The sequence below is a fragment of the Hypanus sabinus genome, chromosome 25 (genome assembly GCF_030144855.1).
Source record: "Hypanus sabinus isolate sHypSab1 chromosome 25, sHypSab1.hap1, whole genome shotgun sequence".
In the NCBI taxonomy this organism is placed as follows: Eukaryota; Metazoa; Chordata; class Chondrichthyes; order Myliobatiformes; family Dasyatidae; genus Hypanus; species Hypanus sabinus.
In genome coordinates, this window is record NC_082730.1 from 11,077,322 (window position 1) to 11,365,679 (window position 288,358).

A 288,358-nucleotide genomic window follows, 5' to 3' on the forward strand; every position below is an offset into this window, starting at 1 on the left:
ACCATCACTTTGAAAACAAAATAAGGAGAGTAAGTAAGCAATAGATACTTCAATGCATTTTGAAATATTTTAATAAATTATAAGCAATAAATGCTTTCTGTTGTAATTGCACTCTTGTAAAAATCGTGTTTATATTTTCTTGTGAGGGTTATCCGATGCTCGGTGCCTGCGATACAGCGGCGAATAAGTTTTTCATTGCAACTGTGCAGACATGTACCCTGCTGGTGAAGTTTGCACTGCGCCAATTGGCTGTCGTGCCTTTCACCCCCGACCTCGGCAATGACCACACGGGGCTGTGAACTGATTTGACGTGGAATATATAAACGCAGCTCCCTCGCGTTTCAGCGTGCAGAACTTTAAATATAAAACAACAGTGGCAAATCTGTAGAAAATTCTGCCAGATCTGACTGGGGTGGTGGAGCTTTTGCTTAGTATGGTCCACTTGAACCATTAACTGTTTCCCCCCCTCTCTACAGATGCTGCCCGACCTGCTGAGCATCCAAAACACAGGAGATCCTGCAGGTGCTGAAAACTCAGGAGCATCTCCCACACACAATCCCAGCAGGTCAGGCAGCATCTATGGAGAGGAATAAAGAGTCGACGTTTCAGGACTGTTGACAACCCTTTTTATTTTGCAAAGGGTTTTCTGCGGGCGTGCGGCCGGATTGTTCGCCTGCATGAGAGCGTGAGAGCGGACGGGAGGGATCGCCACAGCCTTGCAGACGAGGTAGGGACGAACTCCGGCGATCCGGGGCGCCCGGAGGACCGGCTCTCCTCGCCGGCTGCGGCTCGCCCGCCCATCTTGCCGCACGGCGAGGCTCGTTGGCGCCAGGCGCGCCCTTTGACCTCCTACGGGAGATGTCAGTTGAGGCCTGTGCGGGAGCGGGACGAGGCTTCAGCCTGAGGCGGCGGCCGGCTCCCGGCTCCCGGCTCCAGGCCACCGACTCCCGGCTCCGCTCCACTGGGAGGCGGCGGTCTGGGGTGGGGGGAGGAGGGGGAGAGGGCCGATGACAGAGAGACCGGCGGCGGTGAGTAAACGCGGCGGCGGCGGCAAAATACCTTTCCTTACCCCCGATAGCCCCCCTCCTCCCGGGATCGGGATCTCCCGCTCCCTGCTCCCGGCATTGGACCCCCCCCACCTCCCATTCCGACATTGGATCTTCACCCTGGCATCGGAGTCCTCCCTCCTCGGTATTGATCCTTCTCTCCCCCCGCCTTATTTCCCTTCCCCCGTCCGTATACCCCCAATCGATCCTCCCTCTGACCTCCCCTACCCGATCGCCCCTCCTCCCCTCCACCGGATGGCCCCTCTGTATACCCCCACATAATCCGCCCGATTCCCCATCCGCTCTCACCCCGCCCGATCCCCCCCTTTTGCCGTCCCCTCTGATTTCCCCCTCCGCCTTCTTCACCTCTTTATTGTTCTTCCTTCTCCTCTTCCCCTCATCCCTACCGTTCTTCCCCCACTTCTGACATTTTTTTTAATCGCACTTGCCATTTTCGTTCTTTGTCCCCATCCCTTCTGTCTCCCTCCCTTCCCTGTACACCGCTCCACGTCTCGTCACTGTCAGTGTGCGAGATAAAAATCCCCTTTCTCATGGATTCCCACTTCCTGGATCATCCTGTCTCAACCTCCCTGCCTGCCAGCCCACTCCACGGGTCTGCAAAGTTTCTTCTGAGGCTGTCTTCACATTAATCCTTACTTCCTTGGACTCCTTCCCTGTACCCAGCTAACTCCCACTAACTTCCCACTAACCCAGCACCCCATTCCCACTAACTAGAAATGTTGTGTATAGTAACGTGCGTATTTCTACGTTGTTCTACCTACTGGTTGTATCGTGCTCTGTCTGTTAAGAGAAAGTTGCATTCTTTTATTATGTAAAACTTGTGGGCCCATAGAGAGAAGTAGTGGTTTGCTGAGGAGTTTGGCTTCATTGCAACAAACATTCATGCCTTGAGGTCTTCTGTCAGGAGCTGTAGGTTGCTGAAGGGCGTGTCAATCCTCTTGCCACTGTGATTAGTATTATGAAGGAACTGCTGTAGCTTACAACGCCAACTAAGAACTCTGAAGTCCCTTGGATTGACTTGTCATGTACCGTGTTTGTTGATTACAGTTGAACATTGAACATTGTAGCACAGAACAGGCCCTTTGGCCCACAATGTTGTGCCAACTGTTTAAACGACTCCATGATCAATCTAACCCTTCCCTCCCTGGTAGGGAGGTAGTGTACATGGGTTCAAAGTCCATTCAGAAATCTGATGGTAGAGGGAAAGAAGCTATTACTGACTTGTTGAGTGTGTGCCTTTAGGCTTCTGCACCTCCTCCCTGATAGGAGCAATGAGAACAAGGCATGACCTGGGTGGTGGGGATCCTTGATGATGGGCGCTGCCTTTTTGATTTTATTCTGTATCTACATTCTGTGTACCCACCACTCACTATTTAAAAGTAATCTACTTCTGACGTTTCCCCCTATACTTTCCTCCAATCACTTTAAAATGATGCCCTCTCATATTCGTTGTTCCTATCCTGGGGAAAAGTCTTTGGCTGTCCACTCTATCAATGCCTCTTATCATATTAAATATCTCTATCAAGCCACGTCTCATCTGCTTCACTTCAAAGAGGTAACACACCCAAAAGGCAGCATCTATGGAAATAAATAGGTAGTTGACATTTCAGGCTGAGACCCTTTTTTAGGATTCCACCACCTTCTCCTGAAGCTGCGGCAAAGCAAAATGGAGAATTGCACTGCACTGCCAGGCATTCTTTTCCATCATTAAACACAAACAAAAAAAGGTGCTGGATTATAGCAAATTTTTTGTCAATTTCTGTAAAAGTGCAGTTCAGCATCTACAATTGGTTTACACCCTGCCATCAGCAATGATGGTGTTAATACAATGTCTTTTTATGAGATGTGGACATTGTGGTGAGAAAGACATTTGAATGAGCATCTGTAAATTCTGATCACCCCTGGGGTGAACTTGCCTTTTCATAGAGAAGTGAAAGTTCGGCCACCTTACATCTGGAATTGCATATAGACCAAAATGACCGAGGTTTTAGGTTATCCTGAAGCTTGGGTTCCCAACCTGCAGTCCACTTCCCCCTGGGTTAATGGTAGGGGTCTGTGGCATAAAACAGGTTGTTAATCCCTGTTCTAAAGGGTATTAGTGGACCAGTTGGAATTTTGTGATAATTGGCTTTTCCATGCTATCGTCCTGAATGCCCACCTTTTAAAACTGAACTAATTTGTATTTTTCTTTGAAATGTTTTGTATAAAATGTATCTGTGATGCTGTTGCACTTTTTGTGTATATGACAATCGACTTTGATTTTTCAGAATCAGATTTAAAATCACTGGCTTATGTTGTGAAATTTGTTGTCTTTGTAGTAGTAGTAGTACATTGCATAGTTAAATTAAATAAATAAGTAGTGCTAAAACAGAAATAAAAAAATAGTGTGGTAGTGTACATGGGTTCAGCATCCATTCAGAAATCTGAGGCAACAGGGAAGAAGCTGATCCTGAATCATTGAGTATGTGCCTTTAGGCTTCTGTACATCCTTCCTGATGATAGAAATGACAACAAGGCATAACCTGGGTGATGGGGGTCTTTAAAGCTGGAAGCTGTCTTTTTGATTTTACTCTAGAATTTATTAAATTAACTGAACTTAAATACTTCCACTGCTATGCGTGTTTTTTAAATTCATATTTCTGAAATGTATGTAGGCTTCTGGATTTAAAGAGCAGATTACTATGGGGAAAATATCTGGTATTTTGAATTAGTTTTGTCAGGGTGTGTGAGTGCACCCAACCTGGCCAGCGGTGTAGTGGCATCCGCACTGGACTGCGAGGCGAGTAGTCTCGGCCTCGAAACCGGCTGGGCAAAGTGCAAGGTTGCCGCCCGATGAGCCAAAAGGCGCAGAGAGGAATGGCTATCTGTATACTGGCGTTATGTTTTGTGAAAATAAAAGTGGGTAAATGTTGTAAAGATTGAACCATCGCTATCTATCCCTACCAAGCCACAATCTTCATTCTTTTCTCTTTGGTAGCCAGCTATCTAAGACTCAACCACTCTGTTTGTACCATTGATAAAGTGAAATACAGCTGTTGCTGGAAATATGAAATTAAAAATCAAAAATGTGGGGAGATGCTTGGCAGATTGAGCAGTATTTGTGACAAGAGGGACAAAGTTAGTTTCGGATCAACAACCTCTCATTACCTGAATTCCCATTGTCATAGATGCTCCCAGTTTGAATCAGAATCAGGTTTATTATCACTGACATAGGTCATGAAATTTGTTGTTTCATGGCAGTGGCACAATGAGGCCTTCCATTGGTCAGGGTCGACCATGGCTATTGGGTCATAGCTGTTGATGTGATACGCAAGTCAGAGCTGTATGAAATGGAGAGCAAGCTGTTGCCCATGTAGCAGGCTTCTCCTCTCCATGCAGCTGGTGAATCCAAAGGAACGCCAGAGGCCGATACAGATTGGCACTAGTGGCATAGCAGGAGTTGCTAGTCAGCATTGAACTCAACATAGGGCTACCTTAGGGACTCCAGCTCCAGAGTTTTCTCGCTGGGTTTACTCCCAAAGCCTTCCCCATGAGTGGGTATGGCCGCAATGAAGTGGCGTTTTGTTCTGAGTTTTCCTTCTCCGAGATGAGCTGCCAATCACAGTTGATGAGCCCAATCTGCCTGAAATGACAGGTTTTAAGGTGCAGTAACCCGTCTTTGCCCCTTCTCCTGTCTGTAGAAACTGTTCTGCCAGGCTTAGTAGCTAAGTCACACGTGAAGGCCAGGAGCCTATTGGTTGTCAGAGGCTGTTTGAGGTGCATGTCATTGGGAGCATTTAATAGGTAGTGGGAGCTTCTCCCACTACCATCCTTGATTATGACAGTCTTAATGAACCCAGCAGCCAGTACAGTTCAGGCATAACAAATGACTATAAATTATAGTAAAATTAAATATTAAAAAGTTAACGTTCATGGGTTCATTGTCCATTCAGAAATTCAGAGAGGAAGAAGCTGTTCCTAAAACACTGAGTGTGTGTCTTCAGGCTCCTGTACCTCCTCCCAGATGGTAGTAATGAGAAGAGGGCATGTCCTGGACGATGAGGGTCTGTGCCGCATTATTGAGGTGACACTTTTTGAAGATGTCCTCAATGTGGGGAGGATTGTGCTCGTGACGGTGCTGTCTGAGTCTCCTACCCTCTGCAGCTTGCTGAATCTTCTTCACCTACTCGCCCCCAAGACGAATGTCTGTAGAATCAACAGGGTTGAATTTCTCATCTTCATAACATCATGTTACACTAGTTGTGCATTGGCCTGGCTACTGTTGTCACCCTTTTCAATGTGTTTATTGCTTCGAGATGAGTTCTCCAATAGGCACCTTGTGTCATGAGAACTCTGCATGTTCCAACTCAAACTCATCAGCATTCAGCTGACCTAGAATACTCATATTTGAGCAAAATCAGAATTGGTTTTATTAACACTGATATGTTGTGCAATTTGTTGTTTTGGGGCAGTGGTACAGCCATCATCATCATAATTATGTGTCGTGTTGTATGATATGGGCGATCATGGTCTTGTCCGTGACCGTGATTGTTCTTGGCAGATTTTTCTACAAAAGTGGCTTGCCATTGCTGCCTTCTGGGCAGTATCTTTAAAAGATGGGTGATCCCAGCCATTGTCTGCCTGGCGTCAGTGTTCGCATAATCAGGACTTTTGACATGAATCAGCTGCTCACCTGACCATTCCCCCATTTGTTCTCATGGCTCCTCATGATCCTGATTGGGAGGCTAAGCAGATGCTACACCTTTTCCAAGGGTGACCTGCAGGCTAGCGGAGGGAAGGAGAGCTTTACACCTCCACACATTGCAAAACTTAAGAAATAGTCACATAAATAATGCAAAAGAGGAATAGTGAGGTAACCATGTTCAGGGGTTCATGGACCACCCAGAAAACTAATGGTGGAGGAGAAGAAGCTGCTCTTAATATGTTGAGTGTGGGTCTTCAGGCTCCTGTACCTCCTCCCTGATAGTAGTAATAAGATTTGGATATGTCCCGGATGGTGAGGATCATTAATGATAGATGCCGCCTTCTTGAGGCGCCGTCTTTTGAAAATGACGTTGATGTTGGGGAAACTAGTGCCTGTGATAGAGCTCACTACACCCCTCTATACCCCATTCTTTCAATCACGATGCAACCAGTTAGAATGCTGTCCAACATACGTCTGTAGAAATTTGCAAGAGTGTTTTGTCACATGCCAAATTGCCTCAGATTCCTGAAGAAGCATAGCTGCTGTTGTGCCTTGTTTGTGATTGCATCAGTATGTTGAGCGCAAGATAGATCCTCTAAGATGTTGATGCCACGGGAACACAAAGCTGCTCACCCTTTCCATTACTGATGCCTTGATGAGAATGGGTGTGTGTTCTCCTGATTTTCCCTTCCAAAAGCCCACAATCAGTTCCTTGGTCCTGCTGACATTGAGTGCAAGGTTGTTATTGTTATACTACTCAATCAGCCGAGCTGTCTTCCCCCGTATGCCTCCTTGTTGCCAAATGAGATTCTGCCGACAGTGGTGTTATTGGCGAATCCACAGATGTCGTTTGCGCTGTTCCTAGCCACACAGTCATGAGCGTAGAGAGCCTCTATTTATTTATTTATCTATCTAACTATCTATCTATCTATCTATCTATCTATCTATCTATCTATTTATTTATTTATTTATTTTATTGATTTATTGAGGTACAGTGCAGAGTCCGGCCCTTTAAGCCACACCACCCAGCAATCTCCTTATTTCAACCTAGCCTAACCACAGGACAACTTACAATGACCAATTAGCCTCCCAACGAGTACCTGTTTGGACTGTGGGAGGAAACTGGAGCACCCGGAGGAAACCCACACAGACACGGGGAGGAAGTATAAGCTCAGCGGTGGGAATTGAACCTGAATTACCTGTACTGTGAAGTGATGTTCCAGTGTCACCCAAGAGTAGAGCAGTTGGCTAAGTATGCATCCTTGAGATGCGCCTGTGGAGCAGATTTTAAATATATTGATACTTGTTAACAGATCCCTCGACAGCTGCTCCCCACCTATAATGTTCAGCCATAGAACTCTGGAATATTTATGTTCTTCCAATTATGGCCCCTTGATCATTTAGCAATTATTTTGTCCCACCACATTGGCGGTTGTGCTTGTGATGACAGGTTCCTAAACTCTGGAATTCTCTTAATTCTCTCCATCTTGTTACCCAGGCCTCTCCCTTTAAAGCCATCCTTAAAATCTATCTCTGACCAATCTTTTAGAGATTTGCCATAATATCTTTTAATGAGGCTATTTCAAATTTAATTCAATAATATTTCTGAAGTGCTTTGGGATGCTTTACAAACTGTGTTTCAGCTTTTATATTTAAAAAAAATACTTGCTTTCAAATTTGTGTAATAAATTCCCTGGAAAGGGAAAGCAGTATTATATTGATGGTAGAGAATTGCAAATGTGAATATACAAAACCATAACCAATTACAGGTATGTTATCTGAAAGTCATAGGACACAGAAACAGGCCTTTCAGCCCATCTAATCTGTGCCAAACTATTGTCCAGTCCCATTGACTTGCATCTCGATACCCCTCCCATTCATGCCCATATCCAAACTTCTCTGAATGTTGAAATTAGACCCATATCCATCACTTCGCTGGCAACTCATTCCACACTCTCACCACCCTCTGAGTGGAGAAGTTCCCCCTCAGGTTCCACAATATTTCACCTTTCACTCTTAACCCATGACGTCAAGTTCAGCTTAAAAAGCCTGCTTGCATTGCACTATCCATAGCCCTCATAATTTGAGTATCTTTGTCAAATCTCCCCTCAGTCTCCTACACTCCAGGGAATAAAGCCCTAATCTATTCGGCCTTTCCATATACCTCAGGTCCTTGCCACTGATATTTAAGAACAAATTTGAGCGAGCGATTGATTTTTTGATTTGTTCAGCAGGGGTTTAATGATAAATGGTACTTTTTCCGAAGAGAAATTAAAATGCAAACTCCATGACAACTTAACTCATCGGTAATCTCATTGTCACTCTTGGGACTCTGCTAATTTGCAGTAGAAATCAGTGTGGGTGAATATTTTGATATTGCAGCTTATTGGACGGGGGCCCGTTTATGCATTTTATCCATCAGACCTCGGGACAGTCTTTTTCCTGAAATGCTCATGAGCAGTGTGCACGCCAAATTGGATGCACTTTTTTGAGCTTGGAAAATAATTGATGGGGAGGTTGACGGGATAAAAGGTTTGTTATTTGATTCAAGATTGTTTAATGTCATTTCCAGTACACAAGTGCAAAGGAGAATGAAATAATTTGATTGCAGGTATAAGTGATCAAATCTTGAGGAACCTGTAGTGTGGCATGGGTTTTTCACCATAATGTAGTAACGTCTTGGATGAAGAAATATTGTGCACAAAGAACACTAAATTGGGAGGAACAGTAATTTCTAAACAAAAAATTCTGCAGATACCAGAAATCCAGAGCAACACACATAAAACACTGGAGAAACTCAGCGGCTGAGGTAGCATGTGTGGAGGGGAAATAAATGGTCAACATTTTGGACTGAGACTCTTCATCTGGATAGGAAAGGAAGTAAGCGGATGCACAAGTCTATGCTGTCTCTGCTCAGTCCTGTTATCCTTTTAAAGATCATATGTTATTACTCCCTTTACAGATATCAAATTTTACCCACAACTGACTTTAGGTTTACAGGTTGGTATATCTCACTTTAACCCCCTCCCTCCACTCCTTTCTCCTCCCCGCCCCTTAAATAGTGAAGTCACATTTGGTATCCAATAATCCACATGAACAATACCTGAATATATTGTATTTTGCAAGATGATAACCAGACTGTTCACTATCTCTATAGTTACCTCCTTTAAATGTCTAGGATGTAATATTATTGATATATGGAAACTATTTCTTTTGTGCAAGTGTGGAACAAGGCAATGTAATCTTAAAATTAAAGGTGGGTCTTTTCGAAGCAAAATAAGGAAGCATATTTCACATGGAGGGCAGATTAGTTATGGATAACTCTTCCCAAAGGTCAGTTTCAGTCTTCAAGACTGAGAGACTAATTGGATGAGGGATTAAAGGATCTGAGGGGAACAAATTCAGGACCAGATCAACTGATCTTTTAATACCAAGTATGTAGTGACCTTACCTTATCCTTTTCCTATATCTCTAAGTATGAAAAGCATGCTTTGTAAACATTAACTTATCCTATCCAAGTAAGGCCTCAAATTTACCCATTCCCAGCTTGAAAAGGTAGCAATAGAAGTTACTGTACTGGACTCTCCTGTGGGCCAATGGCTAGAATGACTGAAATGTAATTCTTCAACAGAGATCTATTCAACAGAAGTCTGGTGCCAGCAATGTGGTATTTCTAGCCCCAAATGCATTTCGTAAAGCTGCTGCAGTTGTTGTCATTCATCACTCAGCTAAGATCAAGGGAGTGCAAGATAGCCACCAAGTTGACAGATTTCTCTAACTTCTACTAATTTCAACCCCTTCCTCTTCTGTCTTTTTCCATTCCCCATTCTGGTTTGCCTCTCACCCCTTCTCTTCTCCTCATCTGTCCATCAGCTCCCGCTGGTGCCCCTCCTCCTTCCCTTTCTCCCATGGCCCCTTCTTCTCTCCTATCAGATTCATTCTTCTTCAGCCCTTTACCTCTTCCACTTCACAGCTTTTTACTACATCACTCCTCTCCCACCCATCCACCTTCCCGTATCGCATACCAGATTCCCTTTCTTTTCCAGACCTAATGAAGAGTCTTGACCTGAAACGTCAACTGCTTAATCCTCTTCAGAGATGCTTCCTGACCTGCTGAGTTCCTCCAGCATTTTCTAGGTGTTGCTTAGTGTTTACTATAATTTTGGTATTCCTTTTATTGGTGAAGACATGAAGAGTTTAACGTTCGCCTCATTGAATTGTCCCCAGCAAATCAGAGAACTTCACTCAAAATATAATTTGATTTGTGTCACTTTCACGGCTCATTGTTGCTTCAAAGTTTGGGACTTGACTAAGTACTTATGTTCTGTTGTGGAGTTGAACTCAGAAGCTTTTGATTTTGAGGTAAAGTGTTGTCAACTATAACAACACAAAATAGGTCTATAATATGAGAGCAAATAGTACAAGAAAGTGAAGTTTTCAATTAATGAGTTCAAAGTAAATTTGTTTTTTTACCATATACTTCTTGAGATTCATTTTCTTGTAGGCATTTACAGGAAAAAATAAATACAATGGAATTTATGAAAAACTCTACATAAACAAAAAGACTGACAAAAAACTATGCAAATAAAAATAATACTGAGAGCGTGAGTTGTGAAGTCCTTGAAAGGGAGTCAGTAGGTTGTGGAATCAGTTCAGAGTTGTGGTGCATTAAATTCCCACCAATTCCTGTAAGGAGTTTGTACTTCTCCCCGTGACTGCGTGGCTTTCCTCCGACTTCTCTAGTTTCTTACCACAGTCAAATGATGTACCGGTTGGTAGGTTAATTGTTTTTTGTAAATCGTCCTTTGATTAGACCAGGATTAAATCGGGGGATGGCTCAAAGGACTGGAAGGGGCTATTCTGTGCTGCACCTCAATAAATATATCAGAAGTTATCCATACTGGTTCAGGAGCCTGATGGCTGATGGGTAATAACTGTTGCTGAACCTGGTGGTGTGGGACCCAAGGCCTCTGTACCTCCTACCCACTGGCAGCAACAAGAAGAGACCACAGCCTGGATGGTGGAGGTCCTTGATGGATGCAGCTTTTTTTTTGGCAGTGCTCCATGGAAATGTACTCAGTGTAGGGCAGGGCTTTGCCTCTGGTGGACTGGGCTGTAACCAGCAGCGATAGAAAGGAAATCTTGGCTTTAAAAATTGGGTGCACGGGAAGAGATGGAAAGATTGTGTGGAATCTTAGGGCAGCTAATGTTAAGCCATTCAATATATTAAAATTCATGCACTTGCATAAGCTTTGCATATTGCATTTATAGAAACATGTCTGACTCCACGGCATATGGTTGTTATTCAGAGTTTCAGAGTTATATGCTTTGATGATAAATGAAGCTTTGAATCTTTGTATGTTCCTGGCAGTTTCAAAGGTACATTTAATGTCCGAGAGATGTATACAATATACATCCTGACATGCTTTTTCTTTGCAACTATCCACGAAAACAGAGGAGTGCCCCCAAAGATTGAAGGAAGTTAAATGTTAGAACCCCAAGGTGTCCCCCCCCCCCCCCCCCGCCAGCTCCCGTCTCTCCTGTGTGTAATTGGCAGCAAGTAACATCTTAGTTCCTTCACTTCATTGCCTTGCTGGTTACCTCATAATTCTGCTTGTTGTATATTATTTTCTCGTATTCTGTTTCATAAATGTTCTCCGTCTGTTGTACACAAAATGCTGGAGGAACTTGACACATTCTCCCTGTGACTGCATGGCTTTCTATTTGGAGTCGAATAAGCAGTTGGTATTTCAGGCTGAAACCCTTTCATTAGGACTCTTGGCACAAAACAAAGACAGTTTATTCCCCTCTGTAGATGCCGCCTGACCTGATGACTTCCTCCAGCATTTATAAACACAAAGTTCTGCAATGTTGGAAATCCAAAGCAACACACACAAAATGCTGGAGAAACTTAGCAGGTCAGGCAGAGAAATGAATAAAGAGTTGACTTCTCAGGCCGAGACCCTTTTCCAGGACTGGAAAGGTAGGGAGGAGATGCCAGAGTAGAAAAGTGGGGGGTGGGGAAGGAGGATAGCCGAAAGGTGATAGGTGAAGCCAAGTGGGTGAGAAAGATAAAGGGCTGGAGAGGAAGGAATCTGATAGGAGAGGAGAATGGGACCATAGGAGAAAGGGAAGGAGGAGGGAACTGGGGGGGGGGGGGAGGGTGTGATAGGCAGGTAAGGAGAAGAAAGAGCTAGAGTGGGGATTAGAAGGGGGGGATTTTTTTTAACTGGAAGGAGATATCGATATTTATGCCTTTAGGTAGGAGGCTACCCAGACAGAATACACAGAATACAAGATGTTGCTTTAGCATCTTGCCCACAATGGGTAAATTTGGAATGTAAATCTGTACAAGACTTTTCATTGTTTTCAATTTTAGGATCATCACTTCCTTTTTCTTTATCTAAATTGAATAAACAAATAACTAATCCCATAGTTAAACATATATTGCGAATATGGTTTCAATTTCGTAAATTTTTTGGCTTGAATAAGTTTATCTTATCAAGCCCTATTTAACTTTTTTTTTCTACCCTCTTTTATGGATCAAGCCTTTGTATTATGGAAAACAAAAGGTATAACTTGTTTTCGTGATCTATTTTTAGATAATAGTTTTGTCCTTTGAACAGCTACCTAATAAATATAATTTACCTAAAACTCATTTTTTTTAGATATTTGCAAGTTAGAAATTTCTTGAATAATATGTTACAGTCTTTTCCGAAATTATGTCCAATGGACATTACGGAAAATTTTTTAGCTCTGAATCCTTGCCAGAAGGGTTTAGTAGCCACCATTTATAATATGATCATGAAAATACAGCCAGAAGTACAGAAAAAATTAAGAAGGAATGGGAAAAAGAACTTCATTGTCTTATACCACTGAGCAGTGGGAGAAAATTTTACAATTAGTCAATTCCTTTTCTATTTGTGCTAAACATGCCCTAATACAATTTAAGGTTGTACATAGGGCTCACATGTCCAAGGATAAACTTGCTCGATTTTACTCTCATGTTAATCCAACCTGTGACAGATGTCATTTTGAAGTAGCTTCATTGACCCACATGTTTTGGTCTTGCCCTTGAAGGTTTGCAAAATTATTGGAAAGATATTTTTGGTATTATTTCAACAGTTCTGAATATCAAATTGCAACCGCATCCTATTACTGCAATTTTTGGTTTACCAATGGTGGATAATATTTGTTTATCCCCCTCAGCTTGACAGATGATTGCATTTGTTACATTAATGGCTAGATCTATCCTATTGAACTGGAAAGAAATTACTTTTCCAACTATATTTCAGTGGTTTTCTCAAACTATCTCTTGTTTGAGCTTAGAAAAAATTAGAAGTGTTGTCTTTGATTCTTCAGTTAAATTTGAAGACACTTGGAGACCATTTATCCAACGTCATATCAGTTAAACTGACTTTTCTTAAACCCTGCTTCTATTATCCTTAATTATTTGGATGGAGGTGCGGAGTTATTGACGCTACTGTGTATATTTGACATAATGCAATGGCCCATATTGGTTAGGTTTTTCTTTTTTTGGGGGATTTTTTTTCTTCTTATTTACTCCCTTTTTTTGTAATTACTATGAGTTTGGGAAGTTATTATATGGATTATCATCTATATGAATGTATACTTAACCTATTATGTACTTTCAAACTCTCTGTATTCATATTTCATTTATGTTTGTTTAAAATTAATAAAAAGATTAAAAAAAAAGATGATGCTCCTTCACCCTGAGGGTTGCCACATCATGATACTATAGGAGGCCATGGGCCGACATGTCCTCTATCATTTTGTGTGCGTTGCTCTGGATTTCCAGCATCTACAGAATTTCTTGTGTTTATTGTATGATATGTTTTATCAACATACAATGCAACTGTAGTAGTATTACCAGTGCAATGATTTAAGCCAACTATGTTGTTGTCCTGCGTGGTTGTCTTTTGGTGGGTCTTCAGAGGCTGATCTAGGATCCACATCTTCAGACCTCATTGAAGAAGAATGCAACTGTGGATATAATAGAATGCACTGATGCTGTAAAGCAAACTATTTCCCTCCCCCTCATTTGGGGTTAAAACGGTGTCCTTTCATTTAAAACCAATTTATATGTTGAGGTATCACTTCAATTGATTGATATAATGAATTCACTACAGCAGCTTGCTAATTAACTGGTGTAAGCCTGTAGCTAATATTTGGTGACCCTGAACAAAAGGTGACAGATATGATAAGTTACGTTTTGTCAATCGCTCCAATGGATCTTGGGAGCAACAGAGTCCAAGTTAAAGGTAATGAATGAGTTTCCCTTTTGAAAAACTATGTGTAAAGAAATTTGATTTTATAATCATTTAAAATATCATGCTTTGAATAAAATAATTTGCATGCATTTTGTTATTTTAATTAGGAAAAGAGTTATCTAGCAAGCATTTGCAGCTATAATTTACATACAGTATGTAGGGGCATTTCTACATCTACTGATTGATTGGCAATAAATTAGAAGGCAGGGGACATCTTAAAGATAAAGAGTTGGTTCCCAGTTGGGAAAGTGGAATGAAGCATTTTGTTGTTGTGGATTTTTAAATGAATTGGGCTGAATATTAAATGATAATGTCTGTGGCAAATTGGTGGTGTTAATCAAATCTGGAGAAGCAATGATGCAAGGTGGAGATGTTTGGAAATCCCAAAAGAAGGGCCAAGATGCCTGAAGATCTGTTTCCTTGAAAATTTAATTTGTTTTCAAATTTTTTCAAAGGAAGTCATGCATCTGACAACACACACAAAATGTTGGAGGAACTCAGCAGGTCAGGCAGCATCCATGGAGAGGAATAAATGGTTGACATTTTGGGCTAAGGACCCTCATAATCACTTGACTGTTAATTCCTCTCCATAGACATCCTAATTATGGGTCACAGCCCGAAACATTGACTGCTTATTCTCCTCCACTGATACTGCCTGACCTGAGTTCTGTTGGTATCTTGTATGTGTTGATCTGGATTTCCAACATCTGCAGAATCTCCTATGTTTATGCTTTGGTACATCTGACTGGCTTGGTTCTGTACCATAGAATTACCTTAATAAAGATAAAACAAAACTTCTGAATTGTTGGTTTCAGTTTACATACACGTATGTATGCTTTTACTAGCAATGGTGGGATGCAGGAAAGCAGTGGCTCTCCAGCTCCCAATAATGGTGTTAGTTTCAGATTCTTAGATCGTGTTTCATAGTTTCTAGTCAGGGCTCAGTACTCCAAATCTTCGTGACTACAGTCATACAGAACTCTTGGACAAAATTACTTCTAAGCCACTAGCAACAGAGTTAATAGCGGTGATCAACGACTAGGAATTCTATGGACACCAGACCTGGCCAGGGTGGCTTGGTGCCAGATGCAGGCAGTGTTAAAAGGCAAGAGAGCTGGGGAACAAGCTAGGCTGAGAGCTAACCCAACCAGACCTGCACTACCATCACTTCTCCTGATCAGAGTCCGCTCACTGGAAAACAAAATGGACTCACTGGGATGGAGGATGAATGCACAGAAAGATGAGAATCTGCTGCATTCTGGTTTTGAGTGAAACATGGTTAAACGAAAACGTGCCCAACTTGGCATTTCAACTTGACAGGATGAATCTGTTCTGCACAGACAGAAACTCCCTGTTGAGGAAATCCAAAGGAAGTGGAATTGACAAAGCTTGGTGCACAGTTCATCTGTAGTTAGCAGTCACCGTTCAGGGGAAATTGGGTATCTTAATGATTAAATGCCAACCACATTACCTGTACAACGAGTTTGCTGTTGCGTTCACTATCGCCGTCTACGTCCCCTCGAGTTTGAACACCAAGGACACACTGGGAGAGCTTTACAGTATTGTTAACCCTCTACAAAACAAACATCCAGACTATCTCTTTATAGCTGCAGGAGACTTCAATCATGTTACCTGCAGGGCATTTTACACAAATTCCTCCAACATGTCACCATGGCCACTAGGGGAACAAATGGACTGGACCACGTTTATACAAACAGACGCAGTACATACAAAGCCACCCCACACCCACATTTAGGCCTCTCTGACCACATCTCCATAATGTTAATTCCAGCATACTGATGGCTTCTGAAAATGGAGAAAACAGTCAAAAGTTCCAGCACAGTATAGCCTAATTGAGGCAATCTCTATACTTTAGAACTATGCTAAACGGACACTTTCAAATCTTCAAGAAGCCCACCGCTGATGGAGAAGAAGGAAGAAGGAATATCCTCAAGGAATATCCCTTGTCTGTGACTGTTTATATCAGTAAGTGTGCAGGTGATGTTAGTTCTTCATGAACGGTCATCTCACTACCCAACCAGAAGCCCTAGCTGAGCTCTGAGATGCGCTCCTACTAAAAGCCCAGACACTACCTTTAAGTCTCAGAGCAGCAAGGAGAAATCTTCTCAGGCAACGAGAGGGCAAAGAACACCTATGCTCAAAAATGTCAGGAACACCTGTCCAAGAATGATCTACAGCATATGTGACTGGACATCAAGGGCCTTACTGACTATGCGAAGAGAAAGTGTTGACAGTGTTACGTATTCAGGCAGCAATAAATATATGAGTTCGGCAAGGTTTTTTTTTATAACAAACAACACGTTTATTAAACACAGAAAACAAACCCCCCAAAAGTAAACAAACACTAATGCAACCGGAAACTGCTGCTGAGCGGCAGCCCAAACAGTTCTTAAAGTGATATTGCAAAAACAGTTCTTAAAAGTGGCATTGCCAAAAGTTCGATATGCTCACAGTCCATTTAAAAGGAGAGACTTTATAAGACGATTTAGGTTCTCTTTCACGTCGCTTGCTTCGATCCCCGACGTCGAACTTCCCACGAAGAATTCACGAAACAGAACGGCTTAAAGGCACTGACCTTTCCTTCCACGCTATCCTCAATCCTTTCTGGTAAACCCAGGGATTAACACGAAGATAGTCAACGAAATCCTTCCAAATAAGGATCAAACAAAGGTCAAAACCCGTTTCACCGTAGAAAGCAATTCTCCTCGATCTTTAACTTTCGAACTTCCAATCTCCACTCTCCACTGTCTCGAACTAACAGAATCGTAAAGAACCTGCTGGCAATGACCTTTTAAACTTTAGGCATTAAATAAAAACTTCATCCTTCAACTAAACTGCGTCATCACTTAAAACATGCAGTGGCATGAAGTCAACTTGGCAAATCCAGCCACGAACTGCCCCTCCTCACAGGGTGGGGTCTACCTTTTACAACCTGTAAAAAAAAAACCTGTCACATGATCTCTACTGGTGGGAAAATGACGTCATTCCACCATCACAAGACCATCACCTCAAGTCCAGTACAGCTTCAACCCCAGTCACATGACAAGGGCACCACTGTCATGTGTCACGAGTACGTAACAGCAGTACCAGTGGTGTCTCTATCCCTGAGGGTTTAAACAACTTTTAAGCACACTTCAAGGCGTGCAACGTAATAGAAACATAGAAAACCTACAGCACAATACAGGCCCTTTTGCCCACAGTGCCGTGCCGAACATGCACTTATTTAGAAATTACCTAGGGTTACCCATAGCCCTCTATTTTTCTAAGCTCCATGTAAGCTTCTCCTCTCCCAGGTAAGCAGTCACTATCTGCAGTAGTAGTAGACGTGAGGAGGACTCTGCAGAGAGTCAACCTCTGTAATGTGGCCGGGCCAGAGAAAATCCCAAGCTGAGTACTCAGGGAGTGTACATAACACTGATGTCTTCAAAAACTTATTCAACACATCATTCATCCAGGCTGGTGTCCCCCCATGCTTCAAATCAGCCACTGTCATTTCTGTACCAAACAGCTCTACGCTTTCAGAACAAAATGACTTCTGCCTGCTGGCACTGATGCCAATCATCATGAAATGCTTTGAATGGTTGGTAATGGCACATATCAAAAACTCCATTCCTGCCACGTTGGACACATCTTGAAAGGATATGTATCTGCAGAAGAACAAAATGCTTCTTGGGCAGTGATTGAAAATAGGGTTTATTTTGGATAAAATGTAATGACAGTACATTATCTTACTGGCTGGTCCATGGCCACTTGCACTGATAATGTTACACAAGAAAGGACCAGGGATTGTCTCTGGCTTGTATGTATTCCCTTTTCATCTTCATCAATATTGGCCCTATTGCATGCAAAAAAACAATGTACTGCTGCATTACCACAGTGATCTTTCAATCTTGTCTTGGATTGTAACTAAGTTTTGCTACTGCTTATACACTTTGCTTCCCCATTTTGTTTTGAAAATAAGTGCAGTAAATTAAGAATTCAATTCTGGTTGTCAATTCAGTTTCCAAAATTAGTATTTTGGAAATTAAGGAGATTAGTGCATCTAAACATGCAGTGAAATGTGTTGTTTGTGTCAATAAACAGCACAGCCTGCGTATGTGCTGGGGCAGCCCACGTGTGTGGCCATATATCCAGTGCCAACATAGTCTTGAAAAAGCGTCTCAGCCTGAAATGTCGACGGTTTATTAATTACCACAGATGCTGCCTGACCTGCTGAGTTCCTCAGGCATTTTTGTGTGTTTCTCTGGATTTCCAGTGACTGTAAAATTTCTCGTGTTTACGATTTGCTGCCGTAGTATTTTCACAAGACATCTACTCTTGCCTGCACGCCTTTGAGTGTGGGAGGAAGCCCACACGCAGTTGTGGGAAGAACATATCAACTACTTACTGACAGTGGCGGGAATCGAACCCCGATCTTAAAATTGCTAATGTAAAGCGTTACACTAACTGCTGTACTGCTGTGTGTATTGTGCATGCAAGAAGTTAGTTGTGATGACCTTTATTCCTCAATTTAATTGCCATTGCTATGAATGAGAGAATACCAATCTACTAGTGCTTCTTTATTCTTGTTATCACATATTTTATTCAGTTTACACAGAATTCTAAACTTAATTGGGTTGGCAAATTATCATTTGGTAGTTACTTTTTCAGCAGTGACATGCAAAGATCATTAACTAATTCATTTCTTTAAAAATGTATGACCAAGTAAAACCTCTTGATAAACTGATGTTTATCGACCTCCTTTTGAAATGAGCTTACTTTGCTTGGAGTTCCATTAGAGGTGAAATGCTTGATAAAATAAATCTTGTTCTTGTCCTTGTCCTTGCCAATCTCTCTAGATTCCTGTTCTCATTATGTTATTTCAAAAACCATACATAGTCTGTGTGGATGGCACAGTAGCATAGTGGTTAGTATAATGTTATTAGAGCACCAGTGATCTAGGTTCAATCTCACTGCGAACTGTAAGGAGTTTGTACGTCCTCCCCGTGACTGTGTGAGTTTCTTCCAAGCACTCTGGTTTCCTCCCACATTCCAAAGATGTAGGGGTTAGTAAGTTAATTGGTCAGAAGGGTGTAATTGGACAGCGTGGGCTTGGAAGGGCCTGTAACCCTGCTGTTTTAAAAAAAAACTTTCATAGTCTTCTACAACTTTTGTCTTTCTGTTTACAGCTCACTGCATTCTTTTCTGCTGTATATTCCCATCTTGTTTAATTTTTGTGACTTTTAGTGATATTAATGGGTTCTTGAATCGGCAGTAGTGATGACAGTGATGACGTCTGTGGACTCATTTTTGAGAACATCATTTGTTTGCTTCCTTTTGCTGCTTGCACAATTTGTTTTCTTCCCCCTGCACATTGGGTGTTTGACAGTTTTTTTAATGGGTTCTACTAGGTTTCTTTGTTTTGTGGCTGCCTGCAAGGAGATGCATACAAAGATTGTATATATAAATGTATTTGGTCTTTGACTTGTTCAAGCATCTTGCCCCACTTTTTGGATTTCCAGCTGAACTTTACCACCTTGCAATGTCACTTCTCTGAATTTGATAGACAATTTGCTGCTGTAACCAAGCTTCTATCATATTTCTGCATCTGAATTGCTATATTAATGCACTTTGTTGTTGCATGTTTGAGATGATGAGGCTTCTGTACACTTGGGAACTTCCTCTGTCAGTAACAACTTAGAGGTGTTCCATTGACCTGGTTAATTATTTTAAAAAATAAGTACAGTAGCAGAAAATATTCTTGCCCAGTCTTCTTTTGGTTATTACTTCAGTATGAAAGAAAATAAAAGCTCTATTGGTTTCAATGAGGCAACATTTATTATGCCAGGAGAAAATGCAGCACATGTCTAATTCAACTGATCAATGAGACAAGTGAACTGAGACTAGATAGGAGGAAACTGATGTTGTTTATAAGCACCCCACTTATTACCTTAATTATCTAATGTATCTAATTATCGATATATGTAATTAGCCAATCATGTGGCAGCATCTCAATGCATTAAAGCATGCATACATGGTCAAGAGGTTCAGTTCAGACCAAACATCGGGTTGGGGAATAAATGTGATCTAAGCGACTTTGATTGCGGAATGTTTGTTGGTGCCAGATGGGGTGGTTTGAGTATTTTAGCTGCTGATCTCCTGAGATGTTCATGCATAACAGTTTCTAAAGTTTACAGAGAATGGTAGGAAAAGCAAAAGGCATCTAGTGAGTGACAGTTCTGTTGACAAAATTGCCTTGTTAATGAGAGAAGTCATAGGAGAATGGCCAGGCTGGTTCAAGCTGACTGGAAGATGACAGTAACTCAAACACACATTACAGCATTGGTGTGCAGAAGAGCTTCTCTGTATGCACATCATGTTGAATCTTGAAGTGGATGGGCTACAGCAGCAGACTATGAACAGGAGATACTTAACAGAAAGTGGTTGCAGATGGTTGCCTCTCTGACTAGTGGTGTACTGTAGGTATCAGCACTGGGTCTGTTGTTGCTGTCATCTATGTCAAAGTTCAAAATAAATTTATTATCACGATACATATATGTCACCATGTACAACCTTGAGATTTGTTTTCTTGTGGGCCTACTCACTAAATCTATAAAATAGTAAGGATAACAGAATCAGTGAAAGACTGCACTAATTTGGGCGGATGATAAAGCAGTTAACTGGATCAGCAAATTTGTGGTAGACACCAAGATTGGGTGTAGTAGATAGCGAGGAAGACTATCAAAGCCTGTAGCGGGATCCAGACCAGATGGAATTTAATGTAGATGTGTGAGGTCTTGCACCTTGGGAGGACAAACCAGGGTAGGTCTTACACAGTGAGTGGTTAAGGGAAGAGGAATGCAGTAGAACAGAGGGTTCTGGGAATATAGATTAGTAATTCCTTGAAAGTGGCATCACAGGCAGATAGGGTTGTAAAGAAAGCTGTTGGCACAGTGGCCTTTAAATCAATGTATTGTTGGGATGTTATGTTGAAATTGTCTAAGGTATTGTGAGGCCTAATTTGGAGTATTGTGTGCAGTTTTGGTCACCTACCCACAGGAAAGACGAAAAAAAGGATTTGAAAGAGTGCTGAGAAACATTGCAAGGATGTTGCTGGGTCTTGAGGACCTGAGTAATAGGGAAAGGGCAAATAGATTAAGATTTTATTCCGTAGACCAGCGTTTCTCAACCGGGATTCTGCAAGAGGTCATGATTTAAAAACATCTAAATATTGTCTTTTAAACATTGCACGATGCTAGCACTTGCAATGATGTGCAGTGACTGAGCAGCCCTGTTAACAATCTCATTAGAGGTCTCTCAGCCCAGTATGGCAGTGCGCAGTAGGACCATGTTTATCTGGTTGAGTCCATTCTCTGTTTTTTGACTTGAGATGAGAGGCCGTTGATAATTGGTGAGTGCTGTATTGCACAGAAGGGAGGACAGTGGGCTGATGAGTGTAAAGTGTGTTTTCCAAGCATTAACTACTCTCCCAACTTGAGCTGCGACGTTAGCCTGTCCCTCCCAAATTACTTCCCCCAACTTCCCCTTGTGGGAATGAACAAACTCTACTGTGTAGTGGAAAATTGGAGGGAAATTTTCATTCTAAAGAAGGAATTTTTATACGTCGTGACTCAGTTGCTGGCCTGTCATTTTGCTGTTGTAAAAAAATAGAAATTCCTGATGTTATCACAACACACTGCTTTCTTCACAGAGAGGTGGTGATGGCAAAAACTCTTGGAGATTAAATGAAAAAAAATTCTGGATGATGCTACAAAAATGTTTTACTTTATTAAACAAAGACCAGTTCACTCAAGAATGTTTTAAAAACAGCACTGTGTGGAAACCTGGACAAAGAGCACACCGATTTCTTGATACATACAGAGGAAGTTCTCAACAGGATGTTTGAGCTGAAAGGTGAATTGCAGGTGTACTTTCAAGAAAATAGTAGGCCAGATTTTGCTAGGTGCTTTGAAGCTGAAGGATGGCTGCAGAAACTAGCTTACTTGACAGACTTTTTCATTGTATGAACCAGTTCAGTTTCTACAAGGCCCTGAAAAAAGTGTTTTGACTTAAGTGACAAGATTCTTGGATTTAAAAGGAAACTGAATCTTTGAAAAATTATGTTGCAAAAGGAAATCTTAAAAGTTTCCATTGCTGCTTGGGCTTGAGAGTGAAAACTGCTTGGCAGAAATGCAGAACAAAATTCAACAGTATTTTCAACATAAGTGTTTGACTGGGTGAGGGACCCTTTCTCTGAATTTCTGCTCAGCTGGAGAACTTCTCTTTGAGAGAAGAGGAAGAACTCTGTGAGCTGCACTCTGATCGTGTACTCAAGATGAGATTTTCTGACCTGTGCCTGGACAAGTTCTGGATTTCTGTAAAAGAATAGTATCTTGCTATTCATAGGGAAGGAATGAATATTTTGTTGTAGTTTTCAACTTCTTACATGTGTGAGCAAGCTTTTTCTTGTTTAACAAACATCGAGAGCAAGGATAGAAATCATCTCATTTCAGTTGAAGGTGAAATCTGTGTGTGCTTATCTCAAGTTCGACCCAGAATTAAGTATTTGTTTAGTTTTGGCTGATGGTTTTTAGTAACTTTATTATTCAACATTGTCAATAAATTTTCCTGTTGTAAATAACATTAACTAAAATCAATTTACAACCTTTATTTAAATTAAATCTACTGAGCCTACTTTTAGAAAAATTAAATTCCGTTTTGGCTTATGCCAGGTATTTAACAAAAATGTATTATGTTTGCCTTATCAGTTTTTAAAATTTATGAAAGGGAAAGAAAGAGATTAACTTTAAGAAAGGAAGGCTGAGCTTAACTTTCTTTTCCAAGAAAGGTTGGCTAAAAATTCATTCTCTACTCAAAAGAAGCATTGACAATTATTTTTGGGTTATTATATCTACAACTTACTGATCATGCTAACATACTGTGAGCTGTAGATACAATCATTTTACGCAAGGGTTCCCCGAGACCTGAAAATTATTTCAAGGGTTCCTCCAGTGCAAAAAGTTTGAGAAAAACTACCCTAGACCACGGAAGATTGAAGGGAGATTTAGTAGAGTTATACAAAATCATGAGGGGTGTAGATAGGATAAATACAAGCAGGCTCTTTCCAGTGTGGTTGGGTGAGACTACAACTGGAGGTCATGGGTTAAGGGTGAAGGGTGAAATGTTTAAGAGGAAAATGAGAGGGAACAACTTCACTCAAAGGTTGATGACAGTATGGAATGAGCTGCCAGCTCAAGTGGTGGATGCGGGTATGACTTCAACATTTAAGAGAAATTTGGATAGGTACATGGATGGGAGGGGTATGGCTTCAGTGCAAGTCAATGGGGCTAGATAGATTCAGGGTTCAGCGCAGACTAGATCGGCTGAACGGCGTAATTCTGCGCTGTAGTGTTCTGTGACATTGACATTTGCCTTATCTTGCTAATTTGTTGTTAAATGGGCTCTGTGACCCAACTCAAGCCTGGCATCACAGGCTAATTGGTTTTGTTTTTGTTCCTTTGTGACCCCTTGAGATCTGCAATCATAGTTTTGCTGTAACCTTGCATTTGTCTTCCTGTGATTCTTCCCCTTTCACTCAATGTGTTGCATTCCAACCTTTTCAGCTAGAAACCAAATGGTTTTGCTCGGCTTAAGACATACGGCCTCATTTGGAGTGATCAGCAGATGGCTGAAGGTCAGCTTCAGTGTAGCCTTTTGACTTTCAGGAATTTGGAACTTTAGTCTTTTCTCCTGGCATTTTAAGATGCTCCCCAAAAGTGAATGGGATCCAGGTCCTGCTCACCCTCCTTTGCCTGCAGAACATGCTAAGGCATTTGTTATTACCTTATTTGTGTATTGGAGTGTTACAACTTGAGAGCTGGAAATGGAATTTAGATTCCATTAACATTAGTTTATTCTTGAAGTATGAAGGTGGATAATGCCCACTGGTCTTTCTAAGTTACTCATCACAGAGAAACAATTCTTGACTAGTCACAATCAACCACATAGATGGGTTTTGAGAGCAAACTCAATCGGTGGAAGGCGAAACAACAGTGTGAGTAAGTGTTCTCCCAGGTAATTGCAATCTGTTGAGTGATATTCCTTGAACTGAGAGTCTGGAAGGGAGTTAGCTTAAATTTCATGGAACAACAGGAAGAATTATTACTTTGTATTAGAGGTGCATTGTGCGATATTGGACAATATTTTATAGAAAATGTGTCAGTAATCTTGATTTATACGCTTTAAGGTATGTACTTGGTGCTGATGGCTAAACAATTTATACCTAGCAGAAGACATTGCTGTAAACTGCTTTTAGTTTGGTCACATTAGATTTTGCATCTTATTTCACCTGTGGTTCTTTCACAAGATGCAGACTTTGATGTGAAATGGCTTATTTACAGACTGAAATGATGAATTAGGCAGTCAGAATGTAAGTAAGCAGTCATCATAATGGAAATTAGATCTGCTGTATATGCATACTTTTTTTTACATTTGTGCAGCAACATCTTGGAAACAGTTTATAAAGCTAGTATGAGTTATATCCTGAGAGTCAGAATGCTTGTTCTACCATTCAGAACAAGTTGATCATACTGGCTTGATCATCTCGGCCACACTCTCTTCTTGCTGCTGTCATTGGACAGGAGGTACAGGAGCCTTGGGTCCCACACTACCAGGTTCAGGAATAGTTACTACCCTTCAACCATTAGGCTCCTGAACCAATGTGGATAACTTCATTCACCTTAACTTTGAACTGATCTCACAATCTAAAGACTCACTTTCAAGAACTCTGCAACTCATATTCTCAGTATTATTTTTTTTTTTGCTATGCACAATTTGTCGTCTTTTGCTCATTGGTTGTTTGTGAGACTTTATTCAGGTATAGTTTTTCATAAATTCTATTGTATTTCTTTTTACCCGTAAATCCCTGCAAGAAAATGAATCTCAAGATGAATGGTGATATAAGTGTATGTATTTTGATAATAAATGTACTCTGACATTGTTTAGACTAGCCATACCCCTATTATCCATGGCAAATTAGCATATCAGCCTTGTTTTGCTTAATTTTTTTTGTTATCTTGACATTGCCAGCATTTATTGCCCATTCATTATTGCTTTTGAACTCCACCATGGATGGTCCCAAGCCAGGCTGCAAAAGGAAGAATTTTGGGCATAGGGTTAGTAACCCTATCCTGTTAAAAACCCAGTGCTCCAGAGATGACAATGGAAGCTCAAGGGTCCTCATCCCTGGGAGAGGAAGGATTTTTGTCTAGCAGATATATAAGATGGGCTATAGCTGAAGACAGCTTGAAGGATGGAGGACTCTGGCGAGCTGCTGTCGGCAGCCTATATCCCAGAAGGGGTGATGGGCTTAAGAAGAACAAGAAGAAGAATTTCCCTTGAGAAGATCGTGATGAGTTACCTTGAATCACTGAAGTCCTAGTGATGATACACCGTCAATGCTATTGTTGAAGGAGTTCTTGAGTTTAGACTGAGTGACAGTGAAAGATATTTTGAGGTCAGGATGCAGTGTAACTTGGGGATGGGATGTCTCCATGAACCCGCAGTCCTTCTCTTTCTTGATGATGAAGCCTGTGGGTTTGGGAAGTTTGGATAAATTTCTGCAGTGTATTTTGTGGACAGTGTACAGTGTTCCCATGGTGGAGTGAATGCTAGTTTAGGCTTACTAAAGTGGTGCCAATAAGTAGGGTGCTTTATCCTGGACACTCAACATTTTGAAGATGTTGGAAATCCATAGCAATGTAAAAAATGCTGAGGGAGCTCAGTGGGTCAGGCAGCATCTATGGAGGGGTATAAATTGTCGATGTTTCAGACTGAGACTCCTCATCAAGACTCCTGATGATGTTCAGTTTATAAGGAGTTTGTATGTTCTCTCCATGACCACATGGGTTTCTTCCAGGTGCTCTGGTTTCCTCCCACATTCTAAAGATGTATGGGTTAGTAGGTTATTTGGTCACATTGGTGTAATTGGGCAGTGTGGACTCGTTGGATCAGAAGGGTCTGTCGCTGCACTGTGTCTCTGAATAAAAACACTAAGAGGGCATAATTTTAAGGAGATTGGAGGAAACTTGAAGGGGGGATGTCATGGGTAGGTTTATTTTTTACATAGAGTGGTGGATGTGTGGTATGCACAGTCAGGGCTGGTGTAGAGGCAGCTACATTAGGGGCATTTATGAAACTCATAGATAGGTACATGGATGATATAAAAGTGGAGGGCTATGGTAGAGTGATCCTGGAGTAGGTTAAAAGGTCAGCATAATATTGCTCCGAGCAATACCTTATCTCCCACCTAGGTAGCCTCCTACCTGCCGGCATGAACATCCAACTCACAGACCTCCGTTGATACCCCTGCCCCTCCCTTGCCCCCATCCCTATCTATTATTTTAGTCTGGCTCTCTTTCTCTCTCTTTTTCCCTCCCTCACTATAATCTCTCCTCAGTCTTACCTTTCTTTCTCTTTTATTTCCCATAGTTCTCCACCTTTCCCCAGCCCATTTCCCTCCAGCCTATCACTTCCCAGCTCTCTACTTCATCCCTCCCCCCACTTCTTATCCCCTCTCCACCATCCCATGTTACTTCACTCCTGATGAAGGGTTTTAGCCCGAAACGTCGTCACTATCTCCTCCAATAGATGTTGTCTGGCCTGCTGAGTTCTGCCAGCATTTTGTGTTTTTATTTATTTCCAGCATCTGCAGATTCACTGGTATACCACTTTATCACTTTTTTTTGTACTTTTATCAACTCTGTAAATTTTGGCATTTAAGAAAATTCATGTATTTTGCTGGTTGATATTTAGATAGCTTGTATGTGATCACTTGGGAGTGCACCACATTGCAACTGGTTGTCCGTGATTAGAATCCGTTGACTATACAAAAAAAATCCTAACCTTAGCAGAGTTTGAGGTTTCATGAATCCAATTTGCTGTTTTTAAACTGCAGTGGGTTTTGGCATGAGCAGAGAAGTACTTGAGTAAACAGCCAGCATCTGTTAAAGTAATTATAATGGTTATTGGGCAGTGTAAGTGAAGTTCCAGTGGATTTTAAACCCAAGTTCAATCAGTTTATTGCCATATTGCGAACAACTAAGTTGCATGTAATGTGGTAGAATGTAAATTCGATTGTATAATTCAATTCTGTGGGAAGCTCAATGCTGTGTTATTGGACTTCTGAACAGTCTATGAACCCTTACTTGCTATTCCTCCTTCGCTCTCTATCCATCTCTACCTACTTACCAATCTACCAACCGTTACGGCTTATAGTACTTTCTAATGTCTGCTTTGCTGCAGCACTACTGCTTCCGCAAAGCAAGAAAGATCACGACCTTGAGATCACAAGACATGGGAGCAGAATTAGGGCATTCAGCCCATCGAGTCTGCTGCATTATGGTTGATTTACTAACCCTCTCAACCCCATTCTCCTGCCTTCTCCCTATAACCTTTGGCATCCTTACTAATAAAGGACCTGTCACCCTCCACTTTAAATATACCCAATGACTTTAGTAACAATAAACCTGATTGTAATTCTGAAGTATAGGGAAGATGAAATTATTAAATAGATTATGCTTTCCCCCCCAGTGATGGAATAAAGAGGGTGGAGGGGGAGCCTTGGGGCTCACAGTAATTTTGTTCATTAGCTTGGCAGAGCCTAATAAAGAGGAAAATTTTACTTGTGTAAGTTTTTAGCATAGGATTCTGATATAATTTAAGTTAATGCTTGGTGTAGCTTTACTTGCTAAAGGTCAAAATGAGAATTTCAGTGTTTACTGCTGAGTTATTAAAGATGGATGCTTAGCTTTATTTGTCAATGGAACGTACACTGAAGTGCATCATTTGTTTCAAAACAATCAGTGTGGATTGTATTGGGCAGCACGCAAGTGTCAACACAATTCTGGTGAGAATACAGCTGACTCACAACTCACTAATCCTAAACATATGTCTTTGGAATGGGGAGGGGGAAGAGAACCAGAGCAAGCTCATACAGTCATGGGGAGAACATACAAACTCCTTGTTGGGAGTTGAATCTCAATCTTATAATTGGTGCTGTAAAGCTTTGCGCTAACCGCTACACTACGGTTTTCATACGAATGCTGAGTGTAGCATTTGCTTGAACATCAAAGGTCTTTTACTCCCTTTCCGGCATACAACTCTTATGCTTCAAACCCTCTGCATCATATGATGTACATAAACTGCAGTAATTTAACCCAATCCGTTCACTAGATCTTTACAATATACGTGATTAAAATGCTCTGAACTTATTTATAATCCTGGAGGCACACTAGGGTCAGCATGGTACCATACCAGTTAGCAGAGCTTTCACAGCACCAGGGGGTCCAATTCCTGCTGTTCTCTGTAAGGAGTTTGTACTTTCTTCCCGTGATCTTGTGGGTTTTCTCCAGGAGCTCTGGTTTTTTCCCACAGTCCAAAGACTTATGTTCAGGGTTAGTGAGTTGTGGGCATGTTGTGTTGGCGCCAGAAACATGGCGGCACTTGTGGGCTGCTCAGCACAATCTTCGCAGATTTGATATGACCCAAAAATGATGCATTTCACTGTATGTTTTGATGTATATGTGACAAATAAAGCTAACCTTTTTACTATGTAGGAGGCTTAGAAAGTAGGGATGTGTTTGGTCTCCGAGTAGTCCAGTGGATTCTGGTTAATTGGGACACATTGGGACCAGTGTATTTTAGCCCGAATCAGAGCGTGTCCCAATTAGCCAGTTTCATGGAAATAGTTGGAATGGTATAAAAAAGATGAACTACCATATAACTGAGTAACAAATTATGTATTTAAATGAAAGACAGAACAATTTTAGAACACTCCCGATACTACTGGTGGTTGCCTGTCGTATCCGACAATAACAGGACAATAACCTACATGAGAGAGCTTTTAAAGTGGAAAAACTGTTGCACTGGGGCAGTTCCACTCTCTCAACCTTGGAAGTCCAGGTCTAGTGGACAAGTAGACATCACAACTGGTGTCTGACAGTGATCTCTTTTGTGCCTTGTCATGCTTTTTGCTCTCCATAGTGTTGCAGAACTGCCTTCCTGGCTGTTGGATCTCACTGTAGATCTTATCTGCCAAGCTCGTTGGAGCTGACTTCGCATGCTAAGACAGGCATGTTCCTACCTCACCAGGATATGAGATCTGCTGACTACTCTCACCTGGTTTAGCTCACCTGTTGAAGCTGGGCGTAGCTGCTATCACATGCAAACAGCTACTTGGAGCCACAGGTGAGAGCTGAGTGTCCAGTGGGAATCAACATTCAAGATGATTATTGTTGATACTTCCAAATTCTTTGTAAGTTCCTCACTTGAAGTGAAATTTGTTTTAGTTTCATTCCTGACTGTTTCTGGCATTTCCAAACCTGAATGCTTGAAATCGCAGTGAGCAAAACTGTTCTGAGTTGTCTTACTGCTTATTTCTCGCCCATTATTAGTGACAAAAATCACGCTCTTTGAACACAAACACACACAACTGATGCTATTTAAAAACTTCACACTAAACATGGTGTGGTGTTGTGTACGTGACTTACGCTAATTAGAAAATGTTCAGCAAGTCTCCTGCCCAAATTAAAAGGCACATTGTCCCAAATAAGTGAAGGGGATCCTGTCTATTTCCTTGATTTGTTTTTGTTCTTTAAGGATTGTCCCAAAGAAGCAGCTGCCCCAATTAACTGGAATACACTGTATTAATTTCACTTTGGTTTTGTGTATTAACCATTTCAAGAACTTTCTAGTAGTTCCAAGTGCCATTTAACAAGCTGCTTACTGCTTATTTCTCATCAACTATTAGTGAGAGGAATCAGCTTTTTGAGCACCTATTCCTGTGAACCTGTAAGTGTCAAAAGGTGTTGAAAGTACCATTTGCTCATTGTCTTAGAAATACCATACTTACTAAGCTGACATAATGGGTCGTTTGCATTTATTTTATTCAATGTCACTGAATTTTACAACATTAGATTATTATTAAACACTGTTTTAATGATGATGATGTGATGGTGTGGTAGCCAGTTGCCAAATTTTGCAGGTATATATGTCAAAAAATGCTGCCACAAAGCCTCAGGTACTTTCACGGGTTATGGTACACATTATTTTTCATTGTCAGTTTCTTGTTGCATTTGGACTTGAAGATGCCCTTTATTTCTGAACAGTCAGAAGTGAGGAAATGGCAAATGTTTCTGTAGTACAGCTGCTCTCCCTTCAGCTTCAAATAGAACATCTCCAGTTTCAAATAAAAAAATCTTGTGTCTTCTCCAATCTGTTTCCGATGCAACTTTCTATTTTTAGATTGTCAAATAACATACTAAAGCTTGGGGAACAATCAGCTGTTTCAGGTTGTTCTGTGTACAGTCGGCCACTTTATTAGGTACAACTGTACACCTGCATATTAAAGCATATATTCAGTCAGCCAATCATGTGGCTGCAACTCAATGCTTAAAAGCATGCCGACGTGGTCAAAAGGTTCAGTTGTTCAGATCAAGCATCAGAATGGGGAAGAAATGTGATCGAAGTGACCTTGACCATGGAAAGATTGTTGGTGTCAGATGGGATGGGTTAAGTATCTCAAAAACTGCTGCTCTCCTGGGATGTTCACACAATACAGTTTATAGAGTTCACAGAGAATGGTGTGAAAAACAAAACCAGTGAGCAGCAATTCTGTGGGTGAAAACGCCTTGTTAGTGAGAGAGATCAGTGGAGAATGGTCAGATGGTTCAAGCTGACAGGAAGATGACAGTAACTCAAATAACCGTGCTTTACAACAGACGAGCATCTCTGAATGCAGAACACATCAAACCTTAAAGTGGATGGGCTACACCTTCAGACAATCACAAATATATACTCAGTGGCCACTTTATTAAGTACAGAAGGTACCAAATAAAGTGGCCATTGAACATACGTTGAATGTTTTAGATGTCGGATCAATAATTTTAGCTGATGTTACATATGCATTCTTGAACACTTTACATTAAAAATATAATCTGTATGATGTAAGGTGGTTTCAAACCTATATTTCTGCATACTGTGTTGCTGGCCTGGCCATGTGGAAAATAGGATTTCCTAAGTGCCCCTGTGAAGGTTGACAAAGCACTATATAATTGATGGCACCTCTCACTGCGAGCATCCTAATGGATCTTTTGTCCTTTCATAAAAGAGCCAGTTCTCCCTGGAGAAAACTGTGTAAAACCTGCACTAACCTTGATGAGCCAGAGCATTACAGCAGTGGATTATCCAAACGCAAGTGTGAAAATTTAGTTGATTTTGTAGGGAGAAAATAAATGTGTTAATGGAGTTATGGTAGAAACACTCATGGTGAACAGACTGATCAGCAAGCTGTTTTTTGTAGGTGTTAAGAACGTTGAACCATGTGATATAAAATTTTAGCAAAAGCATCATGTAATGTTAACTTCAATTTAGAATGACAGTTTGAATGCAGTTTGTTTAAATGAGAATTCATATTGTCCTAACATCAAAGATGTTTAATTTTATCAGGTGGACGGAGTAAAAGACCTGAGGGTGTGCCCAATGTCTGTTTTAAGAAACATAAATAGTTACTGACTCTTGAAAATCCCTGGCCCAACTAATTTACAGGAACACAAACTGGTGGTTTGGAGACATGATCCACTGTCTCTGATCTTGGTACTTGAAGACCAAAAAGATCACCACTTGCTGGAACACCATGGAGGTTCTGGTGCAGGCAAACATGGAGCAGGCACAAGAAGTTTTAGAAGTATGGTTCTACCTTGATAACTCTGTAAACAAACATATCGAAATAGACAGCATGTATGAACCCCTAAGAGCCAAGGAAATGCGAGCCAATAGAATTCAAAGGTCAACTGAAGGGGTAGCCAATCAGGACTGAGGCTAGCAAATGGGGGGAGCTATATATAAATGTGAGCACTCCCAGAGAGAAACACTAAAAACTGTGCACTGAGGTTGACACCTCGTCAGGTGATGTCTGCAAGCTAATTGTCAAGCTCAGAGAACATCATGACATCAAATTCCTGGCCTATGACTGCTCAATGTGGAGATGGTGCATTTTGTGATTATATTGATAACTTTGAATCCATTTGTAAGGACCCAGATGAGAGCATTTTAGAAGGAGCCCACTACCTGACAAACTACCTACTCACCCCATTGACTGCCTCCTGCCCAAATAACGGAACAGCTTGCAGTTCGCAGGCTGGTGCATCAGGGTTGTATAGTGGATAGGGTAATGCTATTTCAGTGCCAGTGACCCGGGTTCAATTCTGTTGCTGTCTGTAAGGAGTTTGTACGCTGTCCCTGTGGCTGTGCAGCTTTCCAACGGGTGCTCTGGTTTCCTCCCACATTCCAAAGGCATTCGGGTTAGTAAGTTACACACACAAAATGCTGGAGGAACTCAGCAGGCCAGGCAACGTCAATGGAAAAAAAAAGTAGAGGGGACGTTTGGGCCGAGACCCTTTGGCAAAATCGGAGAACAAAAGATGAGTAGATTTAAAAGATGGGGGCAAAACACAAGGTAATAGGTGAAACTGGGAAGGGCGGGGATGAAGTAAATAAATGGGAAGTGGATTGGTGAAAGAACTACAGGGCTGGAGAAGAGAGAGTCTGACGGGTGGGATTAGAAGTCAAGTCAAGTCACTTTTATTGTCATTTCGACCATAACTGCTGGTATAGTACATAGTAAAAATGAGACAATGTTTTATCAGGACCATGGTGTTACATAACACAGTACAAAAACTAGACTGAACTACGTAAAAAAAAACACAGAAAAAAACTACACTAGACTACAGACCTACCCAGGACTGCATAAAGTGCACAAAACAGTGCAGGCATTACAATAAATAATAAACAAGACAATAGGGCAGTAAGGTGTCAGTCCAGGCTCTGGGTATTGAGGAGTCTGATAATTTTGGGGAAGAAACTGTTACATAGACAGGTCGTGAGAGCCTGAACGCTTTGGTGCCTTTTCCCAGACGGCAGGAAGGAGAAGAGTTTGTATGAGGGGTGCATGGGGTCCTTCATAATGCTGTTTGCTTTGCAGATGCAGTGTGTAGTGTAAATGTCCGTAATGACGGGAAGAGAGACCCTGATGATCTTCTCAGCTGACCTCACTATCCGCTGCAGGGTCTTGCGATCCGAGATGGTGCAATTTCCGAACCAGGCAGTGATGCAGCTGCTCAGGATATTCTCAATACAACCCCTGTAGAATGTGATGAGGATGGGTGGGGTGGAAGATGGACTTTCCTCAGCCTTTGCAGAAAGTAGAGACGCTGCTGGGCTTTCTTTGCTATGGAGCTGGTGCTGAGGGACCTTCATTCTAGGCGGCCATGGGAGAAAGAAGAGTGGGGCGGAGTACCAGAGGGAGGCGATGGGCAGGCAAGGGGAGAAAGTAAAGGGGATTGGGACTGGTGAAGAGGGGGCAAGGGGAGAGGAGCATTACCGGAAGTTCGAGAAATCGAAGTTCATGCCATCAGATTGGAGGCTACCCAGAAGGAATATAAGGTGTTGTTCCTCCAAACTAAGTGTGGCTTTGTTTCAACAGCAGAGGAGTCCAAGGATTGACTTATCAGAATGGGAAGAGGAATTAAAATTGGTGGCCACTGGAAGATCCCACTTCTTCTGGCAAAGCTGTCTCCCAATCTATGTCTGGTCTCACCGATATACGGGAAGCCACATCAGGAGCACTGGACACAGTATATGACCCCTAGAGATTCCAGGGGTCACCTCACCTGGAAGGACTGTTTGGGGCCCTGAATGGAAGTGAGATAGGAGGTGTAGGGGCAGGTGTAGCTCTTGTTCTGCTTGCAAGGATAAGTGCCAGGAGGGAGCTCAGTGGGGAGGGACGAATGGACAAGGGAGTCGTGTAGGGAGCGATTCCTGTGGAAAGCAGAAAATGGAGGGAATGAAGAGCTTGGTAGTGGGATCCAGTTGGAGATGGCAGAGGTTCCGGACAATTATGTGCTGGACGCAGAGGCTGGTAGGATGGTAGGTGAGGATAAGAAGAACTCGATCCTTCGTAGGGTGGTGGGAGGATGGGATGAGAGCAGACGCGTGAAATGGAAGAGATGTGGTTGAGGGCAGCATTGATGGTAGAGCAAGGGAAGCCCCTTTCTTTGAAAAAGGACATCTTCATTCTAGAATGAAAAGCCTCATCCTGAGAGCAGCTGTGGTGGGGTTGGAGGAATTGAGAGAATTGACAGGGTGGGTAGAGGTATACCCCAGGTAGCTGTTGAGAGTCCGTGGTTTTATAATAGACATCTGTAGATAAGCTGTCTCCAGAAATAGAGACAGTGAGATCGAAAAAGGGGAAGGAGGTGTTGGAAATGGACCGGGTAAATTTGAGGGCAGCGTGGAAGTTGGAGGCAAAGTGAATGAAGTTGAGGAGCTCAGTATGGGCGCAGGAAGCAGCACCAACACATTCGAGTTAGTAAGTTGTAGGCCTGCTATGCTGACTCTGGAAGCATGGCGACCCATGCGGGCTGCCCCAGCGCATCCTCAGACTGTGCAGTCCTTGATGTGAGCAACACATTTCCCTGCATGTTTTGATATACAAAGTTAATCTTCACCTTATGTTAGCCATAAAACCCAATTGGAAGCAATCAACAAAATACTGAAGAACATAGCCGGTCAAGCATCATCTGTGGAAGGAAATAGACAATCAACGTTTCAGGTCAAGACCCTTCATCTGGAGTGAAAAATAGGGGGAGATGGCTACTATAAAGAAGTTGGGTAAGAGCTGATAGTGCTAGTTGAGTCCAGTTGAGGGATGGTAGGCAGATGAGGCAAGTAATAGTGGAAATAGTGACAGAGGCTATGAAAGATGCAGTCAATGAAAGGCTACAGATGATGGAATTGATTCATCTTTGTTCTCAAGGGACTGCATAAGAGGAAACTTGATTGAACTGTGCAGTTGTTTCAGAAAACGATATATTTTTGATGTGTTTTCACACATTGCAAAGCCTATATATTTTGCCTACAATAAAAGATTGACAACTAGTTGATTACTTGGTTGGAGTTGTGACTAGTAAGTACCTTTTTGAGGGCAGTATTGTATGTAACAGTACCATCCCCACAATTGGATAGGCTACAGGCACTTGCTTTGTAGTTGCGGTAACATAACATTGAAGCTATTGGATTGCTATCCAGAGTCGTGGACTATTGATCTAGAACTGTGAGTTTGAATCCCACTGGAAATTTTGTGTAGTTAAATCTGAACTATAAAACTAGTATATTCCAATAATGTCATGACAGTCTTAGTAACCATGAAACCACAAAATCGTTGAAAACTGTACCTTGCTCACCGATGTCCTCCAGAGAAAAAGAAATCTTAGATAACTCAATGTACGCAGTCTGTGACTCTGCACCATGAGCCATTCTGTTCGGAGCTAGTGAAGGATAGGCAATAAATGGCATGTCCCATAAACAAACAAATACAAAATAAATAATGTCTTACTGGGATGAAATTAAGGAAGAATGATTAGCTTTATTTGTCACATGTACATTGAAATGTGTTGTTAAGGCCATATTGAATCAGTATCAGGTTTGATATCACCAGCATATGCCGTGAAATTTGTTGTCTTTGAGGCAGCAGTACAATGCAATACATAATTATAGAGGGGAAAAAATGGAATTACAGTAATTTTTATATTAAGTAAATAAGTAGTGCAAAAACAAAAATAAAAAAGGTAGTGAGGTGGTGTTTGTGAGTTCAATGTCCATTCAGAAATTGGATGGCAGGGGGGAAGAAGCTGTTCCTAAATGATTGAAAGTGTACTTATACCTCTTACCTGATTCTAACAATGAGAAGGGGGCATGCCGTAGATGATGGGGGTCCCTAATGATGGACACTGCCTTTCTGAGTCATCGCTCCTTGAAGATGTCCTGGATACTACAGAGGCTAGTGCCCATTATAGAGCTGACCGAGTTCACAACTCTCTGCAGCTTATTTTGATTCCATGCAGTAGCCCTCCCTATATCAGATGGTGATGCAGCCAGTTAAAATACTGTCCACGGTCCATCTGTTGAAATTTGTAAGTATCTTTGGGGACACACCAAATCTCCTCAAACTCCGAATGAAATGTAGCCACTGCTGTGCCGCCTTTGATATGTTGGGCCCAGGATAGATCCTCAGAGATGTTGATACCCAGGAACTTGAAACTGCTTGCTCTTTTAACTTTTGATCCATCGATGAGGACTCATCTTACCCTTTCTGAAGAGAGGATTGTGCTGGGGTCAGCTCTCAATTATCAACCATACCACAACTCACTAACCATAACTGCGTGTCTTTGGAATCTAGGAGGAACCTGGAGCACCTAGAGGAATCCCACATGGTCACCGGGAGAGCATACACACTCCTTATAGCAGCAGTGAGAATTGAATTCTGATTGATGATTGCTGGCACTATAGTGTTACTCTAACCATTATGTGGCATTACCACCCCATATTAAAATGGGGGGGGGGGAAGAGAAATTAGGGGCAAGAAAGAAAATTACAGAAGACGTGGTTTTTTTTGCATAATTTTGCCTTGTTCACATCACATACAAAACTCTTGAAGCATATCTTTGAACTCAATATTGAATAATTGTGAAATTAGAGTATTATTAGTCTTTTGGTTTCGTGTTTATTTGTGGCGTTCTCATTGAACAGGATCCCCCTAACTTTGCATTGGATGCTCATCTCTGAAGTTCCTAGCACTTTGGTTCCTTGTACCAATCAGAACATCAAATGATCTTGAATCCTTCCGAGCTCCATTGAATATAGGCCTGGGATCATCGATGCTTCTTCTGCATTTTGTGTTGCTCTGGATTTTTCAGCATCTGCAGAACCGCTTAAGTTTAGGAGTACTCATCGACCTAGATAAGCAAGAAAAAGAGAGTAGAACTCGGGCCTACAGAAATGGAATCAAGATTGCTGTTGTATTCAGTAGTTTGTGTCTGATGTGTGAGAGAGAGAGAGGGTGGGAGAATATTCAGCCTCCTGTGAAACTCTCCTATGAATCATTCCGTTTGGTGTTGCTTAATATTTGCATATGTAATGTAATGTTATGAATTGGAATATGATCTTTTTAACTTTATTGGTTGCTAACTTCGCTGCCCAAAGAATTATTTAACACGTTTTGGAAATCAGAGATGATGATGCAAATATTCTGCAAAATAGCACCTAATGTCTGTCAGCCGCTTGTGCTGTTCCAGAATTAAATTAATGTCTGGCAGGAGTCATGCAAGCTTGCATTAAGTAGGATATCTCGGCAGTACTGGTGAGTTTCAGATAGTCTGGGCAAAATGGTGGATCTTAAGGGGATGATCCTTGTCTTTGTACTTTTTAAATGAGGAAGCTGAATTAAAAACTACCCCACTGTTATTGGGGGGAATCAGTTCTGGAAAGCTCTTTTGTGTTGCTTTTTTTAAAATCACACTTGAGTTTTTGAAATGAGAGAAACCACTTCTCTTTTGTATCTATTACTGCTGGGACAGAGATCGGAAGGGATCTCCAAGTGTATATGTTTGTGATCCTCTGACTTTTTAAAATCAAGCTAAAAAACATCCAGTTAGAGTGATCAGGATGCTTTCAGAGATGACAGGCAGGAATGGGCAGTGGCTGGGGGAGGGAGGGGTTAGGGTGTGATAGGAATACACCCCAACAAAAATCACTGAACTTCTAATGAACGTAGATTTATTGTACAGGACTGAAAGACTTGAATGCTGCAGCTTTGCGTAATAAATGTGTTTCTGTTTCCAGGGAGTGTTTGCAAGGTACTGATACAGCTAACGTACCTTGCTTTGTTAGCATTTTTGGAAATTCACAGATGTGACATTAGAAAGTATCAACCCAATATATGACTAAGAAATCTGTGTTGAAATATTTTTGTACAGATTTCAACTTTACCTGACAATTTGATGCTTGTGTTCTAACCTTGAGTACCATTGTTTTTGTCTGCCATTCAAGGATGCTTTTTTTAAAGTCAGTCTTATAGCTTGACATTTTGCAAAGATTTTTTTGTTTATTTTGTGTCTGCATATTGTTGGCTTGCAGCTTAAGTGTTTGCAGCCTCAGATCAATATTACCAGCTTTTATGCTGGAACATTTAGCATCAGTGTGTATTGTGTAATTTTGACCTTTTTACTATTCAATAGAGAGCACAAAATGTTCATTGAAGACAAGTGGTTGTGCATTGTTGAAAAATATGTGTAACAGTGTGCAGAATTCTTTGGTGGAGAATACTGAACAACAACCATATTTAGAGATAAATTATCAGGAAAAACAGATGTATTTTAATTCTGCCTTCCCAACAGAACGTAAAAATCATAAACACGAAAAAGTCCGTAAATGCTGGAAATCTAGAGCAGCACACATACACAAAATGCTGGAGGAACGCAGCAGGTCGGGCAGCATCTATAGAAGTGAATAAACAGTTGACGCTTTGGGCTAAAGGAACACTGAAATGTTCGGAAGTTCAAAGTAAGTTTATTATTAAAAATATTATTTATTAAAAATATGTATATAGCTAATACGAGGGGTCATAGTTTTAAGATGAATGGAGGGAAGTATAGGGGGGAATGTCAGAGGTAAGGCTCTGACAAACAGCCACTGTGCGAATAAAAATAATACTGAACATGAATTCCTTGAAAGTGAAACTCTAGGTCATAGAATCGGTTCTGAGTAGAATTGAATGATGTTGTCTGCTCTCGTCCTGGAGCCTGATTGTTGAAGGGCAGGAACTGTTCCTGAAACTGGTGGTATGGGACTTAAGACTTCTGTGCCTCCTGCCTGCCTGTAGTAGTAAGAAGAGAGCATGGCATTGATGGTGGGTGTCTTTGATGGATGCTGCTGTCTTGTGTCAGCGCTCTTTGTAAATGTGCTCAGTGGCAGGGAGGATAGCTCAAGTGCCATTGATAAATTTGCTGATGAGAGCGCGCACAGTAGCGAGATATACCAGCTAATTCAGTGGTGTTGCAACAACAACCTTGAACTCTACAGCAGTAATACCGAAGGACTGATTGTGGACTTCAGAAAGGGTACGACAAGAGTACACAAACTAATCCTCATAGAGGGATCAGAGGTGGAAACATCTTCAAGGAGTGGTGCCTCTGAAAAGCAGTGTCCATCATTAAGGATTCCCACCACCTAGAACATGCCCTCTTCTCATTATTACCATCAGGAAGGAGGTACAGAATACTGAAGGCACACACTCGGCGTTCAGGAACAGCTTCTTCCCCTCTGTTATTTGATTTCTAAATGGACATTGAACCCATGAACACTACCTCACTACTTTTTTAAAATTTCTGTTTTTGTTCTACCTATCTGATTTAACTATTTAATATACATGTATATATTTAGAGTAATTCAGTTTTTTCCTCTATATTTATCATGTAATGTACTGCTGTTGCAAGTTAACGTATTTCATGACATATGCCGGTGATTCTAATTCTGATTCTGTGATAAGAGTAGGCTGTATTCACTGCTTTCTGTGGCCTTTTCCATTCCTGAGCATAGGTACTTCCATACTAGGCCTTTGAACTGACTTCAATAAATGGAGCAGCCTTGAAAGTCCTATAACCTCATTAATCTGACTCTTCAAAATGTGGATTAATGAGGTGTGACGATATAGGGCAAACTGCTTGAAAGTGTCAATGTACCACCTGTCCTGCACTGATACAGTACAGTGACAGTGCTAACTGGTACAGTCTGCAGTGCAACACAGAGGAGGCCTCTGTGAACTAACAAGTCTATTTTTTGTCAGAACCTTTGTGACTTTGAGTTAAAGACTACAACCCTGCTCTTGCAAATAAAGAACCATTTTTCTATGAACATAATTAGTGTATTTCAGGCAATAAATTTGCTATAGTAGGAGTCAGACTGTTTGTAAGCTCATAAATCTTTGTGGGAATTGCATTTAACTGTTGACCCCAGTAAGAGTATCACACAGAGTTCATGGTCACCAGTGCGGGCTGCATCAAAGTGAAGCCATACGTAATGGGAGTGCTGGGTTACCAAGGTAATCCTGGCACTGTCAGTGAAGCTTTAAGCGCGACTGCAGTTTGTTATGTGTGATAGCGGGTGTCTGGAGCTTGATGCGGTTGTATGTCATAATGAAACTTGTGTTGAGAATGGAATAGTGGGTGTATTTGTCAGTTAATCTGGATTGAGTTACTGCATTTACTGGAATTTTGTTACAGTACAGGACCCCTTAACCTACATTGCAAAATGTTAGTTCAATAGAAACATTGGTAAATTCTTGGTAAAGAGTGCCTCTGTCTATTATTGTGTAAATTGCAAATGTTAGTGAGTTGTCCCGGTTATGAAATTCACAGTTAGTCTTGTGTTGGGATCATAACCTCGAATTGCTTCAAAAGAAAGGGTTTATTGAGCTGTCGAATCTTTAAGAAGGAACTTTGGACCTGACAACCACCATAGCTAATCAGAGTTGAAGAGATGCAGGATTTCCGAGCAAACGCAGCAGGTAGGGGACCCAATCTTCAATAATTGTAGTAGATGGCAACAAAAAAATTAGCATTTGTATCATACCAGTAATTCAGATGTACTAAGACTTTCAAAGGGTAACCATACATAATGGGAATGCTAGGTTACTCACTCAAGGTAGTAAGATGGCTGTTCTATTTTTTTAAGCTGATAATTAAGGCAGCATTATAGATATATTACTGGAAAGGTGTCCAGATGCCTGAGTGTTTGGTCAGGAGACGTTGCCATAAGATCATAAGACGCAGGAGCAGAATCAGCCATTAGGTCTCATTGAGTATGTGCTGCTATTGAGTCACGGTTGATTTATTTCTGCCCTCAACCCCATTCTTCAGCCTTCTCCCCGTAATCTGACATCTTTACTAATTAAGACCTTCATACCCCAACTTTGGTAGACAGGGAATTAAAATTCAAGCGTTCAAAAACCTGATATAATATAGGGATTTAAACTGTTAAACTTTTTGGTTTCTTGTCAAAGTTGATGTGATTTGTTATCAGAATGATTTTCTGCCATCCCTGTCTTATCTACTTTGTATGTGCCTCAGGATCCCCAACTGCAGTTGACTGTGGTTGACAAGACTGAAGTGGCCTGGTGGATGTTAGCACATTACCTTTGTGAATGGATCAGTAACGGAATATCAGAAACTGGTTTAATATCACTGGCATATGACCTGAACTTTGACTTTACAGCGGCAGCACAGTGCAGTACATAATAATAGAGGAAAAAACTGTGAATTGCGGTAATTAAGTATGTATATATTAAATAGTTAAAATAAGTAGTGCAAAAATAGAAATAAAAAAAGTAGTGAGGTAGTGTTCTTGGATTGAATGTCCATTCAGAAATTGGATGGTAGAGGGGAAGAAGCTATTCGTGAATTGTTGAGAGTGTGTCTTCATGCTTCTGTACCTCCTTCCTGATGGTGGCAATGAGCACGATCTGGATGGTGATGTCCTTAATAATGGACTCCACCTTTTTGAGGCTTCTTTCATTGGAAGATGTCATGGATACCATGGAGGCTATTATCCATGATGGAGCTAAACTCACAGTTGCTGCTGCTTGCTTAGATTCTGTGTAGTAGCCCCGCCCATACTAGACAATGATGCAGCCAGTTAAGATACTCGCCGTTGTACACCCACAGTATATCCGTAGAAACTTTCAACTATTTTTGGAGACATACAAGATCTCAGACTCCTAATGAAATATAGCAGCTGTCATGCCTTCTTTGTAGCTGCATCAATATGTTAGGTCCAGGTTAGACAGGACCTTGAGGACCTTGCTCACTCTTTCCACTTCTGATCCCTCTGTGGATTGGTGTGTGTTCCCATATTTTGCCCTTTCCAAAGTCCACAATCAGTTCTTTGGTCCTACTGACATTGAATGCAAGGTTATAGTTACGGCACTACTCTGCTAGCTGACATATCTTACTCCTGTATGCCATTTCGTCACCATCTGAAACTCTGCCAACAATGGTTGTATTGTTAGCAAACTAGCCACCCAGTTGTGTGTAGAGAGAGTAAGTAGAGTGTTGGGCTAAGCACATATCCTTGAGGTATGCCATTGTTTATTGTCTGCAAGGTGGAGATGCTGTTTCTGATCCACACAGAGAATGGCCTACTGATTTAGGAAGTCGAGGGTCCCAGGTCTGAAGTGAACTGATGAGAAGTGAACATTTGTGGCCTAGTCTTTCAAATCTCTTACTATCTTTCCTTTCGGTTAGTCCTGACGAAGGGTCTCGGCCCAAAATGTCGACAGTGCTTCTCTCTATAGATGCTGCCTGGCCTACCGTGTTCCACCAGCATTTTGTGTATGTTCTTATTTGTGACCTAAGTTGGGTTTTGAAACTTTAAATGTAGGAAAGGTGGATAAGATAGGGGGGGGGGGGGGTTACTAAACAGAAGGAATATTGTGGGGAAACTACATTTAGAGGAATGGTGGAGCCCAAGGCTTGTAAAGTGCTGGATAAGAACTGGCCATCAGGGCAAGGCCTTCCACCAGTATACACTACAATTAAGTAAACTATAGTGAATAGTGTACAACATTTTAGGACCAGCTTCCCTTCCGCCATCAGATTTCTGAATGAACAATGAACCCGTGGGCACTACCACACTATTTTTGCTCTCTTTTTGCATTACTGATTTGATTTTTATTGTTTATTTATTTATTGAGATACCAGGCAGAATAAGCCCATCCGGCCCTTTGAGCCATGCTGCCCAGCAATCCCCCAAATTAGTCCTAGCCTAATCACAGAACAATTTACAGTGACCAATTAACTTACCAACCAGTATCTCTTTGGACAACACAGACAAAATGCTGGTGGAACACAGCAGGCCAGGCAGCATCTATAAGGAGAAGCACTGTTGATGTTTCGGGCCGAGGCGTCGACAGTGCTTCTCCTTATAGATGCTGCCTGGCCTGCTGTGTTCCACCTGCATTTTGTGTGTGTTTTTTGAATTTCCAGCATCTGCAGATTTCCTCGAGTATGTCTTTGGACTGTGGGAGGAAACCAGAGCACCCAGAGGAAACCCACACTGTCACGGGGAGAAGATACAAGCTCCTTACAGGCAGCGGTGGGAATTGAATCTGGGTCACCTGTACCGTAAAGCATTGTGCTTACCACTACTCTACTGTGCTGCTTATTTTTAATATATTTCTTACTGTAAATTATAGTATATTAAATATTTAATGCTGTCAGTGATAGTAAACCTTATTCTGACATAAAAACTTAATTCTTTGGGAAACTGCAGGCCAACATAGATCAGCTAGAAGGTGTTTGATGTTTGGATGTTATTGCTAAAATTGCAGAGTCTGGAGGTAGGTGAAGACGCAGTTTAAAATCGGGATCTTGGTAGAAGAAACAGCAAGGAGAAAGAAACTATCATGGAATTGGAAATATGTGGTTTTGGTGATGGGGGTATAAGGCCTAATTGGGAGCATGATTGTGTGGTTTAGTCTGAGTATCTGGAAAGAAAGATGGAATTTTATGAATCTCGCAACTTCATTTGAATCAGGAATTTCTGCAGCTGAGATTTGTATTTTTTTTGTCTTAAATTTTGTTGAGTGTGCATGTTAATTTAACACTGTAATTTGTTTTTTCTTGAGAGTTGGCAGGATAAATTTTAAAGCAGATATTTACCGATTTGGATGATTTTTAAAAAAAAGTTGAAATAGCTTGTAATGGCAGGAATTAACATTAAGAGACAAGGTAATAGTTTGAAGTGTTTTTATGGACAAAATTTATAATGCTGTTTTTGAAAGTCATCTTCATAGTTATGCAGTGATTAAATAATATTTTTAAAATCATCCCTGGCCTTGAGCTGCAATTTTCTGCCCTTGCTCAAGGGGATTTAGTACATTTTTGGAAGATTTCTGATGATTTTAGAGCTTTTAACAGAACGTGGGAGAATTGTGTGGCACTTGAATAAATTCCAAGAAAAATGTTTATACTGTTTTAAAATACTTATTTTGCCAGTGATTTTTATTTAGTAGTTGGTTAATTGTGCAGGCATTCTTTAACTTTTCATCCAGTTGCTTTACTCTGGGTGGACGCAAAGCATCTATTTGGTACTCCACCCATGTGGGGAGAGACCACAGGAGCTCAGTTAACTGCTGACTGTTCTGATGATAATGTGACTTACTCTCCATGCTGTGCAAATTGACTTTGAAGAGTACCACATATTGTTGCCACAACAATAAAAATCTTGCACTCACCTGCAATTCGATGTCAGTGGCATTACTCAGCTAGACACAAATTAAAAAGGAACTTGCCACAAATCCAGGAAATTGATCTGCTGGATCAGCAGTAAATATTGCTTGCATTCGCTGTCAGTTAGGCACTTCTGTCAGTTGGGCACTTCCAAGAGGATATTTTAAATGGCAAACTGGAGACCTCTAGTGGAGTCAAAGACTGCTAACTAAATTATCTAGTAACAAAAGCTCCAATTTTATTGTCTAATAATTTTGTGACTACTGAGTGCTGAAGTTTGCCACCAAAACTTTGTTATGGCAAATATTACTAAAAATAGTGGAAGCAATTCTAAAAAAATAATGTATTTTTCTGAGCAATGCATAAACTTACACATTACAGCACAGTATAGACCCTTCGCACCACGAAGGTTTCAGTTCTGCATATATCTTCACTTTCTTTCATAGTTGGAGCTATCCAAAGGAGAGGCATTTGGTCCATTGCTGGATTTGAGTTCAAGCAGGGATTATCCAGACCTTTCCTTTATAAGGTGTATAAAACAGTGTTTAAAATGCAGTTTTAACATGGACATTCTTCACAGTTGAGTAAGAGGACTGAGGACTCTCACAGTAACACTAGACTTATTTAACAGAGACACAAATGTAAGGGTGATCCTCCTCATTTTGGTAAGTTTTGTTGGAAGCTTTCGTAAGTATTTTTTTCTCTATCTATTAGACTACTTGAAATAAAAGCAGAATTAGGCCATCCATCCCATCGAGTCTGATCTGCCATTCCATCATGACTGATTTATTAACCCTCTCATTCCTATTCTCCTGCTTTCTCTCCTACCTTTGATGCCCTGACTAATCAAGAACCTATGAACCTTTAGTTTAAATATACCCAATAACTTGGCTTCCACAGATACACCATCATCTGGCTAAAGAAATCCTCCCCCCACCCCCAACCCCCCAATCCCTGTTCTAAAAGGATGCCCTTCTCCTCTGGTCCTAGAGTTACCCCACTAAATGCAATAGCCTCTCCACATATAAGCTTTTCAATATTCAATCGGTTTCAATGAAATCTTTCCTAATTGTTTCTTTCAGTTTCCCTATTTCAGTTTGAATGTTTTGGCAAATTAAAAGTACCCAAGCTTCTCTGTGCACTATGCACTCTTATTTAAGTGATTCAAAATTCTAAATATTTTACTTTGGGGGGGGGGGGGGGGAATTCTCTTAAGAAATAAAGTAAGGATTGCCAAGGAATAGATGCAGCCAAGTAAACTTGTAATCTATGTTCTAAGAGTTAAAATGTGTTCAGAATACCAATTGTGAAAGGATTCTTAGTGCATTGAAAATTGATTGTATTTCACTTTTATCTCCCTGCTCCCTTTTATGGATTTCCCTCAGGAATGCTTTTCCTTTCTCAGGTGTCCATTAAATGTCCACACTGAAAGGGTGGTTTTATTGTGCTTTTCTACACAGTGAAATAAGATTAATTAGCTTTATGTGTTCCATGTACATCGAAACGTACAGTGAACTGTGTAGTTTGGATCAAATCAAATCAACGAGGAGTGTGCCGTTGGCAGTTCACAAGTGTCGACAGGCTTCTGGTGCTGATGTGGCATGACTAACCTGAACCCATATGTCTTTTGGAATGTGGGAGGAAACCAGAGCACCCAGTGGAAACCCACACAGTGATGGGGAAAACATTCAAACTCATTAGACAGTGGCAGGGATCGAACCCCAACTGGTGATTCAGCAGTGTAAAGTGATTACACTAACTGCTATGCTACCGTGCCAGCACAATTCTACCCTAATTACTGTCATCAAAATCCAATAGTTCTGCGATAGTCTTTTAAACAAGGACCTTGACTTTTGGAATTTGAAGGACGATGGAAAAATGCTGCCTTGGCGATAAGGTAGAGAAATGCACATATGTGCATGGTGTTCTTCTCACAATCATGAAGAATAATTTCAAATAAAATGCAGCTTATTTTAATGCAGAATATTACAAATGTTCTTCAATCACTACAGGGTTATTGCTACAAGGTTTCTTTTTCTTTACTAACCTAACATCTAGTTGAAATAATACTTAAATAATTTGTTACTGCCTGTTGTGCCGCTGTCCTTTAGGGCAGCATTGAAAGTCCTCCATTTCTGTCTGTCCTTAGCCATATACTATCGCACACAGATATAGAAAGATTCTCATTGCTGTTTCCGTAACAATTTTGTTTTGACCAGTCAGGGTTGGTAGCCCTGAGCTGAACCCCTGCACCTGGAAGACCATTGGACTGCTCTTAGTTAGGGTTCTACCCTTTGACCCATCTGGCATGAGTGGCCCTACCAAGAGTCAAAGCATAAAGCTCTAATACCAGCCAACATAGTTCTCTGGGTCATTGAGCAACATGAGCTTCCAAACCCTACGACAAGGTTGTGGTCCTCTTAGAGGTTAATAATTTGAACTAAGTGTAAATAGTTTTTCCATGATTAAGAATTTTGTTATTTTGGTGGTATTGGCCTTTACTAATTTGAACTAAATATAAATAGTTTTTCCATGATTAAGAGTTTTGTTATTTCGGTGGTACTGACCTTCATTGGCTCCATTATGTGTTTTGTTTGTTAATGTCTGATTATTGGCACATACAGTATCTGTTTAAGCTGGGTGATTTTCAGTTCTAATAATGATCAGCTTTAGGGACAGTTTATTTTTAACAAGTAGCAATCTTGCGTACTGAGTCTCCTTTCTCTTGTCCACATAGCTGTTTTGTTGAACTAGTTAAGCTAGCTCAGTGCTGGATTTTAACTTTTGCCTTCACCTTTCTTGCAATGAGACACTTCACTTGTATTAATCATAGACACAATCAAGAATCAACTCAAATGGGGTTTGGAAAGGAGAAGGAAACTGGGAATAGAGATCCATAATTCCCTGAAAGTGGTGTCACAGGTAGATGGATCCACTCATATTAGCAATCTTCATTAGTTGTATTATTAATGAACGTGTACTGAACTATGTACTTACTCTTTATATGGTATATCCACTGTAGCTCACTGGCTCCTCCTTTTTCCATCCTCCTGAGATCTTCAATTTCCTTCAGTTTTATTATACCAACCACCTATTTGGGGAAATAATGAATTTTCAATGTCTAGCTTATCACCTTTATGTGAAATCATAGCAAAGGCTAAAATGCTGGGTGAGGATCAACACGTAGTTACGGCAAAACTCGTGACATCCAAGTTCTCCTCGTGGACAAAAGCAGGTATGTTCTTGCATAGGAAACCAACAAGTTAATACAGACAAATTCTCCTTTACAGTACTGGAAGCTCTGGTATATTGTTTAATTCTAATGGAACTTTACATCTGATTGCATATAAATGATGGAATAATTACAGATGATGTTGAAGATTTTGCATGTTTGATTTATCTTGTCTCAGTAGCTCTCTTGCATCAGTGTAAGAAACCTGTAGTTAATAACTATGGAGATAAGACTGTCTTGTTCCAGTAAAGGTCAAAGCAAACAAATTCCTCCTCAAATTTTATTTATTTTTTGTTCTCTATAAAGGAATACAAAATACAACATTTAATATGCATGCCCATGAGTCACTGGCCACTTGACCAAGTTAGATGCTCTCCAGTTGTATACTTGGGTAGTGACATTGTGAAATCAGTATTTGAGCATATAAGATATTGCAGATGCTTTAAGTCTGACGAAACACACCAAATACTGGAGGAACTCCATATGTGAGGCAGCATCTATAGAGGGAAGTGGATAGTTGACATTTTGGGTAAATGCCCTTTACCAGACCTCATCAGGACTGTTGATCTGCTGATGATAGATTAGCTTTATTTGCGACATATACATTGAAACATATAGTGAAATGTTGTTTGCGTCAAGTCAAATCAGATCAGCGATGATTGTGCTGGGCAGCTCACACCTGTCGCCACACTTCTGGCGCCAATGAAGCATGCTCACAACTTACTAACCCTAACCTGTATATCTTTGGAATGTGGGAAGAAACCCGCACGGTCACAGAAGGGACCTTACAGACAGTGGTGGGAATTGAACCCCAACCTTACACTTGGTGTTGTAAAGCATTGTGTTAACCTGAAACATCCACTTGTCTGTTTCTCTCCATAGGTGCTTCCTCGCCTGCTGAGTTCCTCCAGCATTGTCTGTGTTGCTTCAGTGTTTGAGCAGATTTCCATAGTTATGTAGAAGGGCCAGAGGCGTGGATGTGGCTGTTCCATGGTAGTTCAGGAGTAGAAGTGGCTACTGTTTGATCGTTATTGCAGAGCAGAGTAAAGCAATTTGTTTTTTTTTTCATTTGTTTATCCAGTAAATACCTCCAAAGTAGTTTGGCCAAAAAGTTCAAATTGACCAATTCCATGTGGATGTAAACGCAGTTTTACCCATTACCACTCCAGTGAACAGCTAAACACTTGTCTGCCTAAAGTTTGAAGGAAATGTTAATATTGCAGCTAAATAAAACCGAGCATGCCAGAAATCTAAAATAAAAACCAAAAATGGAAACACTTTGGTCAGATACGATCTGTAGAAAGCAAAACAGTGCCAATATTTCAGGTCAAAGACTCTCACTCAGATGGTATTTCTCATTTAATTTCTTTATGTAGGATTCTGTTTGGAAATGTAAGTTGATGCTGGCTCTCAGAGCAATCTATCAATCCTAGTCTATCCATGTTTCCCTATTATCTCTCGCATGCTTATTAATACCCCCTGGTTTTCCCTCCATCCACCTACATTAGAGGTAATGTATACAGTAATTGCTATCAGCTTACCAACCCATTCTGAGAAGTCAGAACACCTGAGGGGAGGTCCAGGCAGTCACAGAGAGAACTTGCAAACTCCACACAGACAGCACTGAAAATCAGGATCAATCCTGGTCAACGGAGAAAGCACCATTGTCCCATTCTCAATCGCAGGTTGATGTACCAATTTAAGCCTGCATGAATGAGTTAATGCTCATTAATAAACAGTCCATAAAAGCATAAAATACAGGAACAGAGTTAGGCCATTTGGCCCATCGAGTCTGCTCTGCCATTTCATCATGGCTGATCCATTTCCCTCTCAGCCCCAATTGCCTGCCACCTCACCATATCCAGTCGTGCCTTTACCAATCTAGAGTCTATCAGCCTCTTATCTTAAATATACTTAAAGACTTGGCCTCCACAGCCAGTTGTGTAAAAAAATTCCATGGATCCCTCAGTCTCTGACTAAAGAAATTCCTACTTGTCTCTGTTCTAAAAGGACGGCCCTCCATACTGAGGCTGCATCCTCTGGTCCTAGACTCTCCCACAATCGGAAACATCCTCTCCATATCCACGCTATAGAGGCCTTTCCACATTCGATAGGTTTCAATTAGGTTGTCCCTCATTCTTTTCTTTTTCAATCTTTTTATTATTATTATTAATATCAACATAATAAGATTGATACATAGATAATGGGATTACAAACATACACATTTCAACTGAACATGAAAGAATACATAAGCAATAGTTACAGTATAAATGAATCTTCCCAAATCATGGACGATACCAGTAACCAATAAACAAGGCAAACCTAGGTATATTAAAAAAAACAGAAAAAAGAAAAAGAAAAAAAAGTTTATGCAAAAAACCTAATCTAACAATCTAATAACTAATAAGAAAAAAAATGAAAAAAGAAAAAAGGGAAAAAGAAAAAGTGAAAAAAAAGGGCTGTTTATAATATCTAACAAAGATACAAAATCATCAGTGTTGTCAACTCCGATCTTCTCAACATATGTAAAATCAAAACTGGAAAAACAAATAGACTTGGAACAGGGTCATATTACATCATATGAAAATATTGAATAAATGGTCTCCATATCTTTTCAAATTTAATAGAAGTATCAAATACAACACTTCTAATTTTTTCTAAATTTAGACATACCATAGTTTGAGAAAACCAATGAAGTACGGTAGGAGGATTAATTTCTTTCCAGTTCAACAAAATAGATCTTCTAGCCATTAATGTAAGAAATGCAATCATTCGACAAGCAGAAGAGGATAATTGAAGTGAGTCCATCATTGGTAAACCAAAAATTGCAGTAATAGGATGAGGTTGTAAATCAATGTTCAATACCGTGGAAATAATATCAAAAATGTCTTTGCAATATTTTTTCAAAAGTGGACAAGACCAGAACATATGAGTTAAAGACGCTATCTCTGAATGATATCTATCACAAATAGGATTTATATAGGAATAAAAATGAGCCAATTTATCCTTGGACATATGAGCCCTATGCACAACCTTAAACTGTATTAATGAATGTTTAGCACATATAGATGATGTATTAATTAATTGAAGAATTTTATCCCAATTCTCAATAGGGATAGTAAGGTTAAGTTCTCTTTCCCAATTATTTTTAATCTTATAGAAGGGCTCTGAACGAATCTTCATAATTATATTGTAAAGTTTTGATATTTGCCCTTTCTGAGAAGGATTTAGTTCAAACGAATTCTCCAAAATACCTAAAGACACAAGATTTGGAAAGGTAGGAAGTACAGTATTTAAGAAATTCCTAATCTATAAATATCTAAAAAAATGAAATCTAGGCAAATTATATTTATTAAATAATTGTTCAAAAGACATAAAACAATTACCCAAAATAAATTGGAAAATCATAATAATCCTTTAGACTTCCAAGCTGAATAAGCTTGGTCTATAATAGAAGGATAAAAAAAGCAATTGGATACAATAGGAATATTTAAAACAAACTGAGTCAACCCAAAAAATTTCCGAAATTGAAACCATATATGTAAAGTATGTTTAACTATCGGATTGTCAATTCGTTTCTGCAATTTAGAAAGAGCAAAGGGAAGAGAAGACCCTAAAATAAAACCCAATGAAAATCCTTGTACAGATTTAATTTCCAGGTTCACCCAATGAGGGCTAAAAGATAAATCCCAATCCTTTAACCAACATATCAAATATCGGATATTGACTGCCCAATAATAAAATCTAAAATTAGGCAATGCCAATCTACCTTCCTTCCTTGCCTTCTGTAAATATTTTTTACCTAATCTAGGATTTTTATTCTGCCATATATGTGAGGAAACTTTTGAATCAACGTTAGCAAAATAAGATTTCGGAATAAAAATTGGTACCACTTGAAATATATATAAAAACTTGGGTAAAATAACCACCTTAATAGCATTAATCCGACCTATCAGAGATAAAGATACTGGTGACCATTTAGTAAACAAACATTTAATCTGATCAATTAGGGGTAAAAAATTAACATTAAATAAGTCCTTATAGTTTTTGGTGATTTTAATCCCTAAATAAATAAAAGAGTCATTAACTAAATTAAAAGGTAAATTTCCATAAATTGAAACCTGTCTATTTAAAGGAAACAATTCACTCTTATTAAGATTTAATTTATACCCGGAAAAATTACTAAATTGAGCCAACAATGATATAACTGCAGGAATGGATTTCTCAGGATCAGAAATAAATAATAATAAATCATCTGCATATAATGATAGCTTATGTATAACTGTCCCATGATTAATGCCAAAAATGTTCTGTGATTCTCTGATAGCAATTGCCAAGGGTTCTAAAGCAATATCAAATAATAATGGACTAAGAGGACAGCCTTGTCTAGTACCCCGAAATAAATGAAAAAAGGGAGATCTTTGACTGTTAGTAAGCACCGAGGCTACTGGAGTATGATATATCAGTTTAATCCAGGAAATGAATGTCGGACTAAAATTAAACTTCTCAAGCACAGTAAATAAGTATGGCCATTCAACTCTATCAAATGCTTTCTCTGCATCTAATGAAATGACACATTCTGAAATGCTATGTGAAGGAGTATAAACAATATTCAATAATCTCCTAACATTGAAAAAAGAATAGCGATTTTTAATAAAACCAGTTTGATCTTCCGAGATAATTTGAGGTAATACCTTCTCCAGCCTGGATGCCAGTAACTTGGAAAAGATCTTGGAATCTACATTCAATAAAGATATTGGTCTATAGGATGCACAGTCAGTAGGGTCTTTATCTTTCTTCAATATTAAAGAAATGGAAGCTCTATAAAAAGATTGTGGCAGATTACCTAATCTAATTGCTTCTTCAAAAACCCTGCATAACCAAGGAGAAAGAGTAGTGGAAAAAATTTTTAAAAATTCTACTGTATACCCATCTGGACCTGGTGCTTTCCCAGAATTCATAGAGGAAATAACCCCTTTAATTTCTGCATCTGTAATAGGAGTTTCTAATATTGAAAGATCATCTGATGATAATTTTGGAAAATTCAATACCCCAAGAAAATCATACATGGTATTATAATCATGAGGGAATTCAGAATGATACAGGGAGGTATAAAAATCTTGAAAAGATTTGTTTATCTCACCATGGTTAATGGTCAGATCCCCATTCTGCTGATGAATCTTAGTAATTTGACGTTTAACCGAAGCATTCTTCAATTGACTCACTAACAGTTTACCCGATTTATCACTATGTATATAAAAATCAGATCTGGTTTTCATTAATTGATTTTCAATCGAAGATGTAAGTAATAAACTATGTTCCATTTGAAGTTCAACCCTTTGTTTGTAAAGCTCCTCACTAGGAGTAGTCGAATATTTCTTGTCAATCTCTTTAATTTTTTCAACTGTTACGAACCCTGTAACTGGGTCACTTACCAGCAAAGATAGAGAGGCCCGTTGAAGTCTGATGGTACTATTTTTAAAAATCTTTATTTATAAAGGGGCACAAAAATAAGATTAATACAGACATTCAGATAAAATACGTCGTCAATACTCAATCTAAAAACGTGGGTATAATAAAAATCATCAATTAAGCAATAGCTCTGTTGTTTGTCTAGGGGATATTGTATTGTCCGATGGAAAGATAAAAGTCACTGTCCTTTCAAGCTATAGCTCTTTGGGTTTAAGAGAGAGATGGTTTGAAACTTGCCTGGGTCTTTATGAGGCCAATCTGTTGCGTCAGGGGAGTTGGTTCCCCGTTGTTAGTTCCAAGTCATTTTCCGTGATACCAGCCACCAGTCCCCAGGCAAGGGAACTGAACGCACGTAAAGGCTTCCTTCAAATGGCTTCCCGCTATTACGGGATCGGTAGCGTTTCTTCTGGTGCGTCTGAGGGGCTGTCCCTACAGCCCCCCCTTTTATCTTAACTCGCCGGGTAGTAGATGTCAATCAGGTTGGGATGATGCAATCTCTCTCTTAACCAGCCCACTTTGCCCGAGGGCTTGCACGTAGCATAGTCCCCAATCCACAAAAGTTGTCTCCAGGAGACAATGGCCAGGTTTCTTTCTCTCATTTCCTGGGTCCTCTGACCCAACCCAATAATACTCTTGCGATTCTCACAAAGGAGGGGTCTCCCCCGCACCCTTCGGCCCCTCAGAGCTGTGGTGCATTCATAACACAACCAATAAAAGAGTTTCCTTCTTAATGCATTTGCTCAGACCAACGGAGTAGGAGATAATCTGTCCATGTATATATACTTTAAAAGTGTCCCAAAGTGTTCCGCAAGGAATATCATCCGTGGAATTAGTTGAAAAGAAGAAATCGATCTGTTCCTTCATAAATTTAATAAAATCCGGATCTTGCAATAAGGTAGAATCAAATCGCCTTTGTCTAGCACTAGAAGCTGTGTCCATAAATTTAATAGAAAGTTTTAATGGAGCATGGTCAGAGATGGCTATAATATCATAATTACAACCAATTACCGATGGAATAAAACAAGAGCAAATAAAAAAATAATCAATTCTCAAGTAGGAATGATAAGCATGTGAGAAAAATGAAAACTCTTTGTCCTTAGAATGCCGAAATCTCCAAATATCAAAAATTCCACTATCAGTCAAAAAAGAGTTAATATAAGTGGTCGACTTATTAGGTAAGGTCTGAGTAGATATAGATCTATCCAACAAAGGATTTAAACAACAATTAAAGTCACCACCCATTATTAACTTATATTCATTTAGATTAGGTAGAGAAGTAAATAAGGACAAAAAAATCGGGATAAATCACATTTGGAGCATAAACATTAACCATAGCAACCTTTTTGTTAAAAAGTAAGCCAGACAAAAATCGACCATTCGGATCCGAAAAAATATCGTGTTGGACAAATGTAATAGAGGAGTCAATAAAAATTGAAACTTCCTTTACTTTAGCATTCGAATTCGAATGGTACTGTTGACCCCGCCAAAACCTAAAAAAGCGATACTTGTCCTCTTTCCTCACATGAGTTTCTTGTGCAAAAATAATATGTGCATTCAGTCTTTGGAATACTTTGAAAATCTTTTTTCGTTTAATCGGATGGTTTAAGCCAGGGGTCAGCAACCTTTACCACTGAAAGAGCCACTTGGACCCGTTTCCCACAGAAAAGAAAACACTGGGAGCCGCAAAACCCGTTTGACATTTAAAATGAAATAACACTGCATACAACGTTTTTTTTGCCTTTATGCTATGTATAAACAAACTATAATGTGTTGCATTTATGGAATTGATGAACTCCTGCAGAGAAAACGAAATTACATTTCTGCATGCAACAAAAACATTTTGAACTCCGAAAAAAAGACGTTGGGTTGAAAGTTACTTTAAAGTAAAATACTCAATGTCTATTTGAGTCCTTCTTGTATTTATGAAAAACGCCGAACTTAAATTTTCCGCCAGCAGCAAACCAAAAATAACATCAGCCAGCTGTCAGCCTGAAAAATAAAAGGACTATTTCACTGAACAATGAAAAAATATGAATACACATAAAATAATAGGCAATTAAAATATTTATCATACTTGGTTAATGGGATTTCTGCTCCTGGACCTCAGCGCACAGCGTCTGCACATCAGGGCTGTATGACGTCACCTTCATCTTTACACAGGATCGCAAGCTGTCATCTGTGAGGCATGCGCGATGTTTGTTTTTAATAAAGTTCATGTTGGAGAACACCTGCTCACTTACATATGTGGATCCAAAGATCGACAGGACTCAAAGGGCATACTTTTTAATGTTTACATAAATGTCGGGCATAGCATTCCATGTTTCGAACACAAGTTTGTCCGGTTTTGGAAGGTTTTCAATATCACTCCATTTGTGTTTCTGAGCAAGAACGGGCAACATCTTCAAGGTCTGCTGTCAAGCGTCTAAACTTGGACACCCATATGTCTTTGTCGGCTATGTCGGCCAGTTCCATCTCAAGATCAGGTTGACTCACACCTGCCAATGCAGTCGTATTCAGTAGGGAAGGATCGATGCTTAAGGGAGTGACCGGGAAGGATAATGTGTTTTTTTCCTCTCTGAACTCACAGAAGCGTTTCCCAAACGATGTTTGCATTGCGATGATTGCAGAATGTAAATACTCCGAAATTATCATGTCGTGACCTTGTTTGAACTCTCTCAAATTGGGGAAGTGAGACAAAGTGCCTTTCTGTAAATCTCTGGCAAGCACTGTCAACTTGCGCTCGAATGCCAAAACATCCTCCAACATGTGCAGGGCTGTACGTCCTTACCCCTGAAGAGCTGTGTTCAGCGTGTTCAGGTGCGCTGTCATGTCTACCATGAAGTGTAGCTTTTCCAGCCACTCTGGCTGTTCCAGCTCAGGAAAGGTGAGCCCTTTGCTGCCCAGGAAAGTTTTCACTTCTTCCAGACACGCGACAAAGCGTTTCAGCACCTTCCGTCTGGACAGCCAGCGATAAAAACACGTTGTAGCGGTGTCAGTAAACTGCAGTCAAAGATAGCTTTATTCGAACTAAACAGCCTTGCTTTTAAGCCTCTCTCAACCCAGCCCCCATGGACGCAGATGCTGCAAAAGACGCGTACTCACAAACCCCCGTAGGCTATCTCCCTTAGCCGGAATGCTGGCTAATTGTGAGCCGTTTCGGATGTCGCCACACTTAGATTGTACAAGATCACCATAATCTTCAAATTTAGAATTACATTTCAAAAGCTAACAAACTAACATAAAATACATTTTAATTAAATACTGACCAATTATTTCCCAAAGCCACAGGGAGCCGCAGCACAGAGGTGAAAGAGCCACAAATGGCTCGGGAGCCGCAGGTTGCCGACCCCCGGTTTAAGCCATTAGTATTCCAAGAGACAAAATTAATGGTCTGAGCCATATTTCTGAAATCAACCCTTTGGTATATAATGGGTTAACTAAATTATGAACTCATGCACCCAGAAGAGGAACAAAAATAAGGGGCAGACCCTGAAATGACGACAACGCGGACATTTTAGTAGTTTAAAATCAGCCCAAATGAAAAAACTAAAAAAAACTGGTATAAAGAGCATAAGATTTAGAAAAAGACCCCCACCTCCGCACCCAAGAGGAGAAAAACACACTCCAGCCAGGAAAAGGCTGGGAAAAAGAGGAATGAAACTAAATCTACCCCCATATCCGCAGAAGGCAACTCCGTATATAAAGGATAAAAAAGATCCACCTAAACTCTAAAGAAATAATAATCACTATATTAAAACCAAACTTCTTAATATAATTGCTAGTAAAAAAACCCAAAAAGAATATAATCACTAGTAACTTATAAATCGGGTTAAAACCCAAACAAACCAAAAAAAAATTTATACTGTGATAAGAAATGCATTATAGGAAGAAGAGAAGAGAAAAAAAAGGCGAAATCAAAAAAAAACAAAAATATTTTAGAGAAGAAACAGCCATCTTAGTAAAAAAAATTCACCTTCGAAGGATTAATAATGACCAAAAATAAAGTACAGTGATTAAAGTAAGTAAAATAAAAAGATTAGTACATCAAAAAAAACTTTAGCTAGAGTATAAAATATAGAGTAAACCTACACCAATAGCCAGAAACAAAATCTGGTTTTGGAAACAAAAAACAACTTACAACGATCAAAATCACTCATTTATTGAAGATGAGAATCCACAGCAGTAGGGAAGTTCTCATTCAGAAAGCTTCTCGCTTCAGATGTAGAAAAGAAAACACGCCGAGATGCATTGGGAGGCGAGATTCTGAGCTTCGCAGGTATAAGAGCGCAGGTTTTAGATTTTTCTCATAACATTCGGACATCAGAGGTTTAAAAAGAAGCCTTGCTTTCATTACTTCTGGACTAAAATTCTTCCAGTAATCGAAAATTGAATTCTTGGAGTTTGACCATCCCTACACGCCAAGCCACACAGATAAGTTGCTCTTTAACATGCACATAATGAAATCGGACAATTACAACCGGTGGTTTAGCTGAAGCACTTGGTGATCGACACATAATTCTATGAGCGCGATTGAGTAATGGAGGACTGTCTGGGAATACAGAAGGGAACGCATCCTTTAAAAGTTGAGCAAAGTACTTCGAGGGGTCCCCTTGTTCAATACCTTCTGGGAGATCAAGTATGCGTAAGTTCTGTCTTCTGGACTGATACTCAAAGTCGACACTCTTGGCTTTAAGTGTTTCCACCTGCTTAATCGTCAAAGATAATTTCTGCTCCAGTTTTTCGATTATCAAGTCTCGCTTCCGAGTGTCCTCTTGCAAAGTTGCGATTAGAGCTTGCTGCTGGTTAACTACCGAATCCGTCTTATCCATATAATCCTGAAAGGCCTTTATATCTTGTTTGAAAATTTGTCGTCGTTCTTCAAATTTTTCATTTAAAACCTCCACTAACATTTCATAAGTTAATTCAGTGCGCTTAGGATCGGTCTTTTTCTTCTTCCCGTTAGAGTCTTTCCCAGGTTCTCGCCCTTTAGATCTCAGAGCCATTTCTGTATTCATTTCTTCAAAGTTCACAATAAACTCTTAAAGGTAAGTACAAAAAAGTAGCAAAAATCTTTTGGTGTAGGTAAAAGTTAGTTAAATATGGGTGATCATAGGTTAAAAAAAGTAAAGGTTATGGAGCAAATCTGAAACAGTGCTCACTCCATGAGCGTCTCCTGCTGACCTCCAGGTTGTCCCTCATTCTTCTGAATTCCAGTGTATACTGGCCCAGAACCATCAAACGCTCTTCATATGACAGAAAGCCAAACACAGAAGGAATGTTTCTGATTTTAAAAATTGCTTATCTTTTACTGCTGTGATGCATAGCTAACTCTTTAATATTAGTTTTTCATGCTAGATTACCCATAGGACCGTAAGACAATGGAGTAGTATAAGGTTAATTGATAAATGGATCCATTTGTCATGCTCTGCAGTGTTATGCTGTATGGTGGTATGGAGTTATGACTTTTTAGGGCAATGATTTGTGATCTAAAATAGCCATATTCTCACCTCGTGTTGGAATATGTAGTTTAGAACCATTAGACACTTCTGCAACCCAATCATATTTATTGGGAACATTCCTTTTCTTTCCATTATATTGATAAACAAAGAGCAAGATAAACAAATTGTACTAAATTCTCCGTTCTGTAGGACCATAAGACATGGAAACAGAATTAAGTCATTTGATCCATTGAGTGTACTGCGCCATTCCTTCATGACTGATTTATTATCCTAATCTTCTGTCTTCTCCTTGTAACCTTTGATGCCCTTGCTAATCAAGAACCTCTCAACCTCAGCTTTAAATATCCTAATGCCTTGGTTTCAGCAACCGTTCATGGTAATGAATTCCACAAATTAACCATCTGCTTGTTAAAGATATTTTTACTCATCTCTGTTTTAGAGGGATGTCCTTCTATTCTGAGGATGTTCCCTCCACACCTAGACTCCTCTACTATTGGAAACATCTTCTCCATATTCACTCTATCTAGGCCTATCAATATTCCATAGTTTTCAAAGAGAACCCCCCCCCCCCCCCGTTCTTCTAACCAACCCTCTCCCACTCTGCCCACACAGTCCAGATTATCACAGGTTTATCACCTCTTTCCATCCAGTCCATCTTCATGGTGCATTGCTTCATGAAGGCTAGTGACATTGTCAAGGATGCCTGCCTCCATAGCTGTTCCCTTTTCTATCTTTTACCTTCATGGAGAAGATGAGGGAGCTTAAAATAGCTATTTTCCCCACTGCTAGCAGACATCTGAATTAACTGCCTCTTTCACATCTCCTTTCTGGTGGTGCTGCTATGATTTCATTATGTTAACAGTACTCGTCTTGGTTATTTTTTGTTTTACTTCTTTGCTCTTGTATTTTTTTGTTGTATTTGGTCTATAAGACCACAGATATAGGAGCAGAATTGCCATATGACAAATAAATTAATTCTGAATCTGAAGTTGCGGGAGTGGGTACAATTACAACGTTTAAAAGCTATTTGAACAGGTTCATTGGTAGGACAGATTTAGAGAGATACGAGCTGGCTGCAGGCAGATGGGACTAGCTTAGTTAGGCACCTTGATCGGCATGAATGAGTTGGGTTGAAGAGCCTATTTCCCTTCTGTATAATTATGATAGAGATATTAATTGTATTTATCAGTCCCATCAGAGCATAAGGCATAGCAGTAGAATTAGGCAATTTGGCCTATCGATCCTGCACTGCCATTCAATCATGGTCGATTTTCTTTTATCCCTCTCAACCCCCTTCTCCTGCCTTCTCCCTGATGAAAACTAATATTAAAATGTTAGCTATGCATCACAGCAGTGGAAGATGAACACTTTTTTAGAATCAAAAACATTCCATTTCTTCTCTGTCCTACCTTCTGACTCCTTCATTGGACTAACTTCTTTGACACCCTGACTAATTAAGAACCTATCAACTTCCATTTTAAATATATCTAATAACTTAGCCTCCACAGCTGTCTGTAACAATGATTCACCACACTTTGACTAAAGAAATTCCTCCGCATCTCTGTTCTAAAGGATGTCTTTCTATTCTGAGGCTGTGCCCTCTGGTCCAAGACTCCCCCACTTTAGAAAACATCCTCTTAATGTCCACTTTATCTTTTATTATTATCGCAAACATGGATACACAGAATTTCATTGCATCCTGGTGTACATGACAATAAACTAACCTAGTTTGACCTGCTCTTCAGGATAACACTCAGGTGACCAATTTTCACCTGCTTGCTTGGCTTTGAGTCAGCAGACAACACTGTTGCATCAAGAATGGAAAAGATCAAAGCTCATTCTCACTTAATGTTTGAAAATGAGGATCTAACTAGATAGCAAATAGGAATGAGAGTTGGCTGCAATGACCAATCTGCTGGCAGAACTCAGAGGGTTGAGTTCTGTTGAGGACAATTGCAGCAGCAGGTGTGTAAATTAGGCCTGGAAGGGAATCGGGGACCCCAGTCGTCCCAACCATAAACTGTTTCAGCTGCTTCCGTCTGATAAGTGATACCACAGCATTAAAGCTTCTTTCTACAAGCTGTTATGCCTATAAATTTACATGTTTGTTCATTGTGATGGAGTCATAATGCAAAAGTTTTTACTCCCTCATGTTGTGGGACAGATGTAAGATTTAAAGTTCATCTGTTGGGAGGAAGGGATAGTTGACATAATGGGATCCAACCACCAAATGTACCTTTACCTCCCAAGCCCCCCCTTTCTCTCCATGATTCCCTTGTCCGATCGCCCCACCCCACTAATCTCCCTCCCAGCACTTATTCCTGGAAGCAGCCAACATGCTACACATGCCCATTCACCTTCTCCCGTACCTCCATTCAGGGCCCCAAACAGTCCTTCCAAGTGAGGCAACACTTCATGTGTGAATCTTCTGAGTTTGATGCTCTTGATGCGGCCTCTTCTATATTGGTGAGACCTGTTGTAAATAGGGTACTGCTTCGTTGAGCACCACTGCTTCATCCACCAAAAGTGGAACTTCTGAGTAGCCAAACATTTTAATTCTGATTCCTATTCCAGTTCCAACGTGTCCTTCCATGGCCTTCTCTTGTGCCAAGAGGAGCCCACTCTCAGGGGTGGAGGAGCAACACCCTTTATTTCATCTTGGTAGCCTCTAACATAATGGCATGAATATCAATTTCTCCTTCTGGTAAAAATATTCCCCTCCCCTTCCCTTCTTCTTTTCCCCACTCTGGCCTCTTTCCTCTTCACACCAGCCTATCATCTGGAAGGGGAGGGACCCTTCCTCCTATGCTTGAGTGGGAAAACAAACACTTTGTCCACAATATTTTTGGGAATCAATTAACTATTTTATTTCTTTATTAATTATTTATTTTGCTTTCAATAGAATGATTGTCCAACAAATTAACAGTGAACACAGAAGTACATATTGACACCATGTAAAGGTTCAGTGGTTGATGATGATGGATTCAGTACACGAAAGAGCTCGTTTCTGTGTTGTATCTTTCTATAGCTATAATTTCTTACCATTGTCCTGGGTTTACTTCGCCAAATCTTCTTACAACTTTCAACTTGGTCTTCTCATTACTGCTATGGGGGAAGAGATACAAAAACCTAAAAACCCTGAATGTTTTAGGAGTGGCTTCTTCCCCTCTGTCATCAGATTTCTGATGACAGTCGAACACTTCTCCTTTTTTTGCACTATTTATTTCTTTTTATTGTAACTCAAAGTAATTTTTTATGTATTGCACTGTAGTAGGGCCTCAAAACACCAAATTTCATGGCTTATGTCAGTGATAACAAGCCCAATTCTGAAAACTTTAAAGTTGTACCATGAAGCCTACTTCGGAGCTCGTAAATTAGGGAAATTTACAAGGGGAACGGTCATAAAAATGGGATGGATCATAGAAAGCATTGTGACATCCCAGTTCACTGTATCCCCAACAATTAATCCATCAATAATGCCTTTACTCTTTTACAAATGAATTCTACCTTCATCCTTCTCTTAAGAGAATAATTCTTTGTCAATTGGTCCTTCACTATTTTGATTAATAGTTTGCATTTCAGTCTGTTTTGGCATCTTGCATTTGGTTGTCTCTCTACAAAGCTAAAAACCATAATTTTAGGTAGTTCGCCTCCCTAAATCCTTTGATGATTAAAAATACCTTTATGGTATTTTCTGCACATCCTGGGATTCCGTGTCTTCCTTGTGCCAGAGGTAGACTATACTTGGTGGTTGCATATCTTTACAGTTTATTTTAAACTTTCAATAGATGCTACATGCTTTTGGGTAAAAATGAACAGGTACAAACAATCCTGAACAAACAGGAGGGGGTGTGAAAACTCTTTGTGGAACATTGAGTACTTTTGCTACCTTTCTTATCACACATGAGTCATAGTCAAGGCTAGTCTCTGTTGCCCAGTGTATTTCCACTCAGCAGTGACTGTCTCTTACCTATCATAAGTCATGGTTAGCTATCACCCATTAATTCAATTTGTAATAATTATAATTTATCCCAAGATCTGTCAATGTTACGGTAGAGCAGGGGTTCCCAACCTGGGATCCACGGATCCCTTGCTTCATGAACCATAGCATAAAAAATGTTGGGAACCTCTGCAGTAGAAATATATAGTTCATTGAAACCATACTAGCCTCTCTAATGAACTCTGGTGCTTTTTACAATTGTTTAATTATTATCGTGTGTTTTTTTTTCTTTTCAATAGAGTGGCAGCCAAGTCAATTTAAGCATTTCTGTCTCTCATTAAATAAAAACAGTGCAGATGTTGGATATCTGAAACGAAAATCAGAAAATGCTGGAGAAATTCAGGTGGTTGGTGGAAGGAAAAACAGCATTTTGGCTCTGTGATTCTTGGTCAGAATTTATTCAGCATCCTCCACGTTAGTCCACTCTTGTTAGTTGGTCATTAGGCAGCATGGGTGGGAAGTGTTTTCACACAAGTTTCAAAACTTTTATTATTAACCATTTGGGACAAGAGCCTTGTACATGGCAGGTGTAGTGTTGCAGTGTAAATGTGTGTATTAGCTGATTCCAGCTGTAAATCATTGCATACAGCTGTTTGCCTCCTGCTAATGACGCAGGATGAGTTTGGCTTTAATTTGTGTTGTATTACTGGAAGCAGAGACAGCCCAGTAACCACGCTGGTTTCATATGACTGAAAATCATCCTTTAAGGCGCAGCTCATCCGGAAGGATAGCAGATGTGCATTGTTGGTCATTCCACAATTCAAGGCTACCCATTTTCAGAATTATTCACATCCATTATTGCGCATATCTGAAATCCTTGTCATTGTAAAAGCTCTACTTTGTGCAGACCCAGAATATCAGTTGTAGGCCTTGTATGATAGGCACGTGGATGAAAAAAAAGTAGAGTGTTGTTGGGGAGGGAAGGGTTGGATTGATCTTAGAGAAGGTTAAGAGGTCAGGACAATATCATGGGCTGAAGGGCTTAGATTGTGCTTTACTGTTTAAGGATTCAAAGTTCAAAGTGCATTTATTATCAAAGTATGCAGTATACAATCCTGAGATACGTCTCCCCACAGACGGCCATGAAACGAAGAAAACCACAGAATCTGTTCAAAGAAAAACATCAAACCCTCAACGCTTGCAAAAAAGAACAAATCACACAAATGGCAAAAAAAAAAGTGGAAAATACACTATAAAGTGTCAAACCACAAAGTCAATGAATGTTCAGTTTAGTGTAATGCTGTGTTGTTCATTGACTGCAGGCCACAGAACCAGTCCACCCTGATCAAAATAGCAACAAAAAAGATCAATCTTTTATTCTCCAAGTTCTATGGTGCTTTGCAATATTAAAGCAGACAAAAAAAACCACATGGGGACTCAGAAGAGAGCTTGTTTGGGAAGTGTCAACTGGTCTGCCTTGTGCGAGTGAAACTAGTGAAACATAGAAAAGCATGCTGTCAGATTTTAACCCAAACTGACCAGACTTACAGAAAATAACATGGCAAGCAGATGGTGGACTTGGTTAGCAGATTGAGAAGCATCTGCAGAGCGATTAGGGTGTTTGGATAGTTCAAGTGTGGCTCATTAAAAACCGTTTGGTCTCTGATCCACTACTCTCACTAATGTCAGATTCTGTTTTAAAAATGAAAATCAGGCTAATGGTCTCGGCATTTAGGATGTACTGTAAATATTAATTAGTTCCCTTCAAACATTCGTTTCTCGAGCCAGCTGGCAAAACCCTAATCACTACAGTTTAGCAACACTATGACCACTTTGAACACTTTGCACTAAAATGTTTTTTTGTTCAGATTGTGTTCTTTCTTGGAAAAATTATATATAATTTATGTTTAGATTACTTTATTTGTCACATGTACATCAAAACATGCAATGAAATGCAACATTTGCGTCAACGACCAACACAATGTGCTGGGTGTAGCCAACAAAGTTCAAAGTAAATTTATTATGAGAGTCCATTATAATAAAACCCTGAGATTCATTTTCCTGTGGGTATACTCAGCAAATCTGTAGAATAGTAACAGTAACAAGATCAGTGAAAGATCAACCAGTGTGCAGAAGCCAACAAACTGTGCAAATGCAAATGTAAATAAATGGCAGTAACTAAAGAGAATATGAAATAACAAGGTAAAGAGTCCTTAAAGCGATGTAATTGGTTGTGAGAACATCTCAGTGGATAGGCAAGTGATTGGAGTTATCCCCCTCTGTTAAAGACCTGATGGTTGAGGGGAAGTAACTGTTTTTGAACCGGGTGGTGTGAGTCCTGAGGTACTTGCAGCAGCGAGAAAAGAACATGGCCTGGGTGGTGAGGTTCTTTGTTAATGGGTGCTGCTTTTCTATGGCAACTTTTTAATGTCGATATGCTCAGTGGTTGGGAGAGCTTTACCTGTGATGTACTAGGCTGAATCCACTACCGCTTGTAGGATTTTCTGTTCAAGAGCATTGGTGTTTCCATACCAAGCAGTGATGCAGCGTTGCGAGTGTTGCACGTCAACAGCTTACTAACTCTAACCTGTAATGTGGGAGGAAATTGGAGCACCCAGAGGAAACCCGCACGGTCTTGAGGAGAATATCCAAACTCCTTACAGACAGTGGCGGTAATTGAACTCCCATCACTGGCGCTGTAAAGCATTACACTGGCAGCTACACCACTATGCTGCCCGGATTTCTGTTTGGTTCATCTTTTTCTTGTGAATGCTACTTATCTGATGCTCTGTGCCTGTGATGTGCCTGCAAGTCACTTTTCCATTGCCACTGTGCATTTCAAAATAAACTTGTAAAGCTGTGAAATTTACATACTTTTTGCAGCAAGTATACAGTCAAGAATTTATATTTGTTGACAAATGTGCTCTGGGGTGACTTTGTGCATATGTTTATGACCTTTTTTCTTCAGAAGAATTTTGAGGAGGCCACATTTCCCTACCACTCTGATCATAGCTAATCAATTACCACACCATGGATTATGTTCAGAAGTAAATACATGAGTTAATAACACCGATCTGTGTCACTTGTTTACTTACTTGGGCCCTTCGCTCCTTAGCATAGGCTGTCGATGACCTCCCATCTTCAGTTGATAGCTGAAGATGGTTTTGTATTGCCTAGAGAGCATAGTACGAGAGAACAACGAAGTATTTATTGTGTTAGATGGAGAAGAATGACCAACATAAGCAAGGATGAACTATCACAGTGTTGTTTGTTACAGATGCTGTTTCTGCAATCCATTGCATCCACTGTACAACAGAGGATTGGCCTAAACAGCTTCACCAGAACCTTGTTGCCTGGCCTTACCTGTCTCCACCTCTCATGACAGGGATGTAAGGTTGGACTTTGAGAAGCATCACTTGATTAGTATTTAACAAACTTCCTTTTGTTATGTACTTGGGCTCATAGAAATTGTACTTTTCATTTTGGGAATGTGTATTAACCAGAAGTCTACTTCAGTCTCTTAATGTTCCTGTTGGAAAATAGTGTAGAAGTCAGAACAAAAACAGCATCTGTTACAAATAGCACTGCGATAGTTGTTCCTTGCTTATGTTGGTCACTCTACTCCATCTAACACAATAAATACTTTTTTGTTCTCTCATGCTTTGCTCTCTAGACAATATAAAACCTTCTTCAGCTATTATATTTAAAGCAGAGTTTGATAGGTTCTTGATAAGTCAGGGAGTCAAAGTTGCATGGAGAAGAAAGGAGAATGAGATTGAGAGGGATAACAAATCAGCCATGATGGAATAGCAGAGGAGATTCATTAGGCTCAATGGCCTAGTTTTGCTCCTATGTCTAGTGGTCTCATAGCATACAATGTTTGTTTTTTGCTGCAGAATGAAGTATTCTTTAGTTTGGTCACAAATCTGAACCATGTAAGTCTTTGAAGTTCAATTTTAATTATCATTCAACCAAATATGAATTCTCAGGAATATAGGCAAACAGCATTATTCCTCCGGAGCCAAGGTGCAAAACATAGTACCAACAGTCACACACAGCAGAAGGCACATGTAGCACACATAAGTTAGTAATAAACATACATTCTCACAAAAATCATTATATATCTATATGTATACCCACAAAATCCAGTTTGCCATCCACAGTGCGAATGTTTGCAGATGTGGCTGTTAGTGCAATTGTTTTACTCTGCCAGTGATTGGGATTCAATTCCTGCTACTGTCTGCAGTTTGTACATTCTCCCTATGACTGCATGGATTTCCTTCCACATTCAAAAGATATACAGGTTCAGGTTACTGAGTTGTGGGTGTGTTAGATTGGTGCTGGATGTTTGGCGACATTTACACTAACCTCGCTGATTAGATTTGACACAAATGGCATATTTTATTGTATGTTTCAATATATATATATGTGACACATAAAGTTAATCTTACCTCTCTCTGGTGTTTCTGACAATTCAAGTTTTTGGTTAATGCATTGTTTGCAAGACATTCTTTACTATGGAGAACTAATTCTGCTGAACTGACTACATCATCTCAATCTGCTAATACTTTTCCCAGAAATGTTTCTGTCTGTTTGCTTTGTTTTTTTGGGACACATACTGATTGTGGTTGTTAGGATGGGTTGCTGAAGCTTTGCTTGGAGGCTTGCCATTGTGTGGATAGTCTCAAGGACATTCTGGAGAGTGGTTTAATAAATATGGTCACCAGTTTATCTTCTGGTCTCTTCCTCCTGAGTGATGCAAACCCCGAATCCCACAACTGCACCACAGCGCTGGTTGTCTTAACATTTTTCCACTCTTTTGGTGTGTTTTATTTGAGCACTGTGCCACACCCATAATCGACCAGAGTCAAGTAAGTTCGTTTTTTGGTGTGCAGCGTCATTCTCTGCTGCTTAACTCGTAATGTGTTTGCACAGTGCTCTAACAGTTCACGCCCTGAGAGGTGGATTTTTGCTATTACCATCACTCTTTGCTCTGGTGAAGACTGCTGCCATATCTCCAAGAGTGCTGTCTGTGATTTGGGCAGGGGTCTTAGCACTAATTGGTATGAATCTGCTTTCAATCTTCCTGATATGACTAACTTGCTAGTTTAACATTCATTTGTCAAGCATTATACTAAATTAAAGTTTTCATGGTGAACGATATACTTCAATTTAAAAAAAACAGGTAAGTGTGAAATGTTTGACTGAAAAGTTAAAAAACATATGTATATTTTGTAGAGGAATAAATAGTCAACATTTCCCTTCTTCAGGACAATGAAGAGTTTCGACTCAAAATACCGACTGTTTATTCCATTCCATAGATGTGGCCTGACCAACTGAGTTCCTCTAGCTTGCAGTGGGTGTTGTTCTGGATTTCTAGTATCTGAATAATCTCATGTTTATCTAATGTATATGTTTTGGTTGTTAGATCAGGCCTCTTTTTCTGTCGTGAGGATATATTCTCAATTCAGACCATTATGTCTGCATCAGCAAAGTAATATGGTGGAGAATGAATTAATGAAATATGTACAGTATAAGATAATATTCTGGAATAATATGTTGAAAAGGGAAAGGGATGTTTTGCATCTGATGTTATGCATTGAGGGGGGAATAATCAGTTATCTTGCTGAAGAAGGACATTTAGGAAGAGTGACCATCATACAGCAAAAGTTTGTTGAGTCCTGATGAAGGGTTTCAGCCAGAAATGTTGACTGTTTATTCCGCTTTAGAACTGACTGACCTAGTGAGTTCCTCCAGCATTTGTGTGTGTTCCTCAAGATTTCCAGTATTCGCAGGAATGTTCATAACAAAAGTTTTTATATTGATATTAAAAGAGCAATCTGAAATGAAGGCCTTAATTCAAAAAAAGGAACCTGTGAAGGTTAAGAGAGGTGAGACACGAGAACCTGGAGATGCTGGAATCTGGAGCAACAAATTATCTGTTAGTCTTAGGAGGAACTAGGCGGATCAAGCAGCATTGGTGGGTGAGAAAGCAATTTTCAATGTTTTGAGTCGAAATCCTGAACTTAGACTTGAGAGTGGAGGAGGATGTTGGTGAGGCAGGATATTCATGCCATCAGATTGGAGACGATCCAGATGGAAATAGACATTGCTCCTCTGCCCTGAGGGTGGCCTCACTGTGGCACGTGGACTGATACGTTGGAATGGGAATCAAAATGTTGGGTCAAGTTCCAGTTTTTGGCGGATAGAGTGGAGGTGCTAAAAATTATACACAATTTACAAAGCAGAAAGACATTAAGACACAAAATCTAATAGGAAAAATATGGTCTCTGCAGCTGACTGGAGAAATCAATGAAAATATTACATCAAGAGAAGGGTTTTATAAAATTATCAGGAATGCCAGAGAACAAGGATTTGGAGAATTTTAGAATTTACAAAGGAGGATTAGGAAGAAAGTGTAAGGTAGAAGGTAAGAACTTAGTATGGACTTCCTGAGGTTCAAAAGTTCATTTATCATCAAACTGTGCATGCAATATACAACTTTGAGAGTCTTCTTCTCCAGATAGTCATGAAACAAAGAAAAACCATGGAAGTCAGTTCAGAGAGAAACAGTAAACCCACCCCCCCGCACAAAAAAGAATGGCAACACTCTCATCAACCCCCAAACCACCCCGCTACCCTCACATGAAATGCAACAAGGACATCAGCTCCAAATCCTCCTGTCCCCACGCAAAATCTAACAAAAATGCAGCAAGAACATTGACCCCCAGATCCCCCACTTGCCCTGCATCAAACGCTACAAGAACATCACCCCCTCAAATCCCCCTCCACCTGCACAAATAAACGAGTAAGATTGGGCAATCTTGTATAAATAGACAGACACGTTCGTACTAGGGAAGAAGAAAATGGCAGAGAAGCTTCTTTGTGTCAGTCTTTTATGGGAGAAGGAACAAAAGCCTGCTAGAAATCTTAGAGAACCATGAGTCTTGTGAGGAATTGAAGGAAGTTAATATTCATGGAATAATAGCAGGAGAGAAATTGGTGAGACTGAAAGCTGATAAATCCCAAGGACTTACTGATCTATGTCCCTGAGTATTGCAAAAGGAAGTTAGAGGGAACAGTTGTACAGGTTATCATTGTCCAAGATTCTGGACGAGGTCCTGCAGGTTGGAGAGTAGCAAATAAGACTGCCATTGAAGAAAGTAGGAAATGGTGGGGCAGGGGGTGGTGAACTGCTGAGTTGTTTGCCTATCATTGAAAAATGCTAGACTCTTAAATGAAGATTGTGATGCAAAGAAAATCTAGAAAGATAGAATTGGAGAAGGTTCAGCATGGATTTATGAAACTATTTTTGACTAGAGTGGTGAATCTGTGGAATTTATTGCCACAGGCAGCTGTGGAGGCCAAGTCATTGAGTATATTTAAAGTGGAGATTGACAGGTTTTGATTAGTCAGGGTGTCAAAGGTTACGGGGAGAAGGCAGGAAAATGGGATTGAGAGAGATGATGGTATGGCAGAGCATTTGATGGGCCAAATGGCCAAATTCTGCTCCTATGTCTTCTGGTCTTACGGTCTATTTAATGGGAATTCTTTGGGATTGTGATAGGTAAAAGGGATTAAATGTGAATGTGATGTATTTATGTTTTTGGAAGGCTTTTGACAAAATCCACAAGGCAGCTGGTCTGACTTAGATTTATTTATCTATCATATGTATATTGAAACATACATTGAAATTTGTAATTTGAATTAACAGTTGGCACACCCAAGGATGTGCTGGGAGCAGTCCATGTAGGTGTCGCCATGCATTCTGGTGCCAGCCAATGTAACTTGCCCACTGACATATGCCAGTGATATTAATGCTGATTCTGTATCTGCTTTACACTAGTGTACCAAACAGATAGATAGAGTATATATAGTAACAATACAGGAACAGGCCCTTCAGCCCACAAGGTTATACTGAACTAATTAGGCTAACCCCTTCTGTCTGCACATAGTCCATATCTCCCTATTTTCTGTATATTTGTATGCCTGTTGAAGAGCCTCTTGAACGTATCAACTGTATTGGGTGGCGGGGTGAGATACTTTACCAAAGGAGGTGTACGGTGCTCCCTCCCTCCACTAACCTGCAGGTCACCCTTGGACAAGGTGTAGCACCCCTGATCAGGGTCACATGAAGCCATGGGAGCTGGTGGTGGATGGTCGTATGAGCAGCTGATGCATATCACAAGTCTTGGTTATGTGACCACTGACACCAGGCAGACAATCTCAAAAGAGTATTGATAATGGCTGGTTTACGACAGTTCCCAGAAGAAGGCAATGGCAAATCATGTCTGTAGAAAAATTTGCCAAGAGCATGGAAAGACCATGATCACCCATGTCATGTGACAAGGCACATATCAAATGAATGTTTGTATCTGCCTCCACTAGCACTCCTTTGCAGCATATTCCAGGCACCCACCAATCTGTATGTTTTTTAAAAAAAGATTGGTCCATGCATCTCCTTTGAAATTACCCCTTTCACTCTAAATGCTTCTTCTCCAGTATTAGATTTTCCAACCCTGGGGGAAGAGGATAATGTCTGTATATGCAATCTCATAATTATATGAATTCTAATTAGGTCTTCCTTCAGCTTCCATCATTCCAGTGAAAGCTTATTCTAGTTTGTTCAACCTCTCATGGTACTTGCTCTCTAATCCAAGCCACATCCAGGTAAGTCTCTTCTGTTCCCACATCCTTCTTATAATGGAGAGTCCAGAATTGAAAGCAATACTCAAGCAATAATTTTTAAATGGTTATAAATTGAGAAATATTGATGTTTACTGGCACCAGGATGCCCTTGTATATAAGTAACTGAAAATTGATTAACACACGCAAAATGCTGGAGGAACTCAGCAAGCCAAGCAGCATCTATGGAGGGGAAATAAATAATTCATTCCCCTCCATAGATGTTGCCTGACCTGCTGAGTTCCTCCTGCATTGCTCAAGATTTCCAACATCTGCAGAATCTGTTACTTAACTGAAAACTGATGTTTCGGTACAATGGAGGCTAGGGTAGAGGGTGGTACACTTTCTTATTTTGATTAGAATACAGTAAAGTTGCCTTACTGCAATTTTATATACAGTTTTGACCCTTTTACCTGATAATGCCAAATACTTGCCACAGGGAACATGCAATAAAGATTCACAAGACTGGTTCCAGGGATGGCGCCTGGCAGGTGGACCATCTTTTGAAGGTGTACTTGACAGTGGGTGGTTTGTGCCCATGGTGGACCCTGCTAAGTCTGCAGCCTTTCGTGATCCTATGTATTGGAGCCTCCATACCATGATGCAACTAGTCAGACTGCTGTCCATTGTACTTCTATAGAAGTTTTCATGAGTTGTTGGTGACATACCAAATCTCCTCAAACTCCGAATTAAGTAAACAAAAGAAAATTGAGTAGGCTTGATCTATATTCTGTGATTTAAGATGAAATGTGATATTAGTGACACAAATTTGTTACAATGCTTAATAGGTGAAATTTAAGATGTTTCCTTTAGCCGTGTATCTAGAATTGGGAGTTGTTGATAGGATTGGAAGAAGGCGTTTCCTCATCTAGAGCAGGGTTTCCTGACTTTTTATATGCCATGGATCAATATCATGAAGCAAGGAGTCCATGGACCCCAGGATGAGAACCCCTGATCTAGCGGGGTGGTAAATATATAGATTTCTTACCCTGGAGGGCAGTGGAGTTCCAGTTGTTGATGTTCATTGAAACACAGACTGAGAGACTTCAGGATATTAAGAAACTGAAATGTAGTGGCAGAATGAGAATGGAGCAACACGACAGTGTAGAGGTTAGTGCAACGATTTACAGCGCCAGCAACCAGAGATCAATTGCTGCTGCTGCTGGTAAGGAGTTTGTACATGCTCCCCATGACCATGTTCGTTTTCTCCCCCATTCCAAAGATGTATGGATTATTCGTAAGTTGTTGGTATGCTGTGTAGTCACAGGAAGTGTGGTAACACTTACAGGCTGCACCCAACGCATCCTCGGACTGTATTGGTTGTTGACAAAATAATGCAGTTCATCATATGTTTTGATGTACATGTGACAAATAAAGCTGATCTTTGAAAAGTTATGTCAGTGTATGTGTGTGGGTGAGAGGGAGGAATGGGGCTTGTCAGATCAGGTTGAATATCACTGACTTCTCACTCTAAGGCCCTCGCTTGGTTGGGGTTGACCATGGATATTACATGCCAGCTGTCTTATGTAATATGCAAGCAAGCCAGGACAATGCAATATGGAAAGTAAGCTGTTGCCCATGCAACAGGCTCCCTCTCAATGCAGCTGATGAATTCAAAGGAACAGCAGAGGCTGATACAGTTTGGAACCAGCAGTGTCACAGGAGTTGAAACTCATTGTTAAGCTCATCATAGGACTGCTTGACGAACTCCAGCTCTGGATTTTTCCTTTGGATTTCAACTGAAACCTTCCCCATGAGTAGGTCTTGCTGAAAGCAGCAGAGGTTTGGGGTCAGAGTTTTCCTTCTCCTAGATGAGTTGCCAATGAGCCCCAACTGCCTGAAATTACTGGTTTTAAGGCACCAGTAATCCACCTTTGCCCCTTCTGTCAGTAGAAACAGTTCTTCCGGGCTTGGTAGCCACACGAGTAGTTTAAGAACTGGACTTGGTTGTCAGAGGCTATTTGAGGTGCACACCATTGAGAACATTTAATAGGTAGTGGGAGTTTATCCCCATTATCACCCCTGGCTAGAACAACCTTAAGGAACCTATTACTGTCATATGTCATGAAATTTGTTGCTTCGCAGCAGCAGTAATTAGAAATAGAAAAGTATATACTTACAGTATATACAAATTAAATAAGTAATGCCAAAGGAGAGCAAAAATAGAGAGATGTTCGTGGATTGTTTTGCTGTTGTTTTGTTCTGTGTACAGGGTAATAAATCTGAATCTATAGGATAGTGCATGGAAATTGGAACTGAACGAGAAGATAATCGCCATCTGTATGGATTGTGGAGTTGGCCTTCTCATTCTCACTGGGTGTTTGTAGTAACTATTTGTAGCAGTCTGTCGCTTAATGGATTTTTTCTGATATGTATTTGGTGGTAGATTTCCAAATTGTATTTCACATACATTAAGTACCCAGCATGACAGCAGTGTTTCCACTTACTGAGGAAATTGAGGCAAGCGAGGCTTCCCTCAACCCCCCCAACTCCCATTCTAACCAATTTTTACAGGAGCACCATTGAGAGTGTTCTCATCATCCAGTATGGGAGTTGCAAGGGGTCTGACTGCAAGACCCTACAGAGGATTGCAAGGACTGCTGCGAGGATGATTGGAGTCTCCCTTCTACCCATCTGAGGTATTTATCAGGAGCACTGCATATGCAGGGCCCTTAGCATTGTCAGTGGTCCCTCCCATCCAGCCAACAAACTGTCTGACTCCCTACCATCAGGCAGGAGGTATGGTAACAGTAGGACAAGGACTGTTAGGATGGGAAACAGCTTCTTCCCCTAGGTTGAGATACTCCTGAACACCCTGCCGCCAGCCGTGTCTCATCACACATGAAGTGCCACTAGTGTTTTGGTGTTTACTTTTTAATTTGTGTCATAAATGTATGTTATTATTTATTGTTATTTGTGGTAATATGTATGTATGAATTACATGCATAGTGTTGTGCACCTTGGTCCAGAGGAGCATTGTTTCATTTGACGGTATAATTGTATATGGTTGAATGACAATAAGCTTGAACTTGATGGCTTTACTGAAAGTGAAACAGGCACAAAGAGTGAATGGCTACCCCTGCTGCTTGTGTTCTTATTCCTCTCACCAGGTACAAGAACAGATTTTCTTGATTTCTGAGTCTCAGCTTTTAACTCACTCCAGAAGAGTATAAGTTGCATTTTAGTTCTTTAAAGAAGGTTATTCTGTTACAGCTGCAAGTTTTCAGCAGTGTTTGTGATCTTCTGAAGGGTAGGAATCCTCTCCAACTATCTTCAACTCTCTAACTGCAAGTTGTTCATAGAATTGTTCGATGTATTTTTTTATATAAACTTTGTTTTCTAGAGCTTGTAGAGAGATCTTATGGCTTTACTTTGAGTTATTTTTTGTGTTTCCTTTTGTAAAATATCAGTAGTATTGTAACAATTGAATTATCCAGCTGAGGGTAAACACTTGCTGGTAAAACCATTGAACAAAGGCTAAATGCATTCCCTTAGAATAGATCTATGGGCATGTAATCACATTTGGAGAGCCGTGCATAATTTTTGTATGAATTCCCTTCAGCTCTGTTCAGCTATTTTTCCAGAATAACTTCTTGTTAAAACTCAGAAGGCTGTATATTTAGCTTGTGTTAAGAGTTTGGCGTACAGGGAAACTGCTCTAATTAGCAGATGGATTATGAAATAGAATTCACAGGCCTGACTACTGTTTTGTAATCCCACCTTGAAATGGATTTGAGTGGAATGGAATGTAGGAATCGCTGTAGCCATGATATGTTCCATCCACCCTCATTAATATTGCTCCGCCAACCACCCACTCCCCAAAAACAAAGCCTTGTGCCTCATTAACTGAAAGGTTTAGGTGTAAACAATAACTGTGTGTGATTTAACATGAAAGTTCTTGTATGTGTAAAATCTCACACCAGCAAGAAATCTGATATTTTAGTCCAGAAGATGAAGATTTTCTATAGTCAAATAGAATCACTTTTCCTGTTGAATTGTTATTCCCTTGTTATTTCTTTGCAGCAAATCTAATTTTGAAAAACTTTTCTTAAAATGGGCTGCTTCAAAAGAATAACGTTTTGTAATTTTAAAGTTCATCATAGCCATGTATTGTAATCTGTAAATTTTTGGATAAGCGGAAGCATTTTCACCAGCACTACTTTGTCACTTCCTGCTGGAGACACCTTAAGTACAGATACTGCTGTGCCTAGTGTCAGTTTGTGCACATGCAATCAGTCTATGAGTATCAGCTAATACCATGTATCTATATTTAAAGTGTTCTTTATTGTGTTGTTTGGGCTCAACGTGTTTTTTATGCTGCCTTGGACGTGGAGTAACCATCATTTGAGTCCCCTTTACACTTGTGTACTGAAGAAAACAATCTTGATTCTTCAAAATAAAATGCAGAGAAAATATAATCCAGGTTTTCCTCAATTCCCATTTATTTTCCCCAACCTTAAGCCCCAAGTCAACGGTTGATCACTCTGGTAGATCCCCTGGATGGTAATAAATTGTACAGATTGGAACAGTTTTATAAAGATCAGCGGAAGTAACATGACTATGTGCCTGCATGCCTGTGAAGTGAAAATCCAGAGCTCTTCCTTATTGCTGTTACAAAACTTCTATTGTTGTATGATGCAAATATTCCATCAAATCTGCTGTCAATGTCCCATTGGTTTTGTTGACCTTTATTGTCAGATATTTACTGTCAATTTCTGAATTCTATATTTAACATTTTAAAAGTTGTACCTGCTAACAGGTTTTACAAAGGGAAATTTTTATTTGAAATAATGCCTCTGTTAAATATTGTTAATGAAAATGACATATCAATACAGTTGTCTGAGGGGAAAAATAAGTAAATCTATTTTCACCATTGCTTCACTCTAGGTTAAAGGCATACATGCTCTATGATGGCTTGAGTTTGTTTACCATGACTCCAAGTGGAGGCATTTAGAACTGAGACTGGGCAGCTTTCCCACTAATGGCCAAGACTAGGTAAGGACAAACAATGTTATCCTCGAAGCTAGTAACCATATTCTTCTACTGCGGTAAATAGATGAGTGGCAAATAGCTACATTTAAAGCACCTGTAATTTATAAAGAGAAGGAGGCATGGTAGTGTAATGGTTAGCATAATGTTATTAATAAGATCTGGGTTCAATTCCACTACTGTATGCAAGTGTTGTAAATTCTCCCTGTGATTGTGTGGGTGTTCCAGTTTCCTCTCTCATTTCAAAGATGTTTTGTTAGGGTTAGTGGGTTGTAGGCATGCTACGATGCTGCTGGAAGCATGGCAACACTCGTGGGGTGCCCAGCACGATCCTTGGTGTTTTAACATAAATGACACATTTCATTGCATGTTTCGATGTACATGTTGACAAATAAAGCTAATCTTTAAATCTTGATTTAAAGCCTGCACACAACTCACTAACGCTAACCCATATGTTTTTGGAATATGGGAGGAAACTGGAGGAAACCCGCATGGTCACGGGCAGAAAGTACAGGCTCCTTACAGACGAAGGCAGGAATTGAACCTTGATCTTGCAGCAGGCTCTGTAAAGCATTATGCTAACCATTATATACCACTATATCGCCCAATATGACATGTTTTTATAATGTGTCTTCTAACAAAATCTCAAAATTGAATCCTACAGTACAGTACTTCAGTCATGCAAATTTTCATGCCCATCTTGACTAATCCCATTTCCCTGAATTAAGTCCATATCCCCTATGCCTTTCCTGTCTGAGACCTTTCCAAATGATGTGCTTGTATCTGCCTCTGGCAGGTCCTTCTATATAACTACGAAACTCTCTGTGAAAAATTTATTTGGATCACCTTAAAATTCCATTCCTCTCACCCTAAATATTCATTAATTCATTCATTCATAACTCCCAATTTAACCCTAGCCATTCATGAGGCAATTTATAAGGACCAATTAACCTGCCAACCAGAAAGTCTTTGGACTATGCGAGAAAACCCTCTCTCTGGGTGGAGCACCCCGAGGAAACCCATGTGGTCACTGTAGTTCTAGAATCTCTTGTCCTGGGCAAAAGGACTCTGATTATTTATCTACCTATACCCTTCATAACTTTATAAATTCATGATTACTCAAATATATTAATAAATAAATTAACACACATTATGTGTATGCAATGTTTTCGCAGTTCTTAATGTGTTGTAGACCATCCTTACTGTATTTTCTCTTTTTTTTATACTAGACTAGACCAGGATGGTAAAGGTCCAGTTCCATGCTTTTTAAATATGGTCTTGGTATTCAGATGGTGTAAGTTAAGAATTCAGTGCTAGTCAATACACAAGCTTGATTTTGAAACAAGGACCATTTTGCTGGAGGAACTCCAGAGTATTGCGCAGCATCTGTGTGAGGAAAGGAATCGAACCTGTGCGAGATTTTGACCTGGAACATTGACAGTTCCTTTCCTCTCACAGGTGATGCTCAACCCACTAAGTTCCTCCACTGGTTGTTGCTCCAGATTCTTGCATCTGACTCCGTGTCTCCAGTCTGCTGGAGAAACTTAGTGGCCCTAGTAAGGCTCTGTAATGTAAAGGGAGGAATGAGGGTTTGAGACTTCAGGAGCAGTCAGGTTAGTATGAACAAAGGTAAAAAGAAATGTGACATCAAAAGTCAAAACACCAAAGAATTCTTCACTATTAGAAATTGCGGTTTTAATTACATTTAAATTAGTTATGTTTTAATCTTCATATATTAATGTTCTGATGTTTTTTTGTGTTTGGGGCCCTTAGCTCCTATCGAGCATAGGCCATCAATGACCTCCATCGTCCTTTGAAGTCGACAGTATGTTTGAAGTCCATCAACACTTTAGCAATCCATTGTATCCAGTTGGTTTGGCCTATACAATTTCACCCTGTTGGCCAGCCTTACCCATTTTCATCTCTTGTGACAGGGGTGTAGGGCTGGACTTTGAGAGGTGTTCTGATGTACATATATTAAAATAATTTAAATATTAAATGAGTTGATGTATATGTAATAAAAATGGGCTATGCAGGAGGGAAGAGTTAGATTGATTTTAGGATAGGTTTAAATGTTAGCACAGTAACATGGGCCAAAGGGCCTTTACATGGAAAACCTACAACACATTACAGGCCTTTCGGCCCACAAAGCTGTGCCATGTCCTCACCTTAGAAATTACCTAGGCTTACCCAGTCCTCTATTTCTCTAAGCTCCATGTACCTATCTTAAAAGACACTATTGTATTGGCCTCCACCACCATCACCAGCAGCCCATTCCACGAACTCATCACTCTCTGCGTTTTTTTTAAAAAAAACTTAACCCTGACGTCTCCTCTGTACCTACTTCCAAGCACCTTAAAACTGTGCCCTCTCATGCTAGCCATTTCAGCCCTGGGAAAAAAACCTCTGACTATCCACACGATCATTGCCTCTTATCAGGTCAAAGAGGTGTAATATTACTGTGTTGTAATAGTCAGTATTTGGAACCTAATACAAATCATCATGTTTTTCTGCAGTCCTTTAACCAACTTCAGTTAGGTGAGGTATTTAACAGAAAAGGAGTAAGTGGAAGTGGGGTGAATCTTACAGGAGACTTTTGTGGCTTTTTTAAGGACACTGTTTAGGTTGGGGTGCCTACTGTTTGGCCTGATATTTCTTCATAGACCAGCTTTGGATGGTGGCAGGGCGTGAACCATTGTTCAGATTGGCAAAACTGAGCAAACAAAAATCTGTACTTAGGGGATATTGAATTTTAAAACAAATATTTTTGAATATTGCAGAATTTTAACAACTGCACAAACTGTGCAATACTTGTCTGAATAGCTTCTAAACTTTTATCATGTTAGAGGTCTCACACAAATAATCCAGTATTTAATACTTCAACCGTTAACTTTATTTTCTATTGACTACAATGGGTTGGAGTTCCAGAAATGAACTGCATCTGTGTTAATTTGTTTTATTTAGATATCAGCTGGTCTGCTGAAGCCATGGGGAGCTGTTGGAGCTGTCTGGATAAAGACACAATCTCAGAAAACCATCCAACCAAATTCAAGGTAACATCTTAAATTTCACAATCTAAAACAATTGGAACACGTGGCCATGCAAAATAATTATTTTTTAAAGGGAGATCAGTTGTTACAATTTTCCTTATTTAGCACCGACTTGCAGTTTTCTAAAATCCCAATTTTTTTCCTTCTCTGTTGGTGGTCTGCGTGAAGGCTTGTTCTCTTTTGGCGTGTAGATCCAGTGCAGATAGCAGCTCGATGTTCTGGTTTGGCAGGTGCCTATTAATGGAGACTTGCAGATCTATGAACTTAAAGCAGGACTGTCAGAGAGTAAGAACTAAAACTGTTATCAGGAATCATGAAAAGTTGTTCTGGTTTCAGTGGCTGCTTTTGTCTTTTGTGTTTTGGACTCTGAACTGCCTTGTTGTGCACATTGAGTCCAAAGAAGGTGTTTTAGGGAAATTGTTGTGAAAGTGATGTTTTCAGAGGTCTTTCAAGAAGACTGCATGACGCTAGAGTGACACAGATGTTATTGTCAATGGAGCGGGGCCTGGTAGAGATAAGACACTTGCCTACAGTATTGGACAGAATGACATATGATTAGGTTGAGTTGTTCACAGATCTTGGCAATTTACTTGCAATTGTTTCGTCACTATGTGAGGAGACATTGTCAGTGCACTGTTGATTGTGGTGTGTCCTCTGAATGCTATATACTTATCAATCAGCTGGTCGTCATTTCGGAAACTCATTGCTGATTGGCTGTGTGGTGAACTTCGTGCACTGTGGTCAGGACTACCATCAACCATCTGAGCTACACATCTTCCGAATTGTTTCCAGAATGCCATTTGTTGATGGCATTTGGACAAGGAAGGAGGAGCATGTCCCTGAACTACATGTAAACATCAAAAATATTTTGAAACCCCTCTGCTGTGGAACAGGAAGATGTTGCAGGACATGGATAAGATGCATCAATGGAGGTCCGGATGACTTGGATATTAAAGAATCAGATCAGGTTTATTATCACTGATGTATGTCCTGAAATTTGTTCCTTTGTGGCAGTAGTTACAAAAATAGTGTAAAAGATGTATGTAAAAGCAAAAATTATGGAAAGTTTAGTCTGTTGATGACTTTTTACTTGGAGGTACTGCACCCTTGCTGCAGAAAGAGCCCACACTGCCCATTTATACCCATGTGATACTCATAATGTGACGGTGTTGGATGAACACTGGTTGGCTTATCATAGCTTTGGACTCAATACAGTATCAGATTGATTGCAAGAATGTGGAAAGTTGGTGTGCATGTAGCTGATTGATCGTGCAGTGAATCAATTGGGCCCCTGACTAACGGAGGGCTTTCTTCTCGCGCGGGCTTTCGAGTAGGTACGTTTTTCATCTTGGTGGGCCTGATTTGTCACTCCCACAGTGTAAGTTGAACAGCATATACCATTACAACTGTGACTCAGTAAAAATGTTTAATTATACTACTCTGTTGTTGTTCTTCCTCTGCGCATTTATAACACTCAGTACCAAGAACAGTGATGTAGAAGAACCAAGGCTTGTTTTGGGCAAGCATGGGGATGTTGTATATTTTTATATGTATTCATCTGCATCTTTGAATAAGTAATCTGTCTATGTAACACATATCATGCTGTTCTCAAAAGAGTATTCTGTCCTACAGGTGACAAATGTGGATGATGATGGTAATGAACTGGGCTCTGGGATCATGGAACTGACCAACTCTGAGTTAATTTTGCACACCAGGAAACGAGATGCTGTGAGATGGCCTTACCTCTGTCTGCGCCGTTATGGCTATGATTCCAACCTCTTCTCATTTGAAAGTGGAAGAAGATGCCAAACTGGGCAAGGTTAGTTTGTACAGTTAATCACAGTCATTTTGGTGAAAGTCTTAGATAGACTTTTTTTCCAACTACCTTATATTTTTGCCTGTAGTCACCTGGACATGTATGCTAACTGACCCTATTTACTTAAGGTAGTGGTTGCCAACCCATTGATCGCAATCGACTGGTCGATCTTTGAGACTTTCCCAGTAGATCCTGAAAAAAAAAGAACGAAAAATAAATACACAAATACGGTTGAGAGATTGTTTCCAGGTTGCGGGGTTTTAGTTCCTTTCTTTCTGCCCAGTGCGCATGTGTGTACCTTCCCCCCCCCCCCCGCGCTACACAGTGTACTTGAGTGGTTCCCAACCACCAAGCCGCGAGGAAAAAATATGAGTCAGTTGCACCTTTCCTCATTCCCTGTCACGGCCGCTGTTGAACTTGAGCCCACGCGAGGTCATCAGTCGCCTAAATGCAGTGATACCCTTGCGCGGCCGGCAAGAACCGCCGACTGGCCCAGAGCGCGGCCGGCGGGAAGTGCCGATGCTACTGGCCCGGAGCGTGGACAGATGGGCACTGCCTCTAAACCTGTTTAGCACACCGAATGTTTGTGGGGAACCTGGTGCTAAAATATTCGCAGGCGACCTAATTCGGGTTCAAGGTTTCGTAAGTAGCAGAGCAGCTACCTCGCTGTGATATACTGAAAGTCATCCCTCCAGCCAAGCTTTTGTCGGCCGATAGATCCTACAAGGGTGGCAGGCACGGGCCTGTCGCACTCCTCGCTTGGTCTGTCACTCTCTCCGGGCTGCGACCACTGTGGCCCCGGCACAGAGACCTCCAGCCCTGACCTTGTCCTCTCACCCCACCCACGACCAGCTGCACTTGGCCAGGGCATCTGGCGGCGGGTGGGCAGAGGCTGGAGTTCAGGCCAGGAGGCTGTCTAATGAGGCAATGAAGCCCTCAAAACTGCTTCGGTACCGTAAGTCCAAGCACCCTGCACTTAAAGATGAACCCGCTGAGTTTTTTCAGAGGAAAAAACGTGAGCAGTGTGGGACAGCAGCTAAGTGCAGAGAGCCGCAAAAACGAAATTGTGGAATAGACTGGACATAAGGAGCCTGCTTCGAGTATCACTGTATTCCGGTTTTGTTTAACCCCTCCCCCCCGGCAGCCGGTCCACAAGAATATTGTTAATATTAAACCTGTCCGCTGTGCCAAAAAACGTTGGGTACTCCTGGTGTTTATGCATTATTTCTACTTCTGGGTTGCGGGTTTTACTTCTGGTCTTTTCTGCCCCAGTGCGCATGCATGTAACTAATAGATCTGGGCTCAATCTTGCTTTTCACTAAGGACGAGGTAGGGGATCTTGGGCTTAAAAAGGTTGGTGACCACTACCTTAAGGTCTTCCTGTATTCTGAGATTAGCTTTATTTGTCATACGTACATCGAAATATACAGTAAAATGTGTTGTTTGTATTAAATCAAATCAAATCAGGGAGGGTTTTACTGGGCAGCCTGTAAGTGTTGCCATGCTTCTGGTGCCAACGTAGCATACTCACAACTCACTAACTTAAACCTGAACGTCTTTGGAATGTGGGAGGTAACTGCAGCACCTGGAGGAAACCCATGAGGTCATGGGGGAGAATGTACAATTCCTTACAGACAGTGTTAGGAATTGAACCTCGATCTTACAGCTGGTGAAGCTATTTAAGAAGGGTGGGAGGCAGCAGAAAGGAAACCATAGATCTGTTAGCTGGACATCAGTGGTTGGGAAGTTGTTGGAATCTATTGTTAGGGATAAGATTTCGGAGTACCTGGAGGCACATGACAAGATAAGCCAAAGCCAGCATGGTTTTCTGAAAGGAAAATCCTGCCTGACAAATCTACTGCAATTCTTTGAGGCAATTACAAGCAGGGTAGACAAAGGAGATGTAGTGGACGTGCTGTACTTGGATTTCCAGAATGCCTTTGACAAGGTGCTGCACATGAGGCTGCTTAGCAAGATAAGAGCTCATGGAATTACAGGGAAGTTACCAGTGTCGGTGGAGCATTGGCTGATTGACAGAAAACAGAGTGGGAATAAAGGGATCATATTCTGGCTGGCTGCCGGTTACCAGTGGAGTTCCACATGGGTTGGTGTTGGGACCGCTGCTTTTTACGAGGTATGTCAATGATTTCAACTATGGTGTTAATGGATTTGTGGCTAAATTTGCCTATGATACAAAGATTGGAGGAGGAGTGGGTAGTGTTGAGGAAACAGAGAGCCTGCAGAGCGACTTAGATAGTTTAGGGGAATGGGCAAAGAAGTGGTAAATAAAATACAATGTTGAAAAATGTATGGTCATGCACTTTGGTGGAAGAAATAAATAGGCAGACTATTATTTAGATGGGGAGAGAATTCAAAATGCAGAGATGCAAAGGGACTTGAGAATCCTTGTGCAAGGTACCCTAAAGGTTAACCTCCAGGCAAGTGAAGAAGGCAAGTGCAATGTTGGCATTCATTTCTACAGGTATAGAATATAAGAGCAGGGATGTGATGTTGAGGCCCGATAAGGCACTCGTGAGACCACACTTGGAGTACTGTGTGCAGTTTTGGGCTCCTTATTTTGGAAAGGGTATACTGACATTGGAGAGGGTTCAGAGAAGATTCACGAGAATGATTCCAGGAATGAAAGGGTTACCGTCTGGCAGTTCTTGTGCTTATTCCCTGGAGTCCAAGAGAATGAGGGAGGATCTCATAGAAACATTCTGAATGTTAAAAGGCCTGAACAGATTAGATATGGCAAAGTTATTTCCCACGGTAGGTATTCTAGGACAAGAGGGCACGACTTGAGGATTGAAGGACGTTCTTTTAAAACAGAGATGTGGAGAAATTACTTTAGTCAGAGGGTGGTAAATCTGTAGGATTTGTTGCCACAAGTAGCTGCAGAGGCCAAGTCATTGGGTGCATTTAAGGCAGAGATAGAGCGCTTCTTGATTAGCCAGGGCATGAAAGGGTATGGGGTGAAAGCAGGGGAGTGGGGATGACTGGAAAAATTGGATCAGCCTGTGATTGAATGGCGGAGCAGTCTCGATGGGCCAAATGGCCTACTTCTGTTCCTGTATCTTTTGGCCTTATAGCATTATGCTAATGCTACACCACTGTATTCTTCAGACGATATCTGTAAATCTTGGTTGCAGTGTACACCATCTGTACCATCCATAAGTGGTATAGTAGAGTAATGGTTAGCATAATGCTACTACAGCGCCAGCAACTCAGGTTCATTTCTGCTGCTGTGCATTCTCCCCATGACCATGTGGATGTCCTCCAGGTGTTCTAGTTTCCTCCCACATTCCAAAGACATGCAGGTTAGCAGGTTGGTGACGGGTGTAATTGGGTGGTGTGGGCTCATTGGGGCACAAATGGCCTGACACTGCTCTATCTATAAATAAATACATTCCCTGCAGCTACTTGTTATTAGAAGTCCAAATTTGGAGCTACTTCATGAAAATGCTCACCCAATTTCCAAAAGTATTGAATAGGAAATATGTTGTTCACATCCAAAGGTGCATTTTCAATTTGAAACCATTTCCATTTACTAGAATGTGATCTGCATGACTTGATAAGAAAAGTTACGAGCATAGTTTTCACAAAATGATTGCAATTATTTGTGACTTTAATTCTCTGATCCCTGCAGCACATTGCAATTAGAAGTGCATTATGACTGAGGTGAATTTTGTTGAACACCTTATCATTTATACTGTATCTTCTCTACAGTGTGATTCTTCTCATTTCTAATCCTATATTATTGATGATTTTTGCTTTGCACAAGTGAATGAGTTTTTTCTTTTTCTTTAGTTAATTTAGAACCAATCTCTTTGTAGCAAGTGGAAATTTGTTCGTGAAGCTTCTTTCATTTTTACGTGTAATAATTTCTGAGCACCACCTGCTGTTTGCTGAAAGAACTGCAGAGAAATTTGTAATGTAGAGCTGATTGTCACAGCAGGAAATTGCAAAGTAATTGCACTGTACCTGAAATTAATAACGCGTTTTATGTTTAAGTACTTAAACTCCGTGTGTGGTATATAAAGCTATTCTTTGTGGTATATTGCATTTATGAATGGAATTTTATGCTGTTTTAAGGAATTTTATGTAATAAATGTACAATAACTGCTGAACAATTATTCAAAAAGCTTCATCTTCTTCCTTCAGTTCTGATCAACAGACACAGAATACAGGAGACAGTCAGCAGGTCAGGTAGCATCTATGGAAAGGAATAAAGAGTGAATGTTTTTGATTTAAGACCTAGTGTTGATCAAGAGTCTCAGCCCGAAACATCGACTCTTTAGTTCCCTCCATTGATACTGCCTGACTTGCTGAGTTCATCCAGGATTTTATTTGCAGTGTTCAAGATTTCTAGAATCCACAGAATTTCTTGTGTTATTTAAAATAAAAACTGATAGCTGATATTCATTGAAGAGCTGATCAAATTCTGAATTTCACTGAGCATGTTCTCTAATCCCTTGAGGTCGTTTTCACAGTATGCAATTTCTTCTGTCTACTTATTTTGCAGGCATTTTTGCCTTCAAGTGTGCACGTGCCGAGGAGATTTTTAACCTTCTCCAAGAGATCATGCAGTGTAACAGTATTAACGTTGTTGAGGAGCCAATGATGATATCGAGAAACCCTCATCCGACGGAACTTGATTTACCAAGAACGCCACAGACTCCGACCAGTGAGTACCCGTGGAGAAAGCTTTTGGCTTGACTGAGGTGGACAGAAAGTGGGCTTTAATATTAGTATATATTGAGTAGATATCTTATTGCATTCCTTTTGATGCCCTGTTGCCATCTGCAACTGGCAACAATATGTACAGCACTGTAAAATCTTATATATAGTAGCAAGCGTGCCCAAGAATTTTGCACAGTGCCATATTTGTCAACATGGAGTGGAGAGGGAGATTGTAAATCTGGTGGTAACAAAGGATGTTGGGAATAGTGAGGGTGGAGTGCTGCGGGAGGAGTGTGGGTCAGGTGGCAGAGGAGGAGTGCTAGGGGCAGAGGGTGGCACAGGTGCAGACACACCCAGCAATGAAATGCCAGGTAAGATCATTTGATTCCAAACAATTGGTTTACTGATCATTACAGAATGTCTCTTTGGTTCTTCCTGCTCCCGCCCCTCTCCCTTTCCCTTTTCCCCACCATGATTCCTCTCTCCCTGCCTCCTTCCCACTCTCAGTCCACAATAGAGACCCCTATCAGAATCAGGTTTATCATCACTCACATGTGTCAAGAAATTTGTTTTCTCTTTTTGCAGCAGCAGTACAGTACAATGCATGAAATTACAGTACTGAACAAAAGTCTTAGGCACCCTAGCTATATATATATATGTGCCCAAGACTTTTGTACAGTACTTTAGGAATTATTTTCAAAGGCCTAGAGATTGTATTGACAGGATGGACACCTAAATGACAATGTTTAAGGGAGTGCTGATCAAAAGCTTGGCTGAAGAAGTTGATATTAAATTTGAAAGAAGAAGGGATTGAAAGGCCATAAGACAGAGGGGCTGAAATGGATTATTTGGCCTGTTGAATCTGCTCTACTATTCGATTATGGCGGATTTATTATCAGTTTTGACCCTATCCACCTGCCTTCTCCCCATAACCTTTGATGCCCTTACTGATCAAGAAACTATCATCCTCCACTTTAAGTATACCCAATGAATTGGCCTCCACAGTTTTCTGTGGCAATGAATTCTACAGAGTCCCCACCCTCTGGCTGAAGAAATTCCTCCTCCTCATCTCCTTTCTAAAGGGACGTCCTTGTATTCTGAGGCTGTGGTTTACAGAGTCTGGATCATTTTGCTGCTCTGATAGTGATGGACACCTTTTAGGCAGTGACTTAATTGGAAAATTGGGCAGGATGTGGAAAGCAATACACCACGTAAGAATTTTTTAAAGTATTGTGGAGACCAGTCGGGTAAAAACTTAGCAGGTGCCCGTTTTTTATTGGTAAAAAAAATGTATAAAGTAGTTGAGTTGCCGGTGAAGTACTTTCTTGTCTTGACAATGCAAAGTTTAATTCTACTCTCCATCATTCATTGTAGTGCTGTGAAAGAGGCTTCTGGATTAATAATTCGTGCTGTTGTGTTGTTTCTTCGATGCCCTCAAGACAAAGTTCAATTTTATTGTCATGGGCACACATACCATGAGGATTAACTCTTTGCATCAGTAGTACAGGACATTACAGACATGACAAACATAGATTGCATAAGCTTCAATTAAAATAAATTCTATATAACTCAAAAAGGCAAAATGAACAAAACCAAACATAATGACATTAGTGGAAGTTGATGGAAATGTCATTTGAGTAGAATTTTTTCAGGTTGGTTCAAGAAACCTGAAGGCTGTGGGGGAAGAAACTGTTGTTGAATCTTGAGGTGTGGATCTTTAGACCCCTGCGTGATGGCGCAGTGAGAAGAGGGCATGGCTTGGATGGTGAGATACTTAATAATGAATGTCACCTTCCTGAGACATTACCTCTGGTAGTCAGGTCTTAAATCTAAAGCACAAAATTGATTTGACGCAACCAGCACAACTCTTACCAACTGTTGTGGTTTATTTTCCACATGTGCATCATCTTCCACACGTGCGTCAACTTCGTGTTAGTGGGACCATTGCTTTCAAAGTTACATTAGACAATAGGCGGTGCACGTGGGCCATTCAGCCCTTCTAGCCAGCACTGCCATTCACTGTGATCATGCCTGATCATACACAGTCAGTACCCCCTTCCTGCCCTCTCCCCATATCCCTTGACCCCTATCTATAAGAGCTCTATCTAACTCTCTCTTAAATGCATCCAGAGACTTGGCCTCCACTGCCTTCTGGGGCAGAGCATTCCACATATCCACCACTCTCTGGGTGAAAAAGTTTTTCCGCATCTCTGTTCTAAATGGCCTACCCCTTATTCTTAAACCGTGGCCTCTAGTTCTGGACTCACCCATCAGCGGGAACATGCTTCCTGCCTCCAGTGTGTCCAATCCCTTAATAATCTTATATGTTTCAATCAGATCCCCTCTCATCCTTCTAAATACAAGCCTAGTCGCTCCAATCTTTCAACATATGACAGTCCTGCCATTCCGGGAATTAACCTTGTGAACCTACGCTGCACTCCCTCAATAGCAAGAATGTCCTTCCTCAAATTTGGAGACCAAAACTGCACACAATACTCCAGGTGGGGTCTCACCAGAGCCCTGTACAGCTGCAGAAGGACCTCTTTACTCCTATACTCAATTCCTCTTGTTATAAAAGCCAGCATGCCATTAGCTTTTTTCACTGCCTGCTGTACCTGCATGCTTTCATTGACTGATGTACAAGAACACCTAGATCTCATTGTTACAATAATCTTTGTACTTTCTTGGCATCTGGCCGGGTTAGAACAGAGAAATAAAGGTGAATTATGTTTGATTGTGTTAGCATGCAAATTCTTCTACTAAATAAAGCTGTAACTTTGCTTTCAGCCCCTGGTTTCACTGTGCCCGGATTTGCAAATGGATTCCCTTGTTACCCACCAATGGGTGATGGCTCCTCTCACCCTTCGACTCGACATCCTTCCATTGGAAGCGCTCGCCTCTCATCAGTGGGGGAAGAGTCCACCCACCCTCTCATTGTAGGAGGTGATGATCAGGTGTGTAGACAGAAAATTATGAACAGAAGCCGCTATGTGAAAGTAATCTTTTCTTGTACATAAATAAAATCAGTATTGAAACAGGAAGTAATGAGCCAGAAGGTATACATTTTTATAATATGGGAATGGCATGTCTGAAACCTTAAGACTATAGGTATTATACTTGGAAGATAATAGGGAAGATCAAATTCTCTCCACTCCACCCCTACTCCACACATCTACCTCTAATGAGTGATATTGTGGCTGAGTGGACTGAAAATTGATTTGTATTAAATGTAATGAAGCCAGGCAAGTAGGTGGCTTTGAGATACAGATTAGCTATGACCCATTTAAATGGTGGAAGAGACTAGAAAGGGTTGATTCATCTCCTTCAAATCCTGTAAGCTGGAAGGTGAGTAAAATGGGTTGGGTTGTATGACAAGAAGCTGGACTCTGAGCAGAGTTCAGATAGTGTCGACTGCATACATGTATATAGTCCTGCAGTTGTCATTACAGGGGAGCATAGTCACCTGGGGTATGATCTGGGAGAAATACGCCAAGTCTATGAGAGAGTGGCAATAATGGCATTCCCTGAATGCAGCTGGCTGATCACTAGGCCAATGAGATTTCCAAAATCTTATGGAAATTATTTCAGCTATGGATATACTAGAAAAGACTCGCAGGTGGGATGTAAAGTGCACATCATCAGTGTGTGTTGATGCTTCCAACCTAATAATTAAAGTCCTGTTAAACTTTTACACAGACCATTGTATCTGTTACCAAAGTTAACAACCAACTTACCACAGTAGATTTCTGTTCCAAAAGGGATGCCATTTAACATTGTTAAAATATGCATATTCACAAATAAATACTCTATGTGCTTAAAGGAATTTTTTTGATTGGAAGATTTTTTAAGTCTTGATTCACATTCATCATGTCAATCTCAAATTATGCAGCCAAAGCAATGGGACTGCGTGAGTTTCATAAGAGCTTTGCACAATAGGCAGCTGATTCTCAGTAAAGCATTGTTTGTAATTGGTTAAAATTGCATTTTACACATTGACTAACTCTTAGCTTGAATTAAAACCGATTCCATGATAAACAATATGGACGACTTGAATCGTTGTTCATTTCTGCCATCTTAATTAAAGTTGATAATGTTAATAAATTGTAAGTCAAAGTAAAAGTCAAGGTAAATTTACTATCAAAGTACATGTATGTCGCTGTATACTAACCTAAGGTTCATTTTCTTGCGGGTAATAACAGGAAAATAAAATACAATAGAGTTTATGAAACAAGGAAAGAGTGACAAAGAACCTATCCACAAAAGAAGACAAACTGTGCAAATAGAGCAATAAATAATACTGAGAACATGAGTGTAGAGTCCTTGAAAGTGAGCCTGTAGGATGTGGATTCAGTTCGGTGTTGAGGTGAATGAAGTTATCCACACTGTCCCAGAAGTCTGATGGATGAGGGTAATAACCGTTTCTGAGCCTGGTGCAGTGGCTTCTGTCCTTTCTGCCCATGGTAATAGCAAAAAGAGAGCATAACCTGGATGGTGGGGGTCCTCGATGATCGGTGCTGCTTTTTTGTGGCAGTGCCCCTTGCGTATGTGTTTAAAGATGTGATGGACTGCACTGTTTCCACTACTTTTTGTAGGCTTTTCTGTACTTGGGCATTGGTATTTCCATATCAGGCCATGATGCAACCGTAGTCAGTGGCCATATTTATCACCAATGTTTTGTTGCCTTGTTTTCTACAGATTCACACATATGTGAACACTTCCAATGTTGATGAGGAGCGGAAGAGGAGATCCTGTGTTCATGGACTGCCAGAATCGCGGCCCTCTGTCTCTGACATGATGCAGAGCCACGCAAACCACTGTTCTGCAATGGAGGACAGATCTCCTCAAGTCCTGCTGCAGCCAGGTGAGGTCAAGTTTGTCCTGGGACCAACGCCGGTTCAGAAAAGAATGATGGAAATCGAAAGAATGGACAGACAAAAAGAACATGCTGAGTACAACTGTGGGAGCTTGAGTTTCCAAGACCGAGATATTGTCCTGGATGGTGATGACCAGAATATGGTGTGTGCCCCTATCAAGATGACTTATGAGAATGTTAATGGTTTACCTATGTCCTCTGGTACAGGGCTTCGACGAGGTCGGCTCAAGATGGGCGGGGATATCCAGAACCTTAATAACTGTGCTCATAGGAAGACAGCCATGCTGAACTATGAAAATCTGCCCTCTTTGCCTCCTGTGTGGGAGAGCCAGACACAAAGGCGGGAGGAAGAGGATTGGAGTGACTCTGGGACTCCCCCGCAAAATGGATACCACAGTAACCTTGACCCACTGCGGAACTATGTCAACACGGAGAATGTAACAATTCAGCCTGGTTTACACAAAGTAGACTTCACAAGGCGGCGAGATTGCACTCCAAACGTCTTCAGCTTTGACTTTAAACGCCCGTGCCCCGAACAGAGGCAACTAAACTACATCCAAGTGGAGCTGGAGGGTGCCAGTGACTCGGATAACCCCCAAACCCCCAAAATGCCCAGCACTCCAGTTCCGCCGACTCCCACACGTAGGACTGAGTTTTACGCTGTTATAGACATTAAAAAGACAGCTGCTATGTCCAGTTTGCAAAAAGCACTACCAAGAGATGATGGCACGTCACGCAAGACAAGGCACAACAGTACAGACCTGCCATTGTAAGCACTGTTACTTTCCTGATTTAATATGTTAGTCCAACATATTTTTTTATATATATTGGGGTTTGGCTGCATTACTTGTCTAAAATTCTCCACTGCATTGATAGATTTGAGTGGCCACACTTTATCCATGAGTCTGGAACAAAAAAGCGGCTTGAATTTCTCTAGTACATAGCCTGTCCCTCTCAAAATTCCCTACAGGTCTAGAACCAATGAAGGTCCTTTGTTGGAATGTAGAAAATGTCACCATGCAAGAGCATCCACAACAATTTCCCACAAACTTAAGTAAAGTCATAGAGCTACAGAGGACGGAAACAGCGCCTTCAGACCAAGACGTCCTTGTTGACCAAGTTGTCTAACTCAGATAGTCCCATTTACGTCTGTTTGGTTCATATCCCTTTAACTCTTTCCTATCCACGTAACTATCCCTATGTCTTTTAAATGTATTTGTACCTGCCTCTACCACTTCCTGTGGCAGCTGATTTCAAGTCAAGTCAAGTCAACTTTTATTGTCATTTCGACCATTACTGCTGGTACAGTGCGTAGTAAAAATGAGACAATGTTTTTCAGGACCATGGTTTACATGGCACAGTACAAAAACTAGACTGAACTACGTAATAAAAAAAAACACAGAGAAAGCTACACTAGACTACAGACCTACACTGGACTGCATAAAGTGCACAAAAACAGTACCAGCATTACAAATAAATAATAAACAGTCGACTTTCTGTATGGAAAAAGTTGTCCCTCAGGGCCCTTTTAAACCTTTCCCTTTTAGTTAAAAGCTTTCCTTCTAAAATCTTTTCCTCTTAAGACCATAAGATATAGGAGCAGAATTACGCCATTTGGCTGATTGAGTCTGCTCCACCATTTTATCACGGCTGATCCATTTCCCTCTCAGCCCAGTCTCCTGCCTTCACCCTGTATCCCTTTAATCCCTTTATGCCCTGACTAATCAAGAATCTTTCAACCTCTGTCTTAAATATAGACAATGACTTGGCCACCACAGATGCCTGTGGCAACAAATCCCACAGATTTACCACTTTATGGCTAAAGAATTCCCTTCTGATCTCTGTTCTAAATGGACATCCCTGTATTCTGAGGCTGTGTCCTCTGGTCTTAGACTCCCCCACCATAGGAAACATCCTCTCCACATCCACTCTGTTGAAGCCTTCCAACATTTGATAGGTTTCAATGAGACCCCCCCCCCCCCCCGCCCCTATTCTTCTGAATTCCAGTGGGTACAGGCCCAGAGCCATCAAATGCTTCTTGTATCATAAACCTTTCAATCTGGAATCATTTTTGTGAACTTCTTTTGAACCCTCTCCAACGTCAGCACATTCTTTCTTAGATAAGGGGCCCAAAACTGCTCACAATATTCCATGTGAGGCCTCACCAATGCCTTATAAAGCCTCATAATTTAATCCTTGCTTTTATATTCTAGTCCTTTCGAAATGGATGCTAACATTGCAGTTGCCTTCCTCACCACTGACTCAACCTGCAAGTTAACCTTTAGGGAATCCTGCATGAGGACTCCCAAGTCCATTTGCACTTTGGGTTTTTGAATTTTCTCTTCATTTAGTCTAACCTTTTATTTTTTCTACCAAAGTGCGTGGCCATACACTTTCCAACACTAGAACCATAGAACACTACAGCACAGTACAGGCCCTTCAGACCTCCATGTTGTGCTGACCCATATAATCCTTAAAAAAAAATTACTAAACCCACACTACCCCATAACCCTCCATTTTTCTTTCATCCATGTGCCTGTCTAAGAGGCTCTTTAAATACCCCTAATGTTTTAGCCTCCACCACCATCTCTGGCAAGTTATTCCAGGCACTCACAACCCTCTGTGTTTTTTTAAAAAAGAACAACAAACAAGCAAACAAAAAAAAAACAACTTACCCCTGATGTCTCCCCTAAACTTCCCTCCCTTAATTTTGTACATATGCCCTCTGGTGTTTGCTATTGGTGCCCTGGGAAACAGGTACTGACTATCCACCCTATCTATGCCTCTCATAATTTTGTAGACTTCTATCAAGTCCCCGTCATTCTTCTACGCTCCACAGAGAAAAGTCCCAGCTCTGCTAACCTTGCTTCATTCTCCAAACCAGGCAATATTCTGGTAAATCCCCTCTGCACCCTCTCCATAGCTTCCACATCCTTCCTATAATGAGGTGACCAGAACTGAACACAATACTCTAAGTGCGGTCTCACCAGAGATTTGTAGAGTTGCAGCATGACCTCTCTCTACTCTTGAACTCAATCCCCCTGTTAATGAAGCCTAGCATCCCTTAGGCCTTCTTAACTACCCTATCAACCTGTGTAACGATCCTGAGGGATGTATGGATTTGAACTCCAAGGCCCCTTTGTTCATCCACACTCTTAAATAACTGACTATTGACCACACTCTTAAGTAACTGTACTCCAAGTCTTCTGGTTTGTCCTTCCAAAACGCATCACCTCACTCTTGTCCGGATTGAACTCTATCTGCCATTTTTCTGCCCAACTCTGCAGCCTGTCAGTATCCTCATGTAACCTTCGACAACCTGCAGCTCCATCCACAACTCCTCCAATCTTCGTGTCATCCGCAAACTTACTCATCCATCCTTCCACCAGGTCATTTATAAAAATCACAAATAGCAGGGGTCCCAGGGCAGATCCCTGTGGCACTCCACTAGTCATCGACCTCCAGGCAGAATACTTTCCTTCCACAACTTCCTCTGTTTTCTTCCTTTAAGCCAATTTTTTATCTAATCAGCCAAGATTCCACTTATCCCATGCCTCATGACTTTCTGGATGAGTCTCTCATGAGGGACCTTGTCAAATGCTTTGCTAAAGTCCATGTAGATCACATCCACTGCCCTACCCTCATCAATTTCTTTTGTTACCTCTTCAAAAAACTCAATCAGGCTCGTGAGGCATGATCTTTCCTTCACAAAGCCATGTTGACTATCCATGAGTAGACTGTACTTCTCCAAATGCTCATAGATCCTATCCTTAAGAATCCTTTCCAGTAGTTTGCATACCACTGATGTAAGACTCACCTGTCTATAGTTCCCAGGTTTCTCCCTATTACCTTTTTTAAACAAGGGAACTACATTTGCCATTCTCCAGTCCTCTGGCACTTCCCCTCAAAGCCAAAGAGGATTCAAAGATCATGGCTAATGCTCCTGTGATCTCTTCTCTCAATTCCCACAACAACCTGGGGTATATCATATCCGGCCCTGGGGATTTATCAATCTTAATGTTCTTAAGAAGATCCAGCACTTCTTCCCTAATCTCCACATTGTCTAGCACACAGGCCTGCTCAATTTCAACCTCATCCTGATCAAGATCCTTTTCACTTGTGAATACTGAAGCAAAGTATTCATTTAGGACCTCCCCAATCTCCTCCACCTCCAGGCATATGTTGCCCTCTTTATCCTTTAATGGTCCCACCTTTGTTCTCGTCATCCTCCTATTCTTCACATACGCATAGAATGCCTTGGGGTTCTCCTTAATCCTACGTGCCAAGGCCTTCTCATGCCCCCTTCGAGCTCTCCTAAGTCCTTTCTTTAGCTCCTTCCTGGCTACCCTATATTTCTCATAAGCCCCTCCTACTTGCTGCTTCTTTTATCTAACATATGCTTCCTTTTTCCTCTTGATGAGTTGCCTTACATGTTTCGTCAGCCACGGTTCCCTTTTCCTACCATTTTTTACTTGCCTCAGTGGGACAAACCTATCCTGAACCCAGCTCAAGTGATCCCTAAACTTCTCCCACATTACTTCTATGCTTTCCCCTTTGAACATCTGTTTCCAATTTACCCTCACTAGTTCCTGCCTCATCTCTTCAAAGTTAGCCCTTCCCCAGTTAAGTACTTCACCATTTCGTCTGATTTTATCCCTTTCCATAGCTATGCTGAAGCTAAGGGAGTTGTGGTCACTCTCACCAAAATGCTCCCCCATCAAGAGGTCTGTCACCTGACCAGGTTCATTACCCAGAACTAGATCCAGTATAGCCTCTCCTCTCGTCGGCCAGTCCACATACTGTGTCAGGAATCCTTCTTGAACACACCTGACAAATTCAGCCCCATCTATCCCCCTTGCACTCAGGAGGTGCCAGTCAGTATGAGGGAAGTTGAAATCAGCCATAACTACTACCCTGTATTTCCTGCTCCATTGTAAAATCTGCCTGCTTATCTGCTCCTCGGTGTCCCGAGGGTTATTTGGGGGCTATAGACTACTCCCAGCACAGTGATTGATCCCTTCCTATTTCTGACTTACACCCAGACTGACTCCATAGACACTCCTTCTGCAGCGTCCTCCCTTTCTATAGGCGTGATACCATCTCTGACCAGCAATGCCACTCCTCCCCCCCCTTTTCTACCTCCCATCCTACACCTTTTAAAACACCTGAACCCTGGGACCTTCATCATCCAATCGTGCTCTTCCTCCAACCAAGTTTCAGTAACGGTCACAACATTGTAGTTCTACGTACTAATCCATGCTCTAAGTTCATCCTCCTTGTCCCTAAAACTCCCTAGTATTGAAATAGACACATTTCAACCCCCTTAACTGGCTACAATTATGTTCTGTCCCCTGCCTGTCCTTCCTCATCAACTTAGAACTCTTAGCATCATGCCCTTGTCCTTCTACCTTAATCCCTGCACTCACATTCTGATTCTCACCCCTCTGCCAAACTAGTTTAAACCCTCCCCAACAGCTCTATCAAACCTGCCCGCCAGAATATTGGTCCCCCAGGGATTCAAGTGCGACCCATCCTTTTTGTACAGGTCACACCTGCTCTAAAAGAGGTCCCAATGATCCAGAAGTCTGAATCCCTGACCCCTGCTCCAATTCTTCAGCCATGCATTTATCCTCCTCCTCATTCTCTTCCTATTCTCACTGTCGCGTGGCACAGGCAGTAATCCCGAGATTACTACCTTTGAAGTCCTGCTTTTCAACTTCCTTCCTAACTCCCTGTAGTCTTCTTTCAGGACCTCTTCTCTTTTCCTACCTATGCCATTGGTACCAATATGTACCACGATCTCTGGCTGTTCTCCCTCCCACCGCAGGATATCTTGGACACGATCAGAAACATCCCGGATCCTGGCACCTGGGAGGCAAACTACTACCCGAGTTTCTTTCCTGCGTCCACAGAATTGCCTGTCTGAACCCCTGACTATAGTCCCCTATCACTACTGCCTTCCTCTTCCTTTCCCTACCCTTCTGAGTCACAGGGCCAGACTCTGTGGCAGAGGCACGGCCACTGTCACTTCCACCAGGTAGGCTGACCCCCCAATAGTACTCATACAGGAGTACTTATTGTCAAGGGGTACAGCCACAGGGGTACTCTCTAGTACCTGACTCTTCCCCTTCCCTCTCCTGACTGTGGCCCATTTCTCTGTCCCTCGTGGCCCCAGAGTGACCACCTGTCGGTAACTCCTCTCTGTCACCTCCTCACTCTCCCTGCCCAGACGAAGGTCATTGAGCTGCAGCTCCAGTTCCCTAACACGGTCCCTTAGGAGATGCATCTCGATGCACCGGGTGCAGATGTGGCTGTCCGGGATGCCGGGAGACTCCAGGACCTTCCACATCTGACACCAACTACAGAAAACTGGCCTTTCACACATACTACCTCCTTTTGCAATCAACAACTGCCTCGCCTCGTCCCATTACCGCTGAAGCCCGTTGAGCCAAAGCCCTTTCACTCTGCTGCCTGTCACTCCACTGCCCGCTCCCAACACTGCCTGCTGGATATGGCTGTCTTCTTTTTAAACTGTTCGCACTCAACTGGCTGACGTCACGCACCTGCGCAGTCTGGCCTCTCCCTTCCCCCGAGAACTCAAAATGTCTTCCCGCTAGAAATCCTTAGGTGCTCTCCTGCTGCTTTCTTGTTCTGAATCTGTATTCCATCAGCCACTTCTTCTAGTTAAACCTATGCCCTCTAGTCTTGAACTCCTCTCCCTGGAGAAAAAAGTCTTCAGTCATTCATTCTGTGTGCATCATGATTTTATAACTCTCTGTATGCTTATAACCTCCTAGGCTTCCTATGCTCCAGTCCTGGCCTATCCAGCTCTCCTTATAATCCAAAGCAAAATACTGGAGTGAGTGAGTGAGAGAGTGGGGGAGGGAGAGAGCGCGAGAGAGAGAGATTTTCAGCACCTACAGAATCTCTTGTGTCCTTTAATCCAAGCCTTCCAGTCCTGTTACTATCCATGTTAATTTTTTCTTTTGTCCATCCTCCAGTTAACTGAAATCCTTCCTATAGCATGGTCACTTGAACTGCATGCGGTATTCCAAATGTGGTCTTGCCAATGTATGGCTGTAGCAAGCTGTCACAACTCTTGAACTCCATATTCTGATTGATGAATGCATGCCTACCAGTCTACCTGTATCATCGCTTTCAAGGAACTCTGTACCTGCACTGCTAGGTCTCTGTTCTACAACACTTCCCAGGGCCCTAGCATTTAAAGATCAGCTTTACTTGTCACATTTATTGAAAGATAGAGTGAAATGTATTGTTTGTGTCAAATCTCATCAGCGAGGATTGTGCTGGGCAGCCAAGTGTCACTATGCTTCCAGTGCCACCATAGCATGCCTTTTTGCCCATATTACTGTGCTGAACCAATTAAGTTAGTAATTAGTGCCTATCTAAACTAATGTATCTGTCTCTACCACTACCCCTGGCAGCGCATTCCAGTTACCCACAACTTGCTGTTTAAAAGAAACTTGCCCCTTCTCTCGCAAAATGCATGCTTTCTGGTATTAGACACTTCAACCCTGGGAAAAAGATACGTTTTCTCTACTCTGTTTAAGCCTCTCATAATCTTATAAACCTCTATAGATCTCCACTCAGCGTGTTTCACTCCAGAGAAAACAATCCAAGTTTGTCCAACCTCTTGCTGTAGCACATGTAACATCCTGGTAAATCTCTTCTGCACCCTCCCCTAAAGCCTCAACATCCTTCCTATAATGGAGTGACCAGAACTGTATGCAATGCTCCAGATGCAGCCTAACTAGAATCTTATAAACATGAGAAATTCTGCAGATTCTGAAAATCTAAAGCAACGCACACGAAGTGCTGGAGGAACTCAGCAGTTGAGGCCACAGTCAGGGAAAGGAATGTATAGTCAATGTTTAGGGTCAAGACTGAAAAGGAAGGGGGAAGGACTATAAAGCTGCAATATTACTTCCTGACTTTTGAACTCAGTGCAGTGCCTCGAATAATCAGGCAACAATGCCATAATGTCTTCTTAACCACCTTATCAATTTGTGTAGCCACTTCCAGCAAGCTATGAACTTGGACCCCAAGATCCCTTTGCTCAGTATCAGTATATTGTCAGCGTTATGCCACACTTGGGACTTCCAAGTGGGCATCTTGATGCTGAGTTGGAACTCCGGGTTACAGACCTGTGAACTTGTGCATGAATCCTTTTTCAAGTTTGAAGCCCTGGTCATGTCACTGATTCCTGGCTGACTCTGCTGCTGTTGTTAACAACACACTGTGGGATAATCCAAATCAGGGATCTCATGAGGCACATAGAACACTACAGCCCTTTAGCCCTTCATGTTGTGCCGACCCATATAATCCTTAAAAAAAAGTACTAAACCCACACTACCCCATAACCCTCTATTTTTCTTTCATCCATGTGCCTGTCCAAGAGGCTCTTAAATACCCCTAATGTTTTAGCCTCCACCACCATCCCTGGCAAGTTATTCCAGGCACTCACAACCCTCTGTGTTTTTTTAAAAAAGAACAACAAACAAGCAAACAAAAAAAAACAACTTACCCCTGATGTCTCCCCTAAACTTCCCTCCCTTAATTTTGTACATATGCCCTCTGGTGTTTGCTATTGGTGCCCTGGAAAACAGGTACTGACTATCCACCCTGTTTATGCCTCTCATAATCTTGTAGACCTCTATCAAGTCCCCGTCATTCTTCTACTCTCCACAGAGAAAAGTCCCAGCTCTGCTAACCTTGCTTCATATGACTTGTTCTCCAAACCAGGCAATATCCTGGTAAATCTCCTCTGCACCCTCTCCATAGCTTCCACATCCTATGAGTTACATCTCATCACGTATGAGTTATGAGTAGGAGGTTTTAAAACTATATAGTTCTTGTTTGGTCTGTTTTGGGAATCTAAGTGAAACATGAACCTTAATACTTAGCTTTTACAACAATTATTATCACATGATACATAAGGACATACTGCGGGGATACAACGATGCAGTTAGCAGAGAGAACACTAGAGACCAAGGTTCAATCCTGATAATGAGATATAGGAGCACAGTTAGGCCATTCATCTCATAGGCCCTGTCTGATTGCAGTTTGCATGTTTTCCCTGTAATTGCGGTCTCGGCTTGAAACATCGACTGTACATTTTTGTCTAGATGCTGCCTGGCCTGCTGAGTTCCCACAGCATTTTGTAGGTTACTTGGATTTCCAGCATCTGCAGATTTTCTCTTATTTGGGTTTCTTCAAGGTGCTCTGGATTCCTCCCACAAACCCAAGACTTGTTAGTTGGTAGGTTCTCTGGCCATTGTATATTTCCTCTGGTGTGTTGGTGAGTGGTAGAATCTATGAATTGTTGTTCAGAGTGTGAGGGGAGAAATCGATGATTGTAGGTGTGGTGTGAATGGGTGGTTGATGGTTGGTATGAATTCAGTGGGCTGAATGGTCTACTTCCATGTGCATCACTCTTTGACTCTAATCAGAATGCTGGCTAGTTAACTCTTTCAGAACTCGATTAGAAGAGTCAGCTCTAGCCATTCATGTTCTACACCTCATTCTGTCCTATGCTTTTCTTTTGAAAATGTTTAAATCTTCAGAGTTTTTTAAGTGATATTCTTTCACCTTTGGAATTGATTTTATTTTATTTATTTTATTGAGATGCAGTGCAGAGTAGACCCTTCCAGCCCTTCAAGTCATGCCACTCAGCAATCCCTGATTTATCCCTAGCATAATCACCGGGCAATTTATAATGACCGTTTAACCTACCAACCAGTATTTCTTTGGATTGTAGGAGGAAACCAGAGCACCTGGAGGAAACCCATGCAGTCACGGGGAGAATGTACAAACTCCTTACAGCTGGCGGCGGGTATTAAACCTGGGGCGCCTGTACTGTAAAACGTTGTGCTAACCACTACGCTTCTGTGCCGCCCAATTTGATTTTGCGTACTGCAGTGGTGTAAGCTTACAGAAAAAGGATAATGATGAAAGAAATTTTACTTTGGGTTATGTATTTAATGCTTCAATGGAGTGGGTCATATGCCTATTTTCATGCACACTTTTAATCCTTCTTCTGTGTTTTGTTACAGCTCTTCATTTGTTGGGACCCACTGCTAGCCATAGTTGCCATTAAAAATGAATTCATTGAAAATGTTCTACTTCTGAAGTGTCAAATATGGTACATTATCATCTGCATTTTCTTTAAAGAAAACTTTGCCTTTTTTTTAAAAAGGGACAGTCTCTGTCCAAAGGTCAGAAACACACAAATATTTTAGAATGGCTTTAAATTATTACTACATTCCTGCAGTGATCCCCTGAGTTTAAGACTCTTGGTAAAGAAAAAGACATTTTGATGGGCTGCTACTTTAAGAATAGGGCCATGTGCTTTTAGTAAATTTCAACGCTTTATGAAGTCATTTCATTCGTTGATGTGCATCCTATTTAAAACTATTTGAAATCGACCATGTACAGGCTCTTGGAGACGTACCATCTTTGATCCGGGTTTCAGGAAGTCTGTTGATGGTGTTTTGAAGATGGTCATTACTATGCATTCATCAGCATAATCTTGCCATGCATTCTGTGGCAATTATACGAGAATCCCAGTCACCACTGTCAATGAGGTTAAGGATGTTTGGTACAAATTTCAAAGGTAATCTGCTCAATGAAATGCTTTCAATTATCATTGCCAACAGGAAAGTTAGTGTTTGACTTTGATCCTTTATAGCCGTATTAATAAAATTAGCACAGGTACAAATTAAATGAGGTATATGTGAAGTAGCTATTTCCATTCCTGGTGGGGAAAGTCAACAGTAGAATGCAATGGAATAATAAGCAATCCGCTGGAGGAGCTCAATTTGTCGGTCAGCATCTGTTGAGGTGGGAGGAAGGGAAGGAACAGCTATCTCAAGTCAAAACCCTGCATAAGGACAAGAGACTCTGCAGAAGCTAGAAATCCAGAGTAACACACAAAATGCTAGAGGAACTCAGAAGGTCAGGCAACATCTATGGAAAGGAAAAAAGAGTTGAAGTTTTGGCCTGATGAAAATCTCAACCCAAAATGGTGACTCTTTATTCCTTTTCATAGATGCTGCCTGACCTTCTGAGTTCCTCTAGCATTTTGTGTGTATTACTCTGGTTAAGTAATGGTAGTGATTTATTTGGGAGAGTTGCGTTTGTTCAAGATGCGGACTGGAATTTCTTATCCAAGTACAACAACGCGGTTCACATTGAAGGGTGTGGGTTTATATTCTGTGTGAGGAACAGCCTTCGCCATGGACATTTACATGTGAGAACAGTGGCCATTCTCCACAATATTAGAGTTTCCCGAGGTGGAGGGGATGAAGCTGTTTCCCTGGACTCATCCATTTCAAGAACGGTTCAGTGCCTTTGCAGAGATGGGAACAAAATGGCTGAAAAGAATGGCGAGGTAAATTAGGTTCAAATGGGAACATTAAAGAAGGTGGTACAGGCCAGTGGATATAGTGATGTGGGCAATAATAACTTCATAGTAATTTCCTTTTTGAAAATTGTGTAGATGCATCCAAGAAAATTTCAGTTCTTTAAGTTAACAATACATCTGTTTAGAAAAAGGGAAAAGGTCCAATAATATCTATTCTTTTGGTAACTCATAGGGAACTGTGGAGTGATTGTATATTGTACATTGCATCGAAAGAATATGCTTTCATCAAGGTGGCCTTCTGCAATTTATATTGAACATCCTTAATTTGCCTCTTTTTCTGTTTTTGGCTTCTTGACATTTTCAGGGTTACAAAATGTGCCAAACAAAGTGCCAACCCTCTCCATGCATGAAATAGTGTTTAACAAAATCCAGTCTATCTGGTGCCTTGTTTACACTGAGACTTCTTTGCTCCTTCAGATTGTAGGTACTTTAATTGCTAATTTGATGCGTTGTATTTTAGCTGTAGTTAAGCAAAAAGGACCAGAGTTCAGTTTTATTACCTTATATTTTTACCGTTAAATGTGACCATTGAACAAGCATTTGGCCATAAGTCTTTTTCCTGAGTCTGTGGGAATATCTACCGGCAGTTGAACACATTGCCTGACATTCTGAGCTTGTTCAGCTTTCCCAATATGCCTTTTAAAGCTGCAGTATATTTATGTATTTTGTAGAGATTGAGTTGATGGCTGTGAACTGCTCAGACCAAATCAAAACTGAGCATAGGAAAGGCACCACTATACTATCATCTCATAAAGATCATAGAAATATACAACACAAAAATTAGCTGTTCTGGCTCACGTCACCATGCCAGCCATGATGCCTGTCTGCGCTAATCTCATTTGACCATTTTAAACTCGTATCTCTCCTTTTCTTTCTGATTACCTGTCCAAGATGATATAAAAAAATGTAATTAAGGTTTAAAACTGTTTGCAGTTTCAGTTTCGTGCTTTAATGTCTGAATTTGTTAAACTCTTGCATCCTTTTATCCAATTAATATATTTGAAGCTTGTTTTAAAATTCATAATCTTGTTTTGAAATCCCTGTGATGTTAACTACTGTGTAATGCAAAGTGTCATTAATTCACGTGACATTCCTAGATCTAATTCCACTTATTACTTGGGTACACGGGCTTTGCTTACATTCCTTTAGAAGCCTAATAATAACTAAATTATGATTATTACAGTGAGAGATGTTCTGCACTTTAGTTTGCATTAGGTTTGGTGCTGTTATAGCCAGAAATGGGTCCATTTAATAGGCAGAATGTATAAAATATTAATTGCTATGTGTACAATTGACATCTTTGCTTGTCGATTGTGGCTTGGTATTTAGAACATACTATAGAACAGTACAGCACAATACAGACCCTTTGACCCATGATGTAGTGACCTTTAAGATCAATCTAACCCTTCCCTTTCACATAACCCTCTGTTGTTCTTGCGCTTATGTAAGAGTTTTTTCTTAAACGTTCCTAATGTATCTGCCTCTGCCACTACCCTGGTAGGGCATTCCACCACCCCCATGCTCTCTGTTTAAAAATAAACCTTGCATCTGACATCCCCCCCCCATACTTCTTTCCTATCTCCCTAAAAAGATTCCATGTCATATTAGCTATAAGATCAGCTCTTTTAGAGGACGTAATATGCCACCTTGCTGTAACACAAGGAGGTTACAGAGATTAATATAGAACCTTTCTGCATTCCTCTGTTTTCCTTTTAACTTTGCTTGGTAGTGTGAATGTTTACTAAGACAACAATCATTTGACTTTGCAGGATTTACAAAGTTAGATGAGAATCAGTGTATTATGCTCACAGCTTCCCAGTTTTTGCGATTAAACTGAATTGTACAGCAAGGAAATGAATGGAATTAAAGTAAAGAAAATCAGATTTGGCCTCTACAGAGGTGGTTAGATCTCCCATAGATTGCCGAGGTCATGCAGTGAGCATCTGATATATACAGAACAGACATCGCTTTGATTCAGACCTTCGAACTCTGTAGCTGCCTGTTGCAGGAATCGTTGATATAGACAGGGAAAGATAACAGCTATTTGTATCCTTGGATTTTACTGTTTCCCAGAGATTCTGGCTGGGCTGGAATTATTCTCCTGTGGAAGTTGTGACGAAAGGCTGGCAGATATCTGTGATAATCGGAATCCAAATCCAGGTTTATTATCTCTGACATATGCTGTAAAATTCATTTTGCTGCAGCAGTACATTGCAATGCCTAAAATATTACTATAAATTACAAAAAAATATAAAAATAGGTAGTATAAAAAGAGCAAAAATGGCTGAATGCAGTAAGAGTCTATATTATACTCCATTACCTTATGTTACAGCAATGTGGCCCATTATTTCCGTTAAAGGAGGTAGTGTTCATGGGTTCATTATCCTTTCAGAAATCTGATGACAGAGGGGAAGAAGCTGTTCCTAAAATATTGAGTGTCTTCAAGCTCCTGTACCTCCTTTTTAATTGTAGTAGTGAGAAGAGGGCATGTCCTGAGCAGTGGGGCTCCTTAATGATGCCATTTCCCTCTTCCCTAATATGAGGTAGAAAGTAAGAAGTATTTGGATTAGTCTGCCTGGTGATGAGTGGAGTTGGAGGAACAAAATATTTTTCATGTCATTCCTGAGAAACAACTTGATAAATGATGGAAGCAAGCAAAGTAGGAGTAGACAGTGTTGAGAATACTATTCCACCAGGTGGAGCCAATGTATAACACTTTAACAGTTCAGTTCCTTAAAATTTGAAATCTTTGCTTACTAATTGATGATAGTTCATTAATGTTCTTTGTTTTTGTATTTTTAACTCAATTACGTTATCAGTGTTGAAACTAATAAACCCAGAAATTGGAACCAAATGATGAATATATTGCAGCTTTGAAAATATATTCAGTGTATTTTGAAAGTTGCGAGCTTCCAACTTACTGTTTCTGACGGTAAGTGTAGTTGGTAGCTTTCAGCTTCTCTTCCACTGAGCCAGTACACGTGGCCTTTGTTCATTGAGTCCTCATGCTAGGATCATCTACACCATTCACCTCTGCTGCGAGGGATTTTGTCTGCTTTTTCAATTGCAGCAGTCTTGTGCACAACTTTTAACATTCAGTTTGCCAATTTGCCAGCTGAGTGGCTACACAGTATTAACTACTAAATATACAGTATATAATGTCTGTAGTCATCAGAGTGTGGTTCAGCAGAGCTAAACAATGTAACTTCTTTTCCACTTTGCCCTGTTTTGCACTTATGGGTCAGATATTATTCGATCTAATGTGAAGACTTGATATTTGCTGTCAAGTCCTCAATGTGGCTGAGCTGTATTGATTAGATTCAGTAGCAGCCTTGTTTGGTCAGTCTTAAATGAGGTTAATTAGTGCCAAATTAGATTGATTTAGACTTTGGGCTGAGCTCCCTCTGGATTAAGATTGGTCAGAATTTCATGAATTTCTGTGCTTTAAGTGAATGAGACCTTATCCTCTTCAATGAGACCATATGACACAGGGGCACAATTGGGCCAGTTGGCCCATTGAGTCTGCTTCACCATTCCATTATGGCTGATTTATTATCCCCATAACCTTTATCACCCTTACTAATCAAGAACCTATCAACCCCTACTTTAAGCATACCCAATAACTTGACCTCCACAGCCATCTTTGGCAATGAATTCCACAGATTCACCACCCTCTGGTAAAGAAATTCCTCCTTATCTTTGTTCTAAAGGGTTATCCTTGTATTTTGGAACTTTGCCCCCTGGTCCTAGACTCCCCCACTATAGGAAACATCCTCTCTATGTCCACTCTATCTAGGCCTTTCAATATTCGAAAGGTTTCAATAAGATTGCCCTTTCAGTCTTTTAAACTCTAGCAGTTACAGGCCCAGAGCCATCAAACACCCCTCAGACATTTTACCGTTTCATTCCTGGAACCCTCTCCAATGCCAGCACATCCTTCCTTTTTGATAAGGGGCTCACAATAATTCGAAGAGCAGTCTGACCAATGCCTTAAAGCCTCAGATTCAAATCCAGTTAGGACAAGAAGCCATGCTTTGAGCTCCATTACAGCCAGAACTTCTGACCCACTGATAGAAATATAAATTAAAATAGTTTGAAACTGTGACTTGAACCCTGTCTCTTGTCCAGCTACAGTTCCTTCACTGCAACCCCAAAGGCAAGGGCAGCTGTCTCTGAAGCTGCTGAACAACTTTCAAGGTCACCTTAAATCTGTTGATCAAAGCCAAGTGTCCTTGAGTATCTTGTTGACTTTGGCCAGACCCTTAAGTGTAATGTCAGCCTTAAAGCAAAGGCCACTATGTTTTCCCAAAAAAAAACGGGGATCTGGTTAACACATTATGCACAAGACAAAATTTTAAATTGAAAAGTTCTTTATAGGAATTCCTTTACAAAGACATTTTAACCCCTTTTTTTTTAGTAAGAAATATGGAAAACCTCTGAGACAGCTGAAGTTATGTTTACAGATTAATGCTAAAATTCCACTAGAGCACAAGTGCCTCAGTTGCCATATGAATAGACTGGTAGCAGTACCTTTCCTTGGAGAGTGGTTTTGGTGTGATGGGGAAGATTAAAAGACACTACCATTGCCAATATTTGGTTTATTGCAATTACTTTTGAAATACAAGGCTTTGTCTGACTCTGTCTATGATCTGTAAAGATGACAAGCAAGTGCCTTATCACTATGCTAACCAGATGTTTAGACAGAAGCAAGAGTCTTAAATGCTGTCACAAATGGCTACACTTGCTGTACTGGCCATAACATTCACAAATTTGTATTCTTGGCCTCAAAATATGTAGTGTGTAAAAGTGGAAATTGGTTTCATTCTTCAGCACTGATGACCAATATGCAGTGAACAGCCATGTTCTTCAAAAATACTGGGAATTCAATGAAGAGTGTTTAAACCAGGTGTAGGTTGTAGGGACTGTGAATGATTTGAAATGCCTCTGTTGACCCGCTAGTGACATTTTATGCCTCTAGTCAAAAGCGCTTTTGCGCAGGCTTTGTTGTGTGGTTACTTTAAAATTTCAGCAGGAGCGATCTCTTCAGTATTGTGTAAAGTTTCATGAACGAATTCTCTGAGCAGGTTCCAGACCATGTGCATCACTGTCTTAAGGTACTTCATTCCTCTGCACGCGCTGATCTGCTGCCAGTTTAGTAGAAGTTTCTTGTGTACTGCACGTAGTTCTGTAGATGCCCTTGGATGCAGCTGTATATATCAGCTTCTGTGAGCTTTAGCAAGGCACGGATGAAGGTAATCACAGAATTTCTTGAATGTCGACGGGACTCAGTGAATCTGAAGAAATGCAGAAACATTTTTTAGCTCAATTAATTTCTGTTTAAAAATGAGTATTTTAAAAATAATGGATTGTTTTTGTACTTCACTGCTTCATAAGCAGAAAACTGATGTTCTGCAATGCTGAAGTATGATCATGGTTTCTTTTCTGGGTTTAAGGGAATAAAATTTCCAACTTTCCATTAAAGCTGCTATTTTAAATTTACATTGTCACTGGTAGTGCAGGTACATGTATCACAATAAAGTTATGGATAAAATAATGTTAAATTCTACAACCAATTTTTTTTTGCCAAATCAACCATGAATATAATTAGATTTAAAATCTGAACACTATTTTCAAGTGAGTAGGTTTTAGTCCTCCTTTGTTTAAAATCATTGTCATGATTATAGATTTCATAGGGCTAAATAGCATGAAAACCATAAGACAAAGGAGCCATTCGGTCCATTGAGTCTGCTCCGCCAATCCATCATGGCTGATTTATTATCCCTCTCAACCTCTTTTTCATAGCTTCTTGTAACTTTTGATGGCCTTACTAATTTAGTACCTATCAACCTTTGCTTTGAGTATACCCAGTGACTTGGCCTCCACAGCCACATGTGGCAATGAATTCCACAGATTAATCATCTTATGGCTAATGAAATTCTTCCTCATCTCTGTTCTAAAGGGACATCCTTGTATTCTGAGACTGTGCCCTCTGGTCCTTGACTCCCCCATTATGGGAAACATCCTCTCCATGTTCACTATGACTATGCCTTTTAATATTTGATGGGTTTCAATGAGTCCCACCCCCCCCACTTCCATTCTTCTAAGCTTCAGTGATGCAGGCTCAGAGCTCCTCATATGTTAACTGGTTTAAAATGCTAGGATTTCAAAATACTGTAGGTCTGGGTGATTAGTTCAGGCATTTGGAATTCGACCAAATGTCTCTTAGCATCAGCTTAGGACCACAGAGTCATAGTCGTACAGCCTGGAAGCTGGCCCTTCAACCCAGCTAGTCTTTGTTGACTAAGATGCCCATCTAAGGTAGTTCCATTTGCCTTTATTTTGTCTTTAGCTGTCTAAACCTTCCCAATCTACATACCTGTTAAACAGTCTTTTAAAAGTTGTCTGGTACCTGTCTCATCCACTACCTCTGGCAGCTTATTACACATTTTTTGTGTGTTTTCAAAAAAAAGTTGCCCCCCCCCCCCCCCCCAGGGAAATTTTCCTATCCCATCTTAAGCCTGCTTCCTTTATTTCTTCATTCTCCAACCCAGGGGAAAGAGGTTTGAAACATTTGCATTTCCATATGTCATATTGGACCCATGGTTCTCACATTGGGCATATTTGCAAGCAATAATCAAAAAAATATTACCTTGTCATCCCACTGAATAGGGTAGTCCCCTGTGGCTAATGACTGACTTGTTGTGCAGTTTGGTGTCATTTAAAACTGACTTGCATTAAATCCACAGACTTAATTTCCAATTCATCGACAAAATGCTTTTTATATGGTTGGGAACTGTGAATTCTGTGATTATCCTATCATCTGAACCCTGATGTCCATGAGTTGATGAACTGTGCTGTTTTTAACCCTTTCCAATCCATGACAAGTTCAAACCCACTTTGTTCATTCAAATGGTAGATGATAAAACTCAGCAGTTTAGCGTACAGCCACAATTCAGTTTTGTTGTTTTGATGTTCCTTGGTAGATTTTGCACATCTTTCATCCAAAGCCCTGATATGTTCTGCACCACAACCATTGTTAAAACTACTCATACCTAAGTCATTATCTTTAAACTATTACTTTCTCTGTCTAACAAAAGTCTCTAGTTTAAATTCAGCTCAAAAACCTTATTAACTGCAAAAAGTGCTGTTTGTACCCTTGTGGATGAGGAAGGGTTAAATGTAGTTTAGTTTTCTTTGGGCAAACTGTAGGTACGCTTAAGCAGAATAATTATATTGTAATTTCAGTAAAAGTAATTGTAGTCTGATCCTGAGTATTTATGACTTTAATGAAGTGACTACACTAAAAAAAATCCTCCTGAGGGATGAGCAATTAAGTTGGATGTTTCTGTTTTATGGAAATCAGGTTATGTTTATAATTGCATTGTATTATACTGTTAGCACCATTTCATACTTTGTTTATATGCTGTATGGAAATGTATGAAATATAACAAGTAAATGTGTAAGAGCAATGCTGTATCATACTTTATTGGCCTTCAAACATGGCATATAGAATAAAGAAATGGACTCAATCAAATTGTTTCAGTATTTTCTTTTAAAAGAAGTCAAATTCAAATTTATTATCAGAATTCATGCAGTACATTTATTTATTGATTGAGTAGCATTGGAGATAGGCCCGTCCAGCCCTTTGAGCCTCACTGTCCAGAAATCCCCCAATTTAGTCCTGGCCTCGTCACAGGACCAGTTAACCTACCAACTGTTGTGTCTTTGGACTGTGGAAGGAAACCAGATCACCCACAGGAAACTAAAGGGAGAACATGCAAACTCTTCACAGGCAGCAGCATGATTTGAACTTGGGTGGTCTGCAATGTAAAGTGCTGTACTAACCACTATGCTACCGTGCCGCTCCAATGTTACTATACACCACCTTGAAATTAATTTTCTTGTGGGCATTTATTGGAAAATAAATACATCAGATTTATGAAAAAAACTATACATAAAGACAGACAAACAATGTGCAAAAGAATTCAATTAAAACACTTGCCATTTAACTGGTCATGGGATTTAAATAAACATGGGTACTTGCTGTGAATTGCACTCACATCAGTGTATTCGGGCAGATGGTTTTGTGAAATTATATTTGAGCAATTGTATTTTGGAATTCTTTAAATAATTACCTTGTAGGATGGATGTACTTGGATTTCAGGAAAGCATTTGATAAAGATGCCTCGTCAAGGGTTATTAGGCCAGCTAAAGATTTATAATAAAGGAGACAATATTTTGGGTAGAAGAATGGCTGATTAGCAGGTAATGAAATGGGTGTAAATGGGTCTTTCTCTGATTGGCAAGTAGTGTTCCACAGGGATTGTTGTTAGGACTTCAACCGTATTTAGAATTAATATCAATGACTGGCACTGAAAAATGACTGAAGGTTATTTTAATTATTTATATAACAATGCACATTGCACCATACAGAGAAATGCCTCATTTGTAATACAAACCAACACAACCTAAGGATGTGCTGGGAGCGGCTGGCAAGTGTTGCCACACACCCTTGTGCCAACTTAGCATGCCCACCATGCTTGGCGTAACAAAACAAACAGTAACAGCAAAGCAAGCCCTCTTTCTTCCACCCACTTACTCACACCGACAGACCCTCAATCCCCCCAGGAGATGCCACCTCTGGTCCTTGGTGCAACAGTATTTTAGAAGTTCTCCTTGTGGTTCTGGCAACAATTTACTCCTCAACAAAGATCAAATACATTGCCAGGTCACTTATTGTATTATGTGGGAATTTGCTTTTGCCCCGTTGTGACTTCAGAGAATGTCCTAATATAAATGCTGTTATCACTAATGTGCTCTGGAATGTCTCGTGATTGTGAAGGGTGCTACTGAGGTACATTGATGTGATTATATTAACATAATTATTTGCTCTATGGAATAATTTCAACTTTGATATAGAATGTGTGTAATTGGGTGGCACGGGCTTCTTGGGTCAGGAGGGCCTGTTACTGTGCTGTATCTTTAAATAAAGCACATTTTTAGTGTGGCGATACAGTTATCAGAAATTAGTTTGTTTTCAAATGACCATGAAGTTTTAATTAAGGTTAAAGAAATATATTAAGATTATTTTGTTTGTATTGAAAAGAACAATAGAATTAAATTAATATTTAGTGATGAATTGACCTTCACCGCCTGTTTAATCACAAATATAAAAATGCTCAAATTGCTCCAATCTCCGGCACATTCCGAAGAACTGTGCGGACCTTGCTGACTGAAGCATTGTGGAGGGCCACAACAAGACGCAGAAATGAAGTGGTTAATCTTTGCTTTTATTTGCATCCAGCTCTCTGAGGGTTTTTACAGGTAAATCCCTAAAAAGTTAAATAACTTTCCACCACTTTCCGTTTTTACCAGAGTGTGTATTAGTTTTTAGAGACACTTGTTTTCAACGGAGGAAGAGGTACTGTGTACCTCTGCTTGATAGCTGGTTTCATGGGCATTCATGTATTAGCCATAGACAAAATGGCTAGTTTAATTTATGCTTAGTTACTTAGAGACACAGCATGGTAACAGGCACTTCTGCCTCAACGATCTCCTGCCACCCATGTGATCAGCTAACCTATTACCCCTTTTGTCTTTGTGGGAGAAAACCACGCATAGGACACAGAAGAGTACAGCCCAGGAACAGACCGTTTGGCCCACAAAGTTGTGCCGAACCAGTCAAAAGCACTCAAACACTAATCCCTCCTACCTACACCATGTCCATATCCCTGAATCTTCCTTACGTCCATGTGCCTATCCAAACCTCTCTTAAAAACCTTTAATGTATTTGCCACTATACCAGGCAGTGCATTCCAGGCACTCATGACTCACTGAGTAAAAAAAACTTGCCCCTCACATTCCCCTTTGAACCCATCCCCTCTCACCCTCAATGTATGCCCCCGGTATTAGAGATTTCAACCCTGGGAAACATACCCTCAATCTATGTCTCTCATAATCTTGTAAACCTCTAAAAGATCTCCCCTCAGCCTCTGATGCTCCAGAGAAAGCAAACCAAGTCTAGCCAGCCCCTCGTGATAGCACGTACAGTTAGGGATAACATACAAACTCCTTTCAGACAGTCATAGAATTGAACCTGGGTCACTGGCACTGTAATAGCATTAGGCTAAGTACCACGTTACGATGCTGCCCCCTAATACCCTAATTGCTATTCATACTGTAGAATTAAGAATGGGGAATCAAAATGTGCAAGTGTGTGTTCAGGAAAATAGATCTCACAAAATCATGTTTCAGTTTGGGTGAAGGAAGTTGTATCCTATTTGATAACATCTATATTGAACACCAGTCTTGCCTTCTGCTCATAATAAAAGCAGAAAACACTGGAGATACTTCCTTTTCAGTCCTGTTGAAAGATCTCAGCCTGAAGTGTTGACTATTCCTTTCCATAGCTGCTACCAGACTTGCTGAGTTCCTCTAGCATTTTGCATGTGTTCCTCTGGAAATGCTCAGCAAGTCAGGCAGCGTCTGTGGAGAGAGAAATTGAGAGATGATGTTTCATATAGATGACCTTGCCTCCTGCGCATTAGAGTTGTAACATCTAACTACTCAGAAACAGGTTATTGTCACTGACACAGAAACCCGTTGCTTTTTGGCAGCAGTACAATGCAAGACATAAAAATTACCATAGGTTCCAATAAGGAAAAGTCAGATATATTGGTATTACATTTGAGTAAAGATAACTACAGAGGAATGAGAGAGGAGCTGGCCAAAGTTGATTGGAAGGGGCCAATAGCAGGGTGACAGAATTGATGGATCTGTTGCCACATTTGCAATAGATGCAAAGATAAATTGGGAATAGCTGATGCTGAGGGGGCAAGGAGTCTCAGAAGGACTTGGACAGATAAGGAGAATGGGCAAAGAAGTGACAGATGGAATACAGTGCAGGGAAGTGTATTGTCATGCATTTTGGTTGAAGGAGTAAAGGTATAGACTATTTTGTAAACGGAGCGAATTCAGAAATCAGAGGTCTCGGGAGTCCTCATGCAGGATTCTCTAAAGGTTAACTTACAGGTCGAGTCAATGATAAATGCAATGCTAGTATTCATTTCAAGAGAACCAGAATATAAAAACAAGGAAGTAATGCTGAGGATTTGAAAAGTGTTGGTCAAACCACATTTGGAGTATTATGAGCAGTTCTGGGTCTCGTATCTAAGAAAGGTTATGCTGGCGTTCGATAGGATCCAGAGGAAGTTTCTAAGAATGATGTTGGCAATGAAAGGGTTAACGTTTGAGGAGCATTTGATAGCGCTAGTCCTGTACTCACTGGAGGAGAATGAAAGGGGGAACGCATTGATAGTTAAAAACTGCTGAAAAGATCATCGGGGCTTCCCCCGTCGCCATTTGTGACATTTTACTGGGAGTTTTGCAGGTGAAAGGATCAAAGCACAATCTCTGTCACCCACTACCATCAGGAAGGAGGTACAGAGGCATCAGGACTGCCAGACCGGGTAACAGCTTCTTCCCTTAGGCTGTGAGACTAATAAATACCCTGCCACCACTGACATTTCATCACTAGGACAGCAAGCTGTTTACTGTTTACCTGTTCTGCTTATTACATGCACTTTGAATTATATTTTATTAACTTATTTATGGTAATATTTTGTTTTATGTGCTGTGTGAGATATATGTTTTATGTATGCACTGTGGTCTGGAAGAACATTGTTTCGTTTGGTTGTATATATGTACAGTCGGATGACAATAAACTTGAACTTGAGCATTGCAACCGACTGAATATTGAAAGGCCTAGATAGAGTGGCATGTGGAGAGGATGTTTCCAATAGTGGGAGAGTCTGGGACCAAAGGGCACAGCAGCACAATAGAAGGATGCCCCTTCAGCCAGAAGGTGGTGAATTTGTGGAATTCATTGCCACAGACAATACACTTGGTACACCTAAAGTGGAGGTTGATAGCTTGATTAGTAAGGCTCAAAGGTTGTGAGGAGAATGGGTTTGAGAGGGAAAATAAATCAGCCATGATCAAATGGTGGAGCAAATGATGGGCTGAACTAGCCTAATTCTGCTGCTATGGTCTAGAGCAGGGGTCAGCAACTTTTACCACTGAAAGAGCCACTTGGACCCGTTTCCCACAGAAAAGAAAACACTGGGAGCCGCAAAACCCGTTTGACATTTAAAATGAAATAACACTGCATACAACGTTTTGTTTTGCCTTTATGCTATGTATAAACAAACTATAATGTGTTGCATTTATGAAATTGATGAACTCCTGCAGAGAAAACGAAATTACATTTCTGCATGCAACAAAAACATTTTGACCTCCGAAAAAAAGACGTTGGGTTGAAGGTTACTTTTAAGTAAAATACTCGACGTCTATTTGAGTCCTTCTTGTATTTATGAAAAACGCCAAACTTAAATTTGCCGCCAGCAGCAAACCAAAAATAACGTCAGCCAGCTGTCAACCTGAAAAATAAAAGGACTATTTCACTGAACAATGAAAACATATGAATATACGTTAAATAATAGGCAATTAAAATATTTATCATCCTTGTTCAGGTTGACTCACACCTGACAATGCAGTCGTATTCAGTAGGGATGGATCGATGCTTAGGGAAGGATAATGAACTCTCTGAACTCACAGAAGCGTTTCCCAAACGATGCTTGCATTGCGATGATTGCAGAATGTAAATACTCCGAATTTATCATGTCGTGACCTTGTTTGAACTGTCTCAAATTGGGGAAGTGAGACAATGTGCCTTTCTGTAAATCTCTGGCAAGCACTGTCAACTTGCGCTCGAATGCCAAAACATCCTCCAACATGTGCAGGGCTGTACGTCCTTACCCCGTTGAAGAGCTGTGTTCAGCGTGTTCAGGTGCGCTGTCATGTCTACCATGAAGTGTAGCTTTTCCAGCCACTCTGGCTGTTCCAGCTCAGGAAAGGTGAGCCCTTTGCTGCCCAGGAATGTTTTCACTTCTTCCAGACACGCGACAAAGCGTTTCAGCACCTCCGCTCTGGACAGCCAGCGATAAAAACACGTTGTAGCGGTGTGCTACAAGCAGTCAGTAAACTGCAGTCAAAGATAGCTTTATTTGAACTAAACAGCCTTGCTTTTAAGCCTCCCTCAACCCGCCCCCCATGGGCGCGGATGCTGCAAAAGACACGTACTCACAAACCCCCGTAGGCTATCTCCCTTAGCCTGAACGCTGGCTAATTGTGAGCCGGTTCGGATGTGTCAGGAAATGGGTCGCCCGCCACAACGTCTTATTTAGATTGTACAAGATCACAATAATCTTCAAATTTAGATTTACATTTCAAAAACTAACAAACTAACATAAAATACATTTTAATTAAATACTGACCATGTAGCGGTGTGCTACACGCAGCGCTAAAATTACGACACGGAGTCGGTAACTGCAGTCGAAGGAAAAAACTTTATTCGAAATCTTCAGCCTCACTTTTAAGCCTCCCTCAACCTGCCTCCCATGGCGCAGAGGCTCCAAAGCTCTGTGCTCGCAAACCCCCGTAGGCTATCTAATTGTGAGTCGGTTCGGATGTGCCAGGAAAAGGGTCGCCACAACCAATTATTTCCCAAAGCAACAGGGAGCCACAGCACAGACGTAAAAGAGCCACATGTGGCTCCGGAGCCGCGGGTTGCCGACCCCCGGTCTAGAGTGTTGGATCTCGTTCCTACAGGCTGCCAGAGATATCACTAACTGGTTTGGGCTATGCTGCTTAGGTAAATCAGATGAGCATCCAACGACGGGAGAGACACTGAGGAGTATAGGGATAACCTTGGGTAGACATCTGCAATAGTCCATGTTTCACCAACCCTTCTTGCACCTTGTACAGGGGATTTGCATTCTTTGCAATATAATCATATCAAGCCATATATCAATTACAGCACAGAAACAGGCCATCTCGGTCCTTCTAGTCTGTGTCGAACGCTTACTCTCACCTAGTCTCTCCGACCTGCACTCAGCCCATAATCTTCCATTCCTTTCCTGTCCATATACCTATCCAATTTTTTTTTAAATGACAATATCAAAACTGCCTCTACCACTTCTACTGGAAGCTCGTTCCACACAGCTACCACTCTCTGAATAAAGAAGTTCCCCCTCATGTTACCCCTAAACTTCTGCCCCTTACCTCTTGTCCTCTTGTTTGAATCTCCCCTACTCTCAATGGAAAAAGCCTATCCACGTCAACTCTATCTATCCGCCTCATAATTTTAAATACCTCTGTGAAGTCCCCCCTCAATCTTCTACGCTGCAAAGAATAAAGACCCAACTTGTTCAACCTTTCCCTGTAACTTAGGTGCTGAAACCCAGGTAACATTCTAGTAAATCTCCTCTGTATCTCTGTTTTGTTGACATCCTTCCTATAATTCGGTGACCAGAACTGTACACAATGGATCTCTCCAAGATGATCTTTGGACTGTACCAATTGCTTTGGAGATTTGCTTTGCAAACATGATATATGGGGATAGACTGGAGCTCTGAGAGAGAGTTCGGGAACTTCTTTGTCAGAAGTGAACAGCCATATTAAGTGTTGCATCTTGGTAGATCAAACGTAAAGAGACATAATGCTGTTAGGGGCAAGAGGGATCTCCAGGTCCAGGTTCATATGTCTCTTAAAGTGGCTACACAAGGTCATGTGGTTAAGGAGGCATCTAGCATGCTTACCTTTGTTAGTTGAGGCACTGGGCGCAAAAGTCAGAAAATATGCTGCAGCTTTATAAAACTTTAGTTAAACCACATCTGGAGGCTTGCCTACAGTTCTATTGCCTCAATATAAGAAGGATGTTGAGGCTTTGAAGTGGTTTACCAGGATGCTGCCTGGATTAGAGAGTGTGTGCTAAAACAAGAAGTTGTCAGATTTGGGTTGTTTTCTCTGGAGTGGCGGGGGCTGAAGGGAGATCTGATAGAGGTTTATAATATTATGAGATGCATAGACCTCGTAGACCTTTTTCCAAGGGTTTGAAATATCTAATACCAGAGGGCATGCATTTAAGGTGAGAGGGGGTAATTTCAAAAGAGATGTGAGGGGCATGTTATTTTCACACAGCGGTTGGTGAGTACCTGGAAAGTGCTGCTTGGGGTGCTGGTAGAGGCAGATACATTAGGGACTTTTAAGAGATGTTTAGATCGGCAATAGATTATTACAATTGTCATTAAATGAGCTCTTGAAGCCCTCCAGTCTTTCAGTGGCGATTCTTTTGAAGATAATTATGGAAATGTAGATTAGAAATTTAGTTTTGGGATATCATGTAGATTTAGTTCAGAATGAGTCACCATGAGAGATTTCCCAGGGCAGAAATTGCTAATGTGAGGGGGCATAACTTTAAGTTGATTGGAGGAAGGTATAGGGGGGATGTCAGGTATAGTATAGGACGCAGGTATATTAAGGAAATTTAAAAGACTCTTAGATTGGCACACGGATTATATACAACTGGAGGGCAGGGTTAGAGTAGGTTAAAGGGTCAGCACAACATTTGTGGGCTGAAGGGTCTGAACTGTTCTAGATTCAATGTTCTAGTAATCAACTGCATGAATGAATCAAGATTAATATTTTTTTTGAGGTGACACTTGCACCATTTGATTTCATTGGAGCCAGAACATCTTTTAGTTTAAACCCCTCATCGACCCAGAGGACGCCTGATGAAAGATGCCAGTCTGAAACATTGACTCTTTATTCCTCTTCCTGGGCGCTGCCTGACCTGCTGAGTTCCTCCAGCATTTTGTGTGTGTTGCAATGCCGCAGTTCATGATTACAGATTATAAAACAGACACTGCCCAAATTTTTGCAAATCTGTTTTTCTCCATCATTACAGATTGCCTTTGTACAGATGCCAGTCCGTCCGTGATATCCTGAGGGAGCGTGGTGAGCTGAAACATTTCCTAGAAACCCATAAGTGGGACCCAGCCATGAAATACAAACATCTCTTCCCTGAACAGAATTTGGCGGTTGTAGATGAACCACTGCTGAATTTCATGGATGTAAGTGGAAAAGAAGCTTACTTTAATAAGAGCATAAAATATAGGCGCTATCTCTGGACTTTTTTGTACACAGCCTCTGTGTTGGTGCTCCACCCAAGTTTGTCTTCCAAGTGGACCTCAGTTAATTGTATGTCCTCACCACATCTGTGTCCTCATCATCAATTGTAACAGGGAGCAGTGCAGGCTTAGTCTTCCAAAAGTCCATCACCATCTCCTTTGTCTTACTGATGTGGAGCTGCAGATGATTCAGCTTGCACCGTTCAACAAAGTGCTCCACCTGGCTGGAGGTATTCATCATCCTGTCCTCCCTTTATACACTCAACTATTGTTGGGTAATCAGTGAATTTCTGCAGATGACATGACTCAGTGTTGTTTCTAAGTCCGAGATATACAGGGTAAGCAGGAAGGGAGCCTTTACAGTCCCCTGTGGGGCCCCAGTGCTGTTATTGCCATGAGTGACACACAGCTGTGAAGATGCACAAACTGTGGTCACCTATTCTCCAGGGTACAATGGAAGTGCCAATCAGCATTGAACGGAGCTTTTCCCCCAGCAATGAGGGCTGTATGGTTTTGGAGGCACTTGAGAAATCATAAAACATGATACCTACAGTGCTACCCTGCTTATCCAAATGGGAGTAGGCTCTATTCAGCAGGTAGATGACAACATTGTTGATGCCAGTGTGCTGGAGTACACACTACAGGAGATCGAGGGCCGATCAGACCAGGGGTCAAACGTGAGCCAGGACCAGCCTCTGTAGGGTCTTCATGATGTGTGTGGTCAGGGCCACTGAAGCGTTTGATGGCTTTGGGCCTGTACTCGCTGGAGTTTAGAAGAAGGCGGTGGGGCGGGGGGGGGGGGGGGTGGGATCTGATTGAAACCTATTGAATATTGGAAGGCCAATGTTGTGGGGCCCCAGTGCTGCTATTGCCATGAGTGACACACATGGGATGCTTCCCATGTGCTTCCTGTAGTGGGGGAGTCTAGGACAAGAACAAACAGCCTCAGAACAGAAGGATGTCAATTAGGTTCAGAGATGAGGAGGAATTTCTTCAACCAGAGGATGGTGAATCTGTGGAATTTGATGCCATGGATGGCAGTGGAGGCCAAGTCGATGAGTATATTTAAAACAGAGGTTGATAGGTTCTTGATTAGTAAAGGTAGGGCAATGGGGTTGAGAGAGATAATAAATCAGCTATGATGGGATGGTATGGCAGACTTGATGGGCTGAATGGCCTAATTCAGCTCTGATAGCATGTCTTATGGTCTTAAGCTCTAATGGTACTGATAAATATCATTAGTTATACACCACAGAAACAGGCCCTTCAGCCCAACTCCTCCATGCTGACCAAGATGCCTAACTGAGCTAGTCCCAGGACTGGCCCATATCCCTCTAAAGCTTTTTTATCCATGTACCTCTTCAAATGTTCTTTAAATATTGTAGTTGTACCCACCTCTATCACTTCAGGTTCAGATTCGTGTTCAGTTGTTTACGACATGTATATTGGAACATATATCTCTTCTCATTTCAGACCTTATACTTGCCAATTGTTCTTAATGACTTGACCATAAACTTAAGATGTTTTGGCAAAAAAAATAGAGCATGATAATAACAATAAATTTTTAATTTCCATCCTCTCTCCTGCACTAGAACTCCTACTATGGACCTATTACTATTGGGACCCCACCTCAAAGCTTTGAAGTTCTGTTTGATACAGGCTCATCGAATCTCTGGGTTCCATCAATCTACTGTCGCAGTGCATCATGCTGTGAGTATAACTTGCTGAAGCTGGCTAGTTCTCACATTATTGCTCCTGCTGTGTCTTTAGCAACATCATTACTGGATATTTCCATTGATGGGCGGAGTCTCGGACTTTTATTTATTATAAATTACTATGATTGCACATTACACATTTAGACAGAGATGTAACGTAAAGATTTTTACTCCTTATGTATGTGAAGGATATAAAAAATAAAGTCAATTCATTTCAATTCAATTCAATACCAGAGGGCACAGCCTCAGAGTAAAGGGTCGTCCCTTTGGACAAAGGTGATGAGGAAGTTCTTTAGCCAGATGGTGAAGCATCTGTGGAGTTCAAGTCCATAGACTGTTGTGGAGGCCAAGTCCTTTGGTAATTTTACAGCGGAGTCAATAGATTCTTGATTATTAAGGGTGTCAAAGGTTCTGGGGAGAAGGTAGGAGTCAGGGTTGATGGGAAAATAAATCCCCCATGACCGAATAGTGGAGAAGATTCAATGGGCTGAATGGCCTAATTCTGCTCCTATGTCTTGTGGTCTTATGGATCCCAGTTGTGACGACATCAGTTCTTGCTGATGTACTTGCTGGAGTTTAGAAGAATGGGGTGGGGGCTGGGATCTCATCGAAACCTATGAACATTGAAAGGCCCAGATTGAATGGATATGGAGAGGATGTTTTCTATAGTGGGAGAGTCTGGGACTAGAGGGCGCAGCCTCAGAATAGAAGGATGTCTCTTTATAAGAGAAATTAGCAGGAATTTCTTTAGCCAGAGGGTGGTAAATATGTGGAATTCATTGCTACAGGTGGCAGTGGAAGCCAAGTAAAATTTAAAGCAGAGGTTGACAGGTTTAACGATAATGATCTTTCTGAAGAATAGTTTTATTTTTGTCACGTACAGTTAAACATCAAAATATACAGTGAAATGTGTTGTTTATGTCTAATGAAACCAGTGAGGATTTTGCTGAGCAACCTCGAAGTCTTGTCACACTTCCGGCAGCAACAGAGCACGCCCACAATTCACTAACCCTAACCCGTAAGTCTTTGGACTGTGGGAGGAAATCAGAGCACCCAGAGGAAACCCACGCGGTCACAGTGAGAACGTACAAACTCCTTACAGACAGCAGCAGGTATTGAACCTGGATTGCTGATGGCCGGAGTGGTGAAGTGTTGCGCTAAATGTTATGCTATCCTCCTGCCCCTGTTCAGGGTGTGAAAGGTTACGAGAAGAATGGGGGGGGGTGGAGGGGGAGAATGCATCAGCCAGGATCAAATGGTAGAGTGAACTTGATGGGCTGAATGGCCTAATTCTGCTTCTTTGTTCATGATCTTACTGAGTTTAATGTAACCTGATTCATTCATTCTCCAGCGAATCACGCAAGGTTCAATCCACAGGATTCCTCCACATTCACGACCAACCAACAAAGCTTTTCCATGCAATATGGCTCTGGAAGCTTGAGTGGATATTTTGGCTATGACACAGTTAATGTAAGTGTTGTACGGTGTCATTAAATAGATACCTGTCTTTTAATGGAACTTGGGCATCCAGAAGAAACCTGCAGTTATTAAAGTGCGCTGTTCTACCCATATTGTGCGGGCAGGAAGGCTCTACAACAGGTAGTCAAAACTGCCCAACACATCAGCAGCACCAGCCTATCTGCCTTTAGGGATATTTAACAGAAAGGCACCTGAAAAAGGCCAGCAATATCATGGAGGATCCCACCCCCCCCCCACCTGCCCCCACCCCCGGATCATGGACTGTTTGTCCCTCTCCCATCAGGCAGGAGTGACCACGCCAGGATCACCACACTCCAAAACAGTTACTTTCCCCAAGGCTGACCCAAGCAAGGCTGATCAACACCTCCACCCACTAACCCACCCCACCACACCCCCGACCACTTCTACTTTATCATTTCCTGTCAGTCACCTTGTGTACAGACACTCCTGTGCCTAGTGTCACTTCATGGACATGTGATCAACTTACATACAGTATATAAGCTGTCTTAAATATTTGTAGTTATTGTGTTTTTTATGATTATTGTGTTAGTGTTTTTTTGTGCTGCATCAGATCCGGAGTAACAATTATTTCATTCTCTTTTACACTTGTGTACCAGAAATGACTTTAACCAATCCTGAATTCTTGAATCCCACAAATAGGGATGAGATAATTGGACAATCGGTGTTGAGTTACTTTGGTTGTGGCAGAGAGATTGCTTATGGGATTATACAGAATATTATCACTGTACCACTGAAATAACAACTGAGACAATAGCCAGCACATTGTGTTGGTGTCTTAATGGAATTGATATTGGTCTATTATTGTCACATGTACTGAGATACAGTGAAGAGCTTGTCTTGCATACCATTCATACAGATACACAGAGCACCAAGGTAGAACAAGATAAAACAAAAAGATTAAAGATAGTGTAATGTAATTTCAAGTTCAGAGTAAATTTATTATCAAAGTACATGTATGTCACCATATACGACCTTGAGATTCATTTTCTTGCAGGCATACTCAATAAATCCATGGAATAATAACCCTAACAGAATCAGCGAAAGACCGCCAAGCTCGGATGTTCAGCCAGTGTGCAAAAGACAACAAACTGTGCAAATACAAAAAGAAATAAATAATAATAAATAAATAAGCAATAAATATGAAGAACGTGAGGTGAAAAGTCCTTAAAAGTGAGTCCATTAGTTGTAGGAACATTTCAATGATGGAGCAAGTGCAGTTGAAAGTATCTCGTCTGGTTCAGGAGCCTGATGGTTGAAGGGCAATAACTGTCCCTGAACCTGTTGGTGTGGGCACTGAGGCTCCTGCACCATCCTCCTGATGGCAGCAGCGAGAAGAGCACATGGCCTGGGTGGTGGGGGCTCCCTGACGATGGCAGTGTAAAGGAGAATGAAATAACTGTTTCTCCTGTTAGTGGGTGGTGGTGTGGATCAGCCTTACTGCTTGAGGAAAGAAACAGTTTTTGAGTCTAGTGGTACTGGCAGAATGCAGAATAAAGTGGAACAGGGAAAGTGATGCCAATGCAGAAGCCAAATGATAGGGCCCGGCATTTTGAGATAATGTTTCCTTTCTAATTTCACAATCAATAATTGGTTGTCCCATTATAGGCAGGACATGGAGGCTTTGGAAAGAGTGTTGAAGAAGTTTACTAGGAGACTATCTGGATTAGAGGCTATGAGCTATAACGAGAGTTTGGACAAACTTTGAATGTTTTCTCTGGGCCGTCAGAGGCTGAGGCGAGGCATGATAGAAGTTTTTTACGATTATGAGAGGATAGGTAGGGTAGACCATCAGAATCCTTTCCCCAGAGTAAAAACATCAGGTGCATTTAAGGTGAAAGGAGGAAAGTTTAAAGAAGCTGTGTGGGACAGGTTTTTGAAACAGAGTGGCAGGTGTCTGGGTCAAGTGGCTGGAGTAGTGGTGAAGGCAGACACAATTTTAAGAGTTTAACAGGTGTTTAAACAAGGCATGCGAATATACAGGGACAGCATGAACACCAATTTCTTCAACTTCCAGCAATTTCTTTCCCCTCCTTTTTTTTCCATTCCTCATTCTGGCTCCTCCTCTTACCCCTTCTCTTCTCCTTACCTGCCCATCACCTCCCTCTGGAGTCCCTCCTCCTTCCTTTCTCCCATTGATTCTCCTATCAGATTCTTTCTTCTTCAGACCCTTACCTCTTGCACCTATCATCTCCCAGCTTCTTACTTCACCCACACCTCCCCTACTACCCACCTAATCACCTGCCATCTTGAACTCCTCCCCGCCCCCTGCCTAATTATTCTGGGTTTCTGCCCCAATTTCCTTTCCAGTCCTGATGAAGGGTCTCAGACTGAAACATCGGCTGTTTATTCCCACTCCATAGATGCTGCCTGACTTGCCGAGTTCCTCCAGCAGTTTGTGTGTGTTGATATGGATCATGTACAAGGTTGATGAGATTTAGTTTCAATTTGTCATGGTGTTGACACAGTTGCCACCACTTGATTGATAGGTTTTTACACTGCCTCTCTTCTTTTGAATCTGTTTTCCCCAGGGTGGCCCGGAATTATAGTGGTTAGCACAATGCTTTACAGAGTAGGCGGCCTGGGTTTGATTCCCACCACTGCCTGTAAAGTGACTGTGTGGGTTTCCTCCGGTTTCTTCTCACAAAGATGGTAGGTTAATTGGTTATTGTAAATTAGGTTATGATAGGCTTGGCTCAAAGGGCAAGGTGGGCCTGCTCCTGTGTCCTACTGCTCTGTGCTTGATAAAATGATACATGACTATTTCTAACCATGGGAGATCCCACAGCAAATGGTCCAGGTGGTCCAATAGCAGAGTAATAGTTTGGCACAGATTAGGTAGGCTAAAGGGCCTGTAAGAATGGAAAATCAAGTGTATTATCACTAACATAAAATTATAAAATTTCTGAAGCAAGTGCAATAAAAGAGATGAAAATATCAATAAAAATAAAAAATAGTGGGATAGTGTTCATGGACTGTTCAGAAATCTGATGAAGCTGTTTCTAAAATGTAGGGTGTTCACCTTTAAGCTCCTGAGCTTCCTCCCTGATGCTAACTCAGTCTCACCCTCCTTCCAAGCTGATAGTGATAATGCCTTGTTCTCTCTCTTCCCCAAGGTTGCTGGAATTACCATCCCAAACCAGGAGCTCGGCCTCAGTCTGAACGAACCTGGATCTGCTTTCTATTACGCCCGGTTTGATGGAATCCTTGGTCTCTCCTACCCAGCACTTTCAGCAGGAGGTGCCACACCTGTGTTCGATGGCATGATGCGTGACCGTCTGGTGTCTGAGCCTCTGTTCTCCGTGTACCTGGGCAGGTGAGCATGCAGTGCATCCCGCCGAAATGTCAGCAGCGTATCAAGAGCTGTCACCGCTCGACTGATGGGGTTTCGCACTGGCTGCTCTTCTTTCAAATCTTTTCTTCCCCAGAACGGCATGGTAGCGTAGTGGTTAGTACAATGCTTCAGGCAACCCAGGTTCAAATCCTGCCATGTACCTTCCCCCCGTGACTGTGTGGGTTTCCTCCTACAAAGATGTACTGTTTGTTAGGTCAATTGGTTATTGTAAATTGTCCTGTGATTAGGCTTTTTGAGTACATTGGGGGATTGATGGGCTTGGCTGAAAGGGCCTATTCTGTGCTGTATCCCAATAAATAAATAATCATCAATCGTCAATATTTAAGGTGAGAGGGGTTAAGTTTAAAGGGAATGCCTGGGGCAAGTTCTTATTGTACAGGACTGGCGGGTCCCTGGATTGGGGTATTAGTGGAAACAGATGTGATAGTGGTGTTTGAATGGCACATGGTTTAGGGTTTGCATACTGCCAGAACTTACTACCCATTACACCGTTGGTGTTTAGGGCAGCAATGAAGTTCCTCCATCTCCAGCGGTGTTCAGGGCTTCCTTCATCATTTCAGTAGTTTCCTCTCTGCTTCCACCACTGTCAGTCACACAAGTCCCAGGTGGAGACTCTGGAATACTGCTGCTTTCAGACATAGAAGGATTCTTCATTGCTGTTTCCATAACAATTTTGTTTGACCAGTCGGGGTTGTTGGCCCTGAGCTGAACCCCCCTGAACCTGGAGGATTGGTGGACCACTCTTAGTCTGGCCTCTACCCTTTGACCTGTTTGGCATGGGTGACCCTACCAAGAGCCAAAGCATAAAGCCCAGACTCCAGCCAATGTAGCCCTCTGAGTTATTGAGGCACACGCCGCCAAACCCTACGATAGATTTGTGGTCCTCTTGGTGGATGCATTCAGAAGAGAGTTGGTTTAATACGGCACTGTGTTCAGCAAAGATATTGTGGGCTTAATGGCTTGGTTCTCGTGCTGTACCGTTCTGGCTTCTAATAAAATGACGGAGGGGCAACCTAATAGAGAATTTTATAATTATGAAGATTTTTTTTCTTCGTTCATGTTTTGAGAGTTGGGTATCACTAGAAAATGCAGACATTCATTACTCACCCTAATCACTCCTGAGAATATGGCAGTGAGGCTCCTTCAACCACCAGCAACATTCCAGTGAACCTTCGAAGGTTCACCGAGATGTCACCTGGATTTGGAGATGCTGGTTTTAGGGAGAGATTGGGTCGGCTGAGCCATGTCTTCCTGGAGCAAAGGAGGATGAGGGGTGATTGGATAGATGTATAAAGAACCTTGTCTGGGTATCATGAGTTTGTGATGTCATTAAAAATAAGGATGAGACTTTTATAGTTAAACCACTGACATTTGTTTTATTTTTATTTTGAGGTAGAACACAGTAAAAATCCCTTCTGGTCCATTGAGCCCCTCATTGCCCAATTACCCCCCCTGTACCTAATTAACTCACTTATAGGTATGCCTTTGGAACATGCCATGAGAGCAAACAGAGCACCTGAAGGAAACCCAAGTGGTCACGGGGAGAACAGAGAAACTCCTCAAAGACAGCGGTGGGAATTGAACCTGTGTCGTGGGGGCTGTAAGAGTGTTGTGCTAACCGCGACGCTCCGTGCTACCCTGATACAGAATTGAAGGCAGGGTGTTTTCCCTCACCCCAGATGTGGGACAGCACGCGGCGGGACGGCGGGACTGGGATTTCAGTCAGTAGTTTGAGACAAAAGAAGAGGTGGCCAGCGTAACACTATTACAGCACCAGCGACCTGAGTTCAATTCCCATTGCTGTCTGCGCGGAGTTTGTACGTTCTCACCGTGCCTGTTGTGGGCGTTTCGGTTTCCTCCCACACTCCAAAGACACACAGGTTAGTAGGTTAGTTGGTCACGTGGGTGTAGTTGAGCAGTGCTGGCTCGTTGGGCCGGTAGGGCCTGTTGCTATGCTTGTTAGAAGATGTTGTGGAGACTTTGGAGATCCTGAGAGTGGTGGCGTCTGCAGTTTAGCTGCCTGGCACTTAGCGCTCCCAGTAGGGTCACCCATGGCAGTAAGGTCAAGGTGGAGGTTCCAGACAAAGAGATCAACCAAGACCTCAGCGGAGAAGCTGGTGGAAGTTGATGACACAGCAGGATGGCAGTGAAATCGGAGGAAGGCTGCATCAGTGAAGGTCCCCAGTCATCTTGCATTCCATACCACAGGGCCCTGACCCTGACTGTCAGGGACCGGGTTGTGGCTGCCCGTGCATCTGCCTCCCCACGTTAAACAAAGTCCCGCACAGGCGTTCTCCATTAAGGGAATCCACCTGGATAAGTAGATCCTGGTTTGGCCTCTACCCGAGGACCTACCCGTAGACAAACCATCGGGAGAACGTCATACTCGACTCCAGTGATTGCACTCCTATCTCAAATAAAGCTGGCTGACGGTAAGTTGCGGAGACATAGATTGTTAGTGTTAATGCAGCTGTTTCTTTTCCCCCCTCGTTCCAGTGTTCCCAACAGTCAGAATGGTGGGGAGGTGACGTTCGGGGGAATCGACAACACCAAGTACACTGGCCAGATCGTCTGGGTGCCAGTTCTTCAGGAACTCTACTGGCTCATCCCCATACAAGGGTACGTGGAGCATTTCCAAGGGACTTTTGAATACCCAACAGCCATAAGACTTTGGGGCAGAATTAGACCATTCAGCCCATTGTCTGCTCTACCTTTTGATTATGGCTGATTTAAAGATTTTAAAGATTATTTTATTTGTCACATGTACATTGAAACATCAAACATCACCGTATTTTGCATTTACTGTGTTTTGATGTTTTGCAACATTTTGATGTACTTGTGAAAAATAAAGGTAGTCTCTCTTTCAGCATCAAAACAGACCGAAATGTGTCATTTGTGTCAATGACCAGTACAGTTCAAGGTAATACTTTGATAATAAATTTTAGTTTCACTTTGACATTCATTCAGAATGAGGTTTAATATCACCAGCATGTGTCGTCCAATTTGTTGTCTTTGCGGAGCATTACAATTCATTACAATAGAGGAGAAAAGTGAATTACAGTAAGTGTAGGTATACGCGAGTATATTTCAGTCTTAAGCACCCTAGCTGTAAACTATATATGGGCCTAAGATTTTTGCACAGTACTGTAAATCACAGAAGTATTAATTTTTCTTCTGTAAAACCCTGGTAATAAACCAATATTTAAATGGCAGTGAAATAAACTTGATTTAATTCTGTCTCTCAGCGTGCTTCTCAATGGCAAGTCTGCTCTCTGTTCCGGAGGATGCCAAGCTATGGTCGACACTGGGACGTCGCTCCTCACCGCGCCAAGTCAGGACTTAGCGAGACTGATGTACTACATCGGTGCACAACAGAACGAAAATGGGGAGGTAAGCAGCTTGCCACAATTATTAGTCGATGTTAATTCTGAAACTCGCCCCAGCGCTGATACTTTTTACTTATCGCTATGAAATTGTTGAACAACATCCTTAGACTTAGCCTGATGGCATCTGATTGTAGAGTATAACGATCTCTGTCATTGTTATAAGGGTCCTAAATAAAATTGATGAATACACTGACACAATTATCTCCTATCAGTTCAATGAAGATGCCTGCTTCTTCACTGTAAACACTTTAAACCACTTTTTATAGTGGTGTTTATATTGAAAATACACGCTGGTATTTGTTTTTATGCACATTTTATTGCATATCCATTTTACTTTTTAGATATAATTATTTTATTCTTTAGAATTGTTGAATATTATTTTTAGAAACCTAGAAAACCTACAGCACAATACAGGCCCTTCGGCCCATAATGCTGTGCTGAACATGTATTTACTTTCGGAATTAGTTTTTGTTGCATATCATGGCAAATTCCTAGTATACGGTGAATAAAGTTGATCCTTCATTATTGAATTTCTTTTAATCTTCCGCAGTCTAGAGCCAGTTGCCTTAAATTATGGCCGAATTTCAAATCACTGAATCATAATTAACACTGAATCATTAGGCTGATTGGAAGAGTGAAGTTTGTTTTCTTTCAAGCTGTGGAGGTTGAGATGAATAAAATTTCAAAGAAGCTGCATGGACAAACTAGGATGGACCTCTTTCCCTCAGCAGGGGGGTCAACAGGCATGTGTGTCTCTACCACTTAAGTGCCTGGGTGAAGGGAGGTAATCCTTTCCATTCATCAGATTCTCTGCCACCAGATTTCTGCATGGGCAGTGACTCAACCCATGAACAGAAACTCACTTGTTTTTGCTCCCATGTTGAACTACTTAATTTAATTTTGTTTTGATACAGTGGATTCTGGTTAAATGCAACAAATTGGGACCAGTACGTTTTGGCCCAAATCAACGGTTGCCCTGATTATCCACAGTTCCATGGAAATGGTTAAAAAGATATTAATAAAAAAGACAAGCTACTGTTTAACAAATTATGTATTTAAATGATATACAGCAAAATGAGTGAAGTTATCCCCTTTGGTTCATTTTTACTCTAGGCTGTTTCTGGCATCTCCAAGCCTGAATGCTTGAAGCTACAGTCAGCCCGTTTTTACAGCTTCTTACAACTGTCAGTGACTAAGATCACTGCTTTTTGAACACACGCACACGCACACACACACACACACACACACACACACACACACACACACACACACACACACACACACACACACACACACACACACACACACACACACACACACACACACACACACACACACATCTGACTCTATTTAAAAACTGTTCACCCTAAGCAAGGTGCAGTGTTTAACAGCCACATCTCCTGTCACGTTTAAGTGGCATAGTATCCCAAATAAATGAAAGGAGTCCCAGCTATTTTCTCAATTAATTTTTGTTCTTTAGGAGTTGTCCCAAAAAAGCTGCTGCTCCAGTTACCGATGTCCAAATAACCAGAATTCACTGAAAATATTTCTTATTGTAACTTACAGTTTATTTTATGTGTTCACCTATACCATGGCCCCAAAACAGCAAATTTCATGATGTATGTCAGTGATATTAAAGCTGACTCTAATTCTTAGTAAGGATCATGGATTGAGTCTTCAATCATAGGAAATAGTTTTTCCAACTGACTCCATCAGAGTTAATCAGTTTTAGAGATGCTTCTTTCTGCTCCAGTGCAAGTGGAGCTGTGTGAAGCGGGTTATCTGTGAATTTGTATTGTATGAGGGTTTTTCGATATTGCCTTTTTAAGCTGTATGTGGCATACCTCTTGTTTCCTTCTTTAATAGTACATGGTCAACTGTAACTACGTCTCAAGCATGCCTTCGTTGACATTTGTGATCAATGGAGCGGAATTCACCATCCCTGCCTCAGCCTACATCAGGAGGGTATGTATAGTGAGTACTTTGTATGCCGCACACGTGTAATGAGGCCTCAGTTTCCAGCCTTTTGTCTTTGGGTAGGAAGAAATCTTGAAAAGGTACAAGATAGAATGCAAGGTACAATATAATCAATATCTCCATGCAAATTCCAGGCATTTTGTCCTTCTTAGAAAGTCACCTTTGATCTAATTTTTGTAAATCTTTACAATTTTTACTGCCAGCTCAACTGGTAGCAGTGCGATCACTCAAGTGGAGTATGATGTTCCCAATATATTTTATGCCATGGACTTGTACCGCTAACTAAGGGGTCCCACATTGGGAACCCCTAACCTAAGGGGTTGTCTATTGGTTGGCCTTCAGGCTGATCCAGAATCTACATCTTCTGAGGGGACTGCAGACCTCACAAACATGCCCCCTTCCCCACTTACTGATCACCACGGCACTTAATCCCGGGTTGTTAGTGTGGATTCCCTTTCACGTGACTTTGTTTAATGCGGGAGGCTAATGCACGGGCAGCCACCACACGCAGTCCTTGACAGATTGGAGTCAGGCTCCAGTGGCATGTGATGTAAGTCTACTGCAGACATCCGAATGCCTCAGACTTCCTTCATCTTCACTGCCATTGTGACGTGTCAGCATCTTCCGCCAGCTCCACTGCTGAGGTCTTGTTTGGATCACTTTTTGTCTGGAACTTCCCCCTGGATCTTACCACCGTGGGTGACTCCAATTGTAAAGATAGAAGATACCAACCAAAAGCATTTCTGCAACACTTTAGTCAAATATGCCTTTAGAAAATTCAATCCCATCAATTTTACCCTAGTCCAGGGGTTCCCAACCTTTTTAATGCCATGGACCCCTACCATTAACCGAGGGGTCTGTGGACCCCAGGTTGGGAACCCCTGCTCTAGTTGATAAATTTAACCTATTAAATACCAGCTTCCAGTGTTGGGTGTGTATCTCTGGAAGTCCACAGCTATTCTATCATATGCTCAAGCACCTATCTTAGATGGTTAATAAATCTTTGAGGTCAGCCCTGAGTCCAATAGGCATCGAGCACCTTGGCTCTGTTTGCCACAAAGGAGAGATTTCCCATTCGCCACCCATTTCAATTCAACTTCCTATTCCCATTCTGACACGTCAGTCCTCTACTCCCACGGTGAAACCACTCTCAGGTTGAAGGAGCCACACCTCGTATTCCAAGTTGCTAATCTTCAACCTGATAGCATGAACATCAATTTCTCTAACTTACAGTAATTTCAACCCCTTCCATCCCCTTTGTCTCTTTTTCCATTCCCCATTCTGGCTCCCCTCTCATCCGTTCTCTTCTCATCACTTGCCCATCACTTCCCTCTGGTGCCCCCCTTCTTCCCTCACTCTCATGGTTTATTCTCCTCTCCATCAGAATCCTCCTTCTTCAGCCCTTTACCTCTCCCACCTATCTTCTCCCAAATTCTCACCTCATCTGCTCTCCCACCTTCCCCTTGCCTATCACCCACCAGATTGTATTCCCCCCCTGCCCACCACCTTATCTTCTGTCTCCTTAGTTTCCAGTCTGGGCCAGAAACATAAACTGTTTATTTCCCTCTGTGGATACTGCCTGACCTGCTGGGTTTCTCCACCATTTTGTGTGTGTTGTTAATGAGTGTCTGTCTTCTCATTTTGTAGAACTATAACTACTGTTATGCTGCATTTGAGGCAACCTATCTGCCTGCTCCCACCAACGATGGACCGTTCTGGATCTTGGGTGATGTCTTCCTGAGAGAGTTCTATTCCATTTACGACAGAGGGAATAACAGAATGGGATTTGCTAAAGCTGTCTGAAATGCTTACATCCAACTTGCCTTCAAAGTTTCTGTCGAAGGATGTTCAGATAATTCATTAATGGCACCAATGATTTCCCTTGATTGAATGATTGGAACTCTTTCACTCAGCCACTTTTCTGTTGTTCTTCAGACGTGGTCTTCCTTGCTAGCTAGAATTTATTTAATCACTGGCACATCTTCTAGATATAATAATCTGTTAAATTACTTTTCTTGTAAAGATATCATTGAACAATAAAAACTATTAAATCATTGTTAAAAATCCTGATATTTGTGTCCTGGCTAATGTACACGCCATGATTTTTCAATGATACATTATATTGGAAGAAGAAGAGAAAGGGTGGGTTAATAGGTTGGCAGATGATACGAAGGTTAGTGGTGCTGTGGATTGTGTAGAAGGCTGTCCTAGGTTACAATGGGAGATTGACAGGGCTGGGCTGGCAAGCGGCAGATGGTGTTTAATCTTGAAAAGTTTGAAGGGATACTTCACTGCATGTTTTGATGTTCTGATGTACATTTGACAAATAAAGTTAATCTTGAAGGCAGAATACAGGGTGAATGTCAGGATTCTTAGCAGTGTGGAAGAACAGAGGGATCTCGGAGTTCTTGTTACGCAGAGATTAGAGGGTGCATGGAATGTCCTGCCAGTGGTGATGGAAGAGGCAGCCACATTAGGGGCATTTAAGAAAGATACGGACACGGATCCTAGAAATCTTTGAAAGGCATGTACTGTGCTGTAACGGTTACTGTTTTATTGTGTACAACCTGCTCTAGGAAAGATGTCATTAGCTTGAGAGCATGCAAAGAAGTATAATTAGCCTTGCACCGCGTTGTGTACCATAGGTTCCTGTGTTATACTATTCCCTGTTGTATGTATGAGGGGAGTTCAAGAGTCTGATATCATCAGGACAGAAGCTGTCATTGACTGGTGATACGTTTGCTCAGGCTTCTGTATCTTCTGAAGAAGTGGAGAAGAGAGCAGAGAGAGAATGGCTGGGCTGTGTGGAGTCTCTGATTATGTTGATTGTTTTAGCGAGGTAGCCGGAAGTGTTGGCAGGTTCAGTGGGAGGGGGGCTGGTTTTAGGGATAGTCTCTGCTGCATTCACAACTCTACAGTTTCTTGTGGTCTTGGGCAGGGCAGTTTTCAGACCGAGCTGTACTGTGTGTACTGTGTCTGGATGGGATGCTTTCTGTGTTGCACCTATAAAAATCGGTGAGGGTTATTGTGGTCATGCAAAATTTCCTTTGTCTTCTGAGAAAGTAGAGGAACTGGTGTGTTTCCTTGGCCATGGCTGGGCCAGGACAAATTACTGGTCAAATCTGCTCCTATCCCTGTCAACTATCCCATCTCAGCACCATTGATACATGAATGGTGTGTACGCCACCCACTTACTGAAGTTATTTTTTTAAAAAAAATCTTCTTTTTACTGCCGTGCAGACCAACCACTACTCCGAGCAGGAAATTTATACATGGCCTGAAAACTGCGCGGCACTTTAAATTGGTTTTTAGTTTGTAATATGTATACTATGAATCTTTAGAATGAAAATGTGTCAGCATTCAGTAGGCCTGTGGTTTATTAACAACAAACTACCAGCTTCCATTCTGTGTTTATTGTTACAATTTGTAACAAGGTTGTAACTTGAAGCACTGACAGTGTAAATGCGTCGAAGCTCTAAAACACTTCAAAGTAAAGGTTGTGGTACATATTATTTAGAAAATTTACGGATTATATTCATTAACACAATTACAGGGTGTTACAGATGTGTGGCAACAAAGACTAGGGAGTATTTCAGTTACCGCATGGCTGCGTACTCACAGAGTCTAGAGGGATCAGTGATCATGATACCATGCCACTAGCCTCTCTACCTCCCTTCTATACTCCAACTCGCTGTGTCATCAGCAAGAATACAAATCAAGCTGGAGCAGAATCTTGCCGCAGAGTCATGAGTGTACAGGAATAAAGTCAGGGGCTGCAGACCCTGACTGACAAGGGAAGTCAATCATAACATAAAAGCAAAGAGTTGGCATATAATTGAGCAAAATTTCATGGGAAGTTCGAGGATTGGGAAGCTTTTAAAAACCATCGGAAGGCAACTAAGAACACAGTAAGGAGAGATAAGGTGAAATATGAAGGTAAGCTAGCCAATAATATAAAAGAGGATACAAAAAGCTTTTTCAGGTGTGTAAAGAGTAACAGAGAGATTAGAGTGGATATGGGGCTGCCGGAAAATGATGCTGGAGAGGTAGATTTAAGACCATGAGGTAAAGGAGCAGAATTCGACCCATCAAATCTGCTCTGCCGAGATTCTCCCCCGTCATTCTTCTGACTTCCTGTGGGTACAGGCCCAGAGCCATCAAATGCTCCTCATATGATAAATACTTCAATCCTGGAATCATTTTGGTGAACCTCCTTTGAACCCTCTCCAATGTCAGCACATCCACCATTAGATAAGGGGCCCAAAACTGCTCACAGTACTCCAAGTGAAACCTCACCAGTGCCGTATGAAGCATTAACATCACATCCTTGCTCTTATATTCTAGTCCTCTGGAAATGAATGCTAACATTGCATTTGCCTTCCTCGCCACTGATTCAAGCTGAAAATGAACTTTTAAGGAATCCTGCACAAGGACTGCCAAGCCACTTTGCACCTCAGATTTTGAATTTTATCTCCATTTAGAAAAGAGTCTACGCTTTTATTTCTTCTTCCAAAGTGCATAACCGTACACTTCCTGACACTATTCCATCTGACACTTCATTGCCCATCCTCCTAACAGGGGAGACAAAGAAATGTACTTAGTAAGTATCTTGTGTCTGTCTTCACTGTGGAAGACACTAGCAGAATGCCAGAAATTCAAGTGTGTCAGGGGACAGAAGTGTGTGTTGCTGCTTTTACTAAGGAGAAGGTGTTTGGGAAGCTGAAAAATCTGAGGATAGATAAGTCACCTGGATCAGATAGACTACAGCCTAGTGTTCTGAAAGAGGTGGCTGAAGAGATTGTGGAGGCATTAGGGTAATGATATTTCACGAATCATTAGATTCTGGAATGGTTCAGGATGACTGGAAAATTGCAAATGTCACTCCACCCTAAGAATGAAAGGAAGCAGAAGAAAGGAAATTATTGGCCAATTGGCTTGAATTCAGTGGCTGTGAGGCATTATTAATGAAGAGGTCTCAGGGTACTTGGAGGCACATGTTCAAATAGACCAACGTCATCATGATTTCCTTAAGGGAAATCTGTTGGAGTTCTTTGAAGAAATAACAGGTAGAGCAGGAGAGTCAACAGATGTTGTTTACTTGGATTTTCAGGTCTTCGACAAGGTGTCGCACACAAGGCTGCTAAACAAGATAAGAGCCCATGGTGTTACAGGAAAGATACTGGCATAGATAGAGGATTGGCTGACTGGCAAGAGGCAAAGAATGGTGATAAAGAGGGCCGTTTCTGTTGGCTGCCAGTGACTTGAGGTGTGCTGCAGGGGTCAGTTTTGGGACTGCTTTGGTTCATGTTGTATGTACGTCAATGATTTGTATGACAGAGTTGATGATCTTAAGGCCAAGTTTGTGGATGATATCAAAATGGGTGAAGTGGCAGGTAGTGTTGAGGAAGCAGGGAGTCTGTAGAAGGACTTAGATTAGAATGGACAAAGAAGTGGCAGATGGAATATAATGTTAGGTAGTGTATAGTTGTGCATTTCAGTAGAAGGAATAAAGGCATAAACTATTTTTTAAACGTGGAGGAAATTCAGAAATCAGAGGAGCAAAGGGATTTGGGAGTTCTTGTGCAGGATTCCCTAAAAATTAATTTGCAAGTTAAGTCAGTGAGAAGGAAAGTATATGCAATGTTCGCGTTCATTTTGCGACAACTAGAATATAAAAGCAAGTATGTAATTTTGAGGCTTTAAAAAGTGCTAGTGAGGCCTCATTTGGAGTATTGTGAGCAGTTTTGGGCTGCTTATCTAAGAAAGGATATGCTGACATTGGAGAGGAGTCAAAAGGGGTCCACCAAAATGATTCTGGAATGGAGATGAGGAGGAATTTCTTTAGCAAGAGAGTGGTAAATCTGTGGAATTCGTTGCCACAGGTGGCTTTGGAGGCCAAGTCACTGGGTTGATAGATTCTTGATCAGTCGAGGCATGAAGGGATGCAAGGAGAAGGCAGGAGATTGAGGCCGAGAGGGAAATGGATCAGCCATGATGAAATGGTAGAGCAGACTCGATGGGCCGAATGGATTAATCCTGCTCCTATATCTTATGGTCTTATCTAAGTCAGTGATAAGGTACAGGAGTCTTGGATTTTAGGCAAGGTTTGATTGGTGCGGTTTGTGGACTGGACTAATTTTTGGAGGATACTGCAGGTAATGTTATATGTGTTTTTGGTTGGTGACTCCTTTTTTATTGCTATTTTGTGTTATTTTGACCAAGGCAGACTGGCTCTGCAGTCAATGAATGACAGCACTAAATTCAACTGAACTGAACTGAGCATTCGTTTGATATTTAATATTCTGTGTGTTATTTGCTCATTTTTGCCATTTCCTGTGATTTGGTGTTATGGTCTGGTCCGAAGCGCGCTTTCCGGGTCTTGATACGGTCCGCGGATTCCGGACTCTGGGTCTTGTAGCCGTCCCTCCTTTCACCCTTAAGCCCAAATAGGATCATCTTGGCTTAAGGAGGTGCACCTGAGACCTATCGGCTGGCAGGTGTATATATAGGGGCTCTGGGACTGAGTCTAGTTGGAGGGTTGTCCTGTTCTTCTGTGTGTCTTGTACCTGCTGTTCTGTCTGGTTTGCCTTGTTCGCGCCGTTGCACTGTTCGCCTGGCTATCCTGTCTTGACCCCGGCTTGGAGTACTCACCATTAATCATCTAGTTCTGTAAATCTGTTCTTGTAGTCATCCTGGACTGAGCTCCCTTCTGATCCCTTGCCTCCATTGGGTAAGCAAGCTGGACTGCCGTTGCCTGGTGGGGGCTCTGACCCTTTGCTACCCATCTCTCTTCTGATGGGTGGTGCCCTGCAACCTGCCCAGGCCCCTGTGTTCCTGCCTGGGAGGCCGGGCCCTGCCCAGGGGGCTATCCTCCCAGCATTCCTTGTCCCACAGACCCATCCTTTAGCCTAGCCAGGGTCCTGCCTTTGCCATGAACTCTCTGAACCCCAGGATCACCGTTGCATGCCACGGTCTCCCCATTGTGTTCTATCCTTTAGTTGTTCCTGTCCTGCCCCTAGTACTTCAGTGCCTGCGTCCTGCATTTAGGTCCAGTCTCCACGTCCCCTTGTGGCATTTGGTCTTTTTATTGATGTATTGGGAGTTTGATGTTTCCTTTGAACCTGTTCCATGGTGTTTCTTTGTTTTGTGGCTTCCTGCAGGAGGATAAATTTTAGGCTTCTATACTGCGTACTTTGATAATAAATGTACTTTGAATCTTTGATAATAAATCTGATTCTAATATTGTGAATATGCTATTATATTCATATCATTTCTCAGCCTGAAGGCAAATCTGAGGTGTAAATGTCAAAAAAATTTTCTATTTTCTCTGCCAGCCCTTGCACAAACAGCATTCCATGCTAAATAAAGTATAGTTTATTAAACTGAGATCATATCTCTCCAAATAGGTACAGACGATTGTGAAGTTCTAAATGTGTAAATGGTACAAACTGATAAGAGAACTACTTCTTAATCTTAAATCAAGTCACTTTTATTGTCATTTCAACCATAACCGCTGTTACAGTACATAGTAAATACGAGACAACGTTTTTCAGGACCATGGTGTTACATGACACAGAACAAAAACTAGACTGAACTATGTAACAAAAAAACAGAGAAAGCTACAGTCAACTACAGACCTACGCTGGACTTCATAAAGTGCACAAAACAGTACTGGCATTACAATAAATAATAAACAGGACAATAGGGCAAGGTATCAGCTCAGGTTTCGGGTATTGAGGAGTCTGATAGCTTGGGGGAAGAAACTGTTACATAGTCTGGCCGTGAGAGCCCGAATGCTTGGGAGCCTTTTCCCAGACGGCAGGAGGGGGAAGAGTTTGTATGAGGGGTGCGTGGGGTCCTTCATAATGCTGTTTCCTTTGTGGATGCAATGTGCAGTGTAAGTGTCCGTGATGGCGAGAAGAGAGACCCTGATGATCTTCTCAGCTGACCTCACTATCCGCTGCAGGGTCTTGCGATCTGAGATGGTGCAATTTCCGAACCAGGCAGTGATGCAGCTACTCAGGATGCTCTCAATACAACCCCTGTAGAATGTGATGAGGATGGGGGGTGGGAGATGGACTTTCCTCAGCCTTCGCAGAAAGTAGTGATGCTGCTGGGCATTCTTTGCTATGGAGCATTTGCAGTCAGCAAATGCTGCAGGATACGCCCAAGTGTTTATGCAGGTTTCCAGAAATATTACTCTTGATAACAGTGGTAAGCCTGGGTTAAACTCAGGTAAATGATCCTGTCATGTACAGGTTGCATTGTCTGAGACAGTATCTCCAAGAAGAAGTTAGAAATCAAGGATAAGTTCAAATTCAAGTTTATTGTTGTCATAGGCAACATTCATTGGGACAGTGAGCTGATAGAGTAATATTTTTGCAGTGCCAACTGTAATAAAAATAAAGCAAGAAATTATAGGCCAGTGAGCCTGACATCAGAAGAGGGAAAGTTATTGGAAGGTATTCTAAGAGACCAGATATACGACTATTTGGATAGACAGGGATTAATTAAGGATAGGCAGCGTGGCTTTGTGCATGGTAGGCCATGTCTTATCAAACTTATAGAGTTTCTAGAGGAAGTTACCAGGGAAGTTGAAGAACGTAAGGTAATGGATGTTGTCAACATGGACCTTAGAAAGGCATTTGACAAGGTTCCGCTTGGGAGGTTGGTCAAGAAACTTCAGTCGCTCAGCGTTCAAGATGAGGTGGTAATTTGGATTTGTGGGAGAAGCCAGAGAGAGGGAGTAAATGTTGGCTGTCTGATTGGTGGAGTGCCTCAAGGATCAGTGCTGGGTCCGTTGTTATTTGTCATCTGAATGAACGATCTGGATGATAATGTGGTTAAACTTGCAGATGACACCAAGATTGGTGGGGGGAAGTGGGGTTTGTAGTGGACATTGTCAAAGACTATCGGAGCTTGCAGTGGGGATCTACGTCAGCTGGAAAAATGGGCTGAGAAGTGCCGGGTAGAAGTTAATGCAGACAAGTGTGTGGAGTTACACTTTGGTAGGACCAAGCAGGGTAGGTCTTACACAGTGAACGGTCGGGCACTGAGGAGTGTAGTGGAACAAAGTGATCGAGGAAAAAGGTCCTTAATTCATTCAAAGTAGCATCACAAGTAGATAGGATCATAAAGAAAGCTTTTGACACATTGGTTTTCATAAATCAAAGTATTAAGTACAGATAATGGGATGTTATGTTGAAGTTATATTATGTTGGTGCGCCTAATTAGGAGTATTTTGTGCAGTTTTGGTCAACTACCCACAGGAGAGGTGTAAATAAGGTTGAAAGAGTACAGAGAAACTTTACAAAAATGTTTCTGCGTCTGGAGGTCCTGAGTTATAAAGAAAGATTGATTAGATTAAGACTTTATTCCTTAGAACATAGAAGATTGAGAGGATATTTGATAGAGGTCTACAAAATTATGAGGGGTATAGATAGGGTAAATGCAAGCAGGCCTTTTCTACTGACGGTGGGTGGAACTACAACCAAAGGTCATAGGTTAAGGGTGAAAGGTGAAAACTATAAGAGGAACATGAGGGGAAACTTATTCACTCAGAGGGCCGTGAGAGTGTGAAATGAGCTGCCAATGCAAGTGGTACATGTGAGCCCAATTTCAACATGTAAGAGAAGTTTGGATGGGTACGTGGATCATAGTGGTACGGAGGGCAATGGTTCCGGTGCAAGTTGATGGGGATAGGCTGTTTAAATGGTCAGCATGGACTAGATGGGTGGATGGATCTGTTTCTGTGTTGTACGTTACTATGATTCTGTGAGAGCATTGAGCTGGAACAATGTAAAACAACAATGCAGAATAAAGCAAAAAAGCTCCAGAGGAAGTGCAGAGGAGGCAAACAATGAATTACAGGACCATAACAGGTAGATTGTGAGGCTAAGAGCCCATCTTATTGTAGAAGAGGTTAATTCTCGAGTCTAAAGGTGTGAGGGGAGAGGGAGAGGAGATAATATCTGGAATGGGTGGGGGTCTTCGATCGTGCTGGCTCCTTTACCGAGGCATGAAGAACTATAGGCAGAGTCCAGAGGGGAGGCTGGGCCCTGTGATGTGTCAACAGCTCACTGCTACTGTGGATAGTCAGTTGTGATTGTCACTCTGATCTGGACATTAAGGCAATTTGGGGAATTGTGAATGTTGGGTAGCTGATGAGCAGTGGAGAACTTTGAAGGGCATCTCCCAATCTATATATTCTCTGGTCTCTGGATACAAAAGAACGTGGATGTCCAATTCATTCCTCCAGAATTTGAACATTTTCCCTCTGTTGTCTGCTGGGCCACTTTATTAGGCACACCTGTACACCTGCTCATTAACGCAAATATCTATTCAGCCATTCACATGGCAGCAACTCAATGCGTAAAAGCATGCAGATGTGGTGAAGAGGTTCAATGGTTGTTCAATCCAAATATCAGAATGGGGAAGTAATGTGATCTAAGTGATTTTGACCATGAAACAATAGCTGGTGCCAGATGGGGCGGTTTGAGTATCCCCCTTAACTTTCATGCACAGCAGTCTCTAGAGTTTTCAGAGAATGATGTGAAATATACAAACATGTTGAACCTTGAAGTGAATGGGCTAAAGAGTAGAACACCATGAACATACACTCAGTGACCACTTTATCAGGTATGGGATATCTATGAAGGTGGCCTCTGAGTGTATTTCTTACTAACTCTGACATTAAGGTGGATAGACACAGAAGTCAAGAAAATTCCAGAAAGGTTTAATAATAAAAAAAATTACCTAACTAGACCCCAAACCAAAGCTCTATGCTGTATTATTGGAATTATCAAGAGACCCATTGGATGGAAAGATCTCAACACCTCTCTCCAGAAAGTGTCCACAGCAGGGGCAATTGATAAGTTCGTGGCCTAAGGTAGAAGGAGATGAGTTATACAGCTCTCATTACATGCACGTGCAGTTCAACTCTTTGAGTGATTATGCAGAAAGTTTGAAGTTAATAACTCATCAGGGGTGATTAATAAGAATGGCCTAAGGTAGAAGGAGATGAGTTATTAACTTCAAACTTTCGTTGAGTTTGTGCCTTCAAACTCCTGTACCTCCTTCCTGATGGTAACAATGAGAATAAGGCAAGACCTGGACGATGGAGGTCCTTAATGATGAATGCCATTTTTTTTTGAGGAATCGCTTCTTGAAGACGTCCTGGATACTACAGAGTATTGGCCCAATACATCACGGGCATATCCCTTCCTACTATCGGTAGTACCTACAGGAGGCGCTGCCTCAAGGAAACAACATCCATCATCAAAGATCCCCACCAGCCAGGGTCTTTCCATCTTCTCACAGCTACTATCACTGTTCTCTCTAAGCTGCGCGGATGTGTAGCAGCACAATAACTGAAATGCTCCCGCGCACATAGCCTTCGTTGCCAAGCAGCTAGAATTTACTGTTATATAATGTGCCATGCAGTTTTCAGGCTGTGTTTCGCTAATGATTGTTTCATGCAGCTGATAAAAAAGATTGTGGGAGCACTGGTTACTATTGGGCAGGAGATACAGAAGCCTGATGTTCTACAAAACAGGTTCAAGAACAGCAACACGTACGAGCTGGAGGAACTCAGCAGGCTGGGCAGCATCCATGGAAATGAACAGTCAACGTTTCAGGCCGAGTCCTAACGAAGGGTCTCGGCCCGAAACGTTGACCGTTCATTTCCATGGATGCTGCCTGACCTGCTGAGTTCCTCCAGCTTGTTGTATGAGTTGCTTTGACCACAGCATCTGCAGTGTACTTTGTGTCCAAGAACAGCAACTTCTCTTCAGCCATTCGGTTCTTGAACCAGCCATCACAATCATAATCACTACAATTTAGCAAATCTATGACTACTTTGGACTCCAATGTACTTTTCTTTGTTTTAATTGTTTTCTTTCAAGTATAATTTTGTACAATTTATGTCTAATTTTTGCTTTTCTTATGTAATTATGTATTTACCGTAGAGATTAGAGTAATGCTATGGCAGCATCTATGATCCGGGTTCATTTCCCACCACTGCCTGTAAGGAGTTTGTTTGTTCTCCCCGTGACCGTGTGGGTTTCCTCCAGGTGCTCCGGTTTCCTCCCACAGTCCCAGGACGTACAGGCTAAGTAGGTTAATTGGTCGCACAGCTGTAATAGGGCAGCACAGGTTTGTTGGGACAGATGGGCCGGTTAACATGCTGAATTTCTAAATAAAAAAAAGTTGCTATATACTCATGATGTCAACAAGTTAGAGAGAGTACAGAGGAGATTTGCTGGAATGTTACCTGGGTTTCAGCACCTAAGTTACAGGGAAAGATTGAACAAGTTCTGTCTTTATTCTTTGGAGCATAGAAGGTTGAGGGGGGACTTGATAGAGGTAGTTAAAATGATGAGGGGGATAGATAGAGTTAACGTGGATAGGCTTTTTCCATTGAGAGCAGGGGAGATTCAAACAAGAGGACATGAGTTGAGAGTTAGGGGACAAAAGTTTAGGGGTAACACGAGGGGGAACTTCTTTACTCAGAGAGTGGTAGCTGTGTGGAATGAGCTTCCAGTAGAAGTGGTAGAGGCAGGTTTGATTTCGTCATTTAAAAAAATATTGGATAGGTATGTGGACAGGAAAGGAATGGAAGGTTATGGGCTGAGTGCAGGTAGGTGGGATTAGGTGAGAGTAAGTGTTTGGCATGGACTAGAAGGGCCAAGATGGCCTGTTTCCTTGCTGTAATTGTTATATGGTTATAAGACTGTAAGGCTAAGCACAGCTCCAATGCCATATTCAGGTTTGCTGATGATGCCACCTGTTGTTTACTGAATCAAAGGTGATGATGAATCAGCATGTAAGACCATAAGACCATATGACATAGGAACAGAATTAGGGCCCATTGAGTCTACTCCGCCATTTCAACATGGCTGATCCAGTTTTCCCCTCACCCCCGATCTCCTCCTTCTCCCCGTTTCCCTACATGCCCTGACCAATCAAGAATATATCAACGTCTGCCTTAAATATACATACAGACTTGGTCTCCACAGCTGCCTGTGGCAAAGAATTCCACAGATTCACCACCCTCTGACAAAAAGAAATTCCTCCTCATTTCCATTCCAAAAGGACACCCCTCTATCCTGAGGCTGTGTCCTCTAGTCTTGGACTCTCCCACCATAGGAAACGTCCTCTCCTCATCCACTCTATCCAAGGCCTTTCTCCATTCCCTTGAACCCAGTTCCATTCCTTTGAACCCTTTCCAGTTTCAGCACAACCTTTCTATGAAAGGGGCCCAAGACTGCTTACAATACTCCAAGTAAGGCCTCAACAGTGCTTTATAAAGCCTCAAAATTATATCCTTGTATTACTATTCTAGTCCTCTTGAAATGAATGCTAACATTGCATTTGCCTTCCTCACCAGAGACTCAAACACCAAATTGACAAAAGTTACAATTCTAATTTCGTAACACACACAAAATGCTTGTGGAACTCAGCAGGTCAGGCAGCATCTATGGAAATGAGTAAGCAGTTGACGTTTCGGGCTGAGTCCCTTCATCTAAACTGGAAAGGAAGGGGGAAGAAGCCAGATTAAGAAAATGGTGGGGGGGGGGGTGGTAGGTATACAAGCAGAAAGGTGATAGTTGAAGTCAGGTGAGCAGTGGTGTAAATGCAACGCTGTTTGATGGACAGTCACTCCAGTGAAACATTGATTAGATTCTGGTGCGTAGAGAAATAGCAATGTTTTAATATCCAAATTCAATACCTAAAATGCAATGACACAGACGAAAGTCTTTATGATACTTCAATATTTATTTGCAAATATTCTACATTAATCCTTTGGGATAATGTTCAACAAAGCTCATTCACTGTCAAGAAGCCAGATGGATAACTTAGTTAAGAACAGATACATTAACTCTGTGCAAATTATTGATAATCACTTCAATCATTGGCCACTTTATTGGGGAAGGATGCGGAATGCTGCAGAGGGGTAAAGGAAGCAACACTGGCAAAAGGGAAGCCTTAAGCAGCCTTGGCTAAGCCCACTCTGTTGGTTCCTCGGTCAAAGATGGAATAGTATTCTCCAATGAAGACGTCTCCCAAAATCCAGAGTTCCATTTCATTTGAAAGAGACATACTGTTAAACCCACTTGTACAAGATTCCTGTCCATTGTAGTTGTTCTGCAAGAAAAGAAATAAAGAATTAATCATAAACACAAGAAAATCGGCAGATGCCTGAAATCCAGAGCAACACACACAAAATGCTGGAGGAACTCAAAAGGCCAGGCAGCCTAAACAGTCGACGTTTTGAGTCGAGACCCTTCATCAGGACTAACTGTTGATGTTTCCAGCTGAGACCCTTCATCAGGACTAACATTTAGTGTCTGGGTCGAGACCTATCATCTTGATGAAGGGTCTTGGCATGAAATGTCAACTGTTCACTCTTCTCCTGGGATGTTGCCTGACCTGCTGAGTTCCTCCAGCACTTTGTGTCTGTTTCAAAGGATGAATCAAGCTCCTCCCAGCTTTTGATTTCATCTTCCCTCCCCTACCTACCAAAGATGCTCACAAATTTCTACAAATTTCTACAGAGGGCATTCTAACTGGCTGCATCACTGTCTGGTATGGGGGCAGGGTGTTTGGGGAACACTGTACAAGATCAAAGTAAGCTGCAGAAGTTTGTGGACTGGGTCAGTTCCACCATGGGCACTGGCCTCTCCAGCATCAGGAGAAATGCCTCAGAAAGGCACATCCATCTCAAACACAATGTTAGCACTTCAAGAAGACGAGGATATAAAAGCAAAGATGTGACGTTGAGACTTTTATAAAGCACTGGTGAAGCATCACTTGGAGTATTGTGAGCAGTTTTGCACCCCTTATCTTAGAAAGGATATACTGATGCTGGAGAGGGTTCAAAGAGGGTCCATAAGAATGATTCAAGGATTGAATGGTTTGTCATATGACGAGTGTTTGATGGCTCTGGACTTCAGAAGAATGAGGGGTGACCCAATTTAAACCTATCTAATGGTGAAAGACCTTGATAGAGTGGCTGTGGAGAGGATGTTTCCTATGGTGGGAGAGTCTAAGACCAGAGGGCACAGCCTCAGAATAGAGGGGCATCCTTTTAGAGTGGAGATAAGGAGGATTTTTTTTTAGCCAAAGAGTGTCGAATCTGTGGAATTCTCTGCCACAGCCAACTGTGGAGGCCAAGTCTATATATATATATATTTAAGGCAGAGGTTGACAGATTCTTGATGGGTCAGGGCATGAAGGGATACAGGGAGAAGGTAGGAGATTGGGACTGAGAGGAAAATTTAATCAGCTATGATGAAATGGGCTAATTCTGCTCCTATATTTTATGGTCTTATGGTCTACCAATCTATGCCTCTTATTATCTTGCACTCCTCAATCAGTGGCCACATAAGAGAGAATAGGCCAAGGGGGAATGGGACTGGAGAGATCGACTCAATGCACTGAATGGTTCCCCAAGTCTTGACAAAATTATAATTATTCATTGAGTCAGGGGCTCAAAAAATTGTGCATCATGGACACTGACCTTTTGACCTAATTGGTCAACCAAGATGTCCCATCCAAGCTAGTCCCATTTGGCCTCCTTTGGCCCTTAACCTTCTAAGTCAGGGTTCTCAACCTGGGGTCCATGAACCCCTTCGAATGGTAGGGGTCCATGGCATAAAAAAGGTTGGTAATCCCTGATTCTAAACCTTTCATATTGATATTCTCACCTAACTGTCTTTTAAAAGCTGTGATTGCACCTGCTTCAGTCACTTCCTCCAGTAGATCATTCCACAGACTGTACATACCACCCTCATGTGAAAACTTGGTCCCTTATGTTCCTATCTTTCCCCCTCACCTTAAACCTATGGCCTCTAGTTCTTGATTTCCCAAACCTGTGTAAAAGAATGAATTCATTCACTCTGTCTAAGCCTGTCACGATTTGTACACCACTATAAAATCATCTCTCAGTCTCCTGGTTTCAAAGAAACAAACTCCTAGACTGACCAATCTCTCTCTGAAGCTCAGTCCTAAACCATCTCAACAATTGCAAATGCCAGTTAGGCTTTTCAGAGAGGCTTTCATTTTGGTTATGGATGTATTAAGCGTCTTGTGCTTACAGCAATACTTGTAACTTCCAAATGAGAGAGGTTTATAGGGTGAAAACATCCTGCATCAAGGATATCAGCCACAACTACGCTGGCACATGCAGGTTCAGGAATCTAGAGCCACAACAATTCCTCCCCTCCTGCAAATGCTGCTGGACCCACTGAGTTCCTCCCGCAGATTGATCGTGACAGCCGTAACCAAGCAAGACTCTTCCTAAAAGCCAACAAGTCATTACTCTTGCTTGGAGCATACCTGGAGCACATAGGCAGTAGGAGGAAGTGGGTAGTCAATTCCATTGATGGTGAAGGTCACGTAGGGCATATTGGGCAGATTACGGCAATCCACCATAGCCTGAAAAACAAAACCAGCATCAGTTAACAATTGGCAGAGAATGCTTACAACTACATTTTCACTTCACACATTGTGTTTAGTTTCAATCTAAACTTTTTTTTTATTAATATAAGGACCTTAATATAATAGGATTCTGTTTGATTGGAAAGGTAAAGTGTACAGTGAGTATATTTTGTTGTGAGTCTGAGGAGACATGGCATGTCACCAATGGCTCAAGCACGGAGAGCACTCTGACTGGTTGTACCAGCGTCTAGTATCGACGGGTCACAGCATAGGATCGGGAAAAAGCTGCAGAGGACTGCAACCTCAGTCAGCTCCATCATGGGCACGAGTCTCCCCACTGGTGAGGACTTCTTTAAAAGGCAAAGCCTCAAGAAGGCAGCATCAATCATGATGGACTCTCACATGCTGGGATGTGTCCTCTTCTCCTTGCTATCATTGGGTAGGAGCTACTGGAGCCTCTTTTGCTCTCTTTTTTATTCCTTCTGTTTCTTTTATATTTCTTTTGTAACATACAGTAATTTTTATGTATTGCTCTGCACTACTGCCACAGAACAATACATTTTACAAACCGTGTCAATGATAAGAAAATTGATTCTGATTCTGAAGATACACAATCAACGTTTTAGGAACAGTTCCCCTGCGTCATCAGATTTGTGAACGGTTCATGAATCCATGAGTGCTCCCCCACAAGTTCGATCTCGTTTTTGCACTATCCGTCTATCTATTTAAAAAATATACTTTGTACTTTTTTGTAATGTTTATGTATTTAACAAATTCAACAGATTTCACGGCATCTGTTCAGTGATAATAAACCTGATTTTGACTCTGATGGTGGCAGGACCCTTACTAGCATTGATGTGCAGAGGGACCTTCCACATAAGTCGATAGGGCTTTGAAAGAGGCACATGGTATGCTTGCCTTCATCAACAGAGGGTTGAAGCCATGTTCAGTTGTATAGAACTTTGGTTAGGTTGTACTTGGAGTATTGTGGGCAGTTCAGATCACCCTATTGTAGGAAGGACGTGGAGGCTCTGGAGGGGGTTCGTATGCAGTTTGCCAGGATGCTGCCTGGATGACAGGGCAGGTGCTATAAGGAGAGGTTGGACAAACTTAAGTTGTCTCTCTCTGGAGCTGAGCGAGACCTGATAGAAATTTATAAAGTTATGGGGTATAGATAGAGTAGACAGTCAGAATCATTTTCACAGGATAGAAATGTTAAATATGAGAGGGCATAGCTTTAAGCCTGGAAAAATAAAGGAGAGGTGCAGTGACAAAAGGGAAAGGGGAAAGGGGAGGTGTGGTGGCAGAGGGGAAAGGGGAAAGGAATGGTGCAAGTTTATTTTACATAGAGGTTGTAGGTGTCTGGAATGCAGTGTCAGGGATGGTAGTGGAGCAGCAAGAGGCTTATAGCTAGACACATAAATATGTAGGGAATGGAAGGAAATAGATCAAGTGCAGTCGGAAGAGTCTATTGAATTTTTCACAGAATTTGTGGACTGAATGTTCTGTTCTTATGCTGTACTGCTCCATGTGTGATGAGATGGAGTCTTGACCTCACAATCTACCTTGTCCTGGTGTCTGTCTGCACTACACTTTCTCTGTAATTGTAGCACTTCCTTTCTGCATTCTGTTATTCCCCTTGTGCTATCTATATTCACTCTGGAATGAATTGATCTGTATGAAGAGTATGCAGGAGAAGTTTTTCACTCAACCGCAGTACACGTGACAAAAATAAACCAATTTACTGATTTACTGTGTTCTGCATTCAGTGTTCCATATTACTGCCACAATGCCCGTGTCATTTAAGAATTACAATGAAAACATTTCCATCCAATAAAATGATTGGAAGCAGATTTACCATGGAACCATATTGTTGACTTGCTCCAATAAGACGTTGAATAGTGTTGATGCCGTTGGTAGGGCCGACGATCAAAGAGGTACCGGTGTCTACGATAGCTTGGCAGCCGCTGCTGCAAGCCACAACCTGTCCATTGATCTTCACACTGATGAGGAGATAAACATGTAGATGTTCAAGTAATGTGCTCTCCGAACCAGAAACGCTTCATAAAAGTGGAGAACTGTTTCTCGAGATGAATGCCTGATTCATATATCCATACAGATTCCAAATTTTGTTCTATCACAATACTTTCACTAAATTTACCAATGAACTCTTTTGGATCATGTCTCTTTAAATGACTGGTCAACCATCAGTAGACGGGGTAAGCTCTGAGCTTGCTATGAGAAAGACAATTTGGGCATTCAGCCTATGATGTTGCTCTGCCGATTCGGTCATGGCTGATTTATTATACCAATTTTCTGCCTTCTTCCCAAACCTCTGGCGCCCTTACTAATCAAGAGACTATCAACCCTTGTTTTAAATACACCCAATGACTTGGCCGCCACAACCAGCTGTGGTAACGCATTCCACAGATTCAAAAACTTCTGGTTAAAAAAATTCCTCCTCATTGGCGTTTGAAAGGGATGTTCTTCTAATCTGAATCTGTGCCCCTGGTCCTACCCTTTCCCATCATTGGAAGCATCCTCTCCTCATCCACTCTATCTAGGCCTGTCAGTATTTGAAGGTTTCAATGAGGTTCCCCTTGTATGTTAGCCCTTTCGTTCCTGGAATCATTCTCATAAACTTCCTCTGAACGCTCACCAATGCCAGCATACCCTCTCTTACATGAGGGGCCCAAAACTTCTCACAATACTCCAAGCACAGCCTGACCACTGCCTTATAAAATCTCAGTATCACATCCTTGCATTTACGGTCTTTTCCTCTGGAAATGAATGCTGATGTCGTATTTGACTTTCCTACCACCACACCAACCTCCAAGTTAGCCTTTAGGGAATCCTGCACAAGGATTCCCCAGTCGCTTTGACCTCTGATTTCTGTTTAGAAAATTGTCTACACCTTTATTCCTTCTATTAAACACTTCCCTACACTGTATTCCATCTGCCACTTCTTCGGTTATTCCTAATCCATCCAGGAACTCTGCTTGCTCAGCAGCAACTATCTTTGTATTGTCTGCAGACTTGGCTACAAAGCCATCATCCGAATTCCTGCGTAATCCTCTGTCCGTCCGCCACCCCCTTATGGCCGAATGTGTATTGAGCTTGTCCTCAGCAACAGAGTTTCTTGGCCCGCGGTATCGTAGAGTTCAGCTGAGTATCCTTGCTCCTGTAATGTCAAATGTGATCAGTCGGATAATGACCCTCAGCTTTCTGACTCATTGCCAAAGGTGACGCTCAAGAGGGTGGAATTCAACATGAAGGGTTCGCACCATCCAGGAAGTGCTCTCTTCTCATTGCTACCATCAGAGAGGAGGTACAGGAGCCTGAAGGCATTCAATATTTTAGGAGCAGCTTCTTCCCCTCAGCCATCGGATTTATGAATGGACAATAAGCCCATGTACACTACCTCATAACTTTGTTCTCTTTTCGCACTAAATTATTCATTTCTTGTTGTCCCTCACAGTGAATTTTTATGTTTTGCACTGCTGCAAAACAACAATTTTCATGATATATGTCAATGATAATAAACCTGATTCTGATCTCCCATTTATTTATCTTTCATTTTTGCCCCCTCCCTTCCAACCATTAGGAAGCTACAGTTGCTCCATTGAAGCAAAGCCCAAAACTTAAATAAAAGTGGGGATGGCTTCTTTCAAAGGGAGCTGCCTCTCTTGATTGGTACTTTGAATGATTTTTACCTATGCTGATTGATTTCTGTTTCAACTGAGGTGTGGAAAATGTAGATGGCTTCAAAGAGGTGTGGGGTAGAAGTCCATCAGAGTAAACTCAAACCTGGATGGAGTAGACTATCCTATTCTCCTGTAATTCCTGGTACATTATACTGTCCATTGATTTACTCCAACCTATAAACTTTCCAGCCTAAACCTATTCTGTTTATAACTACTGCCATGTTAAATAACTCTGAAGGAAACAGGGTTAATCTACGACGTTTGTATTTTTTGGTATGGATTATTCACAAATATACTTTTGTTACTGGTTTTTCCCCCCGGAAGATGATTTAGTGGGCACTTCCATACCTTTCCACCTGGATTTGCCAGTATCCTTCTCTCGTGACGGGAACCCATTGAATTTCTCCAGTGTAGTGGTTGGGGTCAACTCCGCCAAAGACAACTTCACTCCCTTCAGCACCATTTTGTCTGTAAATCAAAGGCTGGAAATGAGTATAAATGGTTCCTGTGAAAGTTGAGACATACAGTCACATCGTGGGTCGGGGTGGTGAACCTGTGGCACACGCACCCATGATGGCACATGAAAAACTTCTGTTGGCATGCAACCTGCAATGCCGCCCCTCAATTCTTTAAACTCCACTCAAAGTAAAATGACACATGACAATTATCTTTACTGTCAAAGGAAGAGGCAAATGATTTTTTACAGCTCTTGAGCAATGAGCTGTTTTTACAAGAAACGTCTCATGAAGGCTTGGTATCAGTTAGATAGTTGTAAGACAAAGTAACATTGAATAATATGTTTTGAAATTCTCACAGACTTGGTGTACGCATCAGTATTTGGATCATAAATAGTTACCATAACAACACTGTTGAGAAATGAGTTTTTTTCAATTGTTGTTTCTAAAAGATTAATATTAATAATTTTTGAGCAAGTGTTCTAAAATGCATTTATTTCAATCTATCTCTGTAATACTTTTATTAATAGTAAAACAGTGGACACACAAAAATAAGCAGCAGAAACATAAAAAACCTACAGCACAATACAGGCCCTTCGGCCCACAAAGCTGTGCCAAACATGTCCTTACCTTAGAACTACCTAGGCTTACCCATAGCCCTCTATTTTTCTAAGCTGCTCGGTAAAAGAACTCATTATTTTTCTTTAAAAGTCCATAATTATTGCTACTAATGAATTAAATACAGATAATCACTACTCAAAATTGCCATGGCATTTAAGAGAATGGTTTAGCTTAACACCAATTTGGGTACACACTCTCAAAAAGGAACATCGCCCCGTCCTAGTCTGTGTAAAATAATATCCTGTGGACTTCTTTGCCAAACGTGGGTCCTTAACAAATTGTCAGCTCTTTTTTGTTGCACACAGTTAACATGGACTGGTAAACAACGGGAAAAAGTAAGTCCACACCTTTTAAAAGTGGGGCGGCACAGTATTGGTTAGCACAACACTTTACGGTACCAGCGACCCAGGTTCAATTCCCACCGCGGCCTGTAAGGAGCTTATACATTCTCCCTGTGACCTCAGAGTGCTCTGGTTTCCTCCCATAGTCCAAAGATGTACTGGTTGGTAGGTTAATTGATCATTGTAAATAGTTCTGTGACTAGGCTAGGGTTAAATTGGGGGATTGCTGGGCAGCATGGCTTGGAGGGCTGGAAGGGTGTATCTCAATAAATAAATAGCCCACTGCCATCTAATCATGGCTAGTTTTTTTCATATTATGATGTATAAAGCACTAAACAAAGTAGAATCAATGTTAGTTTCACAAAGAGGAATCGCATACATCATATACCAAAAAAAAACAATTACAGAATGATAGAAAGCAGGACAGTGGGACGGTTGAGAGTGGTGTCAGACAGTTGGCACTCAGACAAAACGGGGTGAACAGCTTTCTTTTGTGCTGTGTTTTTCTGTGGCTCGAGTTTCGTTTTGGCCCATTGGAGGAGCGTTGCTAAAGACTCAGGCAGTGATAGCTACAGGAGGCACGAGAGAATTTGCGGAAGGCTTCAAAAGGCATTGGTCAGACCGCACGGAGTATCGTGAGCAGTTTTGGGCCCCTTATCTAAGAAAGGATGTACTGGCATTGGAGAGGGTCCAGAGGAGATTCACAAGTATGAAACCAGGAATGAAAGGGTTAAGATATGAGGATCATTTGAAGGCTCTGGGCCTGTATTCACTGGAGTTTAAAAGACTTGGGGGGAGGGGGAAGGGGAAATCTCATTGAAAGCTGTACAATATTGAAAGAGCTAGAGAGATAGAATTTTTCCCATAGTGGAGGAATCTAGGACCAGAGGTCACAGTATGAGAATAGAAAGATGTCTCTTTAGAATAAAGATGAGGAGGAATTTATTCAGTGGTGAATCTGTAGAATTCATTACCACAGACTGTTGTGGAAGCCAAGGCATTGGGTATATCTAACTTGGAGTTTGATAGGTTCTTGACTAGTAAGAGCACCAGAGGTTACAGAGAGGAGCCAAGAGACTGAGGTTGACAGGGATAAAAAATCAGCCATGATGGAATGGCAGAGCAGACTCAATGGGCCAAATAGCCTATCCCTACTCCTCTGCCTTGCATCTTTTGGTCTTAACTGCGGATGCTGGAACCGGGAGAAATGAACAACTTGCCGGAGGAATTCAGCAGGTCGAGCAGTATTTGTGGGAGTGAAGGAACTGTTTGGGGTCGAGACCCTACATCGGGACTGAATTCTCCACCAGGTGGGTCTCACTGCTTGATGTAACCCATTTTCCTGGGATATCAAAATAATGTTGTGCACTCCCAGGACCGTTCTTGCTTCAAGCAGATAGATTTGGTGCCAAAGGGATATTGATCATGTAATAACAGTAGAGAAGAGGGATGTGGTTATGCATTGAAAGAAGCAAGAACCATAATACCGTGACAGCTTTCATGATGTCCCTAAGCTCTGAAAGACAATGGTTATTGCTTTACATTGCACAATCCCATGAGTAACAATGAGTTGATACTAAATTATTGGTATTGTCAATAATGCTTATATTGTTATTTATGCATTCCTAGAGTATATTTTTAAAAGAGATTAGTTTAATTTTGTTTCAGGTGCTATGAAACATCAAAGCATGCAGTTAAATATGTTTTTTGTGTCAACCACCAGCACAGTTCTTTCTCTTGACATGCAAAGATGGTCGATGTAGAGCTTCCAGCACTTTTAAAATCAACTTGGTTTGGGCGGGGGGGGTTGATAGTGGGGTTACACCGGATTTCTTTTCTCCCCCGGAGCACATCTGCAGTGCGCTGTACGGCTTCTTACTTCACCATAAATATGGGCGCTACGGCAGTGCAGCAGCAATTAGCGTAACACGTTACATCACCAGCTGTAAGATTGGGGTTCAATTCCTGCTGCTGTCTGTAAGGAGTTTGTACATTCTCCCTGTGACTGTTTGGGTTTCCTCCGGGTGCTCTGGTTTCCTCCCACATTCCAAGGACATACAGGTTAGTGTTAGAGAGTTGTGGGCACACTACGTTGCTGCTGGAAACTTGACGATACTTGCCGGCTGCCCCCCCAGCACATCCTCGGATTGTGTAGGTCATTGACTCATTTCACTGAATGTTTCAATGTTTTTATGTACGTGTGACAAATAAAACTAACTTTTACTCTTTTAGTCTTTAAAGTGTGGAACTTGCATCACCTGGTCAAATAAAAGGCAAACATGGGTTTCTCCACCAGATGTTCGGCCATCATGTTGTCAAAGACTGTTGTGGCTCCAGATGAGGCGATGTTTGGATAGGCTAAGCCCAAAATCCCATCAAATTTGGCATAGTAGAGGAAGCTGCCAGGTTCACTCATACTTAGACCAAACTCCTGGTGAGTGATGTCAATGGAGGAGACCTAATGGAGAAAGGGAAATAGTTTAAGTATCGCTTGCTGGTTAGATTGATAAGGACATAGCACAATATTGGCCCTTCAGCCCACCAAGTTATGCCAGCCTTTTAACCTGCTCAATCTAATCCTTCCCTTCCACATGGCCCTCCAATTTTCTTTCATCCACGTGCCTCTTAAATGCCCTTCCTCGATCTGCCTCTACCACCATTCCTGGCAGGACATTCCACAGACCCACCACTCTCCGTGTGAAATAAATTTACCTCTGACATTTCCCCCCCCCCACCCACCTCACACTTTCCTCCAATCATCTTAAAATTATGACCCCCTCATATTAGCCACTTCCACCCTGGGAAAAAGTCTCTGTCTGTCCACTCTATCTGTGCCTCTTATCATCTTGTACACCTCTAGCAGATCACCTCATCCTGATTCACCCCAAAGTGAAAAGCCCCAGCTTGCTCAACCTATCCTCATAAGACATACTATCTAGTCCAGGCAGCGTCCTGGAAAATGTCCTCTTCACCCTTCTCTGAAGTTTCTACATCCTTCCTCTAATGAGATGACCAGAACTGAACACAATATTCCAAGAGGGAGGTTTCAGAACACCACAAAACAACAAATTTCACATCATAGAGGCTAGTGATAATAAATCTGAGGCAAGAAGATTTGCTCCAAGGTGATCCACCTTCTTCATTTGCCCTTGCTTGGTACTAATCTCTGGCAATTGCCCACTGGCCATACTGTTAGGTATCAGGACCCTCTCCAGAAAATTGTCATATCTCATAACAGCACATCTCATAAGCTAATGAAATCCAATCTGTTATTTGAGGATCTCATTGGTTAAAGCCACTGACAGGACTAATTCTGCTCCTATGTCTTATGAAGAAATGAACTGGAATCCCAAGCAAAGGGTCAACTCTTCAGGGTGATACAGTAGACCTTGCAGACTTCTTGCCTCATAATCCTAGTGAATGGGTTCAATCCTCAGGTCCAGTGTTGTCTCTGTGGAGTTTGCAAGTTTTTCTTTAATGTCCCCAGGTGCCCTGGCTTTCTCCTACATCCCAAAGGTGTGTTGGATGGTGGGTTGGTTGTGAGCTCTACATTGACCCTAATGTGTAGGTGAGTGGTCAAATCGTGGGGTGGGAGGGTGTTTCTTGTTAATGAAAAACAAAGTGATAACGGGATTAACGCAGGGCTGGTGTAAATGGTTAAGGTGTAATCTGGTATGAAGAGGCCGATGCATAGATCAGAAATATCTGCAGAGGTTTGTAAACTCAGCCAGCCTTCCCACCATCGTGGACATCTTCAAAAGGCCGTGCCTTAAGAAGGACTCTCACCATCCGGGACACGGCCTCTTCTCATTACTACAGTCAGGGAGCCAGAAAACCCACACTCAGCACTTTAGGAACTGGATTTCTGAACAATCCATCGACCCATCAATATTACCTTGATATTCATCTTTAGCACTATTTAGCAAAACAACAAGATTTACATGCCAGTGACAATAAACCTGACTCTAACTCTATTGGCCCTTTATCTGCAGGCTGGTGAATAATGGCTGGGTTATACTGTGCAGAGTCTAGCTCGCGCCTTGGCTGGGACATGGAACCACTCTAAGCTGCACATTTTGGGAGATGGGTTGGTTTGGGGTTGGACTTACCCGGACGGTATCATATCCGAGGACTCCAGTCATACTACCGGTCCCATACTGGATGGAAACGTACTTGTTTGACATTTGGAAGGTTGAGGATGCAGATGGATTAAACCTAGCATGATTACCTGAAAAGAGCAAGTCAAAATCATAGCCGAGGTTATTGTCCAATCTGTCAAACTCTGACAAACTTCTGTAGATATGTGGTGGAGAGTGGATTGACAGGCTGCATCACCACCTGGAATGGAAGCACCAACGCCCTCGGACAGAAAATCCTAGTGGATTCGGCCGAGCCCATCACAAGTAAATCCTTTCCAACCTTTGAACACATCTGCTTGAAACACCGAAGTAGCAAAGAAGCATCCATCACCAACACCCAGGCCATGCTTTGTTCTCACTGCTGCCATCAGGAAGAAGGTACAAGAGCCTCAGGACTCTCATCACCAGATTCAAGAACAATTACTACCCCTCAACCATCAGGCTCTTGAACAAAAGGGGATAACTACACTCACTTGCCCATTCATTGAGATGTTCCCACAGCCAATTATCTCACTTTAAGGACTCTTTACCTTGTTATTTCATGTTCTCATTACTTATATTTGCATATGCACAATTTATTGTCTTCCGGTTGATCTTTAATTGATCCTGTTATAGTTACTATTCTGTAGATTTGCTGAGTATGCCCGCAAGAAAAACAAATCTCAGGTTTGTATATGGTGAATAATGGTATGTTAATAATGGTAATGATTAATGAAGTAGATCTCATTCCTTCTCCATTCTGATGTTTGGTCTGAACAACAACTGAACCTTTTGACCATGTCTGCATGCTTTTATGCAATGAGTTGCTGCCACATGATTGGCTGAGTAAGACTTTGTTTTAATGAGCAGGCGTACAGGTGAACCTGATAAAGTGGCCACTGAGAGTGTATTTAATATGCCACGCTGTGGACGGGAGGGTGACGTAATTCGATCACAAGGCAGAATGGGATGTATTCCCAAATCACAGACAAGCTCCCTGTTTAACATGTTGGCTGACTCAGTCGTGTTGCGGTGAGCGGGAGTGAAGCCAGTGGCCCAGGTTCAGTCTGCCACAGGCTGTAGGGAGTTTGCATGTTCTCCACACAACCCCTTTGGTTTTGTCGGGCTTGCTCCTACATTCCACAGGCTCAGAGGTTAGTCAGTTAATTGGTCAGATGTTCAGTTTTCTCCCCAGTGCTGTTCTGTGCCTCAAAGTATATAATGTATAAACGCCCATATCAGAATCTACTTACTGCAGGCTTGACTGGAGCAGTAATCTGAGGGGACCCAGAGGTTGGATGAGCCAGTGTCGAAGATGACGGTGAAACTCTGTGGTGGATTGCCAATGCTGATTGTTCCATAGTAGCACAGCTGTCAGAGGGTTCAACAAAAGGCATACGGTTAGAAATATGTCTGCTTCCTCAGACAACTGCGGACTGGTGTCACCTTCATACAATCAGAGAGAACTTACCATTAGACCATAGGAGGAGAATTAGGCCACTCAGTCCATTGAAACTGCTTCGCCATTCCATCATGGCTGATATATTTTCCCTCTCAGGCCCATTGTCCCTTTATCCTTTGACACCCTTATTAATCAAGAACCTATCAACCTCCGCTTTACCGACACCCAATGTCTTGGCCTCGACAGCTGCCTCTGGCACCAAATTCCACAAATTCACCACCCTCTGGCTAAAGTTTTGGCCCTCCTTGGCTGTGCCGAACCAGTTTTTCTGCCTTAACCCATAACATGCACCTGGACCATATCCCTCCATACCCCTCTCATCCATGTACCTGTCCAAGTTTTTCTTAAATGTTAAAAGTGGGTCTGCATTTACCACTTCATCTGGCAGCTCATTCCACACTCCCACCACTCTCTGTGTGAAGAAGCCCCCCCAATGTTCCCTTTAAACTTTTCCCTCTTCACCCTTAACCCATGTCCTCTGGTTTTTCTTCTCCCCCAGCCTCAGTGGAAAAAGCCTGCTTGCATTCACTCTATCTATACGCATCATAATTTTATACACCTCTATCAAATCTCCCCTCATTCTTCTACACTCCAGGGAATAGAGTCCTAACCTATTCAACCTTTCTCTGTAACTCAGTTTCTCAAGTCCCTGAGTTCAGGTGACCTGTGTTCAATTCCCACCACTGCCTGTAAAGAGTTCGTACGTTCTCCCTATGGCCACATGGGTTTCCTTCTGATGCTCCAATTTCCTCCCACAGTCCAAGGATGTAGGTTAATTGGTCACATGGGCATAATTGGGTGCATGGGCTCATTGGACTGGAAGGGCCTATTACTGTTTTATATCCCTAAAAGAAAATTTCTAACATCTTTCTTTTTCGATTTAGATTTGGGTATCTTTAATATCAGAAAATGTATACAGTATACAACCTGAAATTTGTACTCTTCACAGACATCCACAAAACAAGAGACCCCATAGAATGAATCATAAACATTAAAGCCCCAAAATGCTCCCCCCCCTCCACCCTTCATGAAAGAAGCTGCAAAAGCATCACTCCCCCTACTTGCCATGTTCTGGCAAGTAGATTCTGGAGCTAAAACTTGGAACTACCACATAAGTGGAAGGTGAAAGTTCTTTCATCTGAAGGACTGTCTTGTTTCACAAAGGACGGTAGCAAAATGGCTTTTGCGCAACGCCTTACAGTACCAGTGACCTAGGTTCAATTCAACACCGCGGTTTCTACGGAGTTTGCACATTCTCCCTGTGACCGCGTTGGTGTCCTCCCACAGTCCAAAGACATGCCAGTTGGTCATTGTAAGTTGTCCTGTGATTAGGCTTGGGTTATGTAGGGGGTTGTTGGGCGGTGAGGCTTGATAGGCTGGAAGAGCCTCTTCCACACTGTATCTCAATAAATAAATTTTAAGAAGCAATCTCAATATTACCTATTGAAGATTCAAGATTCATTCCCAGTGTAAAGGAGAATGAAATAATGTTACTACAGATCTGATGCTGCAAAAAAAAAATGACAGTAAGATAAAAAAAACAAATAAATTTAAGTATGTAAGGTAGCTTATAAAATGGATTGATTGTGCATGCATAAAGTGACACTGGGGACAAGAACGTCTGTACATAGGGTGACTTTGACAAGAAGTAGTGGTAGATCAGGGAGTGAAGAGGTGGGTTAGTGGGTGGAGGTGTTGATCAGCCTTTCTGCTTGGGGAGTTTAACTGCTTTTGAGTCTGGTGGTCCTGCCATGGACATTACGCAGCCTCCTCCCTGATGGAAGTGGGACAAACAGTTCGTGAGCAGGGAGGGTTGCTGGCTCTTTCCCGGCGTCTTTCTGTATCTATGTATGTCCCTGCTGGCGGGTAGGCTGAAGCAATGGGCAGTTTTGGTTACCCATGTCTGCAGCAGTGCGCTGACCATTGCATGCACTGATGCAGCTTGTTAGGATGCTCTCTACTCAAGGGCATTTTGGAAGGGGCAATAAACGCTGCCTTGTTAACACTGCCACCCGCCTGAATAACTCATGCTTTTAAAGAACCAAACAGCACAAAACAATATGACATCTATTCAAATGTTCTTCCAAAGAATTAGACGATACCTACATCGAGATAGTTGATTAGGGGCTCATCTGCAACAAATGAACCTTGCTGGGCTGATCTCCCATACTTCGTCGAGAGATCGTATGGATGCTTTTTCAGAAAGTCTTCAAGTAATCCACGCTCAGTCAGAATGTCACGAACGGATTTACCCTTGTGAATTTTTATTCTGCAACAATAAGCAAGGAGACAGATCACAAATTTTGCTAGGAGGTCAGAAAACATTTCCTTCTAGAGGGTGCAGAGGATGATGCCTCGATTAGGGAGCATATCTTGGGAGGATATCTTGCAGGAGATAGAGCTTTTCTCTCTGGTGTGACAAGAGGAGACTTGATAGAAGTGAATAAGATGATAAGAGGCATAGATTGAGTGGACTGCCAGAGAATTTGTTTCCCATGCTTTTAGATGATTGGAGGAAAGGATAGATGGATGTCAGAGGTAGGTATATTACACAGGGAGTGGTGGACGCATGGTAGAGGCAGATACATTAGGGGCATTTAAGAAGTTTTTAGACTGGAGTATGGATGATAGAAAAATGGAGTGCCATGTAGGAGGGAAGGGTTAGATTGATCTTAGAGTAGGTTAAGAGGTTGGGAGAACATTGTTGGCCAAAGGGTCTGTATTGTTCTGTACTGTTCTTTGTTCTATGTTGTAAATATATTCAGATAATTGTCTTAAACAACTTGGTATCTTGCACACAAGCTACATAAATGGGGGGGACTCAGAAGCCTGAAGTCCCACACCACCAGGTTGAAGAACAGTTACTTACCTTCAACTATTCAATTCTTAAGACCACTAACACAGCCCTAATCATTACAGTTCAGAAACACCATGACTACTTTGACCGCCTAACATTAAAACTGGATTTCTTCTTTTCTGACCGTGCTTCCTTATAAATATTGTATATAATTTATGTAGCATAGTGGTTAGTGCATCTCTTCAGTGTTAGTTGTTAGATTGGGGTTTGATTCCTACAGCTGCCTGTAAGGAGATTGTAGATTCTTCCCAATAACTGTGTGGGTTTCCTCCTGATTTATCTTGTTATTTCTTTACCTTGCTATTTCATGCTCGCTATTTATTGTTTTTTATTTATATTTGCATTTGCACTGTTTGTTGTTCATTGATTCTGTTTACAGTTACTGTTCTATAGATTTGCTAAGGATATCCACAGGGAGAGGAATCTCTGGGTTGTATGTAGTGACATGTATGTACTTTGAATTTTCAAAGTATGTACATCCTGTGTATGTAATTTTGCTTTGAACTTTCCGCCCACAGTCCAAAGACACAATTGCATGCGTGCACAAGTTAGGGTTAGTGAGTTGTGGGTGTGCTAGACTGGCATCAGAAGTGCAGTGATGCTCGAGAATTGCACAGCGCAACCCTCGCTGTACATATCCGTGTTTTAGATGTACACGTGACAAATAAAACTAATCTTTAATCCTGTCTAATCGTTTAATTTATGTTTATCCCATGACTGCTGCTTACCTGATGCTCGGTGCTTGTGATGCTGCTGCAAGGAAGTTTTTTATTGCACCTGTACGCACAAATATTTGTGCAGATGTCAATGAAATTTTCTTTTATACTAATTACTGCAGTATGTACTGAGGCACGGATTGCTGTGTGTCGATATGAGCGAGGCTATCTCAGAATTGAATGAGAGATTATCGAGGTTCTGACAATTTGAATATCACTTCTGTTGGATTAAAGTGACTGCAGGCTGCGTGCGAGAGAGATGTTTTCTACCTTCCATGAATTCAACTTTAATCTGTTCTGCATTGCAACAAGTTCAATTATATTCCTTTGAAAACTTCATTATCGCCTGATTTTCAGGGTCACAATGTTCATCATGGGACTGCTCTCTGGGATTTGGTAAAGCAATAATAAATCAGCAGTTTTCCCTGCCCCATATCGAAATCTATTCACATTACAAATGTCATAAATATACTATTAATGTAGAGGGGTACAATAGACACAGAATTAGAACTGCATCACATGGAATTTATTTCGCTTCTGTACTTCACGGTGCCTCAGTAAAGCACAGCCAGCATAATCAAAGACTCCTCCACTCTGGACATTCCCCCTCCAGCCCCCTCCTGTTGGGCAAAAGATTTTAAAAAATCTGAAAGCACCAGGCTCAAGGACAGCTTCTATCCCACTGTTGTAAGACTATTAAATGGTTTCCTGGTATGATAAGACAGACCTGTGGCCTCACAATCGACCTTGTTATGATCTTTCACCTTATTGTCTACCTGCACTGCACTTTCTTGTAACTGCTACACTTTGCTCTGCACCATTATTGCTTTACCTTGTTCTACCTCAATCCACTGTGCAACGCTTTGATCTGCATTAGCTATGTGCAGGACAAGCAATTCGCTGTATCTCAGTACATGTGATAACAAAAAAGACAATACCAAAACCATTTCCTTCTTCTGCCTCTAAACCAGGGGTTCCCAACCATTGTTGTGCCATGGACTCCTAACATTAACTGAGGGATCTTTGGACCCCAGGTTGGGAACCCCTGATCTTAAGGACCTCTAAATCAAGACACACAAACTGCTGAAGAAACTCAAGAAGTCCCTTCAAGGGATGCCTATCCTGAAGAAGTTTAAATCTTCCCTTTGATGGGAGTCAGTGATACTCTCTCTCACTGCTCCCTCCCTCTGTGAGCTCTGCTACTCTCTGACTCTTCGACCTTGTGCTCACCCAGACCCACTACTACAGCCATGTACCCTTCCTGGAAATGTCTTCACCACCATCTTGTCCCGTACGGCTTCCAGATCCGCTTTCGAGCTTCTCGATTCAGAACCCCTGAGGACCCACAGGTACTCACATTCAACTGACTGCTTCTTCCTCTGTGTTCTGAAGCTCCTCCTGCATCCTGTGTGTGTTGCTTCAGATTTTCAGTATCTGAAGACTTTCTTGTGTTTTGTGACTATAAAGGAGCTCAGGCGGTTTAAAAGTTCGGACATTGTAGGAGCTAATTTGCCACACAATTTATTGGTGGGAATTCTAAAACCCGAACAAAGCCACAATAAGCATGCTTATATTTCAAGTCTATGCACAGGACAAACTGCACAGGAGGAAAGATGTCCGATTTTTCCTCTCCTTTATCTATTGGCAATCTACCTCACAGTGGTATTTTATTGTCTGCCTGCGCTGGATTTTCTCTGCAACACTTGATTCTGCATACTCTTTTCCCTTCGTACTCCCCCTGTGATCTATCTGGATAGCACAAAAACAAAAGCTTTTCGCTCTACCTTGGTACACGTGACAGCAACAAACCAATTATCACTGCAAGACCAACCACGAAATTAGAGACCAAAGGTGTAAGAAAGATCAGCTTTATTGATCACATGTGTGCAGTACCTCGAAACATACAGTGAAATGCCTTGTTTCTATCCAATCAAGTCAGTAAGGATACAAAATTATGAGGGGCAAACAGAGGGTAAATGCGAGCAGGCCTTTTCCACTGAGGTTGGGTGGGACTACAACTAGAGGTCATGGGTTAGAGGTGAAAGGTGAGAAGTTTAAGGAGAACACGAAGAGAAACTTCTGCACTCAGAGGGTGATGAGAGTGTGGAATGAGCTGCCAGCGCAGGCTTGATTTCAACATTTAGGAGAAGCTTGAATAGGTATGTGGAGGGGAGGGGTAGGGAGGGCTATGGTCCTGGTGCAGGTTAATGGGAGTAGGCAGTTTAAATGGCTCAGCATGGCCTGTTTCTGTGCTGTATTTTTCTATGACTCTAGGATTGTGCTGGGGAGCCTGCAAGAGTTGTCATGCTTCTGGCACTAACATAGCATGCCTACGACCATGTGACTTTGGAATGTGGGGGAAAATGGAACCCCTGGAGAACGTTCAGGGGGAGAACGTCCAGGCTCCTTAAATCAGTGGTGGGAATTGAACTCCCATTGTTGATCGCTTGCTGATGCGCTAACCCCTATGCTATCGTGCTGGAAGAGGCATAGAGCAGCCAATGCCTTTTTTTAAGGGCAGCAAAGACTAATACAAGAGGACAACCTTTCAAGATGATTTTTGGAGGTAAGTTCAAGGGTTTTGTCGGAGATAGGTTCTCTTTACACAGAGTGGTAAGTGCATGAGGGCAGTACAACAGGGATGTGTAGGAGGCTGTTAGGTACACAAATGGGTAAAAGCGAAATGGAAGGCTATACGTTAGATTGATCATGGGGTAGGTTAAAAAGTTGATATAACATTATGGGCCAAAGGTGTGCTGTTCTATGTTCTATGCGCTTTCTTTTAAAATTATGTATAATTGTCAATTATGTATGATTTATTAATCACTTCCCACTGAGTCTCCTTCTCCTTCCCCTTCCCCTATGGTGTACCCTCCTCTCCTATCAGATTCCTTCTTCTCCAATCCTTGACCTTCCCCACTCACCTGGCTTCACCTGTCACCTTTCAACTGGCCTCCTTCCCCTCCCCTCACTTCTTTATTCAGGCATGGGCTTCCTCCCCTTCCCTCTCAGTCCTGAAGAAAGGTCTCAGCCTAAAACGTTGCCTGTTTGCTCTTATCTGTTGATGCTGAATAACCTGCCGAGTTCCTCCAGCATTTTGTGTGTGTAGTTTTGGATCTCCAGCATCTGCAGGTTTGCTTGTGTCTGTAATTTAAGTTTTTCTTGTGATTGCAGACTGAGAAGGTGCTGCTACAGGTTAAGTTTTTCAGTTCACCTAGTGTATACAGCAATAAATTCAACTGAGGACTAAACATAGCTTGCTTATTCCTCTCCATAGATGCTGACTGACCTGCTGAGTTCCTCCTGAGTGTGTGCAACATTGAAGTTTGATCTTCCATCCAGCACAAAGTGCATCCAGTAATAGGTATATTTCAGAAGAAAGGATGAATGTATTCTAAACATAGCTCTTACCTGATAAGACATTCAGAGAGTTGAATGCAGACAAACGCAAGGAGCAGCCACTTCATCATCTTCCCTAATTCAGTAGAAGCACTCGTGTCGGATACTTCTGTGACCAGATGTGAAGAACGTGGCCCATGCTCCTGCTTTTATAAATGGTCAGGAACAATCCTTATCCATTGTCTGTAGATTCTGACAGCAGATAAGAAGAAAGTAAACTGTTTCATAATCAGGAAATACTCAGTGTAATGACCGAGTTAAAAATATTACCTCCAATTGAACAATGACAAATATTGGAACAATGGTTAATCAACAATTCATACATTTGTGAGTGATAATTAACTGATAAGCCTATTTACTGTCCAATTTAAAATTAATTTGTCTAGTACTGATAATAAATATTAAGTAATTAATTAATTGAGGTCATGGAGTGTTTCTAATTTTATTTGAGATTTTCCTTTTGGCAGTTGTGGAGGTTACGCCACTGGCATTTAGAGCAGCAATGAAGGTCCTCCATCTCTGGCAGTGTTCAGAGCTTCCTTCATCATGTCGGTAGCTTCCTCTCAGTTTTCACTTCTGGAGGTCATGCAAGTCCCGGGTGGAGACTCAGGAATACCGTCACACTCAGATATAGAAGGATCCTTCATTGCTGTTTCTGTAACAGTTTTGTTTCACCAGTCAGGGTTGTTGGCCCTGAGCTAAACCCCCGAACCTGGAGGACCTGTGGACTCACTCTTAGTCTGACCTCTACCCTTTGACCTGTTTGGCATGGGTGACCCTACCAACACCCAAAGTATAAAGCCAACATAGCTCTCCAGGTCATTGAGGCACGCAGGCCTCAAAACCACAACAAGGTTGTAGCTCTCTTGGGGGATCTGTGGAATGAGAAGATGAGGTAATGGTTCAGATGCAAGGTCCTTCATTAGAATTCATACAGAAGACAAAAACAAATTATTTGGTTTTGTTGCTTATTTCAACCTTGGCCTCAGTTTCATATTATCCATCTCTGACTCCTACTTGTAGATCTGTCTCCATCTGGTGGTTGGGCTAATGACAAATATCCATTATATTCATATCTGTCCATGCCACTTTCTTTATTCGGTTCCATGCTCCATGCTTTCCTATCAGATCCCATCATCTGCAACCCTTTGCAGACATCCCACCTCTCCCGGAAGTTCCAGGAGTCTCCCGTACATTGATAGTGGCTTCCTGATACCCACAAATTAAATACAATATCCTGGAAATAGATTTTTTTATGAGGGAGAGGGAGAGGAAGAGTGGAAGAGAGAATCCTGATTGGTCTCTCTTCGTGCTAAGTAGACCTATCAGTTTTCTCTGTGGGCGGGCTTTACAGTCGACCCCAAAAATAATGACAGTGTTGCTCACTGCACTGTTTATAACAGTGACTTTTCTGTTGCCCATGGTGGGTTCAAATGGAAAAGACATGTTGAGGTGGGTTTAACAGGTGTCATTCGTTCATTAGCATAGCTGACGTTATTTAAACTGGCTGGCTAGCTGCTAAGGAGCTACTCTGTTGATGTCCTACGTGATGAGGCCAAACTCCCTGAAGACCTGCTTAAAGTTGTAATAGAATAAAATCATGACTCCTTGATAACATAATATAATATAAATACATATTTTAATGTCACATTTTCTGCATATACCCAACTTGGTTCACAGATTAGACAAAATCACTAAACAAAGTATTACATACACCCTTGGAGGTCGACCGGGGGGGGGGGGGGGGTTGATATGGAGTTGTGGGGGGCGGGGGTGCTACCTCTCTGAAATGAGTTTTTGCAGGGTGGGATGTCTACCTTTGTCATCTCCACCCATTACCTCCCAGTATTCCCACTCACCCATCCTTCATCTGCCTCTTACCCTGCTCAGCCAGATCCACCAATCAGCTACCAGGTCTTGCTCTGTCCCTTGAGCCCTTTACTGTACCTCTTTATACTGGTTATCTGATCTCTGTCTTTCAGTCCAGGTGAAGGGTGTCAACCAGCAAAATTGGCCATCCATTTCCCCCACAGATGCTGCCTGACCCGGAGATTGTCCAGCAACTCACCTTTTGCTCCAGATTCAAGCTTCCATGGTCTCTTGTGCTTCCAGTACGAGGCCCCAGACTCTCATCTTCACTCTGCTTCCTCCTGCACTGCATCTTGTAAGGACTCCTCTCCATTCTCCCAATCCCTCTCTTTTCGTTATGTTGGTGTTGATGCTGAGGCTTTCCAAACAAGATGATCCTGGGACTGGCTTCCCGAACTGTATCTTGCCCCCACTTCAAAAGGATACAGAAAATGCTCAAAGCAGATAGCATCTGTGTGAAGGTGGGGAAGAGTCAAGGCTTCAGGATGAAGATCCTTTATCTTCATTAAGAGTGGCAAGATAGGATAGTGGCCAGTGTAACATTTCACAGTGCCTGCAGTTGGGGTTCAAATCTGACCGTAGTCTGTAAGGCGTTTATGAATTCTTCCTGTGACTGCGTGGGTTTCCTCTGGGTGCTCCAGCTTCACCCCGCATTCCAAAGTAGTAAGTTGGGGGCACGCTACGTTGGTTCCAGAAGCACTTGTGGGCTGCCCCCAGCACATCCTCAGACTGTGTTGGTCTTTGATGCAAATGATCCATTTTGCTGCATGTTTTGGTGTTCTAGGCTCACCTTCTGAGGATATATAGGTGGAACTTGGGAATAAGAACCTGCAAGAGGACCACAATCTTGTCGTCGGGTTTGGAGGGTTGGAGCTTCAGTGACCTGGAGAGCGATGTTCGCTGGAGTCAGAGCCTTGTGCTCTTGGTAGGGACACACATGCCAAAGAGATCAGACTAAGAGTGGTCCACTGGTCCTCCAGGTTTGGGGATTCAACCCTGACTGATCAAACGTTACAGAAACAGCAATGAAGAATCCTATAAGAATCTGATAGCCAAGGACAGACAGAGATGGAGGGCCTTCATTGGCCCTAAATGCCAACGATGTCACAGTTAGTAATTACTAACTACTTAGGAATAAGGAAAGGATAACAACGTTGATGGGATTATATTACAGACCACCTAATAATTAGCGGAGTGACTTTCTAGAGAGATAGCAGACAGATGCAGGAAAAATAAGACTGTAATCGTAGGTGAGATTAACTTTCCACATATTGGCTGAGACTCCGATCTAAGAGGATTGGACAGGATAGATTTTATCAATGTGTTCGTGAAAAAGAATGTAGCCCTTTTCCAGTGTATATGACGAATAAACTTTACTTGGGCTTCCGTCTGAATACAGTGAATACACAATAAAAAGAATTAAAAGTACAATCAGCTTGGAGCGAGCAGTTACTCGCTCCAAGCTCTTTTTATTGTGTGTCGCTGATTAGCTGAAAAAGTGAATCCGGGACACAGTTGGAGCAGCCAATGCCCAACACCACCACAAACCCAGGTTCAACACCAACCTTTGGTGCTAACTGTGTGGAGTCTGCAAGTTCTCCCTTTGACTGCACATGCTCCAGATTTGTAGGCTAATTAGATGCTGTAAATTGGCCCTAGTGAGTGGGCGAGGGATAAAGTCTATGGGGGTGGGGTGGCTGGTGAGAATATGGGAGAATTAAATAATTGGGATTAATATTGGATTAGTGTAAATGAGCAATTGCTTGTTGGCATGGGCTCGATGGGACAAAGCACCAGATACTGTGCTGTTATGGAGGACTGGATAAATGGCTAGTTGAGACCCCTGAGGACCCACCATTAGATCTCTCCTTAGGGGAATATCGTACTTGACAGAGTATCACAGCTACTCTGTTGTATTTCTCTATAACCCAATGATTCTAATAATACTCCCAACCTCAGGAGAGCTGTTACAGTGACAGAATGTCCTGCAACACCAGTTTGACAATTGGTCCTAGCATTCACCGGGATCTTGGAACCTGTATTGGAAAGTGAAATGTGACCTCGCTCTGAGACTAAATAGATTGTTTTCAATTGACCCTGAGTCTTCTCATCTCAAAGTCACAGACTATAAAGATAAAACAAAACTTTAATCAGCAAACTGACGTGTGCTTATTTAAGTAAGATTAGATGCGTCTGGAGAAACTGCAGCTAAGCATTGACAATGGGCCTCTCTCACACGCTGCATCCTAAATTTGGCATCTTCGTTGTTACCTCACACTTGACGGGCATTCTACTAAGAATCTTTTTCTCCCTGAAAATATTGCTGTCAGAGTCAAATATGTCCTTCAACCCATCAAGTCCATGCTAAGCTATTATTCTGCCTAGTTCCATTGACTCACACATAGACCAAAGCCCCTGACATACCCCCTGATCCATGTATGTATCTAAATGTCTCCTAAAAATTGAAATGAACCTTGCATTCATTGGCAGCTCATTCCATCTCCCATCACCCTCTGAGTGAAGAAGAACCCTCTTGAATTTCCTTTCAATATTTCACCTTTCACCCTTAACCTATGACATTAAGTTCAGGACTCACCCACCCTCAGTGCAAAAGGTCTGTCTGCATTTACCCTATTTATAGCCCTCATAATTTTTTACACCTCTGTCGTCTCCCCTCAATTTCCTCTGCTCCAGGGAATGAAGTCCTACCTATTCAACTATTCCCTATAATGCAGGTCCTCAAGTCCCAGCCACATTTTCTCTGCGCTCTTTTAATCTTACAGAATCTTTTCCTGCAAGAACTGCACACAATATGATGAAAGTGACCTCACCAACACCTTTCACAACGTCAACATTATATCCTAACTGCTGCAATCAGTACTTTGATTTACGAAGGCCAACCTTCCAAAAGCTCTCTCTACAATCCTACTTGTGAACCACTTTCAAATAATTATGGGTCCATATTCCCAGGTCCCTCTGCTCTACCACACTCCTCAGTGCCATGTTGTTCACTGTGTAACTCCTATCCTGGTTTGTCCTCCCAAAGTGCAACACTTGCCTGCAATAAATTCCATCTGCCATTTTTCAGCCCATTTTTCCAGATGGAGCTAATTCCTGATAGCGTTGCTCACTGTCCATTGTGCCCCCAGACTTGGTGTCATCTCCCAATTTGCTGATTCACTTTACCAGGTTTTCATCCAGATCGTTGATATAGATGATAAACAACAATGGACCCAGCACTGACCTCTGTGGCACACCACTAATCGTAGGCCTCCAGTCAGACAGCCAATCATCTACTATCACTCTCTGATTTCTCCTGCGAAGTCAATAGATAATTCAGTTTACTACCTCATCTTGATTGCCAAGTGACTGAATTTTTTGACCAACTTCTCAAGCAGGTCCTTGTCAAAGGCCTTGCTAAGGTCCATATAGCCAACATCCACAGCCTTGCTTTCATTAACATTCCTGGTAACTTCCTCAAAAAACTCTATAAGATTGGTTAGACAAGACTTACCATTCACAAAACCATGTTGAATATCCCTTATCAGTACCTGTCTATTCAGATACTTGTATATCTGGTCCCTCTGAGTACTTTCCAATAACCTTCCCACTACTGACGTCAGGCTCAATAACCTATAATTATCTGGCTTATTCTTCGAGCCTCTCTTAAACAATGGAACAATATGAGCTACCCTCTGGTACCTCACCTGTGGCTAAAGGATGTTTGAAGTACTTCTGCCAGGCCCCTGCAATTTCTGTGCTAGGGAACACCAAGTCGGTCCCTGAGGATTGATCCAGCCTAATTTGCCTCAAGATGGCAAGCACCTCCTTCTCTGTAATCCAGGTATAGTCCATGAGCTCACTGTTGCTTTGCCTCTGTTGTTTAGATCCAGTGTCCGTCTCCGGGGTAAATACAGATGCAAAATAATCTAGAGTCAGTGTCAGGTTTAATATCAGTGGCACATGTCATGTAATTTGTTGTTTTGCAGCAGCAGTACATAATAATAAAAAATATAAATTACAATTTTACGTATATATAAATTCAAATAAAAAGAAAAAGAAAAAGAATGCTGAGGTAGTGTATTGTACATTGGTTCATTGTCCATTCAGAAATCTGATGGCAGAGGGGAAGAAGTTGTTCCTAGAGCATTGGTGGTGTGTCATAAGGCTCTTGTACCTCCTCCTTGATGTTAGTAATGAGGCGGAGCATGTTCTGGGTGATGCAGGTCCTAAGCGATAGATGCCAACTTTTTGAGGCATTTCTATTTGAAGGTGTCCTCAATGCTGGGGAGGTTAATGCCCATGGTGGAGCTGGCTGATCCATTTAAGATCTCCTTCATTTCTTCAGCCCACCGTCTCTATACTGAGCCATCTACACTAATCCCATTTTCCCCCATTAGGATCCAACCATCAGGTTCAAGGTCACTCCTCATGGCCCCACCTTGACTGCAACTATCCCTAGTCCTCTGATTTCAATTTGCGCAATTAACACTTTAAATTGATGGTCACTGCAACTTTCTGCAGCTTTCTTTGAAGAGATCTGAAGATTAATTTACACAGTGTACAAGTGTTGCAATATAAAGTGAAAGACCAAAGATTATGGCAAAATGTCCTACCCTGAACTGACCTCCCAAAATACACCTCACACTGTGCTGAATTGAAACTTTCCTCGCTCCGCTTACACAGCTGTTTAAGATGTCCCTGTAAGTTTTGAAAACCTTCACTGTTGACAATATCACCTATCTTAGTATCATGTGCAAGCTTGTACGTAACTTGCACGTAACTATCCAAATTGCTTATATAAAGGATGAACAGTGATGGGTACAGCACTGACCCCTGTGGCATACCACCGGTAACGGGCCTCCAGTCCAAAAGACAACCATTCACTATCTCCCTCTGCTGCCTACAATCGGTTTGTGATCCGCAAATTTAGCAAGACTACTGATGGATTCTTCATCCAAATCGTTTACCTAAGTCATTTAATATGTAAGATGCTGGAGAAATGCACAGGTCAGGCAGCAACTACGGAAAAGAATAAGACGTTTTGGACAAGACGCAAAAATTGTAAGATGTTAAGTCTCTGTTAGTGCTTTAGAACATTATGTAATACATCTTTCTAAACAGGGAAAACCCTGTTTCTACTTTCTCTGTGTTTCCTGTTAGCCATCCAATCTAATATTCACTCCATTTTCACAAGTTGTCATCTCAAGAAGGTGACATCCACCATTAAGAACCCTGACCACCCAAGACTTGCACTCTTCTCATTACTACCCTCACAGGAGAGCCTAAAGAATCACAGCTTCTTCCTCTAGCACCACCGACGGTAGGTCTATCCTGGGCCCAACATATTGACGCAATTGTGAAGGAGGCACACCAGCGACTATATTTCATTAGGATTTTGGGGAGATTTGGTATGTCGTGAAAGTCTCCAGCAAATTTCTATCAATGTGTCATGGAGAATATTTTGACTGGTCGCGTCACCATCTGATACAGAGGCTCCAATGCACAGGACTGGCACGAGCTGCAGAGGGTTGTTAATTTAGCCAGCCCTTCCTTTCAGAACATCTACAATAGGCGATGGCTCCAGAAGGTGGCACCATCCAGCACTTCTCCTCTCCTCATTGTCACCATCAGGAAGGAGGTACAGGAAGCTGAAGACACACCCTTAGCATCTTGGGAACAGCTGCTTCCCCTCCACCATCAGTCTTCTGAATGGCCCATGAATATTACCTCATTTCTTTGCTCCCCTTTTGCACTATTTATTCTTTATTAAATTTCTCATTGTAACTTATATTAATATTTTATGTATTGCAATGTTCTGCTGCCACAAAACAACACATTTCATGACATATGTCAGAGATATTGAACCTGATTCGGATTCTAAGTTACACCCCCCCCCCCCCACACACACACACACAAAGAGGTTTTATTCAAGATTCAAGATTGTTTAATGTCATTTCCAGTACACAAGTGTGAGGGAGAGGGGCAGCACGTTGTCGTAGTGGTTAGCACAATACAGTACCAGTGACCGGGGTGCAATTCCTGTTGTTGCACGTAAGGATTTGTACGTTTTCTCCATGACTGTGTGGATTTCCTCTGGGTGCTCCAGTTTCCTCTCACAGTACAAAGACATACTGGTTGGTAGGTTAATTGGTCACTGTAAATTAGTCTGGGATTACTGGGTATCATGGACCAAAGAGCCCGTGGGGCTTTTTCTGCACGCAATCTCAATCAATAATTTTTAAAAAATTGTTACTCTGGATCTGCTGATCCAGAAAGCAGTAGTGGTAGTAGTCTCTCGAAGTCCGATGAAGACGAATGATTTGCGCAGTCAACGTCTGTGGACATGCATATGACTTCTGAGGCTGAAGTCTGAAGTGAAGATACAGTTGCAGATGCACAATAAAAGAAAGAACACAATAATAAAAAAACACAATAAATAAATACATAAGATAGCTTATATACATAGATTAACTGTATGTCCATAAAGTGACGCTCGGCACCGGAGTGACTGTACATAAGGCGACTGACAGGAAATGAACAAGCAGTGGTAGCTGGGGGTGTGAAGGGGTGGGTTAGTGGGTGGGGATGTTGATCGGCCTTACTGCTTGGGGAAAGGAACTGTTTTTCAGTCTGATGGTCCTGGCGTGGATGCTACATAGCCTCCTCCCTGATGGGAGAGGGACAAACAGTCCATGAGCAGGATGGGTGGGATCTGTCGTGATGTCCTTGGCCCTTTTCCAGCAGTAATCATTGGCTCCCCACCTCACACTGCAAAACCTGTACGCTGTGAGTTAATTAACTTTCAGATCTCCTCAAAGAAAACGACAGAAAGTTGCACTGACCATTAATTTACAGTGTTAATTGTACAAATTGAAATCGGAAGACCAGGCATGGTTACTGTCCTTCAAAAAAAAAACTGCTGCATTTTCCTCCGTAACAGTGAAAGGAGATGGGCAGGTGTTCAGGAGCTATTAAATTATCTAATGGAACTTGCAGACAAGAAATAATTCATGTGTGTAATCTAAAATAAAATAATCAAGAGTGGATAAGATTAGATTAGTTTATTGTAAAGTAAAGCAAGTCAATTGGTCTTGTAAATTGTCCTGTGATTAGGCTAGGGTTAAATCAGGGGATTGCTGGGAGGCATGCATTGAAGGGCCAGAAAGGCCTATTCCATGAAGGATCTCGACAAATAAATAAATAAATGTTTAAAATTTTATATATATATATATTTATTGCAATTTACATGTTTTATTATAATATATTGCATTACACTGCTGCTGTATAACGACCTTCATTCCAATTCTGATTTACTTCACCTTGTCTGGCATGTCTCACAACTGAGAGATATTAATAGCTTGACTGTGTTTATCACGGTCAACGCAAGGTCACATCATGAAGGTCATTGTGCTATGACAGTCCTTGTGCAAGAACAAGGGCAAAAGAGGTTACTCAATCATGATCTTATCACGGTCAAAATTTAAGGTATCAGGTTTAAAGATAATGCACCCAGTTCTGATAAGAAAACCACAATTACACTTGTAAACCAAGGAACCATTTAATTGTGGTTTGAACTTGAACCAGTTGGTCAAACGTAAGTGAAGCATGTGGCTGATAGCTCTCTGATAGAATCTTGCATGATTTGCTTTCACTTGAGTTACCTCCAGCTTTCAGTCGAGAGCCACACGATGAGTCTAGAAGTTTAGGGAAGGTTGTGGCCGTATCCTAGATAACCTGTCCCGGAATGGTCCAAACAAGCCCCATCGCCAGAGGTGATACCCATGCCTGGACACCCCATACACCACACATGCCAGCAGTTGTGACAATAATAACTCTTTAAAGACATTGTCATCTTCTCAAGTTCATTATATAACTGGTAAATCGGTTTATTGTTGTTGTACTCCAGTGTAGGTGACAGTAGTAAACCAAATTACCAATTATAATATACTTCAGAAGATGTTCTAAGATCCCAGTATACTTATTATCACAGTATGTATACATATATGATCTAGAGGTATGTTTCCTTACAGGTAGCTATAGAACAAAGAAACCCAAAAGAATCCATTAAAAAAGCAGACTGTTGAACACCCAATGCGCAGGGAGAAGAAAAACAGATCATGCAAACAATCAAAGCCAGCGAACAGTGATCTGAACCGATGTCCACAAAAGAACGTCTGTCCACCGACAGGAAGCCCTAGACTCTCAGTTCGGTGCAGAGCTGAGTTAGTATCAGGGAGAAGCGAGCTGAACCAGACCATCTGTCGCCTTGGGCCCTGACACCCTGACCTTCAAAATCTGTCAATGGCTCTGAACAGTTATTGGAAAAATGAAGCAGCTAGAAGTGATGCAAAATGGAAATTCTTTCTTGTGTTGATGCAAAATTTACAGAAAACATTATCAGGTTTATTATCGTAAAACTGGTCAACTTTGCAACAGCAGTACAATGCAATCTATGAGAAATATAGAAAAAACTGAATTACAGTGAGTGTATATTTGTACGTTAAAGAGAGCTGACTAAGTCTGCTACTCTGCAATTTACATTGGAAATGAAATTGAACTGAGGAAATTTTTTGCAGGCAGTTGTTTTGTTTTGATGGAGGGTCTCGGCCCAAAACATCAAATGTACTTATTTCCATAGGCGCTGTCTGGCTTGCTGAGTTCCTCCAGCACTTTGTGTGTTTTGCTTGGATTTCCAGCATTGCAGATTTTCTCTTGATTTTATCATAGATCAGCGGTGAGAGCACAGTGAAACACAAGAGATTACTTTTATTAATAGAAGTCATGTTTAATTGCTCACCTTATCAATTAATAGTCAATAATATGCACTTATTACTGATTCTCTATCGTTGACTGAGCATCCATGAATACATTTACAAATCTGATTATTGTCCATTTGATTAAATAATTCCCCAGATTTGAATACCCTTGAAACTATTATAAAGATAGTTTGAGATGATTTGTCCTGTTCCGTGCTTCAGCCTGCGTTTCCAAAGTTTAATTTCACTGAATTTTTGAAGAGTCGGATTAGCTTTATACGTCACAAGGACAGTACATGGAAACATTGAAACGTACTGTGAAATACATCATTTGTGTCAATGACCAACACAGTCTGCATACGTGCTGGGGTGGTCTGCAGGTTTCAGCATGCTTCTTGTGTCAATATAGCAGGCTGACAGTTTATTAATTCTAACTTGTACATCCTTGGAAAGTGAGAGGAATACAGAGCACCCGGAGGAAATCCACGCGGTCAGGAGAAATGAATCCCAATCTTACAGCTGGCAATTAAAAGGTTATGCTCACCACTTTGTGAATGTACATATCTCTTAACTTCCCTGCTATTCTAAAGTCTAATTGTCCTAAAAATATGTTTACTGAGGTCATCTTTACTGCTTCCCTGGACAACGAATTCCCCAGGTTTTTAATTCTCTGAGAAAAGCAGATCTTCTCATCTACATCATCCATCGATCTCTGCTGAATCAAGATTCACTTAATATTGGAATGAATTTTCCTGTCTTTATCTTGTCCATCTCTATCGCAGTTTTATATGTCTTTGATGAAGGGGGTAAGGGAAAGGAATTCACGAAGCCAGAATCAGAAAGTGCAAAGAAAAGAAGGCGAAGGAAATGATGAATTAAGTTTATAGATAAGGAAGGAAAGGGAGCTATTGAATCCAGGGTGGAAAATGCAGTGAAGCTGACTAGAGTTTCCAGGTCTGTAAAAGGCATAGGAAGAGATTGGTTCGGATGGGTCTGTTTTCCCTGGAGTGAAGGGTGACCTTCTTAAGGTTTATAAAAGCATGTACATATATATATATATACACATAAAGATGTGATGGGAAAGATTTGATAGGGACCTGAGGGGCAATTCATTCCCCACATGGAGTGTGGTGGGTATATTGAATGAGCTGCCAGAAGTTGTGGTGGAGGTAGGGACGTTTAAAAGATATTTAGCAAAGTCCAATAGGATGGGTTTGGAGTCAGAGAGTCATAGAACACTACAGCATAGAAACAGGCACTTCTGCCCATCTGGACAAAGCTGCACTGCTTGAGTCATTGACCTCAACTGGGCCCTGGTCCTCCACACCCCTCCCCTCATCCATGTACTTATCCAAGCTTTTCTTAAATGTTGCAATCAAAATCTGGTCCTCCACTTCCATTGACAGCTCATTCCACACTCTCACCATCTTCTGAGTTGTGACAATTCAGCTGTAATTTCTCTTAAATATTCCACCTTTCACCCTTAACCTATTTCCTGTACTTCCTGTCTTATCCAACCTCAACAAAAAATGCCTGCTTCCATTGACAATATCCATTCCCATTAACATTTTGTACACAACTATCAAATTTCCTCACGTTCTCCTTCGCTGCAGGGATGAAGTCCAGATCGATGCAACCTTTCCTTGTTCCTCAGTTCCTCAAGTCCTAGCAATGCCCTTGTAAATTTTCTCCGTCCTCTTTCAAGCTGCCTGATATCTTTCCAGTAGATAGGCGACCAGAACTGCACACAATACTCCAAATTTGGCCTGACCCACGTCTTAGACAACTTCAAGACAACAGCCCAGTTATCTGATTTATGAAGGTCAATGTGGCAAAAGCACATGTCAGGCAGCACAGTAACGTAGTGGTTGGTGCAACGCTTTACAAAACTAACTGTAAATTAGGGATCGATTTCCCATGTTGTCTGTAAGGAGTTTGTATATTCTCCCCGTGACCATGAGGATTTCTTCCAAGTGCTCTGGTTTCCTCCCTCATTCCAAAGACTTTTGCTTAGGGTCAGTAAGCTGTGGGCATGCTATATTGGCTCCAGAAGTGTAGTGATACTTTCAGGCTGCCTTGCACAATCCTTGCTGATTTGACTTGACACAAATGACAGATTTCCCTGCATATGAGAAAGTCTGCAGATGCTGGAAATCCAAAGCAATGCACATAAAGTGCTGGAGGAACTCAGCAGGTCAGGCAGCATCTGTGGAAGTGAATAAACTGTCAATATTTAAATTTACTCTGGTCTTTGAACTTAGTTGGTGTCACAAAATTATGAGAGACATAGACATCATAGCCAGTCAATGATGCCAACCTGCATTCTTTGTCAGGTCTCACTGATGAAGATGAGGCCTCAATGGGAAGACCAGATACAATAAATGACTGTGATGGATTCACAAGTAAAGGGCTACGTCACCTGGAACTACCTAACCTGGAAGGACTGTTTAGGTCTCAGTCGTTTGATAAAACAGTTCTTAATCTAATTTCTGATTGTGTTATCTGTGATAAGACTTAAATTCCACAGCACTTAACATACTTTATTACAAATCAACTTCTATATTGAAGGGTGTCCTGAATAGAATGTGTTTTATCAAAGATAAACTGATCACGAGGACCATAATATTTACTTCTCATGTGGAATGATTGTATCTGTGTCCATGTGACAATGATTCCTTGAGTATAAATATTAGGGCTCAGAAGCCCGATGTCAGATTCTGAAAGGAATCCAATCGATTCAACATGAAGTGGTTACTCCTTGCCTTTGTATGCATCCAGCTCTCTGATGCCGTCATCAGGTAGGATCATTTTAACCGAATCTTAACGGTTTTGGCAATTAATTTTTCTCCCCAAGGAACAATAACAGATGCTGACTTTCTTAACTTATTTCTCACTTTACAGAGTTCCTTTACGTAAAGGAAAATCTGCCCGAGATGTTCTTCGGGAGAAGGGATTGTTGGAAGATTTCCTCAGGAAACATCCGTATGATCCCTGCACAAAGTTCAAAGGTGCTTGTTCCATTGAAACTTTGGCATCAGATGAGCCTATGACCAACTACATGGATGTAAGTAATCCTTGACTGCTATGATCTGAAATGTGGGGTGAAGGAACTCTTGACCTTCTCAATGAAAATGGTGTAACATTTCTATTGTTTTTCGAGCGAGTTCCTATTTGAAGAGAAGAACAGGAGGTGCAGAAGGAATAGTCCCTTCAGAATGCTGATCGGGGGAGCAGTGGTGGGGAGATGAGTCCAGTGGTGGAATCCTGTAGAGTCTGATAGAAATGATGGGATATGATCCATTGAATGTGGAAGCTAGTCAGGTGGAGGGTGGGGACAAGAGGATCCCTATTCCAGTTCCTGCTGGGAAAAGAGTTGGTGTGATAAGAAGTGGAAAATTGGTAACATGGTGAATTGCTTTCCGATTAGTAAAATTCCACCTATCACCTCCCAGCTTCTTATTTCATCCCACTCGTACACCCACCCACAGTTCTTCCCTCTTACCTGGACGTACGTATCAGCTGCAAGTTTGTACTCCAGCCTCTCTTACTTCTGTCTTCTTCCCCTTTCCTCTCCAGTCTTTATGAAGGCAATCACACTTAATCCGAGTAACCGAGGACATTTTGTTTTTGCCGACAGCTGTCATACTACGGAGCCATCAGCATCGGTAACCCCCCACAGAGCTTCACTGTCGTCTTTGATACTGGCTCATCCAACCTCTGGGTCCCATCAGTCTACTGCAGCCAGACACCATGTGGTAAGAAAATATAACAATGATATTAACATATTTACCAGTTCTGACACTGAAAGGTAGGGCCCTCTGGAGTGTTAGAGAATAGAGGGACCTAGAGATACAAGTACATGTTTCCCTGAATGTGGTGCCACAGGTAGACATTGTGGTGAAGAAGGGTTTTGACATTCTGGCCTTCATCAGTCAGGGTATTGGGTATAGAAGATCAGATGTTGCTGAAGCCACAGCTGGAATATTGTGTACAGGTTTGATCATCTCTCTACAGGAAAGATGTTGTTAAGCTGGAAAGCATGTGAAAGGGAATTATGAGGACATTGCTGGGACTCGGCGTACATTATATGTTAAATGAATGTCGCAGCATTGAAACAGACGTTGAATTGTTTTGCTTCCATTAATGAGACAGTCCATGGACGTGCAGCAAGTGTTGTCTTGCTTCTGCCCCCAGCGTGGCGTGACCACAACTTAGTCTCCCTCATGTCTTTGGAATGTGGGTGGAAACTGGGGCTCTGGTCGGGTGAGGGGTAGAATGTTTGCAACTTGGCTCAAGGGGAAATCTCAGAGTCTGCCAGCCCTGCGATGCTTGCTGTGCTTTTGACGAGTCTTAGGGAACGATTGACCGGGGTTTGCTAGGCACAGGGTGATATATTGAAACTTTTTGTTTCATTGATGAAATGGATGTTTCTTTGCAGTGAAGCACCACAGATTCAACCCATCCCAGTCCTCAACCTTCCGCACGAATTATAAGTATCTGTCCATCACGTATGGGACAGGAAGTATGACCGGTTTTCTGGGATATGATACTCTGAGAGTAAGTGAACTCTTCACCCTCATAACTCAAACCACCGTGATACCGCTACTACAAAACTCAGAGATGCAAACTGATACAACATTCTCAATATTATTGATGACTATTTATTTATTGTTATTTTATGGTGTTGCTTTTCTTGTATTTATCTGCACATTTCTTGTTTGCCCATCTTCGTGTGCAATTTGTCTTCATTAATTCTTTGTTCTACTGTGAATGCCCACAAGAAAATGAATCTCAGGGTGGTATATGGTGGCATATAATAAATTGAATAAATGAAACTGATGAGTGGATGTGGAATGGCTTTGCTAGGCAAGGCTTGGACCTTTGGGTTTACTTGACAGAATTCCAATTTCAAGACAAGTTTTCACCAATTTATAGCCAAAAGCATATTTGCTAATACTCAGATTTGGATTCATGTATATCAAATTATGCTGTGAAATGGTTTGTTTCATTTCACAAACCAACGTACCTAAGGATGAACTGGGGGCATGTATTCCTGTGCCAACGTAGCATACCCACTGTAACACAGAGCTTGACAATCTGAACAAACCATGTAACAACAGTGAAAGAAGCCCTGTTCCTCCCTCCTTCCAACCACCTTCCTACCCACACACCCACAGACACACAGCCCTCTCTCCCCAGGACAGGCCATCCTTGACCTCTGTGGATTTGGAGATCCGGGGCCCCTGCCATCGGTTATCACACAATCGTTGAAACTGTGCTTACAAAATTAGGTCCAATCATGAATTTAATCACAAACCTATACAGCATGGATATAGGCTCCTTGGCCCATCAACAACCATTATATATATGTTTATTAATTTTAATCAGAAATAAGTAATACAAAATAAGAGAATAAAAAATTTACACACTTAAAAACCTGGGGAAACTCAGCAGGCCAGGCAGCATCTAGGGAAAAGGGTACAGTTGATATTTTGGGCCACAAACCATGAATCGTCCTTTAGTCTTTCTCAACACCCTCTAGATTCTAGCTCTTGAATAATTTACAGTGACCAATTAACCAATCAATCAGCATGTCTTTGGGAATGAGAGAAAATCAGATCAGACAGAAAGAACCCACCTGATCACAGGGGATGATCTACAAACCCCATGCGGGAAATACCAGAGGCCGGGTTTGAACCTGGGTCACTGACGTTGTGAGGCAGCAGCTCCATGAGCTGTGCCCATGTGCAGCCTGAAAGGATAACTATCTGGTTAATTTCTCTGTAAATCTGTTTCACCAGCTTTCTAACCTTGTGATCAATGGACAAGAGTTTGGATTAAGTGAGACCGAACCTGGCGGTTTCTTCTCCTACTGTAATTTCGACGGTATTTTGGGCTTGGGCTATCCATCACTTGCGGCAGAAGGAGCCACTACAGTGTTTGACAACATGATGTCTCAGCATCTGGTTTCACAGCCACTCTTTTCTGTCTACTTGACAAGGTTAGCACTTTGTAACTCCTTCCTTCACTACCGGAGAATCTGTAATGTGACATGTTAATTTGGTTGGTACCAACATCGCTTCTTCTTCTGACGATTCTGGTTATTTATTTTAGTTCAATGGGATTCTCGGAATTAAATCGAGAATATAAAATAGGGATGATGTTGAAAACTTAAAAAGCAGATTACTGGGTCCGGTCCAACATGTCAAGTCAGGTCAGGGCTGATGACGTTAATTGAACTGGAAGTTGAAGACATTTTGGTCTCCAGTCAGATAAAGATGTCCATCATTCTCAGAGTTTTGTTGTTACTTCAGCTTGGAGAACTCATTTAAGGTCTAGAGTGACTTGAATACGTGGATAGGAAAGGCTTAGGAAGACACGGAACAGATGGGGCAAGTGGGATTGGTGTAAATGCCCCTTTTCCATGCTGTGTGACTCTGACTCTATAAATGCATGTTTTTGTTGCAATATTAATGAAATTATTCCTTTAAAGATTTAAAGATTAGCTTTATTTTTTGCATGTATATTGAAACTTGCTGATGTGTTTCAGGGATGTGCTGGGGAGAGCCTGAGAGTGTCACCTCACTTCTGGTGACTACACATCATGCCTACAACTTACTAACCAAAATCTGTACATTTTTTGAGCGTTTAAATCTGAGATATTCTTATTTAACGTTGTTTTCCAGGACAAATGGTGAATCTGGAAGTGAAGTCCTTTTTGGTGGAATTGACTCAAGCCGCTACACTGGCCCAATCTACTGGGTCCCTGTTACCCAGGAGGCCTATTGGCAAATTGAGATCCAGAGGTAAGTGGTATCTCCATCTGAGGTATTCTCTCACTGATCGGCCATTGATGATTAAGTTTCAGTGAGTTGAACCAGTTATATAGTTAGAATTTATAGAGAAAACAATTGTTAGATACATGATGAGGCTACAGTGTGGATGGAGGAGCAACTCCTGATATTCCATCTGAGCAGCCTCCTCTCTGCTGGCATGAAGATTGATTTTTCTAACTTCCGATAATTTTTCCTCATTCCTGTTCTCTCTTTATCCATGACCTGTTCTGGGTCCCCTCTCACCCCTTCTCCTTCTTTTACATCTCGCAAGTCATCTCTCATCCTCCGTTGGTCCAAAGAGAAAATCTCTAGCTCACTCAACCTACCTCATGAGATATGCTCTCTAATCCAGGCAACATCCTGGTAAATCTCCTCTGCACACTTTCTAAAACTTCCTCATCCTTCCTATAACGAGGCAATCAGAACTAAACACAATAGTCCAAGTACGATCGAACTAGATAGAACGAATACTTCAGCTTGATGACAAGATTTTCCAAATTACTTTCTTGAATTTCGGACTCAATTCTGAACTGCTTCTGCAACCGAAACACACAACTTCAAGAACTCCTAAACTCATATTCTCAGTTTTAGTTATTTTAATTGGCACAATTTGTCATTTTTGCACATTGGTTGTATGTCAGTCTTTGCTTATTGATAGTTTTCATAATATCTATTGTGTTTCTTTATTTGTCTGTCATTGAACGTCAGGGTAGTACAGTGCAGGGTGACATATATGTACTTTGATAATAAATTTAATTTGACTCTGATTTTGGCTATAAACCCAAATCAGCATTTTTGGCTAACACTATGATGTTTCTCCCTCAGAGTGACAGTCAACGGCCAGATTGTGGCTTGCCCTCAAGGTTGCCCTGGCATCGTTGATACTGGAACTTCTCTTGTCGCTGTTGGCGGAAATTACATCGGCAATATTCAGCAAAGCATTGGAGCAACTCCGAGTTATTATGGCCAGGTAGGGGCTGATTGGCCAGTGGTCTGTACTCAGATGGCAGCTGTAAATTCATTATACAGTCAGCACATTGAGTTAATAATATTATATGTTATGCCAGCAGCAGTAATTCTAGAAAGAAACGGCTAGGATTAACATCTCCATTGACAATGTGACAACCACGAATCGCTGGATGAACTCAGCAGGCCAGGCAGTTTCTATAGAAAAGAATAAACAGTCAATGTTTCATCAGGCCTGGAAAGAAAGAGAAGTTAGAGTAAGAAGGTGGGGGAGAGGGATGGAAGAGGTACAAGGTGACATGTGAAATTGGTGGGAGAGGGGTGAAATAAAGTGATGGGAAGTTGATTGGAGAAAGAGATAAAGGGCCGGAGAAGGGGGAATCTGATAGAAGAGGACAGATAACCATGGAAGAAGGTGAAGGGGAAGAACAGGAAAGGGAGATGATGGGCAGGTAAGGAGATCGGTGAAAGAGGGAAACAGGAATGAGGAATGGTGAAGGAGTGGTGTGTGGGTGGGGCAATTTCCAGAAGTGTGAGAAATCATTGTTCGTGCCATGAGGTTGGAGGCTATCCAGATGGAATAGAAGCTGTTGCTCCTCCGACTGATTGTGGCCTCATCGCGACAGAAGAGGAAGGAGGCCATGGATTGTGTTTTATCATCATTGTACATTCAACCTTTCTCTATTAGTTGTAAAAGCATTAAAGCATGGAAATACACATTGGGTGAGGCAGTGCCTGTGGAGAGAGAAATAAAGAAAAGAGATGCTTCAGATGCTTTAGATGCTGAAAATCCTGATGAAGGGTCTTTGCCTGAAACATCAACTGTCCATTCCTCTCCATAGACTGTGGAGGCCATGTCAGTGAATATATTTAAAGCAGTGTAGACAGTTTCTTGATTAAGGGGAAGGCAGGTGAATGGGATTGAGAGGTAATGTAAGTCAGCTATGATCAAAAGGCAGAGAAGACTGGATGGGCTGAATGGCTCAGTTCTGCTCCTATGTCTGATGGTCTAAATATTGTTGCTCTTCTTTCACAGTACACCATAAATTGCAACAATATTGGCAATATGCCTGATGTGGTCTTCACCATCAATGGATATGACTTCACTCTGCCTGCCTCAGCTTACACACTGAAGGTACGTGATTCATCAAATGCACAGGGGATGAGAATTTCAAGGGATGCATTCATTAACCTTGCACGGTTTAATGATCATTTAATGAGTGGACACTTGACCTGGTGTTAATTGCTCTCCATTTCCTTCCAGACCACTTACTCTAACACGGTCAGCTGCTCCAGTGGATTTAGCGGCACTGGTGGAAACCTCTGGATTTTGGGAGATGTCTTCATTAGAGAATATTACTCCATCTTCGACAGAGGAAACAACCGAGTGGGATTGGCTAAGGCCATCTAACTTGCCCCTCAGTATTCCCATTGAAGGTCCATCCCAGTTCAAATTTGCAGGTTGACTTAAGCCATCTCATTTGTCATCTGACCATACTGTATCAAAGATCAGGGTGTCACTTTCAGAATCCTGAAGGTAAAGGCACCGTATAGAATGCTGGGCTTTCACTTAAATGAAAATGCAAAAAGAGGGGTAACTGAAATAAGCACCTGGCCAGGATGGGATTTTAAAGGACCAATCTATGAATTTTGGGTCTGGACTGGACTGGATATGCAAATATTGAGATCATGTAATTATGCCTCTTCTCAGATTGTGTACCACCTTTCCTCTCTTCTTTCCTGATTTCCCTCTTCAGCTGTGATTTCCAGTGCTTCACTCCTGAACCATTCTCAGGGAGTGAAATCTGGTTTGATGTAAACGTGAGCTGAACATCACACAGCTTATTGTTCTATCCTGTGGGATATATCTATAAATAGTTCTTAAAAATGTTGAATAAATTTAATCATGAGATGCACATTACAAGAATTCCAGTTCCTTTTTCTTTGAATGAGTGTGTGTGTGTGTGTGTGTGTGCATTTAAAGTCAAGTCAATTCTATTGTCATTTAACTATGGACTTGTATACTGTCAATTGAGACAATGTTTCTCTGAACCAGGGTGTAAAGCACTGTAGTACATATTACACACAGTAAGTTATGAAAGTATGAATGAAACCTACAGATGGATTACACACAAATAAACAATGCAAAGTGCATAAACTAAATGTTGTAAGTTACAGAACAGATTAACCAGTGACATTTTGAATGCAATGCATGTGGGAGTTCAGAAAGCTAATGTCCTGAGGGAAGATATTGTTCCCATCCTGACCGTTTTTGTTTTAATGCATCGGTGATTCTTGCCTGATGGTAGAAAGTCAAACAGGGTGCTGGATGATGGGTGGGATCCTTGATAGTACGAAGGGCCCTTTGTACGTAGCGCTCCTGCTAAATGTATCCGATGGATGTTAGGGAGACCTCTGAATGGTGCTCCAATAAAATTCCTTTAAGATGGGGAAGTGGCGGACCATCATTGCCCTCAATCTCCTTAGGAAATCGAGATTCTGCTGTGTATTCTTCTTCAGGGACATGTTATTAAGGGACTAAGTGATGTTATCCTTGATATGAATGGCGTGATTATCTCCTCCCAAGGGGAGCCATGTATTCACAGTGGGAGATGTTCCATCTGCACTTTCCTGATAGAAACGTAGAAAGTAGGTGCAGGAGTAGGCCATTTGGCCCTTTGAGCCTGCACCGCCATTCAGTATGATCATGGCTGATCATCCAACTCAGAACCCTGTACCTGCTTTCTCTCCATACCCCCTGATCCCTTTAGCCACAAGGGCCATATCTAACTTCCTCTTAAATATAGCCAATGAACCGGTCTCAACTGTTTCCTGTGGCAGAGAATTCCACATATTCCCCACTCTCTGTGTGAAGAAGTATTTCCTAATCTCGGTAATAAAAGGCTTCAACTTTATCCTCAAACTGTGACCCCTCGTTCTGGACTTCCTCAACATCGGAAACAATCTTCCTGCATCTAGCCTGTCCAATCCCTTTAGAATTTTATACGTTTCAATAAGATCGCCCCTGAGTCTTCTAAATTCCTGTGAGTTTAAGCCTAGTCGATCCAGTCTTTCTTCATATAAAAGTCCTGCCATCCCAGGAATCAATCTGGTGAACCCTCTATGGCAAGAATATCTTTCCTCAGATTAGGGGACCAAAAGTGCACACAATATTCTAGGTGCGGTCTCACCAAGGCCTTGTACAACTGCAGTAGGACCTCCCTGCTCCTGTACTCAAATCCTTTTGCTATGAATGCCAACATACCATTTGCCTTTTTCACCGCCTGCTGTACCTGCATGCCCACCTTCAATGACTGGTGTACAATGACACCCAGGTCTCGTTGCACCTCCCCTTTTCCTAATCGGCCACCGTTCAGATATTAATCTGTTTTCCTGTTCTTGTAACCAAAGTGGATAACTTCACATTTATCCACATTAAATTGCATCTGCCATGAATTTGCCCACTCACCTATACATATCTGACCCTGAAAGATCTATTCCTGCTATTTTGTCTTTGCTTGCTCAATTTAGTAACTTTTCTGGTTATAAATTGAATCTTAACAAGAGTGAATTATTTCCATTAAATATGCAAGTTCCAATTTATAAACGTTTACCATTTAAGGTTATTACAGATTATTTTACTTATTTAGGTATTAAAATTACTAAAAAGCACAGATTTATTTAAAGCTAACTTTTTACCTTGAATTGACCAGATTAAGCAACTTGCTACCAGGTGGTCTCCACTATCTTTGTCGTTGGTTGGTAGAATTAATGCTATTAAGATGATGGTATTACCCAAGTTCTTATATTTATTTCAAACATGACCAATTTTTATTCCTAAATCTTTTTTTGATATTATTGACTCCAAAATATCTTCTTATCTTTGGCAGAATAAAAATCCTAGACTAGGCAAAAAATATTTACAGAAGCCTAAGAAGGAAGGTGGTTTGGCTTTGCCAAATTTGAGATTTTATTACTGGGCAGTTAATATACGATATTTAATATTTTGGACACAAGAATTGACTACAGCTGCCTGCCCACAATGGGTAAATTTGGAATGTAAATCTGTACAAGACTTTTCATTGTTTTCAATCTTAGGATCTTCACTTCGTTTTTCTTTATCTAAATTGAATAAACAATTAACTAATCCTATTGTCAAATACACATTGCGAATCTGGTTTCAATTTCGTAAATTTTTTGGTTTGAGTAAGTTTATTCTATCATGCCCTATAGTATCTAATTATTTTTTTCGGCCTTCCTTTATGGATCAAACTTTTTTTAATGGAAAACAAAAGGTATAACATGTTTTTGTGATTTGTTTTTAGATGATAACATTGAACAGTTATCTAATAAATATAATTTACCTAAAACTCATATTTTTAGATATTTGCAAGTGAGAAATTTTTTGTATAATGAGTTACAGTCTTTTCCGAAACTAGGTCCATTGGACATTACAGAAAGAATTTTGGCTCTGAATCCTTCTCAAAAGGGTTTAGTAGCTGTCATTTATAATATGATTATGAATATACAGCCAGATGTATCAGAAAAAATTAAGAAGGAATGGGAAGAAGAACTTCATTGTCTTATATGCACTGAGCAATGGGAGAAAATGTTACTATTAGTTAATTCGTCCTCTATTTGTGCTAAACACGCTCTAATACAATTTTAGGTTGTACATAGAGCTCATATGTCTGAGGATAAACTTGCTCGATTTTATTCTTATGTAAATTCAACCTGTGACAGATGTCATTTTGATGTTGCCTCATTAACCCATATGTTTTGGTCTTACCCTTGTTTACAAGATTACTGGAAAGATATTTTTGGTATTATTTCAAGAGTTTTAAATATTAATATCCAACTGCATCCTTTTACTGCAATATTTGGCTTACCAATGGTGGATAATAGTTGTCTATCCTCTTCATCCCGATGAATGATTGCATTTGTTACACTAATGGCTAGAAGATCTATTCTATTGAATTGGAAAGAAATTAATCCTCCAACTATATTTCAGTGGTTTTCTCAAACCATTTCTTGTTTGAGCTTAGAAAAAATTAGAAGTGTTGTTTTTGACCCTTCAGTTAAATTTGAAGAAACTTGGAGACCATTTATTTAACATTTTCATATGAGTTGAATTGTCTTTTCCTAAACCTTACTTATATTAACCATAATTGTTTGGATGGAGGTTCGGAGTTATTGGCACTACTGTATATGTACTTAATATTATTCAATGGCCCATGTTGGTTAGTGTTTTTTTTTGTTTTTTTTTCTGTGGGGTCTTTTTTTTTCTTTTTATTTCTTTTTTCATCAATGTTATTGAATGAAGAAGTTACGAGGAATGTTGACGAGGGTAAGGCAGTGGATGTAGTCTATATGGACTTCAGCAAAGCCTTTGACAAAGTTCCACATGGAAGGTTAGTTAAGAAGGTTCAGTCATTAGGTATCAATGCTGGAGTAATAAAATGGATTCAACAGTGGCTAGATGGGAGATGCCAGAGAGTAGTGGTGGATAATTGTTTATCGGGATGGAGGCCGGTGACTAGCGGGGTGCCTCAGGGATCTGCTTTGGGCCCAATGTTGTTTGTAATATACATAAATGATCTGGATGATGGGGTGGTAAATTGGATTAGTAAGTATGCCGATGACACAAGGGTAGGAGGTGTTGTGGATAATGAGGTGGTTTTTCAAAGTTTGCAGGGAGATTTATGCCGGTTAGAAGAATGGGCTGAACATTGGCAGATGGAGTTTAATGCTGAGAAGTGTGAGGTTCTACATTTTGGCAGGAATAATCCAAAGAGAACATACAGGGTAAATGGTAGGGCATTGAGGAATGCAGAGGAACAGAGAGACCTAGGAATAACAGTGCATAGTTCCCTGAAGGTGGCGTCTCATGTAGATAGGGTGGTGAAGAAGGCTTTTGGAACGCTGGCCTTTATAAATCAGAGCATTGAGTACAGAAGTTGGGATATAATGTGAAAATTGTACAAGGCACTGGTAAGGCCAAATTTAGAATATTGTGTGCAGTTCTGGTCACCGAATTATAGGAAAGATATCAATAAATTAGAGAGAGTGCAGAGACGATTTACTAGGATGTTACCTGGGTTTCAGCACTTAAGTTACAGAGAAAGGTTGAACAAGTTGGGTCTCTATTCATTGGAGTGTAGAAGGTTGAGGGGGTATTTGATCGAGGTATTTAAAATTTTGAGAGGAAGAGATGGAGTTGACATGAATAGGCTGTTTCCATTGAGAGTAGGACATGATTTGAGAGTTAGGGGGCAGAAAGTTAAGGGAAACACGAGGGGGTATTTCTTTACTCAGAGAGTGATAGCTGTGTGGAATGAGCTTCCTGTAGAAGTAGTAGAGGCCATTTCAGTTGTGTCATTTAAGGTAAAATTGGATAGGTATATGGACAGGAAAGGAGTGGAGGGTTATGGGCTGAGTGCGGGTAGGTGGGACTAGGTGAGATTAAGAGTTCAGCACGGACTAGGAGGGCCGAGATGGCCTGTTTCCGTGCTCTGATTGTTATATGGTTTATATGGTTGTGAGTTTGGGAGGTTATATATTTTATTATTATATAAATGTCTATTTAAACTATTAATTATGTACTCTCAAACACTTTGTATTCATGTTTCATTTATGTTTGTTTAAAATTTATAAAAAGATTTAAAAAGGAAAGTAATGGGGGGAAGGGGAAATGCAAAATGATAGGAGAAGACTGGAGGGGGTGGGATGAAGCTAAGAACTGGAAAGGTGATTGGTGAAAGTGATACAGAGCTGGAGAAGGGAAAGGGTCATGGGACGGGAGGCCTTGGGAGAAAGAGATGGGGGGGGGGGAAGCAGCAGAGGGAGATGGAGAACAGGCAAACAACTAGATATGTCAGGGATGGGGTAAGAAGGGGCGGAGCACCCCTGTGGCTGTTCCCATCAACAATAAGTGTATCGTTTTAGATACTGTTGGTGGGGATGACGTACCAGGGAGAAGTTGCAGTGTTTGCGTCTCTGGCACCGAGACTGGACCCTCAGCTCAGAAGAAAAGGAGGGAAAGCCCCCCACCCTGCTCTCGTGACTACACCCCTCCCACACCTGAAACCACCACGGTGGGCTTCACAGCTGAACAGGTGAGAAGACAGCTGAAACGTCTCCACCCAAGCAAGGCTGCAGGCCCGGATGGTGTCAGCCCCAGGGTGCTGAAAGCCAGTGAACCCAGCTTTGTGGAGTTCTTCACCATGTCTTCAACCTGACCTTGAGTCTCCAGAGGGTTCCTGTGCTGTGGAAGACGTCCTGCCTCGTTCCTCTACCGAAGATGCTGCGCCCCAGTGGCTCCAATGACTACAGACCAGTGGCATTGACCTCCCACATCATGTAGACCCTGGAGAGTCTTGTTCTAGAGCAGCACTGGCCTATGGTTAGGCCACACTTAGACCCCCTCCAGTTCACCTTTCAGCCCCGACTAGGAGTTGAGGATGCCATCGTCTACCTGCTAAACCGCGTCTATGCCCACCTGGACAAGCTGGTGAGCACTGTGAGGGTCATGTTTTTTGACTTCTCCAGTGCATTCAACACCATCCGCCCTGCTCTGCTGGGTGAGAAGCTGACAGTGATGCAGGTGGATGCTTCCCTGGTGTCATGGATTATTGATTACCTGACTGGCAGACCACAGTACGTGTGCTTGCAACACTGTGCGTCAGACAGAGTGGTCAGCAGCACTGGGGCTCCACAGGGGACTGTCCTGTCTCCCTTTCTCTTCACCATCTACACCTCGGACATCAACTACTGCACAGAGTCTTGACATCTTCAGAAGTTTTCTGATGACTCTGCCATAGTTGGATACATCAGCAAGGGAGATGAGGCTGAGTACAGGGCTACTGTGGGAAACTTTGTCACATGGTGCGAGCAGAATCATCTGCAGCTTAATGTGAAAAAGACTAAGGAGCTGGTGGTGGACCTGAGGAGGGCTAAGGCACCGGTGACCCTTGTTTCCATCCAAGGTGTTAGTGTGGACACGGTGGAGTATTACAAATACCTAGGGATATGAATTGACAATAAACTGGACTGGTCAAAGAACACTGAGGCTGTCTACAAGAAGGGTCATAGCCGTCTCTATTTCCTGAAGAGAATGAGGTCCTTTAACATCTGCCGGACGATGCTAAGGATGTTCTACGAGCCTGTAGTGACCAGTACTATCATGTTTGCGGTTGTGTGCTGGGGCAGAAGGCTTAGCGTAGCAGACACCAACAGAATCAACAAACTCATTCGTAAGGCCAGTGATGTTTTTGGAGTGGAACTGGACTCGCTGACGGTGGTGTCTGAAAAGAGGATGCTGTCCAAGTTGTATGCCATTTTGGACAATGACTCCCATCCACTCCATAATGTATTGCATTAGGCACAGGAGTACATTCAGCCAGAGACTCATTCCACCGAGATGTAACGCTGAGTGACATAGGAAGTCATTCCTGCCTGTGGCCATCAAACCTTACAGCTCCTCCCGCGGAGTGTCACACGCTGAGCCAATAGGCTGGTCCTGGACTTATTTCCACTGGCATGATTACCTTATTATTATTTAATTATTTATGGTGTTATATTGCTATATTTCTACACAATTCTTGGTTGGTGCGGCTGTAAAGAAATACAATTTCCCTCAGGATCAATAAAGTATGTCTGTCTGAACAGAAGAGAGCAGTAGTGATGGGGAATTTGATAGTTATGGGGGCAGATAGGAGGTTTTGTGGAAGAGGTTGAGAATCCCGGATGGTCTGTTGCCTCCCTGGTGCCAGGGTCCGCGATATCTTGGATCGAATTCTCACTATTCTCAAGAGGGAGAGTGAGCAGCCGGATGTCATGGTCCATGTAGGGACCAATGACGTGGGTAGGAAGAGTGAGGAGGTCCTGAAAGGTGAGGTAAGGGAGTGAGGTGCCAAGTGAAAGGGCAGGACCTCCAGGATAGCAATCTCAGGATTGCTCCCAGTGCTACGTGCAGGTGGGTTTAGAAATAGTAAGATAGCGCAGATCAACACGTGGCTAAGGACATGGTGCAGGAGGGAGTTTGTGATTGTGGGAGATTTTAATTTTCCACACATAGACTGGGAAGCCCATACTGTAAAAGGGATGGATGGTTTGGAGTTTGTAAAATGTGTGCAGGATAGTTTTTTGCAGCAATGCATAGAGGTACCAACTAGAGGAGGGACAGAGTTGGATTCCTGTTAGGGAATGAGTTAGGTCAGGTGACGGAGGTGTGTGTTGGGGAGCACTTTGGGTCCAGTGATCACAATGCCATGAGTTTCAATATAATTATGGAGAAGGATAGGACTGGACCCATGGCTGAGATTTTTGATTGGAGAAAGGTTAACTTTGCGGTGATGCGAAAAGACTTAGAAGGGGTGGATTGGGGCAAAGAGAGATATCTACAATAAATATAGGCAGCATGGAGTAAATGAGGTGCTCAAGGAATATAAAGAATGTAAGAAGAATCTTCAGAAAGAAATTAGAAAAACTAAAAGAAGATACGAGGTTGCTTTGGCAAGTAAGATGAAAATAAACCCAAAGGGTTTCTGCAGTTATATTAATAACAAAAGGATAGTGAGGGATATAATTGGTCCCTCAATTAGAATTAGAACAGAGTGATCTAGGAATAATGGTGCATAGTTTCCTGAAGGTGGAATCTCATGTGTATAGGGTGGTGAAGAAAGCTTTTGGTATGCTGGCCTTCATAAATCAGAGCATTGAGTGTAGGAGTTGGGGTGTAATGTTAAAATTGTACGAGGCATTGGTAAGGCCGAATTTGGAGTATTATGTACTGTTCTGGTCACCAAATTATAGGAAAGATGTCAATAAGATAGAGAGAGTACAGAGAAGATTTACTAGAAAGTTACCTGGGTTTCAGCACCTAAGTTACAGAGAAAGGTTGAACAAGTTAGGTCTTTATTCTTTGGAGCACAGAAGGTTGAGGGGGGACTTGATAGAGGTATTTAAAATTATGAGTGGGATAGATAGAGTTGACGTGAATAGGCTTTTTCCATTGAGAGTAGGGGAGATTCAAACAAGAGGACATGAGTTGAGAGTTAGGGGACAAAAGTTTAGGGGTAACACGAGGGGAAACTTCTTTACTCAGGGAGTGGTAGCTGTGTGGAACGAGCTTCCAGTAGAAGTGGTAGGGGCAGGTTTGGTATTGTCATATAAAGTAAAATTGGATAGGTATATGGACAAGAAAAGAATGGAGGGTTATGGGCTGAGTGCAGGTTGGTGGGACTAGGTGAGAGTAAGCGTTCGGCACGGACTAGAAGAGCCAAGGTGGTCTGTTTCCGTGCTGTAATTGTTATATGGTTATAAAAACAATATCTTCAGTCCTGTACCCTTCGCCCTTATGAATTTTGACTCTGTGGTCCGATGGAATTCTTTGCTCTGTCTGCATTTGTACCCAGACATTGCCTTGCCCTTCCTTACATTCCTGTTACATTCGTCATCCACTTGTAAACCTGCTGGTTCATCCTCAGCTCGATCATCCTGGTTCCCATCACATGTACTGACATTGTCATCTTCTGAAGTTCATTATAACTAGTAAATCGGTTTATTGTTGTTGTACTGCAGTGTATGTGACAGCAGTAAACCAAATTACCAATTATAATATACTTCAGAAGATGTTTTAAGATCCCAGTATACTTATTATCACAGTATGTATACATATACGATCTAGAGGTATGTCTCCTTACAGGTAGCCATAAAACAAAGAAACCCGAAAGAATCCATTAAAAAAGCAGACTGTCGAACACCCAATGCGCAGAGAGAAGAAAAACAGATCATGCAAACAATCAAAGCAAGCGAACAGTGATCAGAACTAATATCCACAGAAGAACGTCTGTCCACCGACAGGAAGCCCTAGACTCTCAGTTCGGTGCAGAGCTGAGTTAGTATCAGGGAGAAGCGAGCTGAACCAGACCATCTGTCGCCTTGGGTCCCGACACCCTGACCTTCAAAATCTGTCGATTGAGGAGTGTGAAAAGTTATCAAAAAGATAAATCTCCTGGAGGGCTGCATAAATGCAAATTCTTTCTTACGTTGATGCAAAAGGTACAGAAAGCATGATCAGGTTTAATATCACCGGCATATGTTGTGACATTTGTTAAATTTGTGTTAGCTGTACAGTGCAATTCATGATAAATATCGAAAAGACTGAATTACAGTAAGTGTATATTTATATATTAAATGGTTGCTTAAGTAACTCCTGCAAAAATGGAAATAAATCAAACAAAAGTAGTGAGGTGGTGTTCATGAGTTGAATGTCCATTTAGAAATTGGATGGCAAGCTGTTTCTGAATCGCTGAGTGTGTGCCTTCAGGCTTCTGTACCTCCTCCTGAGGGTAACAATGAGAAGAGGGCATGTCCTGTGTTGGGGGTCCTCAATGACGGGTGCTGCCTTCTGAGGCTCTGCTCCTTCAAGACGTCTCAGATACTACGGAGACCAGTACTCATGATGGAGCTGACTCTCGACAAGTGGCTTCAGAACTGAAATTGAACTGAGGGCATTTTTGAGGGCAATTATTTTGTTTTGATGAAGGGTCTTGGCCCTAAACGGTGACTGTACTTTTTTCCAGAAATGCTGCCTGGCCTGTGAGATCGCCCAGAATCTTGTGTGCGTTGCTTGGATTTCCAGAATTTGAAGATTTTCTCTTGATTTTGTTTTCATTGTTGCCTGAGATCAGCAGTGAGAACAGAGAGAAACACAAGAGATTATTAATAGAAGTCATGTTTAATTGCTCACTTTATCAATTAATAGTCAATAATATGCACTTATTACTGATTCTCTTTTGTTGACAGAGCGTTTTTGAATATGTTTACTAATCTGATTATTATCCATTTGATTAAATAATTCCCCAGATCTGAATACCCTTGAAACTATTATAAAAATAGTTTGAGATGATTTGTCCTGTTCCATGCTTCAGCCTGCATTTCCGAAGTTTAATTTCACTGAGTTTTTGAAGAGTCGGATTAGCTTTATACGTCACAAGGAGAGTACATGGAAACATTGAAACGTACTGTGAAATATATCATTTGTGTCAATGACCAACACAGTCCGCATACGTGCTGGGGTGGTCTGCAGGTTTCAGCATGCTTCTTGAGTCTTTAAGAAGTTAGGATAGGTATATGGATGTGTGGGTGCAGGAGGGCATTGATGTGGGTGTGGGAGCTGGAATCAGACAGAAGACTAGACTGGCATGGGCTGGGTTGGATGCGGGACCTGTCTCTGTGCTGTAGTGTCTATGACAATCGGAATCACGACTCTTCTTACTGCAGTGTCCATGATGATCGGAGTTATAACTCTATGTACTGTAGAATCGATGGCAGTCGGATTTGATTCTATGTAGTGTGATGTCGATGAGAATCGGTCTCATGACTCTGGATAGATTATGAAACCATATATTTTGCTTCTTTTCTGTTTGTTTTTTTTTTGTCTTGAATATGATTCTGAGATGTTTGGGCCTGGTATTTCCATTTTGGAAATCGTCAGGGTGTTCTGATGCTCTTTGGTCTCTGGCAGGATCATGACGATACGACTCCAGGATGGCCCTCAAGTCGATGCTCGACCCCATTTTGTGGATTAAAGTTTCCATTGTTCGCCGATTAAAACAAGTAGAGAGGTTGAAACATCAAGATCAAATCAATATCAATATCAAATGCGGGAGGTGAACACCTGCTGCCAGACTTTTGATCGCTGGTGGGATTGTTCTGCTGTCAGAGAAGGGATACTACCTTTTGAACACTGGTGTCAGAGAGGGAAAACCCAGGTTTTCTGCGTTTTGGATTTGGACTTGGACTATAGATGTTTTTTCAGTCTTATAGTGTTTTAAATTCTGTGTTTTTTGCCTGATTTTTCACATTCGTTGTGTGTGGAGAGGGGGATTTGGAGATTGACGTGCCTGCTCCATTTGGTCCATTTCTTTGTGCGGGAGGTAGATATTTAGGGGTTGAAGATTGAGCTACCATTCTTTTCTTTTCTTTCTTGGTTTCAAGAGACTGGATAGGCTATGTCTGTTTTCCCTGGAGTGAAGGAGGCTGAGGGGGACCTTCTGGAGGTTTATAAAATCATGAGCTGTGTACATAACGTGTATAGTCACAGTCCTTTTAATGGTCTAAAAATAAAAGGTAGAGGTTTAAGGTGAGATGGGAAAGATTTAAAGGGGAGCTGAGGGGCAATGTTCTCCCCCATGTAATGTGGTGGGTATATGGAATGAGCTGCTAGAAGTAGAGGTGGAGGTAGGGAGAATTAAAAATATTTAGCAATGTACAACAATAGGAAGGGTTTGGAGTCAGAGAATTTCAGAAGAATAACATAAGATTCAATGTGCTTTTACTGTCAGAGAAAGGCATACAATATACATCCTGAAATTCATTTTCTTCCCAGACATCCACAAAAACAAAGGAGTTCCCCAAGGAATGAATGACAGTTAAAACATTAGAGCCCCAAAGCCCCCCCAACTCCCCCTCCCATGCACAACCAGCTGCAAGGCAACTTCCACCCCCCACCCACCAGCAAAGATGCATCAACACCCTTCACTGATCAATCAGTCGTGCAACAAAGCATCAATAAGGACACAGACTTGCAGCACCCCAAAGACTACTCATTCATCCGGTAATTTGACATACCACAGGCTCTCTCTCTCCCTAATAAAGGAAAAAGGGGTGTCCCGTTTCACATCGAGACAGGAGGCATAACAAACAACTGACTGATTTACGATGTTACAAGTCGGTTGCTTCGCTTTTTCCGAGCTCTGCACCCGGAGATTTGGCACCAAGAAGGGGCAGCTCCCCGAGCACCGACCCCTGGCAGCCAACCCGCTGCTCCCGATGTTCCGTGTTCTCCCGCGATGCTTCAGTTTGCGGCACCGGCCTGGAATCAGCATGTCCCCAGAGACATGAAATCCCGGAACAGTGTAAGCAGGCTTGTCTTCCAGGCCGTATCCTTGGGCTATCAATAAACGGCCATTCCTGAGGCCCTGAGAGTGGGTCCCTATCCCGCAAGTACAGACACAGGCACTTCTGCCCATCTAGGCCATGCTGAACTGCTCGTGTCATCGACCCTCATCTGGACCATGATCCTCCCCATTCATGTACTTACCCAAACTTCTCTTAAATGTTGCAATCAAACTCGAGTCCTCCACTTCCACTGACAGCTCATTCCACACTCTCACCATCTTCTGAGTCATGATGGTCCCTTCTCAAATTTCCTTAAATATTTTACCTTTCACCCTTAACCTATTTCCTGTACTTCCTGTCTTATCCAACCTCAACAGAAAATGCCTGCTTCCATTGACAATATCCATTCCCATTAACATTCTGTACACAACTATCGAATTTCCTCACGTTCTCCTTCGCTGCAGGGATGAAGTCCAGGTTGATGCAACCTTTCCTTGTTCCTCAGTTCCTCAAGTCCTAGCAACACCCTTGTAAATTTTCTCCATCCTCTTTCAATCTGCCTGATATCTTTCCAGTAGATAGGTGACCAGAACTGCACACAATACTCCAAATTTGGCCTGACCCACGTCTTAGGCAACTTCAAGACAACAGCCCAGCTATCTGATTTATGAAGGTCAATGTGGCAAAAGCACATGTCAGGCAGCACAGTAACGTAGTGGTTGGTGCAACACTTTACAAAACTAACTGTAAATTAGGGATCGATTTCCCATGTTGTCTGTAAGGAGTTTGTACATTCTCCCCGTGACCATGTAGATTTCTTCCAAGTGCTCTGGTTTCCTCCCACATTCCAAAGACTTTTGCTTAGGGTCAGTAAGCTGTGGGCATGCTATATTGGCACCAGAAGTGTCGTGATACTTTCAGGCTGCCTTGCACAATCCTCGCTGATTTGACTTGACACAAATGACAGATTTCCCTGCATATGAGAAGGTCTGCAGATGCTGGAAATCCAAAGCAACGCACATAAAGTGCTGGAGGAACTCAGCCGGTCAGGCAGCATCTGTGGAAGTGAATAAACTGTCAATATTTAAATTTACTCTGGTCTTTGAACTTAGTTGGTGTTACAAAATTATGAGAGACATAGACATCATAGCCAGTCAATGATGCCAACCTCCATTCTTTGTCAGGTCTCACTGATGAAGATGAGGCCTCAATGGGAAGACCAGATACAATAAATGACTGTGGTGGATTCACAAGTAAAGGGCTACGTCACCTGGAACTACCTCACATGGAAGGACTGTTTAGGTTTCAGTCGCTTGATAAAACAGTTCTTAATCTAATTTCTGATTGTGTTATCTGTGATAAGACTTTAATTCCACAGCACTTAACATACTTTATTACAAATCAACTTCTATACTGAAGGGTGTCCTGAATAGAATGTGTTTTATCAAAGATAAACTGATCATGAGGACAATTATATTTACTTCTCGTATGGAATGATTGTATCTGTGTCCATGTGACAATGATTCCTTGAGTATAAATATTAGGGCTCAGAAGCCCGATGTCAGATTCTGAAAGGAATCCAATCGATTCAACATGAAGTGGTTACTCCTTGCCTTTGTATGCATCCAGCTCTCTGATGCCGTCATCAGGTAGGATCACTTTAACCAAATCTTAACGGTTTTGGCAATTAATTTTTCTCCCCAAGGAACAATAACAGATGCTGACTTTCTTAACTTATTTCTCACTTTACAGAGTTCCTTTACGTAAAGGAAAATCTGCCCGAGATGTTCTTCGGGAGAAGGGATTGTTGGAAGATTTCCTCAGGAAACATCCATATGATCCCTGCACAAAGTTCAAAGGTGCTTGTTCCATTGAAACTTTGGCATCAGATGAGCCTATGACCAACTACATGGATGTAAGTAATCCTTGACTGCTATGATCTGAAATGTGGGGTGAAGGAACTCTTGACCTTCTCAATGAAAATGGTGTAACATTTCTATTGTTTTTCGAGCGAGTTCCTATTTGAAGAGAAGAACAGGAGGTGCAGAAGGAATAGTCCCTTCAGAATGCTGATCGGGGGAGCAGTGGTGGGGAGATGAGTCCAGTGGTGGAATCCTGTAGAGTCTGATAGAAATGATGGGTTATGATCCATTGAATGTGGAAGCTAGTCAGGTGAAGGGTGGGGACAAGAGGAACCCTATTCCAGTTCCTGCTGGGAAAAGAGATGGTGTGATAAGAAGTGGAAAATTGGTAACATGGTGAATTGCATTCCGATCAGTAAAATTCCACCTATCACCTCCCAGCTTCTTATTTCATCCCACTCGTACACCCACCCACAGTTCTTCCCTCTTACCTGGACGTACGTATCAGCTGCAAGTTTGTACTCCAGCCTCTCTTACTTCTGTCTTCTTCCCCTTTCCTCTCCAGTCTTTATGAAGGCAATCACACTTAATCCGAGTAACCGAGGACATTTTGTTTTTGCCGACAGCTGTCATACTACGGAGCCATCAGCATCGGTAACCCCCCACAGAGCTTCACTGTCGTCTTTGATACTGGCTCATCCAACCTCTGGGTCCCATCAGTCTACTGCAGCCAGACACCATGTGGTAAGAAAATATAACAATGATATTAACATATTTACCAGTTCTGACACTGAAAGGTAGGGCCCTCTGGATTGTTAGAGAATAGAGGGACCTAGAGATACAAGTACATGTTTTCCTGAATGTGGTGCCACAGGTAGACATTGTGGTGAAGAAGGGTTTTGACATTCTGGCCTTCATCAGTCAGGGTATTGGGTATAGAAGATCAGATGTTGCTGAAGCCACAGCTGGAATATTGTGTACAGGTTTGATCATCTCTCTACAGGAAAGATGTTGTTAAGCTGGAAAGCGTGTGAAAGGGAATTATGAGGACATTGCTGGGACTCGGTGTACACTATATGTTAAATGAATGTCGCAGCATTGAAACAGACGTTGAATTGTTTTGCTTCCATTAATGAGACAGTCCATGGACGTGCAGCAGACAGCCTGCAAGTGTTGTCTTGCTTCTGCCCCCAGCGTGGCGTGACCACAACTTAGTCTCCCTCATGTCTTTGGAATGTGGGTGGAAACTGGGGCTCTGGTCGGGTGAGGGGTAGAATGTTTGCAACTTGGCTCAAGGGGAAATCTCGGAGTCTGCCAGCCCTGCGATGCTTGCTGTGCTTTTGACGAGTCTTAGGGAACGATTGACCGGGGTTTGCTAGGCACAGGGTGATATATTGAAACTTTTTGTTTCATTGATGAAATGGATGTTTCTTTGCAGTGAAGCACCACAGATTCAACCCATCCCAATCATCAACCTTCCGCACGAATAATAAGTATCTGTCCATCACGTATGGGACAGGAAGTATGACCGGTTTTCTGGGATATGATACTCTGAGAGTAAGTGAACTCTTCACCCTCATAACTCAAACCACAGTGATACCTCTACTACAAAACTCAGAGATGCAAACTGATACAACATTCTCAATATTATTGATGACTATTTATTTATTGTTATTTTATGGTGTTGCTTTTCTTGTATTTATTTGCACATTTCTTGTTTGCCCATCTTCGTGTGCAATTTGTCTTCATTAATTCTTTGTTCTACTGTGAATGCCCACAAGAAAATGAATCTCAGGGTGGTATATGGTGGCATATAATAAATTGAATAAATGAAACTGATGAGTGGATGTGGAATGGCTTTGCTAGGCAAGGCTTGGACCTTTGGGTTTACTTGACAGAATTCCAATTTCAAGACAAGTTTTCACCAATTTATAGCCAAAAGCATATTTGCTAATACTCAGATTTGGATTCATGTATATCAAATTATACTGTGAAATGGTTTGTTTCATTTCACAAACCAACGTACCTAAGGATGAACTGGGGGCATGTATTCCTGTGCCAACGTAGCATACCCACTGTAACACAGAGCTTGACAATCTGAACAAACCATGTAACAACAGTGAAAGAAGCCCTGTTCCTCCCTCCTTCCAACCACCTTCCTACCCACACACCCACAGACACACAGCCCTCTCTCCCCAGGACAGGCCATCCTTGACCTCTGTGGATTTGGAGATCCGGTGCCCCTGCCACCGGTTATCACACAATTGTTGAAACTGTGCTTACAAAATTAGGTCCAATCATGAATTTAATCACAAACCTATACAGCATGGATATAGGCTCCTTGGCCCATCAACAACCGTTAACTCTGTGCCTGCATTGATCTACTCTTTATAATTCCCTGCACATTCTTCTCAACTCCTCCTTCCGAGCGTCATTATCTGAGATGACTATGTTAATATCATACTTTAAAACAGCTTCTTCCCCTCCCCTGCCATCCGACTTCTGAATAGACATTGAACCCATGAAGACAACCTCACTACTTTGCTTTACTTCTTCTTTTTGTCTTCTTAGTTAATTTCAATCATATATATATATATACATACACACACTTTATATGTATGTATTTACTGTAATCTGTAGTTTGTCTCTCGATGATTGTACAGCAAACTCAAAGTTAACAAATTTAACGACATATCAGAATCAGAATCAGAGTTAATATCACCGTTATGAAAATTGTTCAGTTTGCAGAGGTAGTGCAATGAAATACATGATGAATAAATATGGAGAGACAGAACTGTGTTACTCTAAGTATATGTATTTATTAATTTTAATCAGAAATAAGTAATACAAAATAAGAGAATAAAAAATTTACACACTTAAAAACCTGGGGGAACTCAGCAGGCCAGGCAGCATCTAGGGAAAAGGGTACAGTTGATATTTTGGGCCACAAACCATGCTGAACATGTATTAGTTCAGCATGAATCGTCCTTTAGTCTTTCTCAACACCCTCTAGATTCTAGCTCTTGAATAATTTACAGTGACCAATTAACCAATCAATCAGCATGTCTTTGGGAATGAGAGAAAATCAGATCAGACAGAAAGAACCCACCTGATCACAGGGGATGATCTACAAACCCCATGCGGGAAATACCAGAGGCCGGGTTTGAACCTGGGTCACTGGCCTTGTGAGGCAGCAGCTCCATGAGCTGTGCCTATGTGCGGCCTGAAAAGATAAATATCTGATTAATTTCTCTGTAAATCTGTTTCACCAGCTTTCTAACCTTGTGATCAATGGACAAGAGTTTGGATTAAGTGAGACCGAACCTGGCGGTTTCTTCTCCTACTGTAATTTCGACGGTATTTTGGGCTTGGGCTATCCATCACTTGCGGCAGAAGGAGCCACTACAGTGTTTGACAACATGATGTCTCAGCATCTGGTTTCACAGCCACTCTTTTCTGTCTACTTGACAAGGTTAGCACTTTGTAACTCCTTCCTTCACTACCGGAGAATCTGTAATGTGACATGTTAATTTGGTTGGTACCAACATCGCTTCTTCTTCTGACGATTCTGGTTATTTATTTTAGTTCAATGGGATTCTAGGAATTAAATCGAGAATATAAAATAGGGATGATGTTGAAAACTTAAAAAGCAGATTACTGGGTCCGGTCCAACATGTCAGGTCAGGTCAGGGCTGATGACGTTAATTGAACTGGAAGTTGAAGACATTTTGGTCTCCAGTCAGATAAAGATGTCCATCATTCTCAGAGTTTTGTTGTTACTTCAGCTTGGAGAACTCATTTAAGGTCTAGAGTGATTTGAATACGTGGATAGGAAAAGCTTAGGAAGACACGGAACAGATGGGGGCAAGTGGGATTGGTGTAAATGGTGAGTATGGATGAGTTGGAGTAAATGCCCCTTTTCCATGCTGTGTGACTCTGACTCTATAAATGCATGTTTTTCTTGCAATATTAATGAAATTATTCCTTTAAAGATTTAAAGATTAGCTTTATTTTTTGCATGTATCTTGAAACTTGCTGATGTGTTTCAGGGATGTGCTGGGGACAGCCTGAGAGTGTCACCTCACTTCTGGTGACTACACATCATGCCTACAACTTACTAACCAAAATCTGTACATCTTTTGAGAGTTTAAATCTGAGATATTCTTATTTAACGTTGTTTTCCAGGACAAATGGTGAATCTGGAAGTGAAGTCCTTTTTGGTGGAATTGACTCAAGCCGCTACACTGGCCCAATCTACTGGGTCCCTGTTACCCAGGAGGCCTATTGGCAAATTGAGATCCAGAGGTAAGTGGTATCTCCATCTGAGGTATTCTCTCACTGATCGGCCATTGATGATTAAGTTTCAGTGAGTTGAACCAGTTATATAGTTAGAATTTATAGAGAAAACAATTGTTAGATACATGATGAGGCTACAGTGTGGATGGAGGAGCAACTCCTGATATTCCATCTGAGCAGCCTCCTCTCTGCTGGCATGAAGATTGATTTTTCTAACTTCCGATAATTTTTCCTCATTCCTGTTCTCTCTTTATCCATGACCTGTTCTGGGTCCCCTCTCACATCTCGCAAGTCATCTCTCATCCTCCGTTGGTCCAAAGAGAAAATCCCTAGCTCACTCAACCTACCTCATGAGATATGCTCTCTAATCCAGGCAGCATCCTGGTAAATCTCCTCTGCACACTTTCTAAAACTTCCTCATCCTTCCTGTAACGAGGCAATCAGAACTAAACACAATAGTCCAAGTACGATCGAACTAGATAGAATGAATACTTCAGCTTGATGACAAGATTTTCCAAATTATTTTCTTGAATTTCGGACTCAATTCTGAACTGCTTCTGCAACCTATACACACAACTTCAAGAACTCCTAAACTCATGTTCTCAGTTTTAGTTATTTTAATTGGCACAATTTGTCATTTTTGCACATTGGTTGTATGTCAGTCTTTGCTTATTGATAGTTTTCATAATATCTATTGTGTTTCTTTATTTGTCTGTCATTGAATGTCAGGGTAGTACAGTGCAGGGTGATATATATGTACTTTGATAATAAATTTAATTTGACTCTGATTTTGGCTATAAACCCAAATCAGCATTTTTGGCTAACACTATGATGTTTCTCCCTCAGAGTGACAGTCAACGGCCAGATTGTGGCTTGCCCTCAAGGTTGCCCTGGCATCGTTGATACTGGAACTTCCCTTGTCGCTGTTGGCGGAAATTACATCGGCAATATTCAGCAAAGCATTGGAGCAACTCCGAATTATTATGGCCAGGTAGGGGCTGATTGGCCAGTGGTCTGTACTCAGATGGCAGCTGTAAATTCAGTATACAGTCAGCACATTGAGTTAATAATATTATATGTGATGCCAGCAGCAGTAATTCTAGAAAGAAACGGCTAGGATTAACATCTCCATTGACAATGTGACAACCACGAACCGCTGGATGAACTCAGCAGGCCAGGCAGTTTCTATAGAAAAGAATAAACAGTCAATGTTTCATCAGGCCTGGAAAGAAAGAGAAGTTAGAGTAAGAAGGTGGGGGAGAGGGATGGAAGAGGTACAAGGTGACATGTGAAATTGGTGGGAGAGGGGTGAAATAAAGAGATGGGAAATTGATTGGAGAAAGAGATAAAGGGCCGGAGAAGGGGGAATCTGATAGAAGAGGACAGATAACCATGGAAGAAGGTGAAGGGGAAGAACAGGAAAGGGAGATGATGGGCAGGTAAGGAGATCAGGTGGAAGAGGGAAACAGGAATGAGGAATGGTGAAGGAGTGGTGTGTGGGTGGGGCAATTTCCAGAAGTGTGAGAAATCATTGTTCGTGCCATGAGGTTGGAGGCTATCCAGATGGAATAGAAGCTGTTGTTCCTCCGACTGATTGTGGCCTCATCGCGACAGAAGAGGAAGGAGGCCATGGATTGTGTTTTATCATCATTGTAGATTCAACCTTTCTCTATTAGTTGTAAAAACATTAAAGCATGGAAATACACATTGGGTGAGGCAGCATCTGTGGAGAGAGAAATAAAGAAAAGAGATGCTTCAGATGCTTTAGATGCTGAAAATCCTGATGAAGGGTCTTTGCCTGAAACATCAACTGTCCATTCCTCTCCATAGACTGTGGAGGCCATGTCAGTGAATATATTTAAAGCAGTGTAGACAGTTTCTTGATTAAGGGGAAGGCAGGTGAATGGGATTGAGAGGTAATGTAAGTCAGCTATGATCAAAAGGCAGAGAAGACTGGATGGGCTGAATGGCTCAGTTCTGCTCCTATGTCTGATGGTCTAAATATTGTTGCTCTTCTTTCACAGTACACCATAAATTGCAACAATATTGGCAATATGCCTGATGTGGTCTTCACCATCAATGGATATGACTTCACTCTGCCTGCCTCAGCTTACACACTGAAGGTACGTGATTCATCAAATGCACAGGGGATGAGAATTTCAAGGGATGCATTCATTAACCTTGCACGGTTTAATGATCATTTAATGAGTGGACACTTGACCTGGTGTTAATTGCTCTCCATTTCCTTCCAGACCACTTACTCTAACACGGTCAGCTGCGACAGTGGATTTAGCGGCACTGGTGGAAACCTCTGGATTTTGGGAGATGTCTTCATTAGAGAATATTACTCCATCTTCGACAGAGGAAACAACCGAGTGGGATTGGCTAAGGCCATCTAACTTGCCCCTCAATATTCCCATTGAAGGTCCATCCCAGTTCAAATTTGCAGGTTGACTTAAGCCATCTCATTTGTCATCTGACCATTCTGTATCAAAGATCAGGGTGTCACTTTCAGAATCCTAAAGGTAAAGGCACCGTATAGAATGCTGGGCTTTCACTTAAATGAAAATGCAAAAAGAGGGGTAACTGAAATAAGCGCCTGGCCAGGATGGGATTTTAAAGGACCAATCTATGAATTTTGGGTCTGGACTGGACTGGATATGCAAATATTGAGATCATGTAATTATGCCTCTTCTCAGATTGCCTAGCACCTTTCCTCTCTTCTTTCCTGATTTCCCTCTTCAGTTGTGATTTCCAGTGCTTCACTCCTGAACCATTCTCAGGGAGTGAAATCTGGTTTGATGTAAACGTGAGCTGAACATCACACAGCCTATTGTTCTATCCTGTGGGATATATCTATAAATAGTTCTTAAAAATGTTGAATAAAATTTAATCATGAGATGCACATTACAAGAATTCCAGTTCCGTTTTCTTTGAATGAGTGTGTGTGTGTGTGTGTGTGTGTGTGTCTGCATTTAAAGTCAAGTCAATTCTATTGTCATTTAACTATGGACTTGTATACTGTCAAGTGAGACAATGTTTCTCTGAACCAGGGTGTAAAGCACTGTAGTACATATTACACACAGTAAGTTATGAAAGTATGAATGAAACCTACAGATGGTTTACACACAAATAAACAATGCAAAGTGCATAAACTAAATGTTGTAAGTTACAGAACAGATTAACCAGTGACATTTTGAATGCAATGCATGAGGGAGTTCAGAAAGCTAATGTCCTGAGGGAAGATATTGTTCCCATCCTGACCGTTTTTGTTTTAATGCATCGGTGTCTCTTGCCTGATGGTAGAAAGTCAAACAGGGTGCTGGATGATGGGTGGGATCCTTGATAGTACGAAGGGCCCTTTGTACGTAGCGCTCCTGATAAATGTATCCGATGGATGTTAGGGAGAACTCTGAATGGTGCTCCAATAAAATTCCTTTAAGATGGGGAAGTGGCGGACCATCATTGCCCTCAATCTCCTTAGGAAATCGAGATTCTGCTGTGTATTCTTCTTCAGGGACATGTTATTAAGGGACTAAGTGATGTTATCCTTGATATGAATGGCGTGATTATCTCCTCCCAAGGGGAGCCATGTATTCACAGTGGGAGGTGTTCCATCTGCACTTTCCTAATAGAAACGTAGAAAGTAGGTGCAGGAGTAGGCCATTTGGCCCTTCGAGCCTGCACCGCCATTCAGTATGATTATGGCTGATCATCCAACTCAGAACCCTGTACCTGCTTTCTCTCCATACCCCCCGATCCCTTTAGCCACAAGGGCCATATCTAACTTCCTCTTAAATATAGCCAATGAACCACTCTCAACTGTTTCCTGTGGCAGAGAATTCACTATATTCCCCACTCTCTGTGTGAAGAAGTATTTCCTAATCTCGGTAATAAAAGGCTTCAACTTTATCCTTAAACTGTGACCCCTCGTTCTGGACTTCCTCAACATCGGAAACAATCTTCCTGCATCTAGCCTGCCTAATCCCTTTAGAATTTTATACGTTTCAATAAGATCCCCCCTGAGTCTTCTAAATTCCAGTGAGTTTAAGCCTAGTCGATCCAGTCTTTCTTCATATAAAAGTCCTGCCATCCCAGGAATCAATCTGGTGAACCTTCTCTGTGCTCCCTCTATGGCAAGAATATCTTTCCTCAGATTAGGGGACCAAAAGTGCACACAATATTCTAGGTGCGGTCTCACCAAGGCCTTGTACAACTGCAGTAGGACCTCCCTGCTCCTGTACTCAAATCCTTTTGCTATGAATGCCAACATACCATTTGCCTTTTTCACCGCCTGCTGTACCTGCATGCCCACCTTCAATGACTGGTGTACAATGACACCCAGGTCTCGTTGCACCTCCCCTTTTCCTAATCGGCCACCGTTCAGATATTAATCTGTTTTCCTGTTCTTGTAACCAAAGTGGATAACTTCACATTTATCCACATTAAATTGCAACTGCCATGAATTTGCCCACTCACCTATACATATCTGACCCTGAAAGATCTATTCCTGCTATTTTGTCTTTGCTTGCTCAATTTAGTAACTTTTCTGGTTATAAATTGAATCTTAACAAGAGTGAATTATTTCCATTAAATATGCAAGTTCCAATTTATAAACGTTTACCATTTAAGGTTATTACAGATTATTTTACTTATTTAGGTATTAAAATTACTAAAAAGCACAGATTTATTTAAAGCTAACTTTTTACCTTGAATTGACCAGATTAAGCAACTTGCTACCAGGTGGTCTCCACTATCTTTGTCGTTGGTTGGTAGAATTAATGCTATTAAGATGATGGTATTACCCAAGTTCTTATATTTATTTCAAACATGACCAATTTTTATTCCTAAATCTTTTTTTGATATTATTGACTCCAAAATATCTTCTTATCTTTGGCAGAATAAAAATCCTAGACTAGGCAAAAAATATTTACAGAAGCCTAAGAAGGAAGGTGGTTTGGCTTTGCCAAATTTGAGATTTTATTACTGGGCAGTTAATATACGATATTTAATATTTTGGACACAAGAATTGACTACAGCTGCCTGCCCACAATGGGTAAATTTGGAATGTAAATCTGTACAAGACTTTTCATTGTTTTCAATCTTAGGATCTTCACTTCGTTTTTCTTTATCTAAATTGAATAAACAATTAACTAACCCTATTGTCAAATACACATTGCGAATCTGGTTTCAATTTCGTAAATTTTTTGGTTTGAGTAAGTTTATTCTATCATGCCCTATAGTATCTAATTATTTTTTTCGGCCTTCCTTTATGGATCAAACTTTTTTTAATGGAAAACAAAAGGTATAACATGTTTTTGTGATTTGTTTTTAGATGATAACATTGAACAGTTATCTAATAAATATAATTTACCTAAAACTCATATTTTTAGATATTTGCAAGTGAGAAATTTTTTGTATAATGAGTTACAGTCTTTTCCGAAACTAGGTCCATTGGACATTACAGAAAGAATTTTGGCTCTGAATCCTTCTCAAAAGGGTTTAGTAGCTGTCATTTATAATATGATTATGAATATACAGCCAGATGTATCAGAAAAAATTAAGAAGGAATGGGAAGAAGAACTTCATTGTCTTATATGCACTGAGCAATGGGAGAAAATGTTACTATTAGTTAATTCGTCCTCTATTTGTGCTAAACACGCTCTAATACAATTTTAGGTTGTACATAGAGCTCATATGTCTGAGGATAAACTTGCTCGATTTTATTCTTATGTAAATTCAACCTGTGACAGATGTCATTTTGATGTTGCCTCATTAACCCATATGTTTTGGTCTTACCCTTGTTTACAAAATTACTGGAAAGATATTTTTGGTATTATTTCAAGAGTTTTAAATATTAATATCCAACTGCATCCTTTTACTGCAATATTTGGCTTACCAATGGTGGATAATAGTTGTCTATCCTCTTCATCCCGATGAATGATTGCATTTGTTACACTAATGGCTAGAAGATCTATTCTATTGAATTGGAAAGAAATTAATCCTCCAACTATATTTCAGTGGTTTTCTCAAACCATTTCTTGTTTGAGCTTAGAAAAAATTAGAAGTGTTGTTTTTGACCCTTCAGTTAAATTTGAAGAAACTTGGAGACCATTTATTTAACATTTTCATATGAGTTGAATTGTCTTTTCCTAAACCTTACTTATATTAACCATAATTGTTTGGATGGAGGTTCGGAGTTATTGGCACTACTGTATATGTACTTAATATTATTCAATGGCCCATGTTGGTTAGTGTTTTTTTTTGTTTTTTTTTCTGTGGGGTCTTTTTTTTTCTTTTTATTTCTTTTTTCATCAATGTTATTGAATGAAGAAGTTACGAGGAATGTTGACGAGGGTAAGGCAGTGGATGTAGTCTATATGGACTTCAGCAAAGCCTTTGACAAAGTTCCACATGGAAGGTTAGTTAAGAAGGTTCAGTCATTAGGTATCAATGCTGGAGTAATAAAATGGATTCAACAGTGGCTAGATGGGAGATGCCAGAGAGTAGTGGTGGATAATTGTTTATCGGGATGGAGGCCGGTGACTAGCGGGGTGCCTCAGGGATCTGCTTTGGGCCCAATGTTGTTTGTAATATACATAAATGATCTGGATGATGGGGTGGTAAATTGGATTAGTAAGTATGCCGATGACACAAGGGTAGGAGGTGTTGTGGATAATGAGGTGGTTTTTCAAAGTTTGCAGGGAGATTTATGCCGGTTAGAAGAATGGGCTGAACATTGGCAGATGGAGTTTAATGCTGAGAAGTGTGAGGTTCTACATTTTGGCAGGAATAATCCAAAGAGAACATACAGGGTAAATGGTAGGGCATTGAGGAATGCAGAGGAACAGAGAGACCTAGGAATAACAGTGCATAGTTCCCTGAAGGTGGCGTCTCATGTAGATAGGGTGGTGAAGAAGGCTTTTGGAACGCTGGCCTTTATAAATCAGAGCATTGAGTACAGAAGTTGGGATGTAATGTGAAAATTGTACAAGGCACTGGTAAGGCCAAATTTAGAATATTGTGTGCAGTTCTGGTCACCGAATTATAGGAAAGATATCAATAAATTAGAGAGAGTGCAGAGACGATTTACTAGGATGTTACCTGGGTTTCAGCACTTAAGTTACAGAGAAAGGTTGAACAAGTTGGGTCTCTATTCATTGGAGTGTAGAAGGTTGAGGGGGTATTTGATCGAGGTATTTAAAATTTTGAGAGGAAGAGATGGAGTTGACATGAATAGGCTGTTTCCATTGAGAGTAGGACATGATTTGAGAGTTAGGGGGCAGAAAGTTAAGGGAAACACGAGGGGGTATTTCTTTACTCAGAGAGTGATAGCTGTGTGGAATGAGCTTCCTGTAGAAGTAGTAGAGGCCATTTCAGTTGTGTCATTTAAGGTAAAATTGGATAGGTATATGGACAGGAAAGGAGTGGAGGGTTATGGGCTGAGTGCGGGTAGGTGGGACTAGGTGAGATTAAGAGTTCAGCACGGACTAGGAGGGCCGAGATGGCCTGTTTCCGTGCTCTGATTGTTATATGGTTTATATGGTTGTGAGTTTGGGAGGTTATATATTTTATTATTATATAAATGTCTATTTAAACTATTAATTATGTACTCTCAAACACTTTGTATTCATGTTTCATTTATGTTTGTTTAAAATTTATAAAAAGATTTAAAAAGGAAAGTAATGGGGGGAAGGGGAAATGCAAAATGATAGGAGAAGACTGGAGGGGGTTGGATGAAGCTAAGAACTGGAAAGGTGATTGGTGAAAGTGATACAGAGCTGGAGAAGGGAAAGGGTCATGGGACGGGAGGCCTTGGGAGAAAGAGATGGGGGGGGGGAAGCAGCAGAGGGAGATGGAGAACAGGCAAACAACTAGATATGTCAGGGATGGGGTAAGAAGGGGCGGAGCACCCCTGTGGCTGTTCCCATCAACAATAAGTGTATCGTTTTAGATACTGTTGGTGGGGATGACGTACCAGGGAGAAGTTGCAGTGTTTGCGTCTCTGGCACCGAGACTGGACCCTCAGCTCAGAAGAAAAGGAGGGAAAGCCCCCCACCCTGCTCTCGTGACTACACCCCTCCCACACCTGAAACCACCACGGTGGGCTTCACAGCTGAACAGGTGAGAAGACAGCTGAAACGTCTCCACCCAAGCAAGGCTGCAGGCCCGGATGGTGTCAGCCCCAGGGTGCTGAAAGCCAGTGAACCCAGCTTTGTGGAGTTCTTCACCATGTCTTCAACCTGACCTTGAGTCTCCAGAGGGTTCCTGTGCTGTGGAAGACGTCCTGCCTCGTTCCTCTACCGAAGATGCTGCGCCCCAGTGGCTCCAATGACTACAGACCAGTGGCATTGACCTCCCACATCATGTAGACCCTGGAGAGTCTTGTTCTAGAGCAGCACTGGCCTATGGTTAGGCCACACTTAGACCCCCTCCAGTTCACCTTTCAGCCCCGACTAGGAGTTGAGGATGCCATCGTCTACCTGCTAAACCGCGTCTATGCCCACCTGGACAAGCTGGTGAGCACTGTGAGGGTCATGTTTTTTGACTTCTCCAGTGCATTCAACACCATCCGCCCTGCTCTGCTGGGTGAGAAGCTGACAGTGATGCAGGTGGATGCTTCCCTGGTGTCATGGATTATTGATTACCTGACTGGCAGACCACAGTACGTGTGCTTGCAACACTGTGCGTCAGACAGAGTGGTCAGCAGCACTGGGGCTCCACAGGGGACTGTCCTGTCTCCCTTTCTCTTCACCATCTACACCTCGGACATCAACTACTGCACAGAGTCTTGACATCTTCAGAAGTTTTCTGATGACTCTGCCATAGTTGGATACATCAGCAAGGGAGATGAGGCTGAGTACAGGGCTACTGTGGGAAACTTTGTCACATGGTGCGAGCAGAATCATCTGCAGCTTAATGTGAAAAAGACTAAGGAGCTGGTGGTGGACCTGAGGAGGGCTAAGGCACCGGTGACCCTTGTTTCCATCCAAGGTGTTAGTGTGGACACGGTGGAGGATTACAAATACCTAGGGATATGAATTGACAATAAACTGGACTGGTCAAAGAACACTGAGGTTGTCTACAAGAAGGGTCATAGCCGTCTCTATTTCCTGAAGAGAATGAGGTCCTTTAACATCTGCCGGACGATGCTAAGGATGTTCTACGAGCCTGTAGTGACCAGTACTATCATGTTTGCGGTTGTGTGCTGGGGCAGAAGGCTTAGCGTAGCAGACACCAACAGAATCAACAAACTCATTCGTAAGGCCAGTGATGTTTTTGGAGTGGAACTGGACTCGCTGACGGTGGTGTCTGAAAAGAGGATGCTGTCCAAGTTGTATGCCATTTTGGACAATGACTCCCATCCACTCCATAATGTATTGCATTAGGCACAGGAGTACATTCAGCCAGAGACTCATTCCACCGAGATGTAACGCTGAGTGACATAGGAAGTCATTCCTGCCTGTGGCCATCAAACCTTACAGCTCCTCCTGCGGAGTGTCAGACACGCTGAGCCAATAGGCTGGTCCTGGACTTATTTCCACTGGCATGATTACCTTATTATTATTTAATTATTTATGGTGTTATATTGCTATATTTCTACACAATTCTTGGTTGGTGCGGCTGTAAAGAAATACAATTTCCCTCAGGATCAATAAGGTATGTCTGTCTGTCTGAACAGAAGAGAGCAGTAGTGATGGGGAATTTGATAGTTATGGGGGCAGATAGGAGGTTTTGTGGAAGAGGTTGAGAATCCCGGATGGTCTGTTGCCTCCCTGGTGCCAGGGTCCGCGATATCTTGGATCGAATTCTCACTATTCTCAAGAGGGAGAGTGAGCAGCCGGATGTCATGGTCCATGTAGGGACCAATGATGTGGGTAGGAAGAGTGAGGAGGTCCTGAAAGGTGAGGTAAGGGAGTGAGGTGCCAAGTGAAAGGGCAGGACCTCCAGGATAGCAATCTCAGGATTGCTCCCAGTGCTACGTGCAGGTGGGTTTAGAAATAGTAAGATAGCGCAGATCAACACGTGGCTAAGGACATGGTGCAGGAGGGAGTTTGTGATTGTGGGAGATTTTAATTTTCCACACATAGACTGGGAAGCCCATACTGTAAAAGGGATGGATGGTTTGGAGTTTGTAAAATGTGTGCAGGATAGTTTTTTGCAGCAATGCATAGAGGTACCAACTAGAGGAGGGACAGAGTTGGATTCCTGTTAGGGAATGAGTTAGGTCAGGTGACGGAGGTGTGTGTTGGGGAGCACTTTGGGTCCAGTGATCACAATGCCATGAGTTTCAATATAATTATGGAGAAGGATAGGACTGGACCCATGGCTGAGATTTTTGATTGGAGAAAGGTTAACTTTGCGGTGATGCGAAAAGACTTAGAAGGGGTGGATTGGGGCAAAGAGAGATATCTACAATAAATATAGGCAGCATGGAGTAAATGAGGTGCTCAAGGAATATAAAGAATGTAAGAAGAATCTTCAGAAAGAAATTAGAAAAACTAAAAGAAGATACGAGGTTGCTTTGGCAAGTAAGATGAAAATAAACCCAAAGGGTTTCTGCAGTTATATTAATAACAAAAGGATAGTGAGGGATATAATTGGTCCCTCAATTAGAATTAGAACAGAGTGATCTAGGAATAATGGTGCATAGTTTCCTGAAGGTGGAATCTCATGTGTATAGGGTGGTGAAGAAAGCTTTTGGTATGCTGGCCTTCATAAATCAGAGCATTGAGTGTAGGAGTTGGGGTGTAATGTTAAAATTGTACGAGGCATTGGTAAGGCCGAATTTGGAGTATTATGTACTGTTCTGGTCACCAAATTATAGGAAAGATGTCAATAAGATAGAGAGAGTACAGAGAAGATTTACTAGAAAGTTACCTGGGTTTCAGCACCTAAGTTACAGAGAAAGGTTGAACAAGTTAGGTCTTTATTCTTTGGAGCACAGAAGGTTGAGGGGGGACTTGATAGAGGTATTTAAAATTATGAGTGGGATAGATAGAGTTGACGTGAATAGGCTTTTTCCATTGAGAGTAGGGGAGATTCAAACAAGAGGACATGAGTTGAGAGTTAGGGGACAAAAGTTTAGGGGTAACACGAGGGGAAACTTCTTTACTCAGGGAGTGGTAGCTGTGTGGAACGAGCTTCCAGTAGAAGTGGTAGGGGCAGGTTTGGTATTGTCATATAAAGTAAAATTGGATAGGTATATGGACAGGAAAAGAATGGAGGGTTATGGGCTGAGTGCAGGTTGGTGGGACTAGGTGAGAGTAAGCGTTCGGCACGGACTAGAAGAGCCAAGGTGGTCTGTTTCCGTGCTGTAATTGTTATATGGTTATAAAAACAATATCTTCAGTCCTGTACCCTTCGCCCTTATGAATTTTGACTCTGTGGTCCGATGGAATTCTTTGCTCTGTCTGCATTTGTACCCAGACATTGCCTTGCCCTTCCTTACATTCCTGTTACATTCGTCATCCACTTGTAAACCTGCTGGTTCATCCTCAGCTCGATCATCCTGGTTCCCATCACATGTACTGACATTGTCATCTTCTGAAGTTCATTATAACTAGTAAATCGGTTTATTGTTGTTGTACTGCAGTGTATGTGACAGCAGTAAACCAAATTACCAATTATAATATACTTCAGAAGATGTTTTAAGATCCCAGTATACTTATTATCACAGTATGTATACATATACGATCTAGAGGTATGTCTCCTTACAGGTAGCCATAAAACAAAGAAACCCGAAAGAATCCATTAAAAAAGCAGACTGTCGAACACCCAATGCGCAGAGAGAAGAAAAACAGATCATGCAAACAATCAAAGCAAGCGAACAGTGATCAGAACTAATATCCACAGAAGAACGTCTGTCCACCGACAGGAAGCCCTAGACTCTCAGTTCGGTGCAGAGCTGAGTTAGTATCAGGGAGAAGCGAGCTGAACCAGACCATCTGTCGCCTTGGGTCCCGACACCCTGACCTTCAAAATCTGTCGATTGAGGAGTGTGAAAAGTTATCAAAAAGATAAATCTCCTGGAGGGCTGCATAAATGCAAATTCTTTCTTACGTTGATGCAAAAGGTACAGAAAGCATGATCAGGTTTAATATCACCGGCATATGTTGTGACATTTGTTAAATTTGTGTTAGCTGTACAGTGCAATTCATGATAAATATCGAAAAGACTGAATTACAGTAAGTGTATATTTATATATTAAATGGTTGCTTAAGTAACTCCTGCAAAAATGGAAATAAATCAAACAAAAGTAGTGAGGTGGTGTTCATGAGTTGAATGTCCATTTAGAAATTGGATGGCAAGCTGTTTCTGAATCGCTGAGTGTGTGCCTTCAGGCTTCTGTACCTCCTCCTGAGGGTAACAATGAGAAGAGGGCATGTCCTGTGTTGGGGGTCCTCAATGACGGGTGCTGCCTTCTGAGGCTCTGCTCCTTCAAGACGTCTCAGATACTACGGAGACCAGTACTCATGATGGAGCTGACTCTCGACAAGTGGCTTCAGAACTGAAATTGAACTGAGGGCATTTTTGAGGGCAATTATTTTGTTTTGATGAAGGGTCTTGGCCCTAAACGGTGACTGTACTTTTTTCCAGAAATGCTGCCTGGCCTGTGAGATCGCCCAGAATCTTGTGTGCGTTGCTTGGATTTCCAGAATTTGAAGATTTTCTCTTGATTTTGTTTTCATTGTTGCCTGAGATCAGCAGTGAGAACAGAGAGAAACACAAGAGATTATTAATAGAAGTCATGTTTAATTGCTCACCTTATCAATTAATAGTCAATAATATGCACTTATTACTGATTCTTTTTTGTTGACAGAGTGTTTTTGAATATGTTTACTAATCTGATTATTATCCATTTGATTAAATAATTCCCCAGATCTGAATACCCTTGAAACTATTATAAAAATAGTTTGAGATGATTTGTCCTGTTCCGTGCTTCAGCCTGCATTTCCGAAGTTTAATTTCACTGAGTTTTTGAAGAGTCGGATTAGCTTTATACGTCACAAGGAGAGTACATGGAAACATTGAAACGTACTGTGAAATATATCATTTGTGTCAATGACCAACACAGTCCGCATACGTGCTGGGGTGGTCTGCAGGTTTCAGCATGCTTCTTGAGTCTTTAAGAAGTTAGGATAGGTATATGGATGTGTGGGTGCAGGAGGGCATTGATGTGGGTGTGGGAGCTGGAATCAGACAGAAGACTAGACTGGCATGGGCTGGGTTGGATGCGGGACCTGTCTCTGTGCTGTAGTGTCTATGACGATCGGAATCACGACTCTTCTTACTGCAGTGTCCATGATGATCGGAGTTATAACTCTATGTACTGTAGAATCGATGGCAGTCGGATTTGATTCTATGTAGTGTGATGTCGATGAGAATCGGTCTCATGACTCTGGATAGATTATGAAACCATATATTTTGCTTCTTTTCTGTTTGTTTTTTTTTGTCTTGAATATGATTCTGAGATGCTTGGGCCTGGTATTTCCATTTTGGAAATCGTCAGGGTGTTCTGGTGCTCTTTGGTCTCTGGCAGGATCATGACAATACGACTCCAGGATGGCCCTCAAGTCGATGCTCGACCCCATTTTGAGGATTAAAGTTTCCATTGTTCACCGATTAAAACAAGTAGAGAGGTTGAAACATCAAGATCAAATCAATATCAATATCAAATGCGGGAGGTGAACACCTGCTGCCAGACTTTTGATCGCTGGTGGGATTGCTCTGCTGTCAGAGAAGGGATACTACCTTTTGAACACTGGTGTCAGAGAGGGAAAACCCAGGTTTTCTGCGTTTTGGATTTGGACTTGGACTATAGATGTTTTTTCAGTCTTATAGTGTTTTAAATTCTGTGTTTTTTGCCTGATTTTTCACATTCGTTGTGTGTGGAGAGGGGGATTTGGAGATTGACGTGCCATTTGGTCCATTTCTTTGTGCGGGAGGTAGATATTTAGGGGTTGAAGATTGAGCTACCATTCTTTTCTTTTCTTTCTTGGTTTCAAGAGACTGGATAGGCTGTGTCTGTTTTCCCTGGAGTGAAGGAGGCTGAGGGGTGACCTTCTGGAGGTTTATAAAATCACGAGCTGTGTACATAACGTGTATAGTCACAGTCCTTTTCATGGTCTAAAAATAAAAGGTAGAGGTTTAAGGTGAGATGGGAAAGATTTAAAGGGGAGCTGAGGGGCAATGTTCTCCCCCATGTAATGTGGTGGGTATATGGAATGAGCTGCTAGAAGTAGAGGTGGAGGTAGGGAGAATTAAAAATATTTAGCAATGTACAACAATAGGAAGGGTTTGGAGTCAGAGAATTTCAGAAGAATAACATAAGTTTCAATAAGTGCTTTTACTGTCAGAGAAAGGTATACAATATACATCCTGAAATTCATTTTCTTCCCAGACATCCACAAAAACAAAGGAGTTCCCCAAGGAATGAATGACAGTTAAAACATTAGAGCCCCAAAGCCCCCCCAACTCCCCCTCCCATGCACAACCAGCTGCAAGGAAACTTCCACCCCCCACCCACCAGCAAAGATGCATCAACATCCTTCACTGATCAATCAGTCGTGCAACAAAGCATCAATAAGGACACAGACTTGCAGCACCCCAAAGACAACTCGTTCATCCGGTAACTTGACATACCACAGACATGAAATCCCGGAACAGTGTAAGCAGGCTCGTCTTCCAGGCCGTATCCTTGGGCTATCCTGATCTGCACCATGATCCTCCCCATTCATGTACTTACCCAAACTTCTCTTAAATGTTGCAATCAAACTCGAGTCCTCCACTTCCACTGACAGCTCATTCCACACTCTCACCATCTTCTGAGTCATGATGGTCCCCTCTCAAATTTTCCTTAAATATTTTACCTTTCACCCTTAACCTATTTCCTGTACTTCCTGTCTTATCCAACCTCAATAAAAAATGCCTGCTTCCATTGACAATATCCATTCCCATTAACATTCTGTACACAACTATCGAATTTCCTCACGTTCTCCTTCGCTGCAGGGATGAAGTCCAGGTTGATGCAACCTTTCCTTGTTCCTCAGGTCCTCAAGTCCTAGCAACACCCTTGTAAATTTTCTCCGTCCTCTTTCAATCTGCCTGATATCTTTCCAGTAGATAGGTGACCAGAACTGCACACAATACTCCAAATTTGGCCTGACCCACGTCTTAGGCAACTTCAAGACAACAGCCCAGTTATCTGATTTATGAAGGTCAATGTGGCAAAAGCACATGTCAGGCAGCACGGTAACGTAGTGGTTGGTGCAACGCTTTACAAAACTAACTGTAAAATAGGGATCAATTTCCCATGTTGTCTGTAAGGAGTTTGTACATTCTCCCCGTGACCATGTAGATTTCTTCCAAGTGCTCTGATTTCCTCCCACATTCCAAAGACTTTTGCTTAGGGTCAGTAAGCTGTGGGCATGCTATATTGGCACCAGAAGTGTCGTGATACTTTCAGGCTGCCTTGCACAATCCTCGCTGATTTGACTTGACACAAATGACAGATTTCCCTGCATATGAGAAGGTCTGCAGATGCTGGAAATCCAAAGCAACGCACATAAAGTGCTGGAGGAACTCAGCAGGTCAGGCAGCATCTGTGGAAGTGAATAAACTGTCAATATTTAAATTTACTCTGGTCTTTGAACTTAGTTGGTGTCACAAAATTATGAGAGACATAGACATCATAGCCAGTCAATGATGCCAACCTCCATTCTTTGTCAGGTCTCACTGATGAAGATGAGGCCTCAATGGGAAGACCAGATACAATAAATGACTGTGGTGGATTCACAAGTAAAGGGCTACGTCACCTGGAACTACCTCACCTGGAAGGACTGTTTAGGTTTCAGTCGCTTGATAAAACAGTTCTTAATCTAATTTCTGATTGTGTTATCTGTGATAAGACTTTAATTCCACAGCACTTAACATACTTTATTATAAATCAACTTCTATATTGAAGGGTGTCCTGAATAGAATGTGTTTTATCAAAGATAAACTGATCACGAGGACCATTATATTTACTTCTCATGTGGAATGATTGTATCTGTGTCCATGTGACAATGATTCCTTGAGTATAAATATTAGGGCTCAGAGGCCCGATGTCAGATTCTGAAAGGAATCCAATCGATTCAACATGAAGTGGTTACTCCTTGCCTTTGTATGCATCCAGCTCTCTGATGCCGTCATCAGGTAGGATCATTTTAACCAAATCTTAATGGTTTTGGCAATTAATTTTTCTCCCCAAGGAACAATAACAGATGCTGACTTTCTTAACTTATTTCTCACTTTACAGAGTTCCTTTACGTAAAGGAAAATCTGCCCGAGATGTTCTTCGGGAGAAGGGATTGTTGGAAGATTTCCTCAGGAAACATCCATATGATCCCTGCACAAAGTTCAAAGGTGCTTGTTCCATTGAAACTTTGGCATCAGATGAGCCTATGACCAACTATATGGATGTAAGTAATCCTTGACTGCTATGATCTGAAATGTGGGGTGAAGGAACTCTTGACCTTCTCAATGAAAATGGTGTAACATTTCTATTGTTTTTCGAGCGAGTTCCTATTTGAAGAGAAGAACAGGAGGTGCAGAAGGAATAGTCCCTTCAGAATGCTGATCGGGGGAGCAGTGGTGGGGAGATGAGTCCAGTGGTGGAATCCTGTAGAGTCTGATAGAAATGATGGGATATGATCCATTGAATGTGGAAGCTAGTCAGGTGGAGGGTGGGGACAAGAGGAACCCTATTCCAGTTCCTGCTGGGAAAAGAGATGGTGTGATAAGAAGTGGAAAATTGGTAACATGGTGAATTGCTTTCCGATTAGTAAAATTCCACCTATCACCTCCCAGCTTCTTATTTCATCCCACTCGTACACCCACCCACAGTTCTTCCCTCTTACCTGGGTGTACGTATCAGCTGCGAGTTTGTACTCCAGCCTCTCTTACTTCTGTCTTCTTCCCCTTTCCTCTCCAGTCTTTATGAAGGCAATCACACTTAATCCGAGTAACCAAGGACATCTTGTTTTTGCTGACAGATGTCATACTACGGAGCCATCAGCATCGGTAACCCCCCACAGAGCTTCACTGTCATCTTTGATACTGGCTCATCCAACCTCTGGGTCCCATCGGTCTACTGCAGCCAGACACCATGCGGTAAGAAAATATAACAATGATATTAACATATTTACCAGTTCTGACACTGAAAGGTAGGGCCCTCTGGAGTGTTAGAGAATAGAGGGACCTAGAGATACAAGTACATGTTTCCCTGAATGTGGTAGACGTTGTGGTGAAGAAGGGTTTTGACATTCTGGCCTTCATCAGTCAGGGTATTGGGTATAGAAGATCAGATGTTGCTGAAGCCACAGCTGGAATATTGTGTACAGGTTTGATCATGACTCTACAGGAAAGATGTTGTTAAGCTGGAAAGCGTGTGAAAGGGAACTATGAGGACATTGCTGGGACTCGGCGTACATTATATGTTAAATGAATGTCGCAGCATTGAAACAGACGTTGAATTGTTTTGCTTCCATTAATGAGACAGTCCATGGACGTGCAGCAGACAGCCTGCAAGTGTTGTCTTGCTTCTGCCCCCAGCGTGGCGTGACCACAACTTAGTCTCCCTCATGTCTTTGGAATGTGGGTGGAAACTGGGGCTCTGGTCGGGTGAGGGGTAGAATGTTTGCAACTTGGCTCAAGGGGAAATCTCGGAGTCTGCCAGCCCTGCGATGCTTGGTGTGCTTTTGACGAGTCTTAGGGAACGATTGACCGGGGTTTGCTAGGCACAGGGTGATATATTGAAACTTTTTGTTTCATTGATGAAATGGATGTTTCTTTGCAGTGAAGCACCACAGATTCAACCCATCCCAGTCCTCAACCTTCCGCACGAATAATAAGTATCTGTCCATCACGTATGGGACAGGAAGTATGACCGGTTTTCTGGGATATGATACTCTGAGAGTAAGTGAACTCTTCACCCTCATAACTCAAACCACAGTGATACCGCTACTACAAAACTCGGAGATCCAAACTGATACAACATTCTCAATATTATTGATGACTATTTATTTATTGTTATTTTATGGTGTTGCTTTTCCTGTCTTTATTTGCACATTTCTTGTTTGCCCATCTTCGGGTGCAATTTGTTTTCATTAATTCTTTGTTCTACTGTGAATGCCCACAAGAAAATGAATCTCGGGGTGGTATATGGTGGCATATAATAAGTTGAATAAATGAAACTGATAAGTGGATGTGGAATGGCTTTGCTAGGCAAGGCTTGGACCTTTGGGTTTATTTGACAGAATTCCAATTTCAAGACAAATTTTCACCAATTTATAGCCAAAAGTATATTTGCTAATACTCAGATTTGGATTCAGGTATATCATATTATGCTGTGAAATGGTTTGTTTCATTTCACAAACCAACGTACCTAAGGATGAACTGGAGGCATGTATTCCTGTGCCAACGTAGCATACCCACTGTAACACAGAGCTTGACAATCTGAACAAACCATGTAACAACAGTGAAAGAAGCCCTGTTCCTCCCTCCTTCCAACCACCTTCCTACCCACACACCCACAGACACACAGCCCTCTCTCCCCAGGACAGGCCATCCGTGACCTCTGTGGATTTGGAGATCCGGGGCCCCTGCCATCGTTTATCGCACAATCGTTGAAACTGTGCTTACAAAATTAGGTCCAATCATGAATTTAATCACAAACCTATACAGCATGGATATAGTCTCCTTGGCCCATCAACAACCATTAACTTTGTGCCTGCATTGATCTACTCTTTATAATTCCCTGCACATTCTTCTCAACTCCTCCTTCTGAGCGTCATTATCTGAGATGACTATGTTGATATCATACTTTAAAACAGCTTCTTCCCCTCCCCTGCCATCCGACTTCTGAATAGACATTGAACCCATGAAGACAACCTCACCTCTTTGCTTTACTTCTTTTTGTCCTTCTTATTTAATTTCACTCATAAATATATACATACACACACTTTATATGTATGTATTTACTATAATCTGTAGTTCACCTCTCTATTATTGTACAGCAAACTCAAAGATAACAAATTTAATGACATATCAGAATCAGAATCAGAGTTAATATCACCGTTATGAAAATTGTTCAGTTTACAGGGGTAGTGCAATGAAATACATGATGAATAAATATGGAGAGACAGAACCGTGTTACTCTAAATATATATATATATATATGTTTATTAATTTTAATCAGAAATAAGGAATACAAAATAAGAGAATAAAAAATTTACACACTTAAAAATCTGGGGGAACTCAGCAGGCCAGGCAGCATCTAGGGAACAGGGTACAGTTGATATTTTGGGCCAAAAACCATGCTGAACATGTATTAGTTCAGCATGAATCGTCCTTTAGTCTTTCTCAACAACCTCTAGTTTTCTAGCTCTTGAATAATTTACAGTGACCAATTAACCAATCAATCAGCATGTCTTTGGGAATGAGAGAAAATCAGATCAGACAGAAAGAACCCACCTGATCACAGGGGATGATCTACAAACCCCATGCGGGAAATACCAGAGGCCGGGTTTGAACCTTGGTCACTGGCCTTGTGAGGCAGCAGCTCCATGAGCTGTGCCCATGTGCGGCCTGAAAGGATAAATATCTGATTAATTTCTCTGTAAATCTGTTTCACCAGCTTTCTAACCTTGTGATCAATGGACAAGAGTTTGGATTAAGTAAGACTGAACCCGGCAGTTTCTTCTCCTACTGTAATTTCGACGGTATTTTGGGCTTGGGCTATCCATCGCTTGCGGCAGAAGGAGCCACTACAGTGTTTGACAACATGATGTCTCAGCATCTGGTTTCACAGCCACTCTTTTCTGTCTACTTGACAAGGTTAGCACTTTGTAACTCCTTCCTTCACTACCGGAGAATCTGTAATGTGACATGTTAATTTGGTTGGTACCAACATCACTTCTTCTTCAGACAATTCTGGTTATTTATTTTAGTTCAATGGGATTCTAGGAATTAAATCGAGAATATAAAATAGGGATGATGTTGAAAACTTAAAAAGCAGATTACTGGGTCCGGTCCAACATGTCAGGTCAGGGCTGATGACGTTAATTGAACTGGAAGTTGAAGACATTTTGGTCTCCAGCCAGGTAAAGATGTCCATCATTCTCAGAGTTTTGTTGTTACTTCAGCTTGGAGAACTCATTTAAGGTCTAGAGTGACTTGAATACGTGGATAGGAAAGGCTTAGGAAGACACGGAACAGACGGGGGCAAGTGGGATTGGTGTAAATGGTGAGTATGGATGAGTTGGAGTAAATGCCCCTTTTCCATGCTGTGTGACTCTGACTCTATAAATGCATGTTTTTCTTGCAATATTAATGAAATTATTCCTTTAAAGATTTAAAGATTAGCTTTATTTTTTGCATGTATCTTGAAACTTGCTGATGTGTTTCAGGGATGTGCTGGGGACAGCCTGAGAGTGTCACCTCACTTCTGGTGACTACACATCATGCCTACAACTTACTAACCAAAATCTGTACATCTTTTGAGCGTTTAAATCTGAGATATTCTTATTTAACGTTGTTTTCCAGGACAGATGGCGAATCTGGAAGTGAAGTCCTTTTTGGTGGAATTGACTCAAGCCGCTACACTGGCCCAATCTACTGGGTCCCTGTTACCCAGGAGGCCTATTGGCAAATTGAGATCCAGAGGTAAGTGGTATCTCCATCTGAGGTATTCTCTCACTGATCGGCCATTGATGATTAAGTTTCAGTGAGTTAAACCAGTTATATAGTTAGAATTTATAGAGAAAACAATTGTTAGAGTCATGATGAGGCTACAGTGTGGATGGAGGAGCAACTCCTAATATTCCATCTGAGCAGCCTCCTCTCTGCTGGCATGAAGATTGATTTTTCTAACTTCCGATAATTTTTCCTCATTCCTGTTCTCTCTTTATCCATGACCTGTTCTGGGTCCCCTCTCACCCCTTCTCCTTCTTTTACATCTCGCAAGTCATCTCTCATCCTCCGTTGGTCCAAAGAGAAAATCCCTAGCTCACTCAACCTACCTCATGAGATATGCTCTCTAATCCAGGCAACATCCTGGTAAATCTCCTCTGCACACTTTCTAAAACTTCCTCATCCTTCCTATAATGAGGCAATCAGAACTAAACACAATAGTCCAAGTACGATCGAACTAGATATAACGAATACTTCAGCTTGATGATGAGATTTTCCAAATTATGTTCTTGAATTTCGGACTCAATTCTGAACTGCTTCTGCAACCTATACACACAACTTCAAGAACTCCTAAACTCATATTCTCAGTTTTAGTTATTTTAATTGGCACAATTTGTCATTTTTGCACATTGGTTGTATGTCAGTCTTTGCTTATTGATAGTTTTCATAATATCTATTGTGTTTCTTTATTTGTCTGTCATTGAATGTCAGGGTAGTACAGTACAGGGTGACATATACGTACTTTGATAATAAGTTGAATTTGACTCTGATTTTGGCAATAAATCCAAATCAGCATTTTTGGCTAACACTATGATGTTTCTCCCTCAGAGTGACAGTCAACGGCCAGATTGTGGCTTGCCCTCAAGGTTGCCCTGGCATCGTTGATACTGGAACTTCTCTTGTCGCTGTTGGCGGAAATTACATTGGCAAAATTCAGCAAAGCATTGGAGCAACTCCAAAGTATTATGGGGCTGATTGGCCAGTGGTCTGTACTCAGATGGCTGTAAATTCAGTATACAGTCAGCACATTGAGTTAATGAAATTATATGTCATGTCAGCAGCAATAATTCTAGAAAGAAACGGCTAGGATTAACAAATCCATTGACAATGTGACAACCACGAACCGCTGGATGAACTCAGCAGGCCAGGCAGTTTCTATAGAAAAGAATAAACAGTCAATGTTTCATACCGAGTTGCTTCATCAGGCCTGGAAAGAAAGAGAAGTTAGAGGTAGAAGGTGGGGGAGAGGGACGGAAGAGGTACAAGGTGACATGTGAAATCAGTGGGAGAGGGGTGAAATAAAGAGATGGGAAGTTGATTGGAGAAAGAGATAAAGGGCCGGAGAAGGGGGAATCTGATAGAAGAGGACAGATAACCATGGAAGAAGGTGAAGGGGAAGAACAGGAAAGGGAGATGATGGGCAGGTAAGGAGATCAGGTGGAAGAGGGAAACAGGAATGAGGAATGGTGAAGGAGTGGTGTGTGGGTGGGGCAATTTCCAGAAGTGTGAGAAATCATTGTTTGTGCCATGAGGTTGGAGGCTATCCAGATGGAATAGAAGCTGTTGCTCCTCCGACTGATTGTGGCCTCATCGCGACAGAAGAGGAAGGAGGCCATGGATTGTGTTTTATCATCATTGTACATTCAACCTTTCTCTATTAGTTGTAAAAGCATTAAAGCATGGAAATACACATTGGGTCAGGCAGTGCCTGTGGAGAGAGAAATAAAGGAAAGAGAGACTTTAGATGCTGAAAATCCTGATGAAGGGTCTTTGTCTGAAACATCAACTGTTCATTCCTCTCCATAGACTCTGCCTGACCAGTTGAGTTCCTCCAGCATTTATAGTGAGGGAGAAATAAAGTAGTGATACACGTTGATGACTTTACATCAGAAGTGGCCGGTTTTGGAAAGTCTGTCGATCAGAAATGACGGATTTCACCGATGATTTCTGAGGTCTGTAACAAACCTAATTATTAGATGATGTGGTCTTACTAATGTAAGATCAGAGAAAACAAAGTCAGAGTAGGAATGGGATGGAAATTTAAAATAACAACTTTCTCGGAAGTTAGGGTCATCCCTGTGGTTGGAATTAAGGTGCTATGCAAAGTGGCTACCCTATCTGCCTCTGGTTTCTCTGGTGGAGGTGAGGCCACAGAATGAACACCCAATGCACAAATTTAAAAAGAAGTGTGGTGAGGATGTTTTCAATAGTCTAGGACCAGAGAACACAGCCTCAGAAGAGAAGGGTATCCTGTTAGAACTGTTATGAAGAGGCATTTCTTTAGCCAGAGGGTGGTGTATCAGTGGAAGTTGTTGGCAATGTTGGCTGTGGAGGCCATGTCAGTGAATATATTTAAAGCAGTGTAGACAGTTTCTTGATTAAGGGGAAGGCAGATGAATGGGATTGAGAGGTAATGTAAGTCAGGTATGATCAAAAGGCAGAGAAGACTGGATGGGCTGAATGGCTCAGTTCTGCTCCTATGTCTGATGGTCTAAATATTGTTGCTCTTCTTTCACAGTACACCATAAATTGCAACAATATTGGCAATATGCCTGATGTGGTCTTCACCATCAATGGATATGACTTCACTCTGCCTGCCTCAGCCTACACACTGAAGGTACGTGATTCATCAAATGTACAGGGGATGAGAATTTCAAGGGATGCATTCATTAACCTTGCACAGTTTAATGATCATTTATTGAGTGGACACTTGACCTGGTGTTAATTGCTCTCCATTTCCTTCCAGACCAGTTACTATAACACGGTCAGCTGCTCCAGTGGATTTAGCGGCACTGGTGGAAACCTCTGGATTTTGGGAGATGTCTTCATTAGAGAATATTACTCCATCTTCGACAGAGGAAACAACCGAGTGGGATTGGCTAAGGCCATCTAACTTGCCCCTCAGTATTCCCATTGAAGGTCCATCCCAGTTCAAATTTGCAGGTTGACTTAAGCCATCTCATTTGTCATCTGACCATACTGTATCAAAGATCAGGGTGTCACTTTCAGAATCCTGAAGGTAAAGGCACCGTATAGAATGCTGGGCTTTCACTTAAATGAACATGCAAAAAGAGGGGTAACTGAAATAAGCGCCTGGCCAGGATGGGATTTTAAAGGACCAATCTATGAATTTTCGGTCTGGACTGGACTGGATATGCAAATATTGAGATCATGTAATTATGCCTCTTCTCAGATTGCCTAGCACCTTTCCTCTCTTCTTTCCTGATTTCCCTCTTCAGTTGTGATTTCCAGTGCTTCACTCCTGAACCATTCTCAGGGAGTGAAATCTGGTTTGATGTAAATGTGAGCTGAACATCACACAGCCTATTGTTCTATCCTGTGGGATATATCTATAATTAGTTCTTAAAAATATTGAATAAAATTTAATCATGAGATGCACATTACAAGAATTCTAGTTCCTTTTTCTTTGAATGAGTGCATGCATGTGTGTGTGTGTGTGTGTGTGTGTGTGTGTGTCTGCATTTAAAGTCAAGTCAATTCTATTGTCATTTAACTATGGACTTGTATACTGTCAGGTGAGACAATGTTTCTCTGAACCAGGGTGTAAAGCACTGTAGTACATATTACACACAGTAAGTTATGAAAGTATGAATGAAACCTACAGATGGATTACACACAAATAAACAATGCAAAGCGCATAAACTAAATGTTGTAAGTTACAGAACAGATTAACCAGTGACATTTTGAATGCAATGCATGAGGGAGTTCAGAAAGCTAATGTCCTGAGGGAAGATATTGTTCCCATCCTGACCGTTTTTGTTTTAATGCACCGGTGTCTCTTGCCTGATGGTAGAAAGTCAAACAGGGTGCTGGATGATGGGTGGGATCCTTGATAGTACGAAGGGCCCTTTGTACGTAGCGCTCCTGATAAATGTATCCGATGGATGTTAGGGAGACCTCTGAATGGTGCTCCAATAAAATTCCTTTAAGATGGGGAAGTGGCGGACCATCATTGCCCTCAATCTCCTTAGGAAATCGAGATTCTGCTGTGTATTCTTCTTCAAGGACATGTTATTAAGGGACCAGGTGATGTTATCCTTGATATGAATGGCGTGATTATCTCCTCCCAAGGGGAGCCATGTATTCACAGTGGGAGTTGGTCCATCTGCACTTTCCTGATAGAAACGTAGAAAGTAGGTGCAGGAGTAGGCCATTCGGCCCTTTGAGCCTGCACCGCCATTCAGTATGATCATGGCTAATCATCCAACTCAGAACCCTGTACCTGCTTTCTCTCCATACCCCCTGATCCCTTTAGCCACAAGGGCCATATCTAACTTCCTCTTAAATATAGCCAATGAACCTCAGAATAGAGAGATGTCTACCTAGAACAGAGATGAGGAAGAATTTCTTTAGCCCGAGGGAAGTGAATCAGGGACATTCATTGCCAGAGGTGACAATGGAGAGCAAGTCATTGAATATATCTGAAGCTCTGATTGATAGATTCTTGATTAGTCAGGGCGTCAAAATTTACAGGGAGAGGACAGGGGCTGAGAGGGATAATAAATCAGCCATGATGAAATGGTGGGGCAGGTTCAATGGGCCAAATGGCCTAATTCTGTTCTAGTGTCTTACGGTCTTATGGACTGAGCCACACGTTGAAGGTCTGACTGGCCAGCTGTTGTGCACTCTCTATCCCTGGTGCAATTCTGAACTATCTTCATTAACTCTGAAATCACGTAGACAGGTCATTATCTGCATTGACTGGCCCCGCCTTGCTCCTTTCTAACAAACGAGCTCGGTGCTGCACAGGTCTTCATTAGAAGTGCTGGTAAAGGCTGCAGAGTCTCTGTTTTCCATACTCCCCTTCTCAGTCATTTCCCCTGCTACCAAACTCCTCACTTGTGAGTTACTCAGGAATTTCCTCCTGGTGGCCAGTGTTGTCGGCACGAGTTTACAATAAGTTTTCCAGATATCCTGAATTACAAACAGACAACCCAGCCTTCGACATTTCACTTCCAGCTTTGAAGCACTGACTGCTTATCTGGCTTAAATTCCATCAGAAATCTATCTTAATTCTATAATTGATGTGCCATCCGAACATGGAACAGAGAACATATAACATAGAATATAGAACATAGAACAGTACAGCTCAGTACAGACCCTTTGACCCACAATGTTTTTAACCCCTTTTAACCTACTCCAGATCAGACCAAGCCATCCCTCCCAATTAACCCTCCATTTCTCTATCACCCATCCGCCTAAAAGTCCTTTAACCGTCCAAAACGTATCAGCTTCTACTACCACGTCCAGCAGTGTGTTCCACACACCTACCACTCTCTGTGTAAAAGAACTTACCTCTGAAATGCCCCCTATACTTTTGCCTTGAAGTTATGCTCCCTTGTATTAGCCATTTCTACCCTGGGAAAAAGGAGCTGACTGTTCATTTTATCACCTTGTACTCCTCTGTCAAGTCACCTCACTCCAAAGGGAAAAGCCCTAGCTTGCTCAACCTATCCTCATAATCCTGATAAATGTCCTCTGCGCCCTCTCTAAAGTTTCCACATCCTTCCTGTAAGAACTGAACATAATAAACATCCAACTAAAACTGATATACTGAAAAAAATAAGATTTAATTGTCATATGAATGCTGAACTTTTTCAAAAACTACGAGAGTATTTCCTGTGCCTGAGTTCCAGTAAAATTACTAATCCGTTTCGAAAGGCATGCTTGCCATTGTTTCTGCTCCCTGTATTCTAACAGAACCATCTCCCCTGTGGGTAGATATCAAGTCTGTGCCATCAGAAGGAATGTTGAGATGGAAATGGTGAGATTGAGATTAAGCTGAAGGAGACAGAGGTGAAACAGATAAACATCAAACCCAAGGCCATGCCGCTGAAAAATGTAGAGAACTAGGAAGTTTGTCCACTGGTTTTCATTGCCACAGATGCTGTAGAGGCCAAGTTATTGGAGATATTTAAAACAGAGATGATAGGGTCTTCATTCCTCAGGGTGTCAAAGGTTACGGGTAGAAGACAAGAATGGGGTTGAAACATAGAAACGTACAAAATAGGTGCAGGAGTAGGCCATTCGGCCATGTGAGCCTGCACCGCCATTCAGTATGTTCATGGCTGATCATCCAACTCAGAACCCTGTACCTGCTTTCTCTCCGTACCCCCTGATCCCTTTAGCCACAAGGGCCATATCTAACTTCCTCTTAAATATATCCAATGAACCGGCCTCAACTGTTTCCTGTGGCACAGAATTCCACATATTCACCACTCTCTGTGTGAAGAAGTTTTTCCTCATCTCGGTCCTAAAAGGCTTCCCCTTTATCCTTAAACTGTGACCCCTCGTTCTGGACTTCCCCAACATCGGAAACAATCTTCCTGCACCTAGCCTGTCCAATCCCTTTAGAATTTTATACATTTCAATAAGATCCCCACTGAGTCTTCTAAATTCCTGTGAGTTTAAGCCTAGTCGATCCAGTCTTCCTTCATATAAAAGTCCTGCCATCCCAGAAATCAATCTGGTGAACCTTCTCTGTGCTCCCTCTATGGCAAGAATATCTTTCCTCAGATTAGGGGACCAAAAGTGCACACAATATTCTAGGTGCGGTCTCACCAAGGCCTTGTACAACTGCAGTAGAACCTCCCTGCTCCTGTACTCAAATCCTTTTGCTATGAATGCCAACATACCATTTGCCTTTTTCACCGCCTGCTGTACCTGCATGCCCACCTTCAATGACTGGTGTACAATGACACCCAGGTCTCGTTGCACCTCCCCTTTTCCTAATCGGCCACTGTTCAGATATTAATCTGTTTTCCTGTTCTTGTAACCAAAGTGGATAACCTCACATTTATCCACATTAAATTGCATCTGCCATGAATTTGCCCACTCACCTAACCTATCCAAGTCACCCTGCATCCTCTTAGCATCCTGCTCACAGCTAACATTGCCGTCCAGCTTCGTGTCATCCACAAACTTGGAGATGCTGTATTTAATTCCCTTGTCTAAATCATTAATATATATTGTAAACAACTGGGGTCCCAGCACTGAGCCTTACGGTACCCCACTAGTCACTGCCTGCCATTCTGAAAAGGTCCCGTTTACTCCCACTCTTTGCTTCCTGTCTGCCAACTAATTCTCTATCTGCATCAATACCATACCGCCAATACCGTGTGCTTTAAGTTTGCACACTAATCTCCAGTGTGGGACCTTGTCAAAAGCCTTTTGAAAATCTAAATATACCACATCCACTGGTTCCCCCTATCCACTCTACTAGTTACATCTTCAAAAAATTCTGTAAGATTCGTCAGACATGATTTTCCTTTCACAAATCCATGCTGACTTTGTCCGATGATTTCACCTCTTTCCAAATGTGCTGTTATCACATCTTTGATAACTGACTCTAGCATTTTCCCTACCACCGATGTCAGAGTAACCGGCATATAATTCCCCGGTTTCTCTCTCCCTCTTTTTTAAAAAGTGGGGTTACATTAGCCACCCTCCAATCCTCAGGAACGAATCCAGAATCTAAGGAGTTTTGAAAAATTATCACTAATGCGTCCATTATTTCTTGGGCTACTTCCTTAAGCACTCTGGGATGCAGACCATCTGGCCCTGGGGATTTATCTGCCTTTAATCCCTTCAATTTACCTAACACCAATTCCCTACTAACATGTATTTCCCTCAGTTCCTCCATCTCACTAGACCCTCAGTCCTTTACTATTTCCGGAAGATTATTTATGTCCTCCTTAGTGAAGACAGAACCAAAGTAGTTATTCAATTGGTCTGCCATGTCTTTGTTCCCTATGATCAATTCACCTGTTTCTGACTGTAAAGGACCTACATTTGTCTTGACCAATCTTTTTCTTTTCACATATCTATAAAAGCTTTTACAGTCAGTTTTTATGTTTCCTGCCAGCTTTCTCTCATAATCTTCTTTCCGTTTCCTAATTAAGCCCTTTGTCCTCCTCTGCTGGTCTCTGAATTTCTCCCAGTCCTCAGGAGTGCCGCTTTTTTTTGCTAATTTATATGTTTCTTCTTTGGATTTGATACTATCACTAATTTCCCTTGTCAGCCACGGGTACACTACCTTCCCTGGTTTATTCTTTTGCCAAACTGGGATGAACAATTCTTGTAGTTCATCCATGTGATCTTTAAATGCTTGCCATTGCATATAGACCGTCAACCCTTTAAGTATCATTTGCCAGTCTATCTTAGCTAATTCACGTCTCATACCTTCAAAGTTACCCTTCTTTAAGTTCAGAATCTTTGTTTCTGAATTAACTATGTCACTCTCCATCTTAATGAAGAATTCCACCATATTATGGTCACTCTTACCCAAGGGGCCTCGCACGACAAGATTGCACACTAACCCTTCCTCATTGCTCAATACCCAATCTAGAATGGCCTGCTCTCTAGTTGGTTCCTCGACATGTTGGTTCAGAAAACCATCCCGCATACATTCCAAGAAATCCTCTTCCTCAGCACCCTTACCAATTTGGTTCACTCAATCTTTATGTAGATTGAAGTCACCCATTATAACTACTATTCCTTTATTGCACACATTTCCAATTTTCTGTTTAATGCCATCCCCAACCTCACTACTACTGTTAGGTGGCCTGTACAATACTCCCACCAGCGTTTTCTGCCCCTTAATGTTATGCAGCTCTACCCATATCAATTACCCATCCTCCAGGCTAATGTCTTTCCTTTCTATTGCGTTAATCACTTCCCTAACCAGCAATGCTACCCCACCTCCTTTTCTTTCCTGTCCATCCCTCCTGAATATTGAATATCCCTGGATATTGAGCTCCCATCCTTGGTCACCCTGGAGCCATGTCTCTGTGATCCCAACTATATCATATTCATTAATAACTATCTGCACATTCAATTCATCCACCTTGTTACGAATGCTCCTCGCATTGACAGACAAAGTCTTCAGGCTTGTTTTTACAACACTCTTAGCCCTTATACAATTGTGTTAAAAAGTGGCTCTTTTTGCTTTTTGCCCTGGATTGGCCTGCCTGCCACTTTTACTTTTCACCTGACTACTTTTTGCTTCTACCCTCATTTTACACCCCTCTGTCTCTCTGCACTTGTTCCCATCCCCCTGCCACATCAGTTTAAATCCTCCTGAACAGCAGTTGTCCTGATGTCCACAATGATTTCCTTGTTCTTCTCCGTGTTTTGACTTAGCTTGTTCTTCTCACATCAATCCACCTGCCACTCCATTTCCTCTCCGTCCTCTGACTCACAATTGTTTGTGTGTGTGTGTGTGTGTGTGTGTGTGTGCGTGTGCATGCACGTGTGTGAATAAAAGCCTCTGGAACTACAAACTCCGTTTAGCGGAGCGAACTGTGCAGGTATAAAAACACTTACCTGTGCATTCACAGGCCCCTCCCACTGCAACACACCTCCGACTCAGTTCTGTCTGTGAGGCCTCAAAGTACCACATCCAAGTCCCACCGAATGTTCTCTGGTTATACGGTCCCCGGAGATTGAAACTCTGCACTAATTAGACCAATACACAGTGAAGCTGAAGCCACCGAATCAGAACTAATCATCTCCTGTCACCACTCTTCATGAAGCCCACCTTTGCGTTTACAAAACTTCCATGTTCCCACTGTAGTTTTCCATTTTCCATTTTTATTCTCATTGTGGAAATCATAAACTCAGTAAAGAAGTCACCATCGCCTCCAGGTGGCTGATGTCCAAACCGCTCTTTAACATCTGAGGGGTCCATTGATTATGGGGTCCTGATATCATGGTGAGTGCTGGAAAAGACTCCACTCAGGTGGGGAGAAATGGCAGTTGCCCATGTAGAAACAAAAGCAAGAGGTTATAGGTAGAGCAAACACGAGGAAATGTGCAGATGCTGGAAATTCAAACAACACACAGAAAATGCTGGTGGAACACAGCAGGCCAGGCAGCATCTATAGGCAGAAGCACTGTCGATGTTTCGGGCCGAGACCCTTCGTCAGGACTAACTGAAAGGAGAGATAGTAAGAGATTTGAAAGTAGTGGGGGGAAGGGGAAATGCAAAATGATAGGAGAAGACCAGAGGGGGTGGGATGAAGCTAAGAACTGGAAAGGTGATTGGCGAAAGTGATACAGAGCTGGAGAAGGGAAAGGGTCATGGGACGGGAGGCCTCGGGAGAAAGAAAGGGGGTAGAAGCACCAGAGGGAGATGGAGAACAGCCAAACAACTAGATATGTCAGGGATGGGGTAAGAATGGAAGGAGGGACATTAACGGAAGTTAGAGAAGTCAATGTTCATGCCATCAGGTTCGATGCTACCCAGCTGGTTTATAAGGTGTTGTTCCTCCAACCTGAGTGTGGATTCATTTTGACAGTAGAGGAGGCCATGGATAGACATATCAGAATGTGAATGGGACGTGATCTCCCTCCTGGCACTTATCCTTGTAAGTGGAACAAGTGCTACCCCTGCCCTTACACTTCCTCCCTCAGCAGCATTCAGGGCCCCAGACAGTCCTTCCCAGTGAGGCAGCCAGAATAATCAAAGATCTATCCACCTCAGACAATGTCTCTTCCCTCCGCTCTCATAGGGCAGAATCTACAAAACCCTGAAATCCTGTTCCACCAGGCTCAAGGACAGCTTTTCCCTGCTATTTGAAGACTATTGAATGGTTCCCTAGCAAAATAAGATGGATTCTTGGGCTCACAATCTACCTCGTTATGATCTTTCCCCTTATTGTCCACCTGCATTGCTCTTTCTCTCTAACTGTCACACTTCATTCTGTATTCTTTTGTTGTCCTAACTTCATTTTTTATTTTATTGAGATACAATGAGGAACAGCCTCCTTTGGCGCTTCCTGCTGTCCAGCAATGCTCTAATTGTATTCTGAGTCTACCCACAATACAACCCCACATATTGGCTACTTTTAGGAGACCGAAATGAATCCCATAATTTTTTTTTACCTTTGCGTTTTCTTAACTCCACCCACAAAGATTCAACATTCTCAGACCCTATGTCACCTCCTGCTAAAGATGTAATTCCATCTCTTAACAATATAGCCAGACCACCACCAATACCCTCCTGCCTGTCCTTATGATACAAAGTGTATCCTTTGATGTTAAGCTCCCAACTATGTCCTTCCTTCAGCCACGACTCAGTGATGCCCACAGTGTCACACCAACCAATCCCTAATTGTGCCACGAGTTCACCAACCTTATTCCAAACGCTAAGTGAATTGCCACATAAAGCAGCCATCATCGTAGCGGCCATCGTCGGAGTGGACTGAGGAAGAGTGCGACGGCTTTGGCTCAACAGGCTTCGGCGAGAACAGGCAGAAGCGAGGTTTGAACGGGCACGACTGCGCAAGCGCGTGAAAGTCGGCCTCTCAGATCAGCCGGGGAATTTTAAAAAATGAGCAGAGGCTGAGGACGAGCTTCACTCCAGGTGAGGTAAGACGGGGTAAGCTCCTTCAATTAATCTAATTAGCTTAGGATTAGGTAATGGAGGCAGCAGTTAGGGCAGTTGTGTGTTCCGTTTGCAGTGTGTGGGAGCACAATTGTCCCTGATGACTACGCCTGCAAAAGGTGCATCCAGCTGCAGCTACAGACCATCCGAGTTTGGGAACTGGAGCTGGAGCTGGATGAACTTCGGATCATTCGGGAGGCAGAGGCAGAAATAAGCAGGAGTTACAGGGAGATAGTCACTCCTAAGAGTCAGGAGACAGGTAGTTGGGTGACTGTCAGGAGAGGGAAGGGGAATAAACAGGAAGAGCGGAGCACCCCTGTGGCTGTTCCCATCAACAATAAGTATATCGTTTTAGATACTGTTGGTGGGGATTGCGTACCAGGGACAAGTTGCAGTGGTTGCGTCTCTGGCACCGAGACTGGACCCTCAGAAGAAAAGGAGGGAAAGCCCCCCACCCTCCTCACAGCCCCCACCCTGCTCTCTAGACTACACCCCTCCCACACTTGAAACCACCACGGTGGGCTTCGCAGTTGAACAGGTGAGAAGACAGCTGAAACGTCTCCACCCAAGCAAGGCTGCAGGCCCGGATGGTGTCAGCCCCAGGGTGCTGAAAGCCAGTGAACCCAGCTTTGTGGAGTTCTTCACCATGTCTTCAACCTGACCTTGAGTCTCCAGAGGGTTCCTGTGCTGTGGAAGACGTCCTGCCTCGTTCCTCTACCGAAGATGCTGCGCCCCAGTGGCTCCAATGACTACAGACCAGTGGCATTGACCTCCCACATCATGAAAACTCTGGAGAGACTTGTTCTAGAGCAGCTCTGGCCTATGGTTAGGCCACACTTAGACCCCCTCCAGTTCACCTTTCAGCCCCGACTAGGAGTTGAGGATGCCATCGTCTACCTGCTGAACCGTGTCTATGCCCACCTGCACAAGTTGGTGAGCACTGTGAGGGTCATGTTTTTTTATTTCTCCAGTGCATTCAACACCATCCGCCCTGCTCTGCTGGGTGAGAAGCTGACAGTGATGCACGTGGATGCTTCCTTGGTGTCATGGATTATTGATTATCTGACTGGCAGACCACAGTACGTGCGCTTGCAACACTGTGTGTCTGACAGAGTGGACAGCAGCACTGGGGCTCCACAGGGGACTGTCCTGTCTCTCTTTCTCTTCACCATCTACACCTCGGACATCAACTACTGCACAGAGTCTTGACATCTTCAGAAGTTTTCTGATGACTCTGCCATAGTTGGATACATCAGCAAGGGAGATGAGGCTGAGTACAGGGCTACTGTGGGAAACTTTGTCACATGGTGCGAGCAGAATCATCTGCAGCTTAATGTGAAAAAGACTAAGGAGCTGGTGGTGGACCTAAGGAGGGCTAAGGCACCGGTGACCCCTGTTTCCATCCAAGGGGTCAGTGTGGACATGGTGGAGGATTACAAATACCTGGGGATATGAATTGACAATAAACTGGACTGGTCAAAGAACACTGAGGCTGTCTACAAGAAGGGTCAGAGCCGTCTCTATTTCCTGAGGAGACTGAGGTCCTTTAGCATCTGCCAGATGATGCTGAGGATGTTCTACGAGTCTGTGGTGGCCAGTGCTATCATGTTTGCTGTTGTGTGCTGGGCCAGCAGGCTGAGGGTAGCAGACACCAACAGAATCAACAAAATCATTCGTAAGGCCAGTGATGTTTTTGGAGTGGAACTGGACTCGCTGACGGTGGTGTCTGAAAAGAGGATGCTGTCCAAGTTGCATGCCATCTTGGACAATGACTCCCATCCACTCCATAATGTATTGCATTAGGCACAGGAGTACATTCAGCCAGAGACTCATTCCACCAAGATGTAATGCTGAGTGACATAGGAAGTCATTCCTGCCTGTGGCCATCAAACCTTACAGCTCCTCCCGCGGAGTGTCAGACACGCTGAGCCAATAGGCTGGTCCTGGACTTATTTCCACTGGCATGATTAACATTATTATTTAATTATTTATGGTGTTATATTGCTTTATTTCTTCACTATTCTTGGTTGGTGCGGCTGTAAAGAAATACAATTTCCCTCAGGATCAATAAAGTATGTCTGTCTGAAAAGAAGAGAGCAGTAGTGATAGGGGATTTGATAGCTAAGGGGGCAGATAGGAGGTTTTGTGGAATAGATCGAGAATCCCTGATGGTCTGTTGCCTTCCTGGTGCCAGAGTCCGCGATATCTCGGATCGAATTCTCACTATTCTCAAGAGGGAGAGTGAGCAGCCGGATGTCATGGTCCATGTAGGGACCAATGACGTGGGTAGGAAGAGTGAGGAGGTCCTGAAAGGTGAGGTAAGGGAGTGAGGTGCCAAGTTAAAGGGCAGGACCTCCAGGATAGCAATCTCAGGATTGCTCCCAGTGCTACGTGCAGGTGGGTTTAGAAATAGTAAGATAGCGCAGATCAACACGTGGCTGAGGACATGGTGCAGAAGGGAGTTTGTGATTGTGGGAGATTTTAATTTTCCACACATAGACTGGGAAGCCCATACTGTACAAGGGATGGATGGTTTGGAGTTTGTAAAATGTGTGCAGGATAGTTTTTTGCAGCAATACATAGAGGTACCAACTAGAGGAGGGGCAGTGTTGGATCTCCTGTTAGGGAATGAGATAGGTCTGGTGACGGAGGTGAGTGTTGGAGAGCACTTCGGGTCCAGTGATCACAATGCCATTAGTTTCAATATAATTATGGAGAAGGATAGGACTGGACCCATGGCTGAGATTTTTTGATTGGAGAAAGGCTAACTTTGCGGAGATGCGAAAAGACTTAAAAGGAGTAGATTGGGACAAAGAGAGATATCTACAATAATTATAGGCAGCATGGAGTAAATGAGGTGCTCAAGGAATATAAAGAATGTAAGAAGAATCTTAAGAAAGAAATTAGAAAAGCTAAAAGACCCTACTAACTGTGCATCCTATAGACCAATATATTTATTGAATGTAGACTCTAAGTTTTTTTCCATGTTACTGGCATCCAGATTGGAGAAGATATTACCCAAAATTATTTCAGAAGATCAAACCGGTTTTATTAAAAATCGCTATTCTTTTTTCAACATTAGGAGATTATTGAATATTGTTTATACTCCCTCACATGATATTTCAGAATGCGTGATTTCATTAGATGCAGAGAAAACATTTGATAGAGTTGAATGGCCTTATTTATTTAATGTGTTGGAGATGTTTAATTTTAGTCCGATATTCATATCGTGGATTAAATTGATTTATCACACTCCAGTAGACTCAGTGTTTACCAATAATCAAAGACCTCCCTTTTTTCACCTATTTCGGGGCACTAGACAAGGATGTCCTCTTAGTCCATTACTATTTAACATTGCCTTAGAACCTTTGGCAATTGCCATCAGACAATCACAGGATATTTTGGGTATTAATCATGGGACAGACATTCATAAGTTATCTTTGTATGCAGATGATTTATTACTATTCATTTCTAACCCTGAGAAATCTATCCCAGCAGTTTTATCATTATTGGCTCAATTTAGTGAGTTTTCTGGATATAAGTTAAATCTTAATAAAAGTGAATTGTTTCCTTTGAATAGATAGGTCCCAATTTATGGAAATTTACCTTTTAAATTAGTTAATGATTCTTTTATTTATTTAGGGATCAAAATCACAAAAAAACATAAAGATTTATTTAGATTTAATTTTTTACCCTTAATTGATCAGATTAAAGGTTTGTTTACTAAGTGGTCACCATTATCTTTACTTCTAATAGGTCGGATTAATGCTATTAAGATGGTTATTTTACCTAAGTTTTTATATATTTTTCAAGCGATACCAATCTTTATTCTGAAATCTTTTTTTACTAATGTTGATTCAAAAATTTCCTCATATATATGGCAGAATAAAAATCCCAGGTTAGGTAAAATATATTTACAGAAGACAAAGAAGGAAGGTGGGTTAGCATTACCTAATTTCAGATTTTATTATTGGGCAGTTAATATTAGATACTTGTTATGTTGGTTGAAAGATTGGGGTGGATCTTTCGGCCCTCATTGGGTGAGTTTAGAAATTAAATCTGTATCAGCTTATGCTCTGGGTTCTATTTTAGGGACTTCTCTCCCTTTTGCTCTTTCTAAATTGCCGAAACAAATTGACAACCCAATAGTTAATCATACTTTACGTATATGGTTTCAATTTCGGAAATTTTTCGGGTTGACTCAATTCGTTTTAAATAGTCCTATTGTATCTAATTGTTTTTTCCACCCTTCCATTATAAATCAAGCTTACTCGGCTTGGAAAACTAAGAGATTACTAAGATTTTCTGATTTATTTTTGGACAATTGTTTTATGTCTTTTGACATAAAATTATCCAACAAATATAACTTGCCTAGATTTCATTTTTTTAGATATTTACAGACTAGACATTTTTTAAGTTCTGTACTCTCTACGTTTCCAAATTTTGTGCCTTCAGATATTTTGGAGAGTTTGTTTGAATTAGACCCTTTTCTAAAAGGGCTTATTTCAAAACTTTATAATATAATTATGAAGATACGTTCAGAGCCCCTTTATAAGACCAAAAAGGATTGGGAAAGAGAGCTTAACCTTTTTATTTCTAGTGAGAATTGGGATAGAATTCTTCAATTAGTTAATACATCATCGATATGTGCCAAACATTCATTAATACAATTTAAGGTCGTACATAGGGCCCATATGTCCAAGGATAAATTAGCTCATTTTTATTCTTATATAAATCCTATCTGTGATAGATGTCAATCTGAAACAGTGTCTTTAACTCATATATTTTCGTCTTGTTCATTTTTGAAAAAATATTGGAAAGATATTTTTGATATTATTTCAGCGGTTTTGAATATTGATTTACAACCTCATCCCATTACCGCAATTTTTGGTTTACCAATGTTAGACTCACAGCATTTATCTTCTTCTGCCCGTCGAATGATTGCATTTCTAACTCTGATGGCTAGAAGATCTATATTGTTGAATTGGAAGGAAATTAACCCTCCCACTGTATTTAATTGGTTCTCTCAAACTATGTTATGTTTAAATTTAGAAAAAATTAGAAGTGGTGATTTTGATACTTCTATTAAATTTGAAAAGTTATGGAGACCATTTATTCAACATTTTCATATGATGTAATATGACCCTGTTCCAAGTTCATTTGATTTCCCAGCTTTTAGCTGATGTATGTTGAGAGGACCGGAAGTGACGGCATTGATGAATATTTATTCTTGTGAGATATTATAAACAGCCACTTTGCTTTTTTTTCTTTCTTTTTCCAATGTTTCTTTTTTTCTTTTTCTTTATTTTTTCTTCTTTTTTTGCTTCTTTTTTCTTCTTTATTAGTTATTAGTTATTAGATTAGTAGATTAGCTAATTTTGCATTATATTTTTTTCTTTCTTTTTTCTGTTTTTTTATATCATATATTATGAAATATTTAGACTTACCATGTTCATTCATATACTGTATGGTTTATGTCTTGGTAAACTCATTTATACTGTAACTATTGCTTATGTCTTTTTTCATCCGTAATGGAATTTGTATGTTTGTAATTTCTTTATTAATATATCATTTGTATTCTGTCCATATTATTAATAATAATAAAATGATTTAGAAAGAAAGAAAGAAAAGAAAAGTATAGTGAGGGATATAATTGGTCCCTCAATTAGAATTAGAACAGAGTGATCTAGGAATAATGGTGCATAGTTTCCTGAAGGTGGAATCTCATGTGTATAGGGTGGTGAAGAAAGCTTTTGGTATGTTGGCCTTCATAAATCAGAGCATTGAGTGTAGGAGTTGGGATGTAATGTTAAAATTGTACAAGGCATTGGTAAGGCTGAATTTGGAGTATTATGTACTGTTCTGGTCACCAAATTATAGGAAAGATGTCAATAAGATAGAGAGAGTACAGAGAAGATTTACTAGAAAGTTACCTGGGTTTCAGCACCTAAGTTACAGAGAAAGGTTGAACAAGTTAGGTCTTTATTCTTTGGAGCATAGAATGTTGAAGGGGGACTTGATAGAGGTATTTAAAATTATGAGGGGGATAGATAGAGTTGACGTGGATAGGCTTTTTCCATTGAGAGTAGGGGAGATTCAAACAAGAGGACATGAGTTGAGAGTTAGGGAACAAAAGTTTAGGGGTAACACGAGGGGAAACTTCTTTACTCAGGGAGTGGTAGCTGTGTGGAACGAGCTTCCAGTAGAAGTGGTAGGGGCAGGTTTGGTATTGTCATTTAAAGTAAAATTGGATAGGTATATGGACAGGAAAAGAATGGAGGGTTATGGGCTGAGTGCAGGTTGGTGGGACTAGGTGAGAGTAAGCGTTCGGCACAGACTAGAAGAGCCAAGGTGGTCTGTTTCCGTGCTGTAATTGTTATATGGTTATAAAAACAATATCTTCAGTCCTGTACCCTTCGCCCTTATGAATTTTGACTCTGTGGTCCGATGGAATTCTTTGCTCTGTCTGCATTTGTACCCAGACATTGCCTTGTCCTTCCTTACATTCCTGTTACATTCGTCATCCACTTGTAAACCTGCTGGTTCATCCTCAGCTCGATCATCCTGGTTCCCATCACATGTACTGACATTGTCATCTTCTGAAGTTCATTATAACTAGTAAATAGGTTTATTGTTGTTGTACTGCAGTGTATGTGACAGCAGTAAACCAAATTACCAATTATAATATACTTCAGAAGATGTTTTAAGATCCCAGTATACTTATTATCACAGTATGTATACATATACGATCTAGAGGTATGTCTCCTTACAGGTAGCCATAAAACAAAGAAACCCGAAAGAATCCATTAAAAAAGCAGACTGTCGAACACCCAATGCGCAGAGAGAAGAAAAACAGATCATGCAAACAATCAAAGCAAGCGAACAGTGATCTGAACCGATGTCCACAAAAGAACGTCTGTCCTCCGACAGGAAGCCGTAGACTCTCAGTTCGGTGCAGAGCTGAGTAAGTATCAGGGAGAAGCGAGCTGAACCAGACCATCTGTCGCCTTGGGCCCCGACACCCTGACCTTCAAAATCTGTCGATTGAGGAGTGTGAGAAGTTATCAAAAAGATAAATCTCCTGGAGGGCTGCATAAATGCAAATTCTTTCTTACGTTGATGCAAAAGGTACAGAAAGCATGATCAGGTTTAATATCACCGGCATATGTTGTGACATTTGTTAAATTTGTGTTAGCTGTACAGTGCAATTCATGATAAATATCGAAAAGACTGAATTACAGTAAGTGTATATTTATATATTAAATGGTTGCTTAAGTAACTCCTGCAAAAATGGAAATAAATCAAACAAAAGTAGTGAGGTGGTGTTCATGAGTTGAATGTCCATTTAGAAATTGGATGGCAAGCTGTTTCTGAATCGCTGAGTGTGTGCCTTCAGGCTTCTGTACCTCCTCCTGAGGGTAACAATGAGAAGAGGGCATGTCCTGTGTTGGGGGTCCTCAATGACGGGTGCTGCCTTCTGAGGCTCTGCTCCTTCAAGACGTCTCAGATACTACGGAGGCCAGTACTCATGATGGAGCTGACTCTCGACAAGTGGCTTCAGAACTGAAATTGAACTGAGGGCATTTTTGAGGGCAATTATTTTGTTTTGATGAAGGGTCTTGGCCCTAAACAGTGACTGTACTTTTTTCCAGAAATGCTGCCTGGCCTGTGAGATCGCCCAGAATCTTGTGTGCGTTGCTTGGATTTCCAGAATTTGAAGATTTTCTCTTGATTTTGTTTTCATTGTTGCCTGAGATCAGCAGTGAGAACAGAGAGAAACACAAGAGATTATTAATAGAAGTCATGTTTAATTGCTCACCTTATCAATTAATAGTCAATAATATGCACTTATTACTGATTCTCTTTTGTTGACAGAGTGTTTTTGAATATGTTTACTAATCTGATTATTATCCATTTGATTAAATAATTCCCCAGATCTGAATACCCTTGAAACTATTATAAAAATAGTTTGAGATGATTTGTCCTGTTCCGTGCTTCAGCCTGCATTTCCGAAGTTTAATTTCACTGAGTTTTTGAAGAGTCGGATTAGCTTTATACGTCACAAGGAGAGTACATGGAAACATTGAAACGTACTGTGAAATATATCATTTGTGTCAATGACCAACACAGTCCGCATACGTGCTGGGGTGGTCTGCAGGTTTCAGCATGCTTCTTGAGTCTTTAAGAAGTTAGGATAGGTATATGGATGTGTGGGTGCAGGAGGGCATTGATGTGGGTGTGGGAGCTGGAATCAGACAGAAGACTAGACTGGCATGGGCTGGGTTGGATGCGGGACCTGTCTGTGTGCTGTAGTGTCTATGACGATCGGAATCACGACTCTTCTTACTGCAGTGTCCATGATGATCGGAGTTATAACTCTATGTACTGTAGAATCGATGGCAGTCGGATTTGATTCTATGTAGTGTGATGTCGATGAGAATCGGTCTCATGACTCTGGATAGATTATGAAACCATATATTTTGCTTCTTTTCTGTTTGTTTTTTTTTGTCTTGAATATGATTCTGAGATGCTTGGGCCTGGTATTTCCATTTTGGAAATCGTCAGGGTGTTCTGGTGCTCTTTGGTCTCTGGCAGGATCATGACAATACGACTCCAGGATGGCCCTCAAGTCGATGCTCGACCCCATTTTGTGGATTAAAGTTTCCATTGTTCGCCGATTAAAACAAGTAGAGAGGTTGAAACATCAAGATCAAATCAATATCAATATCAAATGCGGGAGGTGAACACCTGCTGCCAGACTTTTGATCGCTGGTGGGATTGCTCTGCTGTCAAGGAAGGGATACTACCTTTTGATCACTGGTGTCAGAGAGGGAAAACCCAGGTTTTCTGCGTTTTGGATTTGGACTTGGACTATAGATGTTTTTTCAGTCTTATAGTGTTTTAAATTCTGTGTTTTTTGCCTGATTTTTCACATTCGTTGTGTGTGGAGAGGGGGTTTTGGAGATTGATGTGCCTGCTCCATTTGGTCCATTTCTTTGTGCGGGAGGTAGATATTTAGGGGTTGAAGATTGAGCTACCGTTCTTTTCTTTTCTTTCTTGGTTTCAAGAGACTGGATAGGCTATGTCTGTTTTCCCTGGAGTGAAGGAGGCTGAGGGCTGACCTTCTGGAGGTTTATAAAATCACGAGCTGTGTACATAACGTGTATAGTCACAGTCCTTTTCATGGTCTAAAAATAAAAGGTAGAGGTTTAAGGTGAGATGGGAAAGATTTAAAGGGGAGCTGAGGGGCAATGTTTTCCCCCATGTAATGTGGTGGGTATATGGAATGAGCTGCTAGAAGTAGAGGTGGAGGTAGGGAGAATTAAAAATATTTAGCAATGTACAACAATAGGAAGGGTTTGGAGTCAGAGAATTTCAGAAGAATAACATAAGTTTCAATAAGTGCTTTTACTGTCAGAGAAAGGCATACAATATACATCCTGAAATTCATTTTCTTCCCAGACATCCACAAAAACAAAGGAGTTCCCCAAGGAATGAATGACAGTTAAGACATTAGAGCCCCAAAGCCCCCCCAACTCCCCCTCCCATGCACAACCAGCTGCAAGGCAACTTCTACCCCCCACCCACCAGCAAAGATGCATCAACACCCTTCACTGATCAATCAGTCGTGCAACAAAGCATCAATAAGGACACAGACTTGCAGCACCCCAAAGACAACTCGTTCATCCGGTAATTTGACATACCACAGGCTCTCTCTCTCCCTAATAAAGGAAAAAGGGGTGTCCCGTTTCACATCGAGACAGGAGGCATAACAAACAACTGACTGATTTACGATGTTACAATTCTGTTGCTTCGCTTTTTCCGAGCTCTGCACCCGGAGATTTGGCACCAAGAAGGGGCAGCTCCCTGAGCACCGACCCCTGGCAGCCAACCCGCTGCTCCCGATGTTCCGTGTTCTCCCGCGATGCTTCAGTTTGCGGCACCGGCCTGGAATCAGCATGTCCCCAGAGACATGAAATCCCGGAACAGTGTAAGCAGGCTCGTCTTCCAGGCCGTATCCTTGGGCTATCGATAAACGGCCATTCCTGAGGCCCTGAGAGTGGGTCCCTATCCCGCAAGTACAGACACAGGCACTTCTGCCCATCTAGGCCATGCTGAACTGCTCGTGTCATCGACCCTCATCTGGACCATGATCCTCCCCATTCATGTACTTACCCAAACTTCTCTTAAATGTTGCAATCAAACTCGAGTCCTCCACTTCCACTGACAGCTCATTCCACACTCTCACCATCTTCTGAGTCATGATGGTCCCTTCTCAAATTTCCTTAAATATTCCACCTTTCACCCTTAACCTATTTCCTGTACTTCCTGTCTTATCCAACCTCAACAGAAAATGCCTGCTTCCATTGACAATATCCATTCCCATTAACATTCTGTACACAACTATCGAATTTCCTCACGTTCTCCTTCGCTGCAGGGATGAAGTCCAGGTTGATGCAACCTTTCCTTGTTCCTCAGTTCCTCAAGTCCTAGCAACACCCTTGTAAATTTTCTCCGTCCTCTTTCAATCTGCCTGATATCTTTCCAGTAGATAGGTGACCAGAACTGCACACAATACTCCAAATTTGGCCTGACCCACGTCTTAGGCAACTTCAAGACAACAGCCCAGCTATCTGATTTATGAAGGTCAATGTGGCAAAAGCACATGTCAGGCAGCACAGTAACGTAGTGGTTGGTGCAATGCTTTACAAAACTAACTGTAAATTAGGGATCGATTTCCCATGTTGTCTGTAAGGAGTTTGTACATTCTCCCCGTGACCATGTAGATTTCTTCCAAGTGCTCTGGTTTCCTCCCACATTCCAAAGACTTTTGCTTAGGGTCAGTAAGCTGTGGGCATGCTATATTGGCACCAGAAGTGTCGTGATACTTTCAGGCTGCCTTGCACAATCCTCGCTGATTTGACTTGACACAAATGACAGATTTCCCTGCATATGAGAAGGTCTGCAGATGCTGGAAATCCAAAGCAACGCACATAAAGTGCTGGAGGAACTCAGCCGGTCAGGCAGCATCTGTGGAAGTGAATAAACTGTCAATATTTAAATTTACTCTGGTCTTTGAACTTAGTTGGTGTTACAAAATTATGAGAGACATAGACATCATAGCCAGTCAATGATGCCAACCTCCATTCTTTGTCAGGTCTCACTGATGAAGATGAGGCCTCAATGGGAAGACCAGATACAATAAATGACTGTGGTGGATTCACAACTAAAGGGCTACGTCACCTGGAACTACCTCACCTGGAAGGACTGTTTAGGTTTCAGTCGCTTGATAAAACAGTTCTTAATCTAATTTCTGATTGTGTTATCTGTGATAAGACTTTAATTCCACAGCACTTAACATACTTTATTACAAATCAACTTCTATACTGAAGGGTGTCCTGAATAGAATGTGTTTTATCAAAGATAAACTGATCATGAGGACAATTATATTTACTTCTCGTATGGAATGATTGTATCTGTGTCCATGTGACAATGATTCCTTGAGTATAAATATTAGGGCTCAGAAGCCCGATGTCAGATTCTGAAAGGAATCCAATCGATTCAACATGAAGTGGTTACTCCTTGCCTTTGTATGCATCCAGCTCTCTGATGCCGTCATCAGGTAGGATCATTTTAACCAAATCTTAACGGTTTTGGCAATTAATTTTTCTCCCCAAGGAACAATAACAGATGCTGACTTTCTTAACTTATTTCTCACTTTACAGAGTTCCTTTACGTAAAGGAAAATCTGCCCGAGATGTTCTTCGGGAGAAGGGATTGTTGGAAGATTTCCTCAGGAAACATCCATATGATCCCTGCACAAAGTTCAAAGGTGCTTGTTCCATTGAAACTTTGGCATCAGATGAGCCTATGACCAACTACATGGATGTAAGTAATCCTTGACTGCTATGATCTGAAATGTGGGGTGAAGGAACTCTTGACCTTCTCAATGAAAATGGTGTAACATTTCTATTGTTTTTCGAGCGAGTTCCTATTTGAAGAGAAGAACAGGAGGTGCAGAAGGAATAGTCCCTTCAGAATGCTGATTGGGGGAGCAGTGGTGGGGAGATGAGTCCAGTGGTGGAATCCTGTAGAGTCTGATAGAAATGATGGGTTATGATCCATTGAATGTGGAAGCTAGTCAGGTGAAGGGTGGGGACAAGAGGAACCCTATTCCAGTTCCTGCTGGGAAAAGAGATGGTGTGATAAGAAGTGGAAAATTGGTAACATGGTGAATTGCTTTCCGATTAGTAAAATTCCACCTATCACCTCCCAGCTTCTTATTTCATCCCACTCGTACACCCACCCACAGTTCTTCCCTCTTACCTGGACGTACGTATCAGCTGCAAGTTTGTACTCCAGCCTCTCTTACTTCTGTCTTCTTCCCCTTTCCTCTCCAGTCTTTATGAAGGCAATCACACTTAATCCGAGTAACTGAGGACATTTTGTTTTTGCCGACAGCTGTCATACTACGGAGCCATCAGCATCGGTAACCCCCCACAGAGCTTCACTGTCGTCTTTGATACTGGCTCATCCAACCTCTGGGTCCCATCAGTCTACTGCAGCCAGACACCATGTGGTAAGAAAATATAACAATGATATTAACATATTTACCAGTTCTGACACTGAAAGGTAGGGCCCTCTGGAGTGTTAGAGAATAGAGGGACCTAGAGATACAAGTACATGTTTCCCTGAATGTGGTGTCACAGGTAGACATTGTGGTGAAGAAGGGTTTTGACATTCTGGCCTTCATCAGTCAGGGTATTGGGTATAGAAGATCAGATGTTGCTGAAGCCACAGCTGGAATATTGTGTACAGGTTTGATCATCTCTCTACAGGAAAGATGTTGTTAAGCTGGAAAGCGTGTGAAAGGGAATTATGAGGACATTGCTGGGACTCGGTGTACATTATATGTTAAATGAATGTCGCAGCATTGAAACAGACGTTGAATTGTTTTGCTTCCATTAATGAGACAGTCCATGGACGTGCAGCAGACAGCCTGCAAGTGTTGTCTTGCTTCTGCCCACAGCGTGGCGTGACCACAACTTAGTCTCCCTCATGTCTTTGGAATGTGGGTGGAAACTGGGGCTCTGGTCGGGTGAGGGGTAGAATGTTTGCAACTTGGCTCAAGGGGAAATCTCAGAGTCTGCCAGCCCTGCGATGCTTGCTGTGCTTTTGACGAGTCTTAGGGAACGATTGACCGGGGTTTGCTAGGCACAGGGTGATATATTGAAACTTTTTGTTTCATTGATGAAATGGATGTTTCTTTGCAGTGAAGCACCACAGGTTCAACCCATCCCAATCATCAACCTTCCGCACGAATAATAAGTATCTGTCCATCACGTATGGGACAGGAAGTATGACCGGTTTTCTGGGATATGATACTCTGAGAGTAAGTGAACTCTTCACCCTCATAACTCAAACCACAGTGATACCTCTACTACAAAACTCAGAGATGCAAACTGATACAACATTCTCAATATTATTGATGACTATTTATTTATTGTTATTTTATGGTGTTGCTTTTCTTGTATTTATTTGCACATTTCTTGTTTGCCCATCTTCATGTGCAATTTGTTTTCATTAATTCTTTGTTCTACTGTGAATGCCCACAAGAAAATGAATCTCGGGGTCGTATATGGTGGCATATAATAAATTGAATAAATAAAACTGATGAGTGGATGTGGAATGGCTTTGCTAGGCAAGGCTTTGACCTTTGGGTTTACTTGACAGAATTCCAATTTCAAGACAAGTTTTCACCAATTTATAGCCAAAAGCCTATTTGCTAATACTCAGATTTGGATTCATGTATATCAAATTATACTGTGAAATGGTTTGTTTCATTTCACAAACCAACGTATCTAAGGATGAACTGGGGGCATGTATTCCTGTGCCAACGTAGCATACCCACTGTAACACAGAGCTTGACAATCTGAACAAACCATGTAACAACAGTGAAAGAAGCCCTGTTCCTCCCTCCTTCCAACCACCTTCCTACCCACACACCCACAGACACACAGCCCTCTCTCCCCAGGACAGGCCATCCTTGACCTCTGTGGATTTGGAGATCCGGGGCCCCTGCCACCGGTTATCACACAATCGTTGAAACTGTGCTTACAAAATTAGGTCCAATCATGAATTTAATCACAAACCTATACAGCATGGATATAGGCTCCTTGGCCCATCAACAAACGTTAACTCTCTGCCTGCATTGATCTACTCTTTATAATTCCCTGCACATTCTTCTCAACTCCTCCTTCCGAGCGTCATTATCTGAGATGACTATGTTGATATCATACTTTAAAACAGTTTCTTCCCCTCCCCTGCCATCCGACTTCTGAATAGACATTGAACCCATGAAGACAACCTCACTACTTTGCTTTACTTCTTCTTTTTGTCTTCTTAGTTAATTTCAATCATATATATACATACACACACTTTATATGTATGTATTTACTGTAATCTGTAGTTTGTCTCTCGATGATTGTACAGCAAACTCAAAGTTAACAAATTTAACGACATATCAGAATCAGAATCAGAGTTAATATCACCGTTATGAAAATTTTTCAGTTTGCAGAGGTAGTGCAATGAAATACATGATGAATAAATATGGAGAAACAGAACTGTGTTACTCTAAGTATATGTATTTATTAATTTTAATCAGAAATAAGTAATACAAAATAAGAGAATAAAAAATTTACACACTTAAAAACCTGGGGGAACTCAGCAGGCCAGGCAGCATCTAGGGAAAAGGGTACAGTTGATATTTTGGGCCACAAACCATGCTGAACATGTATTAGTTCAGCATGAATCGTCCTTTAGTCTTTCTCAACACCCTCTAGATTCTAGCTCTTGAATAATTTACAGTGACCAATTAACCAATCAATCAGCATGTCTTTGGGAATGAGAGAAAATCAGATCAGACAGAAAGAACCCACCTGATCACAGGGGATGATCTACAAACCCCATGCGGGAAATACCAGAGGCCGGGTTTGAACCTGGGTCACTGGCCTTGTGAGGCAGCAGCTCCATGAGCTGTGCCCATGTGCAGCCTGAAAGGATAAATATCTGATTAATTTCTCTGTAAATCTGTTTCACCAGCTTTCTAACCTTGTGATCAATGGACAAGAGTTTGGATTAAGTGAGACCGAACCTGGCGGTTTCTTCTCCTACTGTAATTTCGACGGTATTTTGGGCTTGGGCTATCCATCACTTGCGGCAGAAGGAGCCACTACAGTGTTTGACAACATGATGTCTCAGCATCTGGTTTCACAGCCACTCTTTTCTGTCTACTTGACAAGGTTAGCACTTTGTAACTCCTTCCTTCACTACCGGAGAATCTGTAATGTGACATGTTAATTTGGTTGGTACCAACATCGCTTCTTCTTCTGACGATTCTGGTTATTTATTTTAGTTCAATGGGATTCTAGGAATTAAATCGAGAATATAAAATAGGGATGATGTTGAAAACTTAAAAAGCAGATTACTGGGTCCGGTCCAACATGTCAGGTCAGGTCAGGGCTGATGACGTTAATTGCACTGGAAGTTGAAGACATTTTGGTCTCCAGTCAGATAAAGATGTCCATCATTCTCAGAGTTTTGTTGTTACTTCAGCTTGGAGAACTCATTTAAGGTCTAGAGTGATTTGAATACATGGATAGGAAAGGCTTGGGAAGACACGGAACAGATGGGGGCAAGTGGGATTGGTGTAAATGGTGAGTATGGATGAGTTGGAGTAAATGCCCCTTTTCCATGCTGTGTGACTCTGACTCTATAAATGCATGTTTTTCTTGCAATATTAATGAAATTATTCCTTTAAAGATTTAAAGATTAGCTTTATTTTTTGCATGTATCTTGAAACTTGCTGATGTGTTTCAGGGATGTGCTGGGGACAGCCTGAGAGTGTCACCTCACTTCTGGTGACTACACATCATGCCTACAACTTACTAACCAAAATCTGTACATCTTTTGAGCGTTTAAATCTGAGATATTCTTATTTAACGTTGTTTTCCAGGACAAATGGTGAATCTGGAAGTGAAGTCCTTTTTGGTGGAATTGACTCAAGCCGCTACACTGGCCCAATCTACTGGGTCCCTGTTACCCAGGAGGCCTATTGGCAAATTGAGATCCAGAGGTAAGTGGTATCTCCATCTGAGGTATTCTCTCACTGATCGGCCATTGATGATTAAGTTTCAGTGAGTTGAACCAGTTATATAGTTAGAATTTATAGAGAAAACAATTGTTAGATACATGATGAGGCTACAGTGTGGATGGAGGAGCAACTCCTGATATTCCATCTGAGCAGCCTCCTCTCTGCTGGCATGAAGATTGATTTTTCTAACTTCCGATAATTTTTCCTCATTCCTGTTCTCTCTTTATCCATGACCTGTTCTGGGTCCCCTCTCACATCTCGCAAGTCATCTCTCATCCTCCGTTGGTCCAAAGAGAAAATCCCTAGCTCACTCAACCTACCTCATGGGATATGCTCTCTAATCCAGGCAGCATCCTGGTAAATCTCCTCTGCACACTTTCTAAAACTTCCTCATCCTTCCTATAACGAGGCAATCAGAACTAAACACAATAGTCCAAGTACGATCGAACTACATAGAACGAATACTTCAGCTTGATGACAAGAATTTCCAAATTATTTTCTTGAATTTCGGACTCAATTCTGAACTGCTTCTGCAACCTATACACACAACTTCAAGAACTCCTAAACTCATATTCTCAGTTTTAGTTATTTTAATTGGCACAATTTGTCATTTTTGCACATTGGTTGTATGTCAGTCTTTGCTTATTGATAGTTTTCATAATATCTATTGTGTTTCTTTATTTGTCTGTCATTGAATGTCAGGATAGTACAGTGCAGGGTGATATATATGTACTTTGATAATAAATTTAATTTGACTCAGATTTTGGCTATAAACCCAAATCAGCATTTTTGGCTAACACTATGATGTTTCTCCCTCAGAGTGACAGTCAACGGCCAGATTGTGGCTTGCCCTCAAGGTTGCCCTGGCATCGTTGATACTGGAACTTCTCTTGTCGCTGTTGGCGGAAATTACATCGGCAATATTCAGCAAAGCATTGGAGCAACTCCGAATTATTATGGCCAGGTAGGGGCTGATTGGCCAGTGGTCTGTACTCAGATGGCAGCTGTAAATTCAGTATACAGTCAGCACATTGAGTTAATAATATTATATGTGATGCCAGCAGCAGTAATTCTAGAAAGAAACGGCTAGGATTAACATCTCCATTGACAATGTGACAACCACGAACCGCTGGATGAACTCAGCAGGCCAGGCAGTTTCTATAGAAAAGAATAAACAGTCAATGTTTCATCAGGCCTGGAAAGAAAGAGAAGTTAGAGTAAGAAGGTGGGGGAGAGGGATGGAAGAGGTACAAGGTGACATGTGAAATTGGTGGGAGAGGGGTGAAATAAAGAGATGGGAAATTGATTGGAGAAAGAGATAAAGGGCCGGAGAAGGGGGAATCTGATAGAAGAGGACAGATAACCATGGAAGAAGGTGAAGGGGAAGAACAGGAAAGGGAGATGATGGGCAGGTAAGGAGATCAGGTGGAAGAGGGAAACAGGAATGAGGAATGGTGAAGGAGTGGTGTGTGGGTGGGGCAATTTCCAGAAGTGTGAGAAATCATTGTTCGTGCCATGAGGTTGGAGGCTATCCAGATGGAATAGAAGCTGTTGTTCCTCCGACTGATTGTGGCCTCATCGCGACAGAAGAGGAAGGAGGCCATGGATTGTGTTTTATCATCATTGTAGATTCAACCTTTCTCTATTAGTTGTAAAAACATTAAAGCATGGAAATACACATTGGGTGAGGCAGCATCTGTGGAGAGAGAAATAAAGAAAAGAGATGCTTCAGATGCTTTAGATGCTGAAAATCCTGATGAAGGGTCTTTGCCTGAAACATCAACTGTCCATTCCTCTCCATAGACTGTGGAGGCCATGTCAGTGAATATATTTAAAGCACTGTAGACAGTTTCTTGATTAAGGGGAAGGCAGGTGAATGGGATTGAGAGGTAATGTAAGTCAGCTATGATCAAAAGGCAGAGAAGACTGGATGGGCTGAATGGCTCAGTTCTGCTCCTATGTCTGATGGTCTAAATATTGTTGCTCTTCTTTCACAGTACACCATAAATTGCAACAATATTGGCAATATGCCTGATGTGGTCTTCACCATCAATGGATATGACTTCACTCTGCCTGCCTCAGCTTACACACTGAAGGTACGTGATTCATCAAATGCACAGGGGATGAGAATTTCAAGGGATGCATTCATTAACCTTGCACGGTTTAATGATCATTTAATGAGTGGACACTTGACCTGGTGTTAATTGCTCTCCATTTCCTTCCAGACCACTTACTCTAACACGGTCAGCTGCGACAGTGGATTTAGCGGCACTGGTGGAAACCTCTGGATTTTGGGAGATGTCTTCATTAGAGAATATTACTCCATCTTCGACAGAGGAAACAACCGAGTGGGATTGGCTAAGGCCATCTAACTTGCCCCTCAATATTCCCATTGAAGGTCCATCCCAGTTCAAATTTGCAGGTTGACTTAAGCCATCTCATTTGTCATCTGACCATTCTGTATCAAAGATCAGGGTGTCACTTTCAGAATCCTAAAGGTAAAGGCACCGTATAGAATGCTGGGCTTTCACTTAAATGAAAATGCAAAAAGAGGGGTAACTGAAATAAGCGCCTGGCCAGGATGGGATTTTAAAGGACCAATCTATGAATTTTGGGTCTGGACTGGACTGGATATGCAAATATTGAGATCATGTAATTATGCCTCTTCTCAGATTGCCTAGCACCTTTCCTCTCTTCTTTCCTGATTTCCCTCTTCAGTTGTGATTTCCAGTGCTTCACTCCTGAACCATTCTCAGGGAGTGAAATCTGGTTTGATGTAAACGTGAGCTGAACATCACACAGCCTATTGTTCTATCCTGTGGGATATATCTATAAATAGTTCTTAAAAATGTTGAATAAAATTTAATCATGAGATGCACATTACAAGAATTCCAGTTCCGTTTTCTTTGAATGAGTGTGTGTGTGTGTGTGTGTGTGTGTGTGTCTGCATTTAAAGTCAAGTCAATTCTATTGTCATTTAACTATGGACTTGTATACTGTCAAGTGAGACAATGTTTCTCTGAACCAGGGTGTAAAGCACTGTAGTACATATTACACACAGTAAGTTATGAAAGTATGAATGAAACCTACAGATGGTTTACACACAAATAAACAATGCAAAGTGCATAAACTAAATGTTGTAAGTTACAGAACAGATTAACCAGTGACATTTTGAATGCAATGCATGAGGGAGTTCAGAAAGCTAATGTCCTGAGGGAAGATATTGTTCCCATCCTGACCGTTTTTGTTTTAATGCATCGGTGTCTCTTGCCTGATGGTAGAAAGTCAAACAGGGTGCTGGATGATGGGTGGGATCCTTGATAGTACGAAGGGCCCTTTGTACGTAGCGCTCCTGATAAATGTATCCGATGGATGTTAGGGAGAACTCTGAATGGTGCTCCAATAAAATTCCTTTAAGATGGGGAAGTGGCGGACCATCATTGCCCTCAATCTCCTTAGGAAATCGAGATTCTGCTGTGTATTCTTCTTCAGGGACATGTTATTAAGGGACTAAGTGATGTTATCCTTGATATGAATGGCGTGATTATCTCCTCCCAAGGGGAGCCATGTATTCACAGTGGGAGGTGTTCCATCTGCACTTTCCTAATAGAAACGTAGAAAGTAGGTGCAGGAGTAGGCCATTTGGCCCTTCGAGCCTGCACCGCCATTCAGTATGATTATGGCTGATCATCCAACTCAGAACCCTGTACCTGCTTTCTCTCCATACCCCCCGATCCCTTTAGCCACAAGGGCCATATCTAACTTCCTCTTAAATATAGCCAATGAACCACTCTCAACTGTTTCCTGTGGCAGAGAATTCACTATATTCCCCACTCTCTGTGTGAAGAAGTATTTCCTAATCTCGGTAATAAAAGGCTTCAACTTTATCCTTAAACTGTGACCCCTCGTTCTGGACTTCCTCAACATCGGAAACAATCTTCCTGCATCTAGCCTGCCTAATCCCTTTAGAATTTTATACGTTTCAATAAGATCCCCCCTGAGTCTTCTAAATTCCAGTGAGTTTAAGCCTAGTCGATCCAGTCTTTCTTCATATAAAAGTCCTGCCATCCCAGGAATCAATCTGGTGAACCTTCTCTGTGCTCCCTCTATGGCAAGAATATCTTTCCTCAGATTAGGGGACCAAAAGTGCACACAATATTCTAGGTGCGGTCTCACCAAGGCCTTGTACAACTGCAGTAGGACCTCCCTGCTCCTGTACTCAAATCCTTTTGCTATGAATGCCAACATACCATTTGCCTTTTTCACCGCCTGCTGTACCTGCATGCCCACCTTCAATGACTGGTGTACAATGACACCCAGGTCTCGTTGCACCTCCCCTTTTCCTAATCGGCCACCGTTCAGATATTAATCTGTTTTCCTGTTCTTGTAACCAAAGTGGATAACTTCACATTTATCCACATTAAATTGCAACTGCCATGAATTTGCCCACTCACCTATACATATCTGACCCTGAAAGATCTATTCCTGCTATTTTGTCTTTGCTTGCTCAATTTAGTAACTTTTCTGGTTATAAATTGAATCTTAACAAGAGTGAATTATTTCCATTAAATATGCAAGTTCCAATTTATAAACGTTTACCATTTAAGGTTATTACAGATTATTTTACTTATTTAGGTATTAAAATTACTAAAAAGCACAGATTTATTTAAAGCTAACTTTTTACCTTGAATTGACCAGATTAAGCAACTTGCTACCAGGTGGTCTCCACTATCTTTGTCGTTGGTTGGTAGAATTAATGCTATTAAGATGATGGTATTACCCAAGTTCTTATATTTATTTCAAACATGACCAATTTTTATTCCTAAATCTTTTTTTGATATTATTGACTCCAAAATATCTTCTTATCTTTGGCAGAATAAAAATCCTAGACTAGGCAAAAAATATTTACAGAAGCCTAAGAAGGAAGGTGGTTTGGCTTTGCCAAATTTGAGATTTTATTACTGGGCAGTTAATATACGATATTTAATATTTTGGACACAAGAATTGACTACAGCTGCCTGCCCACAATGGGTAAATTTGGAATGTAAATCTGTACAAGACTTTTCATTGTTTTCAATCTTAGGATCTTCACTTCGTTTTTCTTTATCTAAATTGAATAAACAATTAACTAATCCTATTGTCAAATACACATTGCGAATCTGGTTTCAATTTCGTAAATTTTTTGGTTTGAGTAAGTTTATTCTATCATGCCCTATAGTATCTAATTATTTTTTTCGGCCTTCCTTTATGGATCAAACTTTTTTTAATGGAAAACAAAAGGTATAACATGTTTTTGTGATTTGTTTTTAGATGATAACATTGAACAGTTATCTAATAAATATAATTTACCTAAAACTCATATTTTTAGATATTTGCAAGTGAGAAATTTTTTGTATAATGAGTTACAGTCTTTTCCGAAACTAGGTCCATTGGACATTACAGAAAGAATTTTGGCTCTGAATCCTTCTCAAAAGGGTTTAGTAGCTGTCATTTATAATATGATTATGAATATACAGCCAGATGTATCAGAAAAAATTAAGAAGGAATGGGAAGAAGAACTTCATTGTCTTATATGCACTGAGCAATGGGAGAAAATGTTACTATTAGTTAATTCGTCCTCTATTTGTGCTAAACACGCTCTAATACAATTTTAGGTTGTACATAGAGCTCATATGTCTGAGGATAAACTTGCTCGATTTTATTCTTATGTAAATTCAACCTGTGACAGATGTCATTTTGATGTTGCCTCATTAACCCATATGTTTTGGTCTTACCCTTGTTTACAAAATTACTGGAAAGATATTTTTGGTATTATTTCAAGAGTTTTAAATATTAATATCCAACTGCATCCTTTTACTGCAATATTTGGCTTACCAATGGTGGATAATAGTTGTCTATCCTCTTCATCCCGATGAATGATTGCATTTGTTACACTAATGGCTAGAAGATCTATTCTATTGAATTGGAAAGAAATTAATCCTCCAACTATATTTCAGTGGTTTTCTCAAACCATTTCTTGTTTGAGCTTAGAAAAAATTAGAAGTGTTGTTTTTGACCCTTCAGTTAAATTTGAAGAAACTTGGAGACCATTTATTTAACATTTTCATATGAGTTGAATTGTCTTTTCCTAAACCTTACTTATATTAACCATAATTGTTTGGATGGAGGTTCGGAGTTATTGGCACTACTGTATATGTACTTAATATTATTCAATGGCCCATGTTGGTTAGTGTTTTTTTTTGTTTTTTTTTCTGTGGGGTCTTTTTTTTTCTTTTTATTTCTTTTTTCATCAATGTTATTGAATGAAGAAGTTACGAGGAATGTTGACGAGGGTAAGGCAGTGGATGTAGTCTATATGGACTTCAGCAAAGCCTTTGACAAAGTTCCACATGGAAGGTTAGTTAAGAAGGTTCAGTCATTAGGTATCAATGCTGGAGTAATAAAATGGATTCAACAGTGGCTAGATGGGAGATGCCAGAGAGTAGTGGTGGATAATTGTTTATCGGGATGGAGGCCGGTGACTAGCGGGGTGCCTCAGGGATCTGCTTTGGGCCCAATGTTGTTTGTAATATACATAAATGATCTGGATGATGGGGTGGTAAATTGGATTAGTAAGTATGCCGATGACACAAGGGTAGGAGGTGTTGTGGATAATGAGGTGGTTTTTCAAAGTTTGCAGGGAGATTTATGCCGGTTAGAAGAATGGGCTGAACATTGGCAGATGGAGTTTAATGCTGAGAAGTGTGAGGTTCTACATTTTGGCAGGAATAATCCAAAGAGAACATACAGGGTAAATGGTAGGGCATTGAGGAATGCAGAGGAACAGAGAGACCTAGGAATAACAGTGCATAGTTCCCTGAAGGTGGCGTCTCATGTAGATAGGGTGGTGAAGAAGGCTTTTGGAACGCTGGCCTTTATAAATCAGAGCATTGAGTACAGAAGTTGGGATGTAATGTGAAAATTGTACAAGGCACTGGTAAGGCCAAATTTAGAATATTGTGTGCAGTTCTGGTCACCGAATTATAGGAAAGATATCAATAAATTAGAGAGAGTGCAGAGACGATTTACTAGGATGTTACCTGGGTTTCAGCACTTAAGTTACAGAGAAAGGTTGAACAAGTTGGGTCTCTATTCATTGGAGTGTAGAAGGTTGAGGGGGTATTTGATCGAGGTATTTAAAATTTTGAGAGGAAGAGATGGAGTTGACATGAATAGGCTGTTTCCATTGAGAGTAGGACATGATTTGAGAGTTAGGGGGCAGAAAGTTAAGGGAAACACGAGGGGGTATTTCTTTACTCAGAGAGTGATAGCTGTGTGGAATGAGCTTCCTGTAGAAGTAGTAGAGGCCATTTCAGTTGTGTCATTTAAGGTAAAATTGGATAGGTATATGGACAGGAAAGGAGTGGAGGGTTATGGGCTGAGTGCGGGTAGGTGGGACTAGGTGAGATTAAGAGTTCAGCACGGACTAGGAGGGCCGAGATGGCCTGTTTCCGTGCTCTGATTGTTATATGGTTTATATGGTTGTGAGTTTGGGAGGTTATATATTTTATTATTATATAAATGTCTATTTAAACTATTAATTATGTACTCTCAAACACTTTGTATTCATGTTTCATTTATGTTTGTTTAAAATTTATAAAAAGATTTAAAAAGGAAAGTAATGGGGGGAAGGGGAAATGCAAAATGATAGGAGAAGACTGGAGGGGGTGGGATGAAGCTAAGAACTGGAAAGGTGATTGGTGAAAGTGATACAGAGCTGGAGAAGGGAAAGGGTCATGGGACGGGAGGCCTTGGGAGAAAGAGATGGGGGGGGGGAAGCAGCAGAGGGAGATGGAGAACAGGCAAACAACTAGATATGTCAGGGATGGGGTAAGAAGGGGCGGAGCACCCCTGTGGCTGTTCCCATCAACAATAAGTGTATCGTTTTAGATACTGTTGGTGGGGATGACGTACCAGGGAGAAGTTGCAGTGTTTGCGTCTCTGGCACCGAGACTGGACCCTCAGCTCAGAAGAAAAGGAGGGAAAGCCCCCCACCCTGCTCTCGTGACTACACCCCTCCCACACCTGAAACCACCACGGTGGGCTTCACAGCTGAACAGGTGAGAAGACAGCTGAAACGTCTCCACCCAAGCAAGGCTGCAGGCCCGGATGGTGTCAGCCCCAGGGTGCTGAAAGCCAGTGAACCCAGCTTTGTGGAGTTCTTCACCATGTCTTCAACCTGACCTTGAGTCTCCAGAGGGTTCCTGTGCTGTGGAAGACGTCCTGCCTCGTTCCTCTACCGAAGATGCTGCGCCCCAGTGGCTCCAATGACTACAGACCAGTGGCATTGACCTCCCACATCATGTAGACCCTGGAGAGTCTTGTTCTAGAGCAGCACTGGCCTATGGTTAGGCCACACTTAGACCCCCTCCAGTTCACCTTTCAGCCCCGACTAGGAGTTGAGGATGCCATCGTCTACCTGCTAAACCGCGTCTATGCCCACCTGGACAAGCTGGTGAGCACTGTGAGGGTCATGTTTTTTGACTTCTCCAGTGCATTCAACACCATCCGCCCTGCTCTGCTGGGTGAGAAGCTGACAGTGATGCAGGTGGATGCTTCCCTGGTGTCATGGATTATTGATTACCTGACTGGCAGACCACAGTACGTGTGCTTGCAACACTGTGCGTCAGACAGAGTGGTCAGCAGCACTGGGGCTCCACAGGGGACTGTCCTGTCTCCCTTTCTCTTCACCATCTACACCTCGGACATCAACTACTGCACAGAGTCTTGACATCTTCAGAAGTTTTCTGATGACTCTGCCATAGTTGGATACATCAGCAAGGGAGATGAGGCTGAGTACAGGGCTACTGTGGGAAACTTTGTCACATGGTGCGAGCAGAATCATCTGCAGCTTAATGTGAAAAAGACTAAGGAGCTGGTGGTGGACCTGAGGAGGGCTAAGGCACCGGTGACCCTTGTTTCCATCCAAGGTGTTAGTGTGGACACGGTGGAGGATTACAAATACCTAGGGATATGAATTGACAATAAACTGGACTGGTCAAAGAACACTGAGGTTGTCTACAAGAAGGGTCATAGCCGTCTCTATTTCCTGAAGAGAATGAGGTCCTTTAACATCTGCCGGACGATGCTAAGGATGTTCTACGAGCCTGTAGTGACCAGTACTATCATGTTTGCGGTTGTGTGCTGGGGCAGAAGGCTTAGCGTAGCAGACACCAACAGAATCAACAAACTCATTCGTAAGGCCAGTGATGTTTTTGGAGTGGAACTGGACTCGCTGACGGTGGTGTCTGAAAAGAGGATGCTGTCCAAGTTGTATGCCATTTTGGACAATGACTCCCATCCACTCCATAATGTATTGCATTAGGCACAGGAGTACATTCAGCCAGAGACTCATTCCACCGAGATGTAACGCTGAGTGACATAGGAAGTCATTCCTGCCTGTGGCCATCAAACCTTACAGCTCCTCCTGCGGAGTGTCAGACACGCTGAGCCAATAGGCTGGTCCTGGACTTATTTCCACTGGCATGATTACCTTATTATTATTTAATTATTTATGGTGTTATATTGCTATATTTCTACACAATTCTTGGTTGGTGCGGCTGTAAAGAAATACAATTTCCCTCAGGATCAATAAGGTATGTCTGTCTGTCTGAACAGAAGAGAGCAGTAGTGATGGGGAATTTGATAGTTATGGGGGCAGATAGGAGGTTTTGTGGAAGAGGTTGAGAATCCCGGATGGTCTGTTGCCTCCCTGGTGCCAGGGTCCGCGATATCTTGGATCGAATTCTCACTATTCTCAAGAGGGAGAGTGAGCAGCCGGATGTCATGGTCCATGTAGGGACCAATGATGTGGGTAGGAAGAGTGAGGAGGTCCTGAAAGGTGAGGTAAGGGAGTGAGGTGCCAAGTGAAAGGGCAGGACCTCCAGGATAGCAATCTCAGGATTGCTCCCAGTGCTACGTGCAGGTGGGTTTAGAAATAGTAAGATAGCGCAGATCAACACGTGGCTAAGGACATGGTGCAGGAGGGAGTTTGTGATTGTGGGAGATTTTAATTTTCCACACATAGACTGGGAAGCCCATACTGTAAAAGGGATGGATGGTTTGGAGTTTGTAAAATGTGTGCAGGATAGTTTTTTGCAGCAATGCATAGAGGTACCAACTAGAGGAGGGACAGAGTTGGATTCCTGTTAGGGAATGAGTTAGGTCAGGTGACGGAGGTGTGTGTTGGGGAGCACTTTGGGTCCAGTGATCACAATGCCATGAGTTTCAATATAATTATGGAGAAGGATAGGACTGGACCCATGGCTGAGATTTTTGATTGGAGAAAGGTTAACTTTGCGGTGATGCGAAAAGACTTAGAAGGGGTGGATTGGGGCAAAGAGAGATATCTACAATAAATATAGGCAGCATGGAGTAAATGAGGTGCTCAAGGAATATAAAGAATGTAAGAAGAATCTTCAGAAAGAAATTAGAAAAACTAAAAGAAGATACGAGGTTGCTTTGGCAAGTAAGATGAAAATAAACCCAAAGGGTTTCTGCAGTTATATTAATAACAAAAGGATAGTGAGGGATATAATTGGTCCCTCAATTAGAATTAGAACAGAGTGATCTAGGAATAATGGTGCATAGTTTCCTGAAGGTGGAATCTCATGTGTATAGGGTGGTGAAGAAAGCTTTTGGTATGCTGGCCTTCATAAATCAGAGCATTGAGTGTAGGAGTTGGGGTGTAATGTTAAAATTGTACGAGGCATTGGTAAGGCCGAATTTGGAGTATTATGTACTGTTCTGGTCACCAAATTATAGGAAAGATGTCAATAAGATAGAGAGAGTACAGAGAAGATTTACTAGAAAGTTACCTGGGTTTCAGCACCTAAGTTACAGAGAAAGGTTGAACAAGTTAGGTCTTTATTCTTTGGAGCACAGAAGGTTGAGGGGGGACTTGATAGAGGTATTTAAAATTATGAGTGGGATAGATAGAGTTGACGTGAATAGGCTTTTTCCATTGAGAGTAGGGGAGATTCAAACAAGAGGACATGAGTTGAGAGTTAGGGGACAAAAGTTTAGGGGTAACACGAGGGGAAACTTCTTTACTCAGGGAGTGGTAGCTGTGTGGAACGAGCTTCCAGTAGAAGTGGTAGGGGCAGGTTTGGTATTGTCATATAAAGTAAAATTGGATAGGTATATGGACAGGAAAAGAATGGAGGGTTATGGGCTGAGTGCAGGTTGGTGGGACTAGGTGAGAGTAAGCGTTCGGCACGGACTAGAAGAGCCAAGGTGGTCTGTTTCCGTGCTGTAATTGTTATATGGTTATAAAAACAATATCTTCAGTCCTGTACCCTTCGCCCTTATGAATTTTGACTCTGTGGTCCGATGGAATTCTTTGCTCTGTCTGCATTTGTACCCAGACATTGCCTTGCCCTTCCTTCCATTCCTGTTACATTCGTCATCCACTTGTAAACCTGCTGGTTCATCCTCAGCTCGATCATCCTGGTTCCCATCACATGTACTGACATTGTCATCTTCTGAAGTTCATTATAACTAGTAAATCGGTTTATTGTTGTTGTACTGCAGTGTATGTGACAGCAGTAAACCAAATTACCAATTATAATATACTTCAGAAGATGTTTTAAGATCCCAGTATACTTATTATCACAGTATGTATACATATACGATCTAGAGGTATGTCTCCTTACAGGTAGCCATAAAACAAAGAAACCCGAAAGAATCCATTAAAAAAGCAGACTGTCGAACACCCAATGCGCAGAGAGAAGAAAAACAGATCATGCAAACAATCAAAGCAAGCGAACAGTGATCAGAACTAATATCCACAGAAGAACGTCTGTCCACCGACAGGAAGCCCTAGACTCTCAGTTCGGTGCAGAGCTGAGTTAGTATCAGGGAGAAGCGAGCTGAACCAGACCATCTGTCGCCTTGGGTCCCGACACCCTGACCTTCAAAATCTGTCGATTGAGGAGTGTGAAAAGTTATCAAAAAGATAAATCTCCTGGAGGGCTGCATAAATGCAAATTCTTTCTTACGTTGATGCAAAAGGTACAGAAAGCATGATCAGGTTTAATATCACCGGCATATGTTGTGACATTTGTTAAATTTGTGTTAGCTGTACAGTGCAATTCATGATAAATATCGAAAAGACTGAATTACAGTAAGTGTATATTTATATATTAAATGGTTGCTTAAGTAACTCCTGCAAAAATGGAAATAAATCAAACAAAAGTAGTGAGGTGGTGTTCATGAGTTGAATGTCCATTTAGAAATTGGATGGCAAGCTGTTTCTGAATCGCTGAGTGTGTGCCTTCAGGCTTCTGTACCTCCTCCTGAGGGTAACAATGAGAAGAGGGCATGTCCTGTGTTGGGGGTCCTCAATGACGGGTGCTGCCTTCTGAGGCTCTGCTCCTTCAAGACGTCTCAGATACTACGGAGACCAGTACTCATGATGGAGCTGACTCTCGACAAGTGGCTTCAGAACTGAAATTGAACTGAGGGCATTTTTGAGGGCAATTATTTTGTTTTGATGAAGGGTCTTGGCCCTAAACGGTGACTGTACTTTTTTCCAGAAATGCTGCCTGGCCTGTGAGATCGCCCAGAATCTTGTGTGCGTTGCTTGGATTTCCAGAATTTGAAGATTTTCTCTTGATTTTGTTTTCATTGTTGCCTGAGATCAGCAGTGAGAACAGAGAGAAACACAAGAGATTATTAATAGAAGTCATGTTTAATTGCTCACCTTATCAATTAATAGTCAATAATATGCACTTATTACTGATTCTTTTTTGTTGACAGAGTGTTTTTGAATATGTTTACTAATCTGATTATTATCCATTTGATTAAATAATTCCCCAGATCTGAATACCCTTGAAACTATTATAAAAATAGTTTGAGATGATTTGTCCTGTTCCGTGCTTCAGCCTGCATTTCCGAAGTTTAATTTCACTGAGTTTTTGAAGAGTCGGATTAGCTTTATACGTCACAAGGAGAGTACATGGAAACATTGAAACGTACTGTGAAATACATCATTTGTGTCAATGACCAACACAGTCCGCATACGTGCTGGGGTGGTCTGCAGGTTTCAGCATGCTTCTTGAGTCTTTAAGAAGTTAGGATAGGTATATGGATGTGTGGGTGCAGGAGGGCATTGATGTGGGTGTGGGAGCTGGAATCAGACAGAAGACTAGACTGGCATGGGCTGGGTTGGATGCGGGACCTGTCTCTGTGCTGTAGTGTCTATGACGATCGGAATCACGACTCTTCTTACTGCAGTGTCCATGATGATCGGAGTTATAACTCTATGTACTGTAGAATCGATGGCAGTCGGATTTGATTCTATGTAGTGTGATGTCGATGAGAATCGGTCTCATGACTCTGGATAGATTATGAAACCATATATTTTGCTTCTTTTCTGTTTGTTTTTTTTTGTCTTGAATATGATTCTGAGATGCTTGGGCCTGGTATTTCCATTTTGGAAATCGTCAGGGTGTTCTGGTGCTCTTTGGTCTCTGGCAGGATCATGACAATACGACTCCAGGATGGCCCTCAAGTCGATGCTCGACCCCATTTTGAGGATTAAAGTTTCCATTGTTCACCGATTAAAACAAGTAGAGAGGTTGAAACATCAAGATCAAATCAATATCAATATCAAATGCGGGAGGTGAACACCTGCTGCCAGACTTTTGATCGCTGGTGGGATTGCTCTGCTGTCAGAGAAGGGATACTACCTTTTGAACACTGGTGTCAGAGAGGGAAAACCCAGGTTTTCTGCGTTTTGGATTTGGACTTGGACTATAGATGTTTTTTCAGTCTTATAGTGTTTTAAATTCTGTGTTTTTTGCCTGATTTTTCACATTCGTTGTGTGTGGAGAGGGGGATTTGGAGATTGACGTGCCTGCTCCATTTGGTCCATTTCTTTGTGCGGGAGGTAGATATTTAGGGGTTGAAGATTGAGCTACCATTCTTTTCTTTTCTTTCTTGGTTTCAAGAGACTGGATAGGCTGTGTCTGTTTTCCCTGGAGTGAAGGAGGCTGAGGGGTGACCTTCTGGAGGTTTATAAAATCACGAGCTGTGTACATAACGTGTATAGTCACAGTCCTTTTCATGGTCTAAAAATAAAAGGTAGAGGTTTAAGGTGAGATGGGAAAGATTTAAAGGGGAGCTGAGGGGCAATGTTCTCCCCCATGTAATGTGGTGGGTATATGGAATGAGCTGCTAGAAGTAGAGGTGGAGGTAGGGAGAATTAAAAATATTTAGCAATGTACAACAATAGGAAGGGTTTGGAGTCAGAGAATTTCAGAAGAATAACATAAGTTTCAATAAGTGCTTTTACTGTCAGAGAAAGGTATACAATATACATCCTGAAATTCATTTTCTTCCCAGACATCCACAAAAACAAAGGAGTTCCCCAAGGAATGAATGACAGTTAAAACATTAGAGCCCCAAAGCCCCCCCAACTCCCCCTCCCATGCACAACCAGCTGCAAGGAAACTTCCACCCCCCACCCACCAGCAAAGATGCATCAACATCCTTCACTGATCAATCAGTCGTGCAACAAAGCATCAATAAGGACACAGACTTGCAGCACCCCAAAGACAACTCGTTCATCCGGTAACTTGACATACCACAGACATGAAATCCCGGAACAGTGTAAGCAGGCTCGTCTTCCAGGCCGTATCCTTGGGCTATCCTGATCTGCACCATGATCCTCCCCATTCATGTACTTACCCAAACTTCTCTTAAATGTTGCAATCAAACTCGAGTCCTCCACTTCCACTGACAGCTCATTCCACACTCTCACCATCTTCTGAGTCATGATGGTCCCCTCTCAAATTTTCCTTAAATATTTTACCTTTCACCCTTAACCTATTTCCTGTACTTCCTGTCTTATCCAACCTCAATAAAAAATGCCTGCTTCCATTGACAATATCCATTCCCATTAACATTCTGTACACAACTATCAAATTTCCTCACGTTCTCCTTCGCTGCAGGGATGAAGTCCAGGTTGATGCAACCTTTCCTTGTTCCTCAGGTCCTCAAGTCCTAGCAACACCCTTGTAAATTTTCTCCGTCCTCTTTCAATCTGCCTGATATCTTTCCAGTAGATAGGTGACCAGAACTGCACACAATACTCCAAATTTGGCCTGACCCACGTCTTAGGCAACTTCAAGACAACAGCCCAGTTATCTGATTTATGAAGGTCAATGTGGCAAAAGCACATGTCAGGCAGCACGGTAACGTAGTGGTTGGTGCAACGCTTTACAAAACTAACTGTAAAATAGGGATCAATTTCCCATGTTGTCTGTAAGGAGTTTGTACATTCTCCCCGTGACCATGTAGATTTCTTCCAAGTGCTCTGATTTCCTCCCACATTCCAAAGACTTTTGCTTAGGGTCAGTAAGCTGTGGGCATGCTATATTGGCACCAGAAGTGTCGTGATACTTTCAGGCTGCCTTGCACAATCCTCGCTGATTTGACTTGACACAAATGACAGATTTCCCTGCATATGAGAAGGTCTGCAGATGCTGGAAATCCAAAGCAACGCACATAAAGTGCTGGAGGAACTCAGCAGGTCAGGCAGCATCTGTGGAAGTGAATAAACTGTCAATATTTAAATTTACTCTGGTCTTTGAACTTAGTTGGTGTCACAAAATTATGAGAGACATAGACATCATAGCCAGTCAATGATGCCAACCTCCATTCTTTGTCAGGTCTCACTGATGAAGATGAGGCCTCAATGGGAAGACCAGATACAATAAATGACTGTGGTGGATTCACAAGTAAAGGGCTACGTCACCTGGAACTACCTCACCTGGAAGGACTGTTTAGGTTTCAGTCGCTTGATAAAACAGTTCTTAATCTAATTTCTGATTGTGTTATCTGTGATAAGACTTTAATTCCACAGCACTTAACATACTTTATTATAAATCAACTTCTATATTGAAGGGTGTCCTGAATAGAATGTGTTTTATCAAAGATAAACTGATCACGAGGACCATTATATTTACTTCTCATGTGGAATGATTGTATCTGTGTCCATGTGACAATGATTCCTTGAGTATAAATATTAGGGCTCAGAGGCCCGATGTCAGATTCTGAAAGGAATCCAATCAATTCAACATGAAGTGGTTACTCCTTGCCTTTGTATGCATCCAGCTCTCTGATGCCGTCATCAGGTAGGATCATTTTAACCAAATCTTAATGGTTTTGGCAATTAATTTTTCTCCCCAAGGAACAATAACAGATGCTGACTTTCTTAACTTATTTCTCACTTTACAGAGTTCCTTTACGTAAAGGAAAATCTGCCCGAGATGTTCTTCGGGAGAAGGGATTGTTGGAAGATTTCCTCAGGAAACATCCATATGATCCCTGCACAAAGTTCAAAGGTGCTTGTTCCATTGAAACTTTGGCATCAGATGAGCCTATGACCAACTATATGGATGTAAGTAATCCTTGACTGCTATGATCTGAAATGTGGGGTGAAGGAACTCTTGACCTTCTCAATGAAAATGGTGTAACATTTCTATTGTTTTTCAAGCGAGTTCCTATTTGAAGAGAAGAACAGGAGGTGCAGAAGGAATAGTCCCTTCAGAATGCTGATCGGGGGAGCAGTGGTGGGGAGATGAGTCCAGTGGTGGAATCCTGTAGAGTCTGATAGAAATGATGGGATATGATCCATTGAATGTGGAAGCTAGTCAGGTGGAGGGTGGGGACAAGAGGAACCCTATTCCAGTTCCTGCTGGGAAAAGAGATGGTGTGATAAGAAGTGGAAAATTGGTAACATGGTGAATTGCTTTCCGATTAGTAAAATTCCACCTATCACCTCCCAGCTTCTTATTTCATCCCACTCGTACACCCACCCACAGTTCTTCCCTCTTACCTGGGTGTACGTATCAGCTGCGAGTTTGTACTCCAGCCTCTCTTACTTCTGTCTTCTTCCCCTTTCCTCTCCAGTCTTTATGAAGGCAATCACACTTAATCCGAGTAACCAAGGACATCTTGTTTTTGCTGACAGATGTCATACTACGGAGCCATCAGCATCGGTAACCCCCCACAGAGCTTCACTGTCATCTTTGATACTGGCTCATCCAACCTCTGGGTCCCATCGGTCTACTGCAGCCAGACACCATGCGGTAAGAAAATATAACAATGATATTAACATATTTACCAGTTCTGACACTGAAAGGTAGGGCCCTCTGGAGTGTTAGAGAATAGAGGGACCTAGAGATACAAGTACATGTTTTCCTGAATGTGGTGTCACAGGTAGACATTGTGGTGAAGAAGGGTTTTGACATTCTGGCCTTCATCAGTCAGGGTATTGGGTATAGAAGATCAGATGTTGCTGAAGCCACAGCTGGAATATTGTGTACAGGTTTGATCATGACTCTACAGGAAAGATGTTGTTAAGCTGGAAAGCGTGTGAAAGGGAACTATGAGGACATTGCTGGGACTCGGCGTAAATGAATGTCGCAGCATTGAAACAGACGTTGAATTGTTTTGCTTCCATTAATGAGACAGTCCATGGACGTGCAGCAGACAGCCTGCAAGTGTTGTCTTGCTTCTGCCCCCAGCGTGGCGTGACCACAACTTAGTCTCCCTCATGTCTTTGGAATGTGGGTGGAAACTGGGGCTCTGGTCGGGTGAGGGGTAGAATGTTTGCAACTTGGCTCAAGGGGAAATCTCGGAGTCTGCCAGCCCTGCGATGCTTGGTGTGCTTTTGACGAGTCTTAGGGAACGATTGACCGGGGTTTGCTAGGCACAGGGTGATATATTGAAACTTTTTGTTTCATTGATGAAATGGATGTTTCTTTGCAGTGAAGCACCACAGATTCAACCCATCCCAGTCCTCAACCTTCCGCACGAATAATAAGTATCTGTCCATCACATATGGGACAGGAAGTATGACCGGTTTTCTGGGATATGATACTCTGAGAGTAAGTGAACTCTTCACCCTCATAACTCAAACCACAGTGATACCGCTACTACAAAACTCGGAGATCCAAACTGATACAACATTCTCAATATTATTGATGACTATTTATTTATTGTTATTTTATGGTGTTGCTTTTCCTGTCTTTATTTGCACATTTCTTGTTTGCCCATCTTCGGGTGCAATTTGTTTTCATTAATTCTTTGTTCTACTGTGAATGCCCACAAGAAAATGAATCTCGGGGTGGTATATGGTGGCATATAATAAGTTGAATAAATGAAACTGATAAGTGGATGTGGAATGGCTTTGCTAGGCAAGGCTTGGACCTTTGGGTTTATTTGACAGAATTCCAATTTCAAGACAAATTTTCACCAATTTATAGCCAAAAGTATATTTGCTAATACTCAGATTTGGATTCAGGTATATCATATTATGCTGTGAAATGGTTTGTTTCATTTCACAAACCAACGTACCTAAGGATGAACTGGAGGCATGTATTCCTGTGCCAACGTAGCATACCCACTGTAACACAGAGCTTGACAATCTGAACAAACCATGTAACAACAGTGAACAACAGTGTTCCTCCCTCCTTCCAACCACCTTCCTACCCACACACCCACAGACACACAGCCCTCTCTCCCCAGGACAGGCCATCCGTGACCTCTGTGGATTTGGAGATCCGGGGCCCCTGCCATCGTTTATCACACAATCGTTGAAACTGTGCTTACAAAATTAGGTCCAATCATGAATTTAATCACAAACCTATACAGCATGGATATAGTCTCCTTGGCCCATCAACAACCATTAACTTTGTGCCTGCATTGATCTACTCTTTATAATTCCCTGCACATTCTTCTCAACTCCTCCTTCTGAGCGTCATTATCTGAGATGACTATGTTGATATCATACTTTAAAACAGCTTCTTCCCCTCCCCTGCCATCCGACTTCTGAATAGACATTGAACCCATGAAGACAACCTCACCTCTTTGCTTTACTTCTTTTTGTCCTTCTTATTTAATTTCACTCATAAATATATACATACACACACTTTATATGTATGTATTTACTGTAATCTGTAGTTCACCTCTCTATTATTGTACAGCAAACTCAAAGATAACAAATTTAATGACATATCAGAATCAGAATCAGAGTTAATATCACCGTTATGAAAATTGTTCAGTTTACAGGGGTAGTGCAATGAAATACATGATGAATAAATATGGAGAGACAGAACCGTGTTACTCTAAATATATATATATATATATGTTTATTAATTTTAATCAGAAATAAGGAATACAAAATAAGAGAATAAAAAATTTACACACTTAAAAACCTGGGGGAACTCAGCAGGCCAGGCAGCATCTAGGGAACAGGGTACAGTTGATATTTTGGGCCAAAAACCATGCTGAACATGTATTAGTTCAGCATGAATCGTCCTTTAGTCTTTCTCAACAACCTCTAGTTTTCTAGCTCTTGAATAATTTACAGTGACCAATTAACCAATCAATCAGCATGTCTTTGGGAATGAGAGAAAATCAGATCAGACAGAAAGAACCCACCTGATCACAGGGGATGATCTACAAACCCCATGTGGGAAATACCAGAGGCCGGGTTTGAACCTTGGTCACTGGCCTTGTGAGGCAGCAGCTCCATGAGCTGTGCCCATGTGCGGCCTGAAAGGATAAATATCTGATTAATTTCTCTGTAAATCTGTTTCACCAGCTTTCTAACCTTGTGATCAATGGACAAGAGTTTGGATTAAGTAAGACTGAACCCGGCAGTTTCTTCTCCTACTGTAATTTCGACGGTATTTTGGGCTTGGGCTATCCATCGCTTGCGGCAGAAGGAGCCACTACAGTGTTTGACAACATGATGTCTCAGCATCTGGTTTCACAGCCACTCTTTTCTGTCTACTTGACAAGGTTAGCACTTTGTAACTCCTTCCTTCACTACCGGAGAATCTGTAATGTGACATGTTAATTTGGTTGGTACCAACATCACTTCTTCTTCAGACAATTCTGGTTATTTATTTTAGTTCAATGGGATTCTAGGAATTAAATCGAGAATATAAAATAGGGATGATGTTGAAAACTTAAAAAGCAGATTACTGGGTCCGGTCCAACATGTCAGGTCAGGTCAGGGCTGATGATGTTAATTGAACTGGAAGTTGAAGACATTTTGGTCTCCAGCCAGGTAAAGATGTCCATCATTCTCAGAGTTTTGTTGTTACTTCAGCTTGGACAACTCATTTAAGGTCTAGAGTGACTTGAATACGTGGATAGGAAAGGCTTAGGAAGACACGGAACAGACGGGGGCAAGTGGGATTGGTGTAAATGGTGAGTATGGATGAGTTGGAGTAAATGCCCCTTTTCCATGCTGTGTGACTCTGACTCTATAAATGCATGTTTTTGTTGCAATATTAATGAAATTATTCCTTTAAAGATTTAAAGATTAGCTTTATTTTTTGCATGTATCTTGAAACTTGCTGATGTGTTTCAGGGATGTGCTGGGGACAGCCTGAGAGTGTCACCTCACTTCTGGTGACTACACATCATGCCTACAACTTACTAACCAAAATCTGTACATCTTTTGAGAGTTTAAATCTGAGATATTCTTATTTAACGTTGTTTTCCAGGACAGATGGCGAATCTGGAAGTGAAGTCCTTTTTGGTGGAATTGACTCAAGCCGCTACACTGGCCCAATCTACTGGGTCCCTGTTACCCATGAGGCCTATTGGCAAATTGAGATCCAGAGGTAAGTGGTATCTCCATCTGAGGTATTCTCTCACTGATCGGCCATTGATGATTAAGTTTCAGTGAGTTGAACCAGTTATATAGTTAGAATTTATAGAGAAAACAATTGTTAGAGTCATGATGAGGCTACAGTGTGGATGGAGGAGCAACTCCTGATATTCCATCTGAGCAGCCTCCTCTCTGCTGGCATGAACATTGATTTTTCTAACTTCCGATAATTTTTTCTCATTCCTGTTCTCTCTTTATCCATGACCTGTTCTGGGTCCCCTCTCACCCCTTCTCCTTCTTTTACATCTCACAAGTCATCTCTCATCCTCCGTTGGTCCAAAGAGAAAATCCCTAGCTCACTCAACCTACCTCATGAGATATGCTCTCTAATCCAGGCAACATCCTGGTAAATCTCCTCTGCACACTTTCTAAAACTTCCTCATCCTTCCTATAACGAGGCAATCAGAACTAAACACAATAGTCCAAGTACGATCGAACCAGGTATAACGAATACTTCAGCTTGATGATGAGATTTTCCAAATTATGTTCTTGAATTTCGGACTCAATTCTGAACTGCTTCTGCAACCTATACACACAACTTCAAGAACTCCTAAACTCATATTCTCAGTTTTAGTTATTTTAATTGGCACAATTTGTCATTTTTGCACATTGGTTGTATGTCAGTCTTTGCTTATTGATAGTTTTCATAATATCTATTGTGTTTCTTTATTTGTCTGTCATTGAATGTCAGGGTAGTACAGTACAGGGTGACATATACGTACTTTGATAATAAGTTGAATTTGACTCTGATTTTGGCAATAAATCCAAATCAGCATTTTTGGCTAACACTATGATGTTTCTCCCTCAGAGTGACAGTCAACGGCCAGATTGTGGCTTGCCCTCAAGGTTGCCCTGGCATCGTTGATACTGGAACTTCTCTTGTCGCTGTTGGCGGAAATTACATTGGCAAAATTCAGCAAAGCATTGGAGCAACTCCAAAGTATTATGGGGCTGATTGGCCAGTGGTCTGTACTCAGATGGCTGTAAATTCAGTATACAGTCAGCACATTGAGTTAATGAAATTATATGTCATGTCAGCAGCAATAATTCTAGAAAGAAACGGCTAGGATTAACAAATCCATTGACAATGTGACAACCACGAACCGCTGGATGAACTCAGCAGGCCAGGCAGTTGCTATAGAAAAGAATAAACAGTCAATGTTTCATACCGAGTCGCTTCATCAGGCCTGGAAAGAAAGAGAAGTTAGAGTAAGAAGGTGGGGGAGAGGGACGGAAGAGGTACAAGGTGACATGTGAAATTAGTGGGAGAGGGGAGAAATAAAGAGATGGGAAGTTGATTGGAGAAAGAGATAAAGGGCCGGAGAAGGGGGAATCTGATAGAAGAGGACAGATAACCATGGAAGAAGGTGAAGGGGAAGAACAGGAAAGGGAGATGATGGGCAGGTAAGGAGATCAGGTGGAAGAGGGAAACAGGAATGAGGAATGGTGAAGGAGTGGTGTGTGGGTGGGGCAATTTCCAGAAGTGTGAGAAATCATTGTTCGTGCCATGAGGTTGGAGGCTATCCAGATGGAATAGAAGCTGTTGTTCCTCCGACTGATTGTGGCCTCATTGCGACAGAAGAGGAAGGAGGCCATGGATTGTGTTTTATCATCATTGTACATTCAACCTTTCTCTATTAGTTGTAAAAACATTAAAGTATGGAAATACTCAGTGGGTCAGGCAGTGCCTGTGGAGAGAGAAATAAAGGAAAGAGAGACTTTAGATGCTGAAAATCCTGATGAAGGGTCTTTGTCTGAAACATCAACTGTTCATTCCTCTCCATAGACTCTGCCTGACCAGTTGAGTTCCTCCAGCATTTATAGCGAGGGAGAAATAAAGTAGTGATACACGTTGATGACTTTACATCAGAAGTGGCCGGTTTTGGAAAGTCTGTCGATCAGAAATGACGGATTTCACCAATGATTTCTGAGGACTGTAACAGACCTAATTATTAGATGATGTGGTCTTACTAATGTAAGATCAGAGAAAACAAAGTCAGAGTAGGAATGGGATGGAAATTTAAAATAACAACTTTCTCGGAAGTTAGGGTCATCCCTGTGGTTGGAATTAAGGTGCTATGCAAAGTGGCTACCCTATCTGCCTCTGGTTTCTCTGGTGGAGGTGAGGCCACAGAATGAACACCCAATGCACTATATTTAAAAAGAAGTGTGGCGAGGATGTTTTCAATAGTCTAGGACCAGAGAACACAGCCTCAGAAGAGAAGGGTATCCTGTTAGAACTGTTATGAAGAGGCATTTCTTTAGCCAGAGGGTGGTGTATCAGTGGAAGTTGTTGGCAAAGTTTGCTGTGGAGGCCATGTCAGTGAATATATTTAAAGCAGTGTAGACAGTTTCTTGATTAAGGGGAAGGCAGACGAATGGAGTTGAGAGGGAATGTAGGTCAGCTATGATCAAAAGGCAGAGAAGACTGGATGGGCTGAATGGCTCAGTTCTGCTCCTATGTCTGATGGTCTAAATATTGTTGCTCTTCTTTCACAGTACACCATAAATTGCAACAATATTGGCAATATGCCTGATGTGGTCTTCACCATCAATGGATATGACTTCACTCTGCCTGCCTCAGCCTACACACTGAAGGTACGTGATTCATCAAATGTACAGGGGATGAGAATTTCAAGGGATGCATTCATTAACCTTGCACAGTTTAATGATCATTTATTGAGTGGACACTTGACCTGGTGTTAATTGCTCTCCATTTCCTTCTAGACCAGTTACTATAACACGGTCAGCTGCTCCAGTGGATTTAGCGGCACTGGTGGAAACCTCTGGATTTTGGGAGATGTCTTCATTAGAGAATATTACTCCATCTTCGACAGAGGAAACAACCGAGTGGGATTGGCTAAGGCCATCTAACTTGCCCCTCAGTATTCCCATTGAAGGTCCATCCCAGTTCAAATTTGCAGGTTGACTTAAGCCATCTCATTTGTCATCTGACCATACAGTATCAAAGATCAGGGTGTCACTTCCAGAATCCTGAAGGTGACACCACCGTATAGAATGCTGGGCTTTCACTTAAATGAACATGCAAAAAGAGGGGTAACTGAAATAAGCGCCTGGCCAGGATGGGATTTTAAAGGACCAATCTATGAATTTTGGGTCTGGACTGGACTGGATATGCAAATATTGAGATCATGTAATTATGCCTCTTCTCAGATTGCCTAGCACCTTTCCTCTCTTCTTTCCTGATTTCCCTCTTCAGTTGTGATTTCCAGTGCTTCACTCCTGAACCATTCTCAGGGAGTGAAATCTGGTTTGATGTAAATGTGAGCTGAACATCACACAGCCTATTGTTCTATCCTGTGGGATATATCTATAATTAGTTCTTAAAAATGTTGAATAAAATTTAATCATGAGATGCACATTACAAGAATTCTAGTTCCTTTTTCTTTGAATGAGTGCGTGCATGTGTGTGTGTGTGTGTGTGTGTGTGCATTTAAAGTCAAGTCAATTCTATTGTCATTTAACTATGGACTTGTATACTGTCAGGTGAGACAATGTTTCTCTGAACCAGGGTGTAAAGCACTGTAGTACATATTACACACAGTAAGTTATGAAAGTATGAATGAAACCTACAGATGGATTACACACAAATAAACAATGCAAAGTGCATAAACTAAATGTTGTAAGTTACAGAACAGATTAACCAGTGACATTTTGAATGCAATGCATGAGGGAGTTCAGAAAGCTAATGTCCTGAGGGAAGATATTGTTCCCATCCTGACCGTTTTTGTTTTAATGCACCGGTGTCTCTTGCCTGATGGTAGAAAGTCAAACAGGGTGCTGGATGATGGGTGGGATCCTTGATAGTACGAAGGGCCCTTTGTACGTAGCGCTCCTGATAAATGTATCCGATGGATGTTAGGGAGACCTCTGAATGGTGCTCCAATAAAATTCCTTTAAGATGGGGAAGTGGCGGACCATCATTGCCCTCAATCTCCTTAGGAAATCGAGATTCTGCTGTGTATTCTTCTTCAAGGACATGTTATTAAGGGACCAGGTGATGTTATCCTTGATATGAATGGCGTGATTATCTCCTCCCAAGGGGAGCCATGTATTCACAGTGGGAGTTGGTCCATCTGCACTTTCCTGATAGAAACGTAGAAAATAGGTGCAGGAGTAGGCCATTCGGCCTTTCGAGCCTGCACCGCCATTCAGTATGATCATGGCTGATCATCCAACTCAGAACCCTGTACCTGCTTTCTCTCCATACCCCCCGATCCCTTTAGCCACAAGGGCCATATCTAACTTCCTCTTAAATATAGCCAATGAACCTCAGAATAGAGAGATGTCTACCTAGAACAGAGATGAGGAAGAATTTCTTTAGCCCGAGGGAAGTGAATCAGGGACATTCATTGCCAGAGGTGACAATGGAGAGCAAGTCATTGAATATATCTGAAGCTCTGATTGATAGATTCTTGATTAGTCAGGGTGTCAAAATTTACAGGGAGAGGACAGGGGCTGAGAGGGATAATAAATCAGCCATGATGAAATGGTGGGGCAGGTTCAATGGGCCAAATGGCCTAATTCTGTTCTAGTGTCTTACGGTCTTATGGACTGAGCCACACGTTGAAGGTCTGACTGGCCAGCTGTTGTGCACTCTCTATCCCTGGTGCAATTCTGAACGATCTTCATTAACTCTGAAATCACGTAGACAGGTCATTATCTGCATTGACTGGCCCCGCCTTGCTCCTTTCTAACAAACGAGCTCGGTGCTGCACAGGTCTTCATTAGAAGCGCTGGTAAAGGCTGCAGAGTCTCTGTTTTCCATACTCCCCTTCTCAGTCATTTCCCCTGCTACCAAACTCCTCACTTGTGAATTACTCAGGAATTTCCTCCTGGTGGCCAGTGTTGTCGGCACGAGTTTACAATAAGTTTTCCAGATATCCTGAATTACAAAGACAACCCAGCCTTCAACATTTCACTTCCAGCTTTGAAGCACTGACTGCTTATCTGGATTAAATTCCATCAGAAATCTATCTTAATTCTATAATTGATGTGCCATCCGAACATCGAACAGAGAACATATAACATAGAATATAGAACATAGAACAGTACAGCTCAGTACAGACCCTTTGACCCACAATGTTTTTAACCCCTTTTAACCTACTCCAGATCAGACCAAGCCATCCCTCCCAATTAACCTCCATTTCTCTATCACCCATCCGCCTAAAAGTCCTTTAACCGTCCAAAACGTATCAGCCTCTACTACCACGTCCAGCAGTGTGTTCCACACACCCACCACTCTCTGTGTAAAAGAACTTACCTCTGAAATGCCCCCTATACTTTTGCCTTGAAGTTATGCTCCCTTGTATTAGCCATTTCTACCCTGGGAAAAAGGAGCTGACTGTTCATTTTATCACCTTGTACTCCTCTGTCAAGTCACCTCACTCCAAAGGGAAAAGCCCTAGCTTGCTCAACCTATCCTCATAATCCTGATAAATGTCCTCTGCGCCCTCTCTAAAGTTTCCACATCCTTCCTGTAAGAACTGAACATAATAAACATCCAACTAAAACTGATATACTGAAAAAAATAAGATTTAATTGTCATATGAATGCTGAACTTTTTCAAAAACTACGAGAGTATTTCCTGTGCCTGAGTTCCAGTAAAATTACTAATCCGTTTCGAAAGGCATGCTTGCCATTGTTTCTGCTCCCTGTATTCTAACAGAACCATCTCCCCTGTGGGTAGATATCAAGTCTGTGCCATCAGAAGGAATGTTGAGATGGAAATGGTGAGATTGAGATTAAGCTGAAGGAGACAGAGGTGAAACAGATAAACATCAAACCCAAGGCCATGCCGCTGAAAAATGTAGAGAACTAGGAAGTTTGTCCACTAATTTTCATTGCCACAGATGCTGTAGAGGCCAAGTTATTGGAGATATTTAAAACAGAGATGATAGGTTCTTCATTCCTCAGGGTGTCAAAGGTTACGGGTAGAAGACAAGAATGGGGTTGAAACATAGAAACATAGAAAATAGGTGCAGGAGTAGGCCATTCGGCCATGTGAGCCTGCACCGCCATTCAGTATGTTCATGGCTGATCATCCAACTCAGAACCCTGTACCTGCTTTCTCTCTGTACCCCCTGATCCCTTTAGCCACAAGGGCCATATCTAACTTCCTCTTAAATATATCCAATGAACCGGCCTCAACTGTTTCCTGTGGCACAGAATTCCACATATTCACCACTCTCTGTGTGAAGAGGTTTTTCCTCATCTCGGTCCTAAAAGGCTTCCCCTTTATCCTTAAACTGTGACCCCTCGTTCTGGACTTCCCCAACATCGGAAACAATCTTCCTGCACCTAGCCTGTCCAATCCCTTTAGAATTTTATACATTTCAATAAGATCCCCACTGAGTCTTCTAAATTCCAGTGAGTATAAGCCTAATCGATCCAGTCTTCCTTCATATAAAAGTCCTGCCATCCCAGAAATCAATCTGGTGAACCTTCTCTGTGCTCCCTCTATGGCAAGAATATCTTTCCTCAGATTAGGGGACCAAAAGTGCACACAATATTCTAGGTGCGGTCTCACCAAGGCCTTGTACAACTGCAGTAGAACCTCCCTGCTCCTGTACTCAAATCATTTTGCTATGAATGCCAACATACCATTTGCCTTTTTCACTGCCTGCTGTACCTGCATGCCCACCTTCAATGACTGGTGTACAATGACACCCAGGTCTCGTTGCACCTCCCCTTTTCCTAATCGGCCACTGTTCAGATATTAATCTGTTTTCCTGTTCTTGTAACCAAAGTGGATAACCTCACATTTATCCACATTAAATTGCATCTGCCATGAATTTGCCCATTCACCTAACCTATCCACGTCACCCTGCATCCTCTTAGCATCCTGCTCACAGCTAACACCGCCATCCAGCTTCGTGTCATCCACAAACTTGGAGATGCTGTATTTAATTGCCTTGTCTAAATCATTAATATATATTGTAAACAACTGGGGTCCCAGCACTGAGCCTTACGGTACCCCACTAGTCACTGCCTGCCATTCTGAAAAGGTCCCGTTTACTCCCACTCTTTGCTTCCTGTCTGCCAACTAATTCTCTATCTGCATCAATACCATACCCCCAATACCGTGTGCTTTAAGTTTGCACACTAATCTCCTGTGTGGGACCTTGTCAAAAGCCTTTTGAAAATCTAAATATACCACATCCACTGGTTCCCCCTATCCACTCTACTAGTTACATCTTCAAAAAATTCTGTAAGATTCGTCAGACATGATTTTCCTTTCACAAATCCATGCTGACTTTGTCCGATGATTTCACCTCTTTCCAAATGTGCTGTTATCACATCTTTGATAACTGACTCTAGCATTTTCCCTACCAGCGATGTCAGAGTAACCGGTCTATAATTCCCCGGTTTCTCTCTCCCTCTTTTTTAAAAAGTGGGGTTACATTAGCCACCCTCCAATCCTCAGGAACGAATCCAGAATCTAAGGAGTTTTGAAAAATTATCACTAATGCATCCATTATTTCTTGGGCTACTTCCTTAAGCACTCTGGGATGCAGACCATCTGGCCCTGGAGATTTATCGGCCTTTAATCCCTTCAATTTACCTATCACCACTTCCCTACTAACATGTATTTCCCTCAGTTCCTCCATCTCACTAGACCCTCAGTCCCTTACTATTTCCGGAAGATTATTTATGTCCTTCTTAGTGAAGACAGAACCAAAGTAGTTATTCAATTGGTCTGCCATGTCTTTGTTCCCTATGATCAATTCACCTGTTTCTGACTGTAAAGGACCTACATTTGTCTTGACCAATTTTTTTCTTTTCACATATCTATAAAAGCTTTAACAGTCAGTTTTTATGTTTCCTGCCAGCTTTCTGTCATAATCTTCTTTCCCTTTCCTAATTAAGCCCTTTGTCCTCCTTTGCTGGTCTCTGAATTTCTCCCAGTCCTCAGGAGTGCCGCTTTTTTTTGCTAATTTATATGTTTCTTCTTTGGATTTGATACTATCGCTAATTTCCCTTGTCAGCCACGGATACACTACCTTCCCTGGTTTATTCTTTTGCCAAACTGGGATGAACAATTCTTGTAGTTCATCCATGTGATCTTTAAATGCTTGCCATTGCATATAGACCGTCAACCCTTTAAGTATCATTTGCCAGTCTATCTTAGCTAATTCACGTCTCATACCTTCAAAGTTACCCTTCTTTAAGTTCAGAATCTTTGTTTCTGAATTAACTATGTCACTCTCCATCTTAATGAAGAATTCCACCATATTATGGTCACTCTTACCCAAGGGGCCTAACACGACAAGATTGCACACTAACCCTTCCTCATTGCTCAATACCCAGTCTAGAATGACCTGCTCTCCAGTTGGTTCCTCGACATGTTGGTTCAGAAAACCATCCCACATACATTCCAAGAAATCCTCTTCCTCAGCACCCTTACCAATTTGGTTCACTCAATCTTTATGTAGATTGAAGTCACCCATTATAACTGCTGTTCCTTTATAGCACGCATTTCCAATTTCCTGTTTAATGCCATCCCCAACCTCACTACTACTGTTAGGAGGCCTGTACAATACTCCCACCAGCGTTTTCTGCCCCTTAATGTTATGCAGCTCTACCCATATGGATTACCCATCCTCCAAGCTAATGTCTTTCCTTTCTATTGCGTTAATCTCCTCCCTAACCAGCAATGCTACCCCACCTCCTTTTCTTTCCTGTCCATCCCTCCTGAATATTGAATATCCCTGGATATTGAGCTCCCATCCTTGGTCACCCTGGAGCCATGTCTCTGTGATCCCAACTATATCATATTCACTAATAACTATCTGCACATTCAATTCATCCACCTTGTTACGAATGCTCCTCGCATTGACACACAAAGCCTTCAGGCTTGTTTTTACAACACTCTTAGCCCTTATACAATTGTGTTAAAAAGTGGCTCTTTTTGCTTTTTGCCCTGGATTGGCCTGCCTGCCACTTTTACTTTTCACCTGACTACTTTTTGCTTCTACCCTCATTTTACACCCCTCTGTCTCTCTGCACTTGTTCCCATCCCCCTGCCACATCAGTTTAAATCCTCTTGAACAGCAGTTGTCCTGATGTCCACAATGATTTCCTTGTTCTTCTCCGTGTTTTGACTTAGCTTGTTCTTCTCACATCAATCCACCTGCCACTCCATTTCCTCTCCGTCCTCTGACTCACAATTGTTTGTGTGTGTGTGTGTGTGTGTGTGTGTGTGTGTGTGTGTGTGTGTGTGTGTGTGTGTGTGTGTGTGTGTGCGTGTGCATGCACGTGTGTGAACAAAAGCCTCTGGAACTACAAACTCCGTTTAGCGGAGCGAACTGTGCAGGTATAAAAACACTTACCTGTGCATTCACAGGCCCCTCCCACTGCAACACACCTCCGACTCAGTTCTGTCTGTGAGGCCTCAAAGTACCACATCCAAGTCCCACCGAATGTTCTCTGGTTATACGGTCCCCGGAGATTGAAACTCCGCAGTAATTGGACCAATACACAGTGAAGCTGAAGCCACCGAATCAGAACTAATCATCTCCTGTCACCACTCTTCATGAAGCCCACCTCTGCGTTTACAAAACTTCCATGTTCCCACTGTAGTTTTCCATTTTCCATTTTTATTCTCATTGTGGAAATCATAAACTCAGTAAAGAAGTCACCATCGCCTCCAGGTGGCTGATGTCCAAACCGCTCTTTAACATCTGAGGGGTCCATTGATTATGGGGTCCTGATATCATGGTGAGTGCTGGAAAAGACTCCACTCAGGTGGGGAGAAATGGCAGTTGCCCATGTAGAAACAAAAGCAAGAGGTTATAGGTAGAGCAAACACGAGGAAATGTGCAGATGCTGGAAATTCAAACAACACACAGAAAATGCTGGTGGAACACAGCAGGCCAGGCAGCATCTATAGGCAGAAGCACTGTCGATGTTTCGGGCCGAGACCCTTCGTCAGGACTAACTGAAAGGAGAGATAGTAAGAGATTTGAAAGTAGTGGGGGGAAGGGGAAATGCAAAATGATAGGAGAAGACCAGAGGGGGTGGGATGAAGCTAAGAACTGGAAAGGTGATTGGCGAAAGTGATACAGAGCTGGAGAAGGGAAAGGGTCATGGGACGGGAGGCCTCGGGAGAAAGAAAGGGGGTAGAAGCACCAGAGGGAGATGGAGAACAGCCAAACAACTAGATATGTCAGGGATGGGGTAAGAATGGAAGGAGGGACATTAACGGAAGTTAGAGAAGTCAATGTTCATGCCATCAGGTTCGATGCTACCCAGCTGGTTTATAAGGTGTTGTTCCTCCAACCTGAGTGTGGATTCATTTTGACAGTAGAGGAGGCCATGGATAGACATATCAGAATGTGAATGGGACGTGATCTCCCTCCTGGCACTTATCCTTGTAAGTGGAACAAGTGCTACCCCTGCCCTTACACTTCCTCCCTCAGCAGCATTCAGGGCCCCAGACAGTCCTTCCCAGTGAGGCAGCCAGAATAATCAAAGATCTATCCACCTCAGACAATGTCTCTTCCCTCCGCTCTCATAGGGCAGAATCTACAAAACCCTGAAATCCTGTTCCACCAGGCTCAAGGACAGCTTTTCCCTGCTATTTGAAGACTATTGAATGGTTCCCTAGCAAAATAAGATGGATTCTTGGGCTCACAATCTACCTCGTTATGATCTTTCCCCTTATTGTCCACCTGCATTGCTCTTTCTCTCTAACTGTCACACTTCATTCTGTATTCTTTTGTTGTCCTAACTTCATTTTTTATTTTATTGAGATACAATGAGGAACAGCCTCCTTTGGCGCTTCCTGCTGTCCAGCAATGCTCTAATTGTATTCTGAGTCTACCCACAATACAACCCCACATATTGGCTACTTTTAGGAGACCGAAATGAATCCCATAATTTTTTTTTACCTTTGCGTTTTCTTAACTCCACCCACAAAGATTCAACATTCTCAGACCCTATGTCACCTCCTGCTAAAGATGTAATTCCATCTCTTAACAATATAGCCAGACCACCACCAATACCCTCCTGCCTGTCCTTATGATACAAAGTGTATCCTTTGATGTTAAGCTCCCAACTATGTCCTTCCTTCAGCCACGACTCAGTGATGCCCACAGTGTCACACCAACCAATCCCTAATTGTGCCACGAGTTCACCAACCTTATTCCAAACGCTAAGTGAATTGCCACATAAAGCAGCCATCATCGTAGCGGCCATCGTCGGAGTGGACTGAGGAAGAGTGCGACGGCTTTGGCTCAACAGGCTTCGGCGAGAACAGGCAGAAGCGAGGTTTGAACGGGCACGACTGCGCAAGCGCGTGAAAGTCGGCCTCTCAGATCAGCCGGGGAATTTTAAAAAATGAGCAGAGGCTGAGGACGAGCTTCACTCCAGGTGAGGTAAGACGGGGTAAGCTCCTTCAATTAATCTAATTAGCTTAGGATTAGGTAATGGAGGCAGCAGTTAGGGCAGTTGTGTGTTCCGTTTGCAGTGTGTGGGAGCACAATTGTCCCTGATGACTACGCCTGCAAAAGGTGCATCCAGCTGCAGCTACAGACCATCCGAGTTTGGGAACTGGAGCTGGAGCTGGATGAACTTCGGATCATTCGGGAGGCAGAGGCAGAAATAAGCAGGAGTTACAGGGAGATAGTCACTCCTAAGAGTCAGGAGACAGGTAGTTGGGTGACTGTCAGGAGAGGGAAGGGGAATAAACAGGAAGAGCGGAGCACCCCTGTGGCTGTTCCCATCAACAATAAGTATATCGTTTTAGATACTGTTGGTGGGGATTGCGTACCAGGGACAAGTTGCAGTGGTTGCGTCTCTGGCACCGAGACTGGACCCTCAGAAGAAAAGGAGGGAAAGCCCCCCACCCTCCTCACAGCCCCCACCCTGCTCTCTAGACTACACCCCTCCCACACTTGAAACCACCACGGTGGGCTTCGCAGTTGAACAGGTGAGAAGACAGCTGAAACGTCTCCACCCAAGCAAGGCTGCAGGCCCGGATGGTGTCAGCCCCAGGGTGCTGAAAGCCAGTGAACCCAGCTTTGTGGAGTTCTTCACCATGTCTTCAACCTGACCTTGAGTCTCCAGAGGGTTCCTGTGCTGTGGAAGACGTCCTGCCTCGTTCCTCTACCGAAGATGCTGCGCCCCAGTGGCTCCAATGACTACAGACCAGTGGCATTGACCTCCCACATCATGAAAACTCTGGAGAGACTTGTTCTAGAGCAGCTCTGGCCTATGGTTAGGCCACACTTAGACCCCCTCCAGTTCACCTTTCAGCCCCGACTAGGAGTTGAGGATGCCATCGTCTACCTGCTGAACCGTGTCTATGCCCACCTGCACAAGTTGGTGAGCACTGTGAGGGTCATGTTTTTTTATTTCTCCAGTGCATTCAACACCATCCGCCCTGCTCTGCTGGGTGAGAAGCTGACAGTGATGCACGTGGATGCTTCCTTGGTGTCATGGATTATTGATTATCTGACTGGCAGACCACAGTACGTGCGCTTGCAACACTGTGTGTCTGACAGAGTGGACAGCAGCACTGGGGCTCCACAGGGGACTGTCCTGTCTCTCTTTCTCTTCACCATCTACACCTCGGACATCAACTACTGCACAGAGTCTTGACATCTTCAGAAGTTTTCTGATGACTCTGCCATAGTTGGATACATCAGCAAGGGAGATGAGGCTGAGTACAGGGCTACTGTGGGAAACTTTGTCACATGGTGCGAGCAGAATCATCTGCAGCTTAATGTGAAAAAGACTAAGGAGCTGGTGGTGGACCTAAGGAGGGCTAAGGCACCGGTGACCCCTGTTTCCATCCAAGGGGTCAGTGTGGACATGGTGGAGGATTACAAATACCTGGGGATATGAATTGACAATAAACTGGACTGGTCAAAGAACACTGAGGCTGTCTACAAGAAGGGTCAGAGCCGTCTCTATTTCCTGAGGAGACTGAGGTCCTTTAGCATCTGCCAGATGATGCTGAGGATGTTCTACGAGTCTGTGGTGGCCAGTGCTATCATGTTTGCTGTTGTGTGCTGGGCCAGCAGGCTGAGGGTAGCAGACACCAACAGAATCAACAAAATCATTCGTAAGGCCAGTGATGTTTTTGGAGTGGAACTGGACTCGCTGACGGTGGTGTCTGAAAAGAGGATGCTGTCCAAGTTGCATGCCATCTTGGACAATGACTCCCATCCACTCCATAATGTATTGCATTAGGCACAGGAGTACATTCAGCCAGAGACTCATTCCACCAAGATGTAACGCTGAGTGACATAGGAAGTCATTCCTGCCTGTGGCCATCAAACCTTACAGCTCCTCCCGCGGAGTGTCAGACACGCTGAGCCAATAGGCTGGTCCTGGACTTATTTCCACTGGCATGATTAACATTATTATTTAATTATTTATGGTGTTATATTGCTTTATTTCTTCACTATTCTTGGTTGGTGCGGCTGTAAAGAAATACAATTTCCCTCAGGATCAATAAAGTATGTCTGTCTGAAAAGAAGAGAGCAGTAGTGATAGGGGATTTGATAGCTAAGGGGGCAGATAGGAGGTTTTGTGGAATAGATCGAGAATCCCTGATGGTCTGTTGCCTTCCTGGTGCCAGAGTCCGCGATATCTCGGATCGAATTCTCACTATTCTCAAGAGGGAGAGTGAGCAGCCGGATGTCATGGTCCATGTAGGGACCAATGACGTGGGTAGGAAGAGTGAGGAGGTCCTGAAAGGTGAGGTAAGGGAGTGAGGTGCCAAGTTAAAGGGCAGGACCTCCAGGATAGCAATCTCAGGATTGCTCCCAGTGCTACGTGCAGGTGGGTTTAGAAATAGTAAGATAGCGCAGATCAACACGTGGCTGAGGACATGGTGCAGAAGGGAGTTTGTGATTGTGGGAGATTTTAATTTTCCACACATAGACTGGGAAGCCCATACTGTACAAGGGATGGATGGTTTGGAGTTTGTAAAATGTGTGCAGGATAGTTTTTTGCAGCAATACATAGAGGTACCAACTAGAGGAGGGGCAGTGTTGGATCTCCTGTTAGGGAATGAGATAGGTCTGGTGACGGAGGTGAGTGTTGGAGAGCACTTCGGGTCCAGTGATCACAATGCCATTAGTTTCAATATAATTATGGAGAAGGATAGGACTGGACCCATGGCTGAGATTTTTTGATTGGAGAAAGGCTAACTTTGCGGAGATGCGAAAAGACTTAAAAGGAGTAGATTGGGACAAAGAGAGATATCTACAATAATTATAGGCAGCATGGAGTAAATGAGGTGCTCAAGGAATATAAAGAATGTAAGAAGAATCTTAAGAAAGAAATTAGAAAAGCTAAAAGACCCTACTAACTGTGCATCCTATAGACCAATATATTTATTGAATGTAGACTCTAAGTTTTTTTCCATGTTACTGGCATCCAGATTGGAGAAGATATTACCCAAAATTATTTCAGAAGATCAAACCGGTTTTATTAAAAATCGCTATTCTTTTTTCAACATTAGGAGATTATTGAATATTGTTTATACTCCCTCACATGATATTTCAGAATGCGTGATTTCATTAGATGCAGAGAAAACATTTGATAGAGTTGAATGGCCTTATTTATTTAATGTGTTGGAGATGTTTAATTTTAGTCCGATATTCATATCGTGGATTAAATTGATTTATCACACTCCAGTAGACTCAGTGTTTACCAATAATCAAAGACCTCCCTTTTTTCACCTATTTCGGGGCACTAGACAAGGATGTCCTCTTAGTCCATTACTATTTAACATTGCCTTAGAACCTTTGGCAATTGCCATCAGACAATCACAGGATATTTTGGGTATTAATCATGGGACAGACATTCATAAGTTATCTTTGTATGCAGATGATTTATTACTATTCATTTCTAACCCTGAGAAATCTATCCCAGCAGTTTTATCATTATTGGCTCAATTTAGTGAGTTTTCTGGATATAAGTTAAATCTTAATAAAAGTGAATTGTTTCCTTTGAATAGATAGGTCCCAATTTATGGAAATTTACCTTTTAAATTAGTTAATGATTCTTTTATTTATTTAGGGATCAAAATCACAAAAAAACATAAAGATTTATTTAGATTTAATTTTTTACCCTTAATTGATCAGATTAAAGGTTTGTTTACTAAGTGGTCACCATTATCTTTACTTCTAATAGGTCGGATTAATGCTATTAAGATGGTTATTTTACCTAAGTTTTTATATATTTTTCAAGCGATACCAATCTTTATTCTGAAATCTTTTTTTACTAATGTTGATTCAAAAATTTCCTCATATATATGGCAGAATAAAAATCCCAGGTTAGGTAAAATATATTTACAGAAGACAAAGAAGGAAGGTGGGTTAGCATTACCTAATTTCAGATTTTATTATTGGGCAGTTAATATTAGATACTTGTTATGTTGGTTGAAAGATTGGGGTGGATCTTTCGGCCCTCATTGGGTGAGTTTAGAAATTAAATCTGTATCAGCTTATGCTCTGGGTTCTATTTTAGGGACTTCTCTCCCTTTTGCTCTTTCTAAATTGCCGAAACAAATTGACAACCCAATAGTTAATCATACTTTACGTATATGGTTTCAATTTCGGAAATTTTTCGGGTTGACTCAATTCGTTTTAAATAGTCCTATTGTATCTAATTGTTTTTTCCACCCTTCCATTATAAATCAAGCTTACTCGGCTTGGAAAACTAAGAGATTACTAAGATTTTCTGATTTATTTTTGGACAATTGTTTTATGTCTTTTGACATAAAATTATCCAACAAATATAACTTGCCTAGATTTCATTTTTTTAGATATTTACAGACTAGACATTTTTTAAGTTCTGTACTCTCTACGTTTCCAAATTTTGTGCCTTCAGATATTTTGGAGAGTTTGTTTGAATTAGACCCTTTTCTAAAAGGGCTTATTTCAAAACTTTATAATATAATTATGAAGATACGTTCAGAGCCCCTTTATAAGACCAAAAAGGATTGGGAAAGAGAGCTTAACCTTTTTATTTCTAGTGAGAATTGGGATAGAATTCTTCAATTAGTTAATACATCATCGATATGTGCCAAACATTCATTAATACAATTTAAGGTCGTACATAGGGCCCATATGTCCAAGGATAAATTAGCTCATTTTTATTCTTATATAAATCCTATCTGTGATAGATGTCAATCTGAAACAGTGTCTTTAACTCATATATTTTCGTCTTGTTCATTTTTGAAAAAATATTGGAAAGATATTTTTGATATTATTTCAGCGGTTTTGAATATTGATTTACAACCTCATCCCATTACCGCAATTTTTGGTTTACCAATGTTAGACTCACAGCATTTATCTTCTTCTGCCCGTCGAATGATTGCATTTCTAACTCTGATGGCTAGAAGATCTATATTGTTGAATTGGAAGGAAATTAACCCTCCCACTGTATTTAATTGGTTCTCTCAAACTATGTTATGTTTAAATTTAGAAAAAATTAGAAGTGGTGATTTTGATACTTCTATTAAATTTGAAAAGTTATGGAGACCATTTATTCAACATTTTCATATGATGTAATATGACCCTGTTCCAAGTTCATTTGATTTCCCAGCTTTTAGCTGATGTATGTTGAGAGGACCGGAAGTGACGGCATTGATGAATATTTATTCTTGTGAGATATTATAAACAGCCACTTTGCTTTTTTTTCTTTCTTTTTCCAATGTTTCTTTTTTTCTTTTTCTTTATTTTTTCTTCTTTTTTTGCTTCTTTTTTCTTCTTTATTAGTTATTAGTTATTAGATTAGTAGATTAGCTAATTTTGCATTATATTTTTTTCTTTCTTTTTTCTGTTTTTTTATATCATATATTATGAAATATTTAGACTTACCATGTTCATTCATATACTGTATGGTTTATGTCTTGGTAAACT

General features: G+C 41.7%; 8 protein-coding genes across 13 annotated transcripts; 7 read left to right on the forward strand and 1 right to left on the reverse strand.

The window, feature by feature from the left end:
• Positions 1 to 345: 345 nt before the first annotated feature.
• On the forward strand, positions 346 to 108,921 carry LOC132381005 (fibroblast growth factor receptor substrate 2-like). Of its 6 annotated transcripts, none has more exons than XM_059950083.1 (9): positions 823 to 1,028; positions 75,897 to 76,004; positions 78,963 to 79,051; positions 80,681 to 80,867; positions 85,390 to 85,551; positions 88,335 to 88,501; positions 90,243 to 90,408; positions 90,628 to 91,189; positions 100,494 to 108,921. In XM_059950083.1, the coding sequence occupies exons 3-9, from the start codon at positions 78,986 to 78,988 to the stop codon at positions 100,519 to 100,521; spliced, it is 1,338 nt and encodes a 445-aa protein (XP_059806066.1). In that variant the 5' UTR covers positions 823 to 1,028; positions 75,897 to 76,004; positions 78,963 to 78,985; the 3' UTR covers positions 100,522 to 108,921. The 6 variants fall into 6 exon arrangements, with proteins under 6 accessions (XP_059806063.1, XP_059806066.1, XP_059806065.1 ...); XM_059950078.1 differs by adding an exon at positions 38,333 to 38,498 and having other exon boundaries at positions 827 to 1,028; positions 90,243 to 91,189; XM_059950080.1 differs by lacking the exon at positions 823 to 1,028 and adding an exon at positions 346 to 727 and having other exon boundaries at positions 90,243 to 91,189.
• Positions 108,922 to 117,588: 8,667 nt separating this feature from the next.
• On the forward strand, positions 117,589 to 131,790 carry LOC132381008 (gastricsin-like). Its single transcript, XM_059950085.1, has 8 exons — positions 117,589 to 117,834; positions 119,484 to 119,601; positions 120,958 to 121,076; positions 124,220 to 124,419; positions 126,955 to 127,077; positions 127,704 to 127,848; positions 129,711 to 129,809; positions 131,469 to 131,790. Exons 1-8 carry the CDS (start codon positions 117,763 to 117,765, stop codon positions 131,622 to 131,624), a joined length of 1,032 nt encoding a protein of 343 aa, XP_059806068.1. The 5' UTR covers positions 117,589 to 117,762; the 3' UTR covers positions 131,625 to 131,790.
• A 12,017-nt stretch (positions 131,791 to 143,807) lies between these two features.
• Positions 143,808 to 164,002, reverse strand: LOC132381009 (pepsin A-like). The gene is made up of 9 exons (XM_059950086.1): positions 163,947 to 164,002; positions 159,069 to 159,231; positions 156,754 to 156,871; positions 155,492 to 155,610; positions 153,641 to 153,840; positions 150,314 to 150,433; positions 148,120 to 148,264; positions 146,160 to 146,258; positions 143,808 to 143,966 (listed from the first exon to the last, which is right to left on the reverse strand). Exons 1-9 carry the CDS (start codon positions 164,000 to 164,002, stop codon positions 143,808 to 143,810), a joined length of 1,179 nt encoding a protein of 392 aa, XP_059806069.1.
• Positions 164,003 to 177,304: 13,302 nt separating this feature from the next.
• Positions 177,305 to 183,864, forward strand: LOC132381007 (pepsin A-like). The gene is made up of 9 exons (XM_059950084.1): positions 177,305 to 177,360; positions 177,464 to 177,626; positions 178,200 to 178,317; positions 179,001 to 179,119; positions 180,364 to 180,563; positions 181,249 to 181,368; positions 182,224 to 182,368; positions 183,401 to 183,499; positions 183,629 to 183,864. The coding sequence occupies exons 1-9, from the start codon at positions 177,305 to 177,307 to the stop codon at positions 183,773 to 183,775; spliced, it is 1,167 nt and encodes a 388-aa protein (XP_059806067.1). The 3' UTR covers positions 183,776 to 183,864.
• A 13,998-nt stretch (positions 183,865 to 197,862) lies between these two features.
• On the forward strand, positions 197,863 to 204,826 carry LOC132381267 (pepsin A-like). The gene is made up of 9 exons (XM_059950649.1): positions 197,863 to 197,918; positions 198,022 to 198,184; positions 198,758 to 198,875; positions 199,570 to 199,688; positions 201,404 to 201,603; positions 202,317 to 202,436; positions 203,274 to 203,418; positions 204,452 to 204,550; positions 204,680 to 204,826. Exons 1-9 carry the CDS (start codon positions 197,863 to 197,865, stop codon positions 204,824 to 204,826), a joined length of 1,167 nt encoding a protein of 388 aa, XP_059806632.1.
• A 13,742-nt stretch (positions 204,827 to 218,568) lies between these two features.
• Positions 218,569 to 226,123, forward strand: LOC132381268 (pepsin A-like). The gene is made up of 10 exons (XM_059950650.1): positions 218,569 to 218,624; positions 218,728 to 218,890; positions 219,464 to 219,581; positions 220,267 to 220,385; positions 222,106 to 222,305; positions 223,014 to 223,133; positions 223,989 to 224,120; positions 225,183 to 225,198; positions 225,682 to 225,777; positions 225,907 to 226,123. The coding sequence occupies exons 1-10, from the start codon at positions 218,569 to 218,571 to the stop codon at positions 226,051 to 226,053; spliced, it is 1,167 nt and encodes a 388-aa protein (XP_059806633.1). The 3' UTR covers positions 226,054 to 226,123.
• A 20,011-nt stretch (positions 226,124 to 246,134) lies between these two features.
• On the forward strand, positions 246,135 to 253,092 carry LOC132381269 (pepsin A-like). Its single transcript, XM_059950651.1, has 9 exons — positions 246,135 to 246,190; positions 246,294 to 246,456; positions 247,030 to 247,147; positions 247,842 to 247,960; positions 249,670 to 249,869; positions 250,583 to 250,702; positions 251,540 to 251,684; positions 252,718 to 252,816; positions 252,946 to 253,092. Exons 1-9 carry the CDS (start codon positions 246,135 to 246,137, stop codon positions 253,090 to 253,092), a joined length of 1,167 nt encoding a protein of 388 aa, XP_059806634.1.
• A 13,750-nt stretch (positions 253,093 to 266,842) lies between these two features.
• LOC132381271 (pepsin A-like) lies at positions 266,843 to 274,328 on the forward strand. Its single transcript, XM_059950652.1, has 10 exons — positions 266,843 to 266,898; positions 267,002 to 267,164; positions 267,738 to 267,855; positions 268,538 to 268,656; positions 270,375 to 270,574; positions 271,288 to 271,407; positions 272,263 to 272,394; positions 273,457 to 273,472; positions 273,957 to 274,052; positions 274,182 to 274,328. The coding sequence occupies exons 1-10, from the start codon at positions 266,843 to 266,845 to the stop codon at positions 274,326 to 274,328; spliced, it is 1,167 nt and encodes a 388-aa protein (XP_059806635.1).
• Positions 274,329 to 288,358: the final 14,030 nt, after the last annotated feature.

Bases quoted from the DNA above. Each gene is read 5' to 3' on its own strand.
- LOC132381005 (XM_059950080.1), top strand. From the start codon at position 78,986: ATGGGGAGCTGTTGGAGCTGTCTGGATAAAGACACAATCTCAGAAAAC. The intron at 80,868-85,389 runs GTTAGTTTGTAC...CTTATTTTGCAG, and splicing joins AAGATGCCAAACTGGGCAAG to GCATTTTTGCCTTCAAGTGT. The intron at 85,552-88,334 runs GTGAGTACCCGT...CTTTGCTTTCAG, and splicing joins AACGCCACAGACTCCGACCA to CCCCTGGTTTCACTGTGCCC.
- LOC132381008 (XM_059950085.1), top strand. From the start codon at position 117,763: ATGAAATACAAACATCTCTTCCCTGAACAGAATTTGGCGGTTGTAGAT. The intron at 127,078-127,703 runs GTACGTGGAGCA...TCTGTCTCTCAG, and splicing joins TGGCTCATCCCCATACAAGG to CGTGCTTCTCAATGGCAAGT. The intron at 127,849-129,710 runs GTAAGCAGCTTG...CTTCTTTAATAG, and splicing joins AACAGAACGAAAATGGGGAG to TACATGGTCAACTGTAACTA.
- LOC132381009 (XM_059950086.1), bottom strand. From the start codon at position 164,002: ATGAAGTGGCTGCTCCTTGCGTTTGTCTGCATTCAACTCTCTGAATGT. The intron at 153,841-155,491 runs GTAAGTCCAACC...TTTCTCCATTAG, and splicing joins TCGGATATGATACCGTCCGG to GTCTCCTCCATTGACATCAC. The intron at 146,259-148,119 runs GTAAATCTGCTT...TTTGTTTTTCAG, and splicing joins GTCAACAATATGGTTCCATG to GCTATGGTGGATTGCCGTAA.
- LOC132381007 (XM_059950084.1), top strand. From the start codon at position 177,305: ATGAAGTGGTTACTCCTTGCCTTTGTATGCATCCAGCTCTCTGATGCC. The intron at 181,369-182,223 runs GTAAGTGGTATC...TTTCTCCCTCAG, and splicing joins TGGCAAATTGAGATCCAGAG to AGTGACAGTCAACGGCCAGA. The intron at 183,500-183,628 runs GTACGTGATTCA...ATTTCCTTCCAG, and splicing joins CCTCAGCTTACACACTGAAG to ACCACTTACTCTAACACGGT.
- LOC132381267 (XM_059950649.1), top strand. From the start codon at position 197,863: ATGAAGTGGTTACTCCTTGCCTTTGTATGCATCCAGCTCTCTGATGCC. The intron at 199,689-201,403 runs GTAAGTGAACTC...CTGTTTCACCAG, and splicing joins TGGGATATGATACTCTGAGA to CTTTCTAACCTTGTGATCAA. The intron at 203,419-204,451 runs GTAGGGGCTGAT...CTTCTTTCACAG, and splicing joins CTCCGAATTATTATGGCCAG to TACACCATAAATTGCAACAA.
- LOC132381268 (XM_059950650.1), top strand. From the start codon at position 218,569: ATGAAGTGGTTACTCCTTGCCTTTGTATGCATCCAGCTCTCTGATGCC. The intron at 223,134-223,988 runs GTAAGTGGTATC...TTTCTCCCTCAG, and splicing joins TGGCAAATTGAGATCCAGAG to AGTGACAGTCAACGGCCAGA. The intron at 225,778-225,906 runs GTACGTGATTCA...ATTTCCTTCCAG, and splicing joins CCTCAGCCTACACACTGAAG to ACCAGTTACTATAACACGGT.
- LOC132381269 (XM_059950651.1), top strand. From the start codon at position 246,135: ATGAAGTGGTTACTCCTTGCCTTTGTATGCATCCAGCTCTCTGATGCC. The intron at 249,870-250,582 runs GTTAGCACTTTG...GTTGTTTTCCAG, and splicing joins TTTTCTGTCTACTTGACAAG to GACAAATGGTGAATCTGGAA. The intron at 252,817-252,945 runs GTACGTGATTCA...ATTTCCTTCCAG, and splicing joins CCTCAGCTTACACACTGAAG to ACCACTTACTCTAACACGGT.
- LOC132381271 (XM_059950652.1), top strand. From the start codon at position 266,843: ATGAAGTGGTTACTCCTTGCCTTTGTATGCATCCAGCTCTCTGATGCC. The intron at 266,899-267,001 runs GTAGGATCATTT...CTCACTTTACAG, and splicing joins CTCTCTGATGCCGTCATCAG to AGTTCCTTTACGTAAAGGAA. The intron at 270,575-271,287 runs GTTAGCACTTTG...GTTGTTTTCCAG, and splicing joins TTTTCTGTCTACTTGACAAG to GACAGATGGCGAATCTGGAA.